Source organism: Nelusetta ayraudi, unplaced genomic scaffold (assembly GCF_046127955.1).
Source record: "Nelusetta ayraudi isolate G7.1 ecotype Tasmania unplaced genomic scaffold, CSIRO-AGI_Nayr_v1 ptg000090l, whole genome shotgun sequence".
Classification (NCBI taxonomy): domain Eukaryota; kingdom Metazoa; phylum Chordata; class Actinopteri; order Tetraodontiformes; family Monacanthidae; genus Nelusetta; species Nelusetta ayraudi.
The window spans coordinates 1,464,134-1,737,662 of NW_027466140.1; the positions used below are offsets into that span (position 1 = coordinate 1,464,134).

The 273,529-nt window shown below is 44.8% G+C and overlaps 27 protein-coding genes, 2 long non-coding RNA genes and 1 pseudogene across 46 annotated transcripts in view; 22 read left to right on the top strand and 8 right to left on the bottom strand.

Moving 5' to 3' along the window:
- The first annotated feature begins 3,374 nt into the window (after positions 1–3,374).
- slc43a3b (solute carrier family 43 member 3b) lies at positions 3,375–12,302 on the top strand. The gene is made up of 13 exons (XM_076046512.1): positions 3,375–3,479; positions 3,787–4,042; positions 4,199–4,328; positions 5,865–5,911; positions 6,021–6,097; positions 6,888–6,980; positions 7,819–7,958; positions 8,153–8,259; positions 8,387–8,530; positions 8,660–8,767; positions 9,858–10,044; positions 10,251–10,374; positions 10,462–12,302. Exons 2-13 carry the CDS (start codon positions 3,877–3,879, stop codon positions 10,561–10,563), a joined length of 1,425 nt encoding a protein of 474 aa, XP_075902627.1. The 5' UTR covers positions 3,375–3,479; positions 3,787–3,876; the 3' UTR covers positions 10,564–12,302.
- A 1,720-nt stretch (positions 12,303–14,022) lies between these two features.
- On the top strand, positions 14,023–19,858 carry LOC142901725 (equilibrative nucleobase transporter 1-like). Its single transcript, XM_076046337.1, has 12 exons — positions 14,023–14,068; positions 14,305–14,481; positions 14,569–14,698; positions 15,468–15,636; positions 15,874–15,966; positions 16,084–16,223; positions 16,585–16,880; positions 16,981–17,124; positions 17,652–17,759; positions 17,929–18,115; positions 18,858–18,981; positions 19,073–19,858. The coding sequence occupies exons 1-12, from the start codon at positions 14,023–14,025 to the stop codon at positions 19,181–19,183; spliced, it is 1,725 nt and encodes a 574-aa protein (XP_075902452.1). The 3' UTR covers positions 19,184–19,858.
- Positions 19,859–25,647: 5,789 nt separating this feature from the next.
- On the top strand, positions 25,648–30,112 carry rtn4rl2b (reticulon 4 receptor-like 2b). Its single transcript, XM_076046507.1, has 4 exons — positions 25,648–25,812; positions 27,004–27,230; positions 27,332–27,562; positions 28,796–30,112. Exons 1-4 carry the CDS (start codon positions 25,764–25,766, stop codon positions 29,675–29,677), a joined length of 1,389 nt encoding a protein of 462 aa, XP_075902622.1. The 5' UTR covers positions 25,648–25,763; the 3' UTR covers positions 29,678–30,112.
- Positions 30,113–34,508: 4,396 nt separating this feature from the next.
- On the top strand, positions 34,509–36,808 carry selenoh (selenoprotein H). Of its 2 annotated transcripts, none has more exons than XM_076046540.1 (4): positions 34,509–34,648; positions 34,917–35,058; positions 35,635–35,777; positions 35,963–36,808. In XM_076046540.1, exons 1-4 carry the CDS (start codon positions 34,633–34,635, stop codon positions 36,067–36,069), a joined length of 408 nt encoding a protein of 135 aa, XP_075902655.1. In that variant the 5' UTR covers positions 34,509–34,632; the 3' UTR covers positions 36,070–36,808. The 2 variants fall into 2 exon arrangements, with proteins under 2 accessions (XP_075902655.1, XP_075902656.1); XM_076046541.1 differs by having other exon boundaries at positions 34,535–34,648; positions 34,920–35,058.
- A 431-nt stretch (positions 36,809–37,239) lies between these two features.
- Positions 37,240–39,727, top strand: clp1 (cleavage factor polyribonucleotide kinase subunit 1). The gene is made up of 6 exons (XM_076046539.1): positions 37,240–37,258; positions 37,554–37,851; positions 37,979–38,086; positions 38,203–38,322; positions 38,466–38,603; positions 38,750–39,727. Exons 2-6 carry the CDS (start codon positions 37,579–37,581, stop codon positions 39,434–39,436), a joined length of 1,326 nt encoding a protein of 441 aa, XP_075902654.1. The 5' UTR covers positions 37,240–37,258; positions 37,554–37,578; the 3' UTR covers positions 39,437–39,727.
- Positions 39,728–40,382: 655 nt separating this feature from the next.
- Positions 40,383–51,726, top strand: zdhhc5b (zDHHC palmitoyltransferase 5b). 2 transcript variants are annotated; one of them, XM_076046654.1, is made up of 13 exons: positions 40,383–40,542; positions 42,023–42,166; positions 42,463–43,500; positions 44,526–44,647; positions 45,138–45,295; positions 45,463–45,635; positions 45,760–45,862; positions 45,948–46,039; positions 46,124–46,256; positions 46,507–46,615; positions 46,785–46,891; positions 48,279–49,246; positions 50,158–51,726. In XM_076046654.1, exons 3-13 carry the CDS (start codon positions 43,355–43,357, stop codon positions 50,261–50,263), a joined length of 2,217 nt encoding a protein of 738 aa, XP_075902769.1. In that variant the 5' UTR covers positions 40,383–40,542; positions 42,023–42,166; positions 42,463–43,354; the 3' UTR covers positions 50,264–51,726. The 2 variants fall into 2 exon arrangements, with proteins under 2 accessions (XP_075902769.1, XP_075902768.1); XM_076046653.1 differs by having other exon boundaries at positions 42,023–43,500.
- A 687-nt stretch (positions 51,727–52,413) lies between these two features.
- Positions 52,414–55,484, bottom strand: LOC142901919 (thioredoxin-related transmembrane protein 2-B-like). Its single transcript, XM_076046655.1, has 8 exons — positions 55,233–55,484; positions 54,986–55,046; positions 54,289–54,402; positions 53,845–53,921; positions 53,519–53,625; positions 53,289–53,354; positions 53,048–53,177; positions 52,414–52,957 (listed from the first exon to the last, which is right to left on the bottom strand). The coding sequence occupies exons 1-8, from the start codon at positions 55,419–55,421 to the stop codon at positions 52,778–52,780; spliced, it is 924 nt and encodes a 307-aa protein (XP_075902770.1). The 5' UTR covers positions 55,422–55,484; the 3' UTR covers positions 52,414–52,777.
- A 43-nt stretch (positions 55,485–55,527) lies between these two features.
- Positions 55,528–57,499, top strand: pmf1 (polyamine modulated factor 1). The gene is made up of 5 exons (XM_076046658.1): positions 55,528–55,875; positions 56,156–56,261; positions 56,402–56,502; positions 56,899–57,094; positions 57,369–57,499. The coding sequence occupies exons 1-5, from the start codon at positions 55,619–55,621 to the stop codon at positions 57,432–57,434; spliced, it is 726 nt and encodes a 241-aa protein (XP_075902773.1). The 5' UTR covers positions 55,528–55,618; the 3' UTR covers positions 57,435–57,499.
- Positions 57,500–57,622: 123 nt separating this feature from the next.
- med19a (mediator complex subunit 19a) lies at positions 57,623–60,321 on the top strand. 2 transcript variants are annotated; one of them, XM_076046656.1, is made up of 6 exons: positions 57,623–57,991; positions 58,370–58,492; positions 59,190–59,323; positions 59,442–59,538; positions 59,631–59,749; positions 59,931–60,321. In XM_076046656.1, the coding sequence occupies exons 1-6, from the start codon at positions 57,772–57,774 to the stop codon at positions 59,994–59,996; spliced, it is 759 nt and encodes a 252-aa protein (XP_075902771.1). In that variant the 5' UTR covers positions 57,623–57,771; the 3' UTR covers positions 59,997–60,321. The 2 variants fall into 2 exon arrangements, with proteins under 2 accessions (XP_075902771.1, XP_075902772.1); XM_076046657.1 differs by having other exon boundaries at positions 57,626–57,991; positions 59,631–59,725.
- A 115-nt stretch (positions 60,322–60,436) lies between these two features.
- On the bottom strand, positions 60,437–79,282 carry slc43a1a (solute carrier family 43 member 1a). The gene is made up of 15 exons (XM_076046659.1): positions 79,024–79,282; positions 74,579–74,737; positions 74,121–74,304; positions 73,517–73,572; positions 72,776–72,852; positions 66,544–66,636; positions 65,688–65,821; positions 65,471–65,598; positions 64,835–64,987; positions 64,709–64,738; positions 64,489–64,624; positions 64,255–64,384; positions 64,099–64,172; positions 63,617–63,740; positions 60,437–63,063 (listed from the first exon to the last, which is right to left on the bottom strand). Exons 2-15 carry the CDS (start codon positions 74,730–74,732, stop codon positions 62,878–62,880), a joined length of 1,659 nt encoding a protein of 552 aa, XP_075902774.1. The 5' UTR covers positions 74,733–74,737; positions 79,024–79,282; the 3' UTR covers positions 60,437–62,877.
- An 18,902-nt stretch (positions 79,283–98,184) lies between these two features.
- On the bottom strand, positions 98,185–109,047 carry clcf1 (cardiotrophin-like cytokine factor 1). The gene is made up of 3 exons (XM_076046725.1): positions 108,642–109,047; positions 100,149–100,306; positions 98,185–99,459 (listed from the first exon to the last, which is right to left on the bottom strand). The coding sequence occupies exons 1-3, from the start codon at positions 108,658–108,660 to the stop codon at positions 98,185–98,187; spliced, it is 1,452 nt and encodes a 483-aa protein (XP_075902840.1). The 5' UTR covers positions 108,661–109,047.
- A 1,691-nt stretch (positions 109,048–110,738) lies between these two features.
- On the top strand, positions 110,739–121,600 carry ssrp1a (structure specific recognition protein 1a). 3 transcript variants are annotated; one of them, XM_076046694.1, is made up of 18 exons: positions 110,739–110,835; positions 111,684–111,763; positions 112,284–112,469; positions 114,733–114,838; positions 115,549–115,742; positions 115,935–116,035; positions 116,183–116,312; positions 116,408–116,511; positions 116,713–116,841; positions 116,942–117,163; positions 117,952–118,030; positions 119,207–119,339; positions 119,428–119,473; positions 119,580–119,712; positions 119,838–120,005; positions 120,400–120,509; positions 120,589–120,796; positions 121,139–121,600. In XM_076046694.1, the coding sequence occupies exons 2-18, from the start codon at positions 111,710–111,712 to the stop codon at positions 121,202–121,204; spliced, it is 2,169 nt and encodes a 722-aa protein (XP_075902809.1). In that variant the 5' UTR covers positions 110,739–110,835; positions 111,684–111,709; the 3' UTR covers positions 121,205–121,600. The 3 variants fall into 3 exon arrangements, with proteins under 3 accessions (XP_075902809.1, XP_075902811.1, XP_075902810.1); XM_076046696.1 differs by having other exon boundaries at positions 117,952–118,024; XM_076046695.1 differs by having other exon boundaries at positions 110,747–110,838.
- Positions 121,601–126,179: 4,579 nt separating this feature from the next.
- Positions 126,180–132,391, top strand: p2rx3a (purinergic receptor P2X, ligand-gated ion channel, 3a). The gene is made up of 12 exons (XM_076046704.1): positions 126,180–126,518; positions 127,388–127,523; positions 128,016–128,087; positions 128,369–128,438; positions 128,806–128,902; positions 129,028–129,105; positions 129,381–129,522; positions 129,625–129,761; positions 129,854–129,947; positions 130,436–130,501; positions 130,582–130,659; positions 130,788–132,391. The coding sequence occupies exons 1-12, from the start codon at positions 126,385–126,387 to the stop codon at positions 130,920–130,922; spliced, it is 1,239 nt and encodes a 412-aa protein (XP_075902819.1). The 5' UTR covers positions 126,180–126,384; the 3' UTR covers positions 130,923–132,391.
- On the bottom strand, positions 132,330–138,225 carry LOC142901950 (uncharacterized). Of its 2 annotated transcripts, none has more exons than XM_076046699.1 (7): positions 138,061–138,225; positions 135,496–136,854; positions 135,278–135,411; positions 133,818–134,247; positions 133,554–133,677; positions 133,269–133,477; positions 132,330–132,660 (listed from the first exon to the last, which is right to left on the bottom strand). In XM_076046699.1, the coding sequence occupies exons 2-7, from the start codon at positions 136,279–136,281 to the stop codon at positions 132,406–132,408; spliced, it is 1,938 nt and encodes a 645-aa protein (XP_075902814.1). In that variant the 5' UTR covers positions 136,282–136,854; positions 138,061–138,225; the 3' UTR covers positions 132,330–132,405. The 2 variants fall into 2 exon arrangements, with proteins under 2 accessions (XP_075902814.1, XP_075902813.1); XM_076046698.1 differs by having other exon boundaries at positions 133,818–134,250.
- On the top strand, positions 137,398–142,312 carry rad9a (RAD9 checkpoint clamp component A). Its single transcript, XM_076046708.1, has 12 exons — positions 137,398–137,923; positions 138,068–138,138; positions 138,280–138,353; positions 138,667–138,715; positions 139,219–139,333; positions 139,491–139,590; positions 139,710–139,813; positions 140,140–140,246; positions 140,532–140,596; positions 140,681–140,779; positions 141,400–141,628; positions 141,846–142,312. Exons 1-12 carry the CDS (start codon positions 137,890–137,892, stop codon positions 141,957–141,959), a joined length of 1,161 nt encoding a protein of 386 aa, XP_075902823.1. The 5' UTR covers positions 137,398–137,889; the 3' UTR covers positions 141,960–142,312.
- tbc1d10c (TBC1 domain family, member 10C) lies at positions 142,134–148,926 on the bottom strand. 2 transcript variants are annotated; one of them, XM_076046688.1, is made up of 10 exons: positions 148,797–148,926; positions 148,367–148,498; positions 147,482–147,581; positions 147,205–147,312; positions 146,676–146,782; positions 146,364–146,478; positions 146,211–146,276; positions 145,563–145,752; positions 145,176–145,333; positions 142,134–144,981 (listed from the first exon to the last, which is right to left on the bottom strand). In XM_076046688.1, exons 2-10 carry the CDS (start codon positions 148,492–148,494, stop codon positions 142,447–142,449), a joined length of 3,507 nt encoding a protein of 1,168 aa, XP_075902803.1. In that variant the 5' UTR covers positions 148,495–148,498; positions 148,797–148,926; the 3' UTR covers positions 142,134–142,446. The 2 variants fall into 2 exon arrangements, with proteins under 2 accessions (XP_075902803.1, XP_075902804.1); XM_076046689.1 differs by lacking the exons at positions 146,364–146,478; positions 146,676–146,782; positions 147,205–147,312; ... (1 more) ...; positions 148,367–148,498; positions 148,797–148,926 and having other exon boundaries at positions 145,563–145,769.
- LOC142901962 (NADH-ubiquinone oxidoreductase subunit 8-like) lies at positions 148,494–152,525 on the top strand. Of its 2 annotated transcripts, none has more exons than XM_076046714.1 (7): positions 148,494–148,870; positions 149,923–149,971; positions 150,082–150,147; positions 150,233–150,322; positions 150,899–151,071; positions 151,239–151,367; positions 152,114–152,525. In XM_076046714.1, the coding sequence occupies exons 2-7, from the start codon at positions 149,923–149,925 to the stop codon at positions 152,243–152,245; spliced, it is 639 nt and encodes a 212-aa protein (XP_075902829.1). In that variant the 5' UTR covers positions 148,494–148,870; the 3' UTR covers positions 152,246–152,525. The 2 variants fall into 2 exon arrangements, with proteins under 2 accessions (XP_075902829.1, XP_075902828.1); XM_076046713.1 differs by lacking the exon at positions 148,494–148,870 and adding an exon at positions 149,076–149,226.
- A 955-nt stretch (positions 152,526–153,480) lies between these two features.
- ran (RAN, member RAS oncogene family) lies at positions 153,481–156,288 on the top strand. Its single transcript, XM_076046799.1, has 7 exons — positions 153,481–153,626; positions 154,242–154,295; positions 154,484–154,568; positions 154,861–154,986; positions 155,066–155,253; positions 155,671–155,841; positions 155,924–156,288. Exons 2-7 carry the CDS (start codon positions 154,260–154,262, stop codon positions 155,966–155,968), a joined length of 651 nt encoding a protein of 216 aa, XP_075902914.1. The 5' UTR covers positions 153,481–153,626; positions 154,242–154,259; the 3' UTR covers positions 155,969–156,288.
- Positions 156,289–157,090: 802 nt separating this feature from the next.
- stx3b (syntaxin 3b) lies at positions 157,091–169,907 on the top strand. Of its 4 annotated transcripts, none has more exons than XM_076046798.1 (11): positions 157,091–157,494; positions 161,458–161,532; positions 161,655–161,754; positions 161,947–162,021; positions 162,152–162,222; positions 162,964–163,072; positions 163,181–163,254; positions 163,780–163,914; positions 165,105–165,215; positions 165,492–165,602; positions 169,146–169,907. In XM_076046798.1, the coding sequence occupies exons 1-11, from the start codon at positions 157,465–157,467 to the stop codon at positions 169,221–169,223; spliced, it is 969 nt and encodes a 322-aa protein (XP_075902913.1). In that variant the 5' UTR covers positions 157,091–157,464; the 3' UTR covers positions 169,224–169,907. The 4 variants fall into 4 exon arrangements, 3 of the variants coding, with proteins under 3 accessions (XP_075902913.1, XP_075902911.1, XP_075902912.1); XM_076046796.1 differs by lacking the exon at positions 165,492–165,602 and adding an exon at positions 166,657–166,761 and having other exon boundaries at positions 157,094–157,494; positions 167,022–169,907; XM_076046797.1 differs by lacking the exon at positions 165,492–165,602 and adding an exon at positions 166,657–166,761 and having other exon boundaries at positions 157,094–157,494; positions 167,025–169,907.
- A 1,230-nt stretch (positions 169,908–171,137) lies between these two features.
- Positions 171,138–182,589, top strand: kdm2ab (lysine (K)-specific demethylase 2Ab). The gene is made up of 23 exons (XM_076046424.1): positions 171,138–171,404; positions 171,847–171,887; positions 173,034–173,172; positions 173,254–173,332; positions 173,444–173,490; positions 173,864–174,042; positions 174,213–174,319; positions 174,435–174,528; positions 174,614–174,767; positions 174,878–174,993; positions 175,368–175,494; positions 175,587–175,858; positions 175,982–176,059; positions 176,478–176,738; positions 176,871–176,999; positions 177,118–177,204; positions 177,895–178,119; positions 178,257–178,286; positions 178,457–179,463; positions 180,163–180,326; positions 180,483–180,629; positions 180,794–181,009; positions 181,167–182,589. Exons 2-23 carry the CDS (start codon positions 171,852–171,854, stop codon positions 181,346–181,348), a joined length of 3,876 nt encoding a protein of 1,291 aa, XP_075902539.1. The 5' UTR covers positions 171,138–171,404; positions 171,847–171,851; the 3' UTR covers positions 181,349–182,589.
- A 351-nt stretch (positions 182,590–182,940) lies between these two features.
- On the top strand, positions 182,941–189,347 carry ankrd13d (ankyrin repeat domain 13 family, member D). Of its 4 annotated transcripts, none has more exons than XM_076046426.1 (17): positions 182,941–183,194; positions 183,627–183,722; positions 183,842–183,974; positions 184,056–184,180; positions 184,445–184,490; positions 185,442–185,585; positions 185,706–185,895; positions 185,975–186,041; positions 186,182–186,263; positions 186,369–186,430; positions 186,520–186,650; positions 186,763–186,920; positions 187,032–187,145; positions 187,228–187,400; positions 187,517–187,596; positions 188,314–188,547; positions 188,859–189,347. In XM_076046426.1, exons 1-17 carry the CDS (start codon positions 183,165–183,167, stop codon positions 188,920–188,922), a joined length of 1,929 nt encoding a protein of 642 aa, XP_075902541.1. In that variant the 5' UTR covers positions 182,941–183,164; the 3' UTR covers positions 188,923–189,347. The 4 variants fall into 4 exon arrangements, with proteins under 4 accessions (XP_075902541.1, XP_075902543.1, XP_075902540.1 ...); XM_076046425.1 differs by having other exon boundaries at positions 182,943–183,194; positions 183,839–183,974; XM_076046428.1 differs by having other exon boundaries at positions 182,942–183,722.
- A 290-nt stretch (positions 189,348–189,637) lies between these two features.
- LOC142901777 (uncharacterized) lies at positions 189,638–189,936 on the bottom strand. The gene is made up of 2 exons (XR_012929002.1): positions 189,790–189,936; positions 189,638–189,746 (listed from the first exon to the last, which is right to left on the bottom strand). It is a non-coding gene; the product is annotated as an uncharacterized LOC142901777 (long non-coding RNA).
- Positions 189,937–189,940: 4 nt separating this feature from the next.
- On the bottom strand, positions 189,941–193,225 carry LOC142901699 (signal-transducing adaptor protein 1-like). The gene is made up of 9 exons (XM_076046316.1): positions 192,865–193,225; positions 192,676–192,747; positions 192,382–192,498; positions 192,106–192,162; positions 191,378–191,556; positions 191,146–191,277; positions 190,622–190,691; positions 190,336–190,435; positions 189,941–190,242 (listed from the first exon to the last, which is right to left on the bottom strand). The coding sequence occupies exons 1-9, from the start codon at positions 192,964–192,966 to the stop codon at positions 189,941–189,943; spliced, it is 1,131 nt and encodes a 376-aa protein (XP_075902431.1). The 5' UTR covers positions 192,967–193,225.
- Positions 193,226–194,544: 1,319 nt separating this feature from the next.
- On the bottom strand, positions 194,545–196,683 carry LOC142901700 (paired box protein Pax-5-like). Its single transcript, XM_076046317.1, has 6 exons — positions 196,514–196,683; positions 196,188–196,353; positions 195,761–195,958; positions 195,633–195,673; positions 195,457–195,552; positions 194,545–194,720 (listed from the first exon to the last, which is right to left on the bottom strand). The coding sequence occupies exons 1-6, from the start codon at positions 196,554–196,556 to the stop codon at positions 194,545–194,547; spliced, it is 720 nt and encodes a 239-aa protein (XP_075902432.1). The 5' UTR covers positions 196,557–196,683.
- Positions 196,684–197,627: 944 nt separating this feature from the next.
- On the top strand, positions 197,628–202,484 carry LOC142901751 (uncharacterized; annotated as a pseudogene).
- A 383-nt stretch (positions 202,485–202,867) lies between these two features.
- On the top strand, positions 202,868–216,481 carry LOC142901749 (E3 ubiquitin-protein ligase RNF38-like). 3 transcript variants are annotated; one of them, XM_076046374.1, is made up of 13 exons: positions 202,868–203,210; positions 203,899–204,563; positions 208,611–208,663; positions 208,805–208,986; positions 209,924–210,392; positions 210,762–210,902; positions 211,017–211,208; positions 213,143–213,304; positions 213,389–213,492; positions 213,968–214,049; positions 214,140–214,261; positions 214,379–214,478; positions 215,397–216,481. In XM_076046374.1, the coding sequence occupies exons 2-13, from the start codon at positions 204,233–204,235 to the stop codon at positions 215,457–215,459; spliced, it is 2,001 nt and encodes a 666-aa protein (XP_075902489.1). In that variant the 5' UTR covers positions 202,868–203,210; positions 203,899–204,232; the 3' UTR covers positions 215,460–216,481. The 3 variants fall into 3 exon arrangements, with proteins under 3 accessions (XP_075902489.1, XP_075902490.1, XP_075902488.1); XM_076046375.1 differs by having other exon boundaries at positions 202,868–203,190; XM_076046373.1 differs by lacking the exon at positions 202,868–203,210 and having other exon boundaries at positions 203,568–204,563.
- Positions 216,482–223,861: 7,380 nt separating this feature from the next.
- Positions 223,862–238,546, top strand: LOC142901888 (neuronal acetylcholine receptor subunit beta-2-like). The gene is made up of 6 exons (XM_076046611.1): positions 223,862–225,723; positions 232,638–232,783; positions 232,942–232,986; positions 233,304–233,413; positions 235,224–236,214; positions 236,778–238,546. The coding sequence occupies exons 1-6, from the start codon at positions 225,672–225,674 to the stop codon at positions 236,931–236,933; spliced, it is 1,500 nt and encodes a 499-aa protein (XP_075902726.1). The 5' UTR covers positions 223,862–225,671; the 3' UTR covers positions 236,934–238,546.
- Positions 238,547–243,228: 4,682 nt separating this feature from the next.
- Positions 243,229–244,965, top strand: LOC142902000 (uncharacterized). Of its 2 annotated transcripts, none has more exons than XR_012929027.1 (3): positions 243,229–243,753; positions 243,911–244,069; positions 244,702–244,965. It is a non-coding gene; the product is annotated as an uncharacterized LOC142902000 (long non-coding RNA). The 2 variants fall into 2 exon arrangements; XR_012929026.1 differs by having other exon boundaries at positions 244,719–244,960.
- A 1,251-nt stretch (positions 244,966–246,216) lies between these two features.
- On the top strand, positions 246,217–261,811 carry LOC142901941 (neuronal acetylcholine receptor subunit alpha-3-like). The gene is made up of 7 exons (XM_076046680.1): positions 246,217–246,477; positions 257,222–257,361; positions 257,464–257,508; positions 257,592–257,701; positions 257,875–258,082; positions 258,370–259,380; positions 261,436–261,811. The coding sequence occupies exons 1-7, from the start codon at positions 246,420–246,422 to the stop codon at positions 261,559–261,561; spliced, it is 1,698 nt and encodes a 565-aa protein (XP_075902795.1). The 5' UTR covers positions 246,217–246,419; the 3' UTR covers positions 261,562–261,811.
- Positions 261,812–269,644: 7,833 nt separating this feature from the next.
- The window catches only part of LOC142901926 (neuronal acetylcholine receptor subunit non-alpha-2-like), a 6,079-nt gene continuing 2,194 nt past the window's right edge, over positions 269,645–273,529 (top strand). The window contains exons 1-5 of the mRNA XM_076046662.1: positions 269,645–269,926; positions 271,099–271,250; positions 273,032–273,076; positions 273,182–273,291; positions 273,402–273,529. The exon at positions 273,402–273,529 is cut by the window's right edge and continues 779 nt beyond it. Coding sequence (XP_075902777.1) covers positions 269,860–269,926; positions 271,099–271,250; positions 273,032–273,076; positions 273,182–273,291; positions 273,402–273,529 — 502 coding nt within the window. The 5' untranslated portion in view covers positions 269,645–269,859. The remainder of the gene's footprint in view (positions 269,927–271,098; positions 271,251–273,031; positions 273,077–273,181; positions 273,292–273,401) is intronic.

Genomic DNA, 273,529 nt, shown 5'->3' on the forward strand with positions numbered 1-273,529 from the left:
CCAGGCAGGAGGGTCTCTGTGGCGGAGAGAGGTTCTGACAAGGATCCGACGCGTTTCTCTTCAGAAAGCCTCTCAGCTGTTCACTCTCACCGACATTCATAGCCTAGATGTTGATTATTAGACGTTGCATTCTTTCTTCATTTCAATTCAAAAGAACTGATGAGAAGCTAGTGGTGGAGGAGGAAGCTGTCATATCCTATTAGTAAATGTCTTTGTTGCCTAAGCCAAGAGAAGACTTCTGCATTTAAAAAACAAAACAAAACAAACGTGTACAGTGCAGGGGTGTAATTTGATTATTTAATTGAATCTGGAGGCTTGGGATGACATTTAAACAATGTAATGTTCTATGTGAACATTAAATGAGCAGATAGGTAGAGAAGAAATGTCTAAGTAAATGAGACTGACAGCTCCTCCCAGACTACAACATGCTGTATGAAGCAAAATTATTGAGCAAGCACTGCGTCCGAGGTCATCACGGTTCATCTGTACCAGTCTGTTCCTCCTGACCATTAGTCAAAGGGAGAAGCAACGCGGAAAGAGGTGGCGAAAGGGAGTCACTGGATTGATGTGGGAGGACTATACCAGCATACCAGTTAGCCACCAACCTAGGGCAGACAAAAGCTGCATGCCAAGAAATGTCTCATATTTGAATTCCATTTGTTTTCTCTGAGTGTTACATACCCAGAAAGTTGCACCACACCTCGCCTTAAGTGTTACAGTGTGTACACAATAGATTTTTCCCCGATGGTTTTGGTGATAAAAAGGACTTTGAACTGTTTTCCCTTCCCTGCTGTCAATATTTTCTCGTCACTACAGTTTCCAATGAATCCCAGTTTTACGGAACCAAAACTTGGACAGACAAATTTAGGGGAACTTGCTACCACTCGTTCTTTGATCAGTTCTTGAACATTCAGCATATTCTAATTGAGTGATCTTCTCCTTAGCGTTGGTGTGCTGCCAACATCATGTTATTCTTTACACAAGCATGAAAATCAGCTGATGTGATCGGAAAAAAACTTGGTGTTTTCAGACTGATTTTTTTTAGCTGTTATTATACGGACGGAAACATTCTGCAATCATATTTAAACACTCAAATCAACAAATAGATCCGTATGGTTTTAGTGATACTGGATTTGTTCATTTCTGTTGTTACATATCATGCATCCATAATATGCAGATGATGAAAAAAATTTCATCACCGGTAAAAGAATATGCTTAATGCAAAGAAAGTCTCTCATCTGTCAGGGACTTGTTCACCTGCGGGAGGTTTCAAAGTCAATGCGAACATCTCCAAATTCACACCTCAAACCTCTTCACATATATACTGTAGGTCTGTGGTGCAGCCCTCGGCGCCACTCATACATTCTTATGTCTGATCAGTCCATTTGGCTCAACCAATCTGATGAGTTATCATAACATTACTTAGCCCCCCAAGTTTCAGCCCTAATTGTAACGTTATGCAGAGATCCATCAAGTACTTGTCCCTTGTGTTCCCCTTACATGTTATCTTTATTCATTTCCAGTGGGAGAAATTTGTCTCAGAGGATGGCATATGAATTATCATTGGAGAAAGAGTAACAGCATCATCCAGCCGACAACACATTAGAAGAAGCAAAGCTGCTTGAGTAAGCATTGCAGTGGGGGGTCATCATGGTTCATAGTTGCCACTCCATTCCACCTGACTAGTATAAAAAAGAAGAAGTGGTGCGTGAGATGGAGAAAGGGAGTCACAGGATTTATGGAACCATGTGACATGTTTTTAATGTTGCATGTAGTGGTGACAACTTACTATGGTGGTGATGTCACCACCACAGCTACACTGGCTCAGATAGCATGCAGCCACTTGGCCACATCATCTCTTATGATCTGAAATAAACATTAGTGGTTCAAACTAAAGAAAGGTCCCATTACATTAATTCTCTGATATTTATTTTTTATCCGAGACTCCAGTGGAGACACTTAGTTATTGTTAAATAATTTTTTTATGGTATTGATTGATTGATTGATTGATTGAGTATTGATTGATGAATAAACTGATGTTACGTTGGAAGCACAAAAGGACATGCAGGATATTTGGAAAATGTAACTCTGTGTAGTACTTGTGTTTTTCAAGTTCTTACAAATGTATTAAGTCAACACCAATTTCCACGCCTCATATCAACACACACGGCCTGTGTCTTAAACCCATTCACACTTCTGATGTTGCAACATTGTGACTTCTGCTTTGGCCGCCTGGTAGCTGTGACATGAAATTGCTGGCCTTAGGTTTTATTTCTTTAATCTTGGCAGGGAGGGAAAGCATATGAGTGTGGCAGGATGCGCTCTCAAAACAGCTGGTCATCCTCACATGCACGACTGAGCATGACCTACTATTTCGACACTTAAACACTTTTTTTTCTTTTTTTTTACTGCTTTTGGGACCAGCAAACTCTCACATAGTCAAAGAATAAACAATTTCAGCATTTTTCAAAAGTTGTTTGTCACTTACAACCAGAAAAGATGTTTGCGTGGCACTCCTCAAGGTCTAGGTCTTGGTCTCTCAATTAATGTTTTCATGGTGTTTTGTATTTATTTGGCCTTGTTACCTTCTCATTTGACCAATCACGTACCTTGCTTAAAGGAATATACTATACTATTTCCTATGAAAAACAATAACAATATTTTTTTCTTGTTTTTTTGTTTAGTCCATTTGTTGGTTACAAGAAAATTGTGTTTTAAGACTTGTGTTGATCTCCATTGGAGATTTATCTCCAGGGTTTGTATGTTATAAACTCGCACAACTTAAAGGGCACACTGAGTCGTGTGAGAGTGTGTGTGTGTGTGTGTGTGTGTGTGTGTGTGTGTGTTGTTAAAAAACTGGGTCTTGTGATCTCATGAGTGATGCTGTGGTTAAAGAGAAACTTTCAGCACTGAATCATAGATGCATCTTGCCAGCAGCAATGTGTAAAAAGGCTCTCATTGTAAATATCTGTGTTTTCACAATTGGGACAACTTTGTGTCAGTATGTTGCAGTAAGAGAGCCATGTGACAATGAGAGCGTAGAGCAACACGAACAAAATTGTTCTTTTTGCAGAACTTTCAGGTGTTTTACTGCTACTTTTGAGTTTTGTTCGGCGATTGCTTCTTCTGACACTTGTTACTCTTGGAGGCAGCACGTGTTGTTCAATTCGCTCTGGTCCTTGTTTGGGAATACTTAAAACAGCAAAACTTATGAAGACAGTAGAGCAGTCCCTGTATCCACATCTGTGTGTGTGTGTGGTGGTGGTGTTGGGGGAGGGGTGTTGCAGCCACTAGCGGAGAGAGGAGTGCACTTTTCTTGAGCGATCGTTTAGACAGGAAGACTAGGGCGGGAGCTAGAGGGAGGAACGGGCGAGGCGAGGGGGTGTGGTGAGGAAGACAGCGGGCCTCTATAATAAGAAAAGAGGAGGAAGGCTTTGGGAGGGAGAATTTTCCTGGGAGGCTCAGACGTGCGCTGAACTGTGAGTAGATGCAAAAAAATGCAGAATACTCACTTGAATCACCAAAGCTGCAAGAAAGTTTCAGTTGTTTTTCTTTCGAAAACATTGTGGCTTCTTATTGACTATTTAGTATTTTTGTATGTTGGTTAACACGTAACAGATTCTTTTCTCTTTTGAACTGGAATTTGCAAATTGTACCCAGATGTTTTCAGGAATTTAACTCCTTCTTTAACATCTTTCAGTTCTTGCTTTAAATTTGTGCTACTGCTGCAGCAGGGGTCCAATGAGGGCTGGGAAAAAAGTTCACTCACTTTTCTGTATCCGATAGGTACGGCGCGGAAGAAGCCCTCTGGGTGAGCGAGCGTCACATCTGTGCAGGTTGAAGAAGTGGGGGCGTTTGCGTGAGTGCGTTGGCACCATGAGGGTGAGATACAGCTTGACCTTTGCCTCTGGCCTGGTGGAGTGCCTGTGTTTTGCTGGCGCCGTGTTCGGATGGGCTTCGCTTGTTTTCGTCCTGAAGACGGAGGGCTTCTTCAGCTCCCTGTGCGTCAACGCAACAGGAGTTAATGCTACGCAACCGCTAGGTCAGTGTCACGTCCTCACCTCCACTGCCCATAGGTACCTGCTCGCTTTGATTTCATCAGAAATATCTGGAACCTGCTCTTAGAATGAAATGAAGTTGTACCACAACGATTGTCTTGATAATGTTTTTCTTTTTTTTTCTTATCATGTATCCATAGACTGCAGCGGACAGGATGAACAGTTCTCTCTGGTTTTCACCATCGCCTCCTTTATGAACAATTTCCTGACGCTCGCGAGCGGGTTCCTCTTTGACAAGTTTGGAACAACTGTGACACGTCTCTGCTCAATGTGAGTGCAACGGTGACAGCCTGAGTAACCGATTCGGAGGAAATGGTTAATGCATTCACAGTGTATTCCAGCAAGCAAAAATTAATTTATGAGGTATAAGCGGCCTCACGTGCTGTACAGGAGTAATGAGCTGACAACCATTTACCAGTAACACAACAACAAAAATAGGTTATTCATTCATTACTCGTTATTCATTATTCTACATTGGATAAAGAGGAGCAAGGTGCAGCAAGTGCTTCTGAATTTGTAGTCCGTGTGTCGGTTCATGGGTTGTGAAGGGTGATGAAATGACCTAGAATTGATTTGACACCATTTGACGCTGTGGTTTGTCATCATTGCATAGACATGAACGGTAGTTTGTGTCAAAGGTCGTGGTGATGCTTCAAAAGTGATGTTTAAATCCTAAAATGGTCAAAAAAAATTAACTTTGCTGCAAATGGAAACAAGGTGGGCGTGATGTAGTCTCCTCAACTCTATTTTCTTTATGCCAAAGGTTAAAATGCAGCATGGAGGAGCCCTGTGCTGCTGTATCCCTCTGTTTACACTAAAAGAAACACCTCCTCACTCGTCTTGGCATTGCTAAGGCTGTCTCTGCCGGCGGTGGCGACACTAATGCTACGCTCTCATTGAGGCAGTTAGCTTTACTAAGTGCTTCCTGTGATATTTTTCTGTATTCCCTCCCAAAAAAGGTGTTTGGTTACATAAAAGTATGCACGGACACAGAGTGCTGGGAGAGTAGCTGTGTTGTTATGTTGCACTCTGTGAGGATAAAAAAAATGTCTCAGTCGAAATATACTTTTTGAACGAGACGCCTGCAAAACCAAGTAGCCACAGCAGCGCAGAGGGAAAAAGGGGTTATAAAAAGCTTATGAGAGATGTAACACAAAGCAGATGTGGTCTCTGTGGGGTGGCAGACAGATTTGGTGCGCGGGGTTAGCATTAGCCAAAACATTAGCATGCAAAATGTGGAGAAGAAAGTAACGGGCCTGAGCGTGGTCGGGATCTAAAGTCACGAGAGAAGCAGAAAGGCAGTGGGGGAGAAGTGCCAGCGACTAAAACTGGAATGAGGAACAAGTGTGAGGACGATGAAGAAAGTGTGTGAAAGGCGGCGCTAACCAGCAGAAGGCTTGGAGGAATGTTGGAAAGAGACGCGCTCCACGTTCTTGCAAATGTTCAGACGGTATGAGAACCCCTCCCGGCTTAGTCTGAGATAATATTTATTATAGAATAACACACGGGCCAGCATACTCCGTTCTCCCATGTTCATCCTAATCCTCAAAAACAAGCTGGTTTAATGCCATCCATATGTCCTCACTCAAAGAGGGCGCAGGGAAAACAGGAGGCTGATGAACTCAACCTCCTGAGGAATGCAAATAGCTACAGGATGAGATGTGGGAAGGTAAGGAGGACAAACACAAGGACGTCTACTCATATGTTGTAGCATCTACTCATTTAATTTTCGTTCAACACTCTACTTCCTATCTCGCAGTAATTTCTGGGACATCTGAGTTGAAATGATTTTCTTTCCCCCAACAGATCACTATACACCGTGGCAGCTTTGATGTTGGCGTTTGTTGTACCAGGTGAAGAACATCTTTTTGGTTCTACTGATTCTGACTAAACCAACTATGTCTGTCAACTGTGAAAGTTTTAAAGGTTGTGTCCCCCCCCCCCCCCCCCCGCTCTCTTTAGCCATCTCCAACATGCTCTTCCCCGCTCTCTCCCTGCTGGCAGTCGGTGGCATCATGTTACTGATCACCAACATGCAGGTAGATGCAGTCGCACTCGCTCTAGAACACACATGTCCTTTAAATATTGCTCCATCTCCAATTTTTAAAGGACTCTCCCTCTGTAAATAAGAACCTCTTTAAGGGATAGTTCACCCAAAATTGAGTTTTCTCTCTTTTATTAATCACCACTATGTTGGCAGAAGCTGTGGTGATAATGTCCACAAAACCTTTCCATGCTTTGGGAAAACATCCAATGGATCCCTTTAGTCGCCAGTGACACCAACGCAAAAACGCAAGAGAATAGACGTGAATTATGACTTATTTCCAAGCTGCTCGTGTGGTTTCAAAGAAATGTTTAGAATACTGTGTTCCAATTTCTGCTGAACACTTTAAATTTTTTAAATATCCACTGTAGTCTGCTGCAGTGCCACATGTCGACCGGCAAATATACTGACTTGTGGTAGCTTGCAAACTTACCATTCTGGCAAGAGCTGACCTGAAGGCGACTTCTACAGCAGGCTTTAATGAATACCTTTGATTCAGGACAGACTGTTCAGCTTCAGGGCGATTTGTGAGGCATTTTTTGAATTATTGAAACTTTTAAGGCCTGGCGGTAAAACCTAAAAGTTCCAGAGTGCAGCGTTCTTTCTTGACCGAGATCAATGGGTTTTTCTTGGAGTGAGTAAAAACGGACCTTGTCAGACTCTGAATTGAAAACACCCACCAAAAGTCCAACAGGTCAAGGTCATCTCAAGAAATCAGCTCTAAAACCAAAAACAAACTGTGCAACGTTTATTTGTTCTGATCACTTTTGTTTCTTTCTGTGAAGGTGGGAAACCTGTTTGGCTCCCGCCGCTCCACCATCATCACACTGTACAACGGGGCCTTTGACTCGTCGTCTGCGCTCTTCCTTGTCATCAAGGTGAGATTTCACCCTCTCATTTATGTTCTTAAGCTCCCAGACCTGGGTCCCGGGGTCTTCTACAGGGCAGAACATGTCAGCAGATGAACAGAAACACGTTTGAAATGTATTTATTTAGACAAATTTCTACCTGAATGGGATCCCTTCACAGTTGCTTGTTGTAGCAAGACAGGGATAATCTTTATTTATTCATTTATTATTTTATTGTATTGCATTTTATCATTGAAAGCTGCTGGACTTGTCAGTGTTAAATTATTGAACACTTTGCTCCTTAGAGAAACAAAACATGAACCAAGTAAATCATTCGCAGCAACGTCAGCTTCGCCAAGTCCAGTTATCATAAGAATATGTTATTGATCCCTTGAGGGAAACTTGGTTCATTACATTAGTAATAAGTATTAGAGCAGAGAGGAACAATATTAGCAGCCACAAGAGTCATAAAGGAATATTTAGAGTATAAAGGATATTTGAAAACATTGTGTTATGTGCAAATGAAAGGTTATTAACTATTAATGCAAAAGCTGTTGATAGTTAATTGGGCAATTTGAAAACTTTGCGCTCTAAGTGAGCATGAAGTGATGAATGGATTTCATATTTGATGCAGCGCTTTCAGTTTTCATTGCAGAAAAACAAGCAACAGATTATTTATTGTTTATTTAATTTATGTCGGCATCCCCATTTATGATTCTGCACATCTGGTATAGTGCAGCGTAATTTTGTCATTCATTGCTACCTCTGTGTCACACCCTCGGGCCCTTGACTAAATATCAGAATCACTGGTGAACAGGAGGGTTTTTTGAACAAACTGTTTTTATTTACTCATCTGTTTCTCCTGCAGCTGTTACACGAGTCTGGCATCTCTCTCCGCTCTATCTTCCTCTTTCTGTCGGCGTGCAGTGTCATTCATCTGCTCAGAACTTTCTTCCTAATGCCCAAGAAGTTCATCCCCTACCCGCTGCCTGAAGACTACACTTACGGGTATGAAACGCTTTGGCCATGTTTAAGTTCTAAATCAGGGTTTATGATGAGTATTTCAAGCGTGGTTGGAATTGTGATCAGGAGGTAACACATTAGGATTTGGTTTGCATAGCATCTCTAGCATGAACACGCAATAAAGTGTCGAACTATTTGTGTGCAAATGGAATCAGCTTGTGACCTCTGACCCTTGTCAGGATAACCTGCGGTGGTTCAAACAGAGCAGAGCTGACCACGGAGCAAAGCACCGCTGAGAAAGAAGATGAGGGGATGCCCCTCAGCCAGGCAACCTCAGCCAAACCAGGTGTGTTTGGCTAAACAGATAGATGGACGGTAGAACAGCACGCCTGCATTATTTATGTATTTATTGTTTATTTCAGTATTTATTTACCGCGTCTCGTTTCTTTCCCCCCCGCCTGATGCCCCCGCAGAGAAGACTTTCCGCGAGTGCTTCCTGTCCTGGTTCTTCCTGTGGCACCTGCTGTGGCTGTCGGTGATGCAGCTCAGGCATTACTTCTTCATCGGGACCCTCAACCCCATGCTGCAGCATCTGACAAATGGAGAGCCCTCACTGGGTAAACACACACACGGACCACACCAAAGCACAGCGAGCGCATGTCAAGTGTGTTCACATCAGGAACTCGTCAGTGCTGGTCAGTAGCGCCGGATGAGTCACCTCTCCCTCTGCTCGTGTGTCGCCGCAGTCAGCCAGTACATCAACGCCTTCGCCATCACCCAGCTGTGCGGCGTGCTCTGCGCTCCCTGGAACGGGCTGCTCATGGACAGGCACAAGGGCAAACCGCGGGCGCCTGGTAAGGCTTCAGAGCTCATCTTCACATCTTCTTCGCAACCTCATGCAGTAAAAAAAGACGCGAGGCCGACCTCATTGGTTTTGTGGATTCAGTGTCTGTAAAATAGATAATGCTAAAATCCCACATTGGGGAAACTAGAACAATTACAGAAACAATGTAGTGCAAATTAGGAATATTATATTAATAAAAACATAGAAATATACATATTCAAAAATAAAGAAATAAAATAAAATAAAATATTTATAGAGTAAAAAAGGAAAGAACAAGTTAAATACATCTTATGGACAGTTGGATTCATTTACAAGTTGTCCACATAATATGGACATATAAATAAGTATTTTATTGCACCTTTATAAAATGCAAGTGGTTGAGAAGATGATTTCTATGGAGTGCAGTTGTACAGCCTCATGGCTACAGGGAGGAATTTTGTTTATTTGTTTATTTAGTGGATCCCCATTAGCTGACGCCTAGGCGACTGCTCGTCTTCCTGGGGTCCCAAAAACGACATAAAACACCACAAACCAACTACATAACAACAAAAACAGTACATACAAGAAAAACAATGACAGACAGGATTCACAAATATATATGCAATGCTGTTAAAATGATGCATTCATAATAACCTGGCCAATGTTTTACTGTTAAAATAGTTCATTCAGATTTCAGATGTCCTTTAATATCAACTGTAAACATTTATGATTTCCTTAGAGAACATTTAGAGAGAATGACCATCAGGCTACAGATATAACAGAGACAAGAAATATAGTAAGAGAGCAAAACACATGGAATAACCTGCGGTAGTGCTTCCTCTTGCACTGAGGGTGCCGCGGTCCTGCGCTGAAGGACAACCGCTACCGCTAGCATAGTTTTGATGGTTACAAAACTCTGAAAAATATAGCATTTAGTCTTCAGATTGTTGCGTAACGTCATGACTGTGGCGGTAACCACAAATTCCTCATCCAATGATGATTAGAAGTGGTTGTGTCCAGGCTGTGGTGGATCTGAATAGCAGCTGTCAGCAACCTTGCAGTGATTTGTTGTGTTTGCTGTTCCTCCCCCCACTGACGGTTGCACTGGTGGCTGTTCGCAGGGCAGAGTGAGCAAGACGCCGACCTGCAAGCCGCCATCCTCTCCCTCTTCCTGACGGCGCTGCAGTGCCTGCTGTTCTCGCTCTGCGCCACCATCCCCTTCCTGCCGCTGCAGTACCTCACCTTCATCCTGCAGGTCGTCAACCGCTCCTTCCTCTACGGCGGCAACGCGGCCTTCATCAGCGTGGCGTGAGTGTCTGAAGTCGCGGCTGCACAGTCGTGCAAATGAATAGGCCGAGATTTGTCTGGATGTTAGAGAACGCTGCAGAGTTGATGACAGAGTAGGGAAGGCAGTGAAAAGACGGCATATAAATCAGAACATGTGAAGATAATGTTATCATATCAAATAGTACAAAACCTAAAACCTATGAAAAACTAAATGTTTCTCTTCCCAGGTTCCCATCGTGCCACTTTGGGAAGCTGTACGGTGTGGTCATGGCCCTGTCTGCGGTCTTCTCCCTGATGCAGTATCCCTGCTTCGCCGTGGTGAAGGGGCTCCTGGATGGAGACCCTCTATACGTGAGCACACGGTCCATGTCAGAAACAAGAACCAAGCGGCGGCCGCTCGGCCCGGTCGTTTAATGTTTTCCTGCTCTCTTCTTTCAGGTGAACATCGGCTTGACGCTGCTCAGTCTGGTGGCCTTCATCCATCCCTTCTCCGTTTACTTGCACTGTAGGAGAGCAGCCAAGGAGAGAGCCTCTTCTTAACTGCCTCGTTTCCTCTGCAGTTTGTTTTCTTTCTGCTGCTGCTGCTGCTGCTGCTTGTGTGGCTGGTTCACGATGTTGCCTTGTTCCACAGCGTCTTAAAAATGCATTTCGAAATGCAGCGGAACGGAGCTTGGAGTGCTTTCAGTCACACTTGCCTTTGCTTTGCTGCGTTTAGCGTATTCACCGTAAATCGCAACAGCTTTTTACCACAGTTGTTAATGAAAACATCTGAGTAATGGTGGTGAACCACTGCTGCAACCTGCAGTGTCTCACCTCTGTAGACCGACACGACCCCTTAGCTGAACTACCTCTACTTTTTCAACTGCAGTACAACTTGTATTGTGCTTCTTTTTTTTTGTTGAGATGTTTAATCTTATTTTTTAAATCATCTGTCGTGACGTTATTGTGCCAAATGTCAAAGTAGGGCAATGCGATGCATATATACAGTGTTATACAAATGCATTAGGCCACCACCACCAGCTTTGTTCTCCGGCCACCCTAAATTTAGTTTAGTAAGAAGAATTACTTCAACAGAAATTATATTTTCAAACTAAAATATAATTTGAATTGTTATCAAGGACTTTTCAAATGCAACATTTTACGAAAGCAAAAGAAAATCATTTGTTGGTATGCTTGAGGAATGGCTTAAATTTTAGCCTGAATGGGTGAATTCAAAGGATTATTAAGTTCTTTCAGTTTATTTTCCAAGAAAATAACGAGAACATTTTTTTAATCTACATATTTGAAATATTTCTCAAATACATATGCTTTCAGGTTTTTTTTTTTGGTTTTTTTTGTTTTTTTTTACAAATTTGTTAAGTACTGCATACATACATACACTGACAGAATACATAGTTTTCTCTCAAATGCAACAAATGGGAGTTGTAACGTAACCAGTAGTCAGTAACGTTAGTTTTGTGTTTAGAAAACCTCAAAGGCCTCTGTGAGTGGACAAAGGTCTTGTTTGAACCTTGGTTGAAGACCATGAGAAATGTTCGTGTTTTACACGGACGTGACCAACTGCCGCACACTCATCGACTATAAGTCAAGAAAAAAAAGACAATGCTGCCTCCTGCTGGCAAATTGTTTTAGCACTCTGAGCAGGTTATTCCACTTTACCGCACAACGCAGCTGTTAAGATTGTAATGTGAGCAACGTGTTTTCAGGTGCTAGGAGACTAAATACAAAGTGTGATGTCATGAAGGGACTTCGAAGTCAAAACGTAGTGTTTCGGTTCGTCAAGGGAACAGCTTGTTATGAATGTCATAAAGTACTTTCTTTACGCAGTTCTTCAAATAGTTCATGTACCTCGTGATGCTTTTTCCACTTCTGTTATAAACAGCATTGTTGCTGTTTCAAAATATCAAATGTGACTGAACAGACAATCTGTTCACATACAATGCATGGAATTTTATTGTGTTGCTTTTTTTAACAAAACAAAACAAAACAAAACTAGGATTTGACACCCTGTTAGTCTATCTACAAAGATCTATTTTGAAACAGAAGTCAAAGTGAATGTGAAAGTGATTTTTTAAAGACTTTTAAAGATTTTAATTTAATTTTAAATTTTAAATTTTTAGTATTTGGTATCTTTTTTTTTCTTCTTGAATATGCTTTTGTTACAACCCTACAGAAAGGGTACGTGAGGTGCAAATGTGGTCTTTTGTACACATTAATGTGTCACTCTTGTTCGTTGTTTTACCTTAATTGTGAAACTGCAAAGCCAGTTTTTGCGCTAATGGTGGAGTTGTGGTCATTTATCAGATTTAAAGTTATAAAGCCCCTAGGTAAAATTGTTTTCACCACAAGGGGCAGTAGATTGTTTTCTCTCTATTTTAATAAGATAAGATAAGACTAATAAAGGATTATGTTATTAAAATAGAAAGAAAGAAAGTCAATAATAAAGTTTAGCCACACAATGAGGAATTTCTAATCCTGTATACTTTCTTCAGTATAATTTTTAATTACCAAAATTATTGTTAATAAATTTAAAACCTGTTTCAAACAAGGTTCAGTTTTTTGTGGTCCATTATGCTTATAATTGAGTAACAATAAAAAGCCTATGGATACTCATGCATGAGTGAATGGCAAAAACATTAGAAAACAAAACAGTGCCCTGTGCTCTCTGTCTGGAATAGTTTATCTTTAACATCCAAAAGTTAGGGCTATGATCTATCCTGCCATAATTTCCTATTTCAACACAAACATCCTGTCTCAATAGTCTCAACAAGAGGTGACATGAGACAATGTGGCCCTGCGTGTTGCAAAAAAGGAACAGGAAATGCATGCAGCTTGTCACATTAATAAAGACCAACATCATCACTGCGTTTTAGGTGCAAAGTTGCAAGATTTTCAGAAAAACACAAACAAGTTTGGCAGCACAGTCTTGTTTTTGACGAGTAGTGTGTGGCAGGGCATGACAAGATAAGCAACAACAATGAGCAACAAAAGATCACATCAGCGTGAGCATAAGTGTGTCATGAGAAAGTGTGTCATGTCCATGTTACATACCACCACATGTCCTTGTGTCATGTCATAAAGTCAGAGAAGACTCTCAAATCATGTTAGATGACAAGTGACAGGTCGTCTGATAAAAAAATATATATGTATATATATATATTCCAATGAACTTTTATATCCATCATTCCAGAGCTCCTTAGTGTGAGCTTTCACTTCATTGGTGGAAGAGGAGGCAAAAGAGAGGCATGGTGTTACTGTTGCATGTTTTGGCAATTTTCTTGAAGGACACAATATGCATTAAAAAATGTCATTTGATAAAATGAACTTCACTGGCGACCGGTCCAACGTGCAGCCCGCTTTAGGCTGACGACAGCTGGGATAAGAGGAGGAAACAAAGTTGCCTGTAGGGGGAAGATAAACTTGCAACAAAAAAAGGGTGAAACTCTCAAACAGGAACGTGAAGTGGGTCAACTTTGACTTTTATCTTTGAGTAAAATAGTTCTTCCAGTTGATCAACTTCTCTGTATCCTTGTCTGATAACTGACCGTGAACTGAGGCACGTGCACCAGCGCAGAGCTTCACCAACTTCATGGTCAAGGTCACGGTCAACACACGGCTTGATGCCCGGCTCGGTTACGAAAGATTTGGCATAAGGCAAAGACAATTATGTGATATGTTAAGATATCGATGTGATTAACGGGCTCTGGACTCCTTGCCGCTTCTCGTTTGCGCTCGTCTTTGGACTGTGAGTGGACGGACTCATCGTTGGGGGAGACCTTGTTCCTCAGCATCCCCAAACATTCCTGCCCACTGCCACACGTTGTCGCATCGGCAGTCACACCTGAACCCTAGTTCTCACATAAGTCTGTCAAGTCATGGATGCGTGGGCTGCTTTCTTACCCATCACTGAGCTGGGAGTGGGGAAAAAAAGTTATTGTCTTCTGCCGCCGAAATCGTGTGACTGAAACAGATAAAAGAGTTGCGTCGTCAGAGGGAGAGATGGAGCGAGATAACTCCCGAGAAAGGGAGGAGACTGCAGTCCAACGTAAGCTACAAAGAGAGGGGGGTTGCTGGTTCGATTGTCATTTTGAGAAGTACCTCTGACAGACGGCGAAGAGTGAGTGGAGCCAAAGCATATCGAGACAAAAAAAATAACTGACTCTTCAGGAATTTGTTCTCTATGTAAACTGTTGTAGTGTTTCCTTTCTTTGCCGAAGAGAAGGTTGTTGTGCAGGTAACGACAAATTTTAAGTGAGTTTTTTGTGCGTTTGTGTGTGTGAGTGTGCATCGCCACGAGGGTGAGACACGGCCTCACTCTGGCCACTGGTCTGCTGGAGTGCCTGTGCTTCTGCGGCGTGACGTTCGGGTGGGCTTCACTCGTCTTCGTCCTGAAGGTGGAGGGCTTCTTCGGCTCCCTGTGCGTCAACGTCACCGGGGAGAACGCCACGCAGGTCGAAGGTCAGTTCCGTCTCCTCCGCATGCTTGTCGGGTAAAAGGAGAAAAACAAAGATGGTTCTGGAAAATGTCCTCCTCTGTGTCCTGCAGATTGCAGCGAGCAGGACGACCAGTTCTCCCTCATTTTCACCATCGCCTCCTTCGTGAACAGCTTCTCGTCTCTGCCGTCGGGTTTCTTCTACGACTACTTTGGCACAATGGCGGCACGGCTCTTGGCAATGTGAGTCCGACCTTGGTGTTGACCTCAGTGACTGGGAGGAAGTCCAGTTTCTTTTGGGTTGTAGGAATGAGTTTGAATTTGTCACCGGCTATGGACGCAATATAGTTCAAATAATTTGATTAATGTCTTCATCCCTGGGTGCATGATGACTCCAATATCAGCTTCTGCAGTCCACTATTAACCAAGAGCGTTATTTTTTAATTCATTTTTTTCATTTATTGTTATGTTTTTATATTCTGTGACCAAGTTCTATGTCAAAAATTTAAAATATATCAAATAAAGAGAAAAAAATAAATAAATAAAAGAGAAAACTATCAAACCATCCATTTACTATTCCCGCTTCCTCCTGTATTCAGGGTTGCAGGGAAAAGAAAATCATGATTAATAAAAAGTAAATCATAAACAACAGACTCAAATTTGATTCAGCGGCATGATCAAAAAACTGGATGCAAATTTATGTAAGGTGAAACACTAAAGAGACTGTACAGGCCATCGTGAACGACACTGCTGTTTTTTCAAACGGTGTGATGTGTAAAATCATCTAGAAAATCCAGTGCAAAACAAACTTCAGTCAGTTTGTGTCTCTGCGCTATTTTCATTTTTAAACATCCTTCCGTCCATATCCCACTTTTTAGTATGTCTGTTAACAGTCACAAGATCTTTATCTCTTTTTCCTCTACAGATTGTTTTACACCTTTGGGAGCTTGTTGTTTGCCTTTGCAAATCCAGGTGATAAACTCACACTCAGTTTTTAAACAGATCCCTACAGAACCCAAATCACTCTCTGCTGCTGCGGCTCCCTTTCCTCAACCTCATCTCCTTCCCTGTTTTGTCCCACCAGCTTTGTCCGTCCTGGTCTACCCTGCTCTCCCCATGATGGCAGCGGGTGGCGTCATGTTTCTCATCACCAACATGCAGGTGCAGAGGAACAAACCCATGTCCGTCTGACTGAGGCTTGACACTGTGCTGAGTTTTAGCATTTTTAAATTAAAAAAAAAGTGACACAGTCGCAATTCAGGGAAGTCAGACAGAGAGTTTGTTTTTGACATTAAAACATAAAAGTTTGTCCAGATTGCTATAAATTTCTGTTCTGAATTCTGAAGAAAAACAAATACTTTGGAAACAAAACTGCAACATCTTTGAGTACGGTAATGTTATTTTTTTTTTTTTCAAAGGTGGGAAACCTATTTGGCTCCCGTCGCTCCACCATCATCACTCTGTATAACGGAGCCTTCGGCTCCTCTTCAGCGATCTTCCTGTTCTTCAAAGTGAGAGACGGTTATGTCATTCTCTCAATCGAAAAATCTACAGGGTACTTTCATGCTCATGTTCACCTCCTGCCTTCGCATTGTTTTGTTTTTTTGTTTTGTTTTTTGTCCCTGCAGCTGATATATGAATCTGGCATCTCTCTCCGAGCCTCCTTCCTCTTCCTGTCAGCGTGCAGCATCATTCACCTGCTCAGAACTTTATTCCTCATGCCAAGAAAAGTCATTCCATACCCGCTGCCTGACAACTACACATACGGGTATTGATGATGTGCACCAAAAATGGACAACATTTTTCAATCAATTATTTCAAAAACATTTTTGATCCCCTTTAAAAAATAGAGTAAACATTCTGTATTTCATAACATAAAAAATATCCATGCATTAGAAATAAGCATTTCAATCTCAGCCTGTTTTTCTTCTTTTTTTTTAAATAATCATCAAATCGTTCCATCTTGCCCAAACTTTGTGTCATGTCAAAAGTTTTGTCCAATAACAGAAAAGCAAAGCTAGGAAATGTTTTTTTTTCTTTTATGGTTGGACCATAACACAGTTTTTGATATATCATTAAACATTCTTGCAAAAAGAATAACCTAGACTTTGACATTTGATGTTTTTAAGGATATCTTGCAAAAGAACTGTGGCCACTGAGAAGATTGACGAGAACAATAACACTCAAGAGAAGGACGAGGAGAAGGACGAGGAGAAGGACGAGGACAAGGATGAGAACGAGGACAAGGATGAGAACGAGGAGAAGGATGAGGAGAAGGATGAGGAGAAGGATGAGGAGAAGGACGAGGAGAAGAACGAGAAGGACGAGGAGAAGGATGAGGAGAAGGACGAGGAGAAGGACGAGAAGAAGGACGAGGAGAAGGACGAGGAGACGTCCATCAGCACAGACATCCCCGTGAAACCAGGTTCCTCTTGATTTGTATTAATCCGCAGAATGATAGATTCTTTTCCTGCATTTTATCTCATATTTATCATTTTGTAAATGATTCTTTTGGTATCTCTCAGAGAAGACCCTCCGTGAGTGTATCCTGTCCTGGTTCTTCCTGTGGCACCTGCTGTGGCTGTCGGTGATGATGCTCAGGCACTTCTTCTTCATCGGGACCCTCAACCCCATGCTGCAGCATCTGACGGGAGGAGACCCCACACAGGGTAAATGCAAAGCACTGCATCAAATGGAAAAGTCGTTGTCATGTTCGTCGGAGCTGTCATGTTTTTTCTGGAGAGCAGGTATCGACCACGTCTTAAAGGTAAAGTGTGAACTCACTTTTGTTGCCAGCAGTTTCGTTGAGTTATTTTAATGGGACAGTAAATTTGGAAAATCCAGCCCAGTTTCAAATCCAGTTTTATAATTAGAGTGACTGCTTGTATTTTCAAACAAACCAATAAAGAAGAAGGTAGACAAGATATACAAGTTTGGGTTCGCAGGCCAACAAAGCTCACTGGCAAGCTAAGGAGGGGGAGGGAGAATGAAAGACGCTGCAATCTAAAATGTGACCGCTTGATTTCGCTGTTTTCTTCTTCAAAATCTCCAAATGATACACACTTGACCTTTAAGGGAGGAAGTGTTTCTTCGTTCAGAGAATACTCAGCGGTGAGAGCTTGCTTTCATTTCAGCACTAGGCGCCCAGCTTTTCATCCCTTCATCCCATCTTCATCTTTTGTGTGTGTCGCCACAGTAAGCGAGTACACAAACGCCTTCGCCATCACGCAGCTGTGTGCCGTGCTCTGCGCCCCCTGGAACGGCCTGATCCTGGACCGACACAAGGGAAAACCGCGGGCTGAAGGTGATAACTCACATTTGCACTGTGTTTTCTGAACCGTTTCTACAAGTTTCGGAGAAACTGCCATGACTTGGATTTGTGTCGATCAGCGTGAAGATCAATGTTGCCCTCGTCCATGCCGTTGCTCCCTTAAAATGAAAACCAACCTTTCTCCGCGGCCGCCACTTTACAGGAGAGAGTGAGCGAGATGCGGACCTGCAAGCCACAGTCCTCTCCCTCTTCCTGACGGCGCTACAGTGCCTGTTGTTCTCAATCTGCGCCACCATCCCGGTACTGGAGCTTCAGTATTTCACGTTCGTCGTGCAGGTCATCAACCGCTCCTTCCTCTTTGGTGGCTTCGTGGCCTTCGTCAGTGTGGCGTGAGTGTCCAGAGCAGGGAGTGAAATCCCTCTGCTCCTCCTTGAATGCAAAGTTAGATCGTGAGGAAGAACTTATTCTACAGAAGCGCATTCACTGGATGAAAAAAAAAAAAAAATAGGGATCAGGATCTTGTAATTACAAGAAAAGATCTTGTAATTATGAGATAAAATCTTGTAAATCTGAGATAAAATAAAAACAAAGGAAACATATGTAAATCCTTTTCTAATCAGTGGGCAATGATGGCGCTATCGCAGTCAATCTGCAAATACTACCTTCTCCGTTTGAGACACTTGGAAATACTTGCATTTCTTAAAACTGAGGATGGTATCAATATAAGTATATCAACACTGTGCAGGAATCTCAAATGGTTAGGATAACTCAGGCGGAAAGCCCAGTCTGACGTGCTGGGTGTCTCTTTCTGCAGGAGCAGTTCAATCAACACGGGATGCTTCATAGATCCAAATTCATGCATTTGAAATGCATCCAATCTGGTTTGGTAGTGACTCAAAAAAACTCTACTGCACCTGTTACAAATCCTGGATCCTTAAGAATCCTCATCTCGTAATTACAAGATCTTTTGTCGTCATTTTGAGATCCTTATCTCATAATTACAGGATCCTGATGTCAAAATTATGGGATCTTTTTGAAAAACCATGTGCCATGTACTGATCCTGATCTCTTAATTACGAGATTGAAAGTTTTACTGCACGCTAAGATCGACCTCCTGTGTTTTGTGTCCAGGTTTCCATCGTGCCACTTTGGGAAGGTATACGGGATAATAATGTCTCTGGCTGCACTCTTCTCCTTGCTGCAGTACCTCTGCTTCACCTTGGTACAGGATGTTCTGGATGGAGACCCTCTTTACGTGAGTACATGGCACATGGTTTTACATTAAAAACCGCCCAGCTGGCCTTTCTGGGCCTGTCGCCACTCAAACATCTTTGCTGTGTTTGCAGGTGAACATCGCTTTGACGCTGCTTGTCCTGGTTGCCTTCATCCACCCTGCTTACGTCTACTTACACTGTCGAAGAAGAGCCAAGGAAAGAGAGTCAGCTTCACTCCTGTGACTCTGTTTTTACTTTAGTTTGTGTGTTTCCTGCCACTTGTATGTGTGGTCGCAGACGTGGTCCTGTATAACAGCAAAACTGAGACAACATCTATGATAACAAAAAAATGTGTAAATCCCTGTGTTTACATGGGAAGCTAAATGGAGGTTGTACATAGAAGTGCTGTCTCCTGGAGAGGAATGTTTGATGGTTGGAGGGATGGTCTCCCTCCATCCTTTTTGACCCAATACTATAATCAAGAAATTAGCTCGCAGTATTCAAAAATGTCCAGGTACATGTAGCTTATTGCTAGTTTTATTTAAAAGGCGGCGTCTTCATTCTGAACCCAGTCTGATCACAGTTTCTTCAACTGTTTCCTATGTACTGTAGTAGTAGTACTGTCTTTTAATTCATTGTGATGATGTTTAGTTGAATTTTATTAACTGTTTTTTGACGTGTGCCGCGGCCTTATTGCTTGGTCGCCCTTGTGAAAGAGATCTCAGTCTCAGTGTGTGTGTGTGTGTGTGTGTGTGTGTGTGTGTTTTAATCTAAATAAAGAACAGAAATAAAGGCTAAATATATATATATTTTTAATAAAATGTGAGTAGCAACACATAACCTGTTTTCCACAACCCACCTGGACGACAAATCTATACATTTACTTATTGAAAAAAAAAAAAGAAAAAGGAAGAGTGTGTAGCTTTAGCAGCGTTTTCCTGTTTCCCACAGTTTTCAGAGCGGAACATGTGATTCTTTGAAAATCAGTTTTTTGAAGGAAAATATTTCTCTGCAATTGAACATCTCCTTCTTGAGACACCACATATTTTGTACTTTGTTCAAGATTAGATAAGGTCGCAACCAAACTAAACCTATATTCTATAACCTATCATCATACCCTCACCTGTGAGGGTCACGCCTGTTAAAGGCTGTGCACGGAGGTGTGTGCACAATGCCGACATGACACTATCCTCTGCATGAGTGTGTGGCAAGGCGCAGAGGTCCCAGGTGGGCTTCGAACCCCAGACTCCTGGGTAATAGCCATGCACGCTTAACCATTCGGCCAAAGGGATATCCCTGGCTGAATGGGCAAATAATTGATGTATTTTTTATGATTAAGTGATTATTTTTTACGGTGGCTTTTATGGTTCAAAATAAACAATATTCAGCGGGGTGTAATTCATATACGATATGGAGTCTGAGTAACAATATAACTTCACTATTAAAGCACACACACACATACAGAGAGAGTATGTATACATTTATGTGTGTGTGAAACTGATTAAACTGGACTGCTTATCAGCACTGATGCATGCAGTCATTAAAGTGAAACAAATGGAATGTTGTGATTCATTGAGCTGTTTAATGAATGTGTGCACACCTTTTTTTTGAATCAGCAGCACAATTTTGTTGATTTTTCCAACTTAAGCGCAGGATTCATGCAGAGTGTCACTGAGGGCCTCATTCTGTGTCAGTCTGTATTTGCCACTTGGTGGCAGTGAAGCTTCTCTACAATTTTCCTGCTAAAATATCTCAAAGGTCATCTCGAGGAGGATGGTGGCTGACAGGACAAAAAGAAAGACATTCACGTGTCGAGGGCCGGCCGACCCGTGCTGTGGTGCTGCTGTGGGGATTGAATAACAGGGACACTCCCCCACAACAGACTCTCTCAGGTTCGCTCTGTCACCCCATTATGTGACAACGCAGTGAGCCCAGAAATAATTTGATGGATCCAAGATGTCTGCCACATTCTGTGGGGGAACATGTGCACCGGCTGTCCCTTTGGACTTACGTCATCGGTGACCACAACCCCGGCGTGTCAACGATTTAATGCGGACTTGCATCAACAAGTCGGTGACAGAAATAAGAGCGGAGGCGTCGGCGGACAAAAATAAGCTGCCCGTCAAAGAGTTGATTTGATGCGTGCGTGTGTGCATGCGTGTGTGCGCGCGTGTAACGTAGAATCCCCATAATGTCTTGATGATGAATGCATATTCTGAATGTTCTGACTTGTTCTTTTTGATGAGACCAAATAGGGGGAAACTACGTCGATCTCATAATTTATTTATTTATTTATTCTTGGCTCAGATGAGCTTCTGGACAGTCATCTCTGCTTTGTGTCATAACTATAAAAATCAACAATGACAACAACAACGAACAGAAAGAGAGACATTGTTTTTTTTATAGCAACATGATGAGATTAATTTTGGTTCTCTCTTTATTTTCCCTTGAAGAAATAAACCAGATGAGGACAAAGACAATGGAATATTTTCCCTTTTAATGCATCTTATCAGGTGAAATAACAAACTATTAACTATAATGTGGGATCCCCAGCTGGGCCAAACCAAAGACTGTAAAAACGGTGTACAGTGCCTTCCTGCTTGGCACTCAGTATTCGGGGTTGGAATTGTGGGGTTAGATGACCTAATGATTCCCTGGCGTGGCACAAATGCAGAGGACAAATTTTCCATCCTTGGGGATGTGACAATCACTGGGACTTTAACTTTACCAAGCAATGTAGCAAAGTATTCCTCTGTGAAATGATACATCACTTATATAATTGAATGGAATAAACATTTTAGAACAAATAAATCTAACTTCCTTTCTAATCCTTGACAACATTTCTATGACTTGACTGATGCTTCCTTAAAGAAGTGAGAATGTTACCTTCCATATTAAATATTTTTCCTAATTTAAAAAAATATATAAATACTGCAGCTAACTCTTAAGAACAATGGAGAAATGTTACAAGTGCCATCACAGTGCACCGCAGTCTCAGTTCTTGTATCTGTCAGACGTGTATCTGAATATCTCTTCATCTTTTTTTGCAGACTGCAGTCCCCCACTGACTATCACCATTTGCTACAGCCACAGCATGTGTGGACTGTGTCTGTCTTGCTCTTATATATATAGGATTCATAGAATCAGAGGGTTGGGAGTGAGCCACCATGGGTGCTCTATGAAGGCTGCCTCAACCACTAAAGCAGGAGAAACACCTGGCTGGTGTCTGATCATTAACATATCTTGGAAAGATCCTGCTCCACTAACTGCTTCCATGTGCCATGTTCTCCCACACAACAGCAGGTTCCTCTGCCCACTACGGCAGCAACTCTCTGAGCTACTCACTAGTTTTCAGCTCCCAGTTCACACTGCTGGATCGGCAGCGTCTGTTTTTCGTCTCATCAACATGCGTCTGATTTTGGCCCATGGGTCAGCTCTGCTTGTCAAACTTTGGGGGCAAGGAAGATGAAAACTCCACAAGGAAACCTGTTCAGATCTCTATTTTTTTCTTTCTCTCATGGCTTAAAAAATACTGTTTAACCATCAATTGCAACATAATTTAAGTATGATACAGATTGTGATCTGATTTTGAACAGATTTTTTTTTTTTTTAATTACCTGACGAATATACTGTGTGGTTATTTAAATGCTTTATATGTTTTGGATAACTGTTATGTGTGCTTTTATTTTGTATGAATATTGTTCTACCTTAAATATTTTTAGATTTTTTTGAGTACCTGCCCAGGGACAGCACATGGAAAAGGAGTAGGTAATAGCTACATTTCTGGCAGAAAAAAAAAAAAAAAACATTCCTTCTCTTGTTCTCCTCTTCGTTTTGTTTTGTATCTGATTGTCTTTTCAAGCTTGTCCTTTGTGCTATGGACTATTGTGTCCTTAATAAAGTTTAATTAATGTAGCTCTTTTTCTCAAATTTAAAATTTTCTTCACTGATTGTTTCTCATCTTGTGCTTTTGTTCGCCATTTAAATGTTTTGTCACTTTGATCAGGATTGAGAATTCTTTGCAGCTGAGCCAAAGGTTTTTAATATTGGACTGGATTCACACAGAACACTCTCGAAGCTTCTGACTTCGCCCTTTCCTTACAGGCTTCTTTGCGAGTCACGCTTCATTAGATCTTCCCTCACTTTGTGGATCTCAAGTGGGCTGTAAAATACCTGCGGGCAGAAAAATGAAAACCTATGATGGCAAATATCCCACGTGCAGGAGAAACTGATCACTGATAGTCACCTCATCTGCATGTCCTGAGGGTAATCAAGACCTTAACTGGCCTGTTGTTTCACGTGTGAACTTTACACCCTCTGCTGCGGAGCTAAATGTCAACTGACGTACTGCCTCGTTGACAAAGCCTTGTCAGACCACGGCTGTCCCAAATGACACCCACAGTGTGTCTGAATCATGCACACATTTTGTTATCGCCCTTATTTGTTAGCTTGGACTCGAGGAATGCAAAAAAAAAAAAAAACTTTTAGCATTTATATCTCCATCATATCTTTACAAATGCAGTTTTATAGCAAGCCATCACATTCCATATGAAGACGACTGTTTTTCATTTGCATAAGTCAGCTGGGTGAGTCCTTCCTGGTGCACGTGCTGTACATTCAAGATCAAGCAAGAAACAGAAGAGTCGGCGGACTTTTGTTTCATCAGAACCCACTGGATTTCAGGCTATTTTGGATTTTCTCACATTGTCTTGGGAGAAAGTGACAAAAGTCCCTGACATAAGCAACATTTTTACGGGGGCCGGAGCTGTGGGTGTCATGTAGCAAACACACACACATCATGACATTTCATGACAGATTTGTCATGTAACAGGAGGCGAATGAGAGAATAAGTGGTGGGGGGTGGGGAGAGGGGGTCCTGAAGTGACTCTGTGTGTGTGTGTGTGTTGTTACACTGGGGGGGGGATTTCAGTGAGTTGGTCACCACCCACAATATCACCAAGCCAAGAACAGTGTGAATGCATGTGTTGTATGCTCGCGCACACACAGGCACACACTCAAACATACACGACACACACAAACACACGCAAACTCACTGCCTCATCTGTTCCCCCGTGAAGACCTCTCCAAATCTCCCAATTTACACAGTGACAGTGTGATCCAACGGGTGCATAAGTCACGCTCGCAGCCTCCGCGCAACAGGCCCGCATGATGTGTTCCTTGGGGGGAACAGACGATTGGCCTCATGGCAGGCCTGGCCGTGACCCCCGCCATGAAAAGAGGACTCACAAGTGAGAAAAAGAAAGGTCTGGCCTCACCATGGCTCTGGCTATACCACATGCCGAAGACCTTTCGTGTCCCATCCCACGTCCTGCTGCGCTGCACCTTCACCGTTGCATCACCTTCTGCCATCAGAAGTTTGTCTATATTTAAATTGAGGCAAGGACTTTTCATTGCTGTGTTATCGACATCCCCCATCGCAGCCTAGACATCTGCTTGTAGCAACGGCAAAAAAAACTAAATGTAATGTCAATGATTTTCCTATGAAAAGTTTGTAAACACAATGTGTTACCTTTCATTCCCCCATGTTTTGTAAACAATGGGGGAGTATTTTTTATGTTTTGATTATTTTACGAATCTTTAGCCTGTGAGTGAACTCATGAGAAAAGGAGGAAGGTCACAGCAACACGTTTCCAAAGCATCACGTTCAACAGGATGGTAAAACCAATCGATAGAATACAGATGTCAGGGGTTAAAAATAAGAACTGAAATTGCGAGAAAAAAAACCTGCTCTAATAACACACCTTTTTATTGGGCCTTTACACTGTCACACCACAGCGAAACTGTGGGTTTGATTCTGACCTTCTGTGTGGAGTTTGCACACTCTCTCCGTGTCGACGTGAGCTCTCCAAAGACATGCACATCAGGCAAACCTGCAACTCTAAACTCTGCCTGTGTGTGTGTGTGTGAGTGTGGATGTTGTTGTTGTTGTTGTTGTTGTTGTTGTTGTTGTTGTTGTTAATGATGATGAACATCAGTGTGTTGGCTCTAGTTGGTTGTTGAGGGTGTAACCTCGCCTTCTCCCTAAGACAGCTGGGATCGGCTCCAGGACATCAGCGATAATTAGATCTGAAGACGTGCCGATGGAAAATGGATGAATGGATGGACGGATGGACGGATGGATGGACGGATGGATGGATGGATGGATGATCTCCTCCTGCAATGCACTAAAATGAGATAGAATCTGTTTGTTTTTTTTCTCTTGTCCAATTAGTTTTAAAAACCATCCTTGGCAGCTGTGAGCCAACATCAGTAAAACACTGCCATATCTACTTTTCACCTAAGGTCATTTGATTCATTTGAGGCCCGAGAAACTTCCTCCCACATCGTCAACAGTCCGCTTCTTCTTCTTCCCTCAAAAAAAAAAAAAAAAAAAAAAAAAATTGATCTCACTCGAGGCACAAGGCAAATCTCTTTAAGGAATTCGTTTTAGTCTCTTTGATGGTTCAAACTTGCAATTTAAATCCGCGGAGGAGAACTCTCCTGTGGTCTCACCACCACTGACACACATCCGTGTGTTGTTTCAGTGGGCAGGTCCACTCACCCGGTCCGTCCGCTGCTGCCTTTCATGTCGCTTCCTCCGGCGGTCCTCCCCCATTCCTCCCGGTGACGTAGAGATTTTCCTCCACCGTCCTCCAGCGTGTGGGCGACCGAGTATAAAGAGCTCCCCGGGACACCTCTCCGTCACTCCTCGGAGCCGCAGCAACCTCTCGTCCCACCAGAGCTGAACCGCAGCAGAGATAGCAGCAGTAGGCAGACATCACATCGCCGCTCAGGCTAACTCGCGTTCGGCTTTTGGTTCGAGATGGAGTCGCGTCGGTCCAGGAAGATCTGCACCGCTCACAACTTCAAGAGTAAGTACCTCGAAAATTGCACTGTTGCTCGCATGGGCGCACCACTGTACCACCTGTCGTCACGTTCTTGCAAACTGCGTCTCTTGAAATGTGCCGGTTTTATTTTTAAAAACTTTATTTTCCGCTTTATGGTTATATTTCTGTTGTGCAGAGATTTTCCTGCAATCTTGGCTTTGCATGCATTTTAACCTCTTCAACAAAATAAGGTCAACTAAACTGAAATTATTGCAGATGCAAAAAAAAAAATGTTTGTGGGGTGAAAGAGTGAATGAAGTGGCAGTGCTTATTAGGAGTGCATTCTCTGGCTGCTACCAATATCCTTTGATGGAATGCATCTTACCATTTTTTTTTTAAATTCAGATTATATATTTGCAAAAACATCCCTAACTCCTTTTAAAATATGTTTTTTATGCAGCCCATACACGATTTTAGCATAAGAGCCACCCATAAAGATATCAAATGACCCATCAGTCAAAAGATTAAATCCTCCTTCTCTTGTCCAACCTGTCCAGAGGTCACCAGGTGAGCCGCTGGAAAATATTGCGCACGTCAGTTGAATGGGAACCTCATTATTCTTTAATGCGTGTACTTTTTCCCGCGTTGGACGCCTTTTGTGCGCCGCCATCTGAGCCGTGCCAACAAGGTGCTGCAACATTGATGAGAGCCGAAACCGATCCGGGTCTGGTGACCACTTTTACGTGCACCCTCTGCACCTTTCAGCGGAAACACCCCATTAAGATGAGAACTAGGAAACCATCTCCGTGTTGGTGCAAACAGACACTGCGCACGATTCGCCCTCATCATGTTTTAGTCCCTTCGTTCCAATTTTCTTTTTTATCCCTCTCGTTTAAAAAACGAATAAAATCCAAAGTTGGAACCACCTGGAAGCGGCGTTTAGGAGTTCTATGTAAAACGAGATGCTGGAAAAGGATGAAGGATTTGTGTAATGTAATCCTGTGAATTATATATGAATCCTGACATTCTGGGAGCCGTGAGCAAGTCACGATTGAGCGGGCAGCGGCGCTAAAAGGAATCAGTGGCGACAGGTGGCAGGCTTGACAGATGGACTCTGTCTCTCTCAGGGCAGGATGCACCTGCAGCAGCGCCGCAATGTTCCTCTCTCAGGGCACTTTGCTGCTAATATGCTGGAGTATTTACCCGAGCCGACCTCCACTCCATCCGTCTCTCCAGGTGGGCTTTGTCTTTGGCTGGTTCTGTGGCTGGTGGTGTTGAAGCCAGGCGGGGTGGAAGCATGTCCCAAGCTGTGCGTGTGTTACCCTACGCCTATGACGGTCAGCTGCCAGTCCCAGAACCTCACCATCGTGCCGGCTGGCGTGCCGTACGACTCGCAGCGGGTTTTCCTGCAGAACAACCGCATCACGGAGCTCCGCGCAGACTCCTTTGGCTTCGAGACGCAGGTAATTAAATGGTTTTACCATCTGCTGAATTCTTCAAAATTCTTCTCTTGCGTCTCTTTTCTTATTCCGTTTTTCGGTCTTTTATTTTTAATCCTACGCAGGTGCTTTGGCTATATGGCAACAACATCACATGGATTGAATCTGGAGCCTTCAGTAACCTCAGGGTGCTGGAGGAGCTGGACCTGGGTGACAACCCGCTGCAGCGCCTGGAAGGTGGAGCGTTCAGGGGCCTGGAGAAGCTGCAGAGCCTGCACATGCATCGCTGCAAGCTGGCGGCTCTCCCCCATGACCTCTTCCACAAGCTCTACAGCCTGCAGTTCCTCTACTTGCAGGTAGACACAGCAGGCGCAAACATTAAAAAATAAAAATAAAAAAAATAAATAAATAGTGACAGACATTAAATACACATGCTCACTCGAGACTCACACAGAAATACGCACATAGAGGCAGCAGCTGAACTCAAATACAGAGAGCCAGCAGAGAAATGTATTTGTTCATAATTGTAATGCATGTCCATAAAATCTAAATAGGTCAGACAACAATAATAATGCATAATGATAGAAATATGTATTTAGATTTTCTCCAACTTGCTTCCCCTTAGTTGGCTTTTCGCGCAGACAAACACTTGTTGAATCGACTCATTACTCATTAGCTCAAATGAATTATGTTGCTCACAACACAGCAAAATACAAACTGTAAAAACTAAACATTTGTATTAAAAACACTTAGACGAGCAGCCAGCGAAGTGATCCACTTGAGGCGGAACTACTGAAAATGCAGGAAAACATTTTGTTTTTGCTCACAGTTTTACCCAGGCTCAAATAAATTCTCTGTGATGAAAAAATTAATCAGGAAATGGCACGCGGCTTGCTTATGAAAGAGAGCATAATACACAAAGGAAAGCAACAGCCCACTCGTTTGCTTTCAGCTGTTCTCAGAGCAGTTCTGACTCTTGCTTTTCATCCAAGGCTGATGGATTTGTGTGACTCCAGATAGAGAACAAAAGAAACCAGCGGGTAAAACAAACTGTGAGGGTATTTCATTTAATCTTTCCCTGAATTTATGATAGTAAATCTAAAGCAATGTGGCTCAAAGCAGTCATGAAAAAAACAAGTGATTGAATTTTTCAACCAATATTTTGAGACTAATATGGAATTAATGAGATTCCGTCGGAATCTTGTCTGCTCGGAATGTATGTCTTGAATTTAATCAGGGAGTTAAAGCAGGATGGAAAACAGAAGACTGGCGGATTGAAATAAGTTAATTAAGGACACTTGTAACATCTGAAAAGCAGATTCTTTTTCTCCTCAGGTATGTATAAAGCGACTCACTAATGCGATGCATGTTTTCATGCATCCTATTAGTGTTAATAGCAATAGATCTTCTCTACTAAGGTTTGTTGACATGTTTTTAAAGCCATTTAATAGTGAAATTAGCAATTTTTAATATAATCAGCTGAATATAATCACTATAAAAGAAATACCAAGTAATGGTAAGCATGCTAATAACGACTCATTAGCATACAGCTGAATCCTTTGTGTATATTTTTTTGATTTTTCCTCCAGGAGAACCAGCTCCACTTCCTGCAGGACGACCTGTTCTCAGATCTGGTCAACCTCACACACCTCTTCCTGCACGGAAACCGCATCCGCGCGCTCTCAGAGAACGTGTTCCGAGGCCTGGTCAACCTGGACCGCCTGCTCGTCCACGACAACCGCATCAGGCAGGTCAACCGCAAGGCTTTCCGCGACCTGGGTCGCCTCACCATCCTCTACCTGTTCAACAACTCCCTGGCCGAGCTCCCCGGCCAGGCCATGAGGGACGTCCAGGGCATCCAGTTCCTCCGCCTCAACAGCAACCCCTGGTCCTGCGGCTGCGAGGCCCGCGGCCTCTGGGAGTGGTTCCGCGAGGCTCGCCTCTCCTCCTCCGAGCTCATGTGCATGTCTCCCTCCCAGCGCCGAGGCCAAGACCTCCGGTTCCTCCGGGAGCTGGACTTTGCGCTCTGCCCCATGCCCGACCCCGGCTCTCTGGCTGGAAGCACCACCACCACCTTCAGCACCAAGACACGCTGGTGGTACTCCAAGCACAAGCCCGCCTCTTCATCCAAGTCGTCCTACCAGAAGAGCTCAGAAACGGCCAAGTCCTTCCCTTTCCCTGTTGGCAAGCCCCAGCTCCTGCCCAAGAACCCCTCCGAGGCCTTCGCCAAGTACGAACTGTCGGAGCACGAGGCGGCGCTGCCCAAAGTGGAGCAAGAAGAATACTGGACCAACTACGGCAACGAAGACTCCTCCATCCCCTGCTTTGACCTGGACTGCCCACTCGGCTTCGACAGCACAGCTCTCGCCTCTTCCTCACCCTTCATCACCGAGTCCTCCCTCCTCCTCCACCTCCTCCGCCTCCTCTCCATCTCCATAGCGACATTCACCCTCCATTTTCTTTTCGGCTGAGCCTCTTTCCTCAGCGCTTTCTCCTCCTCCTCCTCCTTTGACTTCTCCTCATGCCTTTTTTTCCAACTCTTGAGCGAAAAGCTGGATCTTGATTCCTTTCGGTTGCCGCCTCAATTCACCGGGGCAGTGCTACACTGACACAGGAGACAGACAGCAGGAAGATCAAATACCGGTTTTACTTCACGATGAGCAGGAGTAGAATGTTAAAGTCACTGGTACTGACTAGAACAGGCTCTAACAAGTGAGGGTCACTAAGTCACTAAGAATACATGGTACAGAGGCAGAAACCTATATTCTGAAATCGCAGCGGCAAACAACGCAGGCGTTGTCATCGGTCTGTGAGTGTTTTCTACACACAAGCACGCGCTTGTCATTTCGTACAAGCACTTTTTATCCCGCTCCCGTTTAGCTGGAGTTTCTGTTTCACTGAAGGCAGAGAAGATCTGCTGGCAAAAACAATCGCCTTCTCTTCCTCCGTCAGGCTGAAAAAACTTGTTTGACCCCGGAGGTGGCAGGAAGCAACCGCCCACACTTGTACATATCACACGCAGCTGCCGTATCTGCTAATTCACTCTGTACTTTAGACAAGCTGGATTTTTACCTTTTGGTGATAGAGCTGTTCAGTTCAGAAATTCTTATCACGCATCACATTTTTCCTGTCCTGTCAAAAGATAAGAGAAATGGTCAATGTTCTAGATTCTTATAGTTTATGGGTGTGTGTGTGATTTGGACTTGCTGTGTGTGTAGGAAAGGTCATCATACACCAATGACAGTAGTTTATCGGTGTATGCACTGCGCAGACTAATCAGATTAGGTCTACTTTTTATAGTGACTATTTGCATTTGTCTTTTTTTTTCTGCACATACGACCTTTGTCATTCTGTTTGAATACAAGTCTGATGTACATATGTCACAGAAAACAGTTGGGCTGAATTTTAGCTATGTATCAGGATGTGTGTATTGATTTTGCACTGACTGATTATTGAATAAAAAAAGTCCTTTAAAATGACCTGAAACTGTTTCAAATTAACATTGTTAACGTGCTATTTTACATCCTTTGATTGTCTTATGATCTCATTGGGTACATTTTACAGTTACACAAACAGCAGACCGTCAAGACAACCATGCACAACAAAACATCTGCCCAATATTACAGAGCAAGTGTATCAGCACCGTTGTTTTTGGAGAATGGACAGCACATTTGCCCAGAAATCTGTTCAGCTCAGTGTCCACTCAAATTTGTCCTCTCTGCATTTCTCAAAGAGGCTATGTTGTCCTCATTAACCCCAAATTTCTGTGAGTCCATAATTTACCAGCCAAAACCATCAATTCACTGTTTTGCATTTAAACCCAGCAGATCCTGTGATGCTGTTAGATCAGATATTTTTCCAATAATAAAACATGCTATTTTATTAGGTTGTTTTTTTTGTGTGTGAATAGAAATAAATCTCTAAACCAAAATGTACACGTGTCATCTCATCATTGTTATCAGGTCACTAATTAAATGGTTACACTAATTAAATGGTTACAGTAGAGCCAATGTATTAATGAATTATCACACATCACAGTTGAAGTTTGCGTTGTTTGTTACACATTTTTACACGTTTTTGCCTATTTTAACTCAATAATATTAATCCAGCTATTTGTTTCTTCTGCCATTTTATCATCAATTAAAAATAATCTGTGTCTGATATACATTAAATAAAAAGGAAAAACTGTCTAATTTATAGTCAGCAAAGTTTGAGATTACTTTATAGCATTTTTGCCTTAGCGCAAGTGCAACTCACACTTGCTGAGGAAGATATATCAACACTATGTGTGCTTGTATGTGTGTGTGTGTGTGTGTGTGTGTGTGTGTGTGTGTGTGTGTGTGTGTGTGCTGTGTGAGTGTCTTCTTCTGAGGATCTGGCATCACGGGCCTGTGCAGATATGATTCAGCTAAGGGGCAGAAAGCAGGAAACAGGAGGGTGAAAGTGTGACAGTGTTGCACAGTATGATTGCACAGCGTCGACAGAGCAACTCTCCCATACATCAGTGTTATCACATGACTGCAAGAACCAGGACACATACGCACGCTGTCTCAGGTGCAAGCCCATCATGAATACATTTCGAATTAGCAGCTCCGATCACTCCTTCTTCTTTTTTCACATCCGGCACACAAATTATTCATCATCTTGACACTTAACATTGATGTCACTGCTCTTGCTTCCTGTTTTCTCACCTTTATTTCCCTCCCTCTGTGACACATTCCTTCACTTCTGCCCATCTTGCAGAAGATTAATCATCGACAACCCACATCGATCACTTCATCTCCATTTTAGGCCAACAAAATGTTTAATGAATCAATAGAAATGAGCAAAAGCCTGCAGAGCAAATTGTTTTTAACTCGGTTCGTATCATTAGACCTTCTGGACTGTAGACCTTCTACTAAATGGAAATCTACAGTTTTTTGTGCGTTAATATTTAAATGAGGAAAGCCCATCTTTTTGCTTGCCCTACATCCAGTTTTGGGCCGTTTGTGACATCACCTATATTCGTGAAACAGTTATTTTATTTGAATGATTCATCTTGCCAGGATGAAAAGCAAAGATCAGAGGCTATTTAAGCATGCATTATGCAAGGGTCATAATTTCACAGAAGAGTCCAGATGGCAGCAGCCGATGACACAAATCCGTCCCCTATAGCGTTGCCTGTCCGTGTTTACAACCTCTAGGAACTGCACATCAAAAACAAAGACCGTGAGCAGTGTTGCTACGCCTCCCCATACTTTCATTTACTCCATTTCACAGTAGAATTGTAGGCGTTTGGCCTGCGCGTGAAAGTGTCTCCCTGGGTGGTCACAGGACACGTTCACCGTTTTCCAGTGCAGTAAGAGTGTTGGGGCCCATTGGCAGAACTTTTTTTTCTCTGAAGCCATCAGACTTTGATGTTGCCCGCTCATCGCACTTTGTGCCCACTCTCCTCCGACTCTGTACTTTTCTTGTCTCCGCCTTCATTCTTCCCTTGTCTTTTTGCGCCTGCCTTTCATGTTAGTCTTTGTCCCCCGATCGTTGCCACTCTCGTCTGTCTGCCTGTCAGGCTTGCCCGCTGCCCACATGGCAACGTACTAATCAGCCAAGATCATCTGTTGGCTGCTAGGCGTCGGCATCTGTTGCGCGTTTACCATCGCAAACTGAGAGCAGTGCGTTCACTGACGTCAGAGGTTGTGACGTGAATGAAAAAGAGAGGTTGTTGGCATTGTGCTATAATGGAGTTAATGCAGTTAACATACAGACTCCCATTCCTTAATACGGAGGATGAACAGATTTCCAGGCCATGAATTTATGCACAAAGTGGATTAGGAATTAGAAGAAAATTGAGACTATGAAACTTGGAGATCCTCTGACTGGAATTTTTTTTTTTTTTTTTATTAGAAACAATAACCATACAATAAATCAAACACAACCAGCAGAAACAAACATAAGAAGAGATGAGATTGTTTTGTATTATTACTAGACAAGAGATATCAATAAAAAAAGTTTTAAAAATACATGTCTACATGTAAGGTAATCACATGCTTTTATTTGTGTTTTTGGTCTGTATTTGTAATGTATTGGAAACGTGGAAAGAAGAAGAAGAAGAAGAAGAAGAAGAAGAAGAAGAAGAAGCACAGACTAATTTCATAATTCAAACACCTGATTACACCTGCTGTGAAAGGGCAAGCTCAACCCTAATAAATCCCGTGTGTACACACAGAACAATCTGCCTGAAGCTTACTGGTTTGACAAATGGCAGCAGGACTGCGACGGGTTCTGTAAATCCGGTCTTTAGTCAGAGTCGGAGGAGGAGGAGAGCTGGGAGGATACTGGGCACATCTGTTCAACAGTCTGTCTGCTCCTCTGAGGAGCAGATTTACGCACGCAGCTAAAAATACACCACAACACACTGCGAGCCGGCATACGCTGCCTAAAAAAAAAAGTCCTAGTACAAGACAGGCAAGGCCGTCAGTGGTTGGATGGCCAAGATGATGTGCATGTCTTCTGTTGGTTGGACAAAAGAACAGTGATCGCACGTCGTGACTCAGTCACTTCGCCTCCCTCCGCAGGGATCTATAGCCTTGGTTTGTTCGCACAGGCGCAGCCTGTGACGTCCGGCAGGCAGTTTGTTTTCAAATGCCCATAAATGTGAGTGCCATGTCTTCTGGGTGGGATTTGGTAACTATTCCGGTAACACCATATTTGCTGTTGACTTTGCTGTACTCAAACACATCCGTCTGTCACCAAGCAGGATTTTCCTCTCACTTCGTCCCCTGTCTTTTCAGTGTTATGTCTCTCAGACTTTTCTTTTCCTGGGAGTCTGTAGATTATGCAAATAATTGTATCATGAGGGGGAAACTCCTTCTCTCTTTTATTTCAAATTTGGAACAGCAACTACCCCTTCATTAGAAGTAGCTGGTATAGTAGTCGTGGCAGTAGTTGTATTAGTAATCGCAGCTCCACCAGATCAGAGGTGGGAATCTTAGACAAATATTTCCATGTACATTTTTCTATTAAAAAAAAGAGGATTAGAATTTGTTTCACAAGAATAAACAACAAGTCATTGTTGTGCATTAAAACAAAACACATACAATTAAATGGAAAGAAAGAATTGTGTGGCAGAGTTATTTATCAGTTGCAGATTTAAAACCAAAAGGTGTTGATGATCAGGAGATTTATTAGAGATTGTGTTATTCATTGAGATTATTTATAAATTAAACATGGGTAAGAATCCTGGTAAAGTGTTACCCGAATGCAGGTTTTCAGAGAATATGATGGCGAAAAGGGCGACCTGAAAATCAAGACTTTTGCTCTCAAGAAATGTAATGCCTTCATTTGGACAGGGGGTGGCAGTAAACCGGATCAGAGCCCGCGGCAAAAACAAGTAGAAGAAGCTGGGAAGTCGCGCCAAAGTTTCTGATAGATCCACGGGGGGAAGCCAATGGCATCGAAAACAAGTGAGTCTCGTTAGGAACAATGTTAACGAGTGGTTGTGACAAGCTGCCACTTGTTAAACTTTTCGAGTCTCTCTTTTACCTCAGCCCGGTTGAAGTCAGCGGTTCCCCGTTAGCTCCGAGTCGAACCATGAATGAACCACTAAATACATGGTTTAGTGACGGAGTTGTTTAACATTTTCATGTCTGAGGCCAACCAAAATTAGCCATCTAGCTTATTGTAACAATGATAAGCTCTACAATATTTAAAATGTGCCATGTATGTGCGCAGCAGGTCGTCGAGGAAGGAAACGCAAAGCGGAGGCTCCGGTGGAAGAGGAGGTGGTGGAGAAGCCATCAGCGGAGCCCGCGGCAGAGGCAGCAGGAGAGGCGGAGGGCGGTCAGGATGGCCAGAGGGTCGTCATAGAACACTGGTATGGCAGCAGTTGAATCACACAGCCAAGTCATTTAACAATATTGATATTTGTAAAAACAAACAGACAAACACAAAAATCTTCCTTCAGATATAACAGTGAACCTTTTTACATGGACCCAAACAAGTTGTGCTTCAAAACTGAATATGGAACAAGCAAAGCTTAAGACTATACAGTAAATGTCTTCATATTGCGCACACGCAAAATCAAATTTCTAATTAAAAAAATCTCATCGAAATAAATAAAATGTAAATAAAAATCGTATGCCTCTTTATTCCATTGGCAACCTTCTGATTTCAATTTCAACACGAATCTTTTTCCACCGGCTAATAATACATTTCAAAATAAAATAACAACAGTAAACCAATAAAGTCATAATAATAATATACTTCAATAAACGTCCTGTCCTGATTGATTTGCCAAAATACCAGCAGATCATTCTGGGATATTTAGTATAAGCGGTACATATGCATTATAATGTCTAGTGTCATGTTGCTGTAACGTAAATAATCAACACATAATTTCATTTATGTCTTAAGTTGTTTGTATGTGTGACCCATGATCGTTTTTCTACAGTAAAAGCTGACGAGTGTACGGGCGTAATGCCGGGGAGGTCAAATCCGCCCTCCTGGCTGCCCACCCTGGACTCACCGTGGTCCTCAACCCTGAGAAACCTCGCAGGAACAGCTTTGAGATCACTCTGGTGGATGGAGAGAAAGGTGAGTAGCACAGGAAAGAATAATAATTAGGTTGTATAAAGGGTAGATCAGTGTTCTCGCTGTTAAAATGTCTTATTAGGCTGTTATGGAAAAGATCTTTAAATTTTTTTTTAAATCACACATAACACATTTTCTTTGTGTCAGTATTCCCACATATGGCTCTTTGTTCTTTCTCATTTCTGAAGAAACTCAACTGTGGACTGGAATAAAGAAGGGTCCACCACGAAAGCTAAAGTTCCCTCAGCCTGATTATGTTGTTGCTGCTCTGCAAGAGGCCCTGAAGTCGGAGTGAAGGTTTGTCAATAACTAATTTAAAAAATTTTCTCAACTTCCTTCTGTGCTCACATTTAAAGCTCTGCTGTTTATTGGGTCCATGTTTCAGTCGATCTGGGCCAACTCGATAACCCACTGAACATAAGCAAAACAAAAGTTGTTTTTGTTCTTGTTTCTCAGCTCTTACTCCTCATACTGTTCTCAAAACTGCAACATGGTTATTTTGTTTTTCGGTGTGGCCATTTACTGCCACACTTGTTTAACCATCACAGATAATTTCATGTGTGTGAATGCTTAGATTTACTAGGATTAAAGAGATTTTCTTTGTTTTAAAATCAGAAAAGTCTTCAGAAGATGTGACGGATGAAAGCAGAATGACGAGGATGGATCAATGGGAGCTTCTCAGTCCCTTCTCTGATGATCCACACTTCACCTGCTCACATCTTCTGGATACATGGGGACACCTAGTGGAGCATACTGGGAGTTCCCTTCTTCGCCCCCCATTCACACACGTTCTTGTGTTTTATATACTGTATGCTGCTGGTAAATAAATCTTCTTATTGCGCAGCTCTTTAGAAACGTTTAGGGAGTTTTATATCAAACAGTTGTTCGTTTGAGAAGTACTCATTTTTTTTTGAAGTAAGTATTGACTGTTGAAATTGTGTTCTTGTTGTTTTTATGGTTCAAATATTAGGTGATGGTATCATATTGCCTTTTCTCTTGTTCTGCATAATAACCTAATAAACCATTCTTGAATGTCTACGTCTCTATTGTACAAGAAGAAAACATACTTGCTAGCAGAATTCTCCTTGAGAAGAGAATGTGTAAAGTAGCTGGTTATTTTACAAAGGGTGATGGTGTAAAGAGATGAGACCTCTGAGTACTTAGGTTTTATAACTTTGTTTTTAATCTTAAATCAATTTAAGACAGTAGAATGATGAGGAGATAGCAAAATCTGGAGTCTCCTTGTTAAGTATTTGTGACTTTCATGTTGTGACGCTACATCTGACCGATAAGAGTTTTTGTGGTCCAGAAAAAAAAAGGTATGACAGTGTGTGCGGTTAATCACACTCCTTACCAGCTGGGGGCACTAGTGAGCCAATCATTTGTTTTCATTTTCGACATGGCTTGAATCGTCATTGCTACGCGACTGCCATGAGTGCCGCTTGAGTTAACTTTCACAGTGCGATACGGTTAAAGATTGTGTCGTAAGTATTAAAAGAAATGATAAATTAATACATGAAATATTTACCTGATTCGTGGGATTGTTTCCCATATTTGTAGGCGTATTTTACGTGTTTCATTTCGCTTTTACCACTGGGATGTTCCGATAGTATCCCTGCGGTGTGTGCTAAACTAGCCCCTGTTAGCTTATTAACTTTACCGTTTTTGTTAACGATACGTTTAAGTCCTTTATTGTGGTCTTCTTTATATTTTCCTTCTAAAAATTTGTTTTAAAAAATTCGGAATCGGAATTTAAAATGAATTATTTTGTCGTTATAGCGTTGACAAATTTCCTTCGTTAGTAATGGCAACTGAAGGCGAAGTGAAGACGAGTGAAGATGCGCCAGTACCTGGAAAGGTCAGCACCAGGTTTGACCTGGAGAAGGAGACAGAGCTGCGGTTCGAGGTGGAGTCAGGGGAGTCCGCGGAACAGGTCCAGTTGGAGCTTCTCACGGGCATGGCCGAGGTTTTTGGCTCAGAGCTCAACCGCAACAAGAAGTACACTTTTGGACCAGGTTCCAAAATTGCAGTTTTTACTTGGCAAGGCTGCACTGTTAATCTTTACGGGAAACCAGAGGTATGCGCCTATGGAAAGACTTGCAGTTGCAGATGTCACAATGCACAATTGTATCGCATTAATTTACTATTTGACTCTGATTCCCTATTAATCTAAAAATTAAGACGTTTTTTATCTTCACCCACAGGTGGCCTATATATCGAAGGATACTCCCATGTTGCTCTACTTAAACACACATGCGGCTCTGGAACAGATGAGAAAACAAGCAGAGAGAGAAAACGAGAGAGGACCCAGGGTAAAAATCACTTTTTAAAAATCAAACTTGTTAAAAAAAAGAACGAAATTAACAAGGATTTTCTTCTAAATTGGACTGGATTATATATATATTCATATTTATATTTTTTCCTTCAGGTAATGGTTGTTGGCCCCACAGATGTGGGAAAGTCAACTGTGTGTCGCCTCCTACTAAGTTACGCTGTAAGAGTGGGGCGCAGGCCAACGCTGGTGGAACTGGATGTTGGCCAGAGTGGGGTAAGCAAGATTATTGTAATAAACCATCACTGACAACTGAAAGGCAATCCAAAATTATTAAATATAAGTTTTTTTTTCCCGATTTGTGATTGCACTTTGGAAAAACGCTATCCCGTATGTGTCTAATACATTTTTCTTCAAAGGTGTCCGTCCCTGGAACCGTGTCAGCACTTTGCATTGAGCGACCAGCTGATGTAGAGGAGGGTTTCTCTGTGCAGGCTCCATTGGTCTACCACTTTGGTTCTACTACCCCAGGAACCAACATCAAACTTTACAACAAGGTGAGAAAATGCAACATCCTCAAATTCTTTGGATCATATTTAACGTGTTGTGTGGCTTATCAAAATTATCAAAATCAAATATCACCAGATTATATTACCAAAATTAAAACTACACATTTTCTCTCTTCTTTTCCTTGAATGTGTAGCTGACATCGTGTCTCGCTGAAGTGTTTTCCCAGCGCTGTGAGGTGAACAGAAAGGCCAGTGTCGGAGGTTGCATCATCAACACCTGCGGGTGGGTGAAAGGCTCTGGATACCAGGCTCTGGTCCACTGTGCCTCAGCCTTCGAGGTCGACGTCGTGCTGGTTCTCGACCACGAGAGGCTCTACAATGAACTAAAACGAGACCTGCCTCATTTTGTACGCGTTGTGCTCCTTCCCAAATCTGGAGGGGTGGTGGAACGATCCAAGGAGTGCCGACGGGATACCCGGGATGAGAAGATACGGGAATACTTCTACGGTTTCCGCGGAGTAACCTTCTACCCTTTTTCCTTTGAAGTGCGCTTCTCTGACGTCCGCATCTATAAGATCGGGGCACCGTCGATTCCAGATTCCTGCTTACCGCTGGGGATGTCTCAGGACGACACCCAACTGAAGCTGGTGCCCGTGACACCTGGCAGAGACCTTACATATCATGTGCTTAGTGTGAGCAGTGCTGAGGATGGAGAGGAAAGTTCAAGAAAAAACATTGTGGAGACTCCAGTGTGTGGCTTCATTGTTGTGACTAATGTGGACACGCAAACGCAGGTGATGAAAATCCTGTCCCCAGCACCCAGACCACTGCCCAAACACACTCTTCTTATCATGGACATCCGCTTCATGGACATGAAATAAACGTTTTAGGAAAAAGGACATATGTTGATAAAATATTGTTGAATAATTTTGTAGCATACAAGCTAAATTTCTTCCAAATTCAGAGTCTACAGCACACAAGATGAGAACATACAGCTGTTAATCTTGTGTTGTTATCTCACTGCTGTCAGTTTCATCTTATTGAAAAGGTTGCACAATTTGTGGCAGGTGTTGTTTAATTTGTGCAGGAATGACTTTTGTAACTGTTATGTAATTTTTAAAGTTTCTGCTTTTTTTTGTCTTACTTTTGAGTAATAAATTTTTAACGTTAAAGTTTTGCTTCACAGTATGACTGTCTTTCCTTGGCCTATAAATATTTGACTTTTTTTTCTTTTTTCTTTTTTCTTTTTTTTTTTTTTTTTTACAAAATTGTATATATGTATATGCTATCATTAATGGTCTATATAATATTAGGGTGATGGAATTTAAAAAAAAAAAAAAAAAACAGACTCCCAAAGTTAAAAGTGAGAACTGCCCAGATGGCACCCCAGGTCATAAAGATAATGGCAATAACCTGCATCAGGTTCGAACATGGTGGTTTGCCAGCTGCCAGTAGATGTCAGTAGAGTTTAGTGGTCATTGGTACCGGTTTTTGCGGTTTCGACCCAATCTTCTCTTTTTTCAGGGGTGTCAGTAACTGTCATCTTAAGCACCATTCATGTCCAGTACAAGAATCGATCCATCCATTCAGCCAAAGCAGATGACCCAGTTTCCCTTTACTTCTATATAAAAGTACTCATTGGCGGTAATTAAGCCGGCATCGAAAATGTTCATATCGAGGAACCAACACTTATATTTTTAGGAAGTGCTTAATTACAAGAATAGCAATGTTATTTACACTAGATTTATTTTTGTATTAAGACGCGCCCCTTTGATAGTAATTTCTACCGTAAAGTGAAGCGCAAGGGTTGTTCTTGGAGACCACACCTCCTCGAGATCTGATTGGCTGTGCGTTCCACCTGACAAGCAAGTTCCGGGATTCCGATGTCGGCCTAGCCAGCGGCTAACACTCCGGCTAGCACTCTTCTAAAGGAGGACCTCCTCGACCCACACCCTGCTAACAAGACAGCTCACAGTTTCGGTGTTAGGTATGTTGTGTTTGTGTCACCGGTTTTGCGTGCTGACGGCTGAGATGAACGCAGTTTCAGCCATATATCCGACGTTTTAAAATTATCTTTGAGTAAAGAGCGTCCATATTAGCCAGGTGACGTTAGCCAACTCCAAAGGCTTGGGCAGTTTCGCAAAAAGAAAAAAACTTTCGAGGCTAGTTCTCGCTGATAGCCGAGTATTCGTCGCTTTAAGGTAAAACGCCGAATAATGACGACAACTGTTAATACATGTTGTCTCTAACTTTTTTTTTTGTGCATTTGTGGTGCGGGCAGATAGTGACAGTTGATTGAATCGTAGCACTGCAATGGCCTGTTGTTAAACGCTTGGTCGATTCCAACGTATTGTTTTAAAAGCAAGTAATTGGTGTGACTTTGAAATGCATCGGCGGGCGAGAGAGTTTGAGTTTGTGTTTGTCCACCACTTCAACGACGTGGTCATCCGGCGGATTGTTCTAGTGACATGACGGGCAAAGCTCGACATGGGAGATTTTGGGATTAACATCCATTATAGACGGGGAAGGGGGGGTGGATTTGTTGTTGGGCAGATGAGATGATTAACAGCGTGCACACTGACACTCCGCCTTGGCAGAACTTCTGAATCTGATAGCACCCGATGACTGTCGAGAAGAGGGGTGTGTCCAAACTCTCGGATTACAGACACTCTGGATCCAGCGTGTTCACACCGCACGGACTAGTTTTTCCATCTGGAGCCCGAATAGCGTCCTCCCCTCCTTGTCGGAGATCGCAGCTTCCGCGGTGTTTTCTAATTCCCAGGAGTGGGAGGTGTTTCACATGATCCTCCTGAGGGACGTCTGTGTGACAGCTCTCTATTTACCATGACGTGCAGCTGGAAATGCTCTGCTAGAGTGGATTGTGGAGTAGCTGTTGGCGTGGAGGGGGAAGGGGCGATTTGAACAAGCCTAATGTTGAATTGTAAACAAAGAGTCGTTATTCAGATTTTATCTCCAGGTGACAGTCGGACATTGAACCAGCATTGGATTATATTGATATGATGACATTACACCTTAAGAATATGTCTGAGTGTAAGAGAAAAACAACTTTTTACGACTCAAATTGTTAAATCTAACAATGTTAAAATATGGCGTGTTTCGCAAGACTGCATCTTCAATTGTAATGATAAAGAATAATCTAGAAATGATAAGCATGCTACTTCATGCAGGGATTTCTGTCCTCCCTGGATTACCTCATATTGCTGGAATGGTCTGACGGGGGATATTAGTCAGTGGTTTCTCTCCAAGCTTGCGGTATACCTTGAAACCAACAACCTACTTTTTTAGTTTCAGGAATATTGGTTTGGTTCACGCAACATCAACTAGAACTAGGCCAGTTTTGTATATTCCCTAAAGCCCCCAAATGTTGTCGGACACATATTTATAGCTAAGAAGAGTGCAAGGATGCTCAGAACCCCCCCCCAACTGACTGTAATTTGTCTTCACAGAGGCATTCAACGAACCTCACCTGTTGCCAACGGTTAAAAACATGTGCACCGAGAAATCGTTGGAAGGACTACAATGAGTGAGACCGCATCACGACGTCACTGCAGCACATGGCTTCACCCAAGAGACGCACAATGGGGATGATGGTCAGTTTCCAAAGAGTTTGGAGGTGGGAGAGGTCTGCACACCCAGGCCTGGCTGTCTGCAGCAGTTCATCGGCGCCACGTGTGGAGCTTCTTTTTGGAATGAGCTGAATTTTGGCCCCTGTATTGGAACACAGACTGAGTGCAGGGGTCTCAAAAGATCAGGGGGACTTTACAACAATACTTTATTTTAATTTCCTTTTTTTTTTCTTTTTTTTTTTATGACGTCAAACGGCCTCCTTTCCCAGTTTGAAACAAAACCTTTTCTTTGCTTTTTCTCCTGCTGACTCGGATTAAAGAGCTGGATCTGTCCTTCCTGCTGCCATCCTCAATTTCTTCCACCCACCCCAGTGCCTGAAAAAGCCGTCTCGGGACAATCACAGAAGTCATCAACAGCTGCTGCGTGCAATCTGCTTCCCATTCTCTCGCTCTTGCTTCTGCCCTCTGCTTGCTTGGCTGTCCACCCACTACCTCTATCGTTTTCCACACGTTGCTTTTGTCTTTGCCTCGAATTCTTTCTTCTTTTTTTTCCCCTCTCAGAAGGGCGTAATCAGAAGACAAACTAAGTGACGATCGTCGATGTAGACCCGTCTCGTGTGCGGAGAGAAGTCGTAGATTGCTGCAGTTTTATTTGTCCGTGCAAAGTGTTTCGTGTGGCACGTGCACATCTGTGCTAACTAGCGCTGGTGCCAAGAAGCATCAGACAAATTAGACTTATTTATATTGCTGTACCAAAAAAAAAAAAAAGAAAAATGCTGTAAAGCCATACAAAAAATATTTCTGTAATACACCACATATTTTTCTATTATATTGCTCTTGAATAGTTTTTCCCTCTATGAAGGTTATGCACATAAAGAAACATTTCCATTAGGCGGCGGACATGAATGTTAAGCTGCATATATTGAAAAATAAATGAAAATATTTTGTTAATGAGAGATTTTTATTAGTGCCATGCGACATTTGGAAGACAGGCGGACAGGACAAATCCAGCATTTTTCTGGTTAGCGGCTGCTTTGCATAGTGTCGCTTCGCTTTTGTTTCCAGGTCTGCTGTCATGGCCGCTCCTCGACGGGCGAGTCGTTCACTATTTTGACCAGTATATTAGAAAAAGAAAAGCCTCTTTATAATAGGCAGGCAGGAGACCTCTACCTCCGCGTCCCCCCCCCCTGCCTTTCTCTCCTTCCTCCTGCCATGCCAGGTTTCAGTGTTGGGGGGGTCGGGGGAGGAGTCGGGGCCACCTCCGCTCCTCCCCGCTCATTCCGACCCAGCCGATACGTCCCGGTGTCCGCCGCCACCACCTTCCTGGTCGGGGCCACCACTCTCTTCTTCTGTTTCACGTAAGTGTCCTACATCACACACACACACACACACACACACACACACACACACACACACACACACACACACACACACACACAAGCTGCCCTGCTTGCTTATAATATAAACATGGTCGCAAAGCCTTTTTGCATGAACGTAAACATACAGTGAGGACACTGTTTACCTCAAAATGTTTCCCCGTGTTGTGTTTGCTATTTGCATGTGTAAATATGACTTTGCAGGGAGACTGTATCACTTTGGCTCTTTGCTTCAAGTTTAGAATTTGATTGGCAGCGCCGTGGCTCACGATCAGCACTCTTTGCAATCGTTGGCACTTGAACTTGAATGAAGATTTCTTTGTCAAGCCAGTGCGGTAATTCAAGCACGCGTGTCACTCATGTTTGGTCAAGCAGACAAAGGGAGTTGATCAGTTTTGTAGTGTTGTAATACTGGAGATTGGTCTTGAGATCGGTCTCGTCTCGGACTCTGAGGCATTTTAAATTGGTCTTTTCTCGGTCCCGGATTGGACAGACTCGGGATTTTCGATCAAGACCGGTCGAGACTCAGCCAACACTACAGTGACACAATAATAATGGAAAAGAATCCAGCTGCTGCTGTTTCGTGCTCTGTTTGTGACACCTAGAGTGACACACCCCCTTACTCCTAGTTGATTTATTTTTTAATTTTATGAAGCAAAGTTTTTTTTTTTTTTTGAAAATGGTTCAAAATAGTTGGCAAAGCAGCAAAAACCTTGCTGAAAAGAGATGTTGCTGTTTGATTTCGAAACAACCTTGAATTTAAAAAAGATACTGGTCATTTTTTTCTTTTTGTTGTTTTTTTTTCTTTGATATGTAAAGTCTTGATCTTGTCACGGTCTAGAACCCCAAAGGTTTTGGTCTTGGTCTTGATACTCTCTAGTCTTGATAATGTCTTGGTCTCGGTCGATGCGGTCTTGACTACAACACTACAGTTTTGCATCTCATAATTGTGACACTCCTGCTAAACAATAACTTTGTTCCTGTCTCTCGCCCTGCATTGTTTCCAGGTGCCCGTGGCTGTCAGAGTGTTTCTCTTCTGCCATTCCTATTTACATGGCCGTGATCTTCATTTTCACCCTCGCCAACTTTTGCATGGCCACCTTCATGGACCCTGGAGTCTTCCCCAGAGGTAATAACCTCAGGATCATAAGGGTCATGACACTGCAACTGTCATAATGCTTTATTTACTGTACATATACTGCAGTGAGGCTGTTCACTTGACATATGTCAGTGCCGTATGCCGACATAAGAAAGCAGACGTTGCTGATGTATGATTGCAATGTCATTATTCAAATGTTTAATTCTATTTTTGCGCATACAGCACAATAGAGATTTTAATAATAACTAATTAGAAACAGATTTTCTGAACTTCACTGAACTTTATTAGGTAGACAGAAAATGTGTATCATTCCTCTTTCATTCAGGAAATGTACTTGTTATTTTCAAGAAATATGTCTGTAGGTATTTTAAACTGTAAAAAAAAATAATCTGGAAATAATAAGCAGCATTGAACATTGTACAAACACACATGTGCGAGGACTTCTTGGACGCATCAGACCAGTTTCCAGTCAGCTGGAGGAGAAAATAAAGACTGACTGTGTGTGCAACTGTCGTTTCAGCGGAGGACGACGAGGACAAGGAGGATGATTTCCGCGCTCCGCTCTATAAAACGGTGGAGATTAAAGGAATACAGGTGCGCATGAAGTGGTGCTCAACCTGCCGCTTCTACAGGCCACCACGCTGCTCTCACTGCTCGGTCTGCGACAACTGCGTGGAGGTAATTTTCTCCCTTTTATACTTTTTACATAAAAGAAATTCTCATTCAACACTGGCGTGGCCTTTACTTCCTCCGTCTTTGTAATGGTCTGAGGGGCAAAAGTCATCCGTGCCGTGCCAGTAACGTGTCCCGATTGTTTGTTCCTTCTCGACCGCGTGTCCCCTCAGGATTTTGACCACCATTGTCCGTGGGTGAACAACTGCATTGGTCGGAGGAATTACCGCTACTTCTTCCTCTTCCTGCTGTCACTCACCACTCACATTGTGAATGTGTTTGGCTTTGGTTTGGTTTTTGTCCTGCACCACCAGCAGCAGCTGGACTCTCCACATTCTGTCGTGACGTATCCTTTATCATAATTGCAATTACATAAAAGCAAAAGATGGGATTATTTGCGTATTTCTTTTTTTTTTTACTTTGCTTGTTTTCCACCCCTTTGTTACCTTAACTCCCCACCTTGCCCTCAGTATGGTCGTCATGTGTGTTGCTGGTTTATTTTTCGTCCCGGTCGCTGGCCTGACTGGGTTTCACATGGTTTTAGTGGCCCGCGGTCGGACCACAAATGAACAGGTATGCACCGGCGCAGTGACATCCCACTGCTGATTGAGTCCTTTCAACTTTAACATTCGTCTCTCCTTCCTTTTCTGCACCGCAGGTGACGGGGAAGTTTCGAGGAGGCGTCAACCCGTTTACCAATGGTTGCGCAAGGAATATTTCTCACGTCCTGTGCAGCTCCCTGGCGCCCAGGTTAGCATCTCTCAAGTCTGACTGTCTGTCTGTCTGTCTGCCACGCAGTCAGTTTGGTCATGAAATGGTGTGTTTTTCTCTCAGGTACATGGGTCGAGGGCGAACCCCTAATGCAATGGAAGTGCAACCACCTTTTCTGAGACCAGCTCTCACTGAGGCCCAGCTGGAGGCCAAAGTTCTGGACAACGGCATCCAGAATGATCGTCACAGCACCAGGGTCAGTGTTTGAAAATACAGCAAATACCCACACGTATAATTGTTCAGTATTAGTATTTTGTTAAATTCACCATACAATGCTGCTCTACATTAGCCCAGAATAAAACACAGCAACCTGAATATTGGTGTAACATGGGACTTTTCATGTTGTCTGACTGGAAATCTCAAAAATCGCCGAAAGTCTCATTAAAGATTGACCGAATTTTACTTTTATTTATTATCTAAAACATGACACCTCACCTCTCCTCTAGTCAAAGAGCAGTCTGGATCAGATGGAGAGCCAGTCTGCCGATGCCGAGCCTCCACCTCCTCCGAAGCCGGAGCTTCGCTACCTGGGCCTGTCGCGCGGTGACACAGAGGGTGAGACGCACGCACGCACATGCACAAACAAGTAAACCCATTCAACCAGGTGGCCGACTGTTGCACATCAGCTGCACCGTAACAAAAGGGGAGGAGAAAAGAAGGAGCACCATTGCTGGCCACGAGCCAACGCCCTTCAACTTGTTGTCTTTGGTTTCTCGGCACTCAGAGAGCAGCCTGTTGACTGAAGCTCCGCCCACACCATCCATGTACAAGTACAGACCGGCCTACAGCAGCCCAGGGAAGAACCACACTGCTGTCACAAACCCCAACAAGGTACATGCATACCTTTGGTTAAGCCACACGGCAGTGGAGACAAAACTTCCTTTTGGTGCTTATTGCAAAGTATTCTTATTATAGCAGGTATTCTTATAGTATAGTACTCTTATAGTAAAATGTAGCTTTTCAGACTATTATTGGGTTAAATGCATATTTCTTTTGGCACGAACAGGCCAGTTGTATAGCATTTTTGAAAGGCAGTTTTAAACCTTTTGCTAAACATGTTAAAACAGGAAAGCGATTGGTCTGCTGGTTAATACTTCCTGCCTTTTCTATTTTATTTTGTGATTAATATCGTGCCCCTCTTTTTTTTTTTACTTTGAATGAATCATTCAGTGGCCATCAGTCGATCAGTAAGTCTAAAGCAGTGTCACGTGTGTTTGTAAGTGTGGACCACCTCCCTCTCAGTTGTCTCCGTGTGTCTGAGTGGACCTATCCTTCCCCCTCCTGAGACTGCACTGACTGGAATGAACCGTTCATGTACTGAATGTATATGTACTGTAGTGCCATCTTACGTGTTGATGCACACACACACACACACACACGCACAAACACACTCCTTGATGTGCAGTGTCACTAGCTGCGTTTCCATTACCCCTAGAATTGCGCAAAACCTAAATATCGCAATAAAAAAAAAACAGGTCGTGGAAACGCCCAAGTTTCGAAAAAACTCTCAAATATTGCTAAAAGCTTGCTTTGCCTCTCATGAGATGGTTTTTCAGACGTATCGATATAGAGGTATGTCACCAAAGTGTCATGGAAACACTTTTCTAGCATCTACCCGTCGGGTGACTCACGAGGTCACGTGACCAGGTCACTTCAAGTGAACATGGCGCGTTATGTTTAGACGGAGGAGGAGACGGAATATTTAAGTTATCAAAGAGAAAAATACAACAACCATTCTTAACAGTAAACATACAAAAGCAAACGCAATTCTTGTAAATTCTCCTAATTCTGGGGAAATCTCGTCCCGCGAGATTATACGAGAATTACGGCTTATGCGCTTCACACCATTCAATGGAAACACCTGAAAATCGCAATTGTACTTTGCCAAAATTTTAGAAATGTCGCTTTCGTTTTGCGGAAAAACCGTGATGGAAACGCAGCTAGCGTCTGTCAGAGCCAGTCAGTGTTTTCCAGTCCAGTAGTGTGATGATGATGCAGTTGGTGCACCACCAGTCCAGCATCTGGTTTTTCTCCCCCAGCACTCGTTTTCTGTTTAAAACGACAAAAAAAAACCCACACGTTTCCATGCTGTTATCTATTCTTCAGGTAACACCGCAGCGTTCGTCTCTCCTCCTCACCCGTCTTGACCTTCCTCATCTCCATTCGTGCCTTTTTCTTCCCCCCCTCATCCCCCCCGTCCTGTCCACCTCTCTCCCAGATGATCCGCGGCGAGAGCCTCGACTCTCCGTCTCCTTCCATCCTCCAGTCGAGTCACAAACCCAGCTACCGTTCGGAGCCCAGCAGCCTGGACGGGGCGGCGGGGGCCGGCATGGGGGCGCGCAGGGGTGGTGGGGGGGACAGGAGGGAGGGCCCCGGGAGCCCCGCCCGGATCACTGCGGCCATCTCGGGGGGGATGTCCGGCTACTCCCTCACCGGGCGCTCCTACACGTCCTACCCGTCCTCCCTGGTGCTGTCGGCGGGCGGCTCGCACTCCTCCAGCCTGCGCTCGGCGCACGCCACCGCCCACAACCCGCTGGCCGTGCTGCAGTCGGAGGGCACCACGGACACCAGCTACAAGAGCCTGGCCAACCAGACGCCTCGGAACGGCAGCCTGTCCTACGACAGCCTGCTGACGCCGTCCGAGAGCCCCGAGTTCGAGTCAGCCGCCCACGAGCTGTCGCCGCAGAGGCCCCACGCCGCCTTCCCCCAGGGGGCGCTCGCGGGCCGGCAGCCCGACGTGGCAGTGGCGGTGGGGGGGCCCGGCGCCCGGCTGCAGGGCTACACGTCGCCCTTCCTCTCGGCCCAGATCGCCCAGCAGAGGGAGGGGCAGCTGCTCCAGGGCTCTGCCACCTTCTCCTCCCCCCACAGGGCCTACCTGCGCGCCATCAGTTCGCCGCCCCCCTCCGCCGACAGCCAGCACCTGCTGCTGCTGCACCACAACCAGGACTCGGCCTCGCGAGCCCCCCGGTACCCCTCGTCCTCCGCCTCCTCCTCCTCCCCCGGGGTCCGCTCGCTGGAGCCCCCGGTGTCGCCGCCGCCCCGCGGCCTCTCCCTCGCCAAGTCGCAGCCTTACGCTCGGGAGGCGGGGCCTCAGCACAAACCCCGCCTCGCCTCCGCCGGAGGAGGAGGAGCAGGCGACGGTGGCGGGGGAGGGGGAGGAGCTGGAGGAGGGCAACAGGCTCCACAGTGAGTAGCGATCCGCCCGTCGGCCTCCTCATTCTCCTTCCCCTCTTGATCCTCATCGTCTTCTTCTCTGGTTTGTGTCAGCCCTCCTCTTCCTCCCTGATCTGTGTGAGTCTTCCTCTTTCTCCTTTACCGGTTCTGAACGGCAACTCTACATGTTTTGTGTTTCATCAGGGCTCATGTTAGTGCCGTTGATGGATTCTGTGCATGCAAACGTGTGTTTATCTCTGTGCATGTCCTGCCACGCTGCCGTCTCCCTGTCTTCTGCCCTCAGCTTTTCCCACAAAGCTTTCAATATATTTTCCAATCGCCTTACTACGGTGGCCGACAAGGGCCAAACACAACTTCCTAATGTGCCTTTGTTGGCGAAAACAGCTGCAGGTATAGAAACGATGCAAATACAAAGAAAAGAGCACAAGTTACAGAAAAAAACAAGGTACAAAAAGAGGATTGTGGTGCAAACAAAAAAAAAAAACACGCTGCAAGACATAAAAATATATACTTAATCATCAAATGCGCTACAAACAGAGAAGTGATGCAAAATGGTGAGAAAACACATGCAAACAAAAAACGCTGCATAAACCAGTCACTGCAAAGGAAGTGCCTCAAACCTGCAGGGGGCGCTCTTTGCGGAACAGCTCAACGGAGAGACACACAGGTAGACAGAGGATTTGTGTTTGTGAATTTGCATTGTTTCCATACCTTCAGCTGTTTTCGCCAACTGAGGCGCATTCGGCAGTTGTATTGTGTTTGGCCCTTGTCAGCCACCATACCTTATATCTCTTTTACGAATACGCAATTTATTTCCCCCCCATTTTTAAACCACCTGCCCTCACAGCCATTTTTCCTCTCTCTGTCCCCAATCTGCCCCTCCCCCACTCCTCCCACCCCCTTCCTCATTACCGTCCAACCAGATCCGCCTCTCGCCCAGCGTCGACCAATCACGCCACATCCAAACCAGGGGGCGGCGTGAAGAAGGTGACCGGTGTCGGAGGGACCACTTACGAGATCTCAGTGTGAGTGAGCGGCCGCCCACCCCTCCCCCCACGGCGTGACGGGAGGAGACGGGGGGGGGGGGGGCTTCGGGGTTGGGGGTCGGGGGGGCATCGTTGCTGGACTAGTTTCACTTTCCTGTGCTGGATATTATTCACAAGTGCAGATGCCTCACGGTGGCTGACTGACTGACCGACTGAAGGAGCAGCAACACTCGGTGTCCTTTCAAAGGGCGGCCAGTCTTCACAGCTCGCCTCCATTCAGAGTTGAACAAAGACGTCATGGGAACAGTTGGTAATTTTGTTGTTATTTTTTTTTGTTTGTTTGTTTCTCTCCCCCCCCCCCCATTCAGCCACTTTTGAGAGCCATAGGCTGGCTGTGACTGCATCACGGCCGGATTACAGATTTTGTCTGTCATGTATGATTTTTACTCTTATTGCTTTGGTACATTAGCACACAGAGTATTGACCACTGTGTTTGACTCTCCACTCAAAGGATGGCCTTTATCTGTTGGATATAGATTTGAGAGCGAGGATTCAGGACTGTTGACCAATAGAAACACCCCCCCCTCCCCCCCTCCCACCTGTCTGAATGGACCACGAAACCTGACTATTGATAAGGCTCAGTATCAGTAACAGTATCGTATACATTTTTTGAAAAAAATGTTATATATAAGTGTATAAGAACTTGCAGATGACTAACGAGTCAAACGATCATGTATTGGAGATTGCCTGCGAGGAGGGTGGCCAGATGTACTGCGAGAAATTATTCACGCGAGCGTTTTCAAATCAGTTTCCCGTTTTGGTTTTATATGTGATGGCTGCATCAGCCGGGCTCCAGCTCGCACTGGAATTGACGCTGCCCAAAGACAATGACGATCCGTCTGAGGACGCATGAGGTTCGTGGCATACGATTGAATGAGATTTTTGTTTTTTTCTCTCTCTATCCTCCTTTTCTTTATTTCGTGAAAGCCACAAAGAAATTCTGAATCACACTTGCAGCACAGGCATCTTTGTGGAATGTATGCTGGTAACGTTTCTTCTGCTAGAGCCATTATGCAAAATCTTGTTTGTAGCTTTAAGATCATCATTTGTCTTTTTTGCTGTATTAGCTTCTCCTCTGTCACGTTTTTGTCCATCAGTCAGTTAAGATGTTAGTGGATGACAAGCCAAATGGGGTCAGTGAGGGGAGGGCCTATTTATTTCACAAGACAACTTCAACCTTTTCGTTTCAAAATAATGTCAAACCAGTTTCTCTTAAAAAATTTCTTTCCTATGTTTTAGAAAAAAAGTGACTTTTTTTTAATGGAAAAGCATGCATGATGGGGAATGTGGTCGTCCAAATTTTTTTTTTAAAGGGACTGATTTGCAATTGTTTTTGCCTTGAAACTATTCATTGTGAAGCAAATACTTTTTCTATTGTTTTTTTTTTTTTTTGAAATTCTAGAGAAATAATTGTGAGTCAATGAGGTCTCTTAATTGTATTTTTTTTTTTTTTTAATCTATGAAATGGTACAATTGTTCTGAAATTTAGAAAAAAAAGAGGAAGAAAGCCCTTTCAATTACTTTTCTGGATTTTTTTTTTTTTTTGAACTCAGAGAATAGTGTAATATTTGCAGCCATTTTAAAGATGTAGGTCTGGGTGTGCGCTTGAAGCACACAAGTTAAAATTACTCAATCCATGCAATTGTGATGCATCTTTCCAACCCCCCCACCCCCCAAGCCTTTGTCTTTGGTATGCATGTGATTTTTTTTTTCTCTTTGTCGTGCTGAATGCTTCACTGGTGTTGCATACTAGTGACAATACTGGCAACTGGCCACCTGGTTCATTGGTTGGTCGCACAGAGAAACAATGCATCATAAATGGCACATGCAGCCTTGTCTGAGGATAAAGAGAACCTGTGTTGCTTTTCTTACTGCTCCGGTCATTGGTGGCCAGTGAACAATTTTAAGATTATGTGAGTTTAGTGAGTATACTGTTGTGTGAGATAAAACCTTGCTATGGGCTGCGATGAATGGACGGAGTTTCACAGATATCTGTAATGAGTTCATAAAGACATTTCCGAAATGGCCTTATAAAGAATTTTTAAAAAGATGTCTTCTTAAAATAAAAAAAGAGGTCAAATTGATGAAAAAAATGGTCCTGCATCTTGAACATTATTAACAATGATTTTGATCTTTTGGTTTTAATTTAAATTGTCTGCACTTTGCCGTTGAAATATGAGACACAAGTAAACATACAATCGCACAATACAGGCAGTCAAAGCTGACACAGTAATAAGTCAGTGAACAAAGTCAAACACAATTTCATACAAAGGTAGCTGGTCTGAAAGAGTCTGTAATAAAATCTCAAAATTATTGCAACATTTCAGAGCGGATAAATATAAGGCACTCTCCAGAAGTCTGGCACGACAGTGAAACCAGGTTCAACTTGTTTGGTTGGTTTCTCTGGCAGACGATTCTGCATGAAGATAAATAACCTGCCAGCGTTCTTGTATTTATTATAATCTCCTTCTCGCTGCTGCTCCCGCCGCCGCTCACATTATTGGTCTTTCTTGCTCTCCGTTGGATGTTCAGCATCAGTGCTTTCAGAATGGAGCCCGTTGCTGCCCCCCTCTGGCTGAGAGACGGTCTGCTCCTCTTGGTTCGACCCTCGACCTTTGCTCAGCTTCTTGGACTTTTGGAACAACTCGTTGAGATTGAATTCTCTGATAATGTTCTCCTGTGAGCAAAAAGCACTTCATATTAGTAATGTATACAAAGATCCGCCGCCTTGTACCTGCAGCCTGCCTTTTGTTAAGGAGTGACCTACTTCATTGAAGTTCCAAGACACGGCTCTTCCCTTCTTGTCCACCATTGGTCGTCTCATGACCTCCTTGCCTCCTTGGAAAAGCACCAGAGAAGGGAGTTGTTTGGCCAGAGGTGAAGTGCTCACCTTGTACCTGTTCCAAATAATCATTCGCGGGGGGGGGGAGTCATCACCTGAGCATGAAGAATTTTTACCCAATATCAACGTTCATTTTTGAAAGACAGAAAAAAGAGACTTTAATGACCTGGTAGAAAGCTCTCCATAGCGTCCAATATCCACTTTGGCAAATCTGAGTCCAGCGCAGTTGTATCTGTGGAATGTAGACGTTCAAACACAAGAATCGTTTACCTGCACATAATAGATGCATATTTATTGAGTGTGACACTTTCCATGTCTTTTCCAGTTACAACTGAATCCGACATCCTGGGAGCTTGTTTGGCGAACTTGTTGCCTCGGTCATTCAATTTTACTTACTTGAGAGAGAGGTTTGCAAAGACTGGAGCAAAGGACTGGCAGTCGGAGGACCAGTTGGCGTAGAATTCAACAATCCAGGTGACACGGTTGTCTTTCTGCAGCTCCTCCTGTTGACCCAATATCATACAACCTTAGATTAGATTGGATTTCACAGGTGTAGAGCCCCCAAGACCCGCCGGCGCACTGAGTTCTTCATCAGTGAAGGAGAACTGGTACAATAAGAAGACTAACAATCGTGTATCAAAACATTTTAGCAGAAGCCTGAGAAAATGTGCAGACAAATTGAATATATGACTCCATGGAGAGATGTTCGATGTCCCACTCACATCAATGGTTTTGTCACTGAAGTACTTGATGTATTCAGGGCCCATGTAAAGTGGCGGCCTACAGGTCATCACAAAAGCTGAAAACCAAGCAAGAGAAATTTAGATGAATCATGAGGTTATAGACTGTGGAAATGGTCAACAGGAGTGCACTTTTGTTTAAACTGTAGTCATTACAATCTTTTTCCTTTACACCCTGATTCAGATCAATTCAGTTTCACAGCCTGTTTTTATAGTTATTTAAAGTATTTTTACAGTTATTAATATTTTATATACATTTAGGGCTTAACAGTCTGATCATAGGTTTCCATTTTGTCGCCATCTAACACTTAGCAAATGAGCAAATGAAAATATTGCATTTTACTAACAGGAGGAAGAGTCCACTTTGTTGCTGTTTAATCAATATATGTGTTCTTTGCAAAAAAAAAAAAAAAAAAACCAACTGACCGAGACACAGCGCCAGATAAAGGATGCCAAGCCGAATGTCCAGCCTGAAGAAAAGGATCACATTGGCTACTTTGCTAAACAGGAACAAGTTGCCCATGTGCTGCTCCACTGTGACTGAGAAAGACGGAAGAGAGGAACAACGAATTCAGCAGTGAAGGGAAACAAGGAGCCTTTGCATTGTTGAGACAAGGTCAGAGGGAGGACAGATAAGGTTTACACAACACACAGAGTTTTTAGTATAACAATTCCTTTGTCTGGTTGGTGCAGGGAGTCGTGCTCCGATACTCACATTTTCACCGGTTAAACATTATGTCACAAACACCTTTGCGGTAGTTTAAAGGGTTACACATTAAGAGACAAGCTTACCCACAGACAAGGGTTTCGGGTTTATAACCTGGGATAAACTAACATACGGGCATTTGTTTGTAAAATTGAACAACTGTCACGCAAGTTATAAATAAAGTTTTCAGACATTTCCTCATCTGGTAAGCGGTTTCAGAAAATAAAGAAAATTGCCTGGCTCAGGAAGAATTTCCCGAGTCAGCCTGGTCTGCTCTCTTCTCTGTACTACCTGACGGCCACTTAAAATGACGTGATTGTTGACAGTGTAAACAACCACTTGCCTGGAAGGCACATCAGTTGGTTTACACAAAGAGAGTGTAATGTTGGGTTGTGTTGGGGGTGGGGGTGATCTTACATGCTCTCCTGTTCTTCATCATCACAATGGCACTGAGAAACATGAGGATTTCCACCTCCCTCTGAAAAGCAAATCAAAAAATGATCATCTAAACCAAGTTTAATCTATAAATACAGACATTCAGTACAGTAAAACATACATACAATTCATATTTAATGTCATGCACCTTCACGAACTAAGACGTCACTTAAGAACACATGAATCAGCTCCACCATATTTAGCCACCACTTAGCTCCGCACTACTCACCCAGTCAAAGTCGCAAGAGTTGCCGTCGTCTCGCTGGGTCGCCAGGTGTTCGCACAGACCGGGCAGCTTTCGGACCACCGGAAAGGCGATGGTCATTAAGACCGAGGTGATATAATAGGGTTTCAGTAGCCATTTGTAGAATTGAGGTAAGTGGTACAAGAAGGCGACGATTCCTGTGATAATAGCCATGCTGCCCTCCGCGAGTGCAGGCTACGAGAAGTTTGAGGAGGAGTGACAGCTGAAGTAAACGGAAAAGGAGGCTCCAGTGTTGCGCATGCGTAAAAAGCAACAGGCTGCCACGGTGTTGTGGTCCTGCGGACTCGCCGTACATTTGGCGGGCACTTGCAAATACATAGCGAAATACAAGGGAAGCGTTTGGGCGAATAATGGAGGGACCAGGCCAGCCGCCGTTAAACAAGAAAAAGAAGACGAAGGAAGGCGTCGCGGCAGCACCGAAAGACTCCGTTAACAAACAAGAGAATGAAAAGGAACCGCAGAGGAATGGAGAAGAAGTTAGTTCACGCGAGGCCAAAGCGAAATCTGCTGACAAGACGTCGGAGAAGACTGACGCTCGGTTTAACAGGTTTAAGTTGTTCGATAAGGTGATACAGAAAAGCTTGGAAAAATATGTCGAGCTCGCCAGGTATTTATCCTTTTTGTAATGTTTTTTTTTTTTTTCCCGTCACGCACTTTAATTAAACCTGAACTATTTCCACGTCCTACCTTATCATTGTGGTGTCGGAGTGCCTTTGGAGTCTTCATTTGTTGATATAGAGCTACATATAAGATAATTTAGATCAGCTTCAAAACCGTTGTCACTTATTGACAATTAACCGGCCATGCATTAACTGAAGATATCTATCAGCTGCGTTATCTTATCACGACAGAGCATCACTTCTCCCTAAATCTTCCTTTGCTTACAGTTTGAACAGATTCACCAATATGTTTCATCCACTGTACGAGAAGAACCCCGAGAAGATGAAAAACATTCACAAGCAGTTCATAGAAGAGCTGCGTAAGAGTGTACAGGTGTGTGTGATACCTACACGTCACACATGTTACTTAAAAGTAAAATGCTGTTTATTAATTATTTTATTGATTTTCGTTCTGGTTGAATTGTGTTCCTATCTACAAAAATGTCCTGTCTTTAAATTTTGATGAAATTGAAGGAGGACATTCAGATACTGGTTGAAGAAGGCCAGTTAAAACACAAACTGAATGAGCTGGACAAACTGGAGAGTTCCGCCATAAACAATCCAAACCCTGCATGGTAAGTAAAATCTTATTAGTTATTACTTTTACTCTTAATACATTGCAGAACTGTATTTAAAAATGTTTGGATTTGAGTAGATAATCCTGATGAACTATGTATGTAGATGTTGTATTTGTAGCCATGTAAATATTTATTTGTCAACAAGTGTCTTTCAAATGCTAAATTATTTGAATGTTGCCCTGTCAAATTAAAATGTGAAATATTTTAATTAACTTATCTTAATGTATTTACAACTTTTATAACTTGTAAGTTAAACTCGAATGACCTGTTCCTGCAGTCATATATGTTATGTAAAAAGCCACTGCTTTTTGCCATTGAACTGTATGGTGCCAGTGTTACAGTTTGTAATACGATTTTAATATAATTTTCAATTATCTCTGTTGCTCTTTTCAGGCGACCAAGCGGCGTCCCTGAGCAGGACCTTTGCAGTTTTCTGATGCCGTACTATCAAAAGCAAGAGGCCTACATGAGACGAGAGCTCAAGAAGATTAAAGCAGAAAATGCTGCCCTGGCACAGAGGGTTCAGGCTGGTCGAGAGAATATTGCTCAAACTGAACAGCACGTTTCAACAACAGTCAATGAGTGGAAGGTGAGAAAGAAAACAAGAATTAAGTGTAAATGTAAAAATTTTGTGTCTTTAAAAGCTTTACTCCAAATCAAAAGTGAAAACATACAATTATTTGTAGTCCATAATTGGTGTTTAATTTCTGTTTGTGTCCTGAAACTAATCTGTTTGGATAATTTAAGCTTGAAAATGCACTTGAAAACACAGTGTTTTGTGAAGAGGTGACAACAGAAATATGCAATGAAATTTTTGGTCAATCAAATTAAAATGTACGTGTGTTTTTCCCTTTACCCTTCAGACAACAGTCACAGAGTTTGAGAAGCGGGCTGCTTCCCTTTGCCCTGAGGATGTCTTCAACTTGTGAACCTGGAAAGGCCTGATCTGCACACGCATCAACTCACTAATTTAACTGTACATAATGATTTAGTTTACTATTATTGTTTGTTTCAAAATAAACTTGAAAAATAATGTCGGTGACTCATTGACTAGTGAAATTGCGTTGCGCGTCATTGTCGGCCATTATGCCAGCGCGCGTGTTTGCTCCTGCCATTACGGTAGGCTGGCCACGGAACTGAAGCCACAAAGGAAGAGGCACAGACGAGCCAACAGCTCCGCTCAGACCTGCGTCCGAAAATACGAGCCGTACGCTTGAGGAAGATCGACTTTTCCCATCATACACAAATGCGTTGCCTACGATAGACATGACGGAAATGTTTTCAACTCTGTTCGGGCAAAATGAAGCTCAGGTACCGCCCGGATCGTCGTCTTTGGGATTCGGACCGGGGAAACCTCCTCCTCCGCTGCCGCAAAACCAAGTTCCTATGGCGGGGCAGATGCCACCACAGCTCGGGGATGAAGGGCCTGCTCTGCGGAAGCCAGGAGCCATGAATGAACCGTTTTATTTACTGCGGGAGCTTCCAGGTACTTTTTCTTTGTGCATTCCCTTAATCGCCTTAATTTTACGATAGAAATATTCCAAAATGTGCTTTTTACTTTGTAAAATGTGCCTTTTACTTTGTAAACAACGCTAGCTAATGCTAGCCAACAAAAGTGCCGAAGAAACGCTCATCGAGCCAGTATCAAGTTGTTTTATTCAGAAGCACTCATACGAATTTTTTTTTTTTTTTAAATGTTGGTTATTTTTGTTCTAGTTTTGCTTTAATGTTAATTACGGGAATTATTCGTGTATCATTAAGTTTCGTTTTTCTTACCTTCGGTGCTCTTCGAAAGTATGTCTTGTGCTACATTACGAATGTTTTTCGTCTTTGTGTTCATATGTTTTTTATTTTGTGTGCGCAGTGGGGAACGAGTTAACGGGCAACACTAATCTCATCACACACTACAACCTCGAACACGCCTACAACAAATTCTGTGGCAAAAAGGTGAAGGAGAAGCTCAGCAACTTTCTGCCAGAGTTACCAGGTGAGTTTTGTTTGTTCTTTTAACCAGCAAAGTGTGAGATCTGACTGACACACATGCTGTTTCCTAGTGGTTTCATACCAAGTAGTAGAGGCAGATGCTATAACACCTTCATCACTGCGTGTTCCTCGCACAGTATCAGTGACTCGGCGACATATCGCGTTTGTTTCCTTTCCCTAAATCAGGCGCAACCGCCCTGTTGAGTTTCGGTCTAAGTCGTGTACTCATCTGCCCTGATATCACATTAGTCAGCAAGAACGGCTTTGTTGTGATGAAGGCAGCCGCTGCTAGGTGATTTCTTTTTTAAATAATATAAACCACATGAAAGAATTAGGTGGATTTGCTGATAGAAACTAGTACGACTGTGGAATTTTTTTCACATTTAAAGGGCGCATAATGATGCTGAAGGCTCACCGTAATGCAAACGCAGCCTGGCTTTAAAAATGGTCATTTCAAACACCAAAGTGAGAAGCACCCCACCTGTATCAGTCTTTGAACCAGCACTCTGACAACTTGCAGTGAACTTCTTATATACGCAGAAAGTTCATCCAATTGATTTAATTTTGTTTGTTTGTTTTTTTCTGAATGAGGCTCCCACTTGTAGCGTGTTCTGTTGTCTCGTTACCAAATGGAATGTGTGAAAAAAAAATCTCCAGCATATTTCCCCACTTACGCTTTTCCTTTCTTGTCTGTGCCACAGGGATGATCGACTGTCCAGGCAACCAGGACGGCAGCTCGTTACGCTCTCTCATTGATAAGCCACCTGTCTGCGGGAACTCCTTCAGCCCCCTCACAGGAGCTTTACTCACAGGCTTTAGACTCCACACAGGACCGGTACTGACCCCTCACAACAAGCACAAATCTTGCTTCTAGTTCTTTTCTATTGCAGTCACAGTAGCGTCAGCTGATCATTTTACATGTTAAAAGTTTTGTTGTTTTTTTTCTTTTCCAGCTCCCAGAACAGTACAGACTGATGCACATACAGCCTCCAAAGAAGAAAAGCAAACACAAGCACAAACACCATCGACCGCAGGACCCACTGCCTCAAGGTACAGAATAGAACGTCTCCTAGGCTGTCCCTGAGGTGTGAGTATAGCATCTATTGAACTGACCTAAATGTGTTTCTGTTTTGACCTCACAGAAACTCCATCGGACTCTGATCCCAAAAAGAAGAAGAAAAAGCGAGACGACGATCCGGACCGCAAGAAAAAGAAGAAAGACAAGAAAAAGAAGAAAGTAAGTCAATCTTCTGTGTCGCAGGTAAAAAAAAATAAAAATAAAATCAATTAGAATTGAAAAATACAACTTTATTTTTTCCCCGCAGTTGTCGATGTGCAATAGGTGTTAGGCGAATTGTTTTTGCTCATATGCACAATGCAGTTGTGTGGAACGCATGCTGAATACAAACCAGAGAGTTTCTGCTTTTTCTGTCCGTCTGCAGAACCGCCACAGTCCCGACCATCCCGGCCTCGCGGGATCACAGCCCAACAGCAACAGCCTCAGATAGATGGGAGCACCGTGTGCGTCCCTGTTTGAATGTGTGTGCGCGTTGTGTGTGTGTGTGTGTGTGTGCATGTGAGACGGGGCATTTCGTAAGAGGATAAATGTGTATTTTGCAGATAATCGTATTATCGGGAGCGTGTTTAATGAGTGCGGATGATGTAAATGGATGTTGTGTGCGTGTGTGTGTGCGCGTGTGTGTGTGGCAGCAACATGGCAATTGTGTGATGAAATGAAACAGTATAAGCAGCTGCTGCACAACAAATGTCCATCTTTACTTTCGTTGTAATATCTTTTGATCATGCCAAAATAAAATTTGGTTATAATATTTGCTTATGTGTTCAACATGACCTCATTTTTGAATGCTTTTTTTTTTTTCAGCTCATCTGACCAGACATTTGGACAACTTTTCTTTGTTAAGTGAATTGATTTGATGAAAACATTGGCCTGCTTTCAGAGTTCATACATTTATTTATAAAATACACAATCATCATATATTGATTAAAGCCAAAATAATAGAACATTCAGGAAAACTTCAACCAAAATTGCGGCGGTAGGGGATTCAGTAAAGCTACTGTAAATAATAATCTTTCAACATAAAGCATTTCTTCATGATAAAGTCGATCAGAGCTTATTATTAAAGCAGCAGCTAGAATACACAACGACAAGGATGTTTGACAGTTACCTCATTCTAAATGGGCAACACAGTGGGGCGGCAAGGTTGTGGATTTGAATCCTGGCTCTGAGGAGTAGGCATCTGTTCTGTGTGGGTTCCCTGCAGCTCTCCCACACTCCAAAGAAATGCACTCTAAATATGTTGTAGGTGTGAGTTTTAATAGTGTGCTGGGATGAGATGCAGGGGGATCCAGCACCACTGCGGCCCTGAGTGCAGGAGCAACAGTGGTAGAAAGGGGTGAATCATTCTTAATGCCATAACTTCTGTTACATTTAACAGAATATGAACCTTCTGTTGGCATTGCTAACACTCAGGTCCTGCCTTGAGCGTGATAACAGTCCTGAAGGCTTGGCTGAAATGCCCTGTTTTACTGAAACTGGACCACATTAAGCGTTGTTCCTAAGCTGGGTGTTATAACGCGTTGCTGAGTCACTCCTGTGTGTCATCCTGAGGAATGAGTACTGCACTACCTGCTGGATCGCACTGGCCTACACACATTTTGGTTGAGAGAGGAAGGTTTGAATGAGACTTCACGCTAAGTCTACTGACAAACAGCCAAGACCGCGGTGCTGAAACTATGCATGGAAATACAGGGATCCAAACTGAAAAGCAGTCAATTAGAGAAGGAAAATCTTGACCAAAGCTACTGACGCAATGAAATGGATTTAAATTACACAACAAGATGCTTTGTCATTGATGATCTGTTTCTGTCTAAAACCAATATTTTTAAGTGACAGTATGCATCACAACAAACTCGCATTTAAAAAAGAAAAATCAGATTTCACCAAGTCTCTTCAGCTGTCAGTTCATACAAGATAAATCATCTGTACACGCCTATGTATAGTAAAGCAAGCTGAGCGCGAAATATAATACAATATGCACCTTGGATCTATTTACAAAAAAAATTATATGCCTGTTGTTAAAATCAGCGCAAGACTAGAAAAAAAGAAAAATGCCAAAAGTTAATTCAGAATAAAATCAGGTAATTCTTTTAATTAGCACACTACAAAATAACATTGCCAATAATGAAACATATGTTTCCCTTTTTAATGCTAATGAAGCTAGAGTATAAAAAAAGACACTTAAATACATATTTTATACACACACTAATTAATTTCTGTGCATAAAAGCAGTACAAAGTGTTGCATATCACTGACACACATTGTGTGCCAGAACTTGGTTTTGCTTTCTCCATGAAACTTTCATATTATTTTTCACCAAGTAAAATCTTCAGAAATGCAAGGGCTGTCTCGGCAATAACTAAAGTGGTAAGATGGGGTTACAAAATATATTTAATGTCTGCGTCGAATGGACACTCAAAGAGGTGCTATTACTTTGCAGAAATAGATGTTAGAGTCGGTTTGCAAAGAGACAGTACAAAAATAGAAATGAGAGGAGGTAGATGTGTGTCTCTACAACTAGCCTATCTGTGGTGAGTGAATGTGTGTAAGGCTGCATTTACACCCAATCTGACGCTTTGGCACCGTTTCCTTGTGGCACCTGCTGCCCGTGTTATAGCGTCAGATTTGTTGTGAACGCAGCCTTCCTCTTACTGGCCTCTTAAAAAACAGAAAGTGGCCCAGAAGTCCTCTGTTACGTACCAGAAGTCTGGCAGCTGTCCAGATGTTTGTAACAGTGTTTGTTAAAAAGAGAATAATGCTATTTTGTGTTTTCAGGAGTGCAGTTAAAAAAAAAAAAAGCCCAGTATTCAGCACTTCAGTTTGACACATTATTAAACAGTACTGAAGTAAGTAGTTCTTTGGTGTTAGCGGGGATAATAATTGAAAAAAAATAACATGCAACAGTATTTCAAGTACTGTGATATTGTCAGTCTGACACACTGCAGGCTGCGGTCTGTGCGTGTAAATCTATGGCTCATTCCAATTTGACTCTTGACTCAAAAAAAACAAACCCTAAACAAAATAAATAAGCAGCCAAAAAATGATGATGACACTTGATTGCCCCCAAATCACCGGGAAACTTCAAGTAAAAAAAAAAACAAAACACAACACGGGGACTCTTCTCACTATTATGGTTTGCGGTGAGCAAAATGCGCATCAGCAAAAACAACAACACTGAAAACATCAACATATAAAAAAAGCAAAAAACAACAACAAATCTTTATGAATAGATTGATGGTGCTCATTTCGAAGGCAAACAAACAAACAAAATACTGGCGACCCGACCCCCTGCCTCCACTGGATGACTGCTTCTAAGCCTCCACGGCAGCGTGGCCGTTGCTGTGGGGCTTCACGCCGCGGTTGAGCGCCTGCATTTCCTGCTCGGCCGCGAGCTTGTCGTGAGCCTTCTTCTCCTTCACCAGGCGCATGCGGTGGAAGAACAGGTAGGCAGGCAGCAGGAAGCCAGACAGTGAGAAGATCAGCAGGCCCACGTTGATCTGGGGGGGGGGGAGACGAGCGCTGGGTGTTAGTCACGTTCACTACAGGCTCTACTTGGCCTGCAGTGTGATTACATTATATTTGGTTTAACACCTATGCTTTAGAGCATATTAACAAAGAAGGAAAATGAACTTTTCCACAGTTCACTCTCTATTTGATTTTTCTCTGTGCACATGCACAGCTTTAAATTGAACTTAAATGCAGTGGAGCTGAAAAGTGCATTTGAATCTGCTGATACTTTTCAAACATTATATAACACGTTCACCTCCTCAGTCTGCGGGTGACTGCACACAGCACACAGTGAAGTCACATTTTATTTCAATTATCTGGCCTGAACAGACAACATATTTATTTAAATTGTGTCAATCTGTCATAACTACAGTTTTAAATGGGGTCGAAAAAACTTCATCCATCACGCTAATGCACACACATGTTTCACTATGGATTCAGTTTAGACATAAATATCAATGCATCTGCTGGAACTGGCTTTGGAGACACAACTGTGTGTGTGTGCGTGTGTGTGTGTGCGTGTGCGTGTTGATGTGCGCTCACCCAGTGGGCGTCCCCTTTCAGAGGTCCGACCATGATGAGGAAGAGCGGCTGCTGCAGCAGAGCGATCACAGCGCTGATCATGGACTGCAGGCCCGTCAGCGTTCCAAAGTGGTTGGACGGGTAGCTGCAGGAAGGAGAGAGAGAGAGGGAGAGAGAGAGAGAGAGAGAGAAGGAGAGAGGGAGAGAGGGAGAGACGCCACCGGTTAGAGGAGCAGAGCAGCAGCTGTGGCGAAGCTTCACTGACAGACAGTTTATTCCAAAACGATGTTGCAGGGTCGCACACATGGTTTGAATCGGCAGGACAGCGTCTCCTGCTTTTGACCCCACCCGCATCTGGTTGCCTTTATCATGTTGTATGGCTGCAAACGCGACTTTAAATAATGGAGAGCAAAGCAAAGTCACCCCCTGGATATAAACACTGGTGCAACCGCTGCCGTTCTTGCTTGAAAACCAGATTGCGTGTCCGGGGAAGCGGTACTCACACAGCAGCGTAAAGGCCCCCGCAGCACGAGTGGATGAAGCCTCTGACCATCGTGTGCAGGATGAAGGTCAGGATCTGAGGGGAACAGAGTGAAAATGATGGTTCTGAACCACAAGGGACATGTGGGTGGGTTCCTGTGCACGTGCATGAGCGCCACCTGCAGGGGGAGGTTGTCCACGAGGGAGCAGCATCCGAACGCGATCAGCAGCACGTTGGTGAGAATGAACGCTCTCATGGCGTTGGTGACTTTCTGGATTTTAGCGTCTCTCCTGGACCCGCTGCTCTGTCTGGCGGGGCACAAACACACACCAGCAGGTGGTTAAACACTTCGTACGGTCGCGTTTGTAGTTGCGAACCACCGAACGCAGCCGGCGACGCGTCATGCACGTACTTCTTCTCCGTGCCGGAGGCGCCGGGCTTCTCCTCTTTGCACTCCTTCATCTTCCAGTCCATGATGTAGCCAATCAGAGGGCAGGTGACCAGGCACAGCAGCTGCAGGGTGCCAAACAATGACGAGTAGAAACTCACTGTCGGAGAAAAGAAGATGACGGAGGGGTCAAAAACCCAGAACATACCACACGAGCGACATGAAAAAATAGGTGAACACCGACCTCTCTCTCTTGCTTCATTCTGCAGTTCGTCTGAGGGTCAAAACAGGACAGACAGGCATTCACACCGTCAGAGAGCCCCGAAATAATGCACAAGGGAAACATGATTGTGCGCCATGAACGTTCAACACTCACGATTGTCTCCGCCGTGGGTGACCATGAACTCCAGCATCTTGTTCATGGCGCCCATGAAGAAGATGATCCTCAGCTGGGACATGCCCATCGTCACCAGACTCCACAGGAAGATGGGAGAGAAGACGGAGCGGCGGAAGGGAACGGTGTCTGAGGGGACACAGTGAGTGTCAGTGCAGCCACGGACTTACATTTAAAGGTCCAGAGTTTTTACCAATATGAAAATCTTAACTCAAGGCAAATTTTACACACTGGACCTTTAACAAAGAGAACATTTCGGAGTTTCTATCAAAATGAGGATTGATCTGGGTATAATCTTGTCTATGTACTGTATATAATATACTGTAAGTTGGTACCCATTTGTGCAATTTATACAAACATGAAGCCTATTCTTTTTTCTTAAGTGTGAGACTTAGTCAAGTACAATGATTATTTGATTGGATTGAGGCGACTAAGAAGAAAGTCACACGGATTGTGTTTTTCCTTTGTTTTTATTTTGCTTTTTTTCCCTTTTGAAAGCTATTTTGTTTCATGTCTTTTGTTGATGTCAAAATGGTTTTTTTTTGGTGTACCCCAGGAAGAGTGGGGATCCAAACTAATAAACAAATTCTTCAACTTGCTTATTTGACTCACTGGGAGCAGCATCGGTGCCGTTGGGAATCTTTTCCGTGGAATGATGGACGTCACCATTTTTTTGGCTCAGCCTCTCTCCGGTTCCCTTCTGGTCCGACGAGGGCATCTCTTGCAGCGAGTTGATCTTGCTGTTACATACAAACGTTCATATGCATCATGATATATGATCCAGACTATTTCCCTTGAAGTGAAACAGCGGACAGATGGCTGCGCTTACCTGTAGTCGACCTCCTCGGGCGTCGGGAAGCCCTCGATGGGCCAGTTGAGGAAGCAGTTCACGAAGACGAGACCGGCGAGACCCGCCCACATCCACATGATCACCTGGAAGGACGCGCCGGCGTCGTAGACCAGCTGGAGGTACGGGGGGAGATGTAATGTTGAGTAACTTGATCTTCAGGTCACATGGTGAGATTTTGAGAAACGAGCAAATTTAGCCCTGTGTTTACAGCCTCCTCCTGAAACTTTGGCTGTAACTTCCTGCTAAAATTGATGCTGTTTTATAGGGGTAAAAAGGAGACAGGTGGGGTGACATGGTCTCAGTGACCTCACCAACTGCACTGTCATCTGGGACCTCACACAGAGGCTGACTTCCAGAACTTTATGGGAATGGCTGAATTAGCACTTTAATTTATGTTCTGTCTTGTCTGTCCATCTTGTGACTTCCTGTTTTAGCTTGAAACTCAACTCTCTTCCTGTGCCAAGCCACTCTCCCACCTGTTGGCCTGATTTCCCATTAACTTGTGTGTACGTGTGGTCTATTTGCCTTCCTCTTTGTCTTGTTGTTCTTTTCCTCTTTGACGGTGAGTTTTCTTACAACTTTATTACAGAAGACCTGAATTTGAACTTTGTGTATGAGTCGTGCTACTGGGCTTTTAGTCCGAGTTCAGTTGTGACAGAATTTTGCAAAAACATGGGACCTCTATTTGTCTAAATATAGGACATAAAGTAAGAGTAACAACTATTTGATTAGGTCTGGAGAATAACAAACAGTTCTTTTTTTCTTTTTTTTCTTTTTTTTAACTATATCAACATCTATATTCTGTAAGCCTTATAAAATTGCAATTAATATTCACCTTAACTCCAGGGAAGGTAACAGCAGAGGAGGCGTAGGAACCGATCATCAGCGACATCACGGTCGAGCTCAGAGCGCCAAACATGTTGGGGAGCTGCAGGGACACAGAGGCAGAAGAAACAAAGGTGAGCGGCGTGGTGCATGTGCGTTCTCGAACGAGATGCAGTGTGTGGATTGGGACACTAGAGGGCAGACAGCTGCTTTACGTGAGCAAAAAGAAAAGCTCCTCAGGTGGCCAGCGGTGCCTGTCTGTAGCCTTCAGAGAGCCGCTGCACTTCTCACTCCCTGCAGGGCAGCCAGACTCATTAGAAAAATATCAGTTTCCACTTCTTGAAGGAACTAGGAACAAAGTCATGACCCACTTTGGGTCCTGACCCCTGGTTCAAGAGCAGACTAAGCTATACTTAGACACACATCCACCGCCTTTAGTCTCGCTCGCTTTTCCACAAATTCTTGGCATTGGGATTAAAAGCATGGAAGCCGATGGCCCTCGATGAACCTGAGTGGGCTCAGTCGTCCCACCGTGGCGGAACGCAGGACACTCCGCAAATGGAGCAAGGTGGCAGGCACCAGGCACTAACACATCATATATTAGGTTGACCTATTTACAGTAGTAAGAAGCTTAAGGAACATAACAATGACCTATTGTGCTGCCAGCACACGCAGTGTCCTTTGATTCGAGGCCTAAATGGGTCAATCATGATTATAAAATCACATGTCTTGGATTTTAGGTGTGCAATATGACAAGCTCACTATTCCCACCCCTCCCCCACACCCTACACCCCCTTTGTGCTGACCATGAGTTTCCAAACTTGGGTTGGCATCACCAAATCTCCTCCAGGGAGATTTTTTTTCTTTCTTTCTGTCTTCCTCAGGAGAATCAGCACTCCTTCTTCTCAATTACGATTATTCAAAACACATTTCTCTCTAAAAAAAAATATATATATATTTAAACCATACAGGGAGAAGACAGCAAAGTGTATAAATTCTTTAAATGTTCAACATTTGAAATTGTATTTGTTCCCTATATGACTTCACAAAGGGCCGACTTATTATTGTTGGGAAACATTGGTAATGAATATTTTGAATACTACTGGACACTGATCTGTGTTTTGTGTCCACCAATCAGAATTGTTGAAGACAGCTGCCTGCCTACCGAGACGTGGCGATGCTGTTCTGCCCAGCAGGTAATTGACAGTGAAACAATCATCAAGAGCGGTGGTGCACAAGCCTTTAGCTGCTAAATGCCTCTCAACAAATTGGCAAATAAATTGGTGTTTCCAACCTCCAGCAGCTGTAAACTGATGAACAAAGTCAAGTTCCAGACTAATAAAAGCGCACTGATGGTGAAGCAAAGTACTTCACAGTCTGCTAATAATGACTTAAGGGCTTTACGACTAAAACCCCTAAAGACCCCTGGTAGCCAAAGTTTTTTTAATACCTTAATTTAATTTGATATGTTTCTGATTACACTTGCACCTCGTGACATTAATTAATCCTTCTTCTAATCGTGGGCTCGCTCTGTAATGACGCAGTGACACGAAACGGAGCGGTCGTACTTGCAGGGGGGGACACCCTGTTGGGTTGGTGGGTTCCTAAGAACTTAATGACCCCCGCATGTACATTCCTAGAGCTCCTTTTTGGCCCAAGAGTGCAGTGTAGGCGTGCAGGCAAGGTTTCTTTTTCTTCTCCTCTGTGAAAGTAGACGTTTTATCGCAAGTGTGGATGGCGGAAGATAAGCCCGATGACAGTTGGCGGCGGGGAGACCGCAGGAGGAAGTGCAAGGTCGCTCAAAGAGCTGACACGACAATGAGACTGGCAGGTAAACAGGAAAAAAAAGAAGGGGGGGGGGGTCTTTCCTGAGGATGTTCAAGAGCGAGAGAAAGAAAGAGAGAGCGACTGTCTGAAGCAAGGAGCAGAAAAACATCCCGGAGAGAACACCCGTCCTCATTCTGGGCTTCTGAGAATGGAAATTCTTCGCAGCTGCTCTGTGGCCGCATGACGCACAGGGCCGGGGTCTTGGACCGCCAGGCGGGGCCCTCTGAGCACACATCGCCCGCATCTCCTCCCGCCATTAAAGCAAATATATTGCAACCATGTGAGCTGTCAGCTACCTGCTGGGGTTTTTTTTCCTCCCCTTTGCGGAGGAGCAACAGCGGGCGTGTGTGTGTGTGTGTGTGTGTGTGTGTGTGTGTGTGTGTGTGTGTTTGTGTGAGAGAGAGTGCGCTCGCCAAGTAGGCAAAGAAAATGCATGACGTGTGTGTGTGTGTGCACGTGTGTTTGCACATGTGCCAGCAGCAGGTGTGATTTTTTTACCGACGCTTCTCATGAAATACATATTTCACAGAGGGCATTTAGCGCATTTTCCGCATGCTAACGCCGGCGGGTCAAGCGCTGGCGGCGACACGTGACTCCGCGAGGGCGCGTGAGGAGCCGGGCCGGCGCGCCAAAAATGTATGTTTTTTTTTTCCGGGAGGGCTTGCGTGTTTTAACTGTCACGGCTCATAAGTCGATGCGGCGCTGCCCGCCGTGCTCACCCACACGGGCGTCGCAGGGTTCTGGCACCGGGTTTAATTAAGACTTTAATCAGTGAGGAACGGGGCCAAATGGCAGCGCCATGGGATGTTTTTTTGATGCGGTTATGTGCATGAGCATGAGGGGGTGGAGGAGGAGGAGGTGGTGGAAGAGGTGGGAACAAGTGGACGAGAGAAGCAGAGTCTTGTGTAACATCGGCAAGAATAGAAACTCTGGGGGGGAAAAAAGAGAGGATTTGGGAGTGAAACTCTGGTTCGAGGGAGCGATCTCCACGTGGGCCGGCCGAGGACAAAGTGCTCGGCTCCATCAGTGAGAGTGACGAGGAACAAACTGTCATTGGGTTATTTATTCTTGGAGGAAGGTCAGTGGTGGTGTGACAGACGCAGGAGGTCTCTGAGTGGATTATGTCGTCTGCGTGTTTCCAGAGTTGCCAACCGAAAGGCGACGGGGCCGGACGGTGGGTGGGCGGTTGGGTGACGCTCCCCGTCACCACCCCAATGAGGTCAGAGGAGCAAAGGGAGGCGCGTGAGGCGCGCTTTCTGGTTGTCAGCACCCTCATTTCTAAAGGCCCGCGTGATGGTCAGCATCTTGTGACGTCCGCGTCCGCTAACCTTGTTCTGTCGAGGTCCCAGCGGGAAACTCTAAACCACAGCTGATCAAGCCCCCGGCTTCTTCTCTCAAGTCTCTGCTGCACCGCCACCACCACCACCACCACCACCTCCACCCTGACAGAGCACCGGCCGCTGTGCACTTATCCAGCTGCACTAGCAAAGGAAGGCAGAGGCTCAGTGGCCCTGTGTGGAAGCCTCAACACAAACACATCGTTTGACTCTGGCTTTGGAGGGCTTTTTTTTTTCACCCCCGCCCGAGCCCGAGGCATTCCAAAATTCCCAATAGGGGCAAGTTTTTTTTGTTTTGTTTTTTTTTCATTGTCTAGAAGGAGCTCATCCCGCTCGGGCCAAATCCAGCCCTTAAATGACAGGAGGTAGTTTGCCAGCAGGCCGACGCAGACGGCAGCTCTTCAGACACGACCTTGTGTCTTTCAGTGTCAACGCAGGCAGACTTTTCCTCATTCTGCAAGAGTATCAGATGCACGATGGCTTACAAAAGTAACAAATTACTGTTACTGAAACAGGGACATCCTGAGGACATCAGGGCTGGTACAGTAGCAGTGTACCAAGGACACATTTGGAGTGTTGTAATGTGTCCATGAGATCAGTGGAAAGTTATGTCATTCACTGTGTATAAAGACAGTTTTTATCCTTTGGAGGACTGTTTTTGGTTTCAAAGAAAGCCGAGGCAGCCACGTTAAGGCACATCACCCTATGAAGTTCCCTTAACCCTGGACATTGATTGAGCTTTGCGTCTTAAGGGTTTCCCTAAAGCCCAGCGTGTCGTTATCTCTGCTACGATTGGTGGAGGAGCTTCCCACCCAGCTGGGCGAGCTGCCATGCCATTTGACAGGTTCATACAGTTTGTGTTGTCATTGGCCATTGGCCATTGGCCATTGCCAACCAAGGTTTTCAGTTGTAGATCAGTTGTTTTTAGGGCTGGCAGGCAAACTGTGGGAAGCTCACACTGTTGCATTTTTGAACTCCAATCATGGCTCCACTACAACGAAAAAAACTCCTGTCTTGAAGAGGGTCAGCGTGTCTTGGTGTTCACAGAGTTTATATATATGTTTCTTTTCTCATACAAGATATTTTTATAATACCTAATAATTACCTGATAATAATGATTTATATTTACACTCTGAAACACATTTCAAGAGAAGCAGCTGAGAACATCCGCTCAGGGTTTCATCATTTTACCCAGGAGCAGGAAGGCATCGCAACAGTTGTTCATTATTGTGCCAATACTATGTCACGTATTTATTTGTGTTTGACAGCTTCGGCAGAGCCAAGTTGTTAAGTAATAATTAATGAACTTTCAGCAATCGTATTAATAGTCCTAATGAGATTAGTTATTGTTTAGCCAGCCCAATAGAGTCACACACCACCCATGAGGTCTGACCTCAGCGAATGACTCTGGAGGACAGCTTGTCCTTCCAGCCCATTGCTCTTGGACACACTGTCTAAATTATCATGCCATGTCTGTCTGTGCATGTGCTTGGCTGTCATTCAGAGGAGTATCAAGGTCAGAAAGTGTTGATAAACAAACCCCGATTATTTATGGCCTGAATAAATTGAGTTTAATGGTGCTGAGATCAGTTTTTAATTTTATTTTGATGTTATGTTATGACATTAGTTCTCTTGTCAAGCTGCTGTGAACATTAATTTCCCCCGGCGATCAAACAAGTTCCTGTGTATCTGTCAAACAGTCCCTGAACTTCTCATATAATTTGTCCTAAATTTCAGTCACGATAAAAAAACAAGGAGATTTCAGGTGTCGTGTACATCAAAATATTGACATTAATCCCCCAATCCAACTCTAGAGGCTATAAACAAATAGATCCAAAGTCTGTCGTGTCCAAACTGCTCTCGTGTGAGAAGCTACATCAGCCTTTTATTCACACCAGAGCCGAGAAAACAGCAACACGTGCTCCAGTGTTCTGTTTCCACAGAGTCAGTCGAGGGTCTGCACACAGGTCAGAGGACAGGGGGGGGGTTTGGGGGAGGTCATCTGTCCACACTCAACTCGGACCCTCATCATCTAAACATCTGTTTCATGTTGGCCTCCCACCCCCACTGTGTGTACTTTGCCGTGCACACGCAGTCATGGACTTAAGTGCACTCCAGTTGATGTTTTGTATTTTTTTTCTGCTGATGGCTGCGCAAATAGTGGAGGAAGACAAGACAACAAACCCAAGAAAGGAAGGAAGGAAGGAAGGGGAGAGGGGACGCAGCCTTGAGTGTTTTGATCAGAGGTGAGCGGGCCGGGCGGCGGGAAGGGTGTGTGGCCCACGGGATGCTGCCATTGGCCCAACAAAAATGGGAGCGCTGGGAGTCATGCCTGCGTGGCTCACACAGAAACTATGAACACGACACACGCTGAGGGGCCGCTGAGTCACGGATCAGACCCGGCCGCATACCTACCAGGACACGGCAGGAGGAGGAGGAGTAGGAGGAGGAGGCGGCAAAAACAATAAAAGCACCCATATAAACTCAGGAACCAGCTGACGCCTCACATGCACATACACATGCCCGACCCCGGAGTGTAAACAAACAAAGCTCCCTGTCACAACACGCAGCAGCGGTTCCCTCGGCTGATGCAGACAGAAAGCACTCTGCTGCCTTGGTTCAGAAACGCAAGTCCAACCTTTTAGGCAGCAATATAATGACTAATACCAAAAAGTTGTCCATGCCCATATTTAACAAGAAACCGATGAGAGGAAGGGGAAAAAGAAACAGAGGGATGCGCTGGTTCGACGGTGTTAACTAATCACAGATCAGAACTCCCAACTTCTCCAACTCTAAATAGAACACATGTTGCCTGACACTGTTGGCGCAGAATTCGACCGTGGTGATTAATTTTCTATTTGCTGTCGTCTAACTAGTTCTTGAAGCACTCTGTATTGGAATAAAATCCTGGATAGTAGATAACAAATAGTTTGTCCATGAACTGAATGAATTTGGGCATTCAGTTACCCAGCGCTCAACGATAACCTGGTGTGATCAAGTGTGTCTGAGTTCACAGTGTGAACAATATTAAATGTTCACACATGAGCCAGACTGTTTGTTGTTTGTTGTGCGCCTTACCGTCAGCGAGGTGAAGGTCAAGCAGATGCCTCCGAAACCGTTGAGGGAGAGCGCCAAGAAAATGAGTGCAGACAAGCCTGTTGAATGGAAGAAAATGAGTATAATGGCAACAAAATGACACGCATGTATATTTTGCATACATTCTCTATTAACCAAAGGAATGTAATTTTCTCTATCTTTTAGGCTTTTGTTGAGCAATTTGTGCAACAATGACAGATACAGCTGCTGGACATTAATCATTAATCTACATTAAATGACTGTAATCTGCATGTTTAGACACACAGAAACACCATTTGGTTTACAAACCCTACGCGGGAAAGTGGAATGACTGACAACTGGCAATTACTGGGCTGTAGAACAGCTCCTTTTGGCCCAGTAACTCCACATTTGGCCACCATTTGGATGGTGGTCATTTAAATGGTGGTGAAGGAGGTGTCACACACATCGGTCGGAAAAAGTCACTGATTACATGGTGTCACAGACGCCATATCACTCTAAAGGCAAGTCGAAGACATCAGTTTGGTTTGACCACAAGTACGTGAGAAAAGACTAAATCAACAGTTCAAATGGAACTTGCTGTGGATGCTGCACTCTGGACCCATCTGCACACCCAACAGAATGAATGGGAGCGACGCGGGAATCCGGGGGTTAGGGTTAGGAACGGCCCACTGGGGTGACTAACAACAACCGGCACTTGAGAATGACTGGGATACGATCTCATGGTGCTCTGTTTCAACTCACTTTCAGGGTTGTACGCAGACGCAGCCATCATCATACAGGACAGACTGAAACAGGAACTGGAACAAAAGAGCATAGACATGGATCATTTAACATGACCAGTACATACAGTATATATGTATGTGTATATATGTTTGTGTATATATATATATATGTGTTCATGAGATGGCTGAAATGATTCATCACTAAGACGAAGAAGCAGTAGTACTACTATTACTAGTACAACTAGTACTACTACTATTGCTTGTACATGTGTGTGCTTTGTGTGAGTGCTATATAAACAAGACAAGCAAGCACACACTGGCACCTTGAATCCATTTACTGTCATTGTACCTATTAGAGCCACACCTACATTCACTATCGGCCAAAAACTCTGCCCACTCAGGGAATGTGACCTGTCATCTAAGAGGAAACTCAGAGACTTATTACATATATTACATATATTACATATTTTTCCACGCTGTCACAGTCGTGGAAACACAGTCAAGTATTCATGAAACTCGAATATCCCTTGTCAAATCCAGCAATGAGTTTAACATTTAGAGCTCTGTTAGAGTGTCAGACCTCAGCGTTCTGTCAACAAGCTGAACATTGGAGCTACTATTACCTGCCCATCAAGCGGATTGGGCGGGGACCAAATTTGTCCATCAGGATGCCCAGCGGCAGTGTGGTGGCGCTCAGTAGGAAGCTGCCAATGGTGAAGCCCAAATTTAACATCTCCTCCTGGTCCACGCAGCTGGGCCACGCCTCTGTCTCGTCGCTGGCGGTGGAATTCACCGTGGCATTTTCAGCTGCAAAAGTGTATTTCTGCCGTCAGACATTATATATTCATTCAGTCCGGTATTCATATTTGAAACAAAAGCTTAAAAATTTGAAAATAAAATAAAACAGTTTTGAAGCAATGCTGACTAAACTCCCTACTGAAGCAATAGAAAACATAGAAAACATCATCCGAGGAGAGAATGTTTGTCATCAACAAGCCCGGAAAACTTTTAAACAAAGCTTTGCACAGCATGACATAATATTTAAACATTTGTGTTTAGGTGGTGCACAGCGCCAGTTTACCTGTGCAGAGGTGGGAATAGAAACCCTCCCTCTTCAGCATGATGAGCAGGGAACCCCATCCTAGTAGCACGGCCGAACACAGCAGGTTCTCCAACACCGCGGTCACTGCCATCCACCAGCGCCTCCTGTAGGCCTGGAGGAGTGAGGGAGCCATTCTCACTGCTCTGGAACAGAAGAGACAAAAGGGAGGAGGACATTTATTTTAAAATAAAACAGAAGCAGGGAAACTCGAAGAAGCCATCGCATTAATCTTTTCATCAAGCTGTTGCCACTTAGAATAGATTAACCAAGAAACTTTTGAACCCAGTTACAGACTATCAGATCTGCATAAAACTGACGTTTTACTGTAAATTCCGATGAATTGAGAAAGACATCAAGGCCCTCGGCGACACAAAGGACTGATTGCTTTGTCTCAACACAGACTGACTGAAAAGAGTCGATATCAACGGACTAAAAGTTTCCTCATTGCTCGGAAGTCCACGGACAGGTTAGAGACACCTACTATTGTTAGACATTCTTCGCTTCAATATGTGTTACTGCAGCCAGCTGAGCTTTACTTCACTCAGTAACCTCGATATACAGACTCTAAAGCGGTGATTCTATTCTCTCTGGGAGACTTTTATTGGTCGCCCAGTGTTTTGTAATGACTGGTGGACCCCTAACACCTTCACTCCATTGTCCTGAGAATTCCTCCCGCTGTTCTGCCAACAGGGGGACCTTTTCAACTGTTAATTTCAATTCCGAGAAACAAAGGGAGCACACGCACGGCTGATTTGCTTTTCGTTGTCACAAGTGGAGGCAAGAGAGTCTTAAAATGGTGACGCCGAGCGCAGCAAGGAGTCGACAGTTGTGGACACGCAGCTCTGCTCTGGTTTTATCTCACGAGCGTAAACAGCACAGACAAGTAAACTAAAACTTATGATCTAACTGACCAGCAGAGAGTCAAGTTGGTCACGACAACCTGAAATTAACTCACTCGCGTATATACGAAGACACACACACACATACATTCATACATACCCACCCATGCATTCAACACATCTGGAAAATCTCTTGGCAAGACCCAAAAGTCTAAATATAAAGTTGCTTTTTCGTTTTGCGGCGAAGCAGGGAAAATGTGGAAAGCTCTGCAGGGGGAGGAGACGTTTTTTCTGTCTTATGATTCGCGAAGAGTGTGGGGGGGAGGTTGCCAGGGGTCTGCAGGCAAGGCCTCAGACAGGAAACGCGCTTGAAACTTTGTCTCAAAGGAGGGCATCTTCTCCTGCGTCTCGTACTGTGGATCCATCAGATGGTGCGGGACAGAGTTGTCGCTGCGTACGTCCTCAGGAGGCATGCGTGAAATGCGATTACCCATGGCCCACTGAACTGCCTTTGTGCCCAAAAGACTCTGAATAAAGGGGGGATTTGGATGTAATTGAGACCCCATGCTGAAAGCCACTTCAACACACACGCCCGCACACACACACACACACAAAGACAGGCCCCACTCATTCATCTTCATACAATGCAATGGCCACAAATCAACTTGATATAATTAGGGGTCAAACGTAATGAGTCTTAATGGCGGGAGTGTGAAATAATGGATTCAACATTCAACATTCATCTTTGTCTTTTTAACACAGTTCAATGTGACCATTATGTTAGCACTCAGAATTAGCTGTGAATTCAACTAGAAACTTAAATAAAAGAACAAAAAACAAAAAATAAACACATGAAATATCCCAGTATTCAACCTTCAACTTGACTACCCGGTGCTTTCAAACCCAAATACACAAATACCCGAATACGCCTCTTCACACTGAGGGAAACGAAGCAGCAAATCCTTCTTTAATCCCGCATCAGTCATCTAAATCCGCAGCGACAGCACACCTTTCTGTCCACCTGTTTGAAGCCAAACAATGTCTGGATTACTGTAAATCAGTGTTTTTAAAAGGCATCGGGATCCCCTAATATTTGCAATGGGAATCGTTCAGTGGACAGGCCTTGTTTGCACTATGATTTCCTGCTTAGAAGTTTCAGTTAAGCCTTTGCTAATGTGTTAATCTCGCACAAACGGACAGAGAGACGGACGCACGGACAGACAGAGCAGCTTTTACAACTTGAACTTGCAGTCTTTTGCCATCCTAAGAATAGAGAATACTGCCACGCGTGCAGGATTTACTGCGCTGTGGCGGCATCACACGACACAAACCAATGCGTGGACTCGGTGGGGAGTCGTCGCTCTGGAGACAAGTGCCGTAAATGCCACATGGAGTCAAGGTCATCGCAGGGGGATCACAGACACAGAGCGTGTCCGAATGGACGCAAATGCGTGACTCGCTTGGCGAGAGCTCACGTTATTTGACCATGTGCACCCGGTCCAACACCACTGGACGGCAACCTTGACTCCAGCTTATCACAAAGTTTTACCCTCTGATTTTCCCTCCAATTTCGTTGGCAGCTGTTACCTAGAGACTGGCTCGTTTCCCCCTTCAGACAACAGAGAAGACATTTATGAGACAACCGCAATTAAAGGGCGTGACCCGAGGTTGCCAATAGGGTAATGCCAACAAACAAGCCCAAGCAGAAGCCCAAAAAAGAACGTCTTGGGGAGTTTGGCAGACATTTGTGACATGCAGTGAAGACGGTTTGTGCGCGCGTGCACGTGTGGGTGTGGCGGGAAAGCAGGTAAAGTGCTTTTGGCGAGGGCTGCCTTATTAGGAAGCTGTTCTCTGAAATAGAGCCGCCTACCTGAGTAGTGGCAGCTGAATGATGCAATGTTGCCAAAGCCAATGGAGGAATTTTCATATCTACCAGAGAGGTGCTGTTACACTGTGTATAAAATGGTACACTTGGAAATATATGTTTCTTATGAGATTCATTTATCTGATCATGTGCTTTTTTTTTTTTTTGGTTGCCAGGATATAAAGCACTAATTTGACACGTGCCCCTCTACAAAGAGAGGCGCTCCGGGCAGCCTTGCGCTTTTTTCCCCGCGGGGATGTATCTGACCTTGACCAGTCGTGTTTATCCACCTCTGCAGGACATAAAGGAGTGCAGGCCAAACTATTTATCCTCACAAGTTTCCAGCAAAATAAACCGTGCGCTCTGGGAGCCTCCGTTCCCCAAAGAGATCAACCCCCCCGCCCCCAAAAGACGCAAGGCCCCCCCGCCCCCACGGACGGCCGGCAGCTGTTTCTCCATGGGCATGACCTCAGCCCAGAGTCTGGTTACAAGAGGGCCTGGGCGTTGAAGAGGAAAGGCTCATTCCGGGGCATTTATGTGCTGTGGGAATTTGTTCTACCACATTTCAGGTACAGGAATCCCTACGGTGACGAGTGACAGTGGCCCGCATAGCAGGCGCCAGGCGGCAGTGAAGGAGGCCTGGAACATACAGGTGGTTGGTGTATATTCAAGGTGTATACAGGTGTTAATGAGTAGGTATGGTCTATTTTATTGGATGATCACTCGGATCGAAATGTTTAAAGGGCAATAAACGACAGTTTAACCCAAAGGTTTGATATTTACCGTTAAAGGTGTGTGTTTAATTTGGAAACGCACCAAGAAAAATGCTACATCACTGCCTTTGGATGATAACACGACAACACTCGCTTTACAAAGGCTTCCACCACCCCTGCTTGATAAAAAAGCGGCCAATTTTCAAGGCGAACAAAGTCTATCAGAGCAACTTGGTTACAAATTAACACAACATCCCCCTTTTTTCTCAATTCAGGATCCGTTAAAAATGAGCTCCTAAACTCGACCAAATTCCAACGGCGACTGCCCCTAGAAAACCGACTTGGCGGGCCTGAACGTGAAGGCACCAAACTTGAACGTCTTTTTCTGACACAAAGACCAGCGTGGTCGCGCCGCAGCCGCCCAGCACCCCCCCTTAGACCAGCCGGCGAGAAACGCGAAGGGGGGAAATAACACATCAATTGTTGAGTTCATAAAGCTCCCCTTTTAAGTGGACGCGGAGGGTGTTCGCAGCGGGATGTGTGTTTAGTTCCGTGAGTAAACACGGTCCCCACAAAAGCTGCACTTTATCACTCAATAAAAGCTTAACAGTGAGGGAGAAGCCCGGAAGCTGCGGTCACTTCGCCTAAACGTTGGCGCTCATTCTCGCGGCCTCTTGCCGGCACGTTCCGACTCCTCAGCGGGCCGGAATTTTCCTGCTCCTCCTGCTCCTCGCCGGAGACCTCAACTTTCTCCACCGACGGCGAACAGACAGGCTTTTGTATGTATTGCCATATTTCTCCTTTTTTTGGGGGGGGGGAGGGTCCGGTCGTCCCTCCTTGCCACGTGTGTGACGGGGAAGCTAGACGCACAACCGGTCAGTCCGGTTGAGTTTGCACAGGCCAGAGAAAGTAACACAAATGGGGATGAAACGTGGGCAGAAGAGTGAGTCATAATTACGTGTTAGTGGGGGATGGGGGGGTAGGAGGGGGGATTATTTATCTACTTACGTGTGTTGTGGTTTCTCAGAGAGAAGTAGGGGGACCTGGCTGGTTCTTGTCCTCGCCGGTGGCTTGGTGTGATGAGGACGTGTTCTTGTGTTCTCCTGAAAAGAGCGCAGCCAAAAATCACCTTCTCCTTATTTGCCCGCTTCCTTTTTGTTGCCGCGGAGGTTTTGCTTCTAGTCTCCACGTTTTTCACCCCCCACCCACAGACACACACACACACACACACACACACACACACACACACACACACACTCACACACACACACACACACACACACACACACACACGCGCGCGCACACTCTCCGGTTTCATGACAGACTCCCCCTTCTTTCCTCCCTAATTTGACTTCTAATTCCCTCCCTCTTTCTTTCTCACTGACTTCCAACCCCGCTGGTCGACTCGCCTAGAAGCGGGACAAACGGCTGTCTGCACTTCCACTTTTCTGTCAAGGCTCGAGCGGGCAGCACTGGAGCCATTTAAGACATTTAAAGAAAAGCAGCTCCATAGTTTGAACTTTTAGAAAAATACATGTGTTTTTTTGCAGCCAAATCAAGCTGCTTTTTTTTTTTTTTTTTTTTAGCAGCCAAATCAATTAATCAAACTTAATTGATACTTTGTCATAGTGCAACATTTTTAAGTTATATTGGTGTAAAATAGACAAAAATAATTAATATATATATATATATATATGTTTGTTTATCATCAGATGTTTATGACATTTTGCTTTTATTTAGTACTATTAATACTATTGTTATTACTGCTAGTAGTCCTTCTACTGCTAATTAAAAAAAAAACCCGCGTTTAGCAGGATCCACTCACTTTTATTTAACAGCGATAGCTTTCTTACCTAAATCCTCCAAACTGCACCTTAAAACTTTTTTTTTCCCCCCCTCCTGAGATGGTCCACTGCGGCCTTTGGCGATACTTTCCTGGACAATCACATGACTTCTCCATGTGCAAATTAGGTTAGTGATGCATTCTGCAGAGAGAATGTGCCTCATTGTTTTCCAGGCAGCGTACTTGCATGAGCAGCAATTTTCACAAGAAATTTAAGATATATACAGAAAAGGGAAAAATAGTAACGCTTCACATACACATACACTATGATTGTAAAGGGAAGCCACAAAATACATTTTATGTGGATTTAACACAATTTAACAATCATGTTTATTATTTAAAAAAAAATGGATGCACCTCTAGCTTTACCTGCTACAACAGACCATCTTTTCAGACTGCTCTTTACCTCTAAAAATGGGTTTGTTACAATTTGCTTTGTTTAGGAGCAGGGCAGATGTTCTCGGCTGCTGCGGGGGATCTCGGAGGAAGCTGAAGATGTGAGAGTTTAGTCAAAGGAAAAGGGTAATGACTGAATGAATAAGTTATTAAAAAAGTACAACAACTCACCCCCAGCTAGAATGCAGGGTGAAATGTCTAATCAGGCGAGATGCTTGCATCATGTCAAGTTATTATTATTCAATTATTTATTTATTTATTTATTTTTACTCATATTTGGTGCAGATGATGTAGTTGTAGACACCCTGCAGGACCGTTAACTGGCCACCCTCAAACTTCAAACTGGATAATAAACCAGAGAATAACTTTGACACGCACTCTTCGAGGCAGCACAAGAACGGGGAGTCACCTCCGCTCCGCTGTGGCTCATCAGGCTGAATTAAAATGAGATTGGTCCTTTATTAGTTACAGGCTGCTGAAGTTCACTAGTTCTGGCCTTCATACAAAAGGAATTAATCCTGCTTATTCACAGTAGTTATGCAGCACATCGGCCTCCTTCAGAGCCACAGGGATGTTCCCCAGTTCCCCAATTTTTTTACTCAGAGAGCAATTTGTTCTCGGTCATTAAAAAAATTGTTCCAGCTGCAGGTAGCAAACCGGTGAACTCAAGGCCCCAGCTTTTTAATGAAATAATCTGGTTGGAATTTTGCTGAGCTGTCTCCAGCTGTGGGCACCTGGAAATGCCCCCTTTTAGCCTCACCTGAAAAGTGCAACCTCCTTAAAAAACGCGAAAGGAAAAAGTCAGTCTACACCAGCGCAGCGTGTACCTACTTCAAATTAATAGAGCTGACAAAATATGTATGTGCTAGAAAATACTGAGGGAAAAACAGTGAAAAAAAAAATACTATTGCAAGATTCTTATCTCATCTTTAAAATGGATATCCGCTGAACGTTCACGCTTAAAATAATGGTTCAGTTTCTACCTCCAATACAAGATCAACAAAAAATACTGAATGAATACTTTCAGTGAATAAGTATAACAGTTCATTGCTCTGTGTTTACTGTCACAGGATATCATGAAAAAACTCTGTTTAAGAAGAGCAAACATTTCAAAAGAATTGTGTCAATATTATTTGTCCTTCATGTTTTGTTTGTCTGACTTCCTTTTTGATATACATCCAGGCTTTCTCAAATATATATTAAAAAATAGATTAAAATTGAAATCTAGGGTTTACGCCTCCTGCAGAACCAGAGAGGTCATGTCAGCTTATAACTTGTGACTTTTTGCACTGTGTGATTTCACCCAGACCTTGACTTGTAGACAGAAAAGTGAGCACAAAATTGCATCATGTGAGCAGTGCAGCACTGCAGCCAAGAGTAGTCGACTGTACAGGTGCAAAAGTTAAATCTCTGGTGTAGAGCGCCATCTGGTGGATATGTGGCAGTGACTTGGAAATTAAAAAAAAAAGCGGCAGGAGGCCAATCATTGGCTGAACACTGACATACTCAAGAATTTAGAACTCAGTTACAGGTTTCATTTATTTATTTGAATGTATCACTTCTGACTGTATTTGAATCTTTGCACCCAACAATCCATTTCCATTTCAGACATTTGTTGTTGTTTTTTTTTATTAAGGTAGAATTTTAATCTTTTGACCCGTGCCCCCGTTCACTACCTTCTTTGTAAAAAGGGCTCCAGTTAAAAAAATATATAATCTCGGGGTCTTTTGCAGTTTTCTCAGAGATGAATACCTACTAGTTTTTGTTTTCAAGAACTCCTCATCAAACCCCGATGATCTCTGAAGTGCTGACAATGGCAAAAAACAAAAAACAAAAACAAAACACATTAAAACTTTTACTTGGCTCTTGCTATCACTGTATGTCTCAATAGGAAAGAACAATTCATCTTCCTGTCATAAACAGCGGGGTGTTTTTGTTGGAAGATCACCTGGGGTTGGATTTGGCTTGCCTCAACCTCTTCCCAGTGAGAGGTGCTTCCTGTGTTGCTATCCTGCCATGAATCCCATTTTTCTTCTCCGTCTTTTGATGGGGGACCTATGGATGCAAACCAAGTCCATGGACCAGGAGGAACTATACGGCGGCCTGGATGTTGAAATACTGTTCCTTTCGTCACGCCGGGTGATCTTTATACTCTGCACTTGCATTTTGGCGGAGCAACGTTTCCCTGGAAGATTCACCACATCTCAGAGTCTTTCCACATGTAGAGTGTGTAGCTGGCAAGAATTCAGTGGCATCCTGGAGTTTTTGGATGGGATTTGGAAGAATTTGACAGGCGTCAACGTCAACACCCTGGAGATGTGGCCAGATCGCATTCGATCGTTACATGCAACAGCTCGCTGGCATATGTGTCTACTCAGAGTGCGTGACCATCTGATGCTTTAAAGCAACACCCTGCAGTGCTTTCAAATAGACAGATATCTTAAAAAAAAAAAAAAAAAAAAAAAAATTCAGTCTTTACATTGTATTTTGGAGCATGGGATCCCTGTCATTGACACATACTTTACATATGCTTTACACAGGGCTAATGGTATGTATTAGTTTGGTCACCTGCCCAGCACCTTCTAGCGAGACACACCTTAACACATCAACAAATCACATCTAAATTCCCCTGTACTTACCGCCTGAACTCAAGTGACTTCCTCCTTCAATCTTGTTTGGTTTTGCTTGCTAAAAAAAAAAACTGCTATTGGAAACACCTGCTATTTAATTTTTAAAGGCACGCTGATGTTCTGTTGGCTTTTCCAAAACCATGCAGTGTACAACCTGCACACTCTCGAATCATATACACAAGAGAGTTGTAAGTGTGTGCGTGTGTGTGTGCGTGTGTGTGCGTGTGTGTGTGTGTGTGTGTGTGTGTGTGTGTGTGGTTCAATTGGACTTCAAGCCCCTTTAAAAGCAGCCCCCGTGATGCGGCTGCTGTTTGACATACTGAGGGAAATTCCTTCTTATTAGACCTAATTATCATTCTTCAATCTGTTTCGAGTTAAACAAGGTCCAGACGGCAATCAGTGCACACGCGAGCGCGCGCGCACACACTCACACGGGAAAAACTCGGCTCAATATGGTCCTAATTTTCATTAATGCGGAGGGAGACGGTGGATGGTGGATTGGCAGGGGAGCAGCCGGGTCTCACGGTACCTTTTAACATAAAACATATCTAATCCTGTGATTCCATTAGCAGAAGTACATCACAAGTCAATCTTTTCAGCTCATAACGACACGGAAGTTGTCAAACCCACCGAGACGATATCCCTTCAGTAGTACTCCGCCTTCGCCACATGAGGGCAACAGAGGTCCATTAAAACAAAATAGGAAAAGCCAAGGCACTACTTTTTTTTTTTTTTTTCTTCTTCTTCTTCTTCTTTTTTACAACACCTTGACTAGACCTATAACTACTGGCAAATTATTCTGGAAAGGGCGCTTTGATGTGAAACAGTTTCCATGAGATTTTGTTCGTTATTGTTCCCGGGGCCAGAATTGAAGCAGAACCTCATGTGATCGAAGGCCCTTTTTCAAAATTAAACATCCGAAGCGTGAAGCATCTTTTTTCAGCTAATTTATCTGCTCAGGACATCACACTGCATCTAAACTTGAGGGTGTTTTGTGACTTTCCATTCTAAACCTCATGATGGGGATTTTCACAGTGCTTCGGAGTGCACGATGCATTTCATCCTCATTTCCCTGAAAGTGCGTCACTTGAGAATGTAATTTCCTCTAATTAAGAAATAAAATAGCCTTGCTAAATTAAAACCACCCCAAGGCGCATGGAATGTATTTTTTCAACTGATAATGAGTTTTCATTATTCATTTTGATTAAATTAATATAAGATGTGAGCATTCTTTCTCCCAAAAAGTTATATTTGCTTCTTTTTTTTGGTCTCTGTATAGAAAATCTGCATCTGTGGTAGAATGTGTGAGTAGTGTGTGTGTGTGTGTGTGTGTGTGTGTGTGTGCGTGTGTACTGTTGTCATTAATGCCTAAATTACATACTTGTGAAGATGAACTGGTTTTAAAATGTCTCTTGTATTAAGATAAGCATGCCACTAAAACAATATGTTGTTGTTACAGTGAATTTGAGAGAATATACAAGCATGTGTCTGGTTCTTACTAATTTGAAAAACTGCCAATAGTCGTTTTTATAACAAGAGCAAGTAGGGAATCTAGAAACCCCGTAGCTTCTCTTATTGGGAGAGGAACTTTCTGAGGAATGTTAAAGAGGTAATTAAAAAAAGAAAAGAAACCGCGACTCGTCAAAAGCATTAGAAAAAAAATCAATCTTTGTGATGTGCTACATTCGCAAAAAGGTTAACTTCTCACAGTACTTACCCAGATGTGGGATTAAAAAAGTCCATCGTCGCTGTAGTGGACTATAGTTTATCATCAGTGTAGTTCAACTGAAGTTTGCCTTGAATCAAGCCTTTTAGATATCTCATCAGTACCGATCCATCAGGCTGCAGGAGCCTTTTGTGGATGTGTTTTGTAGTGCGGAGCCAGGAGGGCCAGCAGCTAAAGGTGCAGACCAAAGAGATTTATTATAACCAAATAAGTCTTTGGTCAAAATTGGAAGAAGATGTGAAAATGCAGTCCAGGTTGAACGCGGCCCGAGTTATACATTTGGAGTGGCATCTGGCCCTTTCGGGCACCGACAGTATTCCGTGATTTCCCTTCCTGCTGCTTCTCTGCACGCTGATACTCTGATGTGCTACGGGCAAAGCATAGCACCAGCAGCGCTGCGGGTAAGGGTCGGACTCCCGCCAAGCTCCTCAAATTAGTACTATATGGCGCCACCCTACCGAAGGACTAATAATCAAATTTATCCCCCAAATTGCCTACGGTGCATTTGTGCCCTTTGAGGCGACTAGGTGCTGAAAAAAGATTAGCACATTTGCCGGGCTTTCCATCCAAGTCGCCGGCACCGCTCCGAAATGCCAGCCACCGCTGAGAGCGGCATGGAAAATCAAAGACATCCCGCTGCTCCGCTTGGCCCGTGGGCCAATCAAACGTCTCACGTTGGCTTCTAATTACCACCCAAGGCTTTTAAAGCTAGTCTTAGGCCTCGCAGTGTGAAGCATGTGTTAAAAAAGAAAACCCGGCTGCACCGGCGCGGGATGACGCATGGTCAAATAAATATGAGATAATTACGCGACAGCGTCACCACCGCCGGCGACGGAGCATGATGGATGAGGCGGGGAGAGGTGGCGCGGGGAAGCCGACGGGAAAAGAGGGAGGCTCGCCGCTGTAACACAAACTGTGGATGGTGGGATGTGAGAGAAAGGAGAAACAAAGGAGCGGCGGAGGGCGGGAGGAGCAGAGAGGCCAGGGGTCTTAGTGTCCCAGGCCCGGAGAATTACACCTCTCCTCTTGCGCTTCTTCTATTTCTGCCTTTTAAGGAAGCTCCATAACTTCAAGTAGATAATAATGAGCGCCTCGGGCCATGGCTGAGTAAATCAGGCTGGGATGGACCCGAAAAGGTGTGCGTGTTAGAGAGAGAGGGGGAGAGAGAGAGAGAGAGGATTGGGAGGCGGCGGTGGGAAGCGGAGGTGGAAGCGAGCTGAAGATCAGAGGTGATAACAAACGGAGCGAGAGGAGCGCGGTGAGGATCTGAGGCGAGCGGGGATGCGCGATAAGATCTCGCATTAACTTAAGAACGCGCTTTAATAAAACTCCAGCGGGAGCTTTGGATGGGTGGGCTCGGAGGGGGTTGAGGGGCGAAGCAGAGACGGGTGCCGCGCGCTTTGGGAAAGTGCATGTTCCCAGTAAATGTTACTGAGTGCTGGACTTTGCGTCTTATCCCCCCTCGCTCGCCATTCTTTGCCCTCTGCGCGTCTCTATTTATGGTGTGGAAAGCCACAGTGGGATTCGTGACATGTCCAAAACGTCAGTAACTCTCGTCTCCTGCATAGTGGAGCTTCGTAAAAATTCTGGCCCTCGCGCAGGACATCGCTGACCTGAAATCAGCGGTGATTGAGTCACCTTTCTTTCCCCCGCATTGATTGGAATCATGTGTGTCAGGATGAGGGGCCTCAGACCGCTTCAAACAAAGAGCTTATCGTGCCGTCCTTCTTTGTCAGACTAAGAGGTCGGTAGTCAACTCGAGGCAGATTTATATCTCTAGCAAACGCCGCGTTTTCTCAGTCAGGACATGAGCAACATGTTAAGCAGAGAGTATCAGTCTGTAGTTCATCAAAATTGGAATAAACTCCAGGGCAACGGAATGCAAGTTGCGACAATTTCAAAGAAATTTCGAAGAAGCGTCCCCTCCAAAAAAAATTCACATTAGCCTTGTTCGTAGATTTGATTTTCCATTTCAGCCAAACTGAGTTGTTTAAGCTCCTCTAATCCAATCAACATGTGGCCGCAAGACTGCACCACTTTGGAATATCAGAAGAGGCCATTTGTAGCGAGAACCCTGTGTTTGTGCACCACTTTCTGCATCTAGGCCAGTGAACGCACCTTCACACTGCACTGTGATTGGCCGAAACTCTCGCCTGTACAGTCGGTGACCGAAAAAGCAAACCAAAGAAAGAACAAAAGGATGGAAGCTATTAAGCTATATTTTAAAACGAACAGTTGTCAGTACATTTAAGCTTAAAAGACGCGTTTGAACCATCCCATATCAAACCCATTTCAAATTTCACTTTTCAACCCATTTTTCACTCTTCATAGCGTTTTATGATCCCTACTAAAACTGTCTGCTTTGTTGGATCTGCCACGTGTATGGACAGAGAGGAAAACTTTGCCGAACTTTGCGGAAGCTTTGGGGTAGACTGCTAAGACTGCGGAATGATCCCAGACTGGGCCCTGGAGGAAAGTTTCTGTGCCCTCTGTGTGACAAGGAGAATCAGTTAAAAACAACAACAACAAAAAAAAACAGCTCCAGAACAATGTAGCCCACTCGGCAACTCCGTGTCTGAAGACTGTGAAGAACCTCTGAGCTAGCATGACCAGTACGGCTCAATTTTCTTAATTCAATCCCTCGCCCTTGTCCAAAATGACTAGAGTTGGGCCTAATAGAACACAAACAGCTCCCGCGGTCCAAATAATACCCCGGTTTGACGTCAAGGAAAAAGCTGCTCATGCTCCGGCCTCGTTTTATTCCCGGTCTGTCTCTGTTTTACTGTGTTTTTTCTTTGTATTTCACTTTGTATTTCGCTCCACCAGGTTCCTCCAACTGCAGCAGTTGTGGAGAAATCAATCCCAGCTGTCAGCACTTCAATTTGATTCTGCAACGTGTCAATCAAAAAAAAAAAAAAAGCAAGCTAATTGCAGTGGCTCGTTATTCCGTCTCCGGCCGGTGGAGAGTTAACTCAGAGTTAATCCCGGAGCTCACAGATTATCTCCCTATCTTCCCTCACACGGAACCGAGGGGTATAACTGACCAGCTCGTCCGATCCTCGGTCGCATCTGACGAGCAAAAAAACCTGACATGAAAGAGCCGGCATATTCAAAACAACTTGCTCCAGGATCCCCTTTGATTGTTCTTGCTCCTCGCTGTAAATAGTCGTACGGCGGCGGGGGTTTGCATGGCAGCTGTGAGGCTGCTCCTCTTCTTCCCCCCCTACCGCCCCCCTCCTGTGCAATTTCAAAGCTTCCAGACAATTTCAAAGTTCCAGAACCGCCAACAAACACGGCCCTGATCTGTGCCACGGGGGCCTCCCCGCTGTAAATAGTCACGCGGCCGTTCTGTAGGTTTTTGTAGGGATGAGTGAGTCGGCTCTCTGTCAGGATTTGCTGGAAGATAAATGCAGATCAAAAGGGCAACGAGATTCATCTGTCAGGTCCGGGAGATCAAAAACTTAGCGGGATCCAGACGCTCTGGAGTTTGTTTGCGAGTCGCGGCGACAAGATCTCAGGCGGGCCGGCGGAGTTGAAGGAACGTCCGTTCGTTCTCCGGCTGTGACTCGGGGTGAGCCGTGAGAAGTTTGGCTCTGTGTACTCTTCACGTCAGGGGCTGGATAATATTTGGGTTCCGACTTTTGCTACGCTCATGAGACAATTGCAGCGGCGCCGTGGGAGACCCGGCCAAGAAGAAACGTCCAGTGTCGGAGGAGGGGGGGGAGAGAGAGAGAGGGGTGGAGCAGAGGAGATATTTGTCAGCTGCTCGGGACCGGACGGGAGGCTGGTCGGCGGGTGTGGGGAGTGGGGGGAGGGGTCACTGCAGTCAACAAAATTGATTGACGGCACGGTGAAGAATTATGGGAGAATGCGAGCCGCTTCAACCGCCGTTGCGGCAGAGTCCATCGGATGTAAATCAGGGCTAACGCTTCACGGACGGTGAAACATTTGAAAAATTTGGGAGACGCGTGTCTGCAGCGGCGGCGGCGCCGATCACCCATGACGAATCTCCTCTTGCCAGTGAAACCTCAGGGCCTGACAAGAGGCCAGTCCAAGTAGCGAGCGCAGCCAAGTGAAGGGGCATGAGCAGTCACGCGCTTGAAGATCTCCAAGCGTTTCACTGATGCTGTCGTTGCAGTCACCAAATTTCAAATTCAGATGTTTCAAATTTGAAATTATGCACACTTCCATAAAACAGATCCCTTCTGGCTGTTTGTTTTTAAAGAATTGTATGAAATAAGATACAGTAGGGACAGATTTTTGTATCTTGTATTTAAATGTTGTGACCTCTTTTTTGTTTATATACGCATATTTTTTTGGTTTTATACATTGAAACACAAGGGTGAAAAAAAAAATCAGGATTGTATCAAAAATGTAGATTCGTTCAGATTTCTTTTGCACAAATACTTTTTTCTGAAATATTTCGCTATTACATTTACATTTCCACAGTGTTGTAACCATCGGGTAGATTAAAAATGTCATGATGGCTTTAATTCTTTCTGTTTTTTAAGCATCAGGAGTCACAATGTGAACTGTTGCTGTGCTGCTTCTATTTTTTTTTTTTTTTTTTTAAAGCCAGTAAAGCCAAAGAAAACTTAAAGACTTGCTACAGAGAGAGATGAATGGTAACACAAACGTCACGCGTGTTTCTTTTACAGACTTTTATACATTTGGGGAAAAAAAGGTTTTGGTGTGTAGTTGAGTCTCTGAGGAGCTGTCTCCCTATAAACGTCAATAACTAGAGTCTGACCCTGCGAGCACATGTGTGGTGTGTGTGTGTGTGTGTGTGTGTGTGGTGTGTGTGTGTGTGTGTGTGGGTGTGGGTGTGTGTGTCTATTCTCTAGTCCTCCTTCCACTATCTGCCGTCTTTGTGCGTCCCGCAGACAGTTTAAAAGCTTTCTATTTACCTTTCGCACCATTCTCCCATTTTCAGGTTGTCGAGTGGAACGGCGGTGTGCACGTGTGCGTGCGTGTCTGTATGTGCATGCGTGTCTGTGTGTGTGTGTGTGTGTGTGAGTAAGAGACAGGCACTGTCATCTTCCCAGTGTGGGCGGACAGCTGGTCCAAAAAAGGCGTTTTAGTCTCTAACAAACCATGACATGTCAAACATGTAATGTCGACTGGGACACCGTAACGTATAAAACGCCTCATTGAGTCCCACTCGAAGCCGGAGGAAAGGCAAAAAAAGAAAAAAAAAAAAAAAAACTTTCTTTTTTTTCTTTTCTTGCTCCAGCAAAACTGTAGCTGCTAATCAGAAAGCAAACTTTACAAGGGCTGGGGAATGATATGAGCGGGGAAGAACGCGGCAGAGAGGCTCTTGACTTGCCGCTGGCATCACCCCGAGAAGAAAACTTGGCTCGGGGAACAAAGGTGTGGAGATGCACCCGGTGTTTGGACGCATATGTTTACCTCACTGTGCTCGCAGTCTCCCTCAGCCTGCCCTCGTTGACTCGTCCTCTGTTTTGAGTTTGAGGCTCTGCATGTCTGCCAAGCGTGCATGTCAGTTACTGTACTTATTAGATGTCATCAAAGTCTTTTTTATTGTATATCTGTTATATTCACCTGTCTTGAAATGTGGTCCTTTTATTGACCTGATCTCAGGGGACCTTTAAAAAAAATACACCCTTAATGCGAACCCTTTGTGAGGCAGAGCGGCAAAAAAAGAGAGTGAGCGACGGGAGAAATATCCTGCGGTGCTGAAAAGGCTGCGCTCTGAAGCGAGACCTTTTTTTTTTCTTTTTGATTTTCGCTGCCGCTCATCTGCCTCCCTGAGACTTTATGGTTTTAACAGACATGTTTTTACTCGACCCTTAAACCTGAAATGTGAACCTCGAGTTTGTGGTAATTTTAAACAGTGACAGGTTTGCTAAGCGTTAATACCATAATGAGCCGGGATTGTGCCGTTTAACTGTCGGATATCGTGCAAAACTCTCCTCGCTGTTGTCGTTTAACAAGAACACGCGCCTGCCAATTAACTTTGCTTCTTTGGTTCACTCCACTTTTCACAAAATGTGCGCTAAAACGTGCCGTTGTGGAAAGCAGCCCCCTTGTGATGTGAAAATGCACTGAGGCTTCACGTCTCTCCCCGTCAGGCCTCCGCGTTTCTGTTCCCCTTCGCACACATGTGGAAGTTCAAGCAAAGCATCAGTTTTAGCAGGACTGGAAAAGGGGAGGTTGAAAAGTAAAGATCTGAAAAGGGGGTTGTAATGGCGGGGCTTTACACTCAACGCCAAAGTGGTGACAGGAGAGACTGGGAGGTTGGGGGAGATCCTCTTGGTAGTAAATCCAACGTTCTGCTGGGGGAAAGTAAAAAAAAAATAGCGGGGTGGATTTGAATGACATGAGAAGACCTCTGCATGCGTCCTGAGGGAATTTACTCACCAAAAGTAGGTTTTAGATGGATTGTTTTGTTGTGTGACGAACGTTGGTCCATCAACAAACAATTGGAAAGTTTCACAGTTCTGCATTGGTAAAAAAGTTCCATTTTTCAACGCATCTGCACATCTGCTGAATCTCATTAATCTCAATAGAGTGAGTATTGCCTCCTTGGCGGATGTTTTTTTAAATTTATGTTCACGTAACCTGCATTCATTTTCGCCCATTCTGTCTTTTTTTTTTTATATATTCACCTTTTTTCTGGTGTTTCTGCTTCCAGTGAGATTTAGAGTCCAAGGGGAATAAGATAGTTTGAGCGTCTTGACAGAGTCTGGCGTTGGCAGGAGATCCAATAGTTTTCAAGCTCAGATGCAGACGGCTTTATTTCCCCCTAAAGAGCAATTGAGCATCTATACCCTCGACATAACCTGATGATACACCTTGAGGAGGCGAGGGGAACGTGTGGAAAAGAGATTTGGCATTTTTCAGATAAAAATTCTCATCATATATCATGCAAATGAGCACAACCCTGCTGGGCGGACTGGTGTGAATACATGTGGGGAGAGGCGGCTGCGAAGCTCAACTGAGTCCGCTGACGTGCCTAAGTAGCTGTGAAAAATGACCGGGAGCCATCGGACTTTGATAAACTCAAGGGGTAAATCAAAGCCCTATGTTTGGGACCGTGAGATCATTTTACCACCCCCGAAAGCCGCCTGTGAGACTTTCACACCCGCACCTGAAACATCCAAAAGGCGCGCAGTCAGTCAACCATCAGGTGAATTTACACGCAGCCCCATTTTCCACCTAATTGCTTTTGAAAACATGTCGAGGAGCCGAGCAACACGGCGGATGACAGCTCCCGGTGTTTTCCTAAGGGACTAAGTCAACAAGCACAGACAGCGACATGAAAGAGCGCGCACACCACTGCGGTTCCTCCCGCTCGCATGGTAGACCAATTGATTAACTCGTAAATCATACCTCATCCCATGGCCCCCGGGGGCGCTCCAGAACCACCCCTCCCCACCATCTACCTCCACCCGAAGAAAAAGAGAGGAGGAAAAAAAAAAAGCCGCAGCCCAGCCCTGCGCCCTGCAGCAGTGTAGGTGGAGGCGCGTTGTTCCAGCTCGTGACAGAAACTCAGCAGGAGGAGAAGCCAGGTGGGGCAGGTAGAGTGGGTGCAATCAGGGAGGGGAAAAAAATAGGGCGGCGTCACGGGAACAACGGCTACTGGATTAGTGTGTTATTCCGCAAACGAGGGGAGGGGGAACAAAAACACAGAGGGTCTTAAAGAGGGATACAGACATGTTAAGGAGACAAAAGGCAGAGATAGATTGAATCAAACGGCGTTGCAGCGCCTCCAGAGCGGAGAGACAGGCCGGAGGGGAGACAGATATGGCGAGGAAGGAGAGAAAACATAAAGGAATGCAGTAAATCCCCGAGCGACTGAACAATCCTCTGGAGGAAGAAAAGAGGAATTTTTATGTGCTGCAGGTGAGCAGAGCAAGAGCGGGAGGGAGAGGGGACGGAGAGAAGGAGATAGACAGATGGAAAAAGAGGGCGAGAGCGCGGGGGTGGTCGAGGGAATTTGAGGAAAGCGTGAAAGGGTTTGATTGTAATGGAGGAAAAAGAGTGGTGGCGGGGGTGGGAGGTGGGGGGGCACGCGGAGAGAAAATGAAGCGAAAATGGCATAAGATGACACAAAATGGCCGCTAATGCGGCGCCACGGGGGGACGAGAGGCGGGCTGGAAGTGCAGTGTGACAGTGAGGAAAATAGAGAGCAAATGGAAGACAGAGAGGCAGATGAGGAAGGGGTGGACGGTCGTTACGAGGGAACCTTTTTATCTTGCAGGCTTTCACAGACTTTTGGCAGCGGGGCTGGCAGCCAGTGCTGAGTGTCAGCGGTAACATCCCACATACCAAAATCATCAGCGGACAGGAAGCCACGAGGAGCGACATGTGGGATTGAAGGAGCCTGGTCGTGTATCAAGATCAATTCGTGTCTGTCTGTCTATCTATCTATTTATCTATCTATCTATGGATACATATATAATATATATATATATATACAAACGCACTTATGGTTCCTGTGCGCTTTGTGACATCACAAAGCGATAATTTAGAGAAACATGGAAGAAAAAAAAGTTTTAGTAGTAAAGATATATTTTTATCATCTCAACAGGTTCCCACAGTACGTTCAAATTGACTTTAGCTGTTGTTCTTTGATTTTTACATAAACGTCACCTACCAATTTTAATAGAGCAGCATATATCTCAGCCATCTTTGCATTGCCGCTTCCCATTCATTTTTGCAAGGTGGGATGCATCACATTAGTCACAGAGAAAAGAAGCCAAAGTATCTGATGCTGTTCCATTATTAGAATTTTGAGGTGGATTTGAATTGGAATCGGTTTGTGTGTCCGATTTCTGGTTTTCAGTTTGTGTTCTTGAAAAAGAAACATTACAGGCGCCGACACAAAAAAAGATGCAGTTGTCAGAATCAGCTGAGATGTTGACCTTTATCATATCGATAGTTTTGCACGTGAATCCTGAACGGGGACATTAAAAGTCAGTGTAAATGCCATCAATACGGGCATTTGGCACAATATGGCATCTTCACAAAGCTTCCGTCCAGACTCACAACTGGATTTCATGTTTGGGCAATTTCCGCTTTTACTCCTTGCAACATTTGCAAACCCAATGTGTTGAACAGGATTCTGTCGGGTTATTTTTAGACTCCGTTACCGTGCCACATGTAAAGGGAGCGTGTTTGAAAGAATCATGTTTGTTTCCATTTATCAGAAATCTGTCTCGTATTGCACTGGCATCAGCTTGCATCAAAACGGCTCCCCTGGGACACTTTTCGACTGGATGCTATCAATTTTATAACCCTGACTTTGTCTAACCGGGTGTTGTCGATGTACAGGATACACTATCACCGCCATCTTTAGCGAGGTCTACTTTTTTGCCTTCAGCGGCCATTAAAGTTTCAACAAGAGAACAATCTCTTTATGACCGGACAGCTGAGTCTGCGCAAAGCCCACATGAGGATCCAAGATGATGGCACATGATGTGCGAGCGAGCAATGAAAAAGGAAGCACCGCGGCAGCATAGGAAGGAAAAGGGGGATGAGGTGTGGAGAAACAGATGAGGAGTTCTCCCAGAGCAAAGCAAAGCTCCCAGATCTCAGGCCGTCGCAGTGTCCGTGTCCATGCCGGATCCGCTGACCGTCACCGGCTGACTCAGACGAGAGGGGTGTGTGGGTGGTAGGCTGAGGATGGGTGGGAGTGGGGGGCAGGTGGTGGGGTCGGGGCGCCACGGCTTCCCTGAAACACGTTAGTTACAGCAGTTTGTCTCAGGGTCGAGGCGAGAAGACGACGGTTAGTGATGGCTGAGCGATAGCCGGGCATGACAGGCCGAAATTCCAGCGAAAAGTCTGACACATGATAATGGGTCGCACACGTGCTGGGATCGCAGGCCCACACACACACACACACACATGGACCAGACAAAGGTGCCGTTGTTAAAGACCGGCGGCCTCTCAGACGCTGTGTGTGACAAAACACAATCAAGTGTGCGTCTCCCCGAAAGGAATATCTGGGCCCCAAAAATTGAAAGTGGCTGCGGCTCTCCGCTGCCCGCTAATCAGAGGATTAGCCCTTTGATCCTGCGGCTCACATGCGGGTGTGTGCTCGGACAGGATACTTAACCCTGAACTGGCCCCGCCATCACTGTGTGGAAGGCAAAGTGTGCAAAGTGCCTCGTAGTTCACAGCAGGAAAAAGACCAAGATCCCAACCACTGTTGGTCTCATGAAGGTTCCGGTAGCGCGCTAAGCTAATTGTCCGTCCTCACAGGGGTTGTCAACAGCCAGGGGCCACGGGGGACAATTTGGTGAACAACGTGGTGTTAACGTTGGCCTTTTTCAGACACATTCTGAGGCATGTTTTGTTTTTTTGTTTGTTTTTTTGCTTGGTGCTTTTCCTTTTTTTAAAAAAAATATATTTCGCTACTCGGCCACAATTGGCTTCATTGTAATGCCGCTGGTTAGAATTCCTTCCCTCCGCCGAACTCCAAAAGCGATTATGTGGATTAGGAAATGTCAGCGGAGCCTCCAGCGACAGAGTCATGAGTAGAAAATTGTGGTGGGGAAGGGGAGGGGGAGGAAAAAGGGAAAAAAACAAACAATTTTGGGTGAACTGCTCCTTTAACCCTTTACCCCGATGAGTGAGAGTCATGACTGTGCGCAACGATGTGTCAGCGATGACGCAACCAACCTCCCACAGAGGCGGGCGGCTTCCAGCCGGGGCGAAAACCTCTTTCGCGCCTTCGTGTTCACTTGCTTGCCTGCACCTGGTCTAGATTTGTGAAGCTGTGAACACAAGCTTGTGTGTGTGTGTGTGTGTGTGTGGAGGGGTTTTGAGGAGGTGCAGGTGTGTAGTATGGGATGGAAGGGACATACTCTCTCATTGATCCTTTAATATCCAGCCCCGGGGCAAAGAGAGGGGGCGCTGCACACGAGGGTGGAGACAAGGTGTCGTTGCAGAGGGAATAAAGAAAATAAATGGCGTGATACAAAATAAATATCAGACAGCAGGTGAAGGATGTGATCAAGGAGTTGGCGCCCAGGGTAAGACAAGAAGATAAGGTGGCAAACGGCGCGAGGAGAGGCAGAGGCACGAGAGGGGAGTGGCCTGGTCGCTGGGATTACGCAGGGTGTGTTTGTACCTGCGAAATCCCTCAGTGCCACAGGTCAGGGGGATGCTCGGGGGGGAAGAGGAGCTTCGTGAGATCGTGTGATGAGAAAAAAAGAGCAAAGAGGGCGGAGCGGGGGTGGGGTGGATGGGGGGGGGGGGGGATGACGCGGTGGGAGGTGGGAAGCCGGAGATAAAAGGAAAACAGAGTGATCGTAAATTTTCACCGGGACAGACAAATAAAAACTCTTGCCTCGCCTGCTCCATTTTTTTTTTTTTTTTTTAGTTTTTTTGTCATGAATGTGAGCCGGCCATTGTTCTCCCAGAAAACGCCCCGACCCCGAACGCCTCTCCCCTTGTGCCCATCACCCAAAACCATTCCTATAAAACTCAAACCATTGCAAACCAAAAGAAATATCCCATGTCTCCCCTCTCTCTTCCCGACGGGCTCCCCAATGACCAATAACATCACTCACGATACAAAAGCTCATATTTATTCTCTCTTGAGTTACAATACAGTATTTCCACACTGGAGAAAAGAAAATAAATAAAGATCTTGTTCAATAAATATTACAGATATATGATCCATAGCCTTTAGCCACAACTTCCAGGGCACAATGCATATATATATATATATACATGACAAAAGGGTTTATGTTGAGATAGGAATAAAACCATCTGAAAGGCACCCTGGGAAAAGTCTCTGATTACAATTTGAAAAGCATGAAAAAAAAACCCGGGACACGTAACCTTGAAGGAGTGCTTTGACACTAATATTTGCTCGCTTTAATTTCCTTTTCAGACGAGTCAGACGACTGTTGTAGCTGAATGTCAAACGGGAAATTCGATCTCGCGGATGGTTAAGTTACCGATAATAATGTGATGCGACGTGTCTTTCTCACGCTCAGATTAAAAAAACTGACTGGAATTGACACGTTAATTACGGCGCCACTGAGCAGCTCGCAGGTGGATCTTGGGACACTTGGAATGAGACGTTAACTGCCGGCGTGCTACCTGTCCTCCCAACAAGTGTGAATTTTGCCAAACAATTTTTTATTTTATTTTTTGCATACAGAACACAGCTGTTGTTGTTTTAAGCTCCTGCACTAAGCTCTACATCAGACTGGACTTTGTGTTAAAGGTCCGATATGATTCTCGGAGAAGTTCAGCAATGTTTTGTAGTCAGTGAACTCCTCTAACGTGAGAAAAGTCCACCATTTTAATTGTTTTGTTCACTTCAATTTTCAGAACATGTTTGCTATAGCCTGCACTTTATTTACTGCTGGTAATCAGCACTTTTTGACATCACACTGGGCTCAGATAGCCCGCCGGTTTTGTAGGAAAAACCTCAACTAGACCGGCCTTGTTTTGTCCACTTCCCAACAAACCTTCAGCAGCTAAAATGGAGGGATTTTGTAGGGAGGCTACAAACAGAAGGTTAAATACGCTGTATCTGGAGATCTGCATGAGAGATCTTCTTGATGATGACCTGTTCAAGGCCGCTGCAGTCCATGACGTTACCTCAACGATCTGAATGTTACCCCTTTTGTGTCTGTGTGTGCCTCTGTTGTCGGGTTACTGTAACTGGCCCGGCGACGACTGATTACTCAGCAGTTCGCCTCTGCCCGCTATTCCCAGTGCTCATCCGCTGACTCATGCCGGGGGGCCTCACTTCCTCCCGCGACGTCTTCCTCTCCTCCTCGTCTCCTTTGTCTTCTGCCCATTCACAATTTTTCCAGCCTTCCTTTTGGAGAAAAATGAATGTTTGCTGATTAACACGTCTCGGGGTCACTGAATCAGCTCTCTCAATGGCAGCACTGTCTGTCCCCCGGCCACTGCTCTTGTCTCCGTCTTTGTCTGCGGCGGCCCACAGCGTCTGTGGGCTCCGTGAGCCGTGAAGTCCAGTAACTCCCTGAATAAGTGGCTGTGCGGTCGGCGGGTGTTCACTTTTATTCCGTTAACACTCTTCTTGACCTGCCAAACACCCCCTCGTCCGTTGTGTGCCGCTGTTTGGAAAAAGTTCACCCTCAGATTTTGTGCAAATAGATTCCGAGTATGGTGTGTGTGTGTGTGTGTGTGTGAGTATGGTTAGGGACGTAACAATGTCAAAATCTAACATTTCACAAATCCTTTTTTTTTTTGAAGAAAAATATTCCAAGGCTTGGAAAATAGTGCACTTGGGATTATTAAAGAATGAATGAAGCTTGACAGAAAGTGCTGTGCATGTGTCCTCGCAAGTGTCATTGTGTCACTGTCCATCTCCTTCCTTCCTGCATCAATTTGCGGTACGGGAAAATGCAAAGTTCAGTGCCCAGTCACAAAAAACGTTGCCCCTTTCATTGACAGTTAGATCGGTTTAAGACGGTTGTTGTTTCTGAGACAAAAAAACTAAACTAAACCCTTTTTCCTCACCATGATACACCATGATAGTGTTTCGCGTGTGTGTGTGTGTGTGTGTGTGTGTGTGTGCGCGCATGTGCGTGAGTGTTTTGTCGTGATTTGCCCGTGTGTCACCCTCTGAGTCTCTTCTTTAGACGGTTAAAGTCTTTGGCCGATCGCCACAGCCAACTCTGCAGCTCGCGCAGTATCCAGAAGCCCTCCACCTTCCTGGCAAAGTCATTCATCGTCGGTCGCACCGCTATGAGTGAGGAGGGCGAAGATGGCGAGGAGGAGGAGGAGGAGGAGAGGAGCGTAGTCAGAGGGGGCGAAAGTATGGTGGTTCCCCTTTGCAAAGACAGTGGGAGGGGCTGGGAGAGGAGCGTGTGCTCCTCGCCCGCCCCCAGCGGGTACAGCAGGGAGAGGGAGGAGAGGGAGGGCTGCAGGGTGGCGGGGGTGAGGAGGGAGCGAGGGGGCCGATGGGGAATGGTGGAGAGGGAGGTGGTTGCCCCTGCGACAAACCCGTCTTCGCTCCTGATGGTGTCCAAGTGGCGCAGGTTCAGGTTGTAGCTGTACTGGTTGTCGTTGTTGTTGTTGTTGTTGTTGTTGTTGTTGTTGTTGTTGTTTACGTCCACACCTGGGTAGGACAGCCTCACCTGGGGCACCAGCAGCTCCAGCTCTTCTCCAGGGCTGATGCTCAGCAGTCTCCTCCTCCTGCCCCCCCAGGACTCTAATCTCTTCACGTCCTCTTCTTCCTCTCTCCTCGATGCCTCATCCAAGCTCGGGCTCCACCTGTGGCCCTCAGGCTCCGCCCTCCTGCCCCGGCTCCGTCGCTCTCCTCTACCCCTCTCCCTCGACGCGCTGCCCCTCCCTCCAACCCCCTCGGACTTCCTCCTCTCCTTCCCTCCTCTCCTTCTGTTCACAAGGTCCGTCCCCTCGTCCCTTTCACCTCTGGCCCTCGTCTCGCTTCTTCTTTGGTTGTTTCGCTGGCCGGGCTGAGTCCTCGACCCGGTTTGGTACCTGTGAAAGTTCTGACTCATCAGCGGAGCCGGTCTGTTGCTCCCGCTGCCGATCTGGGGGTACTGAATAGCCCCGGCAGCTGAGGGGGGAGGAAGGTTGTAGCCGAGGCTGGTCATCAGGGCGGAGATGGATCCCAGCAGCCCGTCCAGGCCTGTGCAGAAGTGCAGCAGAGACGTCTTGAGCGAGGGGCAGAGGGTGGAGCGGGCCAGCTCCCTCACAGCCGCCAGCAGGACGGAGTAGGCCTTCTGGTTCTGGGCGAGCCGAGCCTGGTTCTCCAGGCCGTGCCACAGCTCCAGGCGGGTGGCGGCGCTGGGCAGGGACAGAGCCGTGCTGTTGGGTCGAGGAGGGGAGAAGTCCTTGTCGTTGAATGGAGGGCCCAGATAGGACAACTGGAAAGACAACAAGAGGGGGGGGAAGAAACTGTTACACCCGGTGTGTAATTGTCCCTTCAGAGGAAACACGGGTTGTGTCCAGGAAGAACATGATCAACAAGTCAGACAAGATTCAGATTTCACTGTAAATCAACCACAAAACACTCAACTGTGCCAACGCATCAACAATGGGCAGAGCAGTTTGGTTTTGAGCTTCCTGCTAAGATGTTTTGTCACAAAGGAGCCTGACCTACTAGATCCCAAATCCTGAACACGCTACCAGATTGCATGTTTTGCTTTGTGGGCGTGTCGCAGATGATCAACAAAGAATGTGCGTGCAAATAGCAACAAGTGCAAACATGGTAGTAGCAGTAGTATCCAAATTAGAGGTTTCCTTGTGCTTCTGAATATTTTTTTTATTTGACTGCATGCAGTGAATTTCCATAGCTTGGGATTGGAGTTGTTAGTGGACGAGGTGGAGACATTCACAGTCCTTCACACAATACCAGGTTTGCCCATTTTGTTTTTCCTTCCTTTGCCAAAAACACTCTGTGGGCTCTTTAACAGATGGAAACTTGAGATGTATTCAAAGGATTCAGGAAACATCCCAAGGTTACAGGAAGTCCACAGTTTCCAAAAACTTTGGCCAGCGACATCAGTTTCCATTTTAATCCAATCAGTAGTCGCAATCGCAATGAAGTACTCACATATATGTCTTTGATTTCCTTGAGCTGATACTCCAGGTACTTGGTCAGCTCGTACGTGCTCTCTATGGAGCTCCTCTCGCTGGCCAGGCTGTGCGAAATCCCCTGCACCATGGTTGCCATGGTGGCAGCCAATATCAAGATGAGCTGCTGTTGACTGACTGCAGAGAGAACGGAGAGGAAGAATACAAAACAATGGGGGAAAAAAAGGAAAACAACAGATGCTGCAACATGTTTCTTTTTGAAGACCATATCAGGCGATGATTAACACATTGCGCGGTGGTATTTGCAGTCATAACAAAGGCATTTTTTCTGACATTTGGTGACAATTCAACTTGGAAGATTTTTTGTTAATAAATTTGCTTATTTGGAAGCTCAGCAGACAGAAATTTCACCTCCAGCAACAGTTTCCAGTCCCCGCACCGTCCCACTGTTTAGAGGAATTCTGACAATATGCCGGTTTATTTCTTTGTCTCTATGGCAGCGGCCTGACGTGTTTACATATTGCAGGGTCAGAGTTATCTGACGCTGCCAATACAGCCTTTTTCCATTTCCAATCTAATTTTAGAGGTTTATGACCTACAGGAGGTTTACTCTGGCTTCAAATAAAGACCTTTCCTAATGGCTTGAGACCGGCAGACAAATGGATCCCTCTCGAATGCAACACACACACAAGCACACAATTCCTCAGTCCTGACTGATATACCTCCAAAAAAACGACATGTGTTTTTTCTTTCTCTGCACGCATTCATTCATTAGCCTCGGTTTGCATGGGTCTTGGTTTTTTTGGGGGGGTTTTCTCGCCCGTTTCGCTCTGTTTGTGTGTTCGCGTGGGCGTTTTATGTCACTTTGTGGGTGTCTGTCACCCTAATTATGTGCGAGGGTGAGATTTGCATTGTTTTGAGCCTCCGGTGCGTGTGTGTGTGTGTGCATGTTTGTGTGTGTGCGTGCGTGTGCATGTGTGTGTGTGCTGGGGAAGGAAAGGAGGGGGCGCGCTTTGCTTCTGGTTTCAAACAGGGTGAATTGGAGCTGAAAGGCGGTTTTCAGCATTGAGGAAGACTGGCCTCTCCTCTTTCAGAGCCTCGCCGTCTCCTTCGCTCCGATTCTCTCCCTGAACGCTTCCCCGCTCTCTCCCGCTCAAGCGTGACACACTTTTCTTCTGCCGGTTTCTGCTCTCCGTCATCCCTGCCCCTCTCTCTCTCTCTCTCTCTCTCTCTCCCTCTCATTGTCTGTCTGTCTCTCTCCCGTGACACGTGGACGCTCGACGGTGATTCATGCTTGTAATTGTGGGCAGAATCACGCTGCTGCTTGACAGGTGTGAAGCGCGCAAAGTTGCACAATGTGTGTGTTTTTCTCTGACTCACCTCTGGCCAGAATCCCATCACCTCTCAGACTAGTCACTTTTATTTCTCATTAGACACACACACATACACGCCCCGGACACACACACACGCCCTTCCCTCCCTTTACTCCTCTTGAGAGTCTTATCTTTTTTTCCCCTCAGGGCAAAATAACAGGAGTCAATTAACCTCGATTAGCTCTCTGACTCCCCCCACTGTTGACCCCTTTATTCTGTTTGCCTTTCATCTATCTGTCAGCTCAGCTCGGGGCCCCACATGATGAAAAAAAAAAAAAAAAAAAAGATTTTCTGGGTGAACGCTTTCAACGGTTGCAAAACATTTCACTCAAACACGACTTCAGCGGGTGTATGAAAACAAGTTCCCAACCAAAACCGTCAACACCTTTTTTTTTTCCCTACCGCCGACTTGATCGCTCGCGATTAAATGGTGCGCAATCCCAAAACAGGGTTGGGTTAATGGTGCTGTCTCTGTCGCCCGAGAATAAGTGCGCGGGGCTGTTCCATCAATATATAAAGTGAAATGCTTCTTGTATTTTTACTGTTTATATTTGACAAAATGTATAAATATCAAAATTTGGTTTTCTATTAAAATTAGAAATTCCAACACAATGCTTCTACATTGACCAACATGATGTATTTTAATTTAAGCTCAGGTTTTGCTCGGACTTTTGGTCTTGAATACCCCGAGGCTTAATGATAGATTACAAAACGGGCTCTTTTAAGTTCAAGAGGAATGTAAATATTTGCCAGTGACGTGGAACGGACGAAACCTTTGCGCCCCCGGTTGCCTCCTTCGCTACCTGTAAACTCTCCGCCAAAGAGCCTCCTCCTGGATTATTTTGCAAAAACAATGCGGTTGCGCCGCGCCAACTCCCACACACACCTTGGAAATCAGCAAACCAGGACGGCCCAAAACTCCTTCCCCAGTCTTGCGCGCCACAAAAGCCTCATCACCTGTCACAAGCAATAAGCGTCTTTGCATTCATGCCTGAACATTTGGAGTTCATTAAAGTCGTGGGTTCCTCCCACCCCAAGTACTCAATTAGCATAGAAAAACAACTTTATATTACTGTCTCTGGAAGGGAACACGGTCGCATAGAGAGCAAGAGGGAGAGGACAAACTAGGACACTGCGTTTAGAGGGAATAAAGAAGGGAGGGAAAACGGAGAGCCCGCAACGGGGAAAGAAATATTCTCCTCAGCAAAAACGGATTCAGCCAAATTGTTCCAAAATGTTGACCTTTTGTTTTTGCGGCCACATGCCGTTAGATGACTGCCAGACGTGAGCGTTCTCTTGTTTTGATTGAGAGCTGACATTTTCTGATGATATCCAGCGCCGGGGCTCGGAGCGCTCGCCAGGGTTCGCTCCAGATCCAGGGCCTCGCTGCTGTTATATAATGTTGTGTTAAGTAATAACATTATAGTCCGCGGCCAAACTTCAAGCGTGGGGTCGGGGGGTGCGAAGGGGGGTGGCCAGCGGGTCGCCTGGGGGCTGTGTACCTGGCAGCAGGCACCCCCACACACACCGCCGCAGGGCAGGGTCGAAACCGGAGCGTTCTCCGTGGGAGGATTGCCTTACAGCAACACAGGAGTTCCCTCCGGCAGCCGGCCGTGACCTACTGCTGCACCTCCGTGCTCTCGTGCTGCGTGTAGCTTCGCCGACACGTTTTGGCAGTCGGACCTGCTTGCTTAAGAGAAACGCATGCAGGCACGCAACGTGCAAGAGTCAAGCTTCGTTATTTGCGAAAGACTGCATTTTTATCTATGTGTTTTTGGGGGGTCTGGCTGCCATGTGCACGGCAGAGCTGAACTCTGCGGATCAGGCGCCAGAGCTCCCGAGTCTCGGTCAGAATTAGACATCGGCAACATTTCAGTGTGGAGTCCAGAGCTGAATTGTAAGGCGGGAGGGGCAGGGGGGGGTTTACTCGCAGGTTAAAGAAGCTACAAAACACACTGTAATTTTTTTCCCACCCTCCAGATGGTGTCTCCACGGCAACGCTGGGTTTTTGGGGGGTGTCGTACCACGGTTTCATCCTCCCAGCATGCACCAGACTTTGGGGGGTGTTTTTTTTCGTCAAGAACTCAAACAGAATTTGCGATTGTGGGAAAAAGGCCATGTGCGAGTTAAGCTTTTCCAGTCCGATCCAGGAAAAACGAGCTGGTTGCCAAAAGGGTTTGCCCTTCATGGCTCTAACCACTTGAAAGAGGTCTTAAACAGAGAGGAAACATCGGTGCAAAGACCATGTTGTAAATGAAGTCCAAATTAGATGTCTATTATTTCAAACGATTTTGATTAGGATGACTGGAGCGTATTGTCATGGCATATTTTTGGTGAGCAGATGTCATAAAACATCAACAAGATTTACTATCAATCAAACCAAGCAGCCGACTTTAAGAAAGGAGAAAAATAACTGTTTCAGAACCGAAACATGTCGCAGGCGACAATCCCCCCCAACTCATCACAAAGCCCCATTATCAAGCCACCACACAAAGACCCTCTCTGGCCGACGCACAATAACGCACAACATTACCGGCAAATCACAAGTCACAAGTCAAAACTAAGAAAACTAAAACTAAATGGGGGTCTGGCGTTGCGGCTGACTTCAAAGAAACAGCCCTGCAGCCAGATCACAATCTAAAAACACACACACACACACAGATTCATCCACTCGTTATATCAGCAGGGTAAAGAGGTAAGGTGCCGTGCAGCTCCCATTACTAACAGACTTGATGACACTATAAACAGAACAATTTCACCCACTTTGGCATAAGTAATCAGATCGTTTCAGACAGGTTCCGAAGTAATTCATTCGTTCTCATTAACAGCTGAGGTCTTTTTAAAAACACTCACACACACACACACACACACACACATATGTCGGACAGGGGAATGTTTTTCTGCCATCACTGCGCAAACATCTGACACTTAGTTTAATTTTGTTCCGACAGCTGGAAATTGGAATTCTTTGTACGTGTGCAAATTACTTTCCAAGTGATTATAATTGGAAAAAAAGAAGAAGTGAAACAACTTTTTGGTGGTTTGACAATTTTTTTTTTTACCATTTTAAGTTTTAGAGCAGCTGAGTAAAATCCAATTAAAGACCACTTGATAAGCTCAAAAGCTTCTTTTTTTCCCTGAAAAAAAAACCAAACATAAAAAAGACTGTGGCCACAAAATGAAATACTTCAACCAGCTCTGCACATTTGTCATCTATGACCATTATGAGAACATAATAATAATCATACTGTCACATTTTACATCCAAGCCACTCCACTTCCTCTCTTTTATATCAGATTAAAAACCTTCTCTTGCATCTTGCAGGGATCGAGGTTGGTCGGGCCGCTCTACTCGCTCACGTCCACGTCCACTTCCAGCGGGCCGCTGCGAGCGTCGAGTCCCACCAGAGAGGCTTTGAGTCGCGCCGCCGCAGCCGCCGCCGCCACAGCCGCCACTGAGGTGAGCGGGGACGGCTGGAGGTGGGGTGGGGGGTTTGACACTCTGCGTTACGTGTCTGCGCGGTGTTAAAAGCCAGATTTATACACAATCTGCACCCAATCAAAACGTGCATTCCTCCACTAACTCAATACACACAAACACACAAAAAACATACACACTTAGAAGTCCAGATTTGAGCACTCGGGGCATTTCGGGGTGGGGGGGCGGGCAGACGTTAAAAGCAAATGAACACATATAAACGAGCCAAGCACACACACACACACACACACACACACACTCTCCCCCACAACTTCTCCCATGAGATTCCGTTTGTGCGGGAGTTTGCTCAGGCCGAATATCAAGCTGATCCCTTTTGGCATGGGCAGTGCGGCCAGGTTGCCAAACAACATCAGTGAACCAAAAACAAAGAGGCAGGAGAAAGTCCAAAAAAAAGAGCCAGTAAAAATTATGTTTATGCCCAGAAACTCACTGTGCAACAATTTCTCTCTCCTCGTAAACTCCCCGTCTGCTGTTGTGTTTTCCAACTTCCCTCAGCGTCCGTCTCTCACTTCTCACCTTATAAGTCAAGCAAAGTCTTGTACCCTCCTACCCCCACCCCACCACCCTTTTTCAAAAAAGAAAAGCGCCTCAAAATCTGTGGATTCCTGTTGTTCGGTGCTTTATCGCCATGTTTGGTTTCAATTTCTTGTCGCTTCATCCGTCTCCCCTCTCTCCCTAAATCTTCCTGAAACATCAGACTTCCATTTCAAAGTCCCCTTCCTCTCTCCTCGTAATTACCGCTCCCCTCTCTACCTTTGGCTAATTGGCTCGGCTCACTCCCTCCGCTGACAGCTTTCATTCCCACACTTCATCTTTTGCAGACCCTCGGTGTTTAAATTACAACTCTACACTGCTGTCCTCTCCTGGTCTTCGCCTCCATGGTTCTTTATAAATTTAGAATAGCCATCGATCCAACTAAAATGCCGAAAATACTGAAGGAAAAAAAAAACTTGGAAACACTTTTACTCTAAATAACTTACTTGACAGAAGAAAAAAAAAGATCGGAAAAATTAGACAACTGGGTTAATGGTTTCTGCATATTTTATAGAAAACAAAGGGAATATGGTCCTTATTGTCAAGTTCTAAAACATGACTTCCTGTTTTTTCATGGAATTATAAACACGTTGGGGACTTGTTCAGAAAAACAAGATGTCTCAAGACAGAATCGAGGTAATAAATTCTCGAGCAAATTAACAAGAATTTATTTTTTGTGTGAGTCCATCTGTTTGCCCTCAGAAAATGTTCTGTGAAATTCTTGATTTTGTAGTTGTTGTTGGTCCTTCTCAGGGCCTCGACTCAACAGCAGCGGCCCCGTGTAAGGAAGCCTGTGAGTTCACAATTTTCAAACTTTCTTTGAATGCCGCAACAAATTGCTCTCCTGAGTGACGAAAAAGGCTGCAATTGATGTCAAATATTCAAGGAAATTAATATTTAGAATAATAAATTCCTAAGTTAAATATTGCACTTTTCCTGTAACATCTGAATGGGCAGTTTGCTAGTTAGAATTTAACACATTTTATAGAACAATTACTATGATTATGATTATTATTGTATATCTATTTAATGCCTTAGCCTTTTAAATCAAATATATTCATAAAAAAAAAATGATAATAGTGGTGACATGACACAATCATTACACAGATGTTATGCTACATTTTCCCAGCGTTAAGTTTGCATTGCATCACGTCTACTACGATTCAAGAGCGGGTTTCTTTCTTCACTTCTTTCACCCGTGTCAACAGTTCCGAATGTGCATCTGTCAGTGAGCAGAGTTTCTTTTTTTCTTTCTTTTTTTTTTTGGATTCGGGGGCTCCTGGAGGACAGAGATGGAGGGGAGGTGCTGGAAGGAGGAAGAGGGGATTTGGGAGGAAGGAGGGAGAGGAAAAGGAGTCGGTGGAGGGCAGAGAGAGAGAAAGAGAGGGAGAGTTGTTCTAAAGCGAGGGGCCATGTTAATTTGGGAAAAATGTAAACAGCATGTGTAACTGTTCAAAGCGTGACCGGCTCATTTTATATCGTCCCCCCTCTCTAGTTCTCTCCTCTCTGTCTCCCTCTGGGTGCTTCCAACTTTTGTCAATTGGGAATCTGTACCGCATTAACCCCTCTGCTGCCGGTTCCCCCCCCCCAACCCCCCTCCTTCCCACCTCTTGCCCTCTATGTATTTACTTTAATCTGCCCTTACCCCTGCCTTACCCCTCACACGTAGACCTAACACACAGGTGCAGATTCCACATCCTCCCGACATCCCACGGCGTGGAAAATTAGAGATGGTGCTGAACTATCGCAAAATGAAAAATAGTAATTATAATCATAATAATAATAAGAGTGGAAGGTCCAATCTATCCTCTCTCTTTTCCTACTTGTTGCGGCCAATATGTCAGGCCTGCGCTGTGTACGTGAATTTGTGTTTCGCACTTGCATATTTCGTGACCTATAAATAGGATAAGAAAACGTAAAACGAGAAAACTAAACCTTCACGTTGACCAGCGAAGGTCTGCTGAATCTCAGCAGGCTCTCTGACGGCTCAGCTTTTGTTTTGAATCGGTCAAAGCGAAGGAGCTTGATGAGAGATGTAGCCGCTATTCACTGTCATTCTGGCAGATTGGACCAGCCAGAGAGAGGAGGAGGACCTGGGCTGCAGGAAGGAGGAGGACAGGAGCAGGAGCGGAGGGAAACTTTTGGTTGTCATCTCATCGCCGTCCTCCACATCCTTCATCTCACAGACACAGAGCAGCAGCCATGCTAGTCATCCCATGGGGGGGGGGGGGGGGGGGTTGGTGTGTGCGTGTCCGTGTGTGTCCTCACACCCTGACTAACGTGAATCATGTACTCTCTCATATCGGTGGCAGCTAACTAGACAGGGGCTTTGGCTGCCTCTGACCCTCTAAACCTCCTGTCATTTTTTACTGTGAACAAGAGCGATCGCTGACTCTCTGTAGCACACACACACACACACACACACACACACACACACACACACACACACACACACACTCACAAGTTTTTTTCCCCACCCTTGTTTGCTGATCCCCACATTCTTCCCACGAAACCTTTATCATTGTGTGTGTGTGTGTGTGTGTGTGTGTGTGTGTGTGTGTGTGTGTGTGTGAAATGAATGGAGCTTCTAGGCTTCTTTTTTTTCATTATCATCTTCTACTTTGCCATCCTATGTGTTAGCGTAGCCCCCTCTCAAATTAATGTGGAAAATTAAAATAATAATAATAATAATAATAATAATAATAATAATAATAATAATAATAATAATAAGTAAACTAATTAATTCAAGAATTCTTGATAGTTCAATAAGTTTGGACATTAAAAGAGATTTTTAAAAGAATAAAAATATACTTGTTGGGAAAAAATAATCTGACGTGCCAAACTTTGTCAAGTGAAAAGAAACCGCAAACAAACATAGAGAGAAGAATTGCAAACATTCTTCAGCCCACTAATCATCACCGCAGCTTTTTATCGCACGTTTTATTTTGAGTGCCGGATGAAATAGTAAGAATGAACGCAATAATTAACTTGCACCAAAAATAATAACCGTCTTAAATTATGACACCAGAAAGGCTGGAGTATGTTTTCATACGTAGAAGAACATTCTCAGATTGTTTTCCCGAGCCGGCAGCTTTTAATGTTCTTACCTCCGAAGCACTTTGTCATTTTCCTTCTCTCAGATGTTCATCCAACGGCTCCGGTGAAACGATAATGATGTCTATCCTTCAGTTCGCTGTCCAGAAAACGCAAAAACTTTTCACGTTGCGTCGACTTCAATCTCCTTCTCCTCTTCCTCCTCCTCCTCCTCCTCCCCCTCGCTCCAACAAGCACCCTAGGGCTGATGGAGTTTTGGGGGTTAACTGGGGAGAAATGCAGGTGATTGCGGATGGTTTGGAAGTTTTTCTTTCTTTCTTTCTTTCTTTCTTTCTTTCTGTTGCGGTTCTAATATGCCGCTCGATATTCGGTGCGCAGAGTTGGTGGTCCGTGTGACAGACTGACTGACCGACGACGGAGCCTTTTGTACCTCCTCCTCCTTCTCCTCCTGTCTTTCTCCCAGTTCCCTCTCCTCCTCCCTCCCTATTTATCCCGGTCGCTCCCTCCGCTCTCCTCCTCCTCCTCCTCCTCCTCCTCGGTGCGTGTGATTCACCGCCTTGACGCATCTCGGTAGCCGCTTTGACAGAGCCACTGACTGAGTGAACCACGGGACTTGTCCCGACTCATTTTCCCGTCCCTCCAACTACCAACTCCCAGCCGTCGTCATCCTCCCTCGAGTAAGAACCCAACTCGGGGTGTTTGATCTTTTTAATCTGAGTTCACCGAGGTCCAGCAGGATCGACATGTGTGACCCTCTCTCCATGGAAAACAGTCTCTCCTGTTGCATCCGCTAATAACGCCTGGTTCTCCCCTTCTGAATATACGCATTTGTTTGTGATCACTTGTAATGAAATATAATTTATTAGACATTCTTAAGATTACATTAAAAAATCAATGTTATTACATTTTTATATTATTACATTCATATTCATATTTATATTGCAATCAAGGCCCAAAATAATGTGATGGAATTTATATTTCTTGTTCGAACTTTCTTTAAAAAATATATATATTATAATAATAAGAAGAAGAAGAATTGCAGAACTGACCCACAGTCGCTGTTGCTGAAATTCAAAAAGTAAGGCAACAACATTCATACGCCACAGAAATCATCTGCAGGCGGTCTATAGATTTCAAGGCCTATTAACTGCTGTAAATTTCCCGGCAATTCTGGAAGTGATTGCAGACCGTTTGTTCTGCATTTTAAGTTCAAGACAATTATTTTTCGCGCTTTGATCGTTGAAAGTCATCCTTCTTTTCCCCGTATTTTTCACTATAACTGACAGTTTCGTTTACCACCTCCATCCAGCTCCTGTATGTTGTGCCTGCGCGGGGAGAAGAAAAGGCCAAATTTTCACTTTTTGATGGCGCTTTTAATTTGTAAAATAATGAAAATGTATGCGTTCGTAAAATCACTCAGAAGACGCTTGACTAATTGCGCGTTAAATTGTTGAATTCAGTTACATGCTAAATTTGTCAAGCGTTTTGATACACCAAAACTTCACTTGAGAATAAACGTCGCATTCACGGGACGAATATGATTAAATTAATTGCCAGTTTAAATTGAGAAAAAAACAAACCAATATACGCTGTTGTACCTTGTGGAGTTTTGCTTCAAATCCGCCTGACAGTTTGGAAGTGAGCGTATTATTAATGATAATTCAATCATCTTGAGTCTTTAGACCCACAGCCACTGCTGCATCAACCGACTCGACTTTGTATATCTATCTCTTAAAACTCATCTATTTTAACGTCATGCATGAATAAACGTTTAGTTAGAGTTCTTATTGTTAACCATTATACTTTAGAATGGTTATTTTACTATAACCATTCTAAACAGACACTCTCATCAGTCTGCTTTAAATAATATGTACTTCACAAAGTTGAGCAAAATTCAGCGTCGTTCATTAAATCTGCTATGTGCTTTTGTGCCACCCGGTGGTGATACATAAGTACTGCAGTCCATTCTCCGTATTCTGAAAAAAAAAAAAAAAAAAAAAAAAGTCTTAACAGAAAAGGGACGAATTACGAAGCAGTCGCCTGTTTCTAAATTTTTGGATGCATGCCTGCATTATACACATATAAATAGATACAAATATCTGTTCACGAATTGAATAAAAATAAGAATAAAGTCAGACTTTTCTTTAATCCGGAAGTACATACAAAATGACCCTCCTTGTTTCCTGTGACGTTTGACTAGCTCCTGATGCTACACGCGGGAAACAGGCGCAGCTTCTCCTCACATTGGTAGTAAGACGCAAGTTTCAATGTTGTATTTTACCTCCTCTTTTAAAAGACTGCGAAGGCTATTTGTTAATATTAAATGTGCACTTTTCTTCTAATCGCCCGTTTCGGTGTTTTCGTTGGAAAAAAAATAACTGAACAAACTACATATTTCTTTGTCGGCCTCGCTTTGCGGAATCACTCGTTTTGATGTACAGCGTTTCCCCCACGGGGCGGTGTTAAGTCTCCCTTGTTCATTCAGACCTCCCGGGGAGACTCGGCGATGCCGCGGTTAATAAAACAAACCCTCTCGGTGCGTTTAAAGTTAGCGTAGCATGGTGGTGTTTTTTCTGCGATGTATATCAAGTTGTTGTTCTTGGCAAGCTATTATTCGTAAACTTTACCGCTGCTTAGTTAATATTTTAGCACGAACTAACCAGTTATTCGTCTCTAAACTGTAGTCGTTTGATTTTACACAGCCGTCCATGTAGACGTTAAGCTAGCTTCCCTCTTTGTGTATATGAATACATTATTATTATTATTATCATTATTATTATTATTATTATTATTATTATTATTATTATTATTATTAGCTTTTCGTGTGGCGAAATAAAATTTTAATTAAAAAAGATTTAAATAAGATAGCACGCAACGGATTGTTCACAGCCATAGAAAAAAAAAAAACACCTTTGAAAACCGGGTCTCTCTTTCCTCGGTATGCCTTGTGTAAATGAACCCTTCCGATGACTGAGCACCACATGACCATACATAAACTCCAGGGGTAAAAGAAAACGTTTGTGCCAAAACGTACATGTTTAAATAGGTGTCTGTTACCTGTCTGAATAATGTATTTTTTTTTTTCCTGGAAATAGAGCAACAGTCATCGCCTGTCGTGGAGATGGGAGACACTTTGGAGTTCAGTGACATTTACCAGGAGGTGAAAGGCTCGTGGGTCAGTATTCTGTTGGTGCTACTATACATAAACTGGTACAATATTTAAAAAAAAAAAAAAAAAAAAAAAAAAATCTTAGGAATTCTTATGCTGCTAGTTCATAAATGTGGCCTAATATACCTGAGGAATTATGATCCTTTCACATAGTTAGATGGACACAACTTCTGATAAATTAAAAGAGCAAGGTGTACGACAGACCTTCAAAAGGAGATCCATCTTCTATAAGTGATTGATAAGATTATGCACTCAGTTTGAGTTCTTTCTTCTTTTTTTTGAAGAAAAATCATTTTTAATTCCATTTAAATTGATTATTTACCCACAATTTCATCTTTCACCATATTGTCATATGCACAGCTAACCTTTCCTACTGTCAGTCTTACACGTCTCTGACAACTCTTTCACACTCAACCATTCATGGCATTATCGGTTAATACGTCATGAGCTTCTTGTGGCCATTTCTTTATTCCTTCTCCCCGTTTTTTTTTTTCTTTTCTTTTCTTTTCAATTTGTGTAACTGCAGAGTGACGGACGGCTGCGTTTCAGCAAGCAAAATGTCATCTATAAGAGCAGCAAGACGGGCAAGGTGGACAACATCCCAGCTGGGGATCTCAACCAGGCTCAATGGAGACGAGTGTGTTTGGGCCACGGCATCAAGCTGGGCACCGGCACAGGGCACGTCTACAAATATGACGGCTTCAGGGACACAGTGAGTGGGCTTTTGTTATGTTTCTCATTGTCCTTTGTAGATGTGAAGATGTCTTGTTTTCATATTTGTCACGGCAATGACAGAAAAGAGCACTGATTAGACCCACAATTCTCCCGACGTCCCTATTTCATCCTGCGACCACGCGAGACTATGAATCTTTCACTGCGGTGGAACTCTCTGTTTCTTGCAAGTAATTGTTACCTTACACAGAGGACAACAAGCCCAACTGTGGACTATTACCCACTGAGTCACACTGCTGGTTTGCTCAGTGCCATGTTTATGACATGGGAAGTAATACAAACAACCTTACCGCCGCCTAACAACTTCCATCTCTAGTCAGACATGTGGAGGGGAGCGGGGACGCTACCTTCCTAGAGAACCGTGTGTGTGTGTGTGTGTGTGTGTGTGTGTGTGTGTGTGTGTGTGTGTGTGTGTGTGTGTGTTGCTGTCAAAGGCATGACTCGCCTCATCTCCCCAAAGGCCCTAATGGGATTAATGAGGGAAACCAGTGCTAGCATGTGTGTTCCATAAACAGTGTAATCAATGGCTCATGTGAGTCAGTGTTTATATCAATCCACAGAATGATTTGGCCCAAGCTGAGAGACGAAGAAAAACAAAAGCTTGTGTTTGTTTTTTATCATCCCATTTCTTCCCCCGGCTGCTCCCAATGCATGGAGAATGTCAGCGGGCCAGTGACAGGCCGGGACGGAGGAACAAATGTAACCCGGAGACTGTTGCTGTGATCAGCGGCGGCGTCCCCCCAGGGGTTAATCAGAGCACTTTTTTGGCGGCGGGGGAGATGGATCTTCTCGTCGCACAGTCCTAGGTGTGATGTCATTGTTTATTATCCCGCGGCTTGCGTGGGCAAAATGGTATGGGCTGTAGGCTTTCATGACCGACACACTGTGGCTCACCTCTTGACTGTCTGCCCGAGGAGCAGCAGTGCGTGTGCAGGTGTGTGTGTTTCTCCTGTCCGCGTGTGTTTCTCCTGTTTGTGTGGCTTCCGTGTCGAGTTTGGCCTTTTACTGGAAGATGCTGTTGATTCGCGGCGTGGGGCTTTGAATATATGCAGCTGCTGGCTCCTGGTAAACTGCGGTAACGTGGCTGGACACAGTGCGGTCGTTGCCGAAGTGTACAGTTTCTGTTTGCACAGAGGGAGGACTGAGTGATTTGATCTCAAGGGTTTAACTGCTTTGCAAAGTTAGTTTTCTTTATCATCGGCCAGTCACAGTGAAAGTACACAGAGCAGTGCAACGTGACCTCTGCTCAGACAACTTGCAATTTGCAGGAATAAATAGCAGTTATAGTCCTAACAAACATGGAAACAATGACTGTGGAAGTCCTCGTAATAAGACTTGGAATCATTCATTGCCATTACAATGCTGAAAGAAATACATGTTTGCATAGGAATAGTTACGTTTGAGCAAATTGGTAAACACGTCCATTATCTTGTTGTGAGGTCACTGAAGTCGTCGTAAAAGACAAACAAGTGGCCTCAGTGGGTTGAAGGTGGGTGACGGACGGTGCTCCACGTTTGTTGTGAGTTCAATTTAAAAAAAAATTAGCTTAGCAACAGCACTCTGGTTTCCAGGAACGCAGAGCAGCAGGCCTGATGAGGACATACACACACGCGCACACGTCAACACAAACAAGACACCCTCTGCCCAAAGCTCGCACATCTGTTCACACATGCTCTCCTGTCTAAACAAGGTGCTAGCCCTGGCTAACAGACACGCTGATTAAAATTAGGGTGCTTGTGCACGTGCACACACACACAGTCAGTCAGTCATGATTCTCGGGCTTCTAATTGGCTGTAATAACCTCACAGACAGGCAGTTCTCCAGGTGTGTAAACTGTTTTTCACCGAGCCCCATTTTGCACACATTCTCGCACCACAATCATTTCCATATGGCGCGCGGACGTGTGCGTGTGTGTGTATGCGAACTTGCGCGTGTGTGTGTGATGGACTGCCTGTTTGTCACTGTGTGTGTGTCGTTTCCAGCTGTGCTTGGAGGACAAATAAACAGGCTGATTGTCGACGGAGGACACGGAAGGCGGATGGATTATATTCACCTCCTGTGTTTCCCCGGAGACGTGTGCGGCGGGCGCAGTTGGAATTGCGTCGCGCTTAATTAGCTCCTCCCTCGGCTCCCTGGCTCTGTTTTTCCAAGCTTTGAGCCGCACCGGGGTTCCGAAACCAAATGCCACGGCTCTCTTAGCGTTCGTCCGTCGGTCCGTCTAAATTTCTTGATCCCCTTCTCAGGACTTTGAGAAGATCTCCGAGTTCTTCAAGGCCAACTACAGCGTGGAGCTGATGGAGAAGGACATGTCTGTGAAGGGCTGGAACTGGGGAACTGCTAAGTTCTCAGGTGACTCACTAGAATCACTCCAAACATGTTTAGTCAACACTGTTTTATGGGAAAGAAAAACATGCGTGGCGGTCAAGGACAGGATGTTTTGCTCTTTTTTTTTTGCCGGTAAGAAGTCTGATTAAGACGGACGTAACGATATCAAAGCCCCACAGTAAGAATATCTCGATAACAGGTCCTCAGTGGAGGTTCTGTCGCAGGTCGTACATACATTAAAACATACAGTAATACAAGAATACATTCGTGAGTAAACAGATGAAAACACACCTGAATGCATACATGTTTTCATACATGACTACATACGTGAATAAAGATACGAATACATGCTTGAACTCTTCATAAATACTTTCATGAAGAAGTAAACAGTGCAGTCTTGGACCTGGAATGTTACCAAAGTAAAAACAAAGTGTAGCAACACCTGTATAATCCTCTTCTCTGTCACATGCTCTTCGTGTCTGACATAGCACCTAGAATCTCATGAATTTTTTCTTCCTCATTCCTGGCAGACTCTGTTTCAGTGGCTATTACACGCGTGCAAAGCGGCGCTCCTGTTTTTAAACTTCATATCGCCGTGATGACACCGACAGGCTTTAGTCACCACATCGCTGCAAAATCCCCATCGAACGTGACATTAGGAGCACGTGGGAAAGACGGGAGCCTCCCAGGTGATTGCATGTCGACGTCGTTAACCTCGGCCTCTCCTCCTGCAGGGCCCCTCCTGTCGTTTGACGTCAACGACAACACGGCGTTCGAGATCCCCCTGTCCAACGTGTCCCAGTGCGCCACCGGCAAAAACGAGGTGACGCTGGAGTTCCACCAGACTGACGACACCGAGGTCTCCCTCATGGAGGTGCGCTTCTACGTCCCGCCCAGCCAGTCTGACGAGCGGCAGGATCCCGTGGAGGTGAGAGCCAACGCGGCCGCTTCTGCGATTTTTCAGTGTTTTTCCTCTAGAAAAGACACACAAATGTGTTATTTTAGATGTTTGCGTGTCTGTCGCTGAAGAAAAATACTAACAATGGTATTTATGAAATGAAGACGATTGTTGTGTTCTCTGCACCGATGGTCGTGCTGACGAGCTGCTCTTCACTTTCAGGCGTTTGCTCAAAGCGTCTTGTCCAAGGCTGATGTCATCCAGGCCACCGGAGACGCCGTGTGCATCTTCAAGGAGCTGCAGTGTCTCACACCCAGAGGAAGGTACTGCATCGACAACTCACTAACCTGGTCGTGCTGCCATTTAAATACTGAAGCGTGGGGTTTTTGTTAATCGTTCTGTTAAATTCCACCTTTTCATTTTTTTTTTTTGTTCAATTTTTTTCTTCTTCTTCTTCTCACCTCATTCAGATACGACATCCGAATCTACCCGACTTTCCTTCACCTTCATGGTAAGACCTTTGACTACAAGATTCCCTACACCACCGTCCTGCGACTCTTCCTGCTGCCACACAAGGACCAGAGGCAGATGTTCTTTGTGGTAAGTGGACTCCTCCACTCCATGTTTGCACAGAACACCGTTTTCTCCTTCTTTATGGTTGAATTAATCCAGTTTGTCCCTCTGTTTGCCAACAGATCAGCCTGGACCCTCCCATCAAGCAGGGTCAGACACGTTACCACTTCCTCATCCTGCTCTTCTCCAAGGAGGAGGACATCAACCTCACCCTGAACATGAGCGAGTGAGCGTCATGACTCTGTCATTTATTTCAAGTGCAACATCAGCCTTGTGCAGTAGTTTTACGATCCCTTTTAATGGTGACACAGGGGAAAGAAAATCTTCACGTTTTGAAGTTGTAAAGCTTTTGACCACTAGGTGGAGGCAAAAAGCTGAGTAACATTGTTCAACTCATTGAAGCGTTTATTGGCTCTGTCTCTTGTAGGGAGGACGTGGAGCGCCGCTTTGAGGGCAAACTCAGTAAAAACATGTCGGGTTCTCTCTACGAGATGGTCAGTCGAGTGATGAAGGCGCTGGTCAACCGGAAGATTACCGTGCCTGGAAACTTCCAGGGGTGAATACCTTTCAAAAAAAACAAAAAAAAAACAACACTTTATTTTCAGCATTTGGACAAATTCCCTTTTTCCATTGTAACATGCGTCGTTCTTCCGCAGTCACTCGGGGGCTCAGTGCATCACGTGTTCCTACAAGGCCTCCTCAGGTCTTCTCTACCCTCTGGAGCGAGGCTTCATCTACGTGCACAAGCCACCCGTGCACCTGCGCTTCGAGGAGATCTCCTGCGTCAACTTTGCCCGAGGCACCACCACCACTCGCTCCTTCGACTTTGAGATCGAGACCAAGCAGGGGAACCAGTACACCTTCAGTAGCATTGAGAGGTGAGAATGTGGCTGTGATGGAGGGTTGAGATAAGGGGTGTTAACAATTAAACGATTATCGATTAATTGTCGATTAAGAATTTAATCGATTAAGTTAAATTAGTTGCAACTAATTGAATATTTTTTACACAGGTAGTAAATGTCATTCTAACAGTGTAGTGGCAGGAAAGAGCAATTCACCTGTGGGTGCTGTGATGGTCATAATATACCTAGAACAAGTTGCTTTTAAACAACTTATTTAAAAAAATGTGACCCATTAGAAGTCAACTTAAAGTCAGAGGATAAATTTGCATGCCTACTTCAGATAATCTGAAAATGCTTTTGAAGGTCCAATATTATACACTATATTAATATGCTGCCAGTGAACTCACCAGAAATAGGAAAAGTCTTTCCCTAAGAATTTTGGCTGGCTGTGTGTGAGACCTAGATCCTTGGAAATGTACCCTTTGTGATGTCATAAAGGGCCCTGATACTTGGTGGCAACCCATGACAAGATGTCCATTTTAGCAAGCAGCTAAAATCGTGTTGTAAACACAGGGTTAAAAATACTCTTTCCTGTTAATCTCGGGGTGAACTAATCATGCAAGACTCTTTTTCATACTGGACAAGTCAAAAAGGAAATAAAGATATCAAATGTGAGATGGTTTGGGACCTTTCAGAAAACCTTTGTGGACAACAGCCAGATTTGCTCAGTTTTTCAGCCCTATCAGCTTTTTAAAAAAAAGTGCTGTCAACTCCTCACCTCATCGTCTCAGAACTGCTCAAGCTTTGCCTTTTCTTCTCTTCAGGGAGGAGTACGGCAAGCTGTTTGACTTTGTCAACGCCAAGAAGCTCAACATCAAGAACAGAGGCTTCAAAGAGGTAAACGTTTGTCTTTCACAGCGAGAGCTAAAGTGTGACACATTCTGCGATCAGCCACATCCTGCCCTGTTATTGACACTTGTTGTTCTTCCTGTGTTTGTCCTTCCACCCCTGTAGAAGAAGGTGGGTATAGTCGAGAGTGTGACACAGACTCGACCTGATTGGTGTGGAGTGATTCATGCTTGCATGGTGTGGTTTGTGCGTGCGTGCGTGCGTGCGTGCGTGCGTGTGTGTGCGCGCGTTCAAGGAGGGAATTGATTTCTGCACTCTTGATTTGAATGATGTTGAAACTGATGCGGGGCTGACAAATCCATGGCTAATCACAACAACAACAAGGGGGTGTAAAGATTGTTGGTCTCTGGTACCTGCGGTGTGTGTGCATCGGTTTGCATCGTTCCGACTAATCAACCGGCCTGTGGGGTCTTTTCGGTGGGCTCTAACACTCCACGCAGACAATATTTGCACAAGTTGCACAAGTTTGTTTGGAGAAACGGCGGTGGAGACGGTGGTGCTGGTAACACCGGTGACCTGGTGGTGAATGTGGTGGGTGAAGAAGTGTGAACGGACCGGCGTTCGGTCGCTTTCTCTTCGTCACAGCTGACACATGAAGTGGTTCAGTTGTACGACTTTACACTCAAGTCTAGTCACTCACAGTGTGCCAGGAATGTTGTTTCATCTTCAAAATTTAATTTTGAAGTTTGCACATTTCCAGATTTTTGCTTTTGAGAAAAAGGCCAGAACAGAGCAGCAATCACATAATTTGCAAAAAAACAAAAACAAAGCTGTATTTATCCCTTTGTTTACAGCCTTGTTGTTTCCTGCTAACTACCTCTTGCATGTTTGGAAGTGAAACACAAGGCAGCTACAGTGTTCATTAGCCTGACTGAGGTATCGGTGCCCTTTGTGACATCGCAAAGCACAGCCATTGTTTGGCACACATTGTGTTGTGAAAAGTGGACAAAGTAAATGGTTTTTTTTTTCTTACCTTACATCTAAAAAAAAATACTGCAGTTTTAATTGAATTTAACCTTTGTGGGCCTGAAATAATCTTCTTTCATGAAGGTGATTGATTCCATTATAATTTAAGTTCTGTGAACCAGATTGTCAACAGGTTGACGGTTTTTGATTGATTGATTTTCTGTTGATTTGTTGTTGTTTTTTTGGTTTGTTGTGCATTTTCAGGGCATGAAGGGCAAGATCGACGAGTACAGCGACTCGGATGACGACCAGCACGACGCCTACCTGGAGAGAATGAAGGCCGAGGGCAAGATCAGAGAGGAAGGAAACGACAGCGACGACTCGGGCGGCGAGAGCGGTGAGTGGAGCCTTTCGGTACGACGGAGCGACGCCGGCGCTCGACCGAGTCGGCAGGTTTGACACGTGACCGTGTGTTTGCACCGCAGATGAATCGTTCAACCCTGGAGAGGAGGAGGACGACATTGCCGAAGAGTGAGCGAAGCGTCCCACGTCGTCGGCAATGAATTTCCGGCTCTCCTGCTTTTCACCCAGCTCACCTCTTTTCTTTTTTCTTTTTTTCCTCCCCTGCATCCAACAGATACGACAGCAACGCCTCGGCCAGCGACAGCAGCGAAGAGGGCGAGGACAGCGAGGACGACTCCGCCAAAAAGAAGAAGGCCAAAAAAGTCAAAGTGGTGAAAGAGAAAAAAGAGAGAAAACCTCGCAAAGAGGTAACCAATGAGAGTGTGTGAAGTGTCAGGTTCAGTGAATCCTGAAATAACCTTTCCTGAAGCTCAGTCCTAATCACAGGCACAGTTGTTTGCGTTCACCTGTTTGCTTCCTGTGCCTGGTGCAGAGGAAGAAGAAAGATGCCGGCGCCCCCAAGAGGCCGATGAGCGCCTACATGATGTGGCTCAATGCCAGCCGCGAGAGAATCAAGTCGGAGAACCCTGGAATCTCCATCACAGAGATATCCAAGAAGGCCGGGGAAATGTGGAGGCAGCTGGGCAAAGATGACAAGGAGGTGAGTGGAGGAGGTGATGGTGGAGGAGGAGACAAGAGGCTGTGCAGGTTCTCAGAAGGTGTTGTCTTGGAACTAGGGATGCAAAGTAGTATAATAAGTAATGTTGAGGGTCCAGTGTGACCCATTTTTACATTAGAGAACAGTAAAAACACCCTAAACATTTATCTAAAGTTGTTTAAAAGTAACTTGTTCTAGGTTTATTATGACCATTGCGGTATCTACAGGTGAATTGCTCTCTCCTGCCACTACACTGTTATAATGATATTATCTACCCGTGTAAAAAATGTTAAATTAATTGCGATAAATTAAATAGATTCAATTCAAAAATAGACAATTACTCGATAATCGATTAATTGTTAACGCCCCTTCTTGGAACCTTCTCCTGCTGTCGTAGGAATGGGAGGTGAAGGCCGGCGAGGCCAAGAAGGACTATGACAAGGCCAAGAAGGAGTACAAAGAGAGCGGCGGCGGCGGCGGCGCCACATCCACCTCCGTCTCCAAGAAGTGAGGCCGTCAGCACAGACCTCCACATCTTTCTCTTTGCCATCCGCTGCTCTTAACAGCGCCCTTCTCCACATCTCAGGGAAAGTAAAAAGTCCGGAGGAAAGAAGGAGGAGGAGAAGAAGAGGAAGTCGGCCGGCGGCGACAAGGAGCGGGAGCGGGGCAGCGACAGCTTCAAGAGCAAAGAGTTCATCGAGACCAGCGAGGAGAGCTCCTCCGACTCGGACCGCAAGAGCAAGAGCAAGAGCAAGAGCAAGTCCAAGTCCAAGTCCAAGTCCAAGAGGAAGAAGGTAAAGAGCCGCCGGCGACCACAGCGATATCGCTCATTAGCGGCGAGGGCTCTTTTATCGCTCCTCGTCTTTACACCAGCGGCGTTTGCTTACTCGTGTCTGAGGTGTTAAGTTGGCCAAGCGAGAGGCGGAAACCAAATCAATACCGCGATTGTTCCGCTGCATGAATCTGGATGTACAAGTGTTAGTTGGAGAACGTTGTTATAACGAACCAAGGCAAAAGGTTTGAGAAAGGCAAGACTCTGAAGCTCCTGCAGCTCTTGGAATGGAATGAATGTCTTCTGCTATGTTGTGAACATAAAACATGTGTCCTCTCTGGTCTGCTTCGATATTTTTAACCAGGAATCAGAGGAAGAGGAGGAAGAGGCCATGACCACACCTGCCAGCTCAGAGGAAGAGTCCGACTAAACGCACACACACACACACACACACTCACACACACACACAAAACACACAAATCAAGGACCAAACACACTCTCCATGTTGAGATCCCATATGAAATCGACATGGACACTGGAAGGTAAATGAAATATTTCATACTTGAGGATGCGACGGCTCAGTGAACCTTGGCTGCGCCCCTCTCCCAGAGTTCACGACGGGTCTCTGTTGTCTCACCGATGGGGTCGGTTACTTTAGGTTTCTTTTTCCTTTTCTTTTTTTTTAGGAGGTTTTAGTTGATGTAAACAGTTTTTGTTGCTGCTGTAAAGAGCATTTAAAAAAAAAAAAAACATTTTTTTTCTATGTGTGTCTATTTTGACATGTCATGTTTTCAAGCTTAAATAAATAAAATGATTTTTTGATAAATCTTCACTTTGCTGGGTTTTCTGTTCCCCTCAGAGTATTGGACCTTTAGAGATTTTTATTTATTATTATTTATTTTTTTTACCAATTTTAGCTGCATGTTCTTGCAAATGCATTACGAGTTGTTGGTTGTTGTTTTTTTTTGCTTAAAAAATAAAGAAGCATTTCCATACATTTATTTTTAAGATGCGGAAAAATAAAACAAATGGACTAAAATGGGTTAGAAGGTTGACTGGCATTTTTCCAGATTCACTGCATAAAAGCATTTCAATTTCAATATATTTTACCCCATACTGCTGTCAAAGTTTCCCTTTCTACACTACTACCACCTTGGGAGATTGTGTAAAGCTCTTACTGTAATATTTCTCAAAGATCTCCCAGTGGGATCTTATCTGCAACGGTGTTGCACTTCAGGCCCATTTAACCAGGCAGGATGGTTTGGGAGTGTGTGTTAGATGGTGACACTGGTGAACATTTGAGAGACAGTGGTTTCAGCAGCCGAGGCCCCAGACCTAAGTACACCGCGGTTTGTGAAAGCGTCGCTGCATCAGGTTCATTCCAGGTGGTTTTTAAGTGGCAAAAGCCGCCGGATGTGTGGTTCCCTTCCACTTCTGACAAGAAAGGGACTCTTCCCGGCCCGAGTGAGGAGGACTAAGGGCCTGAGCGTGACCTATTGTTAATGGGTCACATTTTTAGCAAAATAAATGTACGCCATCTCGAGTGTTGAGAGAATCTCCCCATTCTCTGGACACTTGTATTGACAATCAAGCAGCTGCATGAGGAATTATTTTCAAGTTAGGTTGATGCTCAAACGCTTGTATTGCCATTGCTATTACATGCTTCTAATTGCAAGTGAATTTTGTTATGATTGCATGATTCGCACTAAAGTTAAAGCAGCTCTCGGTAACTTTTCGACCATAAAATTATGATTCCAAACTCAATAAAGCGGTAGATAAACGATTAATAGGATCAATGGTGCTGCCTCGGCAGCGAGAGGGGGGCGGGGGGTGTTTGTGCCGGCTGTAACTGCACTGCGTAATTTTCAAGCCGGAGGAACCACTTTACGGCAACGTCACACGTATATTTAGAGGCGGTCTTACATACTACTATCGCAAATACATAAGATTGTAAAATGACAGAATGGCACCCAATAAGTAACCTCGATGAAAGACGAAGTAATAAAAGTGTTGAACGTCTGCTACGACGTTATTGTCGTAGCAAACTCGCAGCAAGCTCAAGTTACCTCGAACTGCTTTAAGTATGATCAGTGATGGATCAAAACATTAAAAAACCTTGCGGGATTAAAATATGCAGAAGTACAAACGCTTGAATTTGTCAGAACGTCGCTGCCCTTTTACCCCAGGTAGCTGCTCCATCAGAGGTTAGCAGTAAGTAATTAATACAGGTCTATTTACCAAACTCAAGTCAACTTGGCAATAGGTTGCCAATATTCAAATTTGTATCAGTGAATTAAATCATCTTATTTGGAAATCAATTTCATGGTGTTTAAGAAAATCTTGTGGATCAATTTATTGTGATTCTTCGTAATTTTTTCCATTAAATCTCATGTTACATAAGAGTCATCCCCAGGGAACCCTTTTGCTGCTGCAACTTAATAGCTGCTGTGTGTTTTTCTGTGTATTTATAAATAATGTATACAGAGTTATAATTGCGTTGTGTCGTCATGTTTTTGTACTTGTAGTGGTCCAATGGGGCGGGGTTGTTGGTTTGAAGGATGAGGAACTTCAAAAGCCTTAAAAAATGACTCTGGATGAATGATATATTGCAAAAAAAAAAAAAAACATCGCTGACTCTCAGTTTGAGGTAATCACAACTCTTGTGCTGTCTTTTGTAAAACAAAGAGCAACTTTCATACCTAGTTTGGAAATAAAACCTCAGTGATGCCACTTGTGTAGACAAGTACAGATTTTCCTTTAAACAAATCCAGCCTCCTGTCCAGCAGAGCTGAGTTGTAAATGCTGGTAAGTCCTCATTAGCAGAGGAAGTGGAGAAGAAGATCCCCCACCGAGCGGGGCAAGAAAAGACATTAGGAATGACATTAACCTCAGTAACTTCAGATGACGTATCAAAGACCTCAGCCCGGATCAATTCTGAGATGTGTTTCGATCGGATGGTGCGGTCGCGCTGTCCTCGGTTATCATCTTAAACAATCAACAAACGTCTCGAGCGCTCTTTCGCGCGGCGTGTTCATGTGTGTCGTGGTGATTATCCTGGGATGTGTCTGTGTGCTGGCATGTCCCCAGTGTGCAGCGGTCGGGGGTGGCACCGGGCACGGCTGTTTGGATCTTGTCTTTCCTGAAAACGCTGTGGGCACTTTTGCCATGGTTTCCTCTTTCACCGAGAAATGCATCCGACAAACTTTAATCTGCTGACTCCCATCCGCACACGGGCCATGGAAGTCTCACATTTGTGCATGTGGGTCCCATGGTGTCAGATCATTACAGGAATGCTCACATGTCTGGGTGATCATCCTTGGAGACACATCCAGGGAGGGAGCATTTGTGCTCATTTGTGGGTCTGGAGTGTGTATTGTGTGTGTGTGTGTGTGTGTGTGTATTTCTGTCCCATCTTGTATTATGTTACCATTAACTGACCGCAAACATAATGGACCCACTTAAGAAATAACATGGTCTCTAGACACATGCGCACGCACACACACGTTGTCATTGCTTCATTACATTACCCGGCTGATGTGAGAGGCAATAATGGTGTTGGTGCTCGAGAGTGTATTGAGAAATGGCCGTATCGTATGTCGCAATTATTGCACAGTTGTCAATAAAGCCACAGCACGTAATTCATTTTAGCTCAGTGCTCTTATGTAGAGGCTTGTAAGCGGTGAATCTGTTCATTTTGTCAGTACTTCTGATGTGAAGAAATGAAAAAAATAAAGATGCCTAATGGAGACAAGCGCGCTTCTATTGTTTTGTTACAAAAAAAGTTGCAGCGGCTTTCTTTAACAGTATGTGAATGGATTCGGGATACATCAAGGTTAACATCCCATATTATATAAAATTTACTTTACCAATGTTTTCTAACAATATTCAGTCTCTCTCCTGTAGGCGAATTACCAAAAGGCTCACTTCGACTCACCTCGTTCGTTTGCTCTATTTTCCAGAAAACAGATGTTACAACACTCACTTCTCAAAGTGGGGACTTTTGATGTCACCTGTTGTAACATTAAAAGGTTGATGATGTGTTTAGTTACAGCATGTTTGCCCCTTTTAGGACTCCACCTTTCCTTCATCTTCCACCGATTTTTCCTTGTTGAAATGTTCCGCTGGGCCTTCATCCCCCAGCTGTTCACAAAGTGACATAGGAGGTAAGAAAAAAACACACATAATGTGCCAAACAAAAAAAAAAAAAAAAAAAAAAAAGTGTAACCCGCCCTCACCTGATGACAGTTGCAAAAGGCTCCAGCATCCCACTGCAACGTAGAAACAGGTGCCGTACTCTCGCTGATTGATTGACACCTGTGGGCGTGTCTCGTAGCCGCGGTCGTTAGTTCCAGTCACCTGGCTAGCCGCCGGAAATGGATGAAAGGCTAGAAAAGGTACATTTCCATTCCAGAGGGACGCCAGCCGCTTCAACCAGTCACACCGTACTTGAAGATGCATTTTGCAAGTGTCAACAAACCTTTAGCTTTGAGGTCTGCTTTTGACCGAGATGCTATTGGCGCTGCGGCTAGCCAAGCTGCTTAGCCACTGAACGTGATGAGAACGAGAATTGTGCGCGCAAACAGCTAAGGCGAGTATAAAAAGTGTATTATTGTTATTATCATTAATAATTTGTAGTATAATAAATAATTGTATTAATATGTCACCCTCGATACAATTCATGTTTCCTTCCTGTGTCACACCTTATAGTTGTTGTTAGTGTTTTTAAACCCTGTCAAAAACACTTCAGAGAAGTGGCCATTTCCTCCAGGAGACATTGGAGGAGGGGAAAGCAAGCAAACGTCTGATTCCACTAGGGAGGGCTAAGAGGGCCAACATTAAATACATTTATTTTTGTATTACATTACGGTGTTACTTTACAGAACAAAAACAAAAATGCCCAAAGTCCGACCAGTGGGCCAACTCCGGCCCGCCAACTGATTTTAAGTGGCCCGCGGCTTTACTCGGAATTCTTCAAAAAAAGATCGCGATCTTCACCACTGGATCTTCACCACTGGATCTTCACGGTGTTGGCCCACGGGTCTTTTCAGATGACCTGTTTTGGCCCCCAATGAAAAAAGTTTGGGCACCCCTAGCCCATTTCTCTCTTAAAACCTACATGCATAGGACACAGGGCAGCATCTTCAAATTGTGTTTTTGTGAAATTTTACTGACAAATATCAGAAATTAACAAGAGACAACAAAAGACCTGAGGGTGAGGAGGGGAGGATTTGTAGAACAGAAGGAGGAGGGAGACATTCTTTTTTTCTCTCAGTAAATTGACCAAGAAAAAGGGGGAGGGCCACTTTGATATATTCACCAATGAAGAAGTCTATGGATGAGCAAAGAGAGAGAGGGCGGGAGGGAGAGAGAGCGAGAGAGATATGATAAGGCCATCAAGTATGTAGCAACACAAATGAACACAAGGGACGAGCAGCATGAGAGGCTGGCTGGTGTGACTCAGGAGTGAGATTGTTCACCTCATCCCCACTCTTCTGTAGAAGCTCTGCACAGGACCAGACAGGACATTCTATTCTTTTTCTTTTTTTGATTTTCCTCTGAGATTCAGGTGGGCGTCACCAATCGCTGTCGGAGCTGCACCGACGGGCAGCCATGGGCTCCTGGATGTGGAGCTGCATCACCGACTTCTTCACCTACGAGACCACCAAGTCTGTGGTGGTGAAGAGCTGGTCTGTGGGCATCATCAACAGGATTGTACAACTGCTCATCATCGCTTACTTTGCCGGGTCAGTTACCAAGACTTTGAAAAGTTTTGTTCTTTTTAAATTGTGACGATAATCAATTCATTGGAATTGTGATGTGTATTTATTTTTACATCAGTAGATAAGTGAATTGAAAATGAAAACAACTTCTTCCCCTAAAAAATTATGCTCAAAATAATAAATAAGGAAGTTAACACAACTTGAAAGAAGAAAAACAAAACTATAAAGAAATACAAGAAACCAAAAGGTAATTCTTATTGTCCGTAATTTTAACTTTTTGAAGTATGTAAGATTTTTGGAAATTATTTATTTATTTATTTATTTATTATATTTATATGTGTTTTTCATTTTATTCTTTCTGTATTTTACCATATTTTTCCTACATATATATTCTACATATATTCTCTCTGCATTATATATTACCACAATCACACAAAAGCACAAATATTATTATTATTATTATTGTTATTTTATTACAGCTTCAAGAGATTCAAAGTGCTTTATATTGAAATCATTCATTCACACCCCATTCATTAAGTGATTTACACCTCTGTATTTCCTCATAAATGAATAACAAATAAATAAAGTAAACGCATTATCAATAAAAAATGCAGCTAATCAGAGTTAATCTGGGGCAAAATACAGAAAGAGGCAGTCATGCCACAGGAATAGATGTGAAACTAGTATATTGTTTTCAAAAAATATAAATTTTTACATCACTTTCCACAGTTGTTACCAGGTATTTTTTAGAGCGCAAAGTAGATTAAAAAAAGGAAGGAGAAGATTTTCTGATAATTTTCTGCCCCAAAATTGCTCAGGTGATTTAAAGAAGATTAATGTGAACCCTTGGTGCAGCTCTTTAACATTGTGTTGGTTGACTTATTGTTCTGCAGATGGGTCTTCATCCATGAGAAGGCTTACCAGACCAACGACACGGGGATTGAGTCCTCTGTGATGACCAAAGTCAAGGGTTTTGGTTACCATCACGACCAGGTGATGGACGTGGCAGACTACGTCTTCCCTTCGCAGGTGTGTGACTATGATAACACATGGAGATCTGTAAGTCGATCTAGAGGCGGATGGCAGTCTTTGTATGAAACCAACTTCAAACTTTACAAAGGCCTAAGATGACGAACTCAAAGCAGACTGTGTACGTTCAATGATGAAGCTGTCTGTGGGGGTTTCTTCACATTATATATTTATTTTACACAATTAACTTTCTCGCTTCCTTTTGTATGAAAGCGTGCTGAGTTCTAAGACAACAAGCGCGTGTGTAAATGGTTCGGCCCTGTCTATTTCTGGTGTACATAAAGCCTTTAAGACTTGAAGGGGAAGGTTTGTGGTGCATGATTGTGGTTCATATTGTCGGAATCAGAGCTCAGCATCATAAAATTAGAAACATTCGGATACATTAGGCACACTTCTGCAGTTCTTGTATTATTGATACAACTGGTATGGAAATATTAAAATATATACCAATTTCGAAAGTGTGCAGTGAATAATTGATATGCTCTATTTCAGGGTTCGGCTGTGTTCTGCATCATAACCAAACTGCTAATCTCAAGAAATCAGGTCCAAGGAAAATGTGCAGAGGTGAGGATGCATTAAATGTGCTTGGTGGATTTTTAAAGTGAAAACGTTTTCTCTGTCTGCAGAGTTTTATTACCATTGTAATATTGAAGATATACTGGTGTGCAACTAGGGCCTGTAACTTGAGTCAAACTGGAGGTTTACAGCTTTATTTTCTGCAGCTCTCCATTGACGATAACAGTTCACTGTTATCTGTGTGTGCGAGTGCGTGTGTGTGCGTGTGCGTGCGCGTGCGTGTGTGTGTGTGTTACAAAATATTTCACTCACGCGTGTTTGTTTTTTAGACTGAACCAAAGTTTTCTTGTATAAAAGATGGAGAGTGCCAAAGTAAATATGGCTCAATTCTTGCCAATGGTGAGTTCAACTCTGTTTTTCCACGTTGTTACTGTTGTTAGATGACTTACTTGAACAGTAGAGTAAACCAGTAAAGAGTAGAGTACACCATCATTTGAGTGCAACAAAAACCCCTGGGGTGAACATCTGGCTAATGTGCCCCTGATGTTTGAATTTTAGTTTTGTTATTATTCATTTTTAAATGATTGCCTGAAGTTGAGCAGAAATACTAATGAAGTGTGTCATGCTGCTTGTCATTTGCGTACCTAAACCTCTCTCACTTACAGAAAGTGCATACAGAAACTTAAGAGAAAGCCCTGCCGCTGCTTGGCAGAAGTGATTCTGCGTGTACCATTTCGATATTTACCCTGTCCATTTGCCCACACAGGGGCAATAACAGGAGTTTGCCTCAAGTCCCCCCCGAACGAAACCAAAGGTTGGTGTGAGATCCGAGGATGGTGCCCTGTCGAGAAGGAAAGCAAAATGTACGACTCGCGCGCACATACAAACACGCACACAAATGAGCAAAACAATACGCACACGGCTGTTAGAACGCACGGAATGACGTGGAATGGCGCGGCTCTGCTCTCTCTCCCGTTGTCCTTCCCAGACAGCCGATGCTGGACGTGGACAACTTCACCATCTTCATCAAAAACAGCATCCGCTTTCCTCTCTTCGACGTCACCAGGTGGGTCACACCGCCAAAAGGACACCGACAGGTGGAGCGAAGGGGTCAAAGGAATATTAGCGATCAGGTTGCTCTAAGCCAGGGGTGTCAAGCTCAAATACACAGAGGGGCCAAAATGTTTAAACATGTCAAAACATTTAAATAAAAATAAGTTATAAAAATCAATTAAGTCATAACAGTATCCTTCAATGAACGTCCTGTGCTGATTGAGCCGAGCGTTCTGGGATTTGTAATATTAGCGGCACGTGCTGTATAATCTTTGCTGTTCTGTTCAGAGGGAACTTCCCCTCCACCATGACAAGGGACCAGATCAAGAGTTGTAACTACCATCCGGAGGAAAACCCTTTCTGCCCCATCTTCCGTGTGGGCGACGTGCTGAACCACACTGGGCAGAACATTGCTGAACTGGCAGACAAGGTCAGCCCTTAATGTCCTGTAGTAAAGAAGTAGAATAAGTAGAATTTTTATCATCTTTGGGCAGAGTTGACTGTTTCTTTGCCCTCATTCTTGTGTGTTCAGGGTGCAGAAATAGGGATAAACATTGAGTGGAAGTGTAACCTGGACACAGACGTCGAGAACTGCGTACCCAGATACTCTTTCACCAGACTGGATGCACCGTTTGCCAAGAACGCCGTCTCCAAAGGCTACAACTTCCGGTAGTCGCCCCCAGCCTCTGGATGTAAAACACGGTCTGTCACACGTTGCGTTTCAAACTTTGGCTGGATGTCGTCTTGTCTCCGAAACACAGGTTTGCAAAGTATTTCAAGGCGGAGAACGGCACAGACTTTCGGCGACTTCACAAAGCTTTCGCGATCCGCTTTGACGTCATGGTCACCGGCTCTGTGAGTTGTGGAAAAGTCTTGCTGCTGTTGAAAATTGCACTAAATCGAATGATCGTACAATTAACTTTAAACTGCAACTAAATGTCTTACTTCTAACAGTCTCAAGTAGTTGCTTGTCACCAACAAAGGCAATTTACCACATACAAAACGTACTTGATGATGGGTAAAAATATGTCCCACTCGTCACTCATGCACCCATCAACAAGCCCTCACACCTTGCCCAGTATATAACAGAAGCACTGGCACTCAAAATTGCAAACATAAATAATTCAAATTTATTTTTTGTTTAATTTTGTTTTTAAACATACAGTATATTTTGATTTTGTTATGTATTTCAGTGTTTAGTTGTTGTTTTCCCCACTATAATTCACGGACATTAGATTCATTGTGTCAATTCTGTCATGAAAGCAAATGTGGTTAAAAAAATTAAAAACAATATTCTTGACCTTAATTCACTTCGTTTGACTTATGTACTTTGTCTCGTCCAGGCTGGAAAGTTTGACACGGTGCCCACGCTCATCAACCTGGTAGCTGCATTCACCTCTATTGGACTGGTAGGAATTTCTGGATTCAAAATGTAATTTTACCATTTTTGCCATCTATCTTACACTCCTTTCTATCCCTCTTAATTCAGGGCACAGTCCTGTGTGACATCATCCTGCTGAACTTCCTGAAAGGAGCCGAACAATACAAAGCCAAGAAGTTTGAAGAGGTGCTTTAAATTTTTAGATTGTTTTAGATTTTTAGTTTATTTCATTTAGTTGTCAACTGCAGCTTATTCACTATTTTTGTCTCTGTTTTGTTGATTAAAAAAAAAAAACAACGTTCTTGTCCCACCAGGTGTCGGAGGCTCAGATCGAAGCGTCTATTGCTCAGAGTCCAGCCAGCCAGCTGTCGCTCACACCTGGCATCAAGAGCTCCTATGACTCTGGGGCCGTCTCCCTCGCCGCTTCTGACCCCAACCCGTCCGACTGAGGACAACTCTCTGTCACAGTGAACGTCCCTCTTTCCTTCAGTCTGCTCTGCCTCTCAGGAGATATCCCCCTCTGTCTTTTTCAAGCTGTTAGTGTAGGCTTAGAACCTTAGAAAGGAATGGACGTGCAAACCTTAGAGAACGGCACTCAGTGCAACCGCAGAGGTTTTTTTTTGCTTGGACAGTCTGGACTTTGAAAAAAAATAAACATATTCCACGCAGAGAGAAAAAAAACAACAATCTGCGCTGAGAATAAAAGGATTTGCATATATGTTGAGAGAGTGTCCGTGCATCTCTTCATGTACGCCGGCGGGGGGGGCAAAGGTAAAATGCGAGTGTGGTCTGTGGTTTTACAAATGGGCCATTATTAGTCCATCTCTGGGCGACGGTGGCCTGCAGGAAATTGTACACTGCAGACTAATGGACTAATGCAAGTCCTTACTTTACGTGGACAAATCATTTCAACGGTCCACTCCGGTCGTCTTCGTCTGAAACATACACGTGAATACCTTTTGCTCCCTCTGTCACACACATTCTGATTCATTGGGCTACCGACACCCCATATTCCTTATTCGCAAACAGATGAGCCAAAGAGCCTCTTAATGGCTCCGACAGTGATTTACGAGAGGAGGCAGCAGTGAATCAGAGGCCACCCAGGAATCGACAGCAGTTAGCCAAGATAGTTTGATGTCCTAACTTAATTACACAAATCAATACGGGCCATGTAACGGAAATGACAGGATGGAAGGCACAGTACCATAAAGTACTCCGACTCTCTGAGGGATTCCTCTGGCTACTCTCATCATGGGCAGGATGTTTCTTTAACAGCAACCAGAGGCCAAGCGAGACCATCTTGTGTGCACTTTTAAAACTTTATTTGTCTCTTTTGCAACGAATAAACGGCGCTGGAACGATGAGGTAGCGAGAGAATTTGTTTTAGGTAATTCTCACCAATATGCAGCTTAAAAACAAAGTGCGATGGGAAGGTTTAGATGATACTAAAGAATATAGAGAAGACGCTTAACTGAATCCACAGTATAACGGGTAGGTAGACATTTAGATTAGCAAAAGCTAAACCGGTTCTGTTTTTTGACATAATGAGGCATCGCATTATGTCAAATCACAACTATTTAACCAATATAGAAAATTATTTACTACATGTGAAAAAATATCTTATGTACATATAAACCGGGAGAAGTCTGTGTGAAAAACAAATCCCCTTTTCTGTTGAAAATGACCTCAGTCTGTGAGATGACTGGGTCAGACATGTTGCAGCTGATAAAATGCCTGGTGTTGCAGTTTGATCCAGTCTCCTTCCAAAGGTCGCACGGCACATATTAATATTAACATGTTAAGTGTCTTTTTAAATGTCTCTGTTAAAAAAAACACAGTTCTCTGGAAGTTAAACATCTGATGCAGTTAATAAGTTTTAATCTTGGGAGAAAAAAAAATAAAACCGATACAAAAAGTTCACTTTCTGCAGTTTCACTTCTTGCTCTTACTCTCAGTATTCCTGCGCTTTAAAGCCAGTATCCAGGCAGGGAAAGCAGGCCTGCGTGCCGGCGCCACTCCCTCAGGCCTCGCCACCACATCCTCCTGCTCTTTCGTGGAGCTCGTGGAGCTCATGGAGTCCTCCTCCACCGACTCCTCCTCTGAGTCAGTGTCCATGTCCAGCTCCGGAGGTGAGATGGCCATCACCTTTTCTGAGAAGTGCACCCGCCTGTTCTCCTCGACTCGCCTCTGAATTGGAGATGGGTTTCAGGTTGGAATGGTGAGCAGAGGGGCAGAGCATTAAGAAGTTAATGAAGGTGAGGAAGAGCACTACTACTAAGTTCTCTATAGCAATAAACTAATTTATTGTTGTGGCAATAAAAGATTTTAATTAATTATTTTATTTCCAGTTTAACATCAGTTAACATCTATTATATTTGTTACTAAACTACAGAATAACAGATTTCATTTATTAATAATGGTGCTTGTCTGCCAAATTGGAAATCTGAATTCATTTTGTTCATTACATTAAAATCTGATGCAGTAAAAAATGGCTTGAATTTAAAAGTTATTTTTTAAAAAAAACATTCAGATGTAGGTGGGCTATCACTTTTCGCCACAAGGTGCCAGTGTAACTTAGTTCACTTTTTCCTGCTTACAATTTCTATTCTACTGTTTCGTTAATATGCTAATAATAAAATGTTCTAAACGCTATAAACGTTAATAATGCTGCATTCTTTTAATTTTTATTCAAAGAAAACAGAAAATTAAATGATCTACTGATCTGCTTCTCATACCGGAAAGCTACCAGTCCACAATGTAACACTGTAAGTTACAGTTTACTTTGAAAGACTTACCCTTTTAGTCACAAATTCCAGTGACGACTCAGACTCTTGGGATATGGAGTGTTTGAGGACTCCCTTCCGTGGAGCAAATGGGTTAAAGGAAGCAGGAGAGAGGGGCGGCGAGTTGACGCTGTGAAGAGGCACGACGCCGTCGGGCTGAGACGTCGCCGTGGCCTCCATCATGTGGCTGCCTGTCGGGGTCAGCGGAGACGTGCACACCTCTGGGACAAGAGTGGAAGAGCTGTCAGTCAGCTGGACTGCAGCTGCCCAGGTCTGTTCCAGTGAGCGCCTCCTTACCTCCGTCTGTCTTCCTTGCCTCCTGCGTTTGAGGCTCCTGTCCTCTCCACTCGATGGACCGATGCTGTCTCTTTCTGTTGGTGTGCTCTCGGCCCTTCAAGTAGCTCTGCTGAACATCTGCAGGCTGCCAGTAGGAAAAAAAAACCCTCAGGGTTCGTGTAAAATACACGCAGAAAAGGAACCCAGGTCTGGAGATTGATTCCTGTCAAATTGGCAACAATGAATAACCAACTCATAAATGTTATGGTTGCTGTGTAACCGAACCTGTGCAAATGATGGAAGCGGTCTTTGGTGCGGTCGTCTGTCCACCAGCTGCGTCTGTGTTTGGCCGTGACTGCAAGCCACTGGTTCCGCTCGGTCAGCCGCTCTGGGCTGTTTCCCCTCAGAAACGTCCATACTGACTGGCAGGAAGTCACTGGAAGGCACTTGTGTCATGGCGACATGAGAAAGTGGCTGCGCTCCTCCGGTGCTGCTGAAGATGAGCTGGTCGCTCACACTCCCGACGTGGTTCACAGGCACAGACGGCTGAGGGTCGCGATCGGGACTCGTTGGGATTCGGAACTCGTTCGAAGGCGTCTGACTGGCTGTGGCAGCAGACTGGTTGGGGTTCAGGAACTTGGCCCATTCTTGGCCCATTCCGATCTCCTCCAGCAAGCTGAACGAGCCCAACCCGAAATCAAAGTCCCCGGAACACCTGCTGCAGGAGGAGAGACTTTGTTAGCTCAGCACAGGATGTGCATGGACTCACTTTGTTGATAAAGTTAGGATCATTGTTCTATTATTACTACTAATTCACTACTTTGCAGCTGTCTGAGATAATAAAATCTGTTACTAATCCAAAACAGTTAATATAAAGTGTTGAACTGGAACACGCACACAGCAAGAAATAGATCACATGCAAATCAAAGTTCCAAATATGTTCTTATATATTTGCATCAAATAATAATAGTAGCGATGTTAATGTCAGCATTCAGTTTTTCTCCTTTTTATTAAAACTAAACATTTAAATAAAATGGTGGATTTAAAAAAAAAAAATCTCCCTAATATCTTTAGGTGACCATCTGTTTCATTGTTTCTGGGTGTTTACTCGATTTGTTTTCTCAGATGTTACAAAATACTCAAAGTGTTTGCATTTCATCAGATTTCTCTCATCTTCTTCTACTTTAAATCTTTTTCCGCTTTAACTGTCACACAGGAAACAGTGTGACGCACACTAATTTCCTCTTCACCGGATAAGCGACTCATTTTTTTCTCTCTAGACTTTCATTGAGAGAGGGAAAAAAAACGAACTGGGGACGTGTCATTTTAGTCAAGAAAGCATTTGGATGCCTATCTTAAATCTTGTCAAATAACTCAAAGGTATTTTTATTTTATTTAAAGGAGATAGAGTCTGGACATAGTTCTTCCTTAAATGGCACTGCAGTTTGTCTTGGGGTAATGAGAGGCTCGCGAGGCCTTCATGTGTCAGAGTGGATGCGTAAGTGAGTGACAGGAAAGTGACAGGGGTGTGTTTGGCACATCACACTAGCGAGCACATGGGAGGCGGCGAAGCTTCGTACCCAAAACTAATGTAACAGCTGTCGATGGGAACTTCACACACATACCAGGCATTTCTCAGTGACAGCCAATCGTAATCTGACAGCGAGTGAGACTGATGCCATTCTGGCCCTGGTGCAGGTTTGGCTTTATTCCTACATTGGCTGGATAAGTGCTTGATTAGTTACCTTAATGAATCTTCACGAGAGCTGGTTTCTCTCTGAGTCAGAGGGGATGAGCTGTGATGACTAATGACTGGTAAAGCCGGACTCTCCTGATTTGATGAGCTGACTGCTGTCAGGAGATGGTTTTGAGGGGAAATCTGTCAATGAAGAAGTTGGTGTTTTACTCAAGACATTGAAATGTTCAATATCATTTCTTTCTCTTTTTTTCATTCTCTACTCACTGTGGTTCTCTGTTCAGTCTGCTGCTCCTCTCTCGGCTCTTCCTTTGCCCTTTTGCCAAAACTCCCTGGTCTGTCCCGCCATTTCTCCTTGATCTTCTGAGTCCATCTCCTCGCCCTGTTCCCTGATGGTCGCTGTTTCCTTCGCGAGAGACTGTTTGTTGAATTTTGGTCCGTCTGGACAGTATACGAGTCTTTACCTTGTGCAAAACCTTCAGATCCCTCATTTCCCACAACTGGCACTTTATGTTCTGGGCCTCCTGTGCCATTTCTCTCACCTGTGGGCTTCGGGGACCATGAGTAGACTTTGGCTGGGAACGCCTGGTCCTGGATCTGTCCGAGGCTTTGCTCAGCATCGCTAGTCCTTACAGTGCTGCTCACCCTCTCTGCAGCGGTCCCGTCCAAAGAAGTGACGTCCCTCAGTGATCCAGCAGTACCAGCCGGGCTGATCCCAGGCTGAATGGCCTGTCCAAACGACTCTTTATCACCCGTACCACCATCAGTGCTGTATTTCAGATTGGGGGATGAAAAGTTTCTGCCCACTCCAAAAGTCCTTAAATCCTGTGGGGAAGTGCCATTGTAAAATCCAAATCCATTTACAGGGCTGCTGCTTGCGTTCTGGATTCTGGTGGCGTCGCTCTCTCCAACGAGCCCCGTTGTAGAATCAGCTCCAGCGGGCAGAGCTGTGTGGGACAAGGCCTGGGTGCCTCTCTCCTGCTGGATCTTCAGTCTCTGCAGCATGGACTGCAGCAGGACGTGAGTGTCTGCAGAGCTTTGCGGCTGAGACATCTAGACGTTGAACTGCTTTGTGCTGGATCCTGTGCTCACGATTACGCGTGTTGCTAGAACCCGTCCAGAGGATACTCATGGATTCCACGCTGACTTGCGCAACGCATTGCTTTAACAGCAGGGCGAAATAACACGACTGACAAAATGAGGTGAAAGTCAAGCATGTCACCGCTCAGCCTGAGTTTCAGTGTTGAGGAGTACACGTTTCAATCTACGTTCATTATCCCCTTGACACTTTATCACTGCTTCAGCCTCTCACATCCTTGGGTAGAAGTTTACCTTGTGTTGGCTCTTTCTTCTTATCTGCGCCTTCATAATCCAAGTGAATCTCAGCAGGACACTCCTTCTTTTGATGTTTTTGGAAAAGACAAAGCATAAAAAAAGAAGAAGATCCAAACCAAGCGTAGTATCTGGTTTCTTTTTGAAGAAATCTCTGGTGTCCTGGTATTAGTAATATTATTATTTGGCATACGAAACTTGTCTCGGTGACACCTCTTTGGTGGCAACCGTTTACGCCCGTGAAGGGAGGAGAATGCGTCGTGTTCAACTGCAGCGTTCCACAGACCTGAGACACTGGGGCAGACCAACGAGAAAGACCAGTGAGGTGAGATAATTGAGCACAGACAGTGACACGCCCTCTGCCTGTCTGACCATCTTTGTATTTGTCCTTCCTCCATCCCTCCCTCTCTTCTCTCTTCCCATTTTTCTCCCTCCCTAGATCCTTTGCCCACTCCACACACACACACACACACACACACACACACACACACACACACACACACACACACACACACACACACACACGCTTTCCAGTAAAACTTGCGCAATGAATTTTTGAGAGGAGCTGGCGTCTTCATAGCATTGGGAATTACAGGGGGAAAAGGACTGCGTGGGTTTCCGTGCCTTGTCCTTTTAATAAAAAAATACGAAAAAGTTCGTTTTTATTTTTTAACATTTTCATGTTTGTTTAATCATTGTTATTCATTTCTTATTGTTAAATTATTCGTTATGAAAATAAACGAAAGAAGTATCATGACAACACTTACCTATAAAATGAAAATATAGAACGTCAAATACACTATATTTTGAGTGTGAGACGTTTGAACAATGATATTCCTGAAAGGTCCCTACCACAAACATTCATCCTAAAATTATTTTTGCATCAAATATTTCTAAGTATCGACCTTTGGTATTGTATATAGTTCAGTGAGAAATCGAATTATTTCGGTTTATATCGGCAGTTACGCACGCAACCGTAAAATCAACGTGTTGAGTCTTTTGCGCATGCGTGGTGTCTGGACAACGACACTCGCGCCTCTGATTGGTCTGTAGGACGGAAGCGGGCAGTGGCGGTGTAAACAACGTAGGGAATGGTGCAAACTAGGCTCTGTCAAACTGGCGCAGAAAGAAATCTCATGTAAATGAGATGAAACTCAACGGTGCTCGTTTTCAAACAGAGGAGCGATTCCAGGCTCCCAAATCTTAAAAAGTCCTTGTGTTGCCGATTAGTTCCGTTTAACTGGCACTTTTGGCTAACGTTTAGCTCAGTTAGCTAACTTCACGGAAAAGTTTACCCATGCCTATCTTAACGTTAGTTATTACCGAAACATGGACTGCATCGTGACTGGAGGGAATGTAAAAGGTAGTGGAAAATATCCCCCTTCGATCTCATCACAAATAGAACAACGGTCAACAAAATGTGTGTGTGTGTGTGTGTGTGTGTGTGTGTGTGTGTGTGTGTGTGTGTGTGTGTGTGTGTGTGTGTGTGTGTGTGTGTACCGTTCAGTGCTGGCCAAAGCGATCTATTCGCTGTCCAGGATCGGTGATGATCTCTATGTTGAGCCTCAGGAAGATGGGGTAAGTTCTCCTAACGCTGGCATCAATATACTCAAACTTCCTCTTTGAATGCACACCGTCTCTGTGCTTCCGGTTTGTGTGCACACTTTGCGTCAATCATCAATATTACTGACTTTTTCTCTCTCTCTCTTTCTGTCACAGCTCGCGCTGCGGTCTGTGAACTCCTCCCGGTCGGCATATGCTTGCTTCCTGTTTGCACCGCTTTTTTTCAGCAGGTGCAGAGTGTTGTTTTTTGTGTGTGTGTGTGTGTGTGTGTGTGTGTGTGTGTGTGTGTGTGTGTGTGTGTGTGTGTACAAGTGACAGTTGAGTGCGTGTATGAGACTAGATCTGTCGTTTTTGTTCAGGCGAGAAACATTTAACTAAATGATGCACCCTTGCTTCAAAACCGTTGTTTTACAAGAGAAGAGAACGCGATGAACTGAAACAACGGCAATAAACGACAACTGGTGCAATACAAAAGAGCTCACAGAGTGAGACACTGTCATGGATCTTTAAGCCATTTCTGTCCTTTTCCCGTTTTATTTGCAGGTACACCAGTCCTGATGAACATGGCTTTCGCTGCAAGATGGCAATAAAGGTGCATAATCTCACAAATCAATACACATCAAACTAGATGATTTACACAGAAATCAGCTTTAATTATGGTCCTTCTCATCCAATGGCCACTGTTGTCCCTTAATATTCTGTAAAGAATGTAGTGAATTCTAAGGATGTCATCACATATTTAATTTGTTAATGACGGTATGCCAACGTATTGTGCAACCACTGAACAGCAGTGTTGCTGTTTTTGGTAGAGTAAAACACAGACACATTTTCTTTAAGCTCTTTGAAGACAGTTTCTGGTTTAATTTTTCATCTCGGCTACTGCGTTGCTGTGGTTGATTCTGCAAAAGGGAACCACTTCCTCTGAAGCTGTGACAAACTCTTTATAAGGTTTTAAAAATGTCCTTGACAAATTACCGCCCCCTTTATTTTTTGGTGTTTAGAAATGATCAATATGCTTCGTCTTCAATCATTACCCCGTCGTCATCATTCTATATTTTTATTTAAATCTCTTCAATTTTTTTCTGTGTGAGACAGAGTGTTCAAGCGGTGTTCAGGTCTCTGGCGTCTCTGGAGAAGACAGTTGAAAAGTGTCACATTGTGCTACAAGAACAGAAAAACCGCCTCACCTTCACCCTGCACTGTAAACACGGTATTGAAAATGTTGCTTTATTTTATCCTCGGCGTGCGAATGATGTTTATCAATACCACTTTTCTTTCCATGCCTTTTTTTATGCTTCACTTTGTATCTAAGAATTTCACTTTCTGCCGCTATGTATTAAATGCCTCTGGTATTTTTTTTATTGCAGGCCTCCTGAAGACTCACAACCTGTCTTACCAGGACAGTGAAAGCTTACAGGCGATGTTTGACAAAGACAGCTATGCCAATGTTTTCAGGTCTCAGGCCAGGTCTGCTAAATATTCCTACATTCCCTTTGTGAATAACTGATGTACATCTTGAATAAGGCTTATATCAAGGCCAATGTCTTCACCTCACGTTTGCTTTCTCTGTTTTCTCTTCTGCTCAGGCTGCTGGTGGACACAGTCACGCACTTCCCTCAGTCCCTAGAAGAAGTGACTGTGACAGTGAGTGATGAACGGATGTGGGTCAGAAACCATGTGGAGGAAGAAGGTAACTTTTTTTTTAATACTTGCCATATATTGTTGTTCTCGCCAGTTTGTGTAGTAAATTCATAGATTACACTGATGCCTTTTTGTGCTGCCCCAAAAGCCTTTTCCCCCTCAACTTCTGTATAAATTTAAAGGAGATTAGGCTTGAAAATTCGGAGTTAACTTTGTTAGATAACTAAATGAAAAAAAAAAAAAAAAAAAACTGCAGACAATCATTGATTCTGAAAATCAATTTTGGTAATTCAGCCAGTTAACAGTGAAATAACACATTCACCTGAGATTGTATTTTCATTTTTTTTTTTCTCTTGCCGTCTGTTTTTATTCCAGAGCAGTCCAAGTCCATGCTGACCGAGCTGTGTCTGGCTTCAGATGAGTTTGACCATTTCGCTGCTCAATCTCACAACAGCATCACTTTTTGCCTGAAAGAGTGGCGGGTGAGACTGCCGAGGGGTGTGTGTGTGTGTGTGTGTGTGTGTGTGTGTGTGTGTGTGTGTGTGTGTGTGTGTGTGTGTGTGTGTGTGTGTGTGTGTGTGTGTGTGTGTGTGGCAGGTATGGCAGACAGTAACAATAATGTAGTAGTTATTCCTATTTCTTAAATTGATGAGGACAATCCAGGGACAGACAGGTTTGATCTCTTTCCAACCTTGTAGATGTTGGTTCTTTTTCACCAGTTGTTGATTTTCACCCAGTGTTGTTTTTTTCTTTTCTTTTCCCTCCAGGGTCTGTTACTGTTTGCAGAGTCCACTGATCTCCCCGTTTCAATGTACTTTGATGAACCTGGAAAGTACGTATCATATCAGCCTTTTTTTTTTTTTGTTACTTGTAGTCATAACGCACTAACCTTTACATTGTGTGTGTGTGTTTTCAGTCCCATTGTTCTTTCAGTAACAGACAGTGTCCTGGAGGGGAACTTTGTGCTGGCCACACTTTCAGATGATTCAGTTCACCGTAAAAACAATACAAAACGGTAATTAAAATAAACACACACACACACACACACACACACACACACACACACACACACACACACACGTGTGTCAGTGCCATCACAGTTATGCAGACATGTTTTTGTACAAGCCCAGCCTTTCTTTGACGATTGAATGCTATTTCTATTTACATTTCAGAGTTCCGACTTTTGTTGAACAAAAAAAACATTGTTTGATTGACAATATTTTCTAAACACTGGCAAGAAATACATTTAATGAGCTGAGGTGACTTAGGTGAGCTCTGCATGTTGTCACCTCTTCTCAGGGAATCTGTCTAATGTTTGACCTAAGATAAGTAGGGGAAAACCTTGTGGAACTTCTCGTCTGAAGGCTTGGGGTTGGTTGTCGGACAGACATATCCCAGCTGCTGACTGTCTTATCAGACCAGATATTTAAAAGAAATTGTCCATTATGCCAGATGGCCAACGAGGGACATATCTTATATACTTGAGTATTGGATAGTGGTAGTTTCTGCATTATCTTTATTCACCAACTGGGTCATTTTTATCCTTTAACAACGACAGAGACTGTGATAAATGTGGGAAGTGACTTCCAGCAAAGTTCAGTCTTCATTTCCCTCGTACATTTTGTGTCTCCTTAGGTCACACACGTCTGCGCCTCCTCTCGACGACTTTATGAACGACGACATGGATGCCTACCTCATCGCTATGGATACCAGTGTTGCACCAGGTCCCTCGGACCCCTCGCCAGCCACACCACCTTTACCCGCGCATTCAGAGCAGCCGCGCACAGCCAATCACAGGACACGGTTGGAGATGGCAGAGGAGGAAGAGGAAACGGAAAGCTCAGAAGCGCCACCGGAAAAAAAGGTCTAGAGAATGAGAAGGCTGCTTTTGGCTTAATTTTGGTTTAATATTTTTATTTGCCAGTCAAAATGTCCTGCTGTCATGTAATGTTTTTCTATAAGTCACAGCCGTCCGTTTCTTTCTGTAACAAACGGACGCCGGTGAGTGCAGAAGTGAATTGGTTTATCTTTAAAAGGCAACTTTTCCTCATAATAACGGCTTTGAATTTTCCCTTCCACAGTTCTGTTCCCTCTTCTTTGGATCAGTGCTTCCACCGTCCTCTCAGATGTCCACTCAGCCTGTTACCAGTCAGCAGGTCTTGGCCAGTGACAGCGAGGACGACGGTGAGGTATAGCGGCAGTGGGCTGAGGGAGACAAGACTGATCCGAGAGCGTGTCTGTTTTATGGTTAAAATTCAGAACCCGCTGGACTTAAAGAAGACACAGACTCTTCACCTTGTGCTTTCTGTAATTTTCTTTTTTTTTTTGTACCGGAATTTCTTTTCATGAGTGAAAATATGCACACAATGTGAAAAAATAGACTGGCGACTGACCAGTTTATTGTGATATTATGGTAATGACAGAGTAGGAGTAGGATTACGTGAAACTGAGGAAAACTCTCTGCTTCTTCATTTGTTTGTCTTTTTTCATTTAACTTATCGCCAAAGTGGAAGAAAAAGCACTGAAATAAAAGAATTGCATTTTTTCATGTAAGTGTAAACATTTTGTAAGTACACATCAAAAGTTCAAGTCAGTAGAAATGTTACGATTCACTTTACTTCAAGCCGACGAATGAAACTGTCCAAATATTTGCACCTCACTTGTTTAGAGGCGTGACTCCCGTCAGAAGTACGATTCGGCATAAGAAGCGACATGAATGTCCTTCTGGGATCCAGTCTGAGCTTGTTGAGTCTTGTCACTGCTCAGTTTCTCCTCACTCTCAGCCTGCAGGCCTTTCCCCCTCGCCTGCAGTTTCTTCCTCTCCTGTTGCATCACCTTCTCCAGCTCCTTCTCCCTTTTCTTTCTCAGCCTCTCCTCCTCCTTCAGCCTCCTCTCCTGCTCCCGACGCCTCCTCCTTCTTTCCCTTGAGCTCAGCTTCTCTTCACTGTCTGGCTCGGCCTCCGTCTCCAGACCGACTACTCCATCGCTGAAGTCCTGGATCAGGATTTTGGGAACCTGCATTTTGGGCCTCCCCTTTGCCTTGTTCCTCTTAGGCTGCTCTGCTTTCAGCCTGCGGAAGAGACCAAAACGTTTCTGTGGACCTGAACTCTCCTGCCGTGTCTCCACCTTCTCTGCAGCCTCACCAGACTGTGACAAATTGACTCCCTGAGTCTGAGCCGAATCAGGTTCATTTTGCGTTGGGTTGACCGCAACAGGACTAGACTGCGATTGGTCGTGATGAACTTGCTGACATAAGGTTGATTGTGATTGGGTGGTGGGTTTGTGTGGCACAGTGAAGAGATCCTCAGAGAGTCTTCGGCCCGTCTTGGAGCCGCGTGAGGTGGACGACCTGCGGATGCAAAAATCCCCGGAGGACTTGCTGTTCCGACGGCTCGGAGCTTGAGTCTGGACGTTCTTCAGCTCGTGCTGCTCGTTCGCCAGCGGCGACTCTTTGCTTTGAACGTTTGGATGACTGCCAGCGTTTGGGTCTGGTGACTCGGGAGAAGTAAAGACGTCCCTCTCTTCCACTTTGGTCTCCTGAGCAGATGGCGGACTTTTTTCATTTGTGCACACGGTGGTCAGCATCTCATCAGATGCAGGTTTCTCTGGGCTCTTTATATCTTCTGAGCTTCTTTTCACAAGACTGATTTCTTCATCAACGGAGGTCATCTCTGTTTGTTGAGCTTCAGAGGTCTCCTCATCCGTCTGAATTTGTTCCTCTTCCGTTTGTGTTTGCTTTTGTTCAGCGTTTTCAGTCAGAATCTTGAAAGCCTCTGCTTCCGTCTTTGAATCTTCTTCCTTGTCTCTTTGCGAGGCTTCATCGTCTTGCACATCCTGTGCCACTTTATTTTCCCTTTCTGTGTCTTCTTGCTGTGTCAGTTCAGCGGTGTCTGTGACATTTTGGATGTGGGCCTCTTCTTCGGGGCAAGTGTGCTGTACTGGTGCCTCAGTGCTGCTGTTTTTTCCTTCCATTGTGCCCCCCTCTAGGTTGTGCTCTATGATCTCTTGCTGCGCCGTCCCCGTTGAAGGATTATTGACAGAAGGAACTTCAAGCTCTCTATTTGTGTCTGAACAACTTTCCTCCGTTGTTCCATCTGGGATTTCTGTCACCATTTCCCCCTGTGTCTGTTGTACATCTACTTCTGTCTCCTGTTGTCTGTTAGTATCTGCACTGTCATGTTCCTGTATTCCAGTCTGTGCTTCTTCAACTGCACTTTCTACCGTTTGTTTCCCCATCACTCCACTTTGGTCCTGAACCTCTTTTTCCTCGTCATTGCCGTTGTGTTTGTGCTCTTCCAGTACTTGTGACTGACTATCCAGCTTCTGTTGGCACTGATTGGCTAATTCCGTGGGTTGAGGGCTCTCCTCTGAAGTCTGATCATCGCTCTGCCCTTGAGTTGGATCTGCTGGAGTATCAGAGTCCAGTCCCTGCTTGTCCTGAGTGGTACATTCTGTGTCCTCTGAAGTCTGATCTTTGGTCTGCTGTTGCGTTGGTTGTGACAGGGTATTTGAGTCCAGCCCCTGTTGGCCCTGTGTGGTACATTCTGTGCTCTGAAGATTTTCCTCTAATGTCTGATCTTTGGTCGGTAGTGTTTCTGCATTTATTTTTCCAGTCCGTTCTAAGACCACAGGTTCTTCTGGTAATTTGCTTTGTCTTACCTCCTCGTCAGTAATTTTTGTTTCCTCTTCTTCAATCCCTTCTCTGACTTTTTGTCCTGTCCGTTCTGTTATAGTTTTGACGCCGTCCATGCGTTTGGCCTCCTTTTGCTTCATGTGCACAGTGAGTGATTCGCTTTGTTTTATATATTCTTTTAAAATGACATCCTCCTCTTGACCGTCCCCCTTATTCATAAAATGCACATCACTCCAGTTCCTGCGGTCGTCCTTTGCTCCCATCGAAACGTGCCTTACGACCTTGCCACTGCTTTCCCACTCGCCTGCATTACCTTTCCCGCCTTTCCTTCGTTTATTATTAGGTATAAATGACAGCGAGAGGGTAGAGGATGAGCGCGAAAGAGGGGCAGACAGGTTTCCGCTCTCCATCTTCTCCTTCTCCTGCTCCTCGTGGTTGTGAAGAGTTGTCGCCCAGGCCATCTGGTATCCCAGGCAGCGACTCCTGGGATCAAATGTAGATGACGGTCGGTCTTTCCTCCACTTGTTGAGCTCCTTCTCTGTCTTCTTCTCAAGATCTTTGGCAGACAGCGGCACAGCGCAAACCTGCAGTTAAGGCAAAAAAACAAACAAAAAAGAAACACACAAGTAAAGCATGCTCATTGATGATGATTGCTGGTTTATGATGGCAACTTTGAAACAGCCGTCACAAAGTTCATTTCAAGAGGAAAAAACAGAGAGGCCAGAAACAGACTGGTAACTGCTAAAACTGTCCTGCAGCAATGTTAGAAATCTCCTACCTCAGCAATGAAGGCGTCGTCTTCCTCCTGAACCTGCTCTTTGACGCCTCTCAGCCTCTCCAGAGTTTCCAGCTGACCTTGGCACTGCTTCCTCTGCTCAGCTCTACCCAGGACCCGTCGCACTAACACCACTGCCACCTGCAGGAGCACTCTCACACCTGCATGGCAGACAACATAATGTCTATTATAAAACGAAGCACAAATTACATTATAGTAAACGTGTCACCTTAGATTTGACCCGAGATCTTAAAAGAGGTCTTACAATAGAACATATGCATTTTTTAAAAAAAAATACCGAACCCACAAAATATTGGTATATTTTTATTGTTCTTCTGTTCTAATGAAATGAATATAAAACCATTTAAAAGCCCCTTGTGTTGCACGAACCGTAGCAGAAGAAGAGATCCCAGACTCGCAGCAGCATATTAAAGGGCAGGTGGCGTGTGAAGAGGCACATGAGCCAGTCGGTGGCAAACATGAGCGGTTCCACTCCGTGGTGCAGCAGGTGTTTGTGTGCAGCTGGGCTCGTCCTTTTCAAGACCCACATCAGCAGGGTCGCGTCAAACAGAACCCCCTCCTGCAGGACCACACAAACTTAAAGAGCAATCAAAAGTACTATTGGTCTACAGTGAAGGCAACATGATCACCTGGACGTCCATTTTGGCCTTTGTAAGAGAGTTTATTTAGGTTGGAGCAGAACTGTTTTCAGTGAGAACAGTGTATCATTTTTGTTTGTTTCTGTTTTTAGAACGTGTGTGGAAAAGCAGTTCTAGAAATCAGCCTGTAGTGATGTCATATTAGGCGTGGATTGTGACAACGTCCTAATCGGGTGTTCACACCCCCTTTCCAAATGTGGAAGGTACAACGAGGTGTCTTTAGCTTAGCGTCCTTGCTGCAGAAGGCTGTAAATGGAGGGCTAAGTATGCTGTTGCTGGAATGAATAGTTGGAAGAAGGAGAGAGAGACTTAGTGAATAAGCCTAACTTGGGACGTTCTGTATTTTACACAAATAAAAGCATTAAATCTGTGGCCTCACCAGCTGAGGGTTGTAGTATCCAGGCAAGTACTGCTCACAGATCTGCACCAGACACCAGAAGGCCTCCTGCCAAAGACGAGGGTTTTGGATAGTACACAAAATGTCATCCAACATCCAACAGCGGATGTTTTAAGAGTTTTTTTTTAATTGTACCTCAGTTGGCATGTTCATCAGGAGCACGGCAGCAACGGGCCCCTGTGCCTGGCAGTAACCCTCGTTTGGTTTGTATTGTGTGTAGGCCTTCAGCACTTCAAACAAACCACGCTGCCTGCGCGTACACACACATACACCACCATATCATTATCATTGTGAATCAAACAGACAGCAAGTTTAATAATTAACAAAGGGAACTTTGCAAAGCGTCAATACAAATGATGGAGCGGCTGAAAAGCGCAATTGAAACCAGATCACTCTGTCACAATCAGTTTGCCAGCAGAGACAAGTCGCGAGCAGAAGGTCTCGTACCCGTGTCCATCCTTAGACCGGAACATCTCATGGAACGGAAACTGTCGGTCCAGGTCTCTCTCGATCACATCCACCCAGCTCTGCAGAGCCGGCTGTGAGTCCAGGAACTAACGGCAGACAAAAGATTTCATTTACCCACATTTAAATATTTGCCTTTCAGATAATAAATCTACATCTGCATCTAATCTTACGATATCACAGCAACATTGCACAGCAAAATATTTAGAGAGCTGTCTATAAAGAATAATGGCAGTCTGCTTCAATACCCATGTTAGATGATGTAAAACACGGGATGGAATCAAAAGTATTTAGTCGCTTCAGAGTCGGATTTGAGCGTAAATCCCAATGTCGTGATAGTCGTGGGAAATATTGTAGCAATATGACAGAAGGAACTGAGAGGCCAACACTATGAACATGATATCCAAGCCATGGTACCTTTTCACCCAGCTGTAGTTCAGAGTTTTTAGGAACTGAAGTGAAAGTATTGTTTCGGATGATTCTGAAGAATTCAGTGTTTGTGGTCTCTTGCCTTGTACAGTTCTTCATTTTTTTTCATCCTGTCAGTAGCTCCACACAGCAGAGGCCAGCACTTTGCTCTGAGTGAGGCCGGGATGCCTTTTTGACACTGCACCTTGACCTGAAAGGATTACCATACAGTGACACAAGATTCGCTCAAAGCACGTAGCACGTATGAAGTGTCTTTATGAAACTATTTCCCTCTTGGCATCAAATGTGACTCTTTGTTTACTGAATGTACTGTCTTTCTGTGCATTGAATCATTTTACATTCTGCTTCTAAGCACAAACCTTACTGGTCTTCTTCAACAGGATGTGATTCCACTGGCCCATGATGTCGATCCATTTAGCCTCCCGCTGCCTGACCAACTCAGGAGTTGGACCCACATTCCTGAGGCAGGACAACGTAGACAAGAGTCATTTGGCTGAATGGCTTGTGTGTCAGAGTGCAGACATGTTTGCAGTGCACCTTGCGCGTTTGCCATTTCAGACACATGCAGCACACTTAAAATCAAGAAAGGAAACAGGAAAACCACAATGCGGCAGTTTTACGTCCCCATGGTAACATGTGAGGATGTTCAGCATGAGGTAGAACAGTGGACGGATAGCAGTAGATAGCAACCTGTTCGACTGTCGGCATGAATGTATTCTGCTTCAGCTGGTCCAGGATCTTCTGATTTTTGATTGACTGAATATAACCTAAATAAGTGATGGTCTGAGGGGGAGTGGAATTTTTTTTTTTATGAGGAAGTTTATATCGCAAACTCTAATGATATTTCAGAGCTGCGGGGACATTTCTACCCTCCTGATGCTTCAAATCTTTTTTTAACAAAAAAATTGGATCGTCCATTCCTCTGAAAGACATTCACCTTTTACTCATCCTTTGTCAACCCCTTGAAACCCAAGTCAACAAAAATATGCCACTCATCGTGGTTGCATAAAAATTCTGCACTAAATACTGAATGTAACTTGCCCTTTTAAAACAAAAACAAAAAAAGTTCTGTTTGTATTTCTCACCCAGTTCAATGCAATGATGAACAATTTTACAAATACAAAACTATTAAAGACCACAGAACCTTAGTCATCACTAGGTCACTTTATATCTTCACTGGCAGTATAATTATTATGATTATTATGTCATCATCATCATCATCATCATAATATGAAGCTCCTCACCCAGCTGTGGATGTGCTGGTCACGATAAAGCCGAACCGGTCTGTCTCAGGTTCCAAACCCAGCCCTGACTCTGGATCTGAACCAGCGCTGTCCTCCTCGCTGAGGTTCTTCAGGGCTGGACTCAACATCTCGCTGACAAAGAAAATGAAGGTTTTCATGAGTCGACATGTACTCGGTATTAGTCAAATGTAAACGCTGCACCCTGAAGCTGAAACTCAACGTCCTCTCCCCAGAACACTTGAAACTGTTGTCAGGGATGTGAAGCATATGTCGTTTACGCCCATGTTATATCATCAAGTTACTCATGTATTTTAACTGTAAGCAAACTACAGGACTGCTTTACAGCTTTCATCGAAATTAAACCAAACCAAACGAGGGGGGAAATGGGCAAAGTGATATTAATGTATGAACGTTAATATGTTGTAATTACCTTTTACGTTTCAGTCATGTTTGATCTTTCTGTTGCAGCGGAGGCTCCGTCTAAGTTCCTCTAGTGATGATGAGGTAGGAAGGCGAACTTCCTCTGTGTCGCTCTCGTACCCCGCCCCCCCTCCCCCAACCGCCGTGTTGCATCAACAGTTGGCATTTGTTAAATTCCTTTACACTTGCTTGTAATTCATCAAATGCGGCAGCCTTGTTGGTGATAAAAGGCAGCGGACACTTAGTCGATGAAAGGTGTTTTAACTTTGCAGCACAATACAGTTTATCCTACTCCATCTGACGTAAACAGCACAAGTCGCAGTGAGCGGTGAGTTTCAATACCGGAAATAACCAGGCGTACTTGAACGCAACAAACGTGTTATCGCGCAGTTCAGGGCCAACAGTCTGCGTGTTGCTGCTCATCAAAACTTGGTGCAAAGGTAAATTGTGTATACTTTATGTTGTCCAGATAAATTTACAGTCACAGGGAGGTTATGCTTCAGATATAGTTGACTGTCTTTGGCTTTTACTGTCACTACTGGTTTTGTCTAAATTGCCGGTTAATAAGCTGTGACAGATTTTGGTCAGCACCTCGGTTGTTAAAATGTTACGGGAGACTAGTTTGCCGCTACAAATAATATATCGTCCACAGGTAGTATTGAGTAAGTTTTTTTTTTTTTTTAAATAAATAAAAAGTGCTTCGTCATTCTGACAATTATGTTAGAGTCAAACGACGTTGTTCATCTTATGTGTAATGATGCGTTCAAGTAAAGTCGATTAAAAAAACAAAACGTCTGACACGATCCTCAACGATGATTGCGGTCAAAGGGGGAAATCGTCATTACTCGTCACTATGTCAACGGATCTAATGTTATGTTCATTTAGCTCTCGGTTTAGTTGACTATGAATAGTTAAAGTCGTCAAACCGTTTAGCTGTGATGTTTGCCCACTGTTCCAAGAGGACGTGAATGCGGCAGGAGTTGATGTAAGCACACAGGGATTTTAGGATTACAGCGCGCCTGTTATTTTGCTGTCTCCGTCTGATACACAGTGTTTTTACGGAAGGTGCCGTATGTTGACAGGTGTCATTTGTTATTTTCTGTTTTAAACTTTGCCCCGCAACTTTTTTTTTTTAGATGTCTGCTGCCCTGAGCGTGCGTCTTCTCCACTGCTATTCAAAGCCAGGTACAGATCTAGGCGTTGTTACATGAGTTATTTTTATAAAAATCAAGATTGTTATTATTATTATTTTTTTGTCTTTAGTGTATGTGCTTAAGAATGTTGTATACCTCCAGGCATATTTTTGGGTGGACATGGAGCCGTGCGCCCAATCAGTGTCAGTGCGCAGAGGGAAGGCTATAGTAAGTTCTGACTGAGCAATGCCATTGTGGGTGCCGGGATCTCATGTTTAAAATACCATTACAACTGCCATTGGTCTCTTTTCAGAGTATGTGAATGCTCAGGAGCTGCCGACAGACCTTAGGTCCATCACTGACCGGGCTGCGACCACTCTCCTTTGGACAGAGCTCTTTCGAGGTCTACCATGGTGTCATTTTTAGTCAATCTGCAAATATGCACATGGTCAATGATGTAGCTACATTTTTCATATGCATGGACACGACAGGCGCCGAAAATAAAGTTTAATTTATTGTTTTTAAGTAAAATATGCAAAAGATTCAAATTCAGCGATTGGAGTTCCAAAAAAATGAAGCCAGTTTCTAAATAATCGAAATGTAGTCAATATGTTACCATCATAATATATATATATATATATATATATATATATATATATATATATATATATATATATATGTATATATATATATATATATATATATATATATATATATATATATATATATATATATATATATTTATTCAAGGCCCCGTGTCCTTTTTGTAATTCTTTACTTTGAAAAATGTATCACACAATTTGATGATTTGAATTCAGAAGTCTCAGCTGTCAGCACTCAAGCTTGACTTTGTAATTACTGTGTAACTAGATTTTTTTTTTTTTTGTCAAGACATATTAAAGATCTATTGTTGTTGAGAGATAATTCTTAAGTCTTTTTGGTACTCTGGTGGTGGCTGGGGGGGGCAATCTCCCTGCAGGTTTGGCGATGACCATGAGTTACCTGTTCCGTGAACCTGCCACCATCAACTACCCCTTTGAGAAGGGGCCTCTGTCACCCCGCTTCCGTGGCGAGCACGCCCTCCGTCGCTACCCAAATGGAGAAGAGCGCTGCATTGCCTGTAAGCTGTGTGAGGCCATCTGCCCTGCGCAGGTGTGTGTGCGCACACACACACACACACACACACACAGCTCCAGAAAAAAAAAAAATCAACATGAAGATTTGTTCACTTTATTAAATCAGCCCAGGTAGGTCAAACTACTTTGTTAAACTCCCTGTATTTTTTTTTGTCTCTTCCATTTCCTTTTTGTAATGAACAGGCAATCACTATTGAAGCAGAGACCCGGGCTGATGGCAGCAGGAGAACCACACGCTATGACATAGATATGACCAAATGTATCTACTGTGGTTTCTGTCAGGAAGCCTGTCCAGTGGATGCAATTGTCCAGGTACTTATATTAGTATTTCAACATGGGCAGGAAAGCTAGTTGGAGTCCCTGTCCATACAGACAGACATACAGACACTATGAAACAGTTTACATCTAACCAGTCAAGTCAAGTCAAGACCTAAAGCTGTTTGAGAACTGGAGTTTTGGACAAAATTTGCAGTTTCTACATGTGCAAAGCTTGAGATATACCCGAAAAGACCTTAGCTGCAATTACAACTGACGGAGGTTCAACAACGTATTGATTCAGGGGAATACAAATGCACACAGCACACTTAAAAAAAGTAAAAGAAGTGAGCACCATGTATCATATTCCACTTCACAATTACAGTATGTGCTGCCTTGTGTTGCCACACAATGCCAATAAAACACATTTAATTTGTTATTTTAATGTGACAAAAAGTGGGAAAGTTGAAGCTGTAGGAATACTTTTTTGAGGCAGGGCCAGAGATACTTTTCTTCTAATGGAAATAAGTATCAAACTCATATCTTTGTGTAATTAACCCGCTTTGCTATCTCTAAAGCTTATCTTATCTTGGAAATTTCCCCACTGTGGGACTTATAAAGGAAATCTTATCTTATTATCTTAGTCTCAGCCTGATTTTGGATCTCTAATCTTTTAACCTGGTATTGGTGAAATACGCATCTCCATGTCAAGCCATTCACCTATATAACACTATCTATTCTGTTATCTGTCTGTTAATTACCACCGATGCGTTTGTATATGTTTGTCTCAATTCTTTCCTCAGGGTCCAAACTTTGAATTCTCGACTGAGACACACGAGGAGCTGCTGTATAACAAGGAGAAGCTGCTCAACAATGGCGATCAGTGGGAGGCTGAGATAGCAGCCAACATAAAGGCAGACTACCTTTATAGATAGACTCTACTTTCCTTATGCTGTCTATCCCCCTGTGTACTGGATAGTGCTTTTCATATCAGACATTTACTGATATGTTCACTGTCATGTCACTTTGTTACTTAGTTAAATGTGAGGACTAATCTGCAGCCTTATATATTTTGTTTATACACACACACACACACACAACACACACACACACACACACACACATATATGTATACAATTTGCACATAAGAGTGAATTTCTGCTGCACTTTAAAAATAAAGTAATTTACAATTGACATGCATGTCAATTGACTTCAGGAGGAAGTCAGAGTACCTAGAGAGGGTGACTTGCAAACATTTGTTGCACAGAGGCCCTGGGAATTAAACCTGGCCGTCTTGCTGTCCAGCAACTGCACTAATCCCTGCACCACTGTGCTTGCCCCTTAAAGCCTTTTAAGTCTTTTAAATAATGTATTTGAAAATTAAAGTTAACTCCACTACTTCATAAATGAGTTGTGATTACTTTACAGTTAATTTGTTGTTGTTTTTTTTAATTTTATTTGTGAAGTCAAATCTTCTTTGGATTCAGATATTTTCATTTTTATGGCAGGATGAAAAATATTCCATTTCAGGAGTTGAAATTTGAGTTCTGACAACTAAACTGAGCCAGTCACACTTCTAAATACTCTAAATGTAGCCAATACGTCATAATAAATATAATTTATTATCTACTTTATCGTATAAAAAAAAAAGAAAGAAAGGCCATAGTTCTTTTCGTAATTCTTCACAGTGAAAAATGTGCCATGTAGTATCATTAGAAAAATACTATGGTTGAATGTTAGGATAAATAGATCTGGTCATAAGACATGGAACAATTTAGGCAAAACTATTTCTTTACAAATCCATCTGGCCACATTACATCAGGCAGAGTTTGGCTGGTTGAGGAAACGACGTGGAACTTGCACGAAGCCGTGACCAAAGGAATGTTTATTGTTAAAAGAATGTGCTCAGGTTCAACGACGTCACACACAACCAAATGAAAATAACACCATGCATTTTGCTGCCGGATCTCCGCACTGGCCACTTGAGACTAGTGGACTTGCTAATTAGACGGGGGGTTTAAAAAAAAAAAAAAAGTGAGAAAGACTTGCTGAATCATGGTCAGAACGCCATACTGCACCCCTCCGCCGCCAAAAAATGTAGTACTTCCAAACGGCAGCGGCGGTGATCACGTGATAAGGGCGGAAACTTACTCATAGGCCGCTCAGAATCTCCCGGGAACGCAGCCATTTAGCTCTCTTCTCTCTCTGCGGCGATAGCGGTGAGTCTACAGTCCCTTTTCTACTGCGGCCTGCCTGCGCTCAAATTCAAACTCGACCGTGTCAGCGAACTGGTTTGAAGAATCGGTGAACCACCAGGTATCCTATCCTTACAATTCTCCCGATGCCGTCCGTGGCTATCGAGCGAGGGTTTTAGCCAGGAGTAGGCCATTGATATGTGTCCCGCCAGGCAGGCGTGTGAAGCCGGCCTGAGGACGGCTTCCATGCCATGCCATGCTAGCGAGCTAGCAGGCTAGCCAGCGAGCTAATGGTGCTCTCGCGTTGCCGCTTTGTTCTTGAAATTGGCCTTTAATATTTTCCAATTCATTTCAACACGACTTGCGTCTAGCGCTGACATTTGACAACACGATGGCCGAGACTCAGTGGATCTGTCGTGGCCGCAATGATCTGGACGGTTCGGCTCGGCTCATCGCCTCGACCGAACAAGAAAAAGTGCGGTCGCGTGCAATATGGCGCATTCGCTGGTAGCGTCTTATGCGGCTATACCGTATTAGAATTCAAGTTGCCTCGCGCCTGTTTCGAGATGTTTGGTTCGTTGCGTACATTTTAGCAGAATCTAGGTCGCAGAGTGAGGGACAAACGCTAAATTGTCACTACATCATGGAAATGTTTTTCCCCCAGTTTTAATGTAACAATTGAAATGGTAGCTTTGGATAACGTTGTGCTAACCACCGCGCCTTTTGTTCAACTCAGACATACACGGCGGACTCAATGGCAGACAGATGTGGGAATGAAGTCCAATTTAAGGTAAGCGTACATGGCGCAAATATCGCCGTTGATGTTGTTTTTTTTGTTATCTAATCGACACTTGTTCCGATTGATGGGTGGATGCGCATGTGGCACCGAGGCTAGGATGTGACGACTGTGGGAAATCTTTTTTCCGGTACGGTTCTAGATCCAGTTGGAACTAGCGTTAACTGGATGCTCTCTTGCAGCTCGTCCTGGTCGGGGATGGAGGAACTGGTAAAACTACCTTCGTCAAGAGACATCTCACTGGAGAGTTCGAGAAGAAGTATGTCGGTGAGTAGTACCTCAACATGTACACGATGCTCACTCGGCGCTTTGCGCCATTTCCCTCCAGTCTGGGTGACTCGTCGCTAGCTAGTAATGCTCCATTTCGATCATTATTCTGACGCGCTCATAATAAATAAATATATATATATATATATATATATATATATATATATATATATATATATACATATATAAATATAAATACTACTGCCCATCTTTTTAAAATATGTTTTGAAGTGTAGCTGTAAATAATTGTTTTCTGACATAATTAAATAATTGTCATCTCCCTTCCCCTCAGCCACCCTGGGAGTAGAGGTGCACCCTTTGTCTTTCAGCACAAACAGAGGAACCATTGTATACAATGTGTGGGACACCGCTGGTCAGGAGAAGTTTGGTGGTCTCAGAGATGGCTACTACATCCAAGGTATTCATCTTACTTCTCACCATTTCAGCTTGTTTTTCTTCTTCTTCAAGTTGTAACATTCAACATTCCACCTCCTCAGCGCAATGTGCCATCATTATGTTTGATGTCACGTCACGAGTCACTTACAAGAACGTACCCAACTGGCACCGTGACCTGGTTCGTGTCTGTGAGAACATTCCCATCGTCCTCTGCGGCAACAAGGTGGACATTAAAGACCGAAAAGTAAAGGCCAAGAGCATTGTGTTTCACCGCAAGAAGAACCTGCAGGTAGTGGCCAGTTGGCATTGAAAGTGTCAATATGCAACTTTTACCATTGTCAGAATTGCAAATCTGCGTAGTGTGTGTGTGTGTGGAGGGGGGGGGGTTGCATTCTGTCATCGGAGCTCGTTAACATCATATTTCTTAAAGGGCCACTTTTGATGGCACACCTGCCTTGGCAGTAATCTTGCAACCATTCATGAGGACTTTTGTTTTCTTTATCCAAATTCTATTTAAAAACAGTTGTGACGGGTCCTTCACTGCTTTGTTTTGGTTTTAGCTGTGCACTCCAGTTATGGAATAATTATGAAATAAAATAATGGCCTTTTGCCCCATAGTCTAAGTCAGATAATCTACAAAACATGTCCATCATGGTGCATCTGATTGTTTTCAAATTTTCTTCCTGTGATATTTTCTGTTCCCCAGTACTATGACATCTCTGCCAAGAGCAACTACAACTTTGAGAAGCCTTTCCTGTGGCTAACAAGAAAGTTGGTTGGTGATCCTAACCTTGAGTTTGTGGCAATGCCAGCCCTTGCCCCACCAGAAGTCTCAATGGATCCCAGTCTTGCTCAGAAATATGAGGAAGAGCTTAACGTGAGTAGGATCAAATGGGACAATGTCAGTTTAAAATATTCTTATTCTTAAGCAAAATATTGAAAATCTGTTTCCTCTTTAGGCTGCAGCACAAACGGCACTCCCAGACGATGAAGACGACCTTTAACCTGTTAATTCCCCAAAGTCCCCACCCGCTGTTGACAGGAAATTGTTTTGCCCCTTTACTGTAAAATCCCTTTTCAGATATTTTTATTTTTGACTTTTTTTTTGTTGCTTGTTTTAAGCTGAGAAAAAAATTGGTGAACAGTTGTGGTTCTAATGTCACTGTTGAAGACTCACCTATCCCAGTCTAGTCATTGGCATGGCAACGTGCTATTCTTCATCTTGGAGCACCCTTCATTGCACTCAACCAGCTTACATTATGATGCTGTATGGTGTATTGGACACACTATGGGGAGTATTCTTTCAATAAAAACTTTGTCAATATACATGTTTTCTTTCTTGTATGTGAAGAGATTGTATGGTTGATGGTTGTTTACCAAAATGAGCTTCACTGAATATATTTAGACTTCATGATTTTTCATGAAATGCTAGCACAACAACGGGGCCTATAGGGTTTTGATAGAAGATAAATCTGCATGAAAAATGTATAATGGACCCTTGTAATAGTACAACATCAGGGCCTGTAGGCTTTTTTTGTAAAGGCCGAGGACACGCAATTGGTTACTTTGGGGGAGTCAACAAATTTAACCTAAGGTTGGCAAAACGTTTCTTGGTTCAGTTTTAATTAAAATGTACTGAATAGTTGTGACCACAAGAGGGCAGTAAAGCCTTTTCAAGAGCCCCATTGACGCTGAGTCCGAGATTACGTAAGAACTTCAACGTCCATCGTGGCGTGTCCCTATGGATGTGAATTTACCGTATGCGTTTAAATTTGTCATTTTATGAAAACGTATGGGATCAACAGATGTGACATACCACGCTGTTTTAATTTAGGTACAAGGGACATTTACCTCTAAAACACCCACATGCTTATTTGCCCTTTCTCAAAACGAACTCACTGCTCTAATTGTAAACTTAATTAGCGCATAGGTGCCACATTAAAAGTTTGTAGCCGTCAATACATTAATATCGCCACGTTTGCCATTCGCCCCTGGCGCGGTGGTAAAAGCAGAAGTCGTTCATGCGATATAGAATTTCGAATATTGCGTGAACGCGTCACAGCTGCAGGTGGCTAAGGGCGTGGCTTCCCCTTCGCGCACCGACACTTTTCTGCGCATGCGCGAGTCAGTAAAGTGCGTTAGAATGATTACTGGTGGCCAGTGGAGAGGCAGATTATACGGCTCTACACAACTGTTGTTTTAATCCCCAGAGCGAGGAGATTTAGCAAAGAAAAAACACTGGGGTTTAAACCCAGCAGCCATATTGCATGGAAAACCGACGGAAAGGCTCTTCTTTTCCCATAAAGTCGCTTTTTCAGACAACTCTGTCAAGTTTCCTGGGAAGTTCCAACTTCTTTCTTACTGGCGTCGGGTTCCTCTCGGACAGCTAGCTCACCAGCTGGCTGAGGAATTCGGTGGTTCGGACCAGACTTTGGGGGCATTTTTGCACAATATTATCGCCATTTTCTTCGCCTGAAGGTTTGAGACTGCGGTGTCAAAGATGAAGGACCGATTGGAGCAACTTAAAGCGGTAAGTTTGTGCGGGAAGTGTAAAAAAAAAAAAAAAAAAAGTCTTCATCCTGAAAACACAGTTTACAACATCTCCAGTTTAAACCCCTATAAAATCGAATACAATTTCCGAATTATGCGGAATATAACTGGATTTATCCGTCAAAATATGACACGTTACATGCTGATAATTTGCTCCGAGCGCCATCATTTTCTCAGGCGATGACATAATGGATGTAAAACAGCAGGTTATTGGATGCCTTAACAGTTAACCCACAGATCCGTGTTGCTGCTTTTGTGTTGGAATTGGCCTCGATTTGACAGCGTCACTGTCATTAAACCAAAGGAGATCAACAATTCCCTTTTTTTTTTTTCCTTTTTTTTTTTTTCTAACCGCTTTACATATAAATGAAAAGTTAGCAACCAAGGTTCGGTGTTTTAGGTAGAACTAATCACGTCTGTCAGAGAGTTATTTGTCAGACCTCTGCTACACGGTGGTGAATTGATTATGTAACTGCAATTAGCTAAACTGCGTTCGATTCCCTTCAATTCGTCCCTCTCTAAACCTGATGGCATTGTTGTATTCATCTTCAGTAAATACCAAACAAACTCACACCCTTTTGCCACGGCGGTCTCTCAACGTGAGATTCTTGTCCAAAGCTTATCAGAGCAAGTCTGTTTAATTTTAGGGAGAGAGGTTTACAAAACAGAAGATGTGACTGTTTTTAAGGAGCCGAGGCCTTGTTGGCGCTCTCTGGGTTGCAATGTGTTTCCTGAGATATGTGGGGCTAAATATTTGCTATGTGTAAAGTTGCAGAACAGCCCGTTTTTTTTCTTCCCTCCAGGCCTGTGCATCTCGCGCACCTTATTGGCCTTATTTATTGCCTCATTTCAGTGCAGGAAGTTGGAGTTGAAATTAGAGTGGGGCAAACACCTGCAAAAATGTTCCTTACTCACATTACATTTCCCAGCCGTGCCCTTTTGTATTTATACACGCCGCTATAACCACACTGACCCACCACCTTTGTTTTCCCTTGTCGAGTTTCCTTTTTAATGTTTAACCTGCTGACTGTAATCCAGGCTGTATATTGGTGTGTCTGTGCGCGTGTCACGGGGGGTTAGAGAACCAGGATGCCATATGTTCTTGTTAGGAGCTCATGACAGAGGTGCTGTGGTCACCTGACACGTTCGAGGTTTCAGGAAAGAGCAGCAATACGAAACGCTGATTTGCAGTTGAACTTGTCTGCAGTCACATTTTGTGCTGCGTGTCGCTCTTGACCAGTGAACGCGCTATAAGCAAAAGCTTCCCCAGCCGTGCCTGACATTGGCATATCAGTAACTCCTGCTGAGGGTTCGTGTTCACGTCTCAAGGTTGTCACTGCGGAGACACCGTTAAATATTTTCAGATCCGCCTCAATTTTAATCAAAATCACGTAAAGGCCAGTGGTGGGATGATCAACAACTTTCTAAAAGTGTTTTTAAATCCCTCTCTTTATACATATGTATATATTTTTTTTCTCTTTCTGTTATTGTTGATTTTGATATTCAGTTTGAGCCTACGAGCTATTTATTTTTGTTGTGTTGTTGATTTGTCGAGTGCACTGGGCTGCAAGTGCTGATTTCCCTTTAAGAGACGATTGGCTTTTCCGTCCCACATTATTATCCGTTTTTATTTATCTATTCTTCATCCCGAGCTCGGGTGTGCTAATCATCCAAAAAGACTTTAGAGCTCGCTAAGCAAAATGTTCATAGCCCTCAGAAATGGACTTTAGCTTCCTGCTAACACTGATGCTTTGTTCGACCTTTGCATGTTTGGAAGGAGACAAGAGCAAGGAGACCTCAGGGGTTGGTTGGAGCTAATACCTGCACTGGGGGTCATTGAGATGTCATTACCCTTAGTGACATCGCAAGGGGTTGAATTTATGGTCATTTGTGGAGCAGTGTCTTACAGTGGAAGAGGAGTAAAGGGTTGATCTTTCTCATTCTGAACAATATTGCATCGGATTTATTGCAAACACAACATATACCGACTAGAGTATGCGGCCATTTTTTTCCCCCGTCACACTTTTCCTGAATGAGAAGCGCCTGGAAGGAAGTGAGTGCTTGTGCTTATCGGCTCAATGCAGAAGTGCTTTGTGAGGGAGCATAATAATTGGGCCTCCTGCGCCAGCCGTGCGTTCAATGAATAACCCACCGGGGGATCTGAAAAACAGCCAGTGTGTCACGGTTTATGGTTGTTTTGGAGCCGCGCTCACTTCACCAGTAGCCCTCGGAGCCCAGCAGCCTCGTCTGTATTTGCCATTCAAATTTCCGCGTAGAAGTAGAAGAAGTAGAAGTAGAATGTTGACGAATGTTGAAAGCTTAGAATTTGAATGGGGGAAAGGGCTATTTTTATGTCGTTTGTTAAAAAAAAAAAAAAAAAAGACTAACAATGCCTTTGACATTTAAACGTCTTTACTACATGGCCAAAGAAAAGGTTCACTTTCGTGTGATCAAACGGCACTTTGAAAAGAAATGGATGAATGAGTGAACAACTCAAACTGAGTGGTATGGGGGAAAGAGCAGCTTTGAGTCAGTATAAGCAGCGTAACTGACCGGCTTGGCTGGTGTTTGATCTACTGAGGTGATATTGCAGGCGGATGGCGAGCCAGCTGACCAGAGCGAGGAGCTCACGCGGCCGTACGTCAGTTAACTTTGTCCACACCTCGACTTTGATCCACGCTGACGCTCGGAAGGGCCGTAAAGTCTCAGACTTCAGACCTGTGAGAGACGGGGAAGTGAGCTGCAACGTGCGACAAGCGCAGCGTGCCGTGGCCTCTCTCTCTCTCTCTCTCTCTCTCTTACTCACCCTCTCTCTCTCTCTCTCTCTCACTCTCACGCCGACCGCAGGAACCGCTTTCCGTTTTGCGAAATGCAGAAGAAGTGAATGAAATGGGAGGGAAAAAGTGAGCTGTCGCCCTGCCTTCGAGTTGGTTCTTTTCCACTGTTTGAGTTTGATTCCCTCGTGGTCAAACGCCACGAACGCACGAGCTGATGATGCGTGTTTGCTCTGTATCGGCCCTGTGGTGCTTCACGCTGAAGAGCTTCCTGGCCCGAGTTTACCCGACTGACCCTTGTGACACATTTATGACTTCGGCAGCGTGAGGCCTCCCTCACTGCCGGCTGGTCAGGGCCAGAACAATATTTTGGTTGGTTACGAGTATCCTGAAACCAGTAACCAGGAAGTGCTTTGATGAGTGAGGCTAAATTGGGCGTGGCCATAAAAGGCGGACGCCATCCAGGGAGGTGTCCGTATCGAAGCAATTTGTAGAAATGGTGAATAAGATTGACGCCGCCACGCCTGTGTTTGCTGACTGTTTGGTTAGCTTAGCATTAACTCTTTAACAGTGACAAATCTGTCTGCACTGTGCTAAGCTAATAAACTGAGACGCACATTTTTGCTCATGCTAAACCAGGCATGGGCAAACTACGGCCTGGGGGCCATATGTGGCCCGTTAAAGCATTTTAATCCGGCCTGCGGAACTTTAAGAAATTATACGAATAGTAGGCTAAGTGAGTCCTAATACAGATGTATTTTATCTTCTTTCTTTTTTTTCAAAATCGGGCTTCAAAGACAGATTCTTTTCCAATGTTTTTGTTCATTTTCAATTGACATTAAGACATGTTTTCTGCATATCCCACAATATATTTTTATTCTCCTGTGAGGTGGGTCATCACTACACTCCACCCATCTGCTCCTGCCCCCCGCCCCCCGTCAAATTTGACAATCCATTGTGCTCCACCACAATGTCCAAAAGTTAGCCCAGCCCTGAGCTAGACGATGATTTTCTAACTGTGGAGACAAAACGATGATCCTGAGGCTCTGTTGCCGTTGTTGACACCTAAAACAAAAAACAAATGTAAGACCGTCGCGCGCGCCACGTCCGGCCCGCTGCAACCGCTGGTGCTGCTCCTCTGACGCCGCTGCTCCTCTGATCCCGCGCAGACATGCGATCAGGATGACGACGAGGTGGAGATCGCCATGGACAACGCCGCCTTCATGGATGAGTTCTTCTCTCAGGTCTGTGTGGCTCTCGGTGCCCAGCAATCATAGCTCAGCTGTTTGTTTTCGTGTTCGGAACATGTCTCCTCTTTCCATTGGCTTGTTTACGAGGTGTGTTGCGTGTGCGTGTGCGTTTTCAGATTGAAGACATCCGGAACAGCATTGAGAAAATTGATGTAAATGTAGCCGAAGTCAAAAAGCTTTACTCCGTCATCCTGTCAGCTCCCACATCAGACCAGGGTAAGAACTGTCAACATCATGAGCTGTTTATTGGATTTTCTTTTTCTTTTAGCACACTTACATTTGACCTCTTTACACATTGCGTGTTGTGCGTCCCTGCAAACAAAGCAGCACTTCGCTGAATTTGAATCTCCTATTTATTTGCTTTTGCTTTGATTTTCTCTAATCCTCAACCTCTGCCGTCCTCATTAGAAACACAGAATCAACTGGAGGCGATGACTAATGACATCAAGAAAATGGCCAACAACGCGAGAAACAAACTCAAGAGTGAGTGCGCCTGCTGCCTGCTCGTGCAGAGAGACAATCACCTGCGCCTGGAAGTTGCGTGTCTGATAGATGAGATGGAAAATATCGCCAGTGAGCTGCAGTGAACTGTCTGATGTGTGTCTCCTCTCAGCCATCGAGAGGAACCTGGAGTCAGAAGAGCAGGAAAGGGTTTCTGCTGACATGCGGATACGTAAATCGCAGGTAAATCGCCGTCACGTCGACGTCGCCGCCTCCGCCTCGTGTAGCCTTTTTCTTTTTACGTGTAGCCACTTTTCCTCATGCAAGAAGTTGTTGACGCCAAACAATCACACCTGCTTGTCGGCACAACCACGCATGTAAAAAGCAGAACTGAAGTTTAAACGATGAAAAAAAAAAAAAAAGTCTTCTAATATGTACACTTGATGCCACACATGGCCACACTGCTTTTTGCCAGGCCAAACCAAGGCAGACTAAGCTGTTTTTGTTATGCATGGTTCAGCTATTCAGCCAAATGGAAAACCTGATGTCCTGGCAGTTGTGCTGCCACCAAAGACACAACAGTTGGCAAATGTTTCAATGAGAAGGAAGCTGACTTTGGGTGAAGAAACCGACGTTGGCTAATAACTGCCAACTTATCTGATCAACTGCTTTGTGTGTCATCCTGACTAGATTGTCCAACAATTTTCCTAGTTAAACCCACAACTACTGAGAACGGTTTAACCGCACTGACTAATTAGACTATATTCCCATTTACCTACTAAATGACTGAAACTGCTCTGGATATTCTGGGGCAGCTCAGAGCTGTAGTGCTGTGAGGTCAGTTGTAACCGTCAACAGATAGCGGCGACTTTAAATCTTGCTCCTCACATATTGCCATCACATCGTTGCTGCTGCCATTGTCAAATCTTTGCCGCCTTCGGGCCGTTTCTTTAAATTTTCTTTTTCCTCTTTTTGCCCGCACAGCATGCGGTGCTGTCCAGGAAGTTCGTGGAGGTGATGACCAAATACAACGAGGCCCAGGTGGACTTCAGGGAGAGGAGTAAAGGACGCATCCAGAGACAGCTCGAGATCAGTGAGCGATAATCCCGCCCTCTGCCCTGCCAGATAAATGACCGTAAAGGTCGTCCGTGATGTTCACCCCAGCTGTTCTGTCTTTGTGCGCCGCGCCGCCTCGCCTCAGCCGGGAAAGCGACAACAGACGAGGAGCTGGAGGAGATGTTGGAGAGTGGCAACGCTGCCGTGTTCACTGCAGGGGTACGTGGCAACGTTGCAGTGCCGGCTTGTGACACTCTGGTCACTGTTCGGTTTGGGGTTTGCTGGATTGTAGAGCACAAAGTCACTGCACGTGCTGCACACTTACTGGCCAATTTCAATTTTATTTTATTTTTTAACGCAATATTCTCCGTACATGTTGGATCATGAAAATGACTTGGTCAAGTTCAACATGATGCCTAACACAGAGGCCAGTGAGGTTATTACCTGGAGATGGCTGCAGTTTTACTGTGGTTTGGGTGCAGAATGCAAATGAATTATTGGTTAGACGCTCAGTTAAAAAGGGCCCATTTTTTTAAAATGACGTTTGTGCACAAATTAATGAGAAAAGAACCAGATCAATATATATATATTTTTTAATTTTGGTGAGCATAGTAGTAGAATCTAGTGGACAGTGCTTGTTTCCACAGATCCAAACAATTTAAACCCAATTTAAACTCTCTCTCTCTCTCTCTGTCTCTCTCTCTGTCTCTCTCTCTGTCTCTCTCTGTCTCTCTCTCTTATCAGATTGTGGACTCTGGCATTTCCAAACAAGCGCTGAGCGAAATCGAATCCAGACACAAAGACATCGTCCGTCTGGAGAGCAGCATCAAGGAGCTGCACGACATGTTTGTTGACATCGCCATGCTGGTGGAGAGCCAGGTACAGCACATCCTGGCCCACCCTGACCTCCTCACTGCCCCTCTCATCCATTCATTCATTCATTCATTCATTCATCCATTCTCGGCCTCTCCTGTCACTCTGTGCTCTCTCCTGATGTGCTCCGTCTCTGCTTCCTCTTTTCTAGCTCCGTTGCATTCTTTTCATTCTCTTTCGCCATCAATCTCCTGCCACTTGTCACCGTCCTCATCGTCCGACATTGGCGGAACCGACGCGGTCGCATTTAGCGAGGTGCACCGTCGGCAGCAGAGTAGATCTTATTGCACACAGTGAACCTGTTGTTGACCTGATGCTGTGTCTATATGCCCACTGTATGTAAGACATGAGTCTAACCCCATGTTTATTGCTACTTGCACCATGCTGTCTGAGGGGAAGGCTTGTTTGAGGTAAGGCTTCCGCTCTTTGTTTCGTACTGCCCCCCCCCCTTTTTTTTTTCTTCTTTTTTTTCTAACAAACACTTGATGCGTTAACCATCTTCAACATCTGGGGGGAAAAAAATCTGCAAGAATGTTTTATAAATATCACCGTTGTGAAATGATAAACACAAATCCATCCAGAGTTAAGACGGCTAGAGACCTTTTTTTGAGGGTTGTACGCATCAAAAGTGTGATAAACAGATGTTGAGATGCAAAACTCCTCACAGCGGCCGTGTCGTGAATTTGCAACAGAAACACAGGAATACAAATTGTTAAGAAGTTTCAACGGGACGTTGGGAGGACTCGGAGGACATGGCGCCATCGTGGTTAGCACTGTTGCCTCACAGCACGGAGGGCACGGCTTTGATTCCCGGCCCCTGTGTGCAGTTTGCATGTTCTCACTAGTCTGCCTGGCTTCAGGAATTCCAAGAACCGCAAAGTTAAGGGCAGAGTTTCCTGACGGAAGAGCTGCAGCTGATCCACAGCCAGTCCGCCACCTGGTTGATGAATGTTGGTGCTGGCCGTCGTCGTTTATTTTTATTCTTATTGTTGAGGCGTTTGTTGAAAGCGCGAGAAAGAACACACTGACCTCGGCCAGGGAATCAAAGTCAATCACCCGGCTGTCAGCAATGTTCTCGCACAACATCTAAAAACTGCACGTCCAGCTGAACACTGTAACAGTTTGCATTCCCACTCTTCTGCTTGTGAAATTGAAACCTCTGTTTGTTGTTGCTGTTTTTCTTTTTCTTTTTTTAGGGGGACATAGTAAACAACATAGAGCAGAACGTGTCCAAGTCTGTGGACCACATAATTGAGGCAAAGGAACAGACCAAGAAAGCTGTAAGGTACCAGACCAAAGCACGCAAGGTAATGTCCTGTATCCATCCGCCGCAGCAGTCTGTGTGTCAACTCTGCTTTTTTTTTCCCCCCATTTATTTTACAGATGCTTAAGGTTTTGTTTCGCTGTTGGACTCATCACACATCAAACTCATTCCTTTCCCGCTGCGCCTCCAGTCGCCATCTCTCTCTCTCTCTCTCTCTCGCTCTCTCTCTCTCTCTCTCTCTCTCTCTCTCTCTCTCTCCCTCGCTGCGGGTTTTCTTTATTTTCATTCGCTGCTTCTCTATCGCGGTGCACCGCGTCAGGGCGGGATGATTGACAGGATTGAGAGCAACATGGACCAGTCGGTGGGCTTTGTGGAGCGGGCCGTAGCGGACACTAAGAAAGCGGCAAAGTTTCAACAGGAGGCTCGACGTGTGAGTGACGGAGGAGGAGAAGGAGGAGGAGGTGGAGGAGGAGGAGGAGCAGTCAGGTTTCCCAAAGGCAAAACAAAAGCATCAAACGCCGATGACTAATGCAGGGCATGCAAAGTGGAGGGACGGCAGATTAGAAAGAATTAGCTTGTCTGGCTACTCAGTAGAACGGGGTCAGTTCCAAACTTGTTTTTGCAACATAAGTTCATATTTCCGGTATTCGTGTTCATGACAAAACAGATGTTTTCGCCATGAATAAAGCATCAGTTGTGGAATCGGTATTCCGTGTTTTGGAACACAGTGATCCTTCAAATGATCTTTTCCACCCGCCGGCCACTCCGGCCCCATTTTATCCAGTCGCTGTTGAAGCAGCAGCAGGTTCGTGGCGTAAACGTGTGAAAAATTTTAGAACGAGTGCGATGATGAGTCGTATCGTTTCTTCATACAAAACTTTTTCCTTTTGGGAAACCTGCCTGATCAAATGAAGACCTCCCCTACCTGCTCACGTATCGTGACCCCCATCCTCCAGGACGCCCGTCCCCCCTCCCCCCTCCTCCCCGCCACCCCTGCTGTGTTTGGACCCCCGTCTGTGCTGCTTTTAAAACCCAAAACAGAGACCCTTGATTGTCTGCTCCAACAGCAGCATGAATAAACAAGCGCGCGCGCGCGCGCGTGCACACACACACACACACACACACACACACACACACACACACACACACACACACACACACACACACACACACACACACACACTCTTGTAGCTTCTTAATCTCTTGTCTCTCCTTTTCAGCCTTAACCTTGACTTTTTGTTCCAGGCAGCTGCTACATTCTTTTCTGTTCCTCTGACTTTGAAGAGCTTTTTCTGTCTTTTCTTTTTTTTTTTTTTGCTTTGCCTCGCTTGTGAAAGTAGCACTTGAAATGACAACGTGATTGTATTTATGTTGCCACGTAATAATGTCTTTCATTTTGCGTTCATGTTTCCAAAGCTACACCGTGGTCTAGGTGAGTGAAATTGGACTGATTCTAATGGCATCAACTTTCTCCCTCCTTATAGAAAATGGTGATAATAGTGATTGTTGTGCTGGTGCTGCTGGGCATCCTCGCTCTCATAATCGGGTTGTCAGTGGGACTGAAGAATTGAGCGGAGGAGGAGTTGCCGGTGAGTGACTGTGGACAACACGCTGCGTGTGTTGGGAAAGGTCTCGCTCGGCATGCGTGTTTCCCTCCCTATCCAGATGGGATAACTGGAGGTGTGTCTCTGTGTGCGCAGAGCTCTTGGGCGTGTTGTGTGTTTTTCCCCCTCCCCGCGTTTTGTCACATTTGCCTCGGGTTGCCGCTGAGCAAACAGTGGCTTGTCGCGGGACGGATTAGCACATTTCCAGCTGCCAGTGACGCTTTTCACTGTCTCTGTGTGCCTAGAAGACGATCGTCGGGGCTCCAGTCCGCGCCGCGGTCATTCGTCATCCTCGTCCTCATCATCGTCATCATCATCATCACCCACATCCTCCTCATCCTCACCCTGAAAGTACAGCGGGACTGCTGTGCTTGTTACCATCGTCGGTGTACGCATTTCCATCCCCTTCACTCACCGCCACGCCAAAGAAGAAACTGACTTTCATTTCGTATTACCAAACAGAAGGGAAGTAAAATTGGAAGTAGAATTAATGGATTCACTGCTGAGTGGAAAAAAAAGGAAAAGGACAAGCACACTTGGGAAATTCAGCATTCGTCTAATCAGATCTTTTCCTCGAAACCTGATTACACTGCCGGGCTTTGGCAAAAAAAAAAGAGGAAATGAGAGCAAAGCTGAACCGAGGTACAGTAACTGGCGTATCTCTGCCCTTGTCAGCAGGGAAATTAAAGAGTCACTCCACTGTCACGAATACATTTCACTCTTCTACCCTCAGTGCCTTAGAATCCGTGTTTGTCCCGTGAAATTACTTTTCTGTGTCTGATCATCTGACCCCTGCGAGGCCTTTTAAAAGCACATTGTTTCTTCCCTCTCATGAGCCCAGACACATTTTGTCATTTTAAAGCTAGCTACTGTTAGTTCACCCTGATGGATCTATGAAGACGTTCTTTTGGAGGGGAGAGTTCAGCACTTTGATATGTCCGAATCGTTGTAACTTGTGCCTTGATGTTCATGTAAATAATAGATTTATTTTTTGTCTGCCGATATTCAAAAGAATCTTGCTTTGTTAACTCAAAGAGTGATGGTGTACTGACTTACAATTCTTCAGTTTACATAGACCTGCGCCTTGGATTTAAAAAAAAAAAAAACAATACTTGTGGAAACGACTTCAGTGAACATGTGGAGCTGAGAACAGCAGAATAAATAATGCGGGATAATAATATATAAACTTATTTTGTCAAAGTAATAGAACACTGTGACATCTGTGTCTGAATGTTTGTGACCTGTTCCCTGTTGGCGGCCGCTGTCATGAGCTTACATGGCAAAATGTGAACAGCAAAATGCTACAGAATGTACAATGTTTCATGCCAAAAGTCCAGTGGAAACAAAACCTTTTTACATGTTAATTAACTGCAGTAGTTTGTGTGTTAGTTTTTTTTTTTTTTTAGCATATTTCCAGTGATGCCAAATCAGGTTATAAGCACGCGAAGAATGTAGCAGATAAAGGTTTATTCAGTGGCTGCCCTCACAAGTGAGATGAGATCCTGGCGTTCATATAATTACATACTTAAGTTTATAACTTTACAATCAGGCCCTTTTGAATAGACTTATTTAACTTTTTTGTAATCTTGTCATAAATAATTTATCCGAGTATATTGATGGTTTTCAGCTCTCAAAAAGTCTGAACTGCTGTGGTTGTATGGGGAGCTTGTGAAAGTGAGCGAATCAAGCGGTCTGTTCACTCGGCTTCTGTCCTAAAACACACAACAACCTAATGCTTCTGCTCAAGTTTTGACACCAGCCATCAGGAGCTCCAATAAGAGAAGAAGGGAACAACGGAGCTGTTTTACTACAATGATTTGACTGGAAAATAAATATTTTTTAATAACTTGTATTTTCCTTTGCAGTTCTTTGTTTGTTTTTTTGCTCGCACCCTTAGTGATTGACAAGGCCCCGAGTACGTAACTGACTTGTTGAAACTCTTCACTGACTGCAAGTTTTTGCAGAGCTGTGAAAGTTTTTATAGGACTGTCGCCTTTGTCAACACCTTATCGATGCAGCGTTAACCACCCTGTTGCAAAGCACAGCTTTTAAAGATGACTGCTAAAGAAAAGGTAAGACTTGCATTCTTTAAAAAATGAGAGTGCCAAAGAAGAGGTAAGACTGTTGCATTTTAAAAAATATTTTCTTTATTATATTTTTCTCTATTACACACACACACACCACTCAAACGACCACGTACACGCACACATCCTGTCCTTTGAAGCCCTTTGTTCCCCTTTCTGCTGTAGTTTCCCCAAACCAGCCTGCCCACAATTGTGAATAATTGTGTTGACCTCAGAGCGGTTCTTCACTCTAAATGCTGTGGTTGCCGTTGTCCAATGACTGTCTGCGTTTGTTTAACCCCACAGAAAAAGATGATGATCACACTGTGCTGTGCCATCATTGGAATCGTTGGCTTCTCCTATCTCTACAGCTTCTTCTCGTAAAGAGAGGTTTGACACCCTCAAGGCCACTGCGACCAAGCTTCACACTCTTAAAACTGTATCACAACATAGTTCAATTTGTATGAATTTGTTTTTGTCTTTGTGCTGCCTTTACAGAAAGAATTATTAGAAAATATATTTATGTAACCCAATTATTTCCATCTTCATTTCAGTTTATTTTAAAAATCAGTCAAGCACTTAATATGCAAAGTACGTCCCTTCTAGTTACCCTTCTATTCCTCTTTTACATACATTCATTTGTTGCTGTATGAAGTGTTTGTATTATGTGTATGTTGTCTCTGCCTGTTCACAGCCAAATGACTTACCGTGAGACTTCTAATCATGTCAGGTCAATCGATCGGAGATTGTCGCCCCCTGGTGGTGCTTTTCAAATTTGCATCATAGAAAATGAATATATGCTGTTATTTCTTAAATGGCGGTTAAGTTAAATTTGTGGTCTAATTTTACACATGTACTACATGCGTCTTAAAAAAAAATACAATAGGATATTCTGCAATGTAGTATCTTCTGACCTGTTTATTGTTGTGTCTTAAAATGAATTGTGTGTGATTTTTGTTGTGCGCGATTTGTCTGTATGCGTCTGAAATAATTGCTTGCGCTGAAGATCTTTTCTGTAACGGTCACTCGCTGTATGTCAACCCAGTAAAGCCTGTTATGTAATGAAAACGGGATGCTGTGCGTAGTACGAGTGTGTTCTCTGCTTCCTGCACCGGGGGATTACAACAAGAATCGACTCTGCGTGTTTCGAGGATGGGGGGGGAGAGAGAGAGAGAGAGAGAAACAGATTCGGAGTGTCTTTATTCTGACACAACAATCTTTGATTGTCAGAGCACCTTTCATGTTTTGTGACCCTGTTCGGAGACGCAGGACGTAACAGCGTTGTCGAGCAGCTTCCGTGACCTCATTTCATTTCCCATTTCGGGGTTGTTGTTTTTTTTTTTATAATCGTCCCAACCGGAGCGACTGCGCTAGTAGGCAGGCTCTGTATGTCATCATACGGAGGGGCGGAGTTTAGGTAAGGGTGAGCTCGTTTTGCTGCTTTGGATGCGGCTTTCCTGGATAATTCGGACCCCTTCCCCCCTCCCCCCTATAAAACAAATGATTCCCGTAGCGATATTTACTACAATTTCCAAATAGTTCTATTTATATGTAATTAAACATAATATATAAGGCCTTTCAGGTTGTATTACATAAAACTAACACATTGATAAAGCATCAGCGTGCTTAGTTATTTCACACACACACACACACACACACACACACACACACACACACACACACACACACACACACACACACACACACACACACACCTATCTTTAGATGTCCTTTGAAAGTGTTTGTCCATGTTTTAGTGTTAATGTGTAATTGAGTGTTCAACATGTTTGTAATGCGTTAACACTGACCATGAAGCGTAAAATTGCATTAAGAAAAGAAAGGAGAAAAAAAAGACACAGACTTAACGGAGACCCACACGACCTCATTTGTTCTAGTGTGGTCAAATATGCAGTTTTTAGATATTTTGACATATCTGAAATGTAATTATACAGCAATCTTTCACACACAAAAAAAGCACAATTGCACGTCTTACTTAGATTTAGCTAGCCAAATTAGACTTTTTGTCACAAGAAAAAGTAACTAGTCGGTATACATTAAAAAAAATGTTTAAATAAAAATTATTTTTTCATATTTTAATAACAAATGCAAAAAATATACAATTTTGTTCCAATAAAAAACTACCTGTTACCAGAATACAGTCATGAGTTATTACACTTGACATTTTAAAAGACGGAGACGACGCTCCACCGTCAAACCGGAAAAACAAACCCAGTACGCTTCCGTATTAGCATATTCTAATGCAGTTTAAAAAGCACACCCTTTATCCAATGAGAGCCGCTCGATTGTAATATTCTGGAACACCGAATGTCTTAACTGAGGGGGTGGCTCCTCTGCGTTCTTCCCGTCGTTTGCGTGTATGTGTGTGTTTTTTGACCAGCTGAAAATGGCGGCCCTAAGCGTCGAATCGTCTTAACTTTATCGCACAATAATAAACACAGCAATTTACACAAATGTTATAGCATAACATGGGAGGAAACTTCACGAAGAATCCTCGGACGCTTTAATCGGGAGGAGACTTTTTACCAGGGAGCCCATAACGCGCAGGTAACGATAAAGAATCTGAACTACTAGAGCCGTACGGGCTGCTAACGTCAGATAGCTAGCTAGCTAGCTTTGGCGCTAGCCGACCACTTATGAAAGGGATTGTCAAGTGAGGAAGCTTGACAAAGCCACACAATATAGCCGCGCGAGAAAACAGACGGACGGTGTTAGTGCTATTCTTTATAATCTGCCGTTATCCCAGCCCCGTTTTTTTGCCCTTTCACGGTGGCGTGACGTTAGTTGGATCTAAATGTTTTGTGTCGCTCCTCTTAGCTCGGTGGCTAAAGCAACACTTCAGACGCAAAGCTTAACGTTCGTCTCAACGCTCGTTTGGCTCGAGGCATAAAGATATACCTCGTTCAAACGAATTTTAAATGCTACGCTGGTAGTCGGTGTCTAACCGGGGTAACTTAATATTGCTGTCGGAACTCTTGTGTCCCTCCAGATACTATGGACGATCCGCATACACGGTACAGCAAACGCTTGGTGAGTAACTTGGAGCAAGCTGGCTCTTCTTTTGACGCTTGTTTACGTCTTCATGTTTCATTTTCGTTCACCCCCCCGGCCCGCAGTCTTTTTGCTCACGTTTTTAAACGGTGTGCGTGTGTGTATTTTAATCATTGCATTGTTCAAGTTTCTGTAAGCAAAACATGGTCATGGCATTGGACCCCCTTTGCTTTGTGTGCTACGTTAATTAGGGGTAATAAACTTGTCTGATGTCTTGAGGTTCACGAGGAAGTCAAGTTCACCGGCTAACCCGACAACAGTGGTTTTATGTTCTGTGCCGTGTCCTTGTTTCACCTCAAAGTTGCTCTCGACCGCAAACCGACGAACTCTCTTTTTTCGCATTTTGGGTTGCAGCAGAATAATATCGATAACTATAGTTTTGATAATTATGTGTTATGTGAATTGCATGTTTGCCCCTTTTCCTGAATGGAAATTCATACAATCGCATTTATTTATTTCCAGCAGTAACATCATCCGTAATGGTTTGCCCCCATACTATTGCCCCATAGATGTTAATAACTTTATGTGTTCAAGTTTTTTTTTCTTTATTACTGCTCGTCTCAAAAAAAAAAAAAAAATCCCAGGTTTATGATGATGTTTATTGTCATAGTTTATCTAACGCCACATTTATAGTGAGGTGATGGGGGTGGGGTGGTCTGAGAGAGTGGCGTGGTGGTGGTTGTTGTGCTTGATCCATCTGTCTAGTCAAGCAGCTCTGCATACGATGAATGAGCAAGAGTAAGGGGGGAGGCGGGCAGAGGGGGTTCACTGTGTGGAAGATTAACCCCGGCTTTTGTTGTGTCTTATTGTTTGGTTCCCACATGAACTGATTTGGTAGCTAGCTAAATGTTTATACTTGGCCGATTCATTGTTATTTTATCCCACGTCTTGGGTAAGAAGAATGTTATGACTGAATATTAGAAAATGGAAAATAAATATAGGGAATGTGAGATTTTTTTTTTTTTTTTCTTTAGTCACTAAGGGTTAAATCCTGGGGGTATTATGTCAAACCTGAGTTGTTTTGTTGTTTTTTTTTTAAGAACAAAGAAAAACACATTTCATACAACATTTTAAGTTGTTTTAAGCAAACTGCAGTCCACTTACCATTTACTGTTTGTTGTGTAGCGTACTGGTACGCGGCGTCGCTACCAGGACGATGGAATCTCAGATGACGAAATTGAAGGAAAGCGAACGTTTGACCTCAATGAAAAGTTGCAGTGTGCCAGGTTTAACTCTGACCTGATCAAGCACATGGAGGGTAAAGGTGAGTGCTTCTCACAGCTGATTAAAAGAGATGCTGAAATTTGTTTTTCATGCATTTTTTTTCTTGGTGAAATCTTTTTAGATTTCACATTTGAATACATACAGAGAGAAGGACTCAGGGACCCCATTATCTTTGAGAGAGGTGACGGCCTTGGTATACAGTAAGTTGTATTTGTTTACAATTTAATTGTAGATATTCTATTTTTAGATTTTAGGAACGTTTTGTACTTGTTACAAGACAAAACCTTAAAGAATCTCTCTCTGTTTTGCAGAATGCCAGACCCAGATTTCAGTGTGAGTGATGTCAATTTGTTTGTTGGTAAGTTCCATCCATCCATTCATTTTCTAATACTGCTATATTAAGGCAAGTACAGGGTGCAACCCTGGACACCATGGCTTCTTGTTTACTTGTGTTTCAGAAATGTTGGGTTTTTGAATTGCAATAGAACAGAATGAAAAAATTACATTATGTCAGAAATTCAACACTTCTAGTATTCTGAGTACTTTATGTCTTATAGTCACCTCTTTCCCACAATTTTTACTATTCACATGTAATTTTTATTTTATGCTTTCTCTTCGTTCGGCCACAAAATCTTGTTGCAGTCGAGCTGTTGTATTGAGGAAATCAATTTTTGGTTTCGATGCCTAAAAAAAAAAATCACTTGCTGAACCTCCTGTCAATGCTCTTGTAGGCAGTCGACGCATTGTAGACGTCATGGATGTGAACACACAGAAGGGAATTGAGATGTCAATGGCCCAGTGGCGGCGCTACTATGAAACACCTCCGTCCGAAAGAGAAAAACTCTACAATGTCATCAGCCTGGAGTTCAGCCACACACGGCTGGAGAACCTCGTCAAACGGCCCACTTCGGTGAGAGTTCACACAACTTCAGGATTTTAACAGGAATGTTTTTAAGTTGCCCTCAGTATTTTCAGAGTAGCATTTAGCCTTCAAAGTAAAGATGCTGGCAACTTTAAAATTGGTCCACACATACTGTCTTGAAATACAAGCATGTATTTTTTTCTCTCTAAACTATGAAGGTGGATCTCATTGACTGGGTGGACAATATGTGGCCCCGGCATCTCAAGGAGAGACAGAGGGACTCCACTAATGCTATTATTGACATGCATTATCCCAAAGTACAAAAGTGAGTAAAGCAGCAATATATTACCAGATATATTTCTGTTCCAGCTACAATATTATCATTTGAGTTAAGTTATGCAATTATAACCCATATGTTTTGTCATCCCTCCTGTATTCAGGTACTGTCTTATGAGTGTTCAGGGCTGCTTCACAGACTTCCACATCGACTTTGGGGGAACCTCAGTCTGGTATCACATTCTCCGAGGAGGAAAGGTCAGTTTGTGTGTAAGGATCAAAGATTTCTGTCAGTCGTCAATGCACCTGCATTCATTTATTCACACCTTTATTTGCGCTGCAGGTTTTCTGGCTGATTCCACCAACACCCCAGAACCTGGACATGTACGAGAACTGGGTTTTATCAGGAAAGCAGGGAGACATCTTCTTGGGGGACAAGTGTCATGACTGCCAGCGAATAGAGCTCAAGCAGGGCAACACCTTCATCATCCCATCAGGTTGGTTGCGGTACATTGTTGCTTTCACACATGCACAGAGACACGCATAAGACCCGCACAATGTCCTTGTGACGGGAAGCCTTGACAATATTGTGTCTTGTGCACTGCAGGGTGGATTCACGCTGTATACACCCCGGAGGACACCTTGGTGTTCGGTGGCAACTTCCTTCACAGCTTTAACATTCCCATGCAGCTCAACATCTACAGTATTGAGGATCGCACACGGGTACGTCCAAGCTCGTCTTCATGCTTTTATGATGCTGTACTTGCACCCTTTACACAAACTTTCGTAACAGTGAAGTGTTTCCAAGAGTTAACAATGACTCACTGACGCACCAAAGAAAAGCGGTGGTAAGATTAATAAAGTAAAAGTACTTAATTTAGTATTTAGTGTGAGTATTTGCTCTCACCATTAACATTTTTAATCCTAATTAATCTACTTGCAATTAACACATACCTTTGGAACAATTGCCGTCATGTGTATTAGAACTCTGTGTGGTATCTTATTTGATACTGATCGAAGTTGTGCGGTCAGTGTGTGTCTTTTTTGCGTGTGTAAAATAGAAGCTGCATCACTCCCAGTGCCCTCTCCTCCTTTAGGTACCAGCAAAGTTCCGCTACCCCTTCTACTACGAGATGTGCTGGTACGTCCTGGAGAGATACCTCTACTGCATGACCAACATCTCCCACCTGACCACAGAGTTCCAAAAGTACTCTTTAGGAATAGGTGAGGATGGGTGAACACAATAAAACATATTTTTTTGCTCTAAACATTTCCTTGCCGTCTCATCGACTTGCTAACACAAACTCTCCTCTCAGGTCTGAGCCAAACTGACCTCGAAGCCTACCATCAGAATGGCAACAACAGTACCAACGAAGATGACTCTGACTCTGAAGCGGAGAATGTGGAATTCAAGGAGGAATACAAAGAGCCTGATGCAACTCGGCTCGGCACTCTTAAACATGTGCTGACTACTTTTGAGTTGGAGGGACTGTGGAACCTTGTGGGGAAGCTGGAGGAGCTGCCGGCCAACAAAAAGTGCGTCCCTGCAGGCATCAGGAATCCCACAGCCCTGCTTAACGACGTGAAGGTTGGTGCTCTTTAAATAACATTTTTTATATCCACTTTATTTTTGAATAAACTTCCAGTGGCCTTTAATTACTAAAATGCTCAATATTTATTTAATTTTTTGTCTGTTTTATGCCCTATCCAGGCTGTTCTTAAGCAGCATTACAGTGATAATCCTAAATTGGCCTACACTGGAGAGCCCATAGTCAAGTGGCCTGAAAGGGTGAGTAGAATTCAGAAAATACTTGAGAATATTAATGATTCCACACTGTGCTCATTGTTTGAATTTTACTGTTTGACACTTTAAAATGTACAAAGAAGAGTTCCCACACACATGGCCATTTCTGAACTAGACCTTTTTTGATTTTGTTTAAATAAGGTCTGGTACTGAAACGTCGCAATAAATCCTGCAAGTTGGCCATGTGTGTGGGAACTCTTTTTTGTTTATTTTGGACTTAATTGTCACCCTCCGACGCATCTGACGAGGAAATAGATGTGCAAAGACTTTTGCCTTTTCTGACACTTTAAAATGTAAAATTTAAGCTTTCAATCTGTTTTGCTTTTTGCTAGTTTGCACGCTCTGACAAAAATGTGTTTTGATTCAACTAGCATTGCTTTTTGTGCTCTTGTTGCCTTTCCAGCCATCTTGGTACCACCCCCCAGCTGCGCCTCCCCAAGTCCTTTATCGTCCCCGCCTGGCCCCCACAATCCACAAGTCTCTCGCCAAGAAGCGCACCAAACGATGCTCCATCAACGCCCTGAGACGCCGACGGGTGAGGTGCAAACGCTGCTCGGCGTGCTGCAGGAAGGAGTGTGGCAACTGCCACTTCTGTCAGGACATGAGGAAGTTTGGTGGGCCAGGGCGCATGAAGAAGGGCTGCATCTTGAGACAGTGTTTAGCGGTGAGGCATCCATCGTGTTATTTTTGCTCGGTCTTTGTTTATCTGTTTTGACAGCACAAAGTTGCTCAAAAGGCTTCGGCTGAATGTATTTTCATGGACTATGGAACTCTTTATATTCATTCGTTCCTCCAGCCTGCCCTGCCGAACACAGCAAGGTGCGCCATATGTAGAGAAGGGGAGCATGATGAATCGAACCCAAGCACCTATTCGCTGATGGAGTGTACTGTCTGCTCACAGATTGTTCATCGTCAGTGCATCAAGGTACCAGCTTCAAATGTCTTACAAAAGTTGTTTACTACTCGCCCACTGAATCTATGTCACTCGTACGTAAATCATTGTAAGAACGAAACACCGAACCTTTTGTGGCTTCTCTTTTCAGGATCCCGGTGAAGGCAAGATCAACAAGGATTTGCCGAGCTGCTGGGAATGTCCCAAATGTTACCAAGGAAAAGACTCGGCATCATCGGTACTCAAATGCATCTTAGTTCAGAGAAGTCATCTTTTGTGGTGCAATCCACTCCCCACTCATCACGCTACATTGTTCTTAATCTTGACGGGTTCTGTTTTGAGCAGCTGGCCACATTTGAATTTCCCTCGGGGATAAATAAAGTACAACAGTCAGTCAGTCAGTCAATCAATCAATCAATCTTCATCGAATTACAACAGGAAGAATGTTGTTGACACAGTGGAACCTGTCCAGTGCTCCTTGCCTCTTTCTTTCTCTGTTTTACTCTTTGGTCTTTTTGGCGCCGCTGCTCTATCGCAAGCATACATGTACTAGTGAGCTTTCTGGGAAACAGAAGGTGTTTGAAGTGTTGCGATAATGAAGTGAAGTGTGCAAGAGGGTGTTGGGTAGCTTACCAAATTTATATCGAGGTAGGTGTGCTGCCTCAGCTGACTTTTAGTGAATTAGAAAAATGACTTTGAAACTTTGTAGCTTCAAGGTGTAAAACTTACCAGTAGTTACAGGCGCTTGAGCAATACACATGCAGCCAAAAGTTAATGCAAAATGTTTGTATTGACCTTCCAAGTAAATTGCTTTTATTTTGAAAGTGGGCTCATGCTGCCTAAGTCCCATCTGAATATGTACAGTGACCCCAAAATAAAAAAGAGCAGTTTCTGATATTAATTAATGTTTCTGTCGTAACCACAACAGTCTTCCAGTGATGAGGAGAGCGAAGAGTCGGACAGTTCGTCTTTCTTGCCACCATCAAAACTTGCCAATCGGGAAGGCATCGGCGTGGAAGAAGCGAGCAGACGAGGCAAAAGTAGGAGACCCCCGTCTCGACCCACAGCACCCCCACCGTCTCAGAAACTGCTACTGCAACACCAACAGAACCGTAAAAGAGCAAGTGCTCTGGAGCTTAGACTAAAAAAAAGGGTAGGTGAAGATGCAGATTATGACATTTTCTGAATTCTCTTTCGTGTTTGTAAATCTTCTTCTTTCAAGTTCATTTGAAGGGGGAAAATGTTTTTTTTCATTTTTCTCTGATTTCTGAACTTTCTGTTTTATTTCAGATAAAACTGGAGCGCTCCAAACTCTTAGCGGTAAGCTGTTCATAAAATGGTCATTAATCATGGAGATAAAAAATAATATCACATTTTATTGCTTAAAGGCTAGTACGGAGAGTCACCGTATGAAAATCATCAATAAATAACTGGTAAATGTATCTTTACCTGATAAAGCCTCATCTTTTTTCTCGACCTCTCTTTTGCAGCAAAAGCAGTCCCGTCTTGATCGTTCTCCCAGGCTGATGGGATCCAAGATGATGTCCCGGCTCCACGCTCAAACAAGTCGACTTTCTCAGGGCAGAAGCCAGGGCTCCCCTGGCCACGGCTCCATCGGAGGGTCACTGCAGCACCGGCAGTCCCCCCACAGCTTGGTACTCGAGCCAAAGGGGGAGGCTCGCCGGGGGCGGGGCAGAGGGGTGAGGTTGCGAGGAGGAGGAGCGGGGAGAGGAATCTTAAGCCATGGGGAGTTGAAGGAGGACGAGAGCGATGACAGCAGCACCACCAGCACCAGCAGCAGCAGCGACGACGAGGAGGAAGAGCGGGGACACAACGGCGTGCGGGGATTGGACAAAGAGAACCAGCCACAGGTCAGGCTTGGCGTCCTGGCAGCCAAAGAAGAAGACGAGGACGAGAGCGAGTCGGGGAACCAAAACGACGCGGAGGGCGACGATGACGAAGAGACGCAGCAGGACGGTAAAACGGGAGCAAAAGACGGCTCATGTTTCAAAGTCACGCTCCTGAAGCCCTCCAGGGCCAAGCAGGACTCCTCGGCCATCGTCCCGAAGTTGGAGGCCGTTGCTTCCCAAACTGCCGCTTCAACGATACACAATCAGAGCAGAGCCCTTGCCAGACCCCCCATCAGAACCCGCGGGCCCTGCCCCGGCCAAAACTCCAGCAGGCACGCGCCACCACAGACTCGCAGCGAACATGCCGTCGGCCGAAGCTCCCGCCCCGACAGGACCGAGTCCTCCAAACGAACAAAGACGAGCCGGCCGGGCAAACTGAGCAACGGCGCCTCCTGCTCCTCGTCGTCCGAGCTTCCGCACCTTCGGGTGCCCCTGTCGGCGCTTCAGGAGGGAGGCAGCGAGGCCGAGAGGGAGAACGGAGGGAGCGGTCCTGGCTGCGAGAGGGAGGTGTGGGTGTCTGTCTTCCGCTACTTGAGTCGAGCAGACCTTTGCGTGTGCATGGCCGTCTGCAAAAAATGGTACAAATGGTGAGAGCCTTCAGATATACCACTGTTCTCCCCAGCACATCTCCAACCACACCACCTTCATAACTTTGTCAGGAAGTCAAATGATGTCATCAGGTTTTTGCTTCTGAAAGTGTTTTTGTTTTCACTGACAGTTGACAGCAGCTGTATTAACCGAGCTCGACATATTCATTTTTTTGTTCATTATCTAGATCGTTTTTTTCAGTTTAGATAAGTTTATATATTAATTTGCCAAAGAGTTAAAGCCTCTTTCTGGCTTATCTTCTAATGGTCTGGTTGGAAATACTCTTTGGGAAAGCAAACTACATCTAGAGACGGCAACGCTTTTGTCAATAGAATGCTTTTTGATTAATGTAAAGCGTGGAATCAACTTTGTGTTGGCTGACGGAGGATGTAGTCTGGGTGTTGTGCTGTGGTCAGTCAGTCAGGCAGGTGGTGTAGACCACTGAGCTGTCCTCATCAACTGGAGCAGGTCTTCCAGCCTCTGGTGTACTGCATAATTATTACACAGTGCTTTAGAAGTTAGCCACCTGTTTTAGAGTTAACTGGGCTCTTTGTCACAGAGCCTCCCCACCCTCTCCCCAAGCACCATGTTATGTCATGTAGCCCGGGGATAATTAATTGATAGATAGGTAAATAAATAAATATGTTTGTATATGGATAGAATAAAATGGGTTAACATGTTCATATGTTTGTTCGTAGGTGCTTAGACAAGCGACTTTGGGCGCGGATCGACCTGAGCATCAAACGCACCGTGACTCCTCAGGCCCTCACTGGCATCATAAAGAGACAGCCAGTTACGCTCGACCTGTCCTGGACCAACATCTCCAAGAAGCAGCTGAATTGGCTTGTTGGTCGGCTGCCTGGTATGTCATATTGGAACAGAAAAAGTGTCAGTTTTATTGGATGGAATGACATTTAGAGTCAAGTTTTCAAATTTGGAATAGATGCATGTTTGCACCACTAATATTTGGACTCTAATGCTGATGGTAAACGATGAGATCTTTTGGTTTTTCTTGCAGGGCTGAAAGAATTGATGGTGGCAGGTTGCTCCTGGTCGTCTATCTCGGCTCTCTGCTCATCTGACTGCCCTCTCCTGCGCTCCCTAGACCTGCGGTATGCAGATGGGGTGAAGGACTCTCAGATCAGGGATCTGGTGACACCCCCAGGTGAGAAAACCTAGTACCTCACGTAGTTATCCAGCAAAGTAACATTGTCCCCTTCCACCATACACATTACTGTGCTTCTGTACTTTGCTTGCCTACTTCCTGTCCATTGTCTTGTCCCATTTCCTGTCATAAAACTTACAAAATCACTCTCCGTTGGATGCCAGGCTGTGACAATCGCAGTCAGTTGCGGACGATGCAGTGTTTACGGCTGGCCGGTCTGGACATCAGCGACTCCACCCTGCGCCTGGTGATCCGCCACATGCCACATTTAACAAAACTGGACCTGTCCCACTGTAACAGCCTCAGTGACCACTCCATTAACCTGCTGACTGCAGTGGGCTCGTCCACTCGAAACACGCTGTCTGAACTCAACCTCGGAGGTAAGCAGCTCACTGAGGGAAGTCAAGCCCACTTATGCAATTGTGTATATGTGTGTGTATTTACCTTGTGTTTTAATGATGGATTGGATTTATACAGCGCTTTTCTAGGCACTCAAAGCACTGTACATTCTTTGTTTGTCCCCCTGTCTCTCTGCAGGCTGCAGTAAACTAACAGACACGTGTCTAAAGTATCTCCGCCGCCTGTCGTGCATCTCGCTACTCGACCTGCGAGGCTGCAAAGGTGTTTCCCGGAAGGCCTGTGAGGCCTTTATCTCTGAGCTGTCCATTAACACACTCTATTGTTTGTCAGATGAAAAACTCATCCAGCGGATATCATAAGCACCTGCCTCATCTGACTGCAAAGTGTGACGGTGACAGTGCAGTGGCGAGAGCGTCGATCCACATGTGATTCTGGGGGAGCGAGAGACACGTTTACATGCACCTGTTACACATAAGAAGAAGGGTGTGGTCTAAACTGGGAGAGCTTACTCACATAACTGGTATTGGTGGAAGGGTTAATCGCAGCTGGAACATTATTTCTTTTCAATATTAAATACATCCCCCCCCTCCCCTCCCCCAGTGTACCCAAAAAAAAGAATCTCAGGAGTTTTTTCTATGTTCTTTTAAGAACAGTTTGTGGCAAAGGCAAGATATTGTTTGCTCCCCCCCGCCCCCTTTTATTGCTTGGAGGAGGCAAACATGTCTGATCTATTGGTTGTGTCCTACACATCCTTTGAATTACCCAGTGTTCAGCTTTTCTTGGGTTAGATGCCATTCAAGACTCCCTTCCTGAGTTTCATCCTAAAAGTTACATTTCTCTTGCTGACAAAGTCTTAATTAATATCTGGGTTAGTTTAACTACAATTTACATCTGGGTGCTCCAAATAGAATTTCTTTTTTTAAGCATACATTTATTTAAGAAGCTACATGTTCAGTGGTTTCTAACATCTAATTTATGCACAACATTCATGCTTTAATTGTTTTTCTTCTTTTGTGATCCACTGGGACAGCCTGTGTGGACCAGTTGCACACTTAGTGCGATGACTGGGGTGCTACTGTACTCCGGGGGAGTCCTTAATAAGCATACCTGGATATGAGGTGTATAAGAAGAGACAGTGTGAGAAGGCAATCAGAACAACAAGACCTCACCTTGTCAAAGGGCGGGTTGCATTAAATGTTTGGGGGAAGCCATGAGGTCATGGCTGAATGGTGCAACTTCAGACGACAGTTAGACTTCAGGTGCTATTATTTCCAAACTCCTTTTGTTTCGTATTTGTACAAAGATAAGATTTAGAGCAAACTTCTTAATATTCTAGATGGAACCTCTACCCGCATCCTCTTTGATAAACTTTGCGTTTCATTGATTGAAAGAAGAAAAAAAGTATCTGCTTTTGACCGGATTTCATGACTTTTTGGATTTCAGTTCAGAGATGTATGCTTATGTTTGGGCCCGTTTTCTTTTTTTTTTTTTTTTTTTTTGCTTACCTCTGTTTTTCCGACATGGTTCTCTATCAAGTCTCCATGACTGCTCTTCTGGACGTAACCATTGAAATGAATATAAATATATACTTTTGTGTAAACGTGTTCTCTTTTCGAGTTTCAAGACGGGGATCCTGTAGCATTGTAATTATTTTCAGAAGCCTTTTTCACTTTATTTTATTTGTGTTATTTTTCAAGAAAAAAATAAAAAATAATAAACTGTGTGTTGTTGTCGTCGTCAGTAGGGAGGCCTTTTAAAACTTAACCGTTCACATTATGGACCCCACTGAAGTGGTGCCTGACTTTGCTCACGATGCTACTCGTGTTGTGAGTCCGTGTTGACCGTCAGCCCCACCCAGTTCCTCTCCATAACCTGGAAACTGTGACGCCCATATCAATAAATAAACGCTGCTACAGCTGTTACTTGACAGTTACAAAATTGCGTTTGGACAGGGCTACAACTAATTGGGATCGTAGTGATCATTAGTGCTGATGCGGTATGGGGTAGGGAAAATGTCGAACACCGACTCGATTGTTCCCAACCTGATTGACATGGACACGAAACTAATATAGAGGCCGCATCTCGTTTTATTTTGACAGCCCCGTTGCGACCCAACGAACGGCAGTGGGGTAGCTTTTTGGCGCTAACGGTTAACAGCGGCGGTCAAAGCAATTTATGCAATTTCTTCAACGCAGCTACCATGTGGTAAATGAGCGTAATTTGGGGGTTGCTGGTTAAATTAGCTGTCTTGAATCGTATACGATGAGAAACGGGTGCAAAGACGAACGGGAAGCGTTGTTGTTATTAGCCAGCTAGCTCGACTAGCGTCTAGTTAACGTTAACTACATCAAATTAGTGGGCTGAGTTAGCCCACGTAGCTAACTCAGCCCACTAATTTAAAAAGGCACGCACGACACTTGTCTGTCCACCTATGGTCAACTACGAACAGAACTAACTTGCTGACTGAATTTTTTTCCATTGACACACTTTGAACACTCGGATTTTACGCTGTTTTTTCTATAAACTCGGCTAGCTTGCTAACAAGCTCGATGCTATAGTCCGTTGGGGTGTCAGTGCAATCTGTTGGCTGCCGTAGTCACCCTGCAAACATTGCTTTAACATTGTTCTACCGTCAAGTGGACGACAACCATGGCCCAGGAGGCATTTCCCCTGCATTTTCTCGTTTGGAACAATCAGTATCTGGAGCTCGACCGAGAGCTACAGAAGACGGAGGTAAAAGAGAGATGTTTATTTTATTTTGTAGCTGGCGGGTGTTGTTTCATTTACATGCGTTTGATAGCGTCGCACTGCATTGCGCTGATGCTGCTCCCGTGTTTTTGGCTACGCAGCAGGATGTGGAGCGCCTGGATCCGAGGGGGCGCACCCCACTGGAGCTGGCTGTGTGTCTGGGCCACATGGAATCTACCAGGGTTCTGCTCAGGCACTCCTCAGACCCCACATACTGCAACGCCCAGGGCTGGACCAGTGAGTTGTGTGTCTTGGTTCTGTAGTTCCACATGTATGAAGTGGACGCGCCCGCTGAAAGAGTCAATTTTGTGTGTCCAGTGTTGCAGGAGGCTGTGAGCACCGGGGACCCTGAGCTTGTTCAGCTGGTGCTGCAGTACAGAGACTTCAAGCGCGCTACAGAGAGGCTTGCGGGCATCCCAGAGCTGCTCAGCAAACTGAGACAGGTAGAACTTGTTCACAGCCGGTGGCGAGAGCAAAATCTCCAAAGCAGCTCACACATTTTTCCGTTGCCCAAGTCACACTTTAGTATTTAGAAATTATTTGTTTAAAAAGCATGTTTTGTTTGTTCTGCTGTGTCACTGTTGACAAGTATGACGTCTGATTTAGTAAGGTTGCTCAGATGGAAAATATGTGACCATAAACCGTGTTCAATGACTTTCAAGTTTGGTTCAGTTTGGTTCAAAAAAGGCTTCCTTGGCGTTTTCCAGGCCAGAGATTTCTATGTGGAGATGAAGTGGGAATTCACCAGCTGGGGTGAGTCCATTTCCTGACTGCTCCATCACAGAGGTCAGTTTCAGCACCGCACTAGTTGGACAGCTCCCCCCCTGAGCAGCTGTCGCTCAGCAGAAACATGTGATTGTTTATTTCAGGAGGTTGGCAGACACAACACTGATTCATGTAACACACAACCCAATGCAATACACTGCTAGACTGCTGAAACCATGTGGATTGGATTGACTGTACAGGATTATGTGATTGCGAATGCTTTGCCTTGTACAGTTAATTACGTAATTTGTAAAAATCACTTGACACCAGCCAGCATTTGCAGTAAAAAAAACAACAGTATTTTTTTCTATATTTTAGCAGTCTCTTTTGCTTTCTGTATGACAAATGGGGGTGGGAGTCGCTAGGTACCTGACGATTCAATTTGAGTCCGATTCAGAGGGCTACGATGCAAATAATCGCGATTAATCGAGAATCGCGATTTATCACGATTCATATATATCTGTATATCCAAAGCATGTAACATACCGCGGAACAACAGAGTCCCAATAGACTTTGTAATTGGCCTTCCCTTTGCGACTGTATCGGCAGCTTTGTTCTGGTGTGGGGGGGATGGTTGTCTGGTTTGGAGTAAACCCAAAATGAATGCATGCCACATGCTGCCTTTAAATCCCAAAGGAACTGGTCAAATTCGTTTTTCCAGTCATCTTCAATGCCGTGTGTGTGTCGGTGTCTCGTCTCATGAGTTGGTCTGGATCTGCGTGCTTGTGTGTCATGTGTGCGTCACCTTAAACGGTCCAGTACGACGCTGAAATGCGGTCGCACATGAATTTCCGGCCTTATTAAAAACAAACAAAAAAAAATTTGTGAATCGATTCTTATTTGGCAATGTCATGATTGCGATTCATCTAAGAATTGATTTTTTTCCCCCCACCCCTAATGACAAATACTTCATGTAAAACAAAAATCATTCTTCCTTAGTGCCCTTGGTGTCAAAGGTGTGTCCCAGTGACGTCTACCGGGTCTGGAAGAGTGGCTCTTGCCTGAGAGTGGACACCACCCTTCTGGGTTTCGAACACATGACCTGGCTGAAAGGCAGGCGCAGTTACATCTTCAAAGGCGGAGGTGCGTTTGCTTCAGAAACTTTGTCGCTTACGCCCGACCCCTTCGTCGCACGCGCTCTTCATGTTTTTTGTGGCCGGTGACCCCCCCCCCCCCCCCCCCCCCCCCCCCCCGTCTTCCCAGATGATGGGGCCGTGGTGATGGAGGTGGACCACGAGAAGCAGGTGGTGTACACGGAGCCGCTCGTGTTGTCTCCCCGCGACGCGCCCTCCCTCCTGGCGGCCATGCAGCCTTCGCAAGAGAACACGGCGCAGAGGCTCACCTCCCCCATCGTCTCCACGCAGCTGAACACGCGCAACATTGCCTTTGAACGGTAACAAACCTCCTTTTAATTTTCTTAGCATTTTCATTCCAGCTGAAAAAAAAAGTCTCGATTCGAACTCCTTGTTCAGGAATAAATCGGGCATATGGGGCTGGCGTTCTGAGAAGAGTGAGGTGGTCAGTGGGTACGAAGCCAAGGTCAGTGAGCTCTATAAGTTTTCGAGGGTTTTACAGTGTCTAAATAATGCAGAATCCTAAAGCATTACGGTCATTTTGAGTTGATTGAAAAATATTGCTGAAAGTATGCTATATAGCCCTGGATGTACTGTCCTGTTCAGGTGTACAGTGCCACCAACGTGGAGTTGGTCACTCGGACAAGGACAGAACATCTGTCAGACCAGGACAAGTCAAGGAGCAAAGGTAAACACATACACACAAAGTCTTTGTCGTGTAGTTGTAAGGAAAAATAATCTCAATTTGCACAACACTGAACTTTTTCTGAATCTAATTTCAATCTGCTCTCAGGCTGTAAGACTCCTCTGCAGTCTTTTCTGGGGATTGCTGAACAACATACGGCTTACAACGGGGTAAGATTCAGCCTTTTTCTTTCTCCAACAGCCGTCTGCCACGGTTTATCATTCATTCTGCTCAGCATTCTTTTTCTTGCCTTTGTCAGAGTAACGTGTCTCAGTGCGCCAGTCCTCACAACCCCACGGCCATCACGGCGGAGGAATACTTCAACCCGGAGTTCAACCTGAACGATCGCGACATCGGCCGTCCCGTCGAGCTTGCCAGTAAAGTCCAGAAGTGAGACGCTGCCGTGGGAGCACGCAGGATTAATGTCGCTCGCTCTAAATTCAGCTACTTTGATGCAGCTGCTTCTCCTCCTCTCAGTCGGTCCCATCTGATTCCTCTCCAGGTTTAAAGCGACTCTGTGGTTAAGCGAGAGCCACCCTCTGTCCCTGGCGGAGCAGGTGACGCCCATCATAGACCTCATGGCTATTTCAAACGCACACTTTGCCAAGCTTCGCGACTTCATCACTCTTCGCCTGCCGCCTGGCTTCCCCGTCAAGATCGGTGGGTCCGAGACGTTGCACGGACGCGTTTGTTAGCCGGACTCCAAAAACTGACGTGTCTGTTCACTTTGTCCCACGCACAAATCTCTTCCCTCCTTGTTATGCAATGCAGAGATTCCACTCTTTCACGTGCTCAACGCCAGAGTGACCTTCAGTAACCTGTGCGGCTGCGACGAGCCTGTCAGCTCGGTGACGGTTCACCAGCCAGAGGACACCGGAGAAGCCGGTAGCTGCTGTGGACTTTCGTTTTGTCTTTCGCTTTTCCGACTACGAGGATCGCAAAACGCTGTAATACTGTCAAACCTCAGGTCATTCCCCGCCACCCTTCCACTGCGAGGTGGATCCCTCCGTGTTCGAGCCGCCGGCGGACTACGCCACCCTGGGCCCGGGCCGCAGCGAGCCAATGAGGGACGAGGACGACAACCTGCTGCAGTTCGCCATACAGCAGAGCCTGCTGGATGCCGGCACAGAGAGCGACCAGGTCAGATCTCCTGGAGCCAAGCTGGTCTGCCTGCCGTGGAACTCCTCTCTTTGTTTTTACTGCGTCGTTGCCTGGTTAATCAACCGGGTAAAACGTGGACATCTGGAATCTTTCAGGTGACCATCTGGGAAGCCCTGACCAACAGCCGCCCGATGCCCCAGAGTCCAATGTACGAAGAAGATTCTCAGCTTGAGAGGTGAGCCGCTATTACCTGACTTCTCCATTTACAAAGAATTTTAGTCTAGAAATGTAGTATTTTAGAACAATTGTTTCTTACAAGCAAACATTAAAGAGAAGAAGAAGAGAGAATTATTTTCATTTTAGTAAATATGAAACAAAAAACAAAAGAGTGATTGTTATGTAGATAATAGTCCAGGTTGGATCCTTTCACTCATGAAAAAAATAGATAGAAGAACAAACCCATGAAAGCGCAGTCATGCGAAGTGCAGATGTGACTAGTTAACAGAGTGCATTATTTACTGGAAGAAATCAGTAAATAAAAATAATGTTATAATAATTCATTATGTAAGATTCGGAACTGCTGTGGAAATCCCTGCGCAGGATGAACCTTGTGGAAGAAGCGTTGAGTCATGGAAGCAGCCAGGTTTTGTCAGGCAAAAAAGGGCTGTGAGTTTTAACAGAGAAGCACCTTCAAGTAGTTCCACTCCGGCTCCGTCGTAATTCTCTCTCATCCGGGTGTGCACCTGTGGCTTGCGATGTAATTTAATTAAAGCTGCCTAAATAGAGCTCAGTGATTAGCCCTCTCTCCGTGCGCTCTCGCGGGATCGACGAATCCCAGTCATCCATTAATTAAGCTCAGCAGTGAAATGTTCCCATTAAGACATAGATTGGTTTAACTCGTGTAATTCATCTTTCTGCGCTTTTGTTCCCGCTTTATTTTATTTTTTTTAAGGGCAATCCAGGAGTCTCTTTCTATCTCGCTAGCCAGCAAAGAGGGAGAGGACACGGCTGACCCCAGCCAGCTATCCTCCGTGTCGCCCTTGGAGCCCGCCGCCACCTCCCCCCTGTCCTACAGCGCGGTGACAGACCGGCGGCTCTCGGGCCACTTGAGCGCAGCGTCGAGTTTTGACGAGCAGCTGCGAATGGCCATGGAGCTGTCGTGTCAGGAGCAGGAAGAGATGGACAGGTGAGAGCGATCAGCCTCTGCTGAGGTTAGTCCCGTCCTAAATGCTCAGATGACCAATGAGATTTCTGGGGGACGCGGGACAGAAGCCATAGAGTTTGTGTTTCTGTCCTCTATCTGGAAATGAAGAAGTACGTCTTGGACCTGATGTTGTCCGCCACAACCCGTCTTGATGACCAAAAAAACGAAACATTTCGTAATTGTCACTAATCACTAAATAAATCTGAGAAAATAGGACAGTGATTTCAGACTGTTTCTGGAGAACCTACATTTAAAATTGCAGTTGTTGTGCATTTTCTGTGCGTTTCCTGTAGGCAACAGAGGGAGGAAGAAGACGAGCTGGAAAGGATTCTGCGGCTGTCACTCACTGAGAAATAACGTCCCAACAGCAACAATGGTGTGGTCTTCATCAAAGAGAAGCGCTCTTAATTTATTCAGCTTTATTTAATTTGCTCTTTTTTTAAACCCTTAGCTGTTAGATTATTACAGATATTCTACTGTTGTTCCTCACATGAAGGGCAAGCATTTCAAAGACAGCAGGTGGCAGTGAGATGAATTCAAAGATGTTTACAACAGGTGCTCCAGTAAAGGAGACAAAAGAGAGTCTTTTTTATTGAGCATTTTTCACTGTTTTAATGTCTTTGAAGACACTTAAAACCTATAACACGGTCCATAATAATGGCGAGACGTAAAGAACACAGTCTTGATGGAATAACTATGGAATTAAGATGTGATTATAACGTTTGAAACATTTATGTTGGCATACTCCTATGTGTGAAAATAAAGAAAATGTTCAATCTAAATTTTGTTTTGTGAACAAGTTCAAACAAAGGAACGACTTGTATTCTACAAAGTTGTCATACAAAAATGTGGTCAATGCCGCAATAGTTTGCTTCTTCAGTATTACTGTTGAGAAATTAAAAGGAAAAAAATATGAAAGTTCGCAGTGTCACATGTTAGGCTGCAATAATAATTCTTTAAAATAGAGCTTAGCTGTGTAATCCTCAATCAACAGTGCTGTTACAATTCTGGTGTCAACCGGTAAAATTCTGGTTGCTTGCCTGCAAGTCAATGAATTCTACATTTTTATTTATTTATTTTTAAATATTTCGAAGTAGAAAAATTAAATGATGTTCCTCTAAAGAAATCCTATTTCTGTGGGACTGAAAGGGTGAATACTATTTGGGTCACAGTGTTTATTGCTTCTTCTTTTTTTTTTAAAACACTTTGATGACCTTTGAAAACCAAATAAGAGACACTGTTCAGATCAGCATCTATTGAGAGGCAACCTTTGCACAATGAAAGATGAACTCATTATCAAATAAAACAGGCGGGTCTGCTTATCGGACGGATCCAGTTTAAATCTGCGTTCCGATCTCCATTCTGCTGTAGCAGTTTAAGACTCGAACTCGTCGTTGTCCCATTCTGTGTATTCAGTGTTTTCAGTGTTATCCCTCCGTGATTTCAGAGCCTCCTGCAGCTCCACATTCAATTCAGAGAAACCCGAATCTAAGGGCTTTCCGATTAAGCTCGCTTGTGGCGAGCTTCCATTCTCATACATGTCTCCACTACTGCTGATCCCACTGCTACTTTCAGAAGACAGACTACTTGAGAAGGTTGACTTTGTCCCATGCTCCCACTGCGTCTGGGAAGTTTCAGGCTGAAAGGCGATGTGTGTGGTGAGATTGGTTTCCACTCCTGTTGAGCACATGCATTGGCATTAGCAGTGTTAGTGATTGTCTTCTCGTGTGGGCGCCTGAAATGTTTCATTGACGGCTGCGTTTGTCTCACCGATGCGCGTGTTGTAGAAAGAGGACATGAAGGGGCTGAGACGGCACTCTGTCACTTCTATGAAGTATTCAAGTACAGAATTCAAGGAGGGGACTGTCACCTGCAGGGGCGACACAAGTGGAGAGTTATCCATTCAGTTGGTAGAGGAGCAAGAGCTGATATCCACAACCTCGACCTAAATACAACACCATCCATCCATCCATCCATTTTCTATACCTGCTTCATCCTGCACTCAGGGTCACGGGGTAAATACCACACATTCCTAAAAATACACAGTTGAACTTACTGATGTCTCAAGCTCAATGACGAACCCAAATGATGTTTTGGTCACTCTAAAATTCTTGCATGTGGCTCCGCTGAAACACACACACAAAAAATCCTTTATTCTTCAAACAGACGGACACAATCTATTGTTACTCATATTAAAATAAACTTTTAAGTGAAGGAAAACTACTCTACATACTCAGCAGAATATTTATTTTCCCACATGGGCATATTCGTCTCTTTGTTCGTGCAGAACTTTTGAATGATTTGTTATTATTATTTTTGAAATCCCTGACTTTCTATAATGCAAATTCATTGGTTCAACAGTTGTTTTGTTTTTTTGTTTTTTTTAAAGGAAAACTGCAGTTAAACAAATCACTTATGGAAATGAGCCCCTTCTGATGTCACAAAATTCACTGAAACCCCTTAAGTGATAACTCCTCCAGTTTTTTTTTTCACTTCCAAACATGTGGAACAATGCATCAGTTTTAGCAGGAAGCTAAAGTAATAGCTAACAATTAAAAGCTTAAAAGTTTGTGATCAAACCTGGACGTTTTCTGTCTGATGGTCACGGCATAGCTGTTAACAAGAGAGGATGGGCGTATAATGATGCTTCCATACTCTGGATTAGATTCCAAAAGATCCTCAGCCTCTTGTCGAGACACATCGAGGAAGCACCTGCAGGTTTCAGAGAGGGGAAGAGCGTCCGCGGTACTGTGATCTTTTCCTGGAACATCTGGAAACATTTACCAGGGTTAGAAAATGCAGCCAAACTTACGAAGGGAGATCAGAGTCCTCTGCAAGAGACAGAGTGGAGGAGGGTCTGATGAAGTCGGGTGGCCGTGGCGGGAGCGGAGGGTTCAGAGAGATGAAACATCGAGACTTTTCCTTCACCAGAACGTCCTGCAGCTGCAATATTTGGCCAGGGAGCCGCTTCATATTGCTGGGAATCTGTTTCTGCGAGTGGAGCAAAGATCAGCCTCATCGAGCTTTGCCCTGTTTTCATCACCACGTCCGGTGTTAGGTAGCTCCATGGCCAGTGAATGCATGGTTCAGGAAATCTGCCCTTTGTGATTTCACAAAAGGGACACTGATAGTTGCCCAGTCAGGAGTTTGCTCTTCTCTCCAAAACGTCTTGGCGGCCTTCATTATGTTTATTCTTGTAAAAACAAAGTGCAACTTTTTCCAGGAAGCTGACACTCAAAAGTTTTTGTGTTGCGCTGTAAACATCAAGCTCAATAAATCACCAATCTCTTCGTTTTTCAATAATTAATCCCACGCAGCTTTTCCACTGCAGTCTGCAGTGAAAAGTGAAGATCTAAAAATTGGATATATTGTGTGGCCTTTAAAATCTTTTTTTTTGCAATAGCACCTTGTCACAAACAAATAGGAGATTTTGACTCTGTTTACGGATATTTACTTTGTTTTGGCTTTTTGCCTGATCTCATTCAGCCAAAAATCAACCCTTGTTCGCAGGGACAGTACCAAAAGTGTATTCAGTCTTACTTTCGCCACAGTCAGGATGAAACTCTTCCACTCCTCTCCTGTGTCAAAGCTTGCCATCTAAGAAGCAAGAGGCAGAAACAAGACGCATTGCTTTTAGTCATGTCCTCAAAATAGGGAATTTGAGGACATGATTATACAATGAATATATAATATCAAAATAGGCAAATTGGAGAAAATGAAAGAAAAGTGCCCTTTGTGATGTCACATCCTCACAATCAATCAATCAATCAATCAATCAATCAATCAGTTTGTCAGTCAGTTTCCACTGTAGTTCACCTTCAGCTGCATTGTCTCTGTGCTCAGCTTGAGAACGTAGACGGGCAGCGACTTTTTCTGCTGAGACCAATGTAAGTCCATGGATTTCAGGCCTTCGAGGTCCAACATCTCAGTGTACTGAGGGTACAAACACAGGAAATCAGGAAAACAGGAATGATCACACGTGCCTGACTTACTGTCAACAATTTGTATATAAAAAAAGGAGACTCATGATTCTTCAAAGGAAAAATGTTCTTTTTCAGCCCACTGCTGCACATCTCAATGCAATATTTGCAGCAGAGGGAGTTTTCTTACTGTCAGCTCTGTTTCATTAGGGTACAGAAAGATTTTGGTCCCCCGCAGCTCTGCGTGGTGCTTCTTAAATATCTGCAGATCAGAGACGTCCTTTGAAATTTGTTTTGTGAACACCGCCGTCACACTCACGCTCATCCATATCTGCTCGACGCATCAACACATTCACAGCCTCTTACTGTGTGTCCTCACCATGTCATTTTTGTGTTTGATCTTCAGTTGGCTGCTGTGGTAGAGTGGCAGCGCTGTGGTCATCGTCCTCCTGCTGGCCACATCTCTGAGTTGAAGAGACATTTCCTCCTCCAGATCCTTCTTGTGGTCTGGTCCACTTTCAGCTGTGGCCTACTCTTCCAACAATTTGGTCCAGTTTTGTTCAGCGGTTAGTTCCAAACACTTGCCGTGAAGCTCTTGTCGATCTCTCACAACTCTGGAAGCACTGATGTTTTCTTGACCAGACTGCAGAATATATGGTGATGTTGTATCTCTGTAAAAGTAATGCTGTTGTTATGCGTTGTTACTGAACTTGCTAACCAGGAAACACTGAGTATTTCTGATGTGGGAACTTCCAAATGTAGTTCAGTTCTGTACTTTGGACCTTTGGGAAGTCAAAAACACACTCCACCCCTGTGCACGTTCCGCGTCTGTCTCTAATGATGGTAGTAAAATTCACCTTATCTTTAAAAATGTTTTGCCTGCTTGGCCTCCGGTAACCACCAATCTCTATAAAAAAAAATGATAAGAGTTCCATGTGTGGAGACGAGCCAGAAATTTAACTGGCTGAATGATTAGGTTTTCTAGGCCAGGTGTGACTTGGGATGCGTGCAGTAAGATGATGACATGGGACACTTTTTATCTCTTGGTGTGGATTACACTATAGAGTCACGTGTCTTTGTCGTGGAGCGTTTTTGCGCCTCTGCGGTGTGAGTGATAAATTATTATTATTATTACCTTTTTGCAACATTCTGAGTTGGTTTGTTTTGGATTCATCCGTGTGAGACAACATTTGCTATTTTACTGCAAAGACTCGACTTGTTCAATTCTTGAACAGTTGAACAGTTTTGAGGGACACTCAAAACCCTTTGGGTGATTGACAGGCAACAAATAATTCTCTTTATCAATTTATCTGGTTGCCAGTACAGTCAACCTGCTGTGCAAGTGGAACTCGGTGGTGTGGCTGTGAGCGTTGCCTGCTAGCCCAGTTTCTAACTGCTGCTGCCCCCTAGTGCGCGCATAGTTATAAACACGGTAGTTTATACAGGGTTACAGCTGACGAGACAGTTCCATTCAAGGTTTTAGCACTTAAGAAATGCAAAGAAACCTAAATAAAACTTTCCACCACAAAGAATGGTATTTGCTGTGTCTTTGTGTGTTTGTGGTATACGTGTAATAGAACATTTGCCCCCATGAGACCATTGTCTGCACGCCTCCTGCAAATTGATGCTGGCACCGCTGGCCACAGTTTCCTCTCTCTGAGGTGTTGTTTGACCTGTTACTCCCACTGGCATCTCCCATCTCCCCTTTAATCCCTCACACAGGAGACTTCGGCCAGCCGGACGCTCACCGAGAAGAGAAAACAGCCACTGTTCTCAATCACGCGGCCCTTAATGATGCTCCCTCTCAACCACCAGCTGAGGAGAAAATCACCAGAGAGGCAGAACATGCTGGACTAATGAAGCTATGATTAGCCTGTGAAACAGCAGCATGTGTTCACACTCTGTGACCCAAATGGTGTACACTCATTGCAAAAGGTCATTCCAGCTTACCTGAAGAATGTTTAGAACCCAGACTAAGGCTTCTACCTTGAGATTCATGTTATAACTCGAATGAGAGGACAGACCAAAGAGAACTTTTATGTAACCAGTGAATATGAATTTATTTTGAATAGAGGTGATTGTATTTTGATGCTGGGTCACTCCAGAGTTGTGGGTGATGAGTTGATGGCCTGTGGTACAGGGTAAAGGTTGGGTGAGAGGTGAAGCAGCAGTCAAAACTTCCCCCGCTGCCGGTGCAGGGACGTGGCTGGTTGTGGTAGCAGGACACACCACCACCTGCAAAACAAAACAAAAACCTCAGTTCAAAATTCTTTCTCCTCCTACCACCACCCAGCTGCTGCTATCCTCACTTATTAGCAGAATGTGTAAGAAAGGGTGCATATGCATTTGCAGAATATCCCATGCTAATGGTTGTGGTGATAGAGGAGCGGAGGCGTTAGCGGGCCTGTAATGAGCGGCTGAGGGGACGGGAGCCTGGGGAGGTGAGGCGGACATCCTGCTGCGGAGTTTGCTTCAGGCACGATGATGCTAACACCGGGCCGCCGGCTCCGCTCGTAAGTCTTCCGCGCGACTCCAAAAGCACATAGGATCTTGTGTGATGTGTGTGTCTGCTCCGTAAGTGCATTTCATCTTCACTAGTACAAGTGAGGAGCAACATTAGGGCCAGGCAGGGGGAGATATGGCTGGAAAACATTCTCCTGAAAGGGTCATTCCTTGTGCTGCAGCACTGGTAGATACATCTGGAGCTGCAGCACAAATTCACATTAGACAATATGAGCCTTTAAAAAAAAAATCTGGATCTTGTTTGATCATCACTTTATTGTTAGCTTTCTAATCTGGTATCATTGAAAAGCTTGTTCATTTCGCTTTCTGGCCGTGTTCAATTTGTAAGGATTAAGCATTTGCATAATGACCAGCACAAGAAGTGTTTGGCGCCCCACAGGTTGTATTTTTTCGTCTCTAAAAGATGGATAAATCAATTGGTGGCGACGTTGGTCTCGTACAGTCTTACCTCTATGTTTCCTGCTGCCTTTTGTGATTTCCAGAATGCCACTGATAGCATATGTGGACCCAGATGCAAAGGCTGCTCCCACATTAGCAGGTGATGCTGATGAGATTAGATGGATGGAAAGCATTAGTGAATCCCAATGCTCAAGAGTGAGTAGAATGAAAAAAAAGAAAACATACCAGCATCAGAGGACTCCGCCTGGACCGTCTTTCTAATGATCCTGAAGGCACAGTGCACTCAGTGAGTCAAACAGCCACCTCTTTGGCAACATGTCAGTATCAACAGGTTAAGGAGGAGGCCAGTGTACCTGTTGATGGAGCTGATGCTGGGCACACTTTCCCTGTGGCACACCTGCTCCAGCAGCAGTCTGTCTCGGATCTCCCAGGCGAACATGGCGGGGTTGCTGCGTTTCAGATGCAGGATCGCTTGCACAACGGCAGGTGTGGCTACTTTGGGTTTCGAGCCCCCGATCACTCCTGGTCTGATGCTTCCTGTCTGGTTGTACCTGACCTCACAATATCAACGATATTGTATTAGAGAGGTTACCCTGAAATTTCACTTTATGGAGTTATAGCCATACAAATTAAATGACAAACTATCAGGCTACATAAAGATGTTACACCATTTACATCATTGGTGAAAAATCTGCAACTTTACTATCATGTAAATCCTCCCTCAGACACCCTTCCATCCTCAGTCAGTCCATCCTGCAGCTCCATCATGGATCCATTTACCTGGCCAATATTTTGCTGATGCAGCCGTGACTCACGCGCAGCCGGCGCGAGATCTCGCTGGGACGCACGCCCCGCGCGGAGAGCTCCACGATGCGTTGCCTCACCGCAAACGGCAACGGGCGCCCATTGATGAAGACACCGCCGAGCTGGTTCACCCCGCTGAGCCCTGCAGAGAACCGCCAGGATGCACCAAAAAAATAAAATAATAATCAGAACCAAAACGTCTCTCAACAGTTTTTTTTTTTTCATCCTCAAAGCAACCAAAATCAAATATAAAAACTCTTATCATAAAACAAAACGTCTATAATCAGAACTTTGTTACGCACTGTGCGTAAAGGTGAGTGGCACCTGTCCGAAACGCACGTCCATTTCTGACACCGTTTTAAAAAGGCATTGCAGATGTTGGATGGCAAAGTGGAGGTTGTGCGTGTCCCGCAGTCCCTCGGCGAGAGATCCCCGACCAACTTCACAGTTGTTTTGTTTAAGGTACACAGAGGCGCAGGTCTGCCTGAACGCGCCTCTGATTGGACGCGCTGCGAGTGATGCGCACCTTGAAGTTTGGATTCGTAGTCTGGAAGGCAGAGGCTTTTTTTTTGTCGTGGAAATTTAGCACAAAGTGAAATGAGACGATTCATCCGCATGTGTGTTGCTGCTTTTCCTGCAAACTTAAATTTTTCAATTTTCCATGTCCCTATTTATTTTGTTTGAGGATAAAACAAAACCACTTTCAAAGAGAATTTGTGCATTTACCTCAAACGTGAACGACTACACAACTTCGTAATAGTTACCCATGGCAAAGTGTATTTAAACGCATTGAACGAGTGAAAAAAAAAAGTTACCCAATTGAGATCAAGTAATTACAAAAGCGCATTGCTGCCACACGAGAAAACAAACTGGGCTCTGTACGACCTTTATCATGAAATAATGTGATATGAAACTATCACGGTATTTCATGAAACGATCACGTTAGAACGTGAAAGTTATAACCTGATACTGAGCTCTATTTTTTTTTTTTATTATTATTATTTATGGCAGCAATGCGCTTCCGTAAATAATGCCACTGGACTAAAAGAGGAACTCAACTGAGTAGTGCATTTCTCACCACATAACCACCCTTCAAATAATCCTATTTCAGATACAGAATGGCTGCGGTCCTTATCAAAACGTTTAAAGAGCTGTTTGCAGTCAGCTGTTATGCTCTTATGAACAGACTTAACGATAAAATCACACTATATAACTTGTGCATCTGCATAAGGCTGTGGAGGCAAGGGGGTAAGGCGTAACGCTGGAATCAATTTTGGATGTCCAACATTCCGGAAACGCCGGTGTCATGCCGAAATCTGCATGCGCGCTTGTTGCGATGCACGACCGCGCGCTGCTGTTGCTTCGTTGAGTCACACAGACGAATAAATATTGCGACAGTGCGCTCAATGCTTGATATACGACAAAGAAATAAACTGTCATATTCAACGATGTCGCCGGTGTCTCTGTATTTGCCAAAGCGCCGCCAAGCTCCAGTGGCGCGCGCTCCCTGCGAGGTGCATTCTGGTATTTGCAGTCGTGCAGATTTCGGCATGACACCAGTGGGGTTCAGCTCGAGCGGCACGTAAACACGAATGGTCGTGGAAACGTCTTTTTCAGCAGCACCAGGAAAACAGTGTGTAAAGTGTAATGTGAGACTGATAATAATTGTAATAGAAAGAACTTCTGCGTATCTTCATTTGATGCGTTCGTTACTGTCGCTAATTCAGCCGCTAACTCGCTTTGTTAACATGCATTGGACCGGGAGTGTTAGCTTTAGCAACACTTGATCGGTTCCACGTGGTGACGTATTTTGGTTTGGCGAGATAAGCTTAAATTACACATTTTTTATTCGACGATGTCTCCAGTAAGCGTAGAGTTTATTTTCCCCGTACGTAGTAAATCTGCGGAAGGTTCGAGGGAAGTTTCCCCGGGATCACTTTTCAGTTCACTTTGGGGCAGCACTTCCTCATGATGTCGTTAGGTGGTGCTGTTGAACTTAGACGATGGACAGTGCCGCCGTGCATGAGGACGATCCTGAAAAGGAGAGTGGCAGAGGCGAGGTCTTCTTTATCGAGGATCTCCGTAGTTCTGCAGATGAACCAGAGACCAAGTTAAGCGATCGAAAACGCACTCCCAGCTGCAGACAACCGGCGTGCCTCAGCAGGGAGAGTTCACCTCCGCTGCTCCTGGCATTCAGCACTGCCACTGGCTGGGTGCACAGTGACAGCAGCCAGAGTCCTGCCTCCAGTTCGGATAGACAGGTGGGGGAAGGCGAGGGGGAGGACAGTGACCAACCTATCGAGGAGTGGATGATTCTGGGAACTGAAGGACAAGCGGGAGACTCAAGCATCCAGCTGCACCTGAGCTACTGGAACAGCTCTGAGGAAGACTCTGGAGGAGAGGGTGAGACTCCTGTTGACCCAGAATGCTTCATTTGCTATGGTTAAATGTTGTGTTGGTATCCCTTTATCATGCAGTACAAAATGAATGTTTTTATTTTTAATTTTAAGTCAAATTGTGTCTGAAATCTTTGATGCTTTTTAATGCTTATCAACTGATTCTTTAAATAACTTGTAAAAATAACACCACATAGTCTCTTAGTTGTGGTGATAGATGTAGATATGTGAAATTAATGTTCAAACTGATATTAATTTTTTAAAATCTATATTTCAGGTAACAAAAATATCTGGGCTGTATCAGACAAGGATAAGGTAATTTTTTTTTAAGCTTGTATGGTATCATCCTCTTAACCGCTTTACATTTTTTGTAGATAGGTGTACATCCAAGATGTAAATATCTTGTTTGTTTTTTTTGTTTATACCCTACAAAATATTTTATTTTTTATTGCCTTATTTCTTTTAATTAATATAATTCTTTATCTTTTTTCACTATACAGTTGCTGCTGTAATTATGCAAATTTCCCCACTGTGGGATTAATAAAGGCCTTCTTCTTCTTCTTCTTCTTCTTCTTCTTCCATTATTCTATGGGAAGAGCAAGAACTTTTTGTTGACATTAATTATAATTTGCCCTGACTTTAAAAAAGAGCAGTAACTAAAAACCCAAATTAAAAACGTCAAACTGCATTTAAAAAAAAAAACTTTGACAAAGGGAACGGTCAGCATGGTTAATGTCCCACATTGTATGTGCTGTCATACACTTGTAGGGGAGACTTGACCTCTTTCCTGTTTCCTACTAATGACTCATGTTATCCACTCTGATGCTGAGCAGCCACTCAACAGCCGTTATTTCACTCCTGGACGTTCTCTGATCTGTGACATCTGCAGCAGAGCAGGACACCTCGCCAGAAGCTGCTACTACCACAAGGTAAATCACAAAAGACTCTCGCAAAACCCAGTCATGTTAACTTAGCTTGACATCAGATTTGTTTGGACATGCACATTTTGATCTGAGGCGGTGGGGATGACTTTTGCCACAGAAGTGTCCCACCTGCATCCTGTGTGGAATCCAGGGCCACACCCAGAGGGACTGTCCCGGCCGCCTCTGCCCCACCTGCGGCCTCGCCTCACACGGGCTCAGGCCCTGCGAGAGGCCCCCACTGTGGAACCAACACTGCCAGCGCTGTGGCGTGACTGGACACCTCGCTGACGTGAGCTTCTCTTATTTTGTCCAAAGTCGATCACTTGTTGACATTCTGTCTCCTCACGGAATTTAAAAAAAAAAAAAAGTAGGAAAGAAAGAAGTTCCTCTTTTTCATAATAGAAAAAAACAAATCTGGTGTTTTCTGTTTGTTTTCTGCAGGCCTGTCCGGATACATGGAGACAGTATCACATGACAGTACGTTCACATACAAAACATCTAATTTATTCATAGCATAACAACATGGAAAACAATGATTATTGAAGATTTTAGTCGTACATAGATGTCAGAATGAATACTTGGCAACAAAAAAGTTTCAATCTGTCCCAGACCAAGGTAGGAGTCCCAACCAGACCTTCCGCCGACCGCGTGTTGAAACAGCGGCGGAGACGCTTTGCCAATTGTTACAACTGCTCTGCTTGGGAACATCATGGCTATGTAAGTAGCTGCGTTTCCATTACAGTTTTTCTGCAAAACAAAAGCGATATTTCAAAAATAAAATACCTTTTAGCGATATATGAGAGGTTTTTCAAAATGTAGGCGTTTCTATTACCAGTTTTTTATTGCAATCTTTAGGCTTTGTGCAATTCTAGGGGTAACGGAAACCAAGCTAATGTCTCTGGAAGGGAATCCTTTCATACCGTTACGACGGCTCAATGCATTTTTTCGACCTTGTCACGAAAAGCACGCAGTCATTGAAGGTCATGCCGCTGCTCTATCTGCTACACTGGTGACATTTTTGTCGAGCGAGGAAAAGTTCCGACTTGACGTCTCCTCTCTGCGTTGGGTACCAGGAGTGCACCAGGAGGAGGATGGTCAGCGGGACGTCCCCTTCGCTGCCGTACGTTTGCCGATACGACACCGTGGAAGACATCGTTCAGCGGCGGGAAAAGATTCTAGAAAAAAACAAAGGTGAACAAACATAATCTGCAGGCCTCACATTCTCTCTGCCGCTGTCATTCCCTGTGTCTTCTGTGCCGACGCCTTCAGTCTCGTCAGCTGCAGAACAAAAAAAAAAAGGCCTCTTCCCTCCAAACGTTCCCTGGGAGCAGCTATGCGTCATCCTTTGTCTGCCGCTCTTCTCAGGCCCCTCTTTATGACAGTTCCTTCTAATACCAGGACCCTTGTGTGCAGAGCTCAGAGCGCTTTTATCTCCTTAATTCCTCCTCAAAGTTTCCACCCCTTTTTTTTTTCATGGATCAGAGTGCGCCCATCACTTGCAGCAACTCTCTCCAGTGCTTCAGAAATGCGTAGAAACAGGAACTAGGTGTGCTGAAAACCGAGGAGAGCTTTGAGTTTTCTGCAGTTGTTGACGGTGCTTTGAAGCCATTGCATTTTTTCCAAGTTATTTTCCCCGTCCTTGTCTTCTCCTTTGTCTTTGCCTTATCTGCTCTCCCGAGTCTGCACTGCAGATTTGTTTTTTTTATATTGCAGGTTGTTTTGCATGTCTGTGATGCCAGCTCTTGGTTTTTCCTTCAGTGTGTCTCACTCAATATCTTAATCTCGATGCTCAGTGCCAGATTTCTTCTGATCTCTGCCCTGTTTGAGGCTGTCCTATTTGTCCTCCATGCATTTTTTTCAATGATTATCTGTAGATCCGTCCCCTACAAACCACAGTTTTTTTCCCCCTGTGAACTTGCCCTGCTAAACAACCTCATCTGGGTGTGGCCAAAAAATCTGTTACTCCTTAATCTATAAGAACACTCAAAAGTAAAGCCACGGAGCAGAGTGCAAGATCAAAAAAATGGAGCTCTGAGTATTTCATGATTCTGTGCTAGGTTTAACTTATCAGCACCAAATATATTGATCCAGTCTGCAGAAATAAGTGTTAGTATTTTTTATCCTGGCTTATTGCGAGTTTACTTTCATTAAAACAAATGTTTCTAGGTTCATAACAAACTGACATAAAAATCCAATATTAATCTCTCTTCTTGTGGCTTTTATGCTAATTGAGCAATCAGAACAGTTACCTTCCCCAGTTGAGACCAGGATTATAATAAACATAAAACCGAATGTTGCATTCGAGAGTTATAAAGCTAACTGCTCATCAGCAACTAAGAAAAAACAAAACAAAACACCCTTTAAACCAGATTTGTGATTCTCAGTGGACTTGCAGGAGAAAGGCGTAGTTTCTCAGTCTATTTAGCTGATACTGGCTTTTCTTGTGTTTCCAGAGGTTGCAAGTGCTGGCTCCCTGCCTAACCAGCAGTCCCCTGACCCAACGGGCGAGCTCTGTGCGGAGAGTCAGACATTCAAAGAGAGGAGCAGGACAAAGCAGGAGGCGTGTGGCCGAGGCGACAGGCGCAAGACGTGGCCAGAGAGGCGGCGAGAGAGACGGGAGGTGAAGAGGCTGAGGAGAGAGGCTCAAGCCCGACGGGAAGGTGGGCCACCGGGGAGACCGAGAGGGAGCCACGGCGACCAAATGTGACCGCAGACCCCTTTAAGCACCAGGGCCGGTACACGCCCACAGCACTGAAGAAGAGGAGGAGGGATGATGAAGGGGGCAAAAGGAGCAGGAGAGGCAGAGAGACGGGGAGGTGGTGAAGATCCTTCCTTTCCTTGTGGTGACAAAGACATTAGTATGGAAAATATTGTTTGTCCAAAACGAGTGCACCATTGAAGAAGATAGTGGATTTTTTTTTCTTTCACTGTGAATAAAAACAATTGTTGTCAGGTTTGCATGACTGTGTTTTTCACTTTAATATTCCCCATCGGATTGTACACAATGAGAATTTTATTTATTGATTTTAATTTCAGTTGGTGGGAGAGGAGATGATTTCATATTGCACACACAGGAATAAAGACAGACTGGAAGATCATCTCGGCTTTTCAGAATATTGTCTTGATTGTACAAACCAGTGTTGGTGCAGGTTCGTTATAAATATCAATGTAGAGCTCATTTTGGTTACAATAAATACCATGAACACATCGTTTTTTAAAGGCATTACCTTATAGTATTTCTGGTGTAGAGCTCCTGAATTATTAATGAACTGAGCGGCTGCCTGGAGTTTTTTCTGCCAGACCAAAGTAATCAAACCGATAACAAGCTTGCCCCACGAAGTCGATTCGCGCTGACGCGATCTGGAACCGAGTGATGCTGGGTGACTTTTAGCACTCCATCGCTTTTATGTCCGCGCCGTTTTCCAAAAAGAACATTAAGGGTCAGGAGAGTAATGGGCGCAGTGTCTCCGCGCAGTTCCTGCGATCGTTTGGTCGCGTCTTGGCAGGGACGCGAAAATACCATCGATTGATCTCCCTAACACTCCCCGCTGACCAAGAGACGCTCGATTGCAAATGCGAGACAGGGGATAAATTTGACAAATACCGTCAACCTCACTTGGATGGACAATGTTGCTGTCGCTTTCTACCGTGTGCTCTGAGGTAATCCGCTCCTGGTACCGGTGAGCCACCAGCCTAAACCCCGACACAGTGCAGCGTTTGGCTAGCTTGTAATGTCGGAACTGTGGTACTTGTTTTTCCTCTAGACTAACTCCGCTTCCTGCTAGCCTCGGGGCTAGCTCAAGAATCGAAATTATGGTAATGACCGAACTGTTAGTCAGCGCAGAGGGCTGATATTTCTCTGCTTATGGTGCGATGCCCGCTGCGGTGTGGCCTGAAATTTATCCGCAGCTTTTGCTAATAACTTAGTTGCGGCAGCCACCGGAGCAGCTGGTTTCATTTAGTTACTGCTAAGGCTCAGGGAGCTAGCCATCTTTGCCTGTGTTTGGGGTTTGGGGGGGTGGTGGTGGTGGTGGGGGGCACCGCTGTGTTTTAACTTGACTCGCTGTCGGTGGCGGAGGCTGAACGTTTTCGCTGCTGCTCCTCACGAAAAGGTTCCTTAAGGACGAGTGTAGTTCTGTAGCCCACAGCCTCGGCCAACCCATGCCTTTATAAAGCTCTCAGTTCGACTGTTCCACTGTGAGAGAGACAATAGAGAAGCAGGGACTTCTGTTTGTTCACTGCCGCAGCCCTACTAACTTGTTCGGAAATGTTTTTCTGCGTGTCGGGTTGCTGTATCGTCCAGCTCGTATAGATGACCACGATATCTACCTATATTTTTTTTTCCTGAAAACTTGCGTACTTTCATAGGCAGGTTTCACGAAGCCAACGCAGAGCCACTGAGGAGAGTGGATGTGATGCAGACGCTGCTCGGTCGAACCCGAAGGGCTGAACTCGCTGCTTTCAGGTGCATCGGGAGCTTTAATGCTCCAGAAAACACTCGCATCGGCCGACCTTCCACGGAGGAAAGCGGGTGAACAGACAGACGGGAAGGGAAGGGAAGGAGCGGTCCTAGGAGGGACTCCCCGCTACGTCTTCTACCCCTGGAGGCTTATCTCTTCAGTCCACTACCTTCATCCACCACCGCCCTCCTCCTTTCCCTCCTCCACCTCCTGTTCTTCCTCCTCCGCCGCCTCCCTCGGCCATGGACCCTCCGAGGACTCGGTCGCGCTCTCGCTCCGGTTTTTACCATTTCACCGGCAACGTCGGAGGCAACAGCGGCGGCGGCGGCAACCCGGTTGGCACCGGCAGCTCCATGAACGCTAGCGGCGGAGGCTTGAGCTACCCGCCGCAGAGCAACCCCGGCTGGCCGCCGCACCACGGTGGCCGCAGCTACCCGGAGAGCCAGCAGCAGCAGCAGCAACAGCAGCAGCAGCAACAGCAGCAGCAACAGCAACACTCCCAGGGGAGCTACCTGTCGGCGGGAGCCCAGCGGCACGCCTCGCACGGAGGAGCACACAGACACCCCGGGGCCGGTAAGCACGATTCGGCGTTTAGAAAAAAAAAAGGCCGTCAGCCCGGGCTGGTTTGAGTTCTTTTTGGACACACACACACACACACACACACACACACACACACACACACACACACACACACACACACACACACACCCTGAGGGATGTAAGGAGACCACTGGTTGTTTAACAGGCTTTTAACTAAGAGCCTTTGTGCCTCTTGCTTACAGCAGCGGCAGCAGCAGCAGCAGCTGATCGTCTCAGGTGTAGTGTTGCTGCTGCAGGTCTTTTGAATAGAATTTGTTCAGGAGAGGAGAAAACAAACAGGGAAAGTCAAACTTTGCCTTGCGTGCCAGAGCCTGGCCTCATTCTCATGATGCAAATGTTACTGGTCCTTGGTGAGGGGTTGGGACTGATTCACAGACACAGCGTCGTGGGGAGGGCTCGGGGATGGTGTAGTTTTGCCCGTGGTTGGCATGTAAAAGAGAGAATGTGCTTTGGGAAAATTCCATCCAGTAGACACTGGAGCCGCCTTGTAGCTCTTTCACCACCAAACCTTCAAACCGTGCTTTGTTGTGTATGATGCCTAAAGTTAAATGTGGATATACCACACATTTGACTAGGTTGAATATAAATCCTAGTGTTTTTATGTCATGTCGTGTCATGTTTGACACAGACTAACTGCAACGTTAGGTTTTCACATTCTGTTCTATTAATTGAGGGATTTTTCATTCAGTCCTTTCTACCCCCTGGTCCCAAAGAGTCGCGCTTGCAAAATATTGTTGAGGATTGTGCTGAATATTCTGGGGTTACTGCCTACGAAAAGGGCATTTTGTGCAAATGTTGTGCTCCCCCTGAACCCCAAGCTTCTGGTTTAACCCCCCTCCAAAAAAACATGATTGAAAATAATTTTATATCAACCTTGCTCTATAGTCTTTGAAAAACAAAACAAAACATTGACAATCATAGAGATGCCTCAGTACTCAACAGATTTGAATTGAAGACCCTTTGGGCAGGGGGCTGTAAAATGCCTTCTGTAAAACCAGATTGGATTCGCTTCAAGGGCAAAAAAATACAAAATAAAAAATAAAAGAAATGCAGTGAATGAATGAAAGTGTTTTTTAATGTGCCGTAATGGCAGCGCTCTTGCCAAATGGCCAAAAATAACCCCAACAGAAGGGGTTGCATAAAACACATGCTTCCCAAGTTCAGGGATACAGAGGGGTTGTGTGCACGGCTCAAAAAGTGTCTCTCCCAGCTGTGTGATCTTCAGCCTCCTTACCAGCTGCACATTCTTCCTCTTGGATGACTGGATTGTGTGTCTGCCTGCGTTATCGTTTCTCTTTCTCATATCATCATCGACTCTTTTCCTGTGGTCCAGCATGTTTCCCCATGGGCAGCTTAATGCCTGGGATGTCCCGTAGTCTGCAAACATTTATCTTCATTCCCCCCCCCCTCTAATGATCAGTTTTATTATTATAAGTGGCCTCTTCTACATATTATGTTACTAAAATGTTTTTTTACTCTCTCAATGTTCTTCTAGCCCATGTCAGCCCTAATCCTTTGTTTTCTGATTATGAATTGTGTGTCTAGAATGTCACCCGAGTCCCAGAAATCAGCAAAAAGCTAATCTTCTTCTTATTTTGCCTGCCGTTTTTAAAACATTTTTGATAACATGCATAGTCCTGAAAAATAGGTATTTTTTGATGTCACAAAGGGAACCTGTACCACATCGGTAGTTCCACATGGTTAGTGACAACCCTTTCAGCCAGGAAAGCTAAAAAACAAAACAAGAAAAACATCTTGAGGTTCAAACCCAGTGGTTTGGCCGATGTTGCAAGCACCGAGGGCTACATGGGGCAAAGCGGTGGCTATTCTAACTGAAAGGGGATAGGTTGGACACAGCAGAAACAGCGCATGGAGGAAACACGGTTGTCAGCTCGTCACTGCTACCAGTCTGTCAGCCACTCTGGCTCAACAAGCCCTCCATTATTGCCTCCCCTATGTAAAGCAGCATATTACCCCCCCCCCCTCAACCCCCCCCCCCCCACCCATCCCTCCCTCTTCCTTTGGCTAGTCAGTCACGCAGCCCCTAGCGTGGGGTCTTTGAGCCGTCACTATCTCTGACTTCACATGGCTCTGGTTTGCCATTGCAAAGACTAGAAAGGGGTAGTGGCTGCTCTCAGATCTGTTGTTCCTGAGGAGCTGGAGGAGGCCGTTTGGAAGAAGGAGGCACAGTGGAAGGAGGAGATAAGAGGTGGAGATTCGTTTCTCCTCTCTCTCTCTTTTTTTTTTTTTTTTTTGGGTGATTTAAGGTTTTTTTCTTTTCTTTTTTTTTTTGGACGTCCTGCTCGGAAGAAAACCCTTGTCAGCCGAGTTCAAGGACGGCCCTCTTCAGCTTCTGAGTTTTCGCTGTGTGCATTTAGATTGCACATGTGGTGTGTTGGATGAACAGCTGGAAGTGAACTCTGCTCTTCTAAGATAGCGCTTCTGGCATTGACGGCACTTTATTTGTTTCACTTATCTCAGGAGGCAGATTTTTCTTTATCATTTATTTATTTTGTAACCAAAAATGCGAGATTTCGGCGCCTCTGAAAATGAACTGTGCCGTGCAAACGATGTCCCTGTTAATTTTTGGTGTTTGCAGGTGTCCAGCGCGGTGACATGGCCATCTTACACCTGCTGCCATGTTCTGCTAAAATCATCAAAACCCAAACGGATCCATGTTCTTGGCTACTATTGTAGTGTCCAAACTGAAACTGATTGCAAACTGAAAGCAGGGGAAAGCCCCTCGGACTCTACGACGGGTTGCAATAAAGTCACAGGTGCGCGATGTATCGCCAAATAAATAATGAGGTCATAGTGACCTCTTCGGAGGAAACTTCCTCAGACTTCAAAGAGTCTGGGAATGCCCCTCAGTCCCTTTTTAAAATAATAGAGAACTAACTTGAAGGAGACATGGAAAAAATGATGAAATAATGACCTAAAAGTAGAAAACACCTATTCAACATAAACTAAAAGGGGAGGTGCAGGACCAGAGACCAGCCCCTGGACCTAAAAGTATTTAAAGAGGGCATCAGAGAGCTGTTGTTCAGTCTCCCCTTGGCCTATGCTCATGGTGTTGTCCTGTATTTTATACAATAAACACCTGTTTGACTTGGAAACCAGCTGACTCAACTTCTACCAGACTCCAAGTGTGAGTTCTTCTTAGACTGAGTGAACTATCCGTTAGTATTTTTTCTCATTTCAATCCGAAAGGTCCTTCAAATGTCGGGCACCGGGCTTTGAAGTGGGCAAAAGAAATGCATCACCAAGCTGATGTTGCACATGTGTTCTTGGTTGATTTCTGATATATATATATGAGATATATGAAGCTGAGATCAGAGCTCACAGTTTCAACCTTATTGTTGTTAAGAATTTGTACCAAGGTGTCATATGCAGGTCCGGTTTTAAATAGAACCAAAGTCAAAAATGAACTGATGTATCTCCTTTGGTTTGGCTGGAGACACCTGGTTGCAACAACATATTTGTCTGGTCCCACTGGCTGCTCACTCGACAATTGAGACTTTTCTGCTAGTTTACAGTGTCGATTCTGACAAATTAGTGACGACGAAGACGACTGGAGACAAAAGTCATTAATCTGCCTCCCAGCAGTGAAATGCGCCAGTTTGCCGTGAAAGTCTGCTTGCATCTGTTTTTCTACGAATGTGTGTTTCCACGGTGGATCAGCCAGAGAGTGGCTGGTCTGTGACGAGCGGAGAGGACGTGTCCAGTGTGACAGCTTCCAGAGACGGCTCGCGCTCTTTCTTGTCGTCGCGTTTGATGCAGGAATTTCAAAAGCCTGTTTAGATGATGTGTCCGCGCTGGAGCAGTGAAGACGACTTGCTTGATGTGGAAGCACTGTTGAATTTGGTGGTTTCAAAACCTCTGCAAGGAAATTGCTCTGGTTTAGAAGGATAGGATGAAAAGGATGATTTTTTTAAAAAAAAATGTGTGTCAACAACTTAATCTTTTTAAAATTTGATTCTTCATTATTACTATGTTTTATTTCCCCTCTTTCAACTGCAGGAGGCGTGCTTCATTTTCATCCAGATAATATGTGCAGTGAAGATCGGGACAAAGTGAGTTCTGAACATGATGCCTGTTCCATCTGCTCTGCACTTTAAATACACTTGTTTCCGCATTCATTTTTTTCCATACATACTTTACTTCTTCCAATTTCTTTTGATCTTTATCACGTTTTTTCACACCTTGTCGTGCAGATGGAAGACAGCCCAAGCCCGAAACGTCAACGCCTCGCCCAGCAGTCCATGCTGGATTTGAGCTCCGCTCCCCCTTCGACTCCCTCGTCCCCCATTCGTCCCTGGGAGCTCCCCCCCAGCCGCAGACCACACCCCCACTACATGCCGGAGAGATGCCACACGCCACTTCGCAACCGAAGAAGGTAAATCCAGTCAAACAAACCAAAAGCTGTCTTTCGCCCGATCATCCACAGGGGGTCTTCTACTCGTCTGTAGAAATTCCTTGCACGTATGACTGCTCGGACGTCAGCACAACAACAACACAACAACAAGGAAATTGTGGAGGCCTATGTACACCAACAAATTGTTCTTGAGTGATGCTGACTTTCCTTGTAGCAGAACTCAAAGTGTGGGAGGGCACATAGAGACTGAAGTGGGCCTGCTGCTCCCTGAAAGTAGCCCTGATAACACTCGTGAACAATATTTATCTAAAACTGGACTGACAATAATGATACTACTACTGATAATAATATGAGTAGATTTTATTTGTTAGTGCGCCTTTCACGGTTGTTATACAGCAATACAAGGAAGCATACAATAAAACACACACCATTAAAATACATTAAAAAATGCTTTAAAAATACAACCGTGTATATAAAAGGCTGTCCAATCCGTTTTACAAAAATCGGAGTTCATGTGATTTGTGAGTGTTCAGACTACAAAAGAGCCGTCCGGTTTCAATCTGCATGGGCTCAAAATTGAATTTCGAACAGCAGTCGTAATGCGCCCTGAATGTTCAAATTGTATTGAAATCTTTTAATTGAATATACTTTTTACACAACAATCAATAAAGCGCAGGATCGATGGCTATTACAAAGGAATTAAGTGAATAAAGCGGAAAAGAACAAGTGCAACTCTATGGAAGTGAACCCGAGTTTGCATCCAAAATAGATTTATGTTCAAGACAACTCAGAAATACGGGACAGACCCCGGCCCGTGTCGATTCAAAACGGGACGCACCATTTCATCCTCAAAAATGGGACAATTCTGTACTCTGAGGGACGGTTGGCAACTCTCATCTGTGTGGGATGAAGGAGCTAGCTCGCCAACACGCTAACACGTGTGCTTGTTCCCCCGCAGTCCTCCGATGAGACGCCGCGGCCGACGGGACCGGCTGACCCGCCACCACCACCACGGCCACAACAACAACGGCAACAACAACGGCGGCCACCACCACCACCACCACTACAACAGCAACAACAACCCCAACCACCACCACCACCATCACCACCCCAACGCCCACCACCACCACCACCATCACCACCACCACCACCTGCACCCCCACCACAGCCTGCCGTCGGCCCACCAGGACGAGAACTACCGCCACACGGCGCCCCCTCAGGGCTACCCACCGTACGGCCAGCAGGCCCCTCGGGGTCTGGGCCCGGGGCCCGAGGAGCGGCAAGGCCACCACCCTCCCAACCCCTCGCCCAGGCCGCTGCACCCATCGCCCAATCTGTCTCCCAGGCTGCTGCACCCGCAGCACCCGCAGCACCCGCATCCCCACCCACAGCCGCAGAGCAGCATGGTGCTGGACCTCCACGATCAGGTGAAGCTCTTATCTCACAGTGCAGACGCCAACACAGCAAAGCAAAGCTTGTTTAACATAGTAGCTTGTCGAAGTAAATTCATGTGTGTTAAAAAAAAAAAAAAATCATAATAATAAAGAACAAATGATTAATGAAAAAAGTAAAGAATTAGTTTTCTTGAAACATTTATTAGGATTTTGGTTGTGCCTGTTATTTTGGAGTTATACTTTTTTTTGGAGGGTATTATTTTCCAACTCGTACTATTTGAAAAAAAAAAAAAAAAAAAGTCTTCATAATGTCAATAGCATGTCTTTAAGTTGTCTTCAGACTTTCAGGGGAGTCTACAGGACTAAAACCACTGTCCCCGCCTCTTTGATCTCCATATTCAGGGTTCAGCTCCAGTGTCGTACCCTGTGTCGGCCCCGGGAGCGCCACCCGTCCTCCCGCCTCGCTCCGCCCCGCAGCAGATCCCAGCGTGCTCGGTGGTGTTCAGCGGGCAGCACTATCCCGTCTGCAGCGTCCCTCCCCCAGTCAGTGCGCTCACCACTAGTTGGATACTTGAGTCCGACCGGGGTTCTCTGTGAACTCGACTCCACTTGACCTTTCGCTAATAGCGTGTGTGTTTGCGTTTTCTCTCTCCCAAGGTCCTGCCCACCTGCTCTGTCCAGCACTTACCCATGTCCTACCCGTTCCAGTCGCTGCTGTCGGGCGACCCCGCCTTCCTGCTGCCGCCCCCTCCTCATCTGCCCCACCCCTCAGCGCACCTTCCCCACCACCCACCTCACCTGCCCCAGCCGGGACAGTTTGGCCCCTACCCTGCCCAGCAGGCTCGGTCGGTGAGTAGCGCTGACGCAGCAGACGTGTTGCTCTACTGTTGTCCTCATTTCATGTCGTCCGCTTCTTCAACATCAGTGATAGATAGGTAGAGAGTAGAGTTGTGCATCTCTGGTCTGTGGCCGATACGATACGTATCTCGATACACTACCAACGATTCGATACATTAAAGATACGATACGATTCGTATATTATATTTCCGATACAATGCGATTTGTATATTTACGATACGATTCCCCCAATACGATGCAGTGCGATTCAGCACAGTTTGATCCAACACAATGTGATTTGATTTGAGACTCCGATGCAAAGGAATGATGCTATGCAATTCAATGAGTTTGATTATTTATCCACCAAAATACAAACATTCTGTATTTTTCAATTTAAATTTAAAGGTATTTTGTGAACAACTGGTTCACAATTAACAATAACAAGGCAAGTGCAATGAAAAATAAATAAACCTTTCCTTATTACAAATGGAATAAATGTAAACTCTTATTGCTGTTGCTGTGAACAGACACCAGCCTAACTGTCATAATAAAACAGTCACGACAGTGAAATAGCTAGGCTGTGATGAGAAATTGAAGACAGAAAAAGATTCAAATACTAAAAAAAAAAAAAAAAAATAATAATGTCATGGTTCCTTGAACTCAATCAAAATTAGTACGCAGTGCAACTACTCATTGGTGTGTGACTTTCAGTCCATACTGTATTATTCAACCGACATGTTCCACTCTAAGGTTTTTCTTTAGGAATATCATTTGATCCACATGATCGGGGTGAAGCAAACTGCGCTGTGCACTGCGCTGTGCAGTAACTTCCAGCACAAAAAAACAAACAGAAAACGGCGAAACGATCGCTGCGCTGTGCTGTAACTTTCAGCACAGCACTCCTTCCGCTGCGCCAGAATTCAGGAGTCCGGCGGTGACCAGTGTTCTTTGTTGTTGGGCACTTTTGGCTGTCGAATCGTTCCACGAATAGCTGCCGAACGATGGTGTCGTTCACGCCAGACTCGAAGCGGCACGCACCTCCGTGTCCGGCTCACGCAGCGATCGTTTCTGCGGTTTTTTTTGTGTTTTCTTAACTGCACTTTGCTGTAAGTTCCAGCACTGCGCTGTGCATCGCTGTATCGGTCTGTGACAGACGTAAAAACTGATGTATCTAGATTTAATCCCAAAATTGCATCGATTCACGGCTGCTCTACCGATGCACTCGTATCGTGCCCGAGCCTGTCCGTGTATCGATACGTATCGGTTAATCTTCCCATCCCTAGTAGAGAGAGATAGATAGAGAGATATTTATTGACATTTGTACAAGTTAAAAACAGGTTAAAACAGGTACATTGGAATTCTTTGAGTCAGAATACAGTTAGTCTAATAAAAAAGTGGCATAAATTACTAAGATAAAAAGTAAAATCAGTAAAAAGGCCAAAAAATAATTGAGAAAAAATGCAATAGTTAATTGAAAGCTATAAAAAGGATACATAAATATTGCACATGAGGTTGCGATAGTAAATGGGGGAGAATTGTTTGAGTCAAACAATTCACAATTCGCAATTCACGGATTTGATTGTTGCCGTTGCGTGTGTGGGATTTTTTTAAGCTTTCAGCTCCATTAAAAGTAACAATGAACACTGAATTTCCAAATAGTTGAATTGAATTTTGTTGGAGTGCCGATAAATCTCTTTTCACATCCTTGCCTGCGTTCCCAACACAACAGCTGTGCGACGGTGCGGTTCACTGTTAAATACGCATCGATTTAAAATATTTTTAGATCTCGTTTGCGTCCCTGTTAGAACTTCGAAGTGATACGCGGGGCTTCCAATGTCATTCTTCAATGTCCGCTGCGTTCAAATGTGATTTGAAGGTTTCATATCATTTAATCGCACCGTGCAGCCTGACGTGGTCATCTGATGAGGGTGTCTTCACTCCTGCAGCCGTTACAGAGGATAGAGAACGATGTGGAGCTGCTGGGGGAGCACCTGTCGCTGGGCGCCAGCCTCCACTACCCTCCTGCCACCCACCCCGCCCTCGCGCCGCACTCCACCCAGCTCCACTTCCTCTCCCACGACCCCCTGCCGCAGGAGTTCTTCGGCGTGGTGAGCTAGAAGAATGCTTCAGTGGCGCTTTTCTCTCGCTGCAGGTGGAAAAAATTAAAGTCCACATGATTTTTGTCATCCTAGTCGTATCCGAACTTCCTCCCTCGCCGCATGCCGGCACGACGGTACCGCTCCCAGCAGCCACTGCCACCTTCGCCTTACCACCCCAGCCTCCTGCCTTACTTCCTGTGAGTACATCTGGGAAGAGAACCTGCTGGAAGAAGGATTTTGTCTGAAGGATGCACATGATTGTCTCATAAGTTTAATGTTACCTGAGATGAAGAGCTAAGGGTTGAATATAATGAATATTCCCCTCGATGCATTTCATTCGGTTATTAACAGATTGAAGATAATTTTATATCTTCTCTGAAGTAGCGTTTTCGCTTTTCAGCAATAAAGTTGTCACTTTAATAAAGTATTGTAAGATGAGGAAATTTGATCATTTCTACCCAAAACTGTGGAAAGAAAAAAGAAAAGAAAAGAGAGAAAAATTAAATCAATGCGGTTGAACATCCTCACTCATCATGTGGCACTGGATTCAGAAGATATTTCGTCTTCAGGATATTGAAATAAAACTCTGATCATAAAGTCTGGCTGTTTAAAAGTCTGCTTGTTTTACTGGCTCGGTTCTCCTTTTTAAATGTTGCATCTGTCCCTGTGCAGTTCAATGCTGCCAGTCCAGCCTACAGGTCCTGCAATCAGTCTAGAACTGGATGTCGACGACGGAGAGGTGGAAAATTATGAGGTCCGTCTCCGTTCTTTTTTCCCCCCGTTGAGCTTGTTTGTGGGTTTGTGTTGTCTTCTTTGGATTCTGACCGTGGTTTTCACCCCCCAGGCTCTCCTCAACCTTGCCGAGCGTCTCGGGGAAGCAAAACTCCGAGGACTTACCAAGGGCGACATCGAACAGCTTCCTTCCTATCGATTTAACCCAAATAACCATCAGTCTGAACAAACACTGTGAGTGCTGGCCAAGCTGCAGCCGTCACCTGTCAGCCAACGCAGAAAAAGACCCTGATATGTCATCTCTTTTCATGCGTTGCATTTACATCTATGTATTTGTGCGTTGTGCCACAGGTGTGTGGTGTGCATGAGTGATTTTGAGTCCCGCCAGCTGCTGCGAGTCCTGCCCTGCAGCCACGAGTTCCATGGGAAATGTGTGGACAAGTGGCTGAGGGTAAGTTAGCCACACACCTCCATCCCCCTCCAGCACATACAAGTTCACCTTGACGGCCTGTGGTGTTGACAGACTGTGGTGTTACCCCCAATTTACACCAAAAGATACACCAAGAGACAATCCAGGTAGTTTTGCGTCTTTTCAAGGAAAACAACAGTGAAGCAAAACTCTTTTGCCCGTCTCAACTGTGTCTCAAGTATTGCTGTGTGTAAAAGATAATAATAATAATAATAATAATAAACCGAACTTCTGGTTTCAGACAAAACGCAGGTATTTAAAGCATACATTGATTTTGTTCGTCATAGTTTCAGATTTAAAGTGAAATCTGCTTTACTGTATGACGGCCGAACTGAAGAGCGTTGAAGCCGATGCATCATGTTGACGTTTCACAGTAAAATACAACACATAGAAAAACAAATTCCAGCACATTGTACATTATGATGGAAATCAACCGGCTCCCCCGTGCTTTCCAATCATTGAATTCCTGTCTGAATGATCCTACCTGCTGCGCTTGATGCGGTCGTTACACTTGAAGCGTGAAAATAAATAAACGGCCACGACCTTTACCAGGGCGGCGCGGTTTTCACGCCTCTGGGACGCTTCTGAAACGCACGCGTGCCACACCTGGTGAGAACTTGCATAGAGTAAAGGTCTAAGAAGATGCTTTACTGGTATTGACCTTTAGGCGGTGTTCTGTTCATCAGTGAACAAATATGAATGATTGAACCGTGAGTCTCCATTGACAGCGGTGTTGAGGAAATGGTTTGAATTGTTTGATATCCCTTTAACGGATGCTTGTTGCTTCTTTGATCATTTGCTTCACCAAAATAAATAAAATATAATGAAGTAAAAATAAATAAAAGCTGCTCATTGCCTGTAGAAACTGTGACCATTTTGATTTCTGCCCTCCATCCCCAGGCTAACAGGACGTGTCCCATTTGCCGGGCCGATGCCTCAGAGGTCCAGCGAGACTCGGAGTGACCACACGGGGGAGCCAGACTCACCTCTCCAAGCGTCTCCGAGACGCCAAAGCACTACCTGCTCCTGATTCTAGTGAGAAACCTGTACCTCCTCTCGCACGCAGACACAGGCACCACCACTTTGTCGTCCTTTTCTGCAGCACAGCCCACTTTTCGCGTTACACTCTCAGTCTTCAGCGGCCGACCTTGGCGCCCCATCCGTCGCTCATCCGCTCGGCCAAGTTATTTCACTCCGCCTTTCGCTCGTCCGTGTGTTCTGTCCACGTGAGGACGAGTCCTCGTGGTTCTTTTTTTTTTTTTTTTTTTTTTTTTTACTACTGTTGTGCTGCAGCGTGTCTGTGTGCGTGTGCACGAATGTCTGCGTGTGCATGCACTGCAACGGCGAAAGTGGTGTTGGGCCAGCCCTTTAAACGCTGGATGGTGGTACACGTGCGTGTGTGCGTGTGCGTGTGCGTGCGTGTGCGTGCGTGTGTGTGTGTGAGAGAGAATTCGTTTGGAAACACGAGTTTCTGACAAGAGAGACTTTGTTCTGACGAGTGACTGACTCTCCTTCCGGTTTGTAATATTTCTGCACTGTCTGTCTGGATGCACAACACGTCTGTTTCTACGTTCTAGACTTCAAACCTTTTTCTCTATTTTGACTCTACAGGTCCATGTTGCCACTATACTCGATTGCCTATTTGATCAGTTTGTTTCATATTATTATTATTATTATTATTATTATTCTTATTGCTATTATTATTATTGTTATTATATTAACCGTCATGAGTGATTGTTTTCCTGCTCGGCAGTTACCTCATCATTCCGTTTTCTTTTTTTTTTTTGGTTATCCATTACAAGCGCTTTGCGGCTCGACTTTATTATAAAGCACATTGTTTTTTTTTCTTTTCTTTTTTGTTCAGAGAAAAATAACTTTTTGTCTGTACCTTTGCAGTGGCACATGTGTTACATATACATATCTATATATACTGTATAAATTGAATATCTGTATACCAAATAAAAGGCTTGATATGAACTTTTTAATTGTTGTGCTTTGCATTTCATTCTTTTGGACGACCTGGAAGTCCTAAATCCGGTTCCATCATGCTGGATTATTTCAAGCACAGTCTTTTGCTTCATGGTCTGAACCTGCAATGACTGCAAGCTGCCACCAGCCGGTGTCAAAGCTCTTTGGGAATTCCTCGGTCCGAAGCGACCGAGTGTGTTTGGGATCCTTTTAATTTCACCTTGAAAGTTACACAGTTGACTTCTGAGACAGTAAAACCACCCGTTGTTACTTTGCAGTTTATTACTTTTCATAAGGGCATCATTTCTAGCCCCTTCATAATAAAAGCACGGCAACGCACAATTCCACGCTGCCTGAATCCACAAGAGAACAACGCCCTGAAACCGGCGGATGGCAGAAGACGGTAGAACACTTAATGTATAAACCTACTGAAGTGAGCCTGATTTACGTGCACGTCTGTGCGCATTAATGCACATGTCTTCCCCCGCCGTCCGAGTGCGTGCGTTGCCGTGAAAAGGCACAGCTGTTTCCCTCGCAGCAGCGCGCCTGTTTGTGTTGCACCTTATGTTGACTTATAGAACCAAATCTGTGTCACTGTACATGTTAACGCAGTGTTCTACAGTTGATCTCCCATCTCGGCAGACGTCACCTCTGGGCCTGTCAGCACAAATGACTTGTTTGAAGGAAAGACTTGTGTTTCTTCCCCTCCTTTAAAGACAATGTACAGATCAACAGACGAAACAAGATGATAATAAAAAACCAACCGGGTGATTATTGTCAACTGTCTGGCTGAAGCACATTTCTGTAGGCCTCTTATTCATCTTGCGACTACTTGCGACTCGTTCCTGCAGTTTGCGTGGACCTCGTGCGTTTACAGAAAATGGGCTTTTAATGTGTAGACAAAACACAATGGCAATGTCTAACAGCTGCCAGGCGAAGGAGGACACGTTCAAATGTTTATGCTCTGCAACGTAGTGGCTGAATGTGTTTTTTTGACGTCGTGTTTAATTCAGTAAACAATCTCTTGGCTGAAGCCCCATGACTCTGTCCTGGCCCACTCCTGCTATTTGCTTGTGCACTTCCTGCCCATTCTTCTCCTTATCTGCACTTCTTCTCTCCTTTTCTCCTCCTCCAGCCGCAGCCTGCGCCTCCCTCTGCTGACGCTGCTCCTCTTTGCTCCCCCTTACGACCCTCTTCACTGGTTCACCCGCCTCCCTTCTGTCCGATGCCTTCCATGCCACACTCCTCCTCCTACCTCCCCCACCTCCCCTGTCCTTTTACTTATGCATCTTCACTTCCTCCCGTGCTCCCTCTTCGCCTCTGCTGTGATCAACCACCCACTCCTTTAACCCGCTTCCGGTGCCGAGCACCGGAGTGGAAGTTATGGGGCTTTTCTGCCTAAAACTATCTCCCCGCTCGCTCAACTCAAGGAGGGAAAAGCAATATTTGCCTTGTCTGTGCTCTCTTCTCCCCACTCAGCCGTGCTGCAATGTTGTGACCAGAGCTGAGAGGCGGCAGAAGTTGTCTTGATTAAATCTGAGCCGCAGTCTTTTCTTTTAACACAATGACCACTCTTGCATATTGTCTTCCAGAATCAGAATCAGGCAGCCGTGCCCGACATTGTGGGAGAGGAGAACAGCAGCAGGTGAAGCGTCACTTGGCTGCCGTTGTTTTTTAAGGTATGTTGTGACATCGCACAACCTTTGTTTTTTGAATACATGTGTTGAAAGGGGGGAGAGTTTATTGCAGGCATGGGCAAACTATGACCAGGGGTCCATGTGCGGCCCGTTAAGCTTTTTAATCCGGCCCGCCAAACTTGGAAGAAATTCTATTAACAGTAATAAATGTAACAGAATAGTTGTATTTCATCCATTTTTACAGTGTTTTAGGAGTCATTTCAATAAAAAGCTAAATTCCGTGGGGCTGCAAAGACATTTTGTTCTAACACGTTAATTTTCAATTGACATTCAAAGCGTTTTCCACATATCCCATGAGATATATTTTCTCCTATGAGCTGGGACACCAAAACTCTCCATCCATCTGCTGCTGCTCCGGCACCTCTATTGAATATTAGAATCCACTGTGGCCCTACCAGTCAAAACGGTTGACCACCCCTGGTTTATTAGAGTTTAGAATCAGACTCATTATGCAGCATGACAGAGAGAGACGTGGTTTCGAGAATTCTTTGGAGGAAGATTTGTCGTGTTTCCAAGCTGAAATCTGATAGATTTTTGCTCATAGAAACAAGGAGGGGCCAATGACGTGATGATAATAATATCAAACTAAGTGCTTGCGCATTTAATTAACAAGAAAGTATAAAAAAAACAACTACTGTTTTCTTTGTTTTCCGTCTTGCAGTAGAAGACCGAGACAAGGAGCTTTTTCACTTTTGCTGTCATTGCCGTTGTGTGTGTGTGCAGACCGTGCAGACGGTCCCACTCTGACAGGGAACATGGAATATCCATCCTCCCAGTATATAAAAAGAAAGTGAGGCCACAGTGAGCTCATCCTACCTCACATTTATTTACACTCTCTATCTCTCCCAGCCTCTCTCGCTCCCTCCCTCTCGCTCTCTCTCTGTCTCTCTCACACGGCTGCTCGCTCTTCCCTGCATCTTCTCCCCACCGCCTCGCAGACATGCACTCAGCGGCGCGAGAGGATAAATGAGAACGTGTCAGCAGGGCGGGTCGTCACTGGTCCATCTCCCCGAGTTCGGCGTGTTCATGTGGTATTCATTTCACCGGGAGTTCCCCCCCTCCGCATCCGGGGAGGATCCCCGGCCCGTGTCGTCGTGTTCAGGCCTGTCAACAGCCATCAGTGCTCCCAGTGGGACGTGACGTGAGTGAGTGAGTGTGTTAAATAAAGGCAGTGATAAGGAGAAAGACTGGGGGAGAGCGAGTGCTTGGCTGAGGTCTGAGTGTCAGTGGCAGCCTCATCAAGTCCATTACAGGGAGCCGAGGTGCTGAGGCATCATAGGTCAGTGCGATATGTACGTCGCACGCTGCGGCTCAATGCACGGAGGGGACCCGCATCTGTTTTTAGTCTAAAAACTTCAAGATTTAAAGGAACATTAACGATAATCACAGCTGTGATCAGACCAGTTAGAATTCTGATGACTTCCCCGCAGAAAACGAAACTCTTCCTGTTTGTGGTGTGGGCAGCCGAGCCGCTGCGTCCCTCCAACACATCTGAGAAACACATCTGGCCCCCGCTGACTCCGAGCTTTGCCAACAGGTCGTGTTTGTCCCTCTGACCTTCTCTGCCTGCGTATGTCTGTGTGACAGATCGAAACAGACACGAGGACACAGTGAAGGCAGTTTTGAGTCTTGAGGTGATTTGGAAAAGTTACACGCAGCAAGTGTTAGACTTCAGAAATGATTGTTTTATGATATCCTGGTTGTTTCTGGTTGATATCCTTGGTGACGCGTCATCAGCGGAACTCATTTATATTTGATCCGGCAATTTAGAGTCGGTGGGTTTTTTTTTTAGTCAGGAATTCTGACTTAAGATTTCTAAAGTGCGTCCGAGCAACAACATATAACCTTAACAGATATGCTGACATCATTGTGCACACTTCCCACATACATACAGCCCCATCAATCCTGTACTAGGCTCATTGTCAGATCTTTAATTTTCTCCCAAAAATCAATGAGCAGGCTTCACAATCAATGTCCTCGTCCAGAAAAAAACAACCAAAAATTAAATTAAATTAAAAACCCCACAAGCTTCCAGGATGTTCGACATTGATCAGTTTTGTAAATCAGATAAGAGGGAGTCCGAGGGCTGATAATATACTGAAGGTCACACACACACAGACTCCCGTGATGCTGTACTTGTTGTTGTTGTTGTTGTTGGCAGCTGGGCATCAAGCTCACACGCACGCACGCACACACAGCAACTGGAGTGATGCAATAAGTCAAGTCTTTTGGCTTAGGCAATTTTGTGCCCTTGTCTGCTGTGTGCTCACTGACTTGAGTGTGATTTGTTGCTTCCTTGAAGGGTTGCAGCTCCATCGTGGCCTGATGCGACAGTTTCCTGGTGTCCTGCTGTTCGATGCTGCTGTGTGGTGGTGAGTGAACGTACACGTTACATGTTTTATTTCCCCCCCCCATCATTTGCAGAATGAAAACTCCTTTCAATCAAAGATGCGCAATAAAATGCAATTTCCTTAAAGTGGTTCAACAAAATTGCACGTTGCTCAAATGTAGTGTGAAAATGTAAACATTAAAATTTAAAAAAATGTAAACATTTTCACACTACAAACACTTTTCATACAATTTTTCATACAATTTTCATACCACACGCCCAGTGTCGCGGAGGGGACCGTGGGATCCTCGCCGCGCCCCACATCTTTCGAACCCCGCAGCCACGCGCCATAAGTCGGCCGCGGCGCTCGCGGACTCTGGCCGCCTCCTCCACATGCTGTACGTTCTGCTCCAGATAATTACTCCCTCCATCTACGTTCCTCGTGATGCGATGCAACGGGATGTGCTGGGCTCAGAGTGGGGGGCCGGGGGTGTCCATGTGCCGGTCAGCTGTTCAACAAGACCGTGGGATTTCAGCACCAGTGACTAATGATGCCACATATGCACAGTCTGTGCAACCTGTTGATGCAGAAGGAATCAAAGTCCTTTCGCAAAGGTTTGAAAACAAAGTATTGGTGTAGCGTTTCTATACTTTCAACTCATATCTGACATCTGTCAGATTATTTTGCCCTCTTGCTGAGGTCTGTGACTGCTTCACCTCCTCTTCGTGCCTCAATCTGCGACACCTTTAATAGTTGACAAATTAGCTATAACCTGCTTTTTTAAAAATAGTTCATCGCTACTATAGCGATCAACAAATCCGAACCAATAGAAACCAGAGATCCACTGACACAGTGCCGTCGCTACTATGGAAGCACTCAGCCGCTGAAAGCTGCCCGAGTGATTCACCCAGAAAAGCTAGTATGGATCATTCTAAAATTCATGAGTGTTCATGTCCGTGTGAGTGCTCCTGGAAATGTGAAGTTTAAAGCCACACCTGCATCTCAGTCCACCCATGGACAATACGGGCGCACATATGGTACCTTTTATTTCCATGGATGAGTTCTACCGATTTAAAAACACCCAGTTGATAAAGTCATATCTCCATCTGATGGACAGATGTGATTTTACACATCTATTGTTGCTCTTGTCTGTGTTGTTAGGTTGAATGTATGTCTCCGCAGTAATTTTACAAATCCAAATCTGATTTATAAATCTCAATGATCCACATACAGTAATCGCCCTTTACTCCCATACACCACATAGCGCTTTGTTGTGATAGGGTTGTGACCAAAAATGGGTCTTGCACTGGTTTTTGCATTTTCTGCAAAATAGAATACATAGAAATGCTGACGAGTAATGTTTTTCTTTTTTCTACGTGTTTTTGATCACATACAAACTTGACTTGGTGTTGAAGTTACTGCATCTGTGCTTCATTATAAATTAAGCACTTTGCATACATGTTAAATTTATGCTTTGTTGTAGTTTTTGGCTTGGTAGACAGGAAGCATGAATATGTGCAGTTGAAACCAGATGTTTACATTCGCTGTGCAAAAAGACACAACACTTTTTTTTCTCCTCGCTGTCTGAAGATGATGATGTTGTGGCCTTGAAAGCTTCTAAAAGGTTAACTGACAATAAGTGAGTTAATTGTATCTATGTGCTGCTGATCGATTGCATTCATCGGCTTGCGTTTATTTATTTATTCTTTTAGGTTTTTGCATCAGCTGCCTCCTGCTTCTTCCCTCCGAGAGGAAAAACATCAGTGACACAGGAGTGCTGCTTATCAAATACCTTCACATTTCTCCCACCGTGCAGGTGTTTGCCTGGCAGATAACATGAAGTGTGGAATCTTCGTGGGCCTGGAGTGAAGGTGACACGAGACGGTTCATGTGTAGGACGCTCTGCCACGGACTCAGCGCGGCCATGCATGTGCACAAAACCACCCTGAACATCCCGAACCTCCCCTGCGAGACGCTTTTAAACTTTCATCAACACGCGTTCTGAAATTCAAGCAAGTTTTTTTTGTGAACCTAAAACAGAAATCCAGCTCTCCTCCACGGTGAGTGCAAGAGTGACACTGCGGCGAGGAGCAGACGTGCTCTCAGGCTCTGTCAGAATGTGTAATTGTGTTCAGGCATGATAAGATTCCTGCAGCTTGGCCAGCGATTCTTCCCCCCCCACCCACTGGGATCTCAGCGGGAGGTTCTATACGGCCTCTCGGTGACTGGATAAGGGGTTAAAAGTAGCGAGAGGAGCACTAAAAGGAGGAGCAAGAGTGTGGAAAAGCAAAGAGAAGTGAAAGAGCAGGTCATGAAGACGATGGAAGGCGGCAGAGTACCGCAGGGCTGCAGCAAGAACACAAGATGATGAAGATGAAACAAATGAATCTCCGCATTTCTGGTGGGCGTCATCTCACCGTTTCTGCCCCGCAGCAACGGGACAATGACCATTCGTGACGGCAACCAGGCTTAAATTCACAAAGTCTCATCACACTCTGTCAGTTGCAGACACAAATGTCTCCCAGTGATGTGAATTTATGATTAATGTTCACGCAGTAGCGGGAACTGTGCTGGGGCCACACCGTCTGGGACTATGCTGCCCGCGAGCAAAACACACACACACACACACACACACACACACACACACACTTGGCCTTTGAGACAGTGCAGCAGGAGGATTAACCTTGTCCTCTGTGTTTCCAATCACAGCAAACACTGGGAAAATGATGCCGTAGTTCAATGGCTACAGTCTTACTACTACATTTACAGCTTCCTCAGGTAAGAATTTGTTATATTGGGGCAACGTTATAACTTTTGGCTCTGAAGTGCTTCAGCAGCACCCTGCTTTGCTGCTTGTGATGATCATCTTCCATCCATCAGCTTCTCTGGGTCCAGACCAGTGGAGCGAAATGCTCATGACGTGTGTTTGTATATGTCTTTCTCTCTCACTCACACACACACACACACACACACACACACACACACACTGGGGTCTAAGTAGCTCTTATTAAATTGGGCCCTCCCTGCTGCTTTTAGGCCACAGAGATAGCAGCGCTCATTAGAAGAGGCAGGCAGGGACTTGGCGACGCGGCTGCCTGCGTGTTTCTCAAGTGTGGCCGTAATGGGGGGCGATGGGAGGCTAACGCAATTTTGGTTTGCATTTGGAGGCGCGGGACCCCCCGGGGGATGGGGTCGGGTGGGGCGGGGCGGTAGGGGGGTTACCATTGCTTAAACGCATGGACCTGTGAACCGCTGTGGTTCAGATGAGGTCGGAGTTGAAGGTGCGAGTCAGGAGCTGTGTTGCAATTTGTTGTGACAGCACAGCTTTGAGGGTGGTCCCGTATCATGCAGCTTTTGCTTGAAAAAAACGATATATACTGTATATGCATGAGCGAAAGAGAGATAAGATTGATAGATACAAATGATGTTTTATATCTTATTCAATTTGTCTCTGCTGGCAAAGCATCATGTCCAGGCTGTGATGGTCTCCACTGCTCCTGTGATGCTGAGTGCAGGAGGATGAGCGGTGACGGAAAATGGACGGATTTCCTTCTTCTTCCTCTTCACTTCCAGTCACTCTCCCCCTCCCTGAAATAATTAGCAGGAGTAGTTTCTGACAGCGTTCGGAAGGCCTTGTTTTCCTGCTGCCCTCCTCTCGACTCACACCGCCAAAGGGACCTGTGGGCTACTCACGCCGCAGAAGTGTGTGTAGCCTGAGGATGCATGGACACACACACACATGCACGCACTCTCTCTCTCTCTCTCTCTCTCTCTCTCTCTCTCTCTCTCTCTCTCTCACCCATACTCACCCTCCAATCCCTTGCTATCACATTCATTGGACCCGTGAGCCACCAGCTGCGGCTGCCCCCTCACGTTATTGCCGAGTGAGAAACCAAAGTCTGGCCTGTCACTGTTAACTGTGTGGATAAATGTCACACTTTGGCCTCCAGACCTTTTACTTTTATTATCACCTGGTCGTCTGTCTGTGGCCAGGACAAACGTAAACACCTGATTGGATTAACGTGACACTGACTGATATCAGAACGGCAGAAGGCCATGCATGCTGCTGAGGACACTTTGTCACATTATGATGACCACGGAGCTGCTGCCTATAACCTTTGGTGGGGATGACAACATTCACAACCTTTAGTGGATAAAAACCTATTGCTTTTTATGCCTTGTTTAAAGGTTTGCAAGTATCTAGTGTTCTTTTTTTTTTTTGCTTGTTGCCTAAATTCTGGACGTTCACACCCCTTTTCAAATAGTTCATCTCTAGAGCAAAACTGACCCAGAATGCATTTCGTGCAGAGTTTCGGACCTTCACTGAGCTCCTGCAAAGCACCAGAGCGTTCACCGACATCAGTCCCTGTGCGTTCCTTATGAAGTTTAAATCACGTCCAGTCGCCCCCGAAGCCTCGCAAAAGTCCGTATTAATTAAAAGTCTATTCTGAGTCGGGGGGACATGTATTGATTGCCAACAAGATAAGGCTGGTCTTTAAACGGACTATTCAAAGCCTCCCCTCGGGCTCGTTTCTTCGCTTGTTCTCGTGTCAAACGGCGTCGATCGGGAGTGAAAGTGACGCCTGGCCGGCCGGCCGGGGAAGTGCGCGGTCGGGCGGGCAGGCACGCGGGCAGGGCGGCGTGTGACGACCGGGGCGTTTAATCTTTCATCTGCAGAGTGGCCGCCTCGCCGATAACAGGATCAGCACCCCCCCCCCACCCTGCGCCAGCTGCTGTGCCGTGTCACCGAGGGGGGAAGCGTCGCCCAGCAGGCAGCAGGGGGCTGAAGAGGGGCTGGACTCTGCGGCCGCTGGAGCTGCTGGAGCTCCGGGAAGCGTCGGTGCAGCCAGTGCTCTCTGGCTCGAAGCAGCAGCCTCCTTCCCTTCCCTTTCTTTTCTTTCCTTCCTTCCTACTCCGCGAGCGCACACTCGTGCGCCCCTGCTTCAGCTATCGCGCGCCAAACATCGCTGACGCTCACCATGAGAGGGCTTTGATTCCGCCGTCGTCGTTTCCCCTTGTTGTTTTTGCAACCCCTACCCCCTCCCCTCCACTACGTTCTTGTTTATCTTCACTTTGAGCGCAGAAAGGAGGACGAAAAAAAAAACAAAAAAAAAAAAAACAACAACCGCGCGAGAAGCGCCAAGTTTACGCGTGTCTGCCGCACTGGAGGGGAGGATGCGATGGCAGCCCCGGTGAAAGCAGCGTTGGCTCTCCTGATTCTCACCGTGGCAAGTAAGTTCTACTTCTGCTTCTTCTTCTTCTAAAACCGTCCCGGGACGATCCGACAGCTTCCACTTTGGATGTCCTCTCTATGATTTCGCATGACACCCTTTAATGGACTCTGTGTGTGCCAGTAAATCTGACCAGGTCGGCGAACTGAATCTTGGCAATTTAACAATGTGCGTTTTCCACCGTGCAGCCCATAGTTTACAATGACATGGTGTCAAAAGGCGGCCCAACTAATGAACTGTAGTGTGCTGCGTGAGTGCTGGGTTTTAATTTCGGACAGAATGGCACATTTGTACTCAGCAGACAACACGTGATGCCGGAGAGCAAGCCGGGTGGTGGTGGTGGTGGGGGGGGGGGATAGTGGCATTTCCCTGCGTCAGAAAGTTCAGCACGTGATTTTTCCCAACATGCCCGAATTCACTTGCTCCTCTGAGGACAATCATGCCCGTAACAACAAGTAAATTCAAGGTACTAAATGAGTGTGTCATTGTGGTTGTATGTAAAGCAAGTGAGTTTTTAATGCGTCCACATTCAGAACCATTTTATGATATTCCAGACCGGCCCAATTCATTGTACCCCCAGCAGAATTAGCCTCGTGTTTGCAGCCTCCCACGGCAAGACTCAGTCTTAGCTTCCTGCTAAACTGACTCTTCCACCATGTTTCGTCCACGTGATTGGAAAAGGGATGTCAGGTGGTCTGGGTGGGTTGAGGGCTGGTGGGTGGGACAAACAGCTGACTGGAAGAGAGGTTTTACTACCATGTGTGATGTCAGAAAGGGCCAGTTTCTAGCACTGCTTGTTTCTGTGCACAATTTCCCACCTAAGGAGCAGCCAAAAATAAGCTCATAGAGAATGGTACTCGACTTAAGATCTTTAAAAGGAAAATGTGAAGCAGGGGCTTTGGGTGAGCATGAGGAGCTGTCCATGGTGCTGAAGGGGTTCTGAGCCGTGTAGGGTCCTGAATCAGGTTGATTGGACTATCCCACAACGTCATGGTTTTGTTTGTGGCATTGACTCGTGTTTAGTGGTATAGCTAGCCAGCTAGCCAGCTGGCTAGCTTACAAGCTGTTGACTTGCTTTATGAGACAGCACATTAACATGTTTCACATTATCCATGCACAAGCTGAGAAGAAAATGGGTTTCTAAATTTGATAGAGATGAGGTGTAAAATTGGCTCCATAGCGCTCAGACAGCTGAGCAGTTTAGACAGTCTGACAATCACCCAAATCTTGTGTAATGGGCCCATTGCTGACACAGGACCACCAGCTGTGCCCCAACAACAGCTTTGATTGACTAGCTTCAAGATGCTTGCATGGGGATACAATCTTTTGCTTACAAAATACTCATACACTCTCTTGAACAGGGGGTTGGATTTGATTTTTTTGTACCATTTTTTTTCAATGGGACCATAACAAAACAGTAAGAGATAATTTACTCATAATAGAGCTAAATATTTATCACCATATTTGTCACATTGTAAGCTCTCTAAAATCTTTTTTGAAAAACAAAACAAAAACAAAGAACCTTTGTCTATGAAAATAACTTTCCCCATCGCAGATTGAACTCTCTTCTTTGACTCTTTCACCCCTGTTCAGTCTGCTGCTGAGGCGCGGCACGACTGTGGCTCGGTCACTGCTCAAGTCACACCTCTGCATGACTGCCACCTTATTGTGACTAAATCCAGACGGCCACCCTGTCAGATGTGCTCTCTGTCTCTGTCTCAGACTCCTGTACACGTCCTCCCCCCCCCCCCCCACTTTTTTATTAATTCCTGAAACAACTGCCCCAATGTTTTCCATTTGTGCGCCATATGCATCTTGTTTCCCTCATGAAATGCCTGCACCGTTGCCCAGGACTGCAGGACAATGGCACATACTTCCCTCTCACACACGTCGTGCCTCTCCGAAGCCCCTGGGCCGAACTTTACATGTGGGTGGGCTGCAGCGAGCTGCGACAGAGTTGTTCTCCTCGGGCTCTGCTGAGACAGTTGAAGTGTTAAAAAAAAAGAAAGAAGCCCCTTCTGTCGCATACCATGGTTTGAAGTGTTCGGCGAGGGGAGCCCAGCGTTGGTGAGTCAACACTCCATAGTAAATGATTAGTCACTGCGTTGGCTCATTTTTTTCTGGATGTTGAGCGGCACGCCGTCGAGCAATCGTCCCCGCCGCCGGCGAAACTCCATTATGTTCTCGAGCCACGCGATGAGGGTGAACAGTTCAACAACGGCCTGAATATCCAGGTTGATCCTCACATGATTGTGCGTGAAAAGTTTTAGAGGGCAAGCGTTCAAACCGAGATCCCGCGAGGCGCCTGCCAAGCCAACGCATCGGGCTCTCATGCGACGCATAAGCAATGTTCAATGTCTCATTGGACCATGTGGCTGCAGATGCGGATGAGTGACACGTAGCCGCGTGCGCCCCCACCGCGGCCCGACGCCAGCGGTGCAGCGACCGCGCCGCCGACAGCTGACTCCTCGATTGTTTTGCACTCACAGGGTCGACCCAGATGCATTCAATAATTCACCGTCCTCTTTCAGCGCCAGCCGGTCGGAGGAGTCAGAGGCCGCATGCTCCTCCGTCCCCCTCGGCCCGTCCACCCATCTTCTGTTTTGAGACAGTGCGGTGTTAGAGGGGGCGGCTTTAATGTGCTCAGAGGTTATTGTGACGAGGATCCGGCGTTTGGATGATCTTTGATTGTGGTCGACGGTCTGCTTGTTGAGATGATGGCACTTTTATTTTAGCGGCAATGAATTATTGAAGTGTGGAGAGTGCAGCGAGCTGGACAGGAGTGTGTGTGTGTTGGTGTGTGTGTGTGTGTGTGTACACAAAACCTGCCGGAAGACTCCCTAATGCTCCGTCTTGCATCAAACTCACACTCGCTCATTTATTTTAGCCTTATCTTACGTTTGGCCACCGCAGCGCCGTACCTTACAGCGCTCTTCACCGATTAGGGCAAAAAATTTCAAAGTCCCGTCTGCTGGTCGCGTGAAGAGCATCCCTTATCTTCCGCATCTTGTTTTTTCATGCCGCTTTATTTTTGTGCCAGCCCCTTTACATTTATAGGCGGCACAACAGCCTCCGTTGCTCTCAGGCAGAATCTGAGAGCAGCCAGCGTGAGAGGAAGAAAAAAACAGAAAACAAAAGGCTGGAGCCAACATAGTCGGGTCGCCATTGCAGGTCAATATGTGCTCTAGTTTTATAGTATTTTACTGTAAAATCGAACCTTTAAAATAAATAAATAATTGGTTATCTTCATAGCTAAAAATGAATGATTTGGATTTAAAGTAGAGCTTTTTTTTCTTGGCACTGTCATTTTCATGTTGATCAACATAGTTTTACTCTAAAAATAGTTGCGGGAGCCAAGATGTCAGATGATGGAATGCTTGATAGTGTTTGTTTTTGGTCGCCCCAAACATTTGAATCGAATCTACACATCACATTACATTCTCTTTAGGATGCATTTTTTAATTGTCCTCTGAGTTGCCCAATCTGATCCCGTCGGTCTGATTCGGTTTTTGACTGTGCCTGTCAAAGATTGCAGCTCATAACAAAACTAAACTGCTTTCCAAAAAAAAAGGGCTCTGCTCCCTAATCTCCTTTTCAATGCTGTATGGTTTAACAGCTCCTGCTTTAAACGAGGCTTTAATCCAATTATCAAAAGCACGGTGACAAAATAGCAGCGGAGTAAACAACGAGCAAGACTAACTAAATTAATTTTCAGTGTGATGTGAGCCCCCACTAGACTCCCACCTACCCCCACCCCCGGGGCCAGCGCATCCTCAAAAGCTGGCCAGTTTTCATCCCTGGTGCGTCAATGCAAGGGGCCGCGGCCGGCCAGACGAAGCGATTTCATCGAGGCACACCAGAGAACCGCTGCTCGGCGCCAATCATTACCATAATACTGCATAATCCCATTTGTTGTCATCAGATGATTGTGGCGGAGCTGGGAAGCGTTCTGTGGATTTTGGCCCGACTCGCTTGTCCTCGCCTCATCTGGTGCGTCCCGTTGCCTCTTATCCTGACTGACAGAGACTCTGTGTTTCCGAGCTCTCCCAAGACTTCCCCCCCGGAGGTTTGGTGTCATGTCACTGTTGCTCAGACGCTGGACACGTCTCCGCGTCCTCTCTTTGGAGGGAGGCCTGCTGGAGGTTGATGTGTGCTGACCACATAGCTTTTCGTCTGCACCTGCCTTTTAAGCTCAGCACCTCGCGCTTACATCTTTACGTCAGTCTGTTTCCATCTCTCTCTCCCTCTCTCCCTCTCTCCCTCGAACATATGTATTTGTACAGACATACTGACATGACAGCTTGCTGCATCGCTGAAAATCAGGGCAACCAAAGTGCAGAATAAACAACATTTATAGTCATTGAAACACTGCATAGATTTGAGATGTGTGGACATAAGTTTGCTGCGGTTGTCTGTTTGTCGACCAAAAGAAAATCTGTGAAATAGTGCTTTTCTGTATGAGTGTTAACCTGGAGTTAAAACAGTGTCTATGCCTCTATTGTTTGTTGTATTTTACTACACGTTATGCTTTGGTCAAACTATTCACACACACACAAGGTTAAAAAACACAATACACACACGCACAAAAGGTGAATCCAACTTTGCTCTGCGTTCTCATGGTCTTTCAAGGTCCTGGATGACTCAACCCAGAACAAATGCTGCTTCACGTCTGCTGCGCTTTAGTGGACTGACTGGCTGCCATTTTCCACTCTCCTGAAACATCCACACAAAGTCTCCTTTCACCTGACTGGAGTCTTGCTGACTCATCGGTCGAATGTTGTCTTGAATGGTTGTCGGATACGTCACTGCACACTGCGACGCTCACTGTGTACCTGACATCCGCTGCCGACTGGTCCTACAGAAGACTTTTCCACCTGTTTCAATATCTTCTTTAGCCTTGAAAGTTGGTTTATTAAAGTCAACAGTTTGTCTAAAGTCAACCTTTTCAAAATTTTGAGAGTATTTAACAAAAGAATCAATACTCAATAGCTATTTGGTTTTTTTGCAAAAGGATGAAGGAGCCCGAGCTCGTGGGTTGAAGAACCCTCTAAGCAGGATGTTGTGTAAGTGAATAACTTGGAGACAAGACAGAGGTTTACAGAAGTGCTTTAAAAAAAAAATATTTTCTTTGAGGTCAAGAGAGAAGGAACAGAGAACAAAGACAAAAACAGAAATTATCATATATCTGTCATCTTCCATTTTACACTGTCCCGTTCTTTCTAGTTTATTTATGAAACACACACAAGACAGTGACAAAAGACATTGGGGAAACATGGCCACACACAGAAAATGGAAAGAACTGGTGCAGGACTGAACACAAGGAGAAGCGCTTTTTAGTGGAAGCAGAAGTGACATAAAAAGCCTGCCCTCTTGTACGAGTGCTGGGAGGAGATTGGGCCCAGTCAGGTGGAGGTAAAGAATAGGGACACTGTGAAGGTTCGAATGGCCGCTGCTGTGGATCCATGCAACAGCTCTGGAGTCTCACACACGAGAAGAACTCCACTGGATGGGAGTTAAAGGATAGCTGCAAACTCCTGTGGGGCACTTTAATGATGCCACACATGCATTGTTTTTCATTTTAGTTAATTTTTCTTCTTTGTAGTTGCTTTGGACCAAAATGAGAGAGAGAGAGGGAGGGGGGTGGGAGGGAGAGAGAAGATTTGTCACAATTTTCATCGTCGCAACCCAGATGCTTACTGTAGCGCTGCTGCTCACCCCACAAATGCATGTTCCTTGTGTGTGTGGTACCATTTAAAAGGGGAATAAACAGGCTTTCCAACCATATAAGATTTATTTCCAAGAAGCACTGTTACAACAAAGAAATAATCTAGCAAACATACATTTCCTTACTTTTTTGTGTTATGTTTATATTTTGTACCATCTGTCCAGTGCGCTGTTCAAACATCTGACAAATTGTCCCGCAAACAAGCCACAACATGGCGTTTCGTATTATTTCCACGGTGCCTAAATGCTGCTTAAAGTTTGCCAACACGGGCGTTTGGAACCACCCACAGGCCCCGAAGCTCCGTGACCCAGTCAAACTCACTTCTTTGATGATTACCAGGGTGAAATCAGTCGTGCTGTGGCTCACTGGCTGTGTGTCCGTGCGTGCATGTGCGTGTCTGAACGCGACTCATTATTATCATATGGACTGACTGCGGATTGCATGCATTGTTACTCTCATTACACACCCATTACATCTGAGGACATGCAGCACGCGGCGGCGCGGCACGTCCGCACCGATCAGAATCTCCCCGCATGAGATTTGAACATTGCTTCACCAGCTGCTCTGTGAGCTTGTACCGCCGGGGCCAGAGTTTCACGTTATTCACATGTGACACCCCGTGCGGATGCTTGTCTCTCACTGCTTTGGATAGAGCTGGATAGAAAGAAACTCTTTGCGATGATTAAAGGAGCACAAATCACTTCATTTTCTGGGAAAAATGGTTTATATTGTTCAGCAACAGTGACGGAAAATGAAAAATAAAGTAAAGTGAGCTGATCAGTGACCAGATTCTTTTTATTTTTTTTTTTATCTCACTTTAAATAAATTATAGTCATATATTTTTGCTACAACAGAGTTAGAAAACAGCTGAAGCATCGGACTGGCGTGGGAGTCTGAGAGAATAAGTCTTAAATACTGCAAGAGGCGTCGTGTGACACTTGGTGACTTTTGGCTCGGAAAGAAAAAAATGCAATGAAATGAGTGAAATATCAAAGGGATGCATTTTGACATGCCCATCTCATTCAATCAGATTCTTTTCTCTACCAGTGGAGCTGGTTGGTACTAGTCAGGCAGCTGTTCTCCCTCCCGACAGATAGATGACTGATGCTCCCAGACTAGAAATGTCAGCACATTGTAGATCTTATTAACGTGTTATCACATTTTTTTTTCTGTCGCGTGTTTGCGTGCAGCTGCCTTGTGTGCGGAGGTGGAGGAGCGGCTGGTGAGTCACTTGCTGTCACCCGAGCGCTACAACAAGCTGATCAGACCAGCCGTTAACAACAGCCAGCAGGTCACCATTTACATCCAGGTGTCCCTGGCCCAGCTAATCAATGTGGTAAGACAGCACACACACACACACAGCACACACACACACACACACACACAGTGAACATACTGAAACAGATGGTGTGTTGTTCCTTTTTTTTTGGCCCTGTCAAAACACTGCAGCCATGTTGTCGACGATGTGAACTGTCTGCTTTCCGTGTGTTTCAGAACGAGCGCGAGCAGATCATGACCACCAACTGTTGGCTCAGTCAGGTTTGTGTCCCCTCGTTGCCCCCTCCTTCATGTGCATGCTGTCCCAACCTGTGCAGGACAGAACACTGTCTGACTCAGGTCAGTCGCGAGCAGACGACACGCACGCAACATCTGATCTCGCGTCAGCTTGTGACAGTGCAGGGCTCTGAGGTAAACATGGAGAGACACTAGCTACCCGATTGCATGCAGGCCTGATCCAGGGTTCACAACATGTGTTGTGGTCACGCACATGTATGTCATGCAGGATGTGTCACGCGATATGTTTCTGACTGCACGGCCCTTTAAAGTGTCGCTTTTCCATGTGCACGCTTCATCAGGTATGGAATGACTACAGGCTGATGTGGGACCCTGAGGAGTACGAGGGAATCAAGAAAATACGTCTTCCGTCACAACACATCTGGCTGCCAGACATCGTCCTCTATAACAAGTACGTCTCCGCTGAAAATCTGGATCATCTCTGAGTGTTTGTTTGTGTGTGTGTGTGAATGTTTGTATGTCTATAAATCCTTTAAGTAATATGGTAATTAATACCTTTCACGGACTAGCAAAGTTTTAGGCGACCATACTTAATAATCAAGCTTATAGAAATGGAGACATTTAGTGGTTCAGTCTTTGGATAGTGCAGAGTAACCATCAAGACGAGTGAGTTTATTGTTATACCAATCAAAGCAAGGCCAGAGACAACGATACAGCAGTGATGTCAGTAATAAGGTTCAAGTGCAAACCTTAAACTTGGAGCACAACATAAGAGCAGAGTCACTCACAGCCTCACAGTTTGCCAGTGTGCAGATTTTGGATTCTTTTCTCTTTTCGTGCCATTTTTAAAAACCCCAAATCTGTGTGAACTTCCTTGTAGTTTTGAGGTTTTGGAACCACAACTCGACGTTGATCCTGTCAGAAAAACCCAATTCTGAAAACCCTCTTTGTTACCTCATTCATACCTTTCCCATGTGATAGGAAACGCCCCCTGCAGGCCACTGAGGTAGCTTTAAACAAAGGGCTAAATATCTTGCTTCCTGGAGGTGTTTAGAGCTGGTAGTGATATATCATGGAATGCTGGCATAAAAAATAAAGATCTGGAAAGAGGAAGAGAGAGACCTTTAACACTGGACTGGGCGAGCATTAAACTTTCACAGGGTTAGATGGTCAGCTAAAGACCAGGTGTAGAACGGCTTTGGTAGGCAAAACGGAGGCGGCCCTCCGCCACTGTACAAAGTCCGTAAAGACCTGAGGTGGCTCTAAGCAGGTGGGACCTCTGCATTTTTAAATAGTCTGCATATTCAGCGCCGGCCTTAAGTATTAGCGGCTGGGTGTGATGGTTGGGTTCTGACCTACTGTATAATTGATGGGCCACTAATCTATAATGCAACAACTGCAACGCTTGGTGAGATGAAGAGAGAGAAAGAGAAAAAAAAATCCATCTCAGCAGATTTGAGGCGCAGCAGGCGGCCGTGTTGGCGGCGTGGGCCCCTCCTCCCCCGAGTTTGAAACGCCACTGTTGCGTGTGCCGCCCCTGCAGACAGTCAGTCGCTCATTGGTGATGCCTCACCTGAGCGCAGCCGAGTGGGCCGCGAGAGCTCCGGGCCGAGGGTGATGTTCGGCTGCCAAGTTCGGCGGCATCGTGTTCGCTGATGGAGACACTTTGATGAATTATAAACTCAGAAATGTCTATGTAGTGGTGGGTCCTTCGGCGAGAGGAAGTTGCTCCTCGTTAGCTTGGAGCGATGACTCAGACGGAGCTCTTGAGTAAAGCTCGCCGTGACATCATCTGCCCGTTTTGAACTCCACCGTCCCGGCCTCTAAGGACTTCCTCCTCCTCCGCCGCCGACTTCCTGTTAATTGACCTGGTGTTGCTGGCCGGCAAAATGCAGTATTCATGTCTGTCTGTCTGTCTGTCTGTCTGTCGGTCGGACTGTCTATCTGTCTATCTGTCTGTATATCTGTCGGGGATCAAGAGACTCCAACTAAACACTTGCTTGAAATCAGGGGTCAGAAGACAGAAAGCATCAACTTGTCTTGCTTTTATCTTGTTTTCCTTCTCCTCCTCATCCTCTTCCTCCTCCTCCTTGTTCTCTTCTTCCTTTTTTTTCCTCATCCTCTTCCTCCTCCTCTTTCTCCCCTTTCTCCTTCTCTGTTCTCTTCCTCCTTTTCCTCATGCTAATCCTCTACCTCCTCTTTTTCCTCCTCCTTTTTCTTTGCCACCTCCTCGTTCTCTTCCTCCTCCTCCTCCTCCTCAGTGCCGACGGTACCTACGAGGTCTCCTTCTACTCCAACGCCGTCATCTCCAACAACGGCGAGGTCAACTGGCTCCCGCCGGCCATCTACAAGTCGGCGTGCAAGATCGAGGTGCGCGACTTCCCCTTCGACCAGCAGAACTGCACCCTCCAGTTCCGCTCCTGGACGTACGACCACACCGAGATCGACCTCATCCTGCTCAGCGACTATGCCTCGCGCGACGACTTCAAGCCCAGCGGCGAGTGGGACATCGTGTCGCTGCCCGGGCGCAAGAACGAAGACCCCAACGACATCCGCTACCTGGACATCACCTACGACTTCATCATCAAGAGGAAGCCGCTGTTCTACACCATCAACCTGATCATCCCCTGCATCCTGATCACCTCTCTGGCCATCCTGGTCTTCTACCTCCCGTCGGACTGCGGGGAGAAGATGACTCTGTGCATCTCCGTCCTGCTGGCCCTCACTGTGTTTCTGCTCCTGATCTCAAAGATTGTGCCGCCCACGTCTCTCGCAGTGCCTCTGATCGGGAAGTACCTGATGTTTTCAATGGTGCTGGTCACCTTCTCCATCGTCACCAGCGTGTGCGTGCTCAACGTGCACCACCGCTCCCCGAGCACGCACACCATGCCGGCGTGGGTCAAGCACGTCTTCCTGCACCGGCTCCCGTCTTACCTCTTCATGCGGCGGCCCGGCAGCTCCAACATCCGCGAGAAGTTCCGGAAAAAGCACCAGCAGAAGTCGCTCTCCGACCACAAGCTGCGCGGCGCCGACGGAGGCGGCGGGAGCTCGCTGGGACTGGCCGACTCCTCCTCGTCCTTCTACGTGAACGAGGAGTCGGCCAAGCGCTACGGCTGGAGGATCAGCGACCTGTCGGAGAACACCGAGTTCAGGAAGAGGATGACGCTAAAGTGCAACATCGACGTGGAGGACGCGGTGGACGGAGTGCGATACATCGCCGAGAAGATGAAGAGCGAGGACGACGATGAAGGGGTGAGTGTGTCCTCGGTTTCAATGAAGCACTTAATTATGGTCATTTTCTGACCTGTGATCCGGGTCTTCACAAACAACAGCGAAGATTTTCCACAATCAAGTCATTTGATGAGCACAATAAACATGATGCTACTGGCATAATCTGGGCACCATGGCACTGATTTTGTGTGAATGCAGGTCAAAATTAATTATGAGTGAGAAACAACTCATAAAGGGATATTAATATCGTTCATGCGGTCTGAGTATTTTCCTTCCTATTTGCACCTTTTTATTTTCAATGATGCTCTAAATACGCTGCGTTATGGTGATATTCATTTTGATAACGTTCATTTCTGTGTTAAACAACTCACATTTATCACAGGCTTTCTTGGACATAGAGCAAAAATGTTGCACATCAGCATTTGCAGACTTTGGCTCCGGTGTTTTTTTTGGTCACCATCACTCACTTTTACTGTGTGCAAAGTCCAGAGCAAGTCTATGGCGGCAACTTTGCAGCGACACTCCTTCATCTTCCAGCCCAGAAATAATCCTCTGCGCCATCAATCTCTGTTGTCTGCACGCAGATCATTGAAGACTGGAAGTACGTGGCCATGGTGATCGACCGCCTCTTCCTGTGGATCTTCGTGCTGGTGTGCGTGATCGGGACGGTGGGTCTCTTCATGCAGCCTCTCTTCCAGAGTTACAACACCCCCATTGTCGAGGACATGGACCATAACTGAACTCTGGTTCCAACGTGACCCAGACAAGAACTTTGTGCCCCCCGCCCTTCTCCCACACCCCCAGCCCCCTGCAGAAAAAGAGCTCTGTCAACAATTTAACACATGAACACACACGTCCGCCTCGCACCTCGCACACTCACCGGAAAAAGGTAATCATGCACTTTAGTTCTCTCCCAACACCACCTGATCCCTCCTTTACTTCTACCTTTGCCCCCATTTCATCGCCCATTGATGTCCAGCTGTGCGCTGCGCCTCTCCGAGAAGCTTGGATTGACATATTTAGGGCAAAGTAGAAGATCATTCTGGTTCATGATAACATGTGTCACATTTTATTGGTTTCATTCTGTTTCAGAAAAAAAAAAAAACATGTGTATGGCCAAAAATGCATGACACTGATCGCAAATGGCCGCCAGCTTTCGATCAAACTGATAAATATATGACCCAAAACATGATGAACTAGTGTTACTTTTTTTAAAAATTTAAAATTAAAAGCATTTACAAGTAACGATAATCTTATTTGAGCATCAATATAAATCTGCACTTAAATTGTAGTGATATAGAAGAAGAAAATCTAAACAGGAAATAGCCAGTTGAAGGTTGCTTTGACCCACATCACTGTTGATTAGTAAGGTGGCCTCCCTTACCAAACCAAAACGGCCAACTGACATTGACGTCAATGCTACTGTTAACTATATTGTCTTCTTTTTATACGTGTGTTGATTTTGGGCGCCGAGAGAAAAAGAGCCACAGAAACTCAGCCACATTTTGCAGCTGCACATCCGACACCCAAGAGGAGAACATCAGTCCCTTCAGTGTAGATATGAAGATCACCTTCCTGTGTCCTTTTTTGCAAATGCTACACATAGCCTAACAAATCTATATTTGCCTTGAAAACGAGCGCAGGGGGACGATAAAAAAAAGAAAAAAAAAGAAGCTACAACAGAGGGGGTCCGCGATGGGGGTTTCCCAGCCTGTTTTTACCCCAACGCCTCGCCGCGAGGACTCATCTGCTCTGTGGCGAGCGGCTCCTGTCGCTTTAAAGCAGCCGCGTTGCCAACGGAGGAAGTCGCAAACCAACCCGCTCACTCCAAACTGACCATCAGGCTGTTTTTACACACCGTAGATTGATTTTTAAAAGGTACAGTTTTGCTGTTCCCAGCACAGCGGCACTCATCAGCATCAACAAAGAAGCCAGCAGCAATAATATTTTACAGAATTTTTATATGCACTAACATGGGGAGCATATCAGCACTTACGGTATATGTCATGTGAGCTTGATATATATATTTTGGGGGGTTCGGGTGTGTGGGGTGGGGGGAGTTGTTATTTGAATCGTTGTCCAGTAATTATTTCTTGAAATGTTATAACTATCACTGTCCATACAATCATCTGTCACTGCTGCCCATGTTAGCCAAGGAGAGGGGCGTACTGTATTAATGGATCATAACGTTTATTTTCTTTCTTAGTGGATGATGAACTGAAACATTTTTCTTTTCTCCGTCCTACTGGCCTCTCATGTTTGCGGAACATGTTTATGTGTGTTTGGATGATAAACAGGAAGTGGAGCCGCTATTTTGCCAAGTGGATCAATAAAATGGAAATGAATGAGCAGACCTGATGAATTACGCGACCATTAAGTGTTCATTCTGCCATTAATCATTCATCCCACATGAGCACTCTCCCACCAACCCTCGTGCCGTGCACGTCAACACGCAATTACCTTGTTAAGACCGAGATGAAGCAAAAGCTTCCCCAGGGTTTTTTCCTCCTCTTCCACCGCTCGCGTCTTCGGCCTCGCCGATGACTTTCAGAATTGGAAAGCGCAGCCGGCTGACTTGAATTAATTAGAACTGGTTCTGAGAGCGCACATGTCTGCGCTCGGCAGACTGTGCGCGAAAAGCGTCTTCGGCCAGTGCTAAATGTTAGTCAACTGATTAAGGCTCCGGCAGACAGCCTCACAGCCCCGGGCTCTCCAACTTCTCATTCTGTTAGTTTAAGGAATGCCGGCGAGGCGGCGTGGCCGCAAAAGAGAAGCAGCATGGAATAAATATACACTCGCACATGAGCGCAAGTGTGGAAAATCAGATGCGTTCGTGGCCTTTCTTCTATTTATCCAACAGCTGCTGCTTTGTGAGACGTGCAGTGGCCCTAGAAGTTGCCCGAGGCGTTGGATGAAGCTGAAGATTTGTTTGTGTCTTTGTCCGATGCCTGGATTACACAAACATACACACAAAACCACTTGAGAGCAAATCAAATGGCAAATGGCTCCTATCAGTACAATTAAACTTACACCTGCCGCAGCCAAAAATCTCCTGCTATTGCGATGTTTTTAATGCACTAACCTGGAACACACCGTGGCTTTTCAGCTGAGCTGCTCCGACGCTGACACGTGCACGATATATACAAGCATGCATTGGCAATATTGAATTTGGAGTTGTGTTCGGCAATTACAGATCATCCTTTGCACCCACATCCTGCGCTCGGATGACTCATAAATTGGAAAGTGCATGCCAACATCAATCCCTATTAGGAGAGTGCGCTCACTGGAAGGCAGCGCGGAGTCATGGGTGAAAAGGACGCTGTTGCTGTTGCTGTTGTTGTTGCTGTTGTCGTCACGTCACAGAGTTGGGAGTAAGAGACACACGTGCAAGTCACAAGCAAGTCTCAAGTCTTAACCTTCAAGTCTCAAGCAAGTCCCAAGTCACTGTGTTGAGAATCAAGCAAGTCAAGTCATTGCTCAGGTCAAGCGAGTCACAAGTCAAGTCATACAAAAATCTGATCATCTACCCCAGTTTCCACATTTAAATCAGTAAAGACAGTGGTACACACTTTGACTTAACAAAAAACTTTTCACAATGAATTTGGTCATCAGAAAATAATGCATGTAGTTATGAATGAAGCAACGTCTGTCATGATAAAATCAACACCTGGGATGTAATCTCATGTGCCTGGTGCCCGGCTGTCCGCCTGGTTATCATTATCACAAACGTAAATGACTTTGTATGCGGTTATGTCGATGTTATGCATATCTTAAACTTAACATGACTTAATACTAGCATTTACATCAGCAAACGTTAGCTTTCTTGCTAACGTTTTGACCAAATGACCAGGCAATAATTTAGCCAAAGACACTTTTTTTTTTATTGTGCATTTTATTGAGAAGACATACATTACTTAGCTTTCCCGCCACGTTAACTTTAAGCTATGTTAGTATTAGCAAACGTTAGCTTTCTAACAGCAGTAACAGTTAGCTAAGAGGGTGCATTCACGTAGCTTTCCTTTCTTTGTGGGTTTCGGAGTGACGGATAAAGTTGGAAGTTGTGTCACCGTGCTGGTGTCACTGATTTTTTTTTTAGCAGCAGGCCTTGCATACCGCTGCAAAACACATAGAACGTATTCTAAAAAAAACTTGCAAAAAATGCAAACATTTAATTTTAATAAAGTCTCAAGTCTAAGTCAAGTCAAGTCAAGCAAGTCTCAAATTTGCGATTCGAGTCTCCCATCTCCGTCACTTCATCCCATCTTTTACCAACCCTCCAGGTGTTAAACATTGCACTTTATTCACAGCGAGCGAACCTCAAAAATCGAAACCCTTTCCTCTCCTGGATGAAGGAAACCTTTTCCAGGGGTAAAGGTGGAGCAGAGCGAGAGGGAGAGAGTTGCTGTTATGGTCTCAGGTCTGATCATGCAGCGTGACAGCGGGGATGAAGGTGGTTGAGCGATAGAAGGGAGCAGGCGGAGGCAGCGAGAGGGGGCCGTAAACAACAAGACGCTCTGCAGCCCGAGCGGACGAGCTGCCGTCACGCAGCTGTTGGGGCCGCGAGGACGAAGCCGCATACATGCCAAACCCGTGGCGAGGGCAACGGGCATAACAAGCGTGCCAGGCATGTTAACACGCGCAGAGGTCGGTGCGCACGCGTTCAGCCGTGAAGACATGTATTTATTTAAATCGTATTGTAATTTATTAAAAACAAATTTAACCTCTCGTGCCGTCGCTTTGCTCATGTTTTAAACTCTCCAAAATGAGAAAAACACTGCGCGCGCATCACAGACGCTTTGTAACTCGACTGCTTGTGACGAGGAGGTCAAAGGCCATTTACGCACATCTCTGTCCATGGCTGACGCGTCCACGTCGCTCTCGGCTCTGTGTTGCCCAGACGCTCCGGTGCAGCGCGCTGGGTTGTCAGCATTTTGATCCACTTCCTGTATGACCGACCGCCGCCCTCCGCCTCTCCCATTATCCCCGGCAAGACTCTCCTTCACGATTTATACCTGCCATTTCAGCCTTGTGGTCAATATTTATGAACTGCATTACTACATTATTGAATGGGGGATAGCTGCCGTGCAGTCGAGTCAGGGAGCCCATCGATCGTCCGTCCGTCCGCTGATCTGCTGAACCGCTGGTTTTAGGGGAACAGCGGCCAGAGCTTTGCTCCTAAACACTTTCCAGGGTCTTAAACTGAGCTCACTCAGCCTGGACTGCGTCTGCTACCTGCCGGCAAGGTGCCTGATGCTGCTCACTAGTGGACGAAAAGAGAACTGCATGCCTCGGCATTCTCATAACCACTACACGTTGACGTTTAGTCATTTTTTACATGTACCTTCATATACATAAATTACAACTGTAGGTGTCATGTGCTGAACAAACCTCTCGTTTTGAACCACTTTTTTTTTTTTTTTTTTTTTTTTAATGTTATAGTGATTTTAAAAATTATGAATTGTGTTATTTTCAATGGTCTCACATCATCTATGATTATTGCGGCCGGTTCTTGTGTTTTTGTTGCGTTTTCTTTCCTTTTTTCACCCACGGTGAGCGTGACAGAGGTGGGGTTGACCTACTTTCAGCAGCAGTGACACACCTGCATTCAATCTACTCATCGCTCTCTCCATATAAATCTACATCAGAGTTCACTGCAGGTCCCCCCCCCCCCCCCCAGTGTGCCTGTTGTTGTCTTTCAGCTCAGTGCCGCGCTCCCGGCAGCTCCTGCCACCCAGCCTCCTTCAAGTCAACCACTTTTCTTTCAAAGGTTGGAACTACAATGTTTTTCGGTCAGACATTATACAGCCCCTAAGGTATGTTCATAATAAAGTATGCCAGCAAACACCTTAAATACATAACAGATTGAAGTCTTTCCTGCAGTATTCCAATCAGTTTTCTAAAAAGAAATTAGCCCGAGGCTTCATGTGTCAATTGTGGGCGTTTATTGTGAACTGTTCCTCATAAATTTGTCAGATTTAAAAGCCGGGCGTGCAAATCAACTGTGATAGAAAAACGAGCCACAGCTCCGAGAAGCAATCAGCGCGTGGCCCAGTCTGACCCCTCAGGCTGCAGCCGTTTAATGAAAATGACGCTGCTTGTCATCCAGAGCGCCACATGGACACGGAACAGAAACAGAAATGACAAAGTGGAAAGATTGCCACGGCTGTAAGAAAATAGAAGGAATACTTTTCCAAAAAAAACATGTGCATGGGGAAGAGAGGAAGTGCACTAGATGAGAAAAAAAAAAAAAATCTTAATTAGCTTCAATCTGATAGCCATGATTCACACAGTAATTGGGAGGCTTTAATTAGCTGCTGCTGGCTGCGGAGGTCACAGTTCAGCCGAAAGTGGACTGAAGTTGCCTCAGTGTCAGTGGGTCTGGTGGGGTAAGGCGGGCGGGGAGTTTGCAGGGCTCTGGGGGAGGTTGTGAACGTTGCCGGCTTGAGTGGCTGCAGAGTGTCGCGTGACTGCGGAGAGAGAGAGAAGGGATGCTGGGAGCTTTTAAAAAAGCCGGAGACGGAGCAGCGGTGGGATTAGACGGAGTGGAAAGAATGAGGGGATCATGAGAGAGGGGCTAAAAATGTTTCGATGGGTCTGAGCGGGTGAAGACCAGGAGACGGCTAAATTCTGCTTAGACGGGCCGGATATTTGCTGTAGCTTTTTTTTCCTTCCCCTTCCAGAAGCTGCTGTGGCGAGCGACGTCACTACGCAGAGTGTCGAGAGGGAAACACAGCAGTCGTCTCGGGCATAAAACCAGGAAGAACTGAGGAGGAAACGACAAAATCAAAACCTTGTCAGTGCAGAAAGGACAAAGTTGAGACGTTGGGACAGATGATCAGCACAGTGACAACAGTGGTAAAATAAATCGGAGAAATATTGATGTCAAACCAAACTCTCTGATCCGAGCTGGTTGATTGTAGTTCAGTAGCAATTGAGAGTTTTCCATTATAATCTGTTTGAGACAGCTGAAAAACACCTGATAAATTGCTATGACTGATTTTTAAAGCAAAAGGAGCAAGGATTCGTATCAGTAGTGGCAGAGGAACAAGTGGCAGTTCAGGTTTAGGCCACTTCAGGACAGTAGAACCAGCGTGCTGCAGGATGAGCACGAAGCACTGAGCTGATGAAGTTTACCAACAGAAGAGTGCAACTTGGGACACAGCTGCTGCAGCCAGTGATTAAGAATCATGGAGTAATCATGTGGAAGGTGGCAACACGGGCAAAGGAGAGAAGAGAGGAAGCATTAAAAGTTCCAGCGCAAGAGAAGCAACTTGAGTACAAGGACGGATAAGCACGCACAGTCCCTTCCCATCTCTGTCTCACACACACACACATACACACACACACACACACACACACACACACACTGCTACCACTGCATTTGCCCTTTTGCCTTCCCTCTGCCGTCGTCGCCGGGCCCTCGAGGCCCTCATGCTTTGTCTGAGCTGTCTGACCGGATGCCTGCTGTTATTTAACACGACGTCTTGCGCCGCGATTTCACGGTGGAGCGACGCAACAAAGGACGGAAGAGACGGAGACAAGTGCAAGTGCCAACTGGAGGTGGGTGGAGGTCTACTGCTAGTGGTGCTCGGCGTCCTCTCGTCCTCCCCTCCACTTGCACTGGCCCGCTGACTGGGTGCTGCGGGACAGAAGTGAACCTGACTGGATCCAGTGCTGCACGCAGGTCTCTTTAAATTCTCTTTCCCTTCTGTTCCAGCAGGTCTGAGGAGCTCTGGGAAGCGGCAAAACAAATACAGCAAGCCCTGCACCTGTGCAAACAGGCCAATAAAACACGCGGAGAGACATTTTAAAGTCCTCCCAAGGTTACAAAAATCAGTTCCAAAAAGTCTGCATGAAAGTGCTGCCAGTTTCAATAGTGAGTATTCACATTCAGTTTTCCATTTCATTATATTGTAAATGAAATGTTCCCATCAGGTTACATAGACAAAGTGATGTTTGTGCTACTGAGCATACGGCATGTACAAGGTATTTATGTCTCTCGTGTCTTTTAGTGATTTTAGCTTGATTATCAGGATTATCCATCTGAGTTTCAGCTACAGTAATATAAAAGAAAATCCAGCCCACCAAGAAATGCACAAGTCGTCACTTTTCATTCCTGGTATGTTAGTTGACATGTTAGCGTGCCAGACATGTTAAAAAGCTGCAAAAGTCTTCTTCTTCTCTTTTTTTTTTTTTTTTTTTTTTAGAATAGTGCCCCTTTAATTTAAACCTTGAAAAAAATAAGCTCAAACATTCACTAAAATGTTTACATATGTCCTAAAAGGAGCAAAGTATATTGCCTTTAAATATAATATAACTCAAACCAGGATCTAAAAAATAAAACAAAACATACTAGCGCACACAACAGGAAACAAATTGACTTAAGAACAAAGGTCACTGCTTGGCCTTAATCCCCTGAAAGCTGAAGGCAAAAAAAAAAAGAGAAAAAAAATCCCTCTAAAACTGTTTGTTTAGTGTTAAATGTCAAGCGGTCGGTCTCACGTGCAGCATCTCCCTGGGCAAAGATCCACTGCTGGAGAGGAGGATGACGCAAAAGGAAAAAAAAAGAAAAGAGAGAGACAAGAGTGCGGACGGAGTGAGTAGAAAAGATCTCTTGTCTCTGTCTGGACACCCGGGTGGAGGCTCCTCCTCAGCGTTTTCTCTCAATCTTGCTGAGTCAATAAAATACATTTCTGCAAAGAGATATACGGCCACAGTGGAGCACATCAAGCAGAACGCATCCATGTCTTCTCTTCTCTTCTCTTCTCTTCTCTTCTCTTCTCTTCTCTTCTCTTCTTCTCTTCTCTTCTCTCGCGTCACAAGCTTTTAAACATTTCATGCTCAGCTGAACTTCGTCTCTGTCTTTTATCTTTCCACGTTCTTACTTGCAGTCTCACTCATCTGGCCCTCTCTTCATCACCCTCCTCTCTTAAACACTCTTTCCACCTCTCTCTTCTCTCTCTTTCTCACGGTGTGGTGTGGCGTCACCCCCACCCCTTCCCTTTCACACGGGTGGCTTTTACTCCCTCGCAGACCAAATTAACTGAGCGTATACCAGTGATGACTGAGCAGTTTCCTCTTGTCTCCGGACTCTCGGGCTCCTGACTGACTGACTGACTGACTGACCGGCCGCCGGAACGGGAACCACTTGGTGCATTATGTCTTCGGCAGTGGGGGTTGCATTGAAGACTGTGGTTCTGCACCACCGTGTGTGATTCAGCGCGTTTGCGTGGACGTCAGAAGAAGACGGCCCAGCGGCTGGTGACAGGTGGACAGTGGCGTCCCCACTGAAGGGGGATTTTATGAAATAAGCGGAGAATTTACAGAGGGTTATTTCTGACGTCCACGGCTATTTTTGCACCATCCTTCAGGCTTTAGGATTAACCAATCCTCAAGCAGAATTCTATATTTATTTATTGTGTTAGACTTAACATAGGGGTTCATTCTAACAGTTTCCCTCTGTGGATGAGACACACAGTGGAGAACTCATTTGCTGTCGTGTACGAGCCCATGTGCTTTTGCTCTGACATAATTGCTTTTCCATGACTTGGACTGGGCAGCCTGTGCAGCCCCGCAGCCTCTGTAATAGAGCAGTTAACGCTTTAAGCTGCCCGAGCATTGTTACGCGTAGCAAATCAATTAGCGGCTAAATAGGTCATTTTTAGCCCAGCAGTTCCCTAATAGTCGAGTTCCTGCATTCTTCCAAAGTGGCACCGAACAGATGAACAGATGTGGGATTTTGCAACCGATATTGTAATTGTTGTGAGAAGTTGAAACACAATTGGTGATGTATTGATTTCTTTCCTCCCCAGCAACGCCCGCGGAGCTTTTTGAGTCCGCAGGCTTGTTTTCTTAACACAAACGCATCACCTGTGACTCAGTGTGAGTCAGGTCGCTAAGTTTGGACCATCGCCGAGTGAGTGAGTGAGTGAGTGGGTGGGTGGGGGTGTGGGACGAAGGAAGAGGACGGAGGGAGGGAGGGAGGGAGCGCGCGCAGCCTGTGCACAAGTTCTTCATGTCGGCTGCAGGAGCGCAGCGCGCCTCCAACCTCTCCACGCTGCGGAGCGCACGGCAACATTTCTGCCTCCTTTAGCAAAAACAAACCTAAAAAAAAAAAAAAAGCATCCAACGACTCTGCAACTGCCGGCTTCCCAGGACCTCTGCACTCTGAGACCGCCATCCCCAACCCTTTACCTCCAGAGACATTTCCAGGCGCCGATGTATCGATGAGTCTCCCCGGGAAAGTGGCCGCCGTCCTCCTGCTGGGGCTCCTCGCAGCGCAAGGTAAGCGCCGCGCACCTCCGCGCGCCACGACCCGGTGCCGACTCCCCCCTGAAAAAAAAAAAAAAAAAGTGGTCTTCCATAGATTTAGATTTGGCCTTTGCTTATGCGTTGCTCATTAAACAGCTCATCACACCGCTTGCAAGTTGCCTGCGGAACAGCCGCGCCCTCGGCAACAACCGCCGCCGCCGCCGCCGCCGCCAGAGGGTTTTGAGGTCGGTCTGAACGACCGCAACTCGTCACGTCTCGGGGCTTCGTCTCTATCCGAACTTTACGAATCAAAGACGCGGAAAACAAACGCAGGGTTGTTCACTTTTTACTCCAATGTCTATTTCACACCCACCCTGAAATTATTAGAACACTGAGGGCGCAAGTGCGCGCAACTCTCTGTCACACAAGAGTGAAGAAACTCTGCTCCTCCTCCGCAACATCTTGGCAATTAATGTAACATTCGGGTTCTGCGCGTCTAAACTGTGATACTGTGCGCGGGGAACCTTTCCGCCGTACATCAGACGTGCCTTACAAGCGCATCACACTCCACGTGACGCAGGATGCAACGGCTACACGCATAGAACCCCCCCTCCCCCACCCTCATTAATATTGAACAGAGGGACCAGAGTGACACACGATTAAGTTGCGGCGGTCCACTTCCCTCGTGCGCTCGCAGTGAAGTTCTCCTCGGAGATGATGATCCGCGGTTGTGACATGTTGCCTCGCTGATACCTCAACCCCTGCAGCTACACAGTGAGGCAGCCAGCCGTGCGGGATAACGAGCCAACGCATGGATAACATACCGTAGGTTTGTCAATGCTGATTTCATCTGACGACGGCCCTCCGTGGAGGGGTGTGGGAACCCACAGAGGTCACAGGTCATGGCTGGCTACAGAGACAAATGTGTTCTGTGGAGCTGAAGAGATTTCTGCTCAAGGGTACTTCAGCGGGAGGATTCCCCCCCCCCCCCCAGAAGAGCAACAGCAATACACCTCACAGCAAGAGGAAATATTTAGGTGGAAGTTATCAGAAAAACTTTGATTTCTCCTGAGATTTGATTGTATTATTGCAGCTTTTGGCATGAAACCAGACCTGAATAACACGCAGGTGCCTTCCCCCCCTCCAAAATCACATTGCAGTCAGCTTTGAATTATTTTTTCTTTTGAAATGTATTTTTTTTTAAAGCTTGGCGCACTCTCCTTTTGTGTGAGGTCCTTAAGTGGCACCCATGGGACCCTGAGAAGCACAAAGAATATAACCGCTTTAATGCCAAAAACTTTGTGTCGCAATCACTCGCAAACTGAGCCTCGGTCTTCAATCCTCGTTCCCAATCTCAAACGCATGACGCAAACGTCCTCATCTGTTTGGGAACACAAAGCGTGTGCGTCTGTGTGTGTGTGTGTGTGTGCAGGATTTAGTTCTCTCCTCTGAGTGGAGGTTAAAAATACCCGTTTAAAGTGGTAATGTGGTTCTCGGTTCGACATGTGGGTTTAGGGCCTGCCAGTCAAGCAGTGGGTTGCAGGAGGCAGAGCAACAATCTTTGTGTGCAACTTTTCTGTGGCTGGATGCACACAAGCAGTGAAGTGGTGGGAAAAGTGCTGACCGACTGTGTGCAGGGATACAGTGTGTGAACACTGAATCTAAAAACCACTTGCGTGGGACAAAAATGGATTGACAGGTGTTTGACAGAGAGACGCCAGTTGGCAAATAAACTACTTTTTAAAAGTACAAATCGTAAAAAATTCCACATTTGCACGTAGTACGTGACTAAGGGATAAAAATTGGGTCTGGATTGTGTAATTTGTATTTTTTTCCATGTTAAGATATTACATTTTTTATTTTCATATCTTTTAGTCAGATTTTGCCGTTAATCCAACAGTGGTCCTGACATGTGCAGCTACGGAAAGAGAAAAACTCAGTCAATTATCATGGAACTCTAATATTTTGAATCATTACAATGTAAAACTAGCTTAACATGGCAAAGGTCAAAGGTTATTCTGGGAGATTAATTAACCCCGCTAATGCAAAAGTTCACTGTTTTAATTACAGTCTTAGGACCCTCTTTGCAAATACATGTCATTATATCATCAGTGACAGGAATATACATTTTTTTCTTTAAATTTAAATTGGTTGCCAGTTAGATAGGCTGACAAATCATTTTACAAATTATTTGACTAGTTAATTAAATAATCTAAACTAATTTATTTTAATCAAATTCAACTTTGCAGTACAAGCCTTGGTTGAACTCGAGCTCAAAGCGGGAGCGACTGCGGTCGGATTCCCACTTTTTTTTTGGGGTGAACAGTTTCTCTCACACAGCAGCAGTGGCTGCGTCCCATATGTGCTCCCCGGTGTCCCCCGGTGGGAGCTGCACTAAGTGCCTCGCCGCTGTCACGCTCCAGTCGCCATGTAAAAGACGCTGGCTTCACACATCAGAAGGGAGGACGCCCCACCCCCCACACCCCCACACCCCCTGTGTGACGTCTGCGGAGGCCTTGTCTTCTTTTTCTCGTGCCTCCCCATTTTCTCCCTCTGCTGTCTCATCAGCTGGAAAGATTTGCCACAGCCGCTTTGCGTGCGGCTTTGCCCTTCAACTGGACACGTTTGAAAAGGAGAGAGGGGTGCCGGTGCCGGGAAGGGACGGTGTCAATCCTCTGGCCTCCTGCTTTATGCTCCAATGAAAATAAATCTGCTTTGTGTCCTTGCGAGGATACACATTTAACTTTGACTTATATGGGGAGGAAAAGAAGGAAATTAAAGTAATCCCCCCCCCACCTTCCCTATCACCTTTTTCCTTTTCTGTGGGGAAACACACGCTCCGATTGGCTGTGCCGGAGTCTGTTTGGTTCCCGCGAAGCGGCTGGATGTGCAGATAAGCGCCTGAAATGCACACACACGTACACTCTCTCAGCGGGGGTCTGATTAGTGGGCTGCAGGAAGTATTGTCTCCTGCCGGGAAGGATCAGGTGATCCACGGAATCGCCGCTTTCAAGTCAGGAAATAGAATGGGGCTAAAGTGGCTCGGTGGGTGAGGAAACTGAACCGCTCGCCGGCGTCAGCAGCAGTGTTGGCGAGTAACCTATTCCTAAGTAATCCACTACTGTAATTAAACTACTTTTTTTTTTTTAGTAACAGAGTAATGTAACGTTCTCCACTGTTAATCTTTTTTAAACTAAAGTATTTAGTAATTGATTACTTATGAAACAAAGTAGTTAAAGAAGTAATTAAATTAGATTATTAAACTTTTTAAAGGAGTAATCAGTAGTTGGATTACTTTGATGGAGTAATCCCAACAACACTGGTTGGCAGGAGTTGCGACTTTCAAGAATGAATCCCCAGTGGTGGTGCGTGTGAGTCCTAGCATGTTTCCCACCTGAGACGCAGCGATCAAGACTGAGGCAACATCTCCAGCTAAAGCAGCTGGGAGAGGCGTCCAGCCGAGCCTCCATTCTGCACTTCTGATCGGTATTATCTTTCACACATTAGGCTGTGTTTTAATAGGCCACGGCTTAGTGTTGGAAGTGCACGATGTAGCAGCGAGTGCACGCTGGTTTTAAGTGCATCTCAAAGACACCCCTCGGCCGGGTGGACGAGATCTCTTCACCACGGAGGGAGTTGTTGTGCCGGCATCGCAGCATCATGGGCATCGTCATCCGGTGTCTAGTGGCTCCTCAGTCATTCTTAAATGCTCCTGTGAGCTGGAAATGACAGAGCAGCTCTCTGGTTTCGCCCTCAGAACCATCTCAGCTGAAGTGGGAGTGCTTGTGGCCCCGGGACCGTGTGGCGGAACTCAATTGCAATGTGATGACTATCCTCTTTCCCCCTAACTCGCCGATGGAGACATTTTTTTTAATCCCCTGCTGAACATCCAACACCCCATTTACCTATCTACCTACCACACAAACACACAACAGATCTTCCCTCCCTGCCTTCTGTTTCCTCTGGGACATTCTGGTGTTTGGTGTTGGTGATAAACTTAATCACGCTTGAGAATGCAGAGGGAGAAAAGAAAAAAGAAAGAAACACATCTGTGCAACATGGCGCTGATGGAGGCAAGAAAATATTCCTGTATCTTATGTCAGCTTTTCTGCTCCCTCTCCGACCACTGCCCCTTCATTTGACTGACCAGCAGGTTTATGGTTTTCTTGTGGCAGTAAAATAGTAAAAACCTTGCACGGCAGCTCAGTCTAAAAATGAAAATTTTAATTTCTCACTCATCTTTTTTCATCAAGTAGCCAGTAATTTTTTTTTTATTGTGACAAAACAAGGAAGTAGCAGCTGTTAACCTGCCCTTCAACCCCAGAAGAAGACCATGTTTAAAGCAGGAAGTGACCGCAAGCCTAGCTAATGCTAAAGAGATTAGCCTGACCACTGCCACTAGATAATGCCATTTTTATGTTAAACTAAGAACATTGCTAATATTTTTTATATTCTTCAAGAAGATGTTTTCACTTTACTTTACTAGTACACACACTTTCTTTACCCTTTAATCAGATAGACACATTTGCTAAAAAAAAAGAAATGTTGCATGGACAACAGACAAAACAGACTGTGACTGAACTGTACATGTTCATGCTCCTCCAGATGTGTCTGGTAGCTGTTTTGACCTAAACTGGACTGGACTGTATTCAAGTGAAAGAAATGTACATGTATCTTGAATGTCACCACACTGGGTACTTTGCCGTAACCTGGAAACTGCTGGTCAGCACACACAGCTGGAGTCCAACACTGCAAACTCCTGCTGCCATGAGAACTTTTAAAAAAATATATATATCTCACTGTGCTCTCTAATGTGTTGTCTGCAGCACCGATTTCACTTACCAGACCACAAAATCCAGCAAGTGGCACGGCACAAGCCATTACAAGTAATGGGCTTCAGAGCGCCGCTGTGCCTCTCTCATGTTGTGGATGATGGAGCCCCGAGCCATTCTGCCCTGAGCAATAACTACAGCCATCCAGTCATTTGATCTGCTCTGTCCATTATCCCCGGGGCTAGCTCCTGATGCTGCATGGGGGCTTGATGCCGCGTGCAGGTGTGGGTCACACCCAAGGCTATCTTGCTAATTCTGTTATCAATTATTTCCATTTGGAAATCAATCAGAAATCTGGTTCAAGTATTTTTTTTTACACAGTTACTTCAGATTTAGATTAATTCCCGATTGGAAACCTAAGTTGCTTTTTAACCTTGAATATCAGTTGAAATCAGCAGCTGAATCAATGTGATGGGTATTAAATCTGAGAGCTTTCGTTCCTCCTCCTCCCCTCCCATCAGCCCACACGCGGTGTTCTTGCATCCCATCTGTGCTCTTCACTCATGACTGCTGTGGACAAATTTACTGGTTGAGTTCAAATGACACAAACAGAGTCCTTGTTTCAACTCATTGCTTTCTCCCGGAGATGACATGGTGACTTCAGGGGAAAAACATCAGCCTGCAGCGTGTGTGGTGGGACGTTGAAGTGAATGTGAAGGAGGAGGAGGACGAGGAGTTATTCCAGAATCAAACTAATGATGATGTTTTGTTTTCCAACATCCTTCTAACCTTCTAAAATCACAACAGCGGCAATAGATAATCACAGAGCCAGCAATAATTGGCTGGAAAATGGAAAAAAGAAAAAAAAAATGTTCATGTTAAATGAACTGTGAAGAGTTCAGTGTGATGTCATGCCCATTTAAACGCGATGACCATTAAATGTGCATTTTGTGTTTTTTATCATCAATGCAGTGACTCACTTTACAGTGCATGAGATCAAAGGGTTAGTTCACTCAAAACTGTAACTTCAGCCATTTGCTGCTCACCGCTGAGTGCATTCAGACTCTCGGGAAATTTTCCAAACCACTTAGCTATTGTGGAGTTTCGCAGATGGTAAGAATGCCCACGGGATGGCTGGAGTGGTTGTGTTGTGGCTGCAGGCATGTCTAGGTGCGAGGTTACAGTTGACATTTTGGACAAAAACATCTACTGATTTGACTGACAGATTTTGAGAGACAGCATGAGCACTGTGGAGGCAATTCCTGTTTCTCCTCTGCTGTCATTTATTTATTTTTCGGGGTTGAATGTTTAGCTGGCTGCACTGCAACTGTTACAGTAGCGGCGGCAGAAGCTCTCGCACACCACGACACGCACGGGGGGGTTTGAACTCGCAGCGTACGCTCGGCGGGATGGTCACGGTAATCGCCGTGAATCCTCTTGTGCATCATTCAACATGTCACAGTCAGGACATCAAAAACCCTGGAGAGCAGAGACACGCTATCTCGCTCCCTCTCTGCCCGTTCCTGCTTCTCACACTTGCTGCCGCTGCCGCCGCTTCCTATCGCTCCCCGTGGCTCCAGCCCCCCCCCCTTCCCCCCCCATTTGTATCTCCCCACCACTCACACTCGCTGTCAGCAGGGTATTATCAGAGGGTAATTAGTTTCCTCAGTGTCCACCAGCCGCTGCCGGCTAAGCACATGCCTGATCAAAGGGCCTCCAACAGGCCCAGGGTTCTATCCACAGCTCCACGTTCCTGGAGCCACGGGGGGGGACTCGGGCGCACTCACTGTTTTCGCTCGCTAATTCGAAATCAATGTTGCTGTTTAGGGGTTGAAATGCATGACCGCTCGACTTGACTCGGCATGCGCCAGAACAAAGCTTCTCGCCGCTTTGTCGCGAAATCACACAGACGGCGGAAGAAACGAGCGAGCGTTTTGATAAAAGAGACTCGGCTGTCTGCTTGATTTTCACACAGTCGCTGATGTGAGGGGAAGCCGACGGTCTCGCCGCCGTCTTTCACGACTTTCCCCGGTGTTTCATCTTAAAGGTCCAGTGTGTAAAATTTGGCTTGATTTATGTTTTTTTTTATATTGATAAAAGCTGACCATACCGTCCATAAATAAAATAATAAGTGTATACTTGCAGTACAATAAATGTGCTCTCAGGTGGGCTGGGCACCCTGGACCTTTAAAGGGAGAGTTTGGCCTGGATGTTGGATGATGGAGGCCAGCCAGGAACACGTTTGTCTGTGTGAATCAAGTCAGTTTACATGCTGTTGGAACTTTAGGGCATGTGAGTTGGTGTCGCCTCACATGAGCATGTGTCAGGCTTGGAGGTTACAGCGCATGTTTTGGCTCATAACATGGTGTTAGGTTGCCGTCTCAAAACATTAGGTACCGCTTCCTCTTATGCAGACTGGGCTAACGTGACACAAGTAGTATGGAGACATGTTGTGTTTGTAATGCGTTGTTTGGCTTTCTTTCAAATGGCTTCTTTCCTTTGTCTAAAAAGGGGTTCCATGGATGAGAAAATTATGAGCTGGTTTTCAGCTGTACATGTTTTATGCGCTACACACATTAAATAGTTGTCACAGTCTTAGAGGAGTGCAGCAGTGTGCAAGTTCATGTGAGCCAAAATGCCAAAGACATTAATTTATTTCATGCATATAAGGCTGTGTCAGAACGTCTGCAGCTGGAAAAAGAGGGAAACTAGAGGTTAATTTGACTTGAAAGAGACAGAAAAAAAAAATAGCTTCATATTTCATGGCATTTTTTGGGCCTCACTGAACAAAAGGCCCAATTAATTGACTGATATAATTGCCCTGCTTTCCCCTCGTCCAATTAGAGGCTTAAGCAAACCTCTGGCAGTGCAACGAGTCAAGGAGGAGTGGGCAGTTTTCAAGGCAGGTACCGAGAAGTGAAATTACTGGGAGGCCTCAGGAGAGCAGCTTCATTAAGCTTTAACACTCATCTCGTCTCAACCAGTGACCCCAGAGCTCCAGCAAGAGTTTGGGGGCCACTGCAGAATTACGCAACTTTTTACTTAACAGAGTGCAGGAGCGACGTCTGACTGATTTAATTTACGAGTCTTTACTCCTTAAGATAATTATGCTCTTGAAATAAGATGATGAGCTATAGCACAAGTCAAATTAAAGCAATATAAATGACCTAAAAGGATAGACACAAAATAATCCTTTGTTAGAAACTAGCTTAGTAGACGTACAAACAACTTTTGCCATTTCTACATTTTACTCCTACTACTCTACAGATGATTCAGCATTTAGTCTTGTGTTTAATTAGGCGCAAGGGTCTCGTTTATATTTAAATGCCGATGGAGCTGACAAGGTACTTGCTTATGTTGTCTCTGACCAAATCTCTTGTGCATATTTACCTTCAAAAACTTTGTTGTCGACCTCTGAGTGGATGTGTGTCTGTATTTGGTCCTTGTTTTGCACCAGATGTTGTGATTATGTAAGTGATGTAATTGTGTTTTTAGGCTCATTAAGCTGATTTTACCCCTGAGCTGGGTTTGTTCCCTGTGTTAAAATAAAAAATTGAACCGGAACATGTAAAATGTAAAAGTGCCAGTTTTCAGTCTTTTTTTTTTTTTTTTTTTTTTTTTTTTTTGAAAAATGTTTATGAGACCAACGTGTGTCAGACGGGAAAATAACTCAAGGGAAAAAAAAAAGCTTCATTCAGATTATTATTTCCCTGTTGATGGCTGTTGTGATGTTGTCAACATGAGAAAATGAAACGTCTTGCAGACAAAAAGAACCCAGACAGACTTTAATCTCACATGTCTGCAAGATATTAGTTTGTCTATATACACTCCCAGTGGAAGGACTTTTTATGGCTTTTCAGGCTTTTTTTGAAATAAGGTGTTTAAGATGTCATATACTCTCCATATTGAAGTCTAGTTGTAACATATTGCAAAAGCCACTAGAATATATTTTAGCCATGCTATATTAACAGTAATAGGACTTAGTTTAAAAACAAAAACAAAACAATGATTATGTGTATTGTGCCAACATGGCTATCAGCATCTATAACACTCAAAAATGTAGAATTGTCCTAAATATACATTTTAAAAAACTGTAAAAAATCTGAAAAGGCAGCTTCAATATCTGTACAAAACAAAAATTTGTCACGCAAATAACAATTCTTTGTGATAAAGGTAAAATTGTTCAGGGTATGAGAGTGTGATGCTTGGAACCAGTTGTAGGGTTTTCTATATGGTTCACTGATGGAATGGAAGTGTCCCCATTGAAGGACAATGTTTTATTTATCTGTTGTCAAGGAAACAAACCTTTTCAATGAAAGTGGCTGTTTGTGTGTGTTTATGGGCCGCGTTCTATTTGCCCTTTTGGTAAAGCACGTTCGCCTCCGTGGCTGAAAGGCTGCACTTTCCTTGCTAAAAGCAATTTTGACGGTTTGGTCCGCGTGCATCACTTCCTCAGAGAGGAGAAGGAGAGCCAGGTCAGGTGACCTGAGATTCGCAAGATGTATTTTTTTCACTTGTGTTGGTGTTCAGTTTTGGTTCCTCCACACCAGAACCAGTCCATTTAAAATCTGATGGCACAAAGGTGCGACGTATTGCAGAAGAACAGGGTGAGATGGAGGACGCTTTTTGATTGATTGGAGCCACAAATGGAAAAGTATGACCAAAATTAAAATGGATGGGCAATAAAAGGAAGTGGAATTGAATTTTAATGTTTTTCACGACTAACACGTGGAGGATTTGAAGCTCACTCATTTTTGAGGTGAGGCTGGTGGTGGTGAGAGCGTGTGCTGCCGCCCCAAGAGAGGGAACATTTTCTGCTTGGGCGGCCGCACATCTCTGTGCCATCTGAGGCACCAGTGTTACCAGTGGCACTTTTCCATAATATAACCTTCTGGCCTGCCTGACAAAATCTGCACATAATCTAACCCGCTTTTAGACTTTTGTGGCTAAAAGCTTGCATGTGTTTTAAAAGCCTTTTTCCTTTGCGGATATGCATCAATCTGATTCAGGTGAGTCAGGTTTCTGATACCTCGCTGCATTCAGGAAACCAGAGTCCCTCCTTGTTCATAGCTTACCTTTGTTCTGTTGATTTTGTGGACCGGAGCTTATGTTGGTCTGGGCAGCAACGCTATGTTTACGTCACGGTAACAGAAGTGTCTCATCGTCGTTTCAGATATTATTGGTCTGCAGGGAAGACGACTGGGAAGTGGGATTCGGATATAGTGGCATATGGAGATGTTTAGGTATCATGGAACAGTGAGAGTGGTGGACGCTGCAAGCGGCAAAGGGGAACCAAAGTTTCAGCAAAGCTTGAGCAAAATTTGAATTTCATGTTTCCTGCATCAAGGTGAGGAGAATCTCACAACCTGTCAAAAACAATATGCAGAAACTGACTCACTATTCCAGTGCATTTTTTGTTTATTTATTTATTTATTTTTTAGCATTTAGAGTTCAGTCTTTCGTTAATAAAATGCCAGCTGCCACTAAATACCATGACATTTTGCTCCTATCACTACATCCCCACCGCCTAGTAGTACTTGATGTTGCAGTTGCAGATTTATTTTGTTGTGTGTGCTGCTTTTGCAGCTTTGAGCTCTTCTTGGTTTGATCTAACTGCTGCCTGATTGAAGCCCTCATGTTGTGCAGAGTTTGGTCATCCGCCTTCTGCGGGATATTTGTTGTCTTGGTTACCTGCATGGTGCCAGAGCAGCGGCGGCTTTGTTCATACTCCTCCTTTGTACATCATATAGTTAGCATGTGCTACTGGGGGGTTTTCCATTCTCGGCCTACCAAATGTGCCACGCATGTGCTGCGGTTAAAATCCCCTTTTGTGTTTCAGTGGAAAGCCACCGTGGCAAAGGGTGCTGGGTAGTTTAAATGCAATTTGATATTATTTGACTTTAAATAGTTACATTTAATTCAGTTTTTAGATAAATGCTTAACTGAAGCGAAATTAAGTAATTTTAAAAAAAAAATCTAATCCAAAGATGTCTTTGTTTCACCAGGGAGTTTCTCATCCAAGGCGGAGGACAGACTGTTTCGGAGGTTGTTCAGGAGGTACAACCAGTTCATCCGACCGGTTGAAAATGTGTCCGACCCGGTCACAGTGGAGTTTGAGGTCTCCATATCTCAGCTGGTCAAAGTGGTAAGAGTGGAATTGAGTAATAAACAGGCTATAAACAGGCAAAGCGTCATTATAATCAGTCGTCTTGCTGTCTAACCCTGTCCACACTTCTTCCTCCGACAGGATGAGGTGAATCAAATCATGGAGACAAATCTATGGCTGAGACATGTGAGTTGCGTTTGTGCTTCATGCGGTGTCATTAGTGATGCTACATTATTTATACTGAGTGCATTACGTTGTCTGCTTTTTAGGTTTGGAACGACTACAAACTCAGATGGCTCCCTGTTGAGTTTGATGGGATCGAATTCATACGAGTCCCATCCAATAAGATTTGGAGGCCTGACATAGTTTTGTACAACAAGTAGGTCATGGTGCACGCGTAGAACTGCTGTATTTTGGGGTTAATTAAAATCTCGGTATTCTGTGGGCTGATACAGTCTAATGTCATTGATTTATGTTCATAGTCTGGTGACATTTTAAGGCAAATGTTGTGATGGGCTTTAAGTGAAGTGGCATTTAAATGCTTTCTCCAAGTGCCGTAGGTGACTTTCTGGTGGACGACAAGACGAAGGCTTTGCTGAAGTATGATGGCACCATCACCTGGCTGCCCCCAGCCATATTCAAGTCATCCTGCCCCATGGACATCACGTACTTCCCCTTTGACTACCAGAATTGCTCCATGAAGTTTGGATCGTGGACCTACGACAAGGCCAAGATCGATCTGGTGCTCATTGGCTCAAAGGTCAGATGGAAATCATGGCTTAAACAAAAATATGAGTGAAATTTAAATCAAAGGATCTTAAATGTGATTATTATCATCATCCTGCATATTTTCTGAATTGTTGTTTGCGAAAAAGTGCTTCTGCTCAGAAGTTCATAGACAACAAGTCATTGGCTTAACCCCTCAAACTGTTCATACATGCTGATATTCTCTAGGATCTAATGGTAGTTCTGTGTACCACTGCCAACCAGCCGGTCAACATTCTATTTATATTTGAACCAGCACCATGTCCTCCTCCTCCTCCTCAGGTGAACCTAAAGGACTTCTGGGAAAGTGGAGAGTGGGAGATAATTGACGCTCCGGGCTACAAGCATGACATCAAGTACAACTGCTGCGAGGAGATCTACACGGACATCACCTACTCCTTCTACATCCGCCGCTTGCCGCTCTTCTACACCATCAATCTCATCATCCCCTGCCTCCTCATCTCCTTCCTCACGGTGCTCGTCTTCTACCTCCCTTCCGACTGCGGCGAGAAGGTCACCCTGTGCATCTCCGTCCTCCTGTCCCTCACCGTGTTCCTGCTGGTCATCACCGAGACCATCCCGTCGACCTCGCTGGTCATCCCCCTCATCGGGGAGTACCTGCTCTTCACCATGATCTTCGTCACGCTCAGCATCGTCATCACCGTCTTCGTCCTCAACGTCCACTACCGCACGCCCATGACTCACACCATGCCCGAGTGGGTGAGGGCGGTGTTCCTCCGGGTGCTTCCGAGGGTGATGCTGATGCGGAGGCCGATCGATCAGAGCTGCTCCCCGCCCGCCAGCATCACAGGCTTGCCGGTCGGAGGAGGAAGCAGCGGCGGGGGAAGCAAGGCGAGAAAGAACAGCATAGGAGGAGGAAGCAGCTCAGGGAGCGTCAGCGTCGGGGGAATAACCGGCGGCGTGGCGTGTGCGGCTCTGGACGGGGCCGCGGGAGGAGGCGGGGCCTCCTCAGCCGGCGGCTCCATGAACTGCGTGGAGTACAGCGAGAGGGGCCGCGACGTGAAGCGGGATTTGAACAGAAGGTGCCCCTACAGAGGGAAGGAAGTTCCCACTCCTGTCCCTCCGCCAGTGGTGCCGCCTCCTCCGCCCTCAGCGCCCCAGAACCAGAGCTCCCAGGAGTCGGAGCTGCCCAAGATGCCCCGGTCTCTCAACGCCCCCTCGCCCGTCAACGCTGTGGTTGCCTTCTCCGTGGTCTCGCCGGAGATCAAGCAGGCCATAGAGAGCGTCAAGTACATCGCCGAGAACATGAGGACTCGCAACAAAGCCAAAGAGGTACGTATGAAGTTTTTAACACGTCCCATGGTACTCACAGACTTATGTTTCATCCCAGCTGCCAGTGGGATGCCCTCACTGGATTAATTACACCACAAGAACATAACAAACTGAACTAAGAAAAAAAACGATTTGCCCTACATGCATGTTTTGAAGATGAAATCAGATCTCAGCAGAAAGTGTTGAGTTTTGCTGGTTATAGTGTCACAAATGTGTGAGGGGGTTCAAGTGAGGTAGTTTTGCCTTTTGTGACGTCACCATGTGCTGATTTCCAGAACTGTGCTTATATCACACACCCTCTGGAAAGTGGAAACATTAGGGACTGACTTTTTCTCTAGAAATCTCAAACGGAGAGTTGTACATTTATTGGAATAAATAACAGCATCATTTAAAAATAAAAAAATGAGAAAAGAAGAAAAATCTCATATGAGCCAACATTCTCATGCTGGATTTAAAGAAATGAGCACGGAGATTGCAGCACGATGTGCCAGTTACCCCTACAGGCAGCCAATATGTTTCACATTTATTGATCACTGTGAATTAGATAAGGAAGGGTAATATCAAGTACAAGCTGCCCAGGCTTCAAGGTCATACATTGTTTCATGGTGTTGTGGCAGAAACACTCTCACACATACACGCATAGACACGCATGCATATATATGTATGTATGTATGTATATATATATATATTTATATTCTATATTTAAGTTAATGTTAATGAAGCAAATAAAGCTGTTAGATGGCAAGAAACTTCTAGCAAAAGACCAAAAACCTGAAAGGTCCTCACACATCAGTCACACTGTGAACTAAAGCCGGCCCTGAGGATAACCATGAAACTGAAGCTAAACCCAAATAAATGCCTCGCCCTTCTGAAGAAGGATTTCAGTCCTTGCAATACAGCCAGTTCATGAAGTGACATAAATACACAACTGCAGTGTGATATGCTGTACGTCTTTCCTCTGCACAGTGTGAATTCCCACTTAGCCTAATTGATGTAGGAACCATTTGCAAGACCGCCGCTACACAGAAGGTGTAAAAGCTGCTTGTTTAAGTTGCAGATGGAGGGGCTTTGCACACGCTGCCCGCACACTCTGCAGGGCCCTGATACGTTTGTTGCTGCGGCTCCATCTTTTCTTAGCAGAGCCGGGATCTTTCTTTGATGCATGCAGAATACAGCCTCAGAGGCACACAATGGCATTACGGTCAGTGCGGCTGCGATCCTATTGTCCACACCTGGCTGGAAGAGCCAGCCTATTCACATGCGCGCAAACAAACAAACAAACACACACACACACAAACACATTGGTCTCTCTCTGTTGTTGCGTGCACTTGCATTGACTTCTGTTGACTTCTTTCCAAACCTTCACCTCAACCTAACCTATCCGTGATTCACACCTTGGATCTCAACTGTCTCCTCTGAATAAATTGGCAAAAATGTCTTTGCGTAAAAAAGACACGTTCTCTGTTGGTCAAGATTGCCTTCTGGACCTCACATTTCCATATTTACGAGGACAAACTAACAAGCTGACACACATTTAAACATATTTGTTCAAACTTAAACTAACCTCAAGTCATACCTTGCCTCCTAACTTGAACCAAAAATGTAATAGTTATTCATTTTTATGAGGGAAAATTAGTATAAGCCCAAGTGTCATCACTTCGAAGAAATGTCCCCCCAAATGTTGATTAGAAACAGTGTGCATGTCCTCACAATGTTATATTTACAAGAATGCACACACACACACACACACACACACACACACACACACACACACACACACACACACACACACACATAAAGAGCAGTGACTAGTATTCTTTTCAGCAATTTTTCCCCCTGACATAAAGACACAACCGAGCAGAAACACACTGGCCTCACAGCCATTCAGCTGCAGTGGCAACACAGTGACTTGAAGTCAATGTGGCAGTTTTGGCTGTTGTGAGAGATTTCGTAATGAAGCGTCAAGATTGCGCGGTTGAACCCGTCGCCTTGTCACAGTGCGTTTTGCCTGTTTTTTCCTGTCTCTCTCAAAAACACAACCCTGTCTGCCTGCAGGTGGAGGACGACTGGAAGTACGTGGCGATGGTCATCGACAGGATCTTCCTCTGGGTTTTTGTGACGGTGTGCGTGCTGGGAACAGTGGGACTCTTCCTCCAGCCGCTCATCGGCTTCATGAAATGAAGAAGCGTCGAGCCGGATGGTTTTTTTTTTGGATCAGGTTTCCCCCCTGCAGCTCTCACACGTCAAACGCTGCGCCGTCTTCCCCCCTCGCTTTCAAGGCTCACTGTCTCCTCTCCGTGTCTCTGTTTGCTCGTCTTCGGGACTCCGTCATCAAGCATCACTTCTCCCCTTCAGCTGTCTCTTGCCTCACTTGACTTGGCCCGGTTTGCCCGCGTCACCCTGCCCTGTTATTGTGCACGCAATCCATTCTCCTCCTCCAGATTTTTTTTTATGACGTACGTGATGATGGTCATCACGTCCACTCTTCTTTGCCTTTCTACATTTTTCTCCCTCCCTGTGCACCGGGCCTTGACCTTCTGCTTTATGCTGTACAGCTTCTTTCTTCATGTTTTTTTTTTTTTTTTGTCAACCCATCATGTCAATTCTTCTCTGGATTTTCATTGTGACTTTCTTACCAAAATGCCCACTCAGTCGATGATGTTGTACAGTCTAATACAGGGTTGAACCTAGTCAGGTTGTATAATTATATATATATATATATATATTAATGATAAATATTAATGTTATTACTATAGAAGGATCCCTCAATGATCACCCTTTTGCGTTTTGCAGTAGCACTGTGTAAGTCAGTGCAATAAAGAGATTTCAAACATATTACAGAGTGTCTCTATACTGCGAGTGGGGGTAAGGTCTGCAACATTTACTGAGCTGTGTGTGATTTTTTCCGCTGAAAAAGACACTGTATGTGGTTCTGCACATGTGCAATTTGTTCGCACTGAATACAATCACTTTACACAATGTATAGAAAAACTTACGAGCACAACATGGGTTAAAGCTGTATAAAAAAAACTACTTTTAAAAAGTCCAAACTGTCCCAAGCTGTTAATAAAGAAACTTATTGACCTCAGTGTGTGTTCAATTGTGTGCAGCTGGTGTGAGTGTCTGCCCCCATATTTAGTCAAGTTACTTTTTTATTTTGTCTCATTTCGGGTTAGTTCACTGAGACGCTAAAGACATGTTAAAACATAACATTTGTAATCGATATTTATATACACATATATACACATTTTTTCTTTTAGACATTTGTTCTGAACTGCTAGGCACTTATACTTGAAGTCATCCATCCATCCATCCATCCATCTATCCATCCATCCATTTTCAATACCCACTTCCTCCTGAGCTCAGGGTGACGGGGGTCTGCTGGAGCCTCTCCCAGCGGTCATAGTGCGAAAGGCAGGGTGACACCCTGGACAAGTCGCCCGTTCATCGCTGCAGGGCCACTTGGAGACAAACAACCATTCGCTCTCACACACACACCCACGGACAATTTAGAGTTTCCAATTCACTTTACATGCAAGTTTCTGGAGTGTGGGAGGAAGCCGGAGAACCCACACAGACACAGGGAGAACATGTGACTCCACACAGAAAAGTCCCTGGTCCGGAATCGAACCCACAATCTTCTTGCTGTGAGGCGGCTATTTGAAGTAATGTTCTGTGTTTGGTTTTTTTTCAAAAAAAAAAATCGACATAGCAAAGCAAAAGCTGAGCACATTTCTTTGAAACTCAACTTTTACTTTTTCCCCTGGACTTATTGCTCTATTAAAGGTCATGGGTGAGTCTCAACGTGCCCGTCAGCATTCTCACACGTGAGCGTGAACACACACACACACACACACACACACACACACACACACACACACACACACTCAGAGTGTCCAAGGTGGTAAAGCCACAGTCCTCTGCCCCTCCAGTCAAATTGAAGTCTCACTCTGACTTTGAATTGGCCCGAACCCTCTGGCTCCCAACAAGCACTCACATTTAATCCTCGCTTGCATGCACATACTTGGAAGTGTGTGCGTGAGTGTGCGTGTCTGTGTGTGTGCGTGCGTGCTCAAGTGGGGGGTGAGGAAGATTACACACGTCACCTGAGGATATAAGAAATGCACAGGGAAGGAAGTCGTCGGATGGTGACAAACTGTGCGCGTGTGAGTGTTTATGGGAGTCCATATGTGCGGCGTGGATATCACTGTATGCGGATTACGGGACTGTCGGAGTCTAGTTATAAATATGGAAATGCAGCAGCCGAGCAGCAGCCACACACACCGTGGTATCCCATCAGTCTCAGACTGCTGCTGTCAGCATCACATGCGCGCCTGGCTGCCACAGAATGAAGAGATCAGCCAGGGAAGCAGCGACTCCGGCTATATTTAAACAGGGCCGTGCGTTTGTGTCAAGGTTCCTCCAACTACCGGCTCGCCCCGCTAACCTTCCACATGTACGGGGTAAGTTAGAAGATGTTGCCGACGATGATCCTTTATTATTTAAACATCAAATTCCCTTCTTCTCAACGTCACTACGTCACTTTCCGAAGCCTCTTTTTTAGTACAAACTGTCCACTTTGGGGACGCCATTGCAGCTACTCTTAATCTGAATTTGCAATGGTCTGCGTTGGGTATTTTTAAAGCTGCGGATCCTTCTTGAATGATCAGACTGGCAGCTGGGGCAAAGCACAGCGCAGCACGGCTCTGGGTGCTAAATTGAGGGATAATACATTATTAAGCTGGCCACATGGATGAATATTTCACACGGCTCTTCTCTCTGTGTTTACCGTCTGTTAGCATGTGGCTGCTAGATAGCAGCACTATGTCACGGCGGACGCGTCATAGCACGTCTTTCAGACTGTTTTAAGTTGCATTCTTATGATTCAAACTGTTGAAACTTGATGAGGAATGTTTCAATACAAGCCTGAGACGATTTTTCTTTTAATTTTATAGCATTGTTAGATTTTCATTGTTTCTAAATATTTGTCCTTATCTTGTTTTCTCTGAGGTGTGATGCAGGTACGTCTGCAGCCGACTCAAAGAGCATGCTGGGAAACGTGCCGGGGTTGAAGGTTGAGATGTGGGCACCGTGCGCCGGCGTGGATGGTGAATTAGGGTAGTCTCTTGTGACACTGGGAGCAGAACTTTATGTGCCCGGGCCCAGCGGACCGTGCTTAAGTAAAAGAGACTCTCCTCTAAATAATTCATTCCAGTGGGAGCGCACACATCGCAGGATGCCCCCGCCCACGTAAATGGCTGCTTCCTGGGGTCGAATGCGCACCCACCAAACCCACACATGCCCACATACAGCAGACTTCTAATTTCATTCTCTGATGAATATTTATAGGTGGACAGAGAGACGTTGTCTTCAAATTAAAGCAGGAGCATTTCAGCGGAGCTCTGGGAGTCTAAGAGGAAGCGCGACATGTTGTTTTTTACGGGGAACGCACTCGCTGGGTACACAATGACACAAGAGGCACTTCTGTGTTGTTTCCTTCCAGCCCCTCAAGTCAAAGCGTGTCACTGCATTCCCAGCCATGCTTAAATACAAAAGGAAAAGAAGAAAGTGGTGCAGCTTTTATTTTCTTCTCTCATCAAGTGGAATTGTGCAGCACTCCAAAATTTGTAGAAACTGCTTCTTTTCCCCCTTCTTTTTTTTTTAAATTTTTTTATAAAACTAAAACCAAGTGGCTGTACAGTTGATAATAAGCCACTGCTATTACCAACAACCAATTGGATTACCTTAGATTTCAAAGAAAAGAACCAGGAAACAGCTTTCATCTTGAAAGTGATTGTTTCTTGGTTTCCAAACTACTTTCATCCACAAAGTGAAGTCAAACAAGATCAGCAGTAGGTGGCGCAACATTCGCCAGTCCAGTAACTACAGCAGGAGCACACAGAGAAATGCGGTGAGGCAATCAAAAGGTGTGTTGCGAATGGAAAGGAATGTAGACGAGGGGAAAGGCTCACGTTTGCTCAGTTAACACGCAACTCGTGATACCAGCGCAGTGGACCGTCACTGAAGTGATGCTTCATCATCTTATTCTGGGTACGCGTACACGATACACTGGGGAAGTGTATTTCCGTCGCACTTGTTCACCTTTATCTTTTCATGACATACCAACTTTTCCCACCTTGCGCCAGCATAAAAGCTTTATGCAATATTTCCGAATCCTGTTAAATCTTCAGCGTTTCCTTCAGGCAAATCAAGCCAAAAAAAGAGAGAGAAAAAGCACGCAGACACAGTTGGTGGCAATTTTGTCCCCCATACCTGTGTGCGGTAAGTGTGTGGATGCTTTCCTGTTTGTTGTCCTGGCTGGGATAAAACGTCCTTAGATATGCATAGATAAACGAAAATAGCTGCCGGTCATCACTTTGTGTTTATCGGAGGATTATGAAAGCAGTATCAAACTTCTTATCTTAACTTCAGAAGGAAAGTTAACGCTGCAATTTCTGAAAAAAAAAAAAAAGAAAAAAGAAAAAAGAAAAAAAGTTTGATCCCTATTCTTATCCTGATTTTAAGCCTGGGACATTTGCTATTGCATCTCAAGGACAAACACATGAAACATTGATGTTACAAGAAAAAAAATGTAATCTGAAGTGAAGGTGCTTCAGGATTTCAGAGCAGGGATTCCCCGGCTTCGAAGATCAGCACCTAGTACAGAGACAGTGTGTCTCCTGAGACGTCAACCCGTCTGCTTCATGACTCCAGAGACCTGGGGTGATACAACACTCCCCCCGGTATTTAGGCACAGCTGTGAGTGTTTGTGTTCGCCGCCCCACCGGTGTGACACAAATCACATGATTGGACACAAATCACATGATCGGACACGGTTGCAAAGACTTTTCGAGGAGATTTGCTGATACCTTGTTGTTGTAGAAGTGGTGACAGTGGACACTCACTACATGCTGCATGCATTGTGGCAGCACCAGTTGGCCCACCCCTGCTGTAAACTGTGTGTTACAAAGCTGGGGACAAAAAAAAAAAATTGCCCCCCACAGAATCTCCCCACAGTTCACAAGCCAGAGACCGCCGTGTAGATGGAAACACATTGTGAAGCCGTCACGGCCAATTATTCAGTGGCGTGTCCGAGATTGTGTGTGTGTGTGACACGTTGCATATGTTGTTGGCGGGCGCATCATTAATGCTGCCTTGTCCGGAGGCCACTGGAAGTTACACAACGTGTCTGTCACGAACATGACAGATGAGAAATCGAGACTGATTCCTCTTGGGACAGCAAACGCTGCAAAGTCCTCGCGGGCGCTGACATGCAGTGGCACACACAGTCACACACACACACACACACACACACACACACTGAAAACACACCCAGCTGGCCTCTGTGTTGACGTGCCAGGGTCCAAGAGCCGCATTCCTCAACACAAATACACACAGTTAAGAATGTACACACATGCATGTGTGTGTCATTATGAGCCCAGGGCTTTGTGCTCGTCTCTCCCCTCTATAAATTTATTTTGCTCTTTCGCGTTTCCTCCCCCTGTACTCAGTGTACCTGCCTCTCCTTTCTGGACTCTTTCAGCTTCCTTCAGCTCTGCCCTGTGACCTCAGCCAGGCGCCTGATTGGTGGAGCCGCCTGTGCACCTGTTCAGGGTTAAGAAAGAGTCACCTACAGACTCTGCTCGAGAGCTCTACCACTTCACCTTGTTGTTAAAATGCTACTTCAGTTTTGGATTTCTGTGGTCAATGCCTCCCAGGACCAGGTCAGTTCCCCAGTCTGAGCTCACTCCCTGCAGTGGAGAACAGCAAAGATTTTCAGACTGACTTGGTATATAATTTTCCCAATCTTCTGCTCAGAAACTTTTCCTTTATGATGATTCTGTTGATGATGTTTTAAAATGTCAAATAAACCAACTCTATACTATCATTGATGAATTGGGGCCGTTGCTTGGATCACTTAATGACTTTGGCAGAATTTGAGAAAGTTTGCCTCCTCTTTGAGCTCCTTTGGCCTCTGACGTCACAGCAAAGCTTTAAAAAAGTTATCAGGGCTTTTCCTAAAGTGCCGGTTGTAGGCTAATCTCACCAGCGTGTGTGAGACCACTGACTTTGTGTTTCTCTTTGAAGCTCGTGTGAGATTTAATCCCCTTTGCCGCCTTTATCACCACATATTTTTTGAGTCCTTGAGAATAACAACAGATTAAGATTAAACCTTGGGAGACTGAGCCGCTCCATATTCCTTAAATATTTTGACACCAAAGAAAATTACGCAGACATTAATTAAGAGCTCAACAACGGCAGAGGCAACAAAAACAACACACGCACGCACACGCGTACATACACATGCGCCCTCATAGAGAAGCAGCCTGTATTCCTTCAGTTTCTGCCTCTTTCTCATAAAAATACACACACACTTAGAGTCTCTCACACACACTGTGCCGCTGCCCACAGCCATCTGGGAAGGGACCGGCAGGTTCCAGCCCACGAGAATTTATGTTTCCGAGTGATTAGAGGCGAGGCGGACGGGACGAACTCGGAGGCAGCAGCTGCCCGCCCCACGGCTCCAAGTGGAGCAGAAAATCAGGATAATTTCATTGTGATAATCAGCCTCCCGTTATCCCCGTCACTTCAGCTCATGGAGGAGGGGGAGGAGGACGAGGAGGACGAGGTGGAGGAGAGACGAGGGGGACGTGAGGGAGACGGTGAGGGAGCAGAGGGAGAGGACTGGAATAAAATTAGGAAGGGAAAAAAACCTGCGAGTGCTTCATGTCTAGTCAGCTGCGGATCAGATGCATTTGAATGTGTAAAGAATTTTTTGCGTGCTGAGAATTCCTGTTGTTTGTTTCTGTATTTGTCAGTCAAGCTCCATCAGATTCATATTGCCAACACTTTCCAACATTGCAATCAAACCTAAAATCACTTTCCCTGTAACTGCCTAAGCTTAAGTTCATTGTTTAAAATGCAGAGGCCGAAAATAATGACCTGTATAAGTCTAACATATCCCCCCCTATAAAGTATTTTCAATTCTAAACTGAACAAAAGTCTGCCTTTATCTATATGCATGTTTCCACGACTCAGATGTTTTCTGCTCTGTCTATAAAACAGATGCCAGCTCAGGGCAGATTTCTTTCATGCCTGTCTAAACACGCCTGTGTGCTTTGATTTCCCGCCCATACACAGTTGTTTTGTTGGGTAAATCAAACCACCTGTTCTTTTTTCATAGCTGTATGAAAATGATGGCTGTTTCTTCTATTGGTTTTAGGTCTTTATTGCAGAAAGCCATGACTTTGTCAAATAACACTGACCACTTCTCATCTTTTGTTTTCTTTTCATCTTGTACCTGCTTTGATTCTGAAATGTTGTCATTTTAATTTAATTAATTTAATAAGCAAAATACTAGCTGAATGTCAAGTTAACATTACCTCGTTGATGATTGAGTTTGAATCCAAGTTACAATTTTATTTTTTTTGTCACTGAAAATTTGGGTCTGTATTTAGTGAATGAACTGAAAACAAGAATCCTAAGTGCACACCTTCACTCCTGGCTGTAAAGTAACTCACACAGGACGCTGTTACACTCGGTAACGCTATAGCCAAAGAAAGCACTCCGACACTATTGAATGGCCATCATGATGGATGACATGGTCAGTGGGTGCATAATGACCTTAGCAATATCACGTTCAACCTGATCCAGTAAATTGGATTATCTGTCTTTTCCCATTACATTCCACTTCTATCATCACGAGCCATCTTAAACTGTGTGGATTTACTTAATGTGTATCGCTTTTGAGTCACTTCCACCCGTTCCTTCCACGGTTCTAAGGTTCCCTATCAGCACCCTCTAGTGGCCGAGCAGCGACACTCACATCCACGCCTGTCACCTCGGTTGAGACGCGTTTATCATTTCGGTTCTGGGGATCAGTGGCATTGATCCCGTGTTCTCAATTTTTGCTTTGTGCTATTGCAGCAAATCATTTTTGATCAGGTGTTTTTATTTGACCCACCGTGCTGTTTTGGAAAATGTGCGTGTGAGAACGAGAGAAGTGTCACAACACAATGAAGAAAACAAGTTAGTAAAACAGAACTTCCAATCAGTTGCGGTCCAGACCGTTTTTAGACAGAACTTTACTTCCAACTCACCCCCATCGGAGTGTTCCTCCCTTTTCCTCCTCCCTCCCCCATCTTCCTCCTTTCCTCCAACCCCCTCCCCATCCTCCTCCTCCTCCTCCTCCTCTTCCTCCCGAGAGCTGCTCGGTTGACAGCAGCTCCCCGTGACGTTCCCCCCCCCCCCGAAGTCACAGCTCTCGGACGCCGCATCACCGCGCGTCACAGTGCGACCCCTCAGGAACCACGAGTGGCACCGCCACCGTTTTATAGGTGCCACTTCACTTCTGATGGGAACCTCGGTGCCGCGGTGCCGGCCGAACTCGAGCTCCCACTCCGCGTGAAGAGCCCGCGCGCTGGGATCAGGCTGCCGGTTCTGGGGCTGCTGCTCTGAAGGGACGGGCAGCAGCGCACCATGAAGTTGCTCGTCGTCCTCCTCCTGCTGTCGGTGTCCTGCCCGCTGCACTCGGCCGGCACACCCGGTAAGACAACCCTGCTGATGTGTGCATGTGTTTTTGTTCTGCGCCTGACCTGCGACATTGTACCGCGTTGCCCGCTTCAAGAACGCGGCTTCGCAAACTCCACCATGTGATGCATCATTGACGCCCGATTGAGACTGAAGTCGTCGGTCCTACTCGTCACAAAATTCGTTAGTTGACTCGCATGGATAGATTATTCCTCCTTCTGTACCTTCACGCTTTTTTATCCCAATGGCAGAAACGAAGAAAAATATTGAGGCTGAGATTGTATCAGCGTCCAAGGCTGCCGAACTTTGGCGCGACATCTGTTCGAAGTGCGATCCGATCGAGAGACGCAACTTGATTCTGTTTATGCTCTCGTTGACAGTTCTGCAGCGCAAATGCTACCCCCCCCCCCCCTTTTTTCCCTTTAGTTAAAATGTAATCCGATAGCATAAAAGTCTGTTGTTCACTCAGGACTACGTGTCCAGGGCCCAGCAGGAAGAGCACTTCCTGCCCTCAGTGGCCTCCCACTGGCAGTCTGGCCCTTTGGAGGGTGACAGGGGTGATGAAGCAGTATTTCACAGCTTTCTTGCTTCTGCATCACATGTGTTTGTCCATGCATGCGGACAGATGTATTGCCAGAGGAGCAACCAACAGCAGCAGCAGGTTAAAGGTCCACCGCGTCCTCCACACACACGCTGGCCCTTGAACTCGGGTTTTCTTTTTTCCCTTGACACTGCAGCTGTCAATATTGCCGTCTCTGCCCCCCCACCCACCCACCCCAGGGACATCATATTGCCTGAGGCGGAGTGACATACTGCTGACTGCCCAGCTTCTGGATTCACTTACAGTATCTGTGTCCTCTCGCTCCACCCATTTGCTGCCAAGTGCAGTGATATGCTATATGCAGCCTTCATTTACTCTTGTTGCCACATGTCCATTTTGCCTAACTGAGGTGGCGCCTGCTGTGATTATCCCGAGATGGAGCTTGACGAATGGACGAATGACAAATTCTAAGAGAACATTGTTTAATTTTTTTCCCCCCAGTGGAAGACATTTCGTATGATCTCAATTCTTATGCTACATTTTCAGAACTCGTGGTGATTTAAACATCTAAAGCAATGGTTGCACAACTTCAAAATGCACAAAACCTATTTTCATTATTGATCCACGTCCTTTTCTTCATGTCTCAGCTCAAAGCGAGTTTGTGTCGTTGGCGGAGATGGAGGATGCCCTCCTCAGAAACCTCTTCCAAGGTTACCAGCGCTGGGTCCGACCAATCCAGCGCGCCAATGACACCATTAAAGTACGTTTCGGACTGAAGATCTCCCAGCTGGTTGATGTGGTGAGAACACACACACACACACACACACACAGACGCACACAAACACACACACACATAGCACACACTATGTTTGTTCAAACCCTAATTTAAAGGCGTTGAATTGAAGTGTTAATGCTGATCCCTGTTCTCTGATGGCCCGCTTGATTTCACTGCTTTTTAAAGGAAGCTGTGAAGTCAGGGGAGAACAAAACTTCAAGCAAATCCAGATTCTTCGCAAGTGTAGAAATGCGGTCTCAACTTAGCCACATGATTAGTGAGAATGGAAACATTTGTTTTTAATTACTTATTTGAAAAAAATATAATTTCTCATACACAGCAGTTGTTTTGATGCAAACCTGAACAGAAATGGCGTTGAAACCTGCTGTGTAACATTTTCACTTTCCCACAATTATCCATCTTTTAAACCCACTTTCTCCTGCTTTTGTCTAATTTTGGGGATATGCACAATTTGCTGTTTAGATGAAAAAAACAACTGCATAGGGAACAAAGAATAGACTGATTCTGACTGCTCATACATCCACCAACTACACAAGTTATTCAGAATGGACACATTTCATGCTTTTATGTGAATGAAAAATCGTTCGATACACCTATCAAAATAAAACAATAGTATTTTATGCAACTAAGGCAATTATTTAACATTTAAATAGTTTATTTCTTTCAACGAATGGCCTTTTAAGTCAGAGTTATAGATATGATCTTTTAAACTATTTGTTGATAAAAAACTAGCATTCACAACAAAAGAAGCTTTTGCTATTTGTATTATTGTTTGGTACCTGCGATGCAGTGTTGCTGTCCTTAGTGCTGAAACCAAACAGCTCCCTTGCACAATACTATCCAGCTGCAGGAGCGAGAGCTTTCCATGGTCCTGAAATAGATCAGCAGCACTCACTTCATTTCTGCGGACACGGTAGCTCTCAAGAGTGTTTCTTAAATATTTCAGAAGGTGCTTGTGATTGGTTGAGATGGTTTAGGTGTTCTGGAGAAGAAAGCAGAGGATGCTAATGGAAGATTTGCTCCTCTGTCTGAAATATTAATCTCAGCCAGGTTTCCTCTGAAACTGAAATCAAACAATCTGCGATTGACTCAACAAAGACCATCATACGGCTTCACTGTAAAGAAAGACTCAGGCTGATGATGTGTTTGATTTCAGCAAACAGAGGCAACCAGAGAGGCAGCAGCTTGGCCACACTCTGAGTGCTCCCTGGGTCTCTGGCTGCTGCACGGCTCTGATTAGATTATGGTTCACCTCTGCTCTGTGTGATCACCAAAGCATCCAACTCACTCTGACAGCTGTGGCCTGGTCTGGGAACATGAAACAGCTACATCTTTATATATCTCTCGGCCCGGTTTCCTCAAACTTGTTGTTCTCAAAAATGTTCCTAACTTGTCTCCACTTATGTGTGGGAAACGGTATTCATCACTCTCCGCCTCCCCTCTCCTCTGTGGAGTTCCTGTCGCCGCAGTATTATTCTCTGAAGTCACCTCTGCTTTCATGTTTCTGATTCTGTCACTTTGCAAAGGAAAGAGGACAGACAAAAGTAAAAAAAAAAAAAGAAAAATACATTTTACTATGTGGAGGGAATCGTTTAGTTGAGATTCAAGCCTCCAGTCTAGTTTACTCTTTGACAATTAAATCAGGAACAGAGGAACAGAAGTAATTTGAGATTTTTTATTTACTGGTTTTGCTTTTGGCTCATAAAGTTTGCTCTGTGTGGTTGGTTATATTCTCTATATTCTTTGAAATATTCAAATATTTGTTTGTATTTTGTTTTTCATAGGATGAAAAGAACCAGCTAATGACGACAAATGTCTGGTTATGTCAGGTGAGCCACAGCTGAATAAAGAATTGTCACATTTGATTAAAATATTGCCATTCAGTATCATTACATGTTTAAAGTGTCCAATGATGCTGTTTTTGCGACATTTAGGAATGGATTGATTACAAGCTGCGCTGGAATCCCGACAAATACGGAGGAATAACGTCCATCAGAGTTCCCTCTGAAAACCTCTGGCTTCCAGATATTGTCCTTTATGAGAAGTATGACTCATCCGCTGTGAACCAGCTGAGTTCAGTTTAAACAAGACAGTTGACTTGCATGAAAAGTAAGCGAGAAAAAGAAAAACCTTGACTCCTTTCTTTGTGTCCAGCGCTGACGGCCGTTTCGAGGGCTCCCTGATGACCAAAGCCATTGTGAGGTACAACGGCGCCATCACCTGGACGCCTCCTGCTAGTTACAAGTCTGCCTGCACCATGGATGTCACCTTCTTCCCCTTCG

What these genes read in the sequence shown, in the direction of transcription:
- LOC142901749 (XM_076046374.1), top strand. Translation starts at nt 204,233, where the DNA reads ATGGACCCTCCGAGGACTCGGTCGCGCTCTCGCTCCGGTTTTTACCAT. An exon ending in CTGCCCAGCAGGCTCGGTCG is followed by an intron (nt 211,209 to 213,142) that starts GTGAGTAGCGCT and finishes TCACTCCTGCAG; the next exon opens with CCGTTACAGAGGATAGAGAA. An exon ending in GTGTGGACAAGTGGCTGAGG is followed by an intron (nt 214,479 to 215,396) that starts GTAAGTTAGCCA and finishes CTCCATCCCCAG; the next exon opens with GCTAACAGGACGTGTCCCAT.
- LOC142901888 (XM_076046611.1), top strand. Translation starts at nt 225,672, where the DNA reads ATGGCAGCCCCGGTGAAAGCAGCGTTGGCTCTCCTGATTCTCACCGTG. An exon ending in TGGCCCAGCTAATCAATGTG is followed by an intron (nt 232,784 to 232,941) that starts GTAAGACAGCAC and finishes CGTGTGTTTCAG; the next exon opens with AACGAGCGCGAGCAGATCAT. An exon ending in GACATCGTCCTCTATAACAA is followed by an intron (nt 233,414 to 235,223) that starts GTACGTCTCCGC and finishes CCTCCTCCTCAG; the next exon opens with TGCCGACGGTACCTACGAGG.
- LOC142901941 (XM_076046680.1), top strand. Translation starts at nt 246,420, where the DNA reads ATGAGTCTCCCCGGGAAAGTGGCCGCCGTCCTCCTGCTGGGGCTCCTC. An exon ending in GGGGCTCCTCGCAGCGCAAG is followed by an intron (nt 246,478 to 257,221) that starts GTAAGCGCCGCG and finishes TTGTTTCACCAG; the next exon opens with GGAGTTTCTCATCCAAGGCG. An exon ending in CTCGCAACAAAGCCAAAGAG is followed by an intron (nt 259,381 to 261,435) that starts GTACGTATGAAG and finishes GTCTGCCTGCAG; the next exon opens with GTGGAGGACGACTGGAAGTA.
- LOC142901962 (XM_076046714.1), top strand. Translation starts at nt 149,923, where the DNA reads ATGTCTGCTGCCCTGAGCGTGCGTCTTCTCCACTGCTATTCAAAGCCA. An exon ending in CCACTGCTATTCAAAGCCAG is followed by an intron (nt 149,972 to 150,081) that starts GTACAGATCTAG and finishes GTATACCTCCAG; the next exon opens with GCATATTTTTGGGTGGACAT. An exon ending in CAGTGGATGCAATTGTCCAG is followed by an intron (nt 151,368 to 152,113) that starts GTACTTATATTA and finishes TTCTTTCCTCAG; the next exon opens with GGTCCAAACTTTGAATTCTC.
- rad9a (XM_076046708.1), top strand. Translation starts at nt 137,890, where the DNA reads ATGGACTGCATCGTGACTGGAGGGAATGTAAAAG. An exon ending in GACTGGAGGGAATGTAAAAG is followed by an intron (nt 137,924 to 138,067) that starts GTAGTGGAAAAT and finishes TGTACCGTTCAG; the next exon opens with TGCTGGCCAAAGCGATCTAT. An exon ending in CACCCTGCACTGTAAACACG is followed by an intron (nt 139,334 to 139,490) that starts GTATTGAAAATG and finishes TTTTTATTGCAG; the next exon opens with GCCTCCTGAAGACTCACAAC.
- zdhhc5b (XM_076046653.1), top strand. Translation starts at nt 43,355, where the DNA reads ATGCCAGGTTTCAGTGTTGGGGGGGTCGGGGGAGGAGTCGGGGCCACC. An exon ending in CCCTGGAGTCTTCCCCAGAG is followed by an intron (nt 44,648 to 45,137) that starts GTAATAACCTCA and finishes CTGTCGTTTCAG; the next exon opens with CGGAGGACGACGAGGACAAG. An exon ending in GGAGGGCAACAGGCTCCACA is followed by an intron (nt 49,247 to 50,157) that starts GTGAGTAGCGAT and finishes CCGTCCAACCAG; the next exon opens with ATCCGCCTCTCGCCCAGCGT.
- pmf1 (XM_076046658.1), top strand. Translation starts at nt 55,619, where the DNA reads ATGGAGGGACCAGGCCAGCCGCCGTTAAACAAGAAAAAGAAGACGAAG. An exon ending in AGCTGCGTAAGAGTGTACAG is followed by an intron (nt 56,262 to 56,401) that starts GTGTGTGTGATA and finishes ATGAAATTGAAG; the next exon opens with GAGGACATTCAGATACTGGT. An exon ending in AACAATCCAAACCCTGCATG is followed by an intron (nt 56,503 to 56,898) that starts GTAAGTAAAATC and finishes TGCTCTTTTCAG; the next exon opens with GCGACCAAGCGGCGTCCCTG.
- LOC142901950 (XM_076046698.1), bottom strand. Translation starts at nt 136,281, where the DNA reads ATGTCTCAGCCGCAAAGCTCTGCAGACACTCACGTCCTGCTGCAGTCC. An exon ending in GGCAAGGAAGACAGACGGAG is followed by an intron (nt 133,478 to 133,553) that starts GTAAGGAGGCGC and finishes CTCTTGTCCCAG; the next exon opens with AGGTGTGCACGTCTCCGCTG. An exon ending in TGGAATTTGTGACTAAAAGG is followed by an intron (nt 132,661 to 133,268) that starts GTAAGTCTTTCA and finishes TCTCCAATTCAG; the next exon opens with AGGCGAGTCGAGGAGAACAG.
- kdm2ab (XM_076046424.1), top strand. Translation starts at nt 171,852, where the DNA reads ATGGACGATCCGCATACACGGTACAGCAAACGCTTG. An exon ending in TGCAAAAAATGGTACAAATG is followed by an intron (nt 179,464 to 180,162) that starts GTGAGAGCCTTC and finishes GTTTGTTCGTAG; the next exon opens with GTGCTTAGACAAGCGACTTT. An exon ending in GCTTGTTGGTCGGCTGCCTG is followed by an intron (nt 180,327 to 180,482) that starts GTATGTCATATT and finishes TTTTTCTTGCAG; the next exon opens with GGCTGAAAGAATTGATGGTG.
- p2rx3a (XM_076046704.1), top strand. Translation starts at nt 126,385, where the DNA reads ATGGGCTCCTGGATGTGGAGCTGCATCACCGACTTCTTCACCTACGAG. An exon ending in TGGCTCAATTCTTGCCAATG is followed by an intron (nt 128,439 to 128,805) that starts GTGAGTTCAACT and finishes TTGCCCACACAG; the next exon opens with GGGCAATAACAGGAGTTTGC. An exon ending in TCCAAAGGCTACAACTTCCG is followed by an intron (nt 129,762 to 129,853) that starts GTAGTCGCCCCC and finishes TCCGAAACACAG; the next exon opens with GTTTGCAAAGTATTTCAAGG.
- LOC142901725 (XM_076046337.1), top strand. Translation starts at nt 14,023, where the DNA reads ATGGAGCGAGATAACTCCCGAGAAAGGGAGGAGACTGCAGTCCAAC. An exon ending in GGAGGAGACTGCAGTCCAAC is followed by an intron (nt 14,069 to 14,304) that starts GTAAGCTACAAA and finishes TGTGTGTGTGAG; the next exon opens with TGTGCATCGCCACGAGGGTG. An exon ending in GAACGCCACGCAGGTCGAAG is followed by an intron (nt 14,482 to 14,568) that starts GTCAGTTCCGTC and finishes TGTGTCCTGCAG; the next exon opens with ATTGCAGCGAGCAGGACGAC.
- LOC142901699 (XM_076046316.1), bottom strand. Translation starts at nt 192,966, where the DNA reads ATGTCTCTTCAACTCAGAGATGTGGCCAGCAGGAGGACGATGACCACA. An exon ending in CTAATGAAACAGAGCTGACA is followed by an intron (nt 192,499 to 192,675) that starts GTAAGAAAACTC and finishes TTGTACCCTCAG; the next exon opens with TACACTGAGATGTTGGACCT. An exon ending in TCATTGAGCTTGAGACATCA is followed by an intron (nt 190,436 to 190,621) that starts GTAAGTTCAACT and finishes TCGCCCCTGCAG; the next exon opens with GTGACAGTCCCCTCCTTGAA.
- LOC142901919 (XM_076046655.1), bottom strand. Translation starts at nt 55,421, where the DNA reads ATGGCTATTATCACAGGAATCGTCGCCTTCTTGTACCACTTACCTCAA. An exon ending in GATGAAGAACAGGAGAGCAT is followed by an intron (nt 54,403 to 54,985) that starts GTAAGATCACCC and finishes CGTCTTTCTCAG; the next exon opens with TCACAGTGGAGCAGCACATG. An exon ending in TGTCTTGGAACTTCAATGAA is followed by an intron (nt 52,958 to 53,047) that starts GTAGGTCACTCC and finishes TTTTGCTCACAG; the next exon opens with GAGAACATTATCAGAGAATT.
- slc43a1a (XM_076046659.1), bottom strand. Translation starts at nt 74,732, where the DNA reads ATGGCTCCCTCACTCCTCCAGGCCTACAGGAGGCGCTGGTGGATGGCA. An exon ending in TGGACAACCTCCCCCTGCAG is followed by an intron (nt 64,173 to 64,254) that starts GTGGCGCTCATG and finishes TGTTCCCCTCAG; the next exon opens with ATCCTGACCTTCATCCTGCA. An exon ending in TGAAAGGGGACGCCCACTGG is followed by an intron (nt 63,064 to 63,616) that starts GTGAGCGCACAT and finishes CCCCCCCCCCAG; the next exon opens with ATCAACGTGGGCCTGCTGAT.
- stx3b (XM_076046798.1), top strand. Translation starts at nt 157,465, where the DNA reads ATGAAGGACCGATTGGAGCAACTTAAAGCG. An exon ending in TGGATGAGTTCTTCTCTCAG is followed by an intron (nt 161,533 to 161,654) that starts GTCTGTGTGGCT and finishes GTGCGTTTTCAG; the next exon opens with ATTGAAGACATCCGGAACAG. An exon ending in CTGCCGTGTTCACTGCAGGG is followed by an intron (nt 163,255 to 163,779) that starts GTACGTGGCAAC and finishes CTCTCTTATCAG; the next exon opens with ATTGTGGACTCTGGCATTTC.
- slc43a3b (XM_076046512.1), top strand. Translation starts at nt 3,877, where the DNA reads ATGAGGGTGAGATACAGCTTGACCTTTGCCTCTGGCCTGGTGGAGTGC. An exon ending in GTGACACGTCTCTGCTCAAT is followed by an intron (nt 4,329 to 5,864) that starts GTGAGTGCAACG and finishes TTCCCCCAACAG; the next exon opens with ATCACTATACACCGTGGCAG. An exon ending in CCTGAAGACTACACTTACGG is followed by an intron (nt 7,959 to 8,152) that starts GTATGAAACGCT and finishes GACCCTTGTCAG; the next exon opens with GATAACCTGCGGTGGTTCAA.
- ran (XM_076046799.1), top strand. Translation starts at nt 154,260, where the DNA reads ATGGCAGACAGATGTGGGAATGAAGTCCAATTTAAG. An exon ending in GTTCGAGAAGAAGTATGTCG is followed by an intron (nt 154,569 to 154,860) that starts GTGAGTAGTACC and finishes CCTTCCCCTCAG; the next exon opens with CCACCCTGGGAGTAGAGGTG. An exon ending in AGATGGCTACTACATCCAAG is followed by an intron (nt 154,987 to 155,065) that starts GTATTCATCTTA and finishes CCACCTCCTCAG; the next exon opens with CGCAATGTGCCATCATTATG.
- rtn4rl2b (XM_076046507.1), top strand. Translation starts at nt 25,764, where the DNA reads ATGGAGTCGCGTCGGTCCAGGAAGATCTGCACCGCTCACAACTTCAAG. An exon ending in CACCGCTCACAACTTCAAGA is followed by an intron (nt 25,813 to 27,003) that starts GTAAGTACCTCG and finishes CCGTCTCTCCAG; the next exon opens with GTGGGCTTTGTCTTTGGCTG. An exon ending in CCTTTGGCTTCGAGACGCAG is followed by an intron (nt 27,231 to 27,331) that starts GTAATTAAATGG and finishes AATCCTACGCAG; the next exon opens with GTGCTTTGGCTATATGGCAA.
- clcf1 (XM_076046725.1), bottom strand. An exon ending in AGGAAATCAAAGACATATAT is followed by an intron (nt 99,460 to 100,148) that starts GTGAGTACTTCA and finishes TTGTCTTTCCAG; the next exon opens with TTGTCCTATCTGGGCCCTCC.
- clp1 (XM_076046539.1), top strand. Translation starts at nt 37,579, where the DNA reads ATGGCAACTGAAGGCGAAGTGAAGACGAGTGAAGATGCGCCAGTACCT. An exon ending in TGGATGTTGGCCAGAGTGGG is followed by an intron (nt 38,323 to 38,465) that starts GTAAGCAAGATT and finishes TTTTCTTCAAAG; the next exon opens with GTGTCCGTCCCTGGAACCGT. An exon ending in ACATCAAACTTTACAACAAG is followed by an intron (nt 38,604 to 38,749) that starts GTGAGAAAATGC and finishes TTGAATGTGTAG; the next exon opens with CTGACATCGTGTCTCGCTGA.
- tbc1d10c (XM_076046688.1), bottom strand. Translation starts at nt 148,494, where the DNA reads ATGTTGAGTCCAGCCCTGAAGAACCTCAGCGAGGAGGACAGCGCTGGT. An exon ending in TGTTGAAGAAGACCAGTAAG is followed by an intron (nt 147,313 to 147,481) that starts GTTTGTGCTTAG and finishes TAATCCTTTCAG; the next exon opens with GTCAAGGTGCAGTGTCAAAA. An exon ending in CGGTCTAAGGATGGACACGG is followed by an intron (nt 146,479 to 146,675) that starts GTACGAGACCTT and finishes GTGTACGCGCAG; the next exon opens with GCAGCGTGGTTTGTTTGAAG.
- med19a (XM_076046656.1), top strand. Translation starts at nt 57,772, where the DNA reads ATGACGGAAATGTTTTCAACTCTGTTCGGGCAAAATGAAGCTCAGGTA. An exon ending in CTTTCTGCCAGAGTTACCAG is followed by an intron (nt 58,493 to 59,189) that starts GTGAGTTTTGTT and finishes TCTGTGCCACAG; the next exon opens with GGATGATCGACTGTCCAGGC. An exon ending in GTCAATCTTCTGTGTCGCAG is followed by an intron (nt 59,750 to 59,930) that starts GTAAAAAAAAAT and finishes GTCCGTCTGCAG; the next exon opens with AACCGCCACAGTCCCGACCA.
- LOC142901700 (XM_076046317.1), bottom strand. Translation starts at nt 196,556, where the DNA reads ATGGACGTGCGTTTCGGACAGGTGCCACTCACCTTTACGCACA. An exon ending in ATCAGCAAAATATTGGCCAG is followed by an intron (nt 195,959 to 196,187) that starts GTAAATGGATCC and finishes TTGTGAGGTCAG; the next exon opens with GTACAACCAGACAGGAAGCA. An exon ending in AGGCAGCAGGAAACATAGAG is followed by an intron (nt 194,721 to 195,456) that starts GTAAGACTGTAC and finishes TTTGTTTTGCAG; the next exon opens with GTGGTGGTGTGTCCTGCTAC.
- ssrp1a (XM_076046694.1), top strand. Translation starts at nt 111,710, where the DNA reads ATGGGAGACACTTTGGAGTTCAGTGACATTTACCAGGAGGTGAAAGGC. An exon ending in ATGACGGCTTCAGGGACACA is followed by an intron (nt 112,470 to 114,732) that starts GTGAGTGGGCTT and finishes TCCCCTTCTCAG; the next exon opens with GACTTTGAGAAGATCTCCGA. An exon ending in AGCGGCAGGATCCCGTGGAG is followed by an intron (nt 115,743 to 115,934) that starts GTGAGAGCCAAC and finishes CTTCACTTTCAG; the next exon opens with GCGTTTGCTCAAAGCGTCTT.
- ankrd13d (XM_076046425.1), top strand. Translation starts at nt 183,165, where the DNA reads ATGCAATTTCTTCAACGCAGCTACCATGTG. An exon ending in TGGCTTCCCCGTCAAGATCG is followed by an intron (nt 186,921 to 187,031) that starts GTGGGTCCGAGA and finishes TATGCAATGCAG; the next exon opens with AGATTCCACTCTTTCACGTG. An exon ending in GAAGATTCTCAGCTTGAGAG is followed by an intron (nt 187,597 to 188,313) that starts GTGAGCCGCTAT and finishes ATTTTTTTTAAG; the next exon opens with GGCAATCCAGGAGTCTCTTT.